Source organism: Pezoporus occidentalis, unplaced genomic scaffold (genome assembly GCF_034315485.1).
Source record: "Pezoporus occidentalis ecotype Australia unplaced genomic scaffold, CSIRO_AGI_Poc_V1 ctg18, whole genome shotgun sequence".
Classification (NCBI taxonomy): Eukaryota; Metazoa; Chordata; class Aves; order Psittaciformes; family Psittacidae; genus Pezoporus; species Pezoporus occidentalis.
The window spans coordinates 8,516,875-8,750,334 of record NW_026913640.1 but is presented as its reverse complement, the minus strand read 5'-3'; the positions used below and the strand labels follow the sequence as shown (position 1 = coordinate 8,750,334).

At 41.0% G+C, this 233,460-nt stretch overlaps 5 protein-coding genes and 1 long non-coding RNA gene across 19 annotated transcripts; 2 read left to right on the top strand and 4 right to left on the bottom strand.

The window, feature by feature from the left end:
- Positions 1–28,391: 28,391 nt before the first annotated feature.
- Positions 28,392–39,695, bottom strand: GJA3 (gap junction protein alpha 3). Of its 4 annotated transcripts, XM_062615289.1 has the most exons (3): positions 39,428–39,695; positions 32,869–32,966; positions 28,392–32,153 (listed from the first exon to the last, which is right to left on the bottom strand). In XM_062615289.1, exon 3 carries the CDS (start codon positions 32,134–32,136, stop codon positions 30,601–30,603), a length of 1,536 nt encoding a protein of 511 aa, XP_062471273.1. In that variant the 5' UTR covers positions 32,137–32,153; positions 32,869–32,966; positions 39,428–39,695; the 3' UTR covers positions 28,392–30,600. The 4 variants fall into 4 exon arrangements, with proteins under 4 accessions (XP_062471273.1, XP_062471270.1, XP_062471272.1 ...); XM_062615286.1 differs by lacking the exon at positions 32,869–32,966; XM_062615288.1 differs by lacking the exons at positions 32,869–32,966; positions 39,428–39,695 and adding an exon at positions 37,272–37,606.
- An 11,257-nt stretch (positions 39,696–50,952) lies between these two features.
- On the bottom strand, positions 50,953–51,866 carry LOC134161916 (gap junction beta-2 protein-like). Its single transcript, XM_062615241.1, has one exon. The coding sequence runs from the start codon at positions 51,755–51,757 to the stop codon at positions 51,080–51,082; it is 678 nt and encodes a 225-aa protein (XP_062471225.1). The 5' UTR covers positions 51,758–51,866; the 3' UTR covers positions 50,953–51,079.
- A 24,349-nt stretch (positions 51,867–76,215) lies between these two features.
- On the bottom strand, positions 76,216–87,645 carry LOC134161914 (gap junction beta-6 protein). 6 transcript variants are annotated; one of them, XM_062615236.1, is made up of 3 exons: positions 87,467–87,645; positions 86,937–87,015; positions 76,216–78,028 (listed from the first exon to the last, which is right to left on the bottom strand). In XM_062615236.1, exon 3 carries the CDS (start codon positions 78,004–78,006, stop codon positions 77,215–77,217), a length of 792 nt encoding a protein of 263 aa, XP_062471220.1. In that variant the 5' UTR covers positions 78,007–78,028; positions 86,937–87,015; positions 87,467–87,645; the 3' UTR covers positions 76,216–77,214. The 6 variants fall into 6 exon arrangements, with proteins under 6 accessions (XP_062471220.1, XP_062471222.1, XP_062471221.1 ...); XM_062615238.1 differs by having other exon boundaries at positions 86,937–87,012; XM_062615237.1 differs by having other exon boundaries at positions 87,486–87,645.
- Positions 87,646–93,372: 5,727 nt separating this feature from the next.
- LOC134161799 (uncharacterized) lies at positions 93,373–94,862 on the top strand. The gene is made up of 3 exons (XR_009964091.1): positions 93,373–93,473; positions 93,965–94,007; positions 94,680–94,862. It is a non-coding gene; the product is annotated as an uncharacterized LOC134161799 (long non-coding RNA).
- Positions 94,863–113,148: 18,286 nt separating this feature from the next.
- On the bottom strand, positions 113,149–175,093 carry CRYL1 (crystallin lambda 1). 5 transcript variants are annotated; one of them, XM_062615232.1, is made up of 9 exons: positions 174,957–175,085; positions 173,385–173,447; positions 169,659–169,766; positions 156,528–156,654; positions 144,660–144,821; positions 140,392–140,586; positions 130,807–130,912; positions 117,265–117,371; positions 113,149–115,244 (listed from the first exon to the last, which is right to left on the bottom strand). In XM_062615232.1, the coding sequence occupies exons 3-9, from the start codon at positions 169,739–169,741 to the stop codon at positions 115,131–115,133; spliced, it is 894 nt and encodes a 297-aa protein (XP_062471216.1). In that variant the 5' UTR covers positions 169,742–169,766; positions 173,385–173,447; positions 174,957–175,085; the 3' UTR covers positions 113,149–115,130. The 5 variants fall into 5 exon arrangements, with proteins under 5 accessions (XP_062471216.1, XP_062471217.1, XP_062471215.1 ...); XM_062615233.1 differs by lacking the exon at positions 173,385–173,447 and having other exon boundaries at positions 174,957–175,093; XM_062615231.1 differs by lacking the exons at positions 173,385–173,447; positions 174,957–175,085 and adding an exon at positions 172,387–172,538.
- A 5,857-nt stretch (positions 175,094–180,950) lies between these two features.
- On the top strand, positions 180,951–226,133 carry IFT88 (intraflagellar transport 88). 2 transcript variants are annotated; one of them, XM_062615276.1, is made up of 25 exons: positions 180,951–181,258; positions 182,198–182,260; positions 182,997–183,053; positions 184,722–184,775; positions 186,286–186,349; positions 186,426–186,495; positions 187,500–187,590; positions 188,752–188,850; positions 189,750–189,852; positions 190,495–190,609; positions 190,708–190,939; positions 192,550–192,620; positions 193,197–193,283; positions 196,331–196,430; positions 200,799–200,885; positions 201,603–201,789; positions 202,371–202,479; positions 203,892–204,042; positions 205,136–205,251; positions 208,045–208,097; positions 209,583–209,648; positions 211,136–211,242; positions 217,331–217,391; positions 225,100–225,192; positions 225,866–226,133. In XM_062615276.1, the coding sequence occupies exons 1-25, from the start codon at positions 181,154–181,156 to the stop codon at positions 225,985–225,987; spliced, it is 2,463 nt and encodes an 820-aa protein (XP_062471260.1). In that variant the 5' UTR covers positions 180,951–181,153; the 3' UTR covers positions 225,988–226,133. The 2 variants fall into 2 exon arrangements, 1 of the variants encoding a protein (XP_062471260.1); XR_009964134.1 differs by lacking the exon at positions 184,722–184,775 and having other exon boundaries at positions 220,883–225,192.
- Positions 226,134–233,460: the final 7,327 nt, after the last annotated feature.

The window sequence follows — 233,460 nt, the reverse complement described above, 5'->3', positions numbered from 1 at the left end:
AACTGTTTAACCACAAACACTCTTTTTAAAAACTACAAACTTTCAGTGTGAAGCTTAAAAGAACCCTAAATCAGGTCTGAAGTTAAGTATGTGTATTGAGTGCTCTGTCTTAAACAGTAAACACTTGTTCTCAAAATCGGATTACAGCTATTTCTTAGATAATAGGGTCAGTTTTAAGTATGGCATGTTAACCGATGGACATTTTTCGTGGGATTAGAAAATAATGCTTCCTAAAGTTCATCAGAATACACATTATTATCCCAAATTCCTTCAGTTTTTTACCCAAGGTTCACCTTTCATCAGTAAAATGCTCAAGTTAAGCTTCAAAATAGAAGGTTTTACATACAGATCCATGCTGGAAATACAGATGGTTGTCAAGAAAATAACTTTTATTCCAGAAGATGGAGCTATTCCATCATCAGCAATAATGTTTTTTCAATTGGTTTGTGTGTTTAGACAGAACGTTGTAAGCTGCCAATATAGTGCAGTCAAGAATGCATCATGGTTCAATGTATGCATTTTATACCTAAATTTGAATGGTGATGCAAAATGCAATAAAATGCCTTAGTTCTGAGAATACAGACATGCGATTTTATAATAATTAGGAGGTCTGGGCAAATACGTTTTCTTTGTAAGAACTGTCAGCAGCTGGACTAGGATCAGGTTGGTGTCAACTGCAGGTTGCTGTGTAGAAAAACATACAGTCCCCTGTTATATACAGAGGTTCCAAGTCAGTGATAATTATTAGGAACTTGCTTTGCCTTGAGAGCGGTGTGAAGTGGTTGTCCTGGCCACCCCTGTGGCTCACCTGAGACCTGCAGTGTAGATGGCGCTGGCAGCACAGGCAGTCCAGGAAGGGTTTTCCTAACTTCTCAAATCATGGCAGCATGTGCTCTGCATCTCCTTAGGCTGATATCTAGTACTGAACAACTCACAGGTGAAGTAGTAGGCTTAAGATACTGAGGAAATCAGATGGCAGAAGTAGGCAAATTACATAAAAATAAGTTCAGAGTGAGAAATAGTGAAAAAGTCATACAATTTTCAGAAAATAATTTTGGTTTTCTTCTATAAATACTTGTCTGCAGTCATTGAGGAAAATGCAGCTCTTTCTAGTTACTGATCTAAGCATAAATTACAACAGTTAATTTTTATGGAACAAAAGGTTGTGGTTGTGGAGTAATGTAAATGTATACAACAGTAATTATCTTTTTTCTCAAGTGAGGAATGAATCTTCACTCTTTTTGATTTGAAATGTTGAAGTCTGAAGGCCTCAGCATGGGTCCTGGAAACCAGCATGTAATGTGGCACATGCTTTGAAAATTAGGCTGATGTTAGTGTCTGTAGCACTAATTAGCCACCCTTTTGGACACCCAGAAGCACAGCAGGCATCTCACAGATGCACAAAGATATTGTGGGGATTTTTGTTCCTCTGGTTGGAATTGGCAGCCTCTAGCAAGCAGCTCTGCCCTGGCAGGGCCCCAACTCACTGCCGGCACTGGCGGGCAGCATTCCCCCTGTTCTGCGTGCAGGACACAGGGGTGTCTCTCACGCTGCTTCCTCTGCTATCAGGAGCTCCCAGTCATTTCAGAGTTTCGTGGTGTTGGCTTATGATGGAAAACATGTGACTACAACGTGAGCCAAGTTCATGATTGGTGCCAAATAAGTAGGGAAGGAGCTGAAATGATAATTTCGCCTTTTCCTTATCTATTAATAAGGCATAATTGCACCTTAACATTACAAAAGTCTCCCTTCTCGCCAGCCCAGCTCTCCCAGGCAAAATATCAGAGTGGATTTGAGTGAGGCCCCACTTGTGGTAAAGTGCTTCAGGGAGAGAGAGATGTGATGATGAGCAAACAAGCTGGTAGTGATGGGCAAGGGGAGTAAGCAAATGCACAAGGAGAAAGGACAGAAAAGATTGATTGTATCCATTTGAACAACTAACAGCAGGTTTAATTCATACTCTGATGATGCCTTCTAAGCTTCTGTCACCTGTTCAACTTCCTGGATAGTCTGACTCGAAGGACTTCACCCAGGGACTGCTGTATGCTGTCAGTGGATGTGGAAATTAAGTTACCTATTTAAAAGGGCTTAGTCTGGCTAGTTGTTTTTTCAGGTTATTGGTGGGTTGGTGTTTCCATGTACAAATACCTGTGAACTACTTTTATTTCCTCACTCAAGAACTAGTTGGCTTCATGGAGTAAAGACACTGATACAGCAGTCACAGCACATTTGCAAGTGCATAATTTGAGAAGGGAAGGATGCAGTTAAATCACTATATTATGTTCCAGGTACTGATACCGGGGAGACATTACGTACTTCAACTAATTGCTTAATCAAATGTTTTCTATTTCCAGTGTCTTTTTTGTTTTCTTTTTTGTGAAGTGAAACAAGAACATGTCCAAAAGATATCAGAGTCCTTGGAAGAATCCTTCAAGGACATCATCGGTCATTTCTGTCACTGGCAGGATGTGAGAGCTGGCTATGGGTGAGGAGCCTCTTGTTTGTCACAGCTGTGAAAAAGCACCCAGGCTCTGTTGCTCCCCTCATGAAGGTTTTACCCTGGCAAACAAGTACTGGTGGCAGTCCTGGAAATACTTCCAAGCATAACAATTTCTGCAGAGGTTCAAAAAAACCAAATAGAGAAAGACAATGAGAAGATTAAGCTCAAGTTTGATTTCTCAGTCAAGTAGTTTTTCATATTCCTAGGATGTGAGTATGAATGGGATTTGATCTCAGTTTTGCTTTCTTTGTAATGTGGTGTTTCTTGGACAAGTGGCACTTTGTGAGGGCCATTTCTGGCTGCCACCCTGCCTTGGGGCAGGGGCCAATGTCAAAGCAGCAGCAAAACTATTATCTTCCTTCCTGACCTGAGTGTTGGAAGCTTCCCAGAATTGTTCCACAAGTTTAAGTCTTTCTTATAATGATTTTACCTGGCTTGACCCAAAATGGTGAGAGTTTGAAAAATGCATGTCTCTCTGTGGCTGGTGCTTACAGCTGTGCAGGAGGTGAAAGCTTTGGAAAGCAAGGCCTGCTGGTGCCAAGAAGGGGAGGCAGCGGTTTGGGCTTCAGAGGTCCAGAAAAAACAAACAGCATTAAGCCACCTACTTCTTAGAGCTGTGGCTGTTTCCTGAGGGAGAGTTCATACACTTGAACAAATACTTTGATGGCTGGTTCTCCCAAACACAGCCAGGCTGTTCTGGTTTCTCTCAGAACTCAAAGATGGGTCTTCTCCCCAGTACAAGGGGAGTTGGGTTTAGTAGCATTTGCTTCCTTTATTTATCTATTGATTTGTTTACTTAAATAATTTTTCCTAGTTCACAGTCATAGTATAGGGAAGTGTTCAAAGCATAAGTGGGTTGTATCATGCACAATGTGCCTACATACTTTTAAGTCTTCTATTTTTTCTCTAAAATTCTGGTTCATAAAACATGAAACCTCTGTGTCCTTTCTGGGAAATGAACAGGAACATCCTTGTCATTGTGTAAATTAAACTGCTGACATTTCATTTGTGTCAAACCACTGAAAGTGCTTTACTGGTTTAAAATATGAAATACTATTTCCTAGTATGTTTGCTGAATATGCAGTGTGCTTCCTCCAATCATGAAGACAATGTCTGCTTTCATGCATTATGCAAGGCAATATAAGTCTAGTATTTGCACGTCTAGCCTTTAATATTTTTTTTTTAGATTCCCTACTTGAAAGTGATAAGGGAGCATTCCAGCTCAGGATAAAGCTGTGCCACTAAGGCAGAGGAAGGAGCCCACCATCAAAATCACCAGCTCAGTACCTCTGGGAAAATAAAATAATCCCAGAAGTCTCCCCATTTATTACATAAAAAAAAACTTTTTTTTTCCTCTAGCCCCAGATATGGCATCCACACTGGTATGTAACAACCCTGTGGTGGTAATCAAATGAGTAAATACTTAGCGTCTGATTTCCATTACCTTAAGAAATAAAATTTTATTTCAGTTTTTCTCTGCTGGGTTCTGGCGGTATCAGTGACCTTATCGGGATTACAGGTGAAAGTTTAAAAAAATAATTAAAAAGGACAAGTTTTGAAAACAGGAGAAAGAACTGCCCCTTCAGATGGACTTAATGTCATCTGAGGGAACTGAAAAGAAGTAATTTAAATTCTCTACCAGTGTGTCCAGTTCAGGCTGGTTGGAGAACAGCAGCCCAGGTGTCTTCAGTGAACAGGTTTGTTCATGTTCTTATATCTTGGACAGCTCCTGCAGCCAATGTACTAGAAGTGATATACTTCAAGGAATTACCTGTAGATTACACCGTATGTTTATATATGTAATGCTGTTCATCCAGAGGTTTGACCACATGACTGAAGCAGTTATCTCTGCTGTATTATGATAATAAAATCCCACCTCAACCCCAGAGGCGATGTCCAGCGTGTATTTTTACGTGTTTTAAAAGTGTGCTCACCATTGAGGAAGGACATTTTCGTCTGTGTTGTTGGTGTCTTACCATGAAATCATGTGATTTCACCTCCATCTTCAACTGGAGAATCCCACAAAGGAGGAGAGAAGATTCAGAGCAGCAAGTAACTCATCACAAAAACTGAATCCCCAGAACCACAGGCAATACCTTAGGTGAGTTAAGTTTCAGTTATGTTGCCAGAATAAGAGAGAATCCCATAAAATTCCTTGGTAACTCTGCAGTCAGTTTAACAAGGGATCAGCTTTTCTGCTGCAGTTACTGAACTTCCTAAGGATCAGAGCCTAGCAAAGATGTGAAAAGGAGTTTTTGGAAGAAGGACTGAATGATTTGGGCTGTTAAAGCTCAGTAGGGAGGAAGTGAATAACAAGGGATGTTACTACAAACTGTCAAGGAATTCAAAATTAACAAGAGCAATGGTCCATTCCTCGCTGTGTGTTGCTGCTCTGCAGAAAACCTGCATACTTTTAAATATCCCAGGTCCTTCTACTCCTCCAGCAGCACCCTAAGACAGAGTCCTGCAGTGTGGGGAGAAACAGGTGAGCAAAAGGGCCTCGGAGAAAGTCGTTTTGTGCTCTGCCTTCCCAGTGCACAGCAATTCCAGGTACAGCAAAGGAGGTTCCTGAGTCAACGGGGGAGCTTTCTTATGCTGCCGTCTTCTACTGAGACAAGGGTTACCAGAAGGAAAAAATGTCTTCATGCCACTGGCACCCTCTGCCACCAGGGCCTAGAGGTGCACCCAGCGGGGCTGCATTTGGTCTGGTGGGATGGGGGGGGGGGGGGGCTGAGGCCCTATGCTGCTGGCAGTGTTGGAGGTGCCTGGCCTGGGACATGCCTCTCCTGCCCTCTCCTGTGTTTGGCTGCTCCTGTCTGCTAGTGCCTAACTAATTCCTATGTACTACTGGAAAAGGTCCCTACTTGCAAGGAATGAAGCAGTGACAGCTCCACCCTGGTGCTGCAGGGTGACCACTGTATCCTTCCTGCAGCATTCCTGTGGTGGAAGCAATCACCAGGACACTCAACTCATCACAAATCGTGCATGGCTTGTGGTGGGGATCACATAAGCCTGTGGGGCTGGAAGGGTGAATGGTGCGAGACCTTCCAAAATCCCACTGGAATGTCAGTAGTCCAGATTCATGTCAAGATGCCCCAGATGTTAATGGGATCATTCAGGTTGGGAGCTGAAGACAGTGAGCTATAGTGTTGCTCTCCTGTAAGTACTGCTGCAGAAGGTGATGTGCCTTAACTTTGCAGTCCTGGGACATTAGCCCTGGAAGATAGTTTATGACTTCATTTTGCCGAGGTGTATGACCCATTTTGCCGAGGTTTATGACCTCATTTTGCCGAGGTGAGCAGCTCCAGAGATGATGACTTCAACACCAGAGCGAGGGGAAACACGGAGTCCTGCAGCCCCAGATCTCAGCGGCAGCCACCGGCAGAGACTCAAACCCTCGCCAGGCCTTGCCCAGGAACCGGCAGCTCCGCTGAGGCGAGCGGGCACTCGCAGGGGGCGGTGCCAGGAGGGACGGCCCCGCCCTGAGAGGGTAAAAACCCGCCCCAGGGAGCGAGGGAACAGGGCGAGTCACGGCAGTCAGGGCGTGGAGGGGCCACGGCACTTTGCGCGGGCAGGCGGGCGCTCCCCTGGTGACCAGGGCCCGGTCCGGGGGCTCTGCTCTGGCTGCCCCGGCGGTGGCAGCGTCGGCACCAGACAGAGCCGATGAGAGGGGAGGTTGCAGCGCAGAGCTCGGGGTGTAGAGAGTGCCTGCACTGGTCTGGTGAGGGGAGGGTGCACAATGGGCAGGGCTGCACTCGGTGCTCCCTGGTGCAGGTCCTCCTGCAGCAGGGGCTGAGCTGCGGGACGCTGTCCATAGGCTGCGAGATGTCAGGGAAGCTGAGAGGAAGCAGGAATGCTTGCTCCAGGCCCAAACTGTGCAGGGGCCTCAAGAGTCCATTGGAGCTCATGCAGGAAAGAAGGGCATTAACCCGGGAAGCTGGGAAGTAGTAACAAAAAAAAAAACGTTACGGTTCAAAAGGACCTTAAGATCATCAAGTTCCACCCCCACTGCTATGGGCAGGGACACCTCGCATTAAACCATATCACCCAAGGCTCTGTCCAACCTGGCTTTGAACACTGCCAGGGATGGAGCATTCACAACTTCTCTGGCAACCTATTCCAGTGCCTCACCACACTTACAGTAAAGAACTTCTTCCTTATATCCAATCTAAACCTCACCTGTTTAAGTGTAAACCCATTACCCCTTGTCCTATCACTACAGTCCCTAGTGAAGAGTCCCTCCCCAGCATCCTTATAGGCCCCCTTCAGATACTGGAAGGCTGCTATGAGGTCTCCACGCAACCTTCTCTTCTCCAGGCTGAACAGCCCCAACTTTCTCAGCCTGTCTTCATACAGGAGGTGCTCCAGTCCCCTGATCATCCTTGGGACCATCCTCTGGACTTGTTCCAACAGTTCCATGTCCTTTTTATGTTGAGGACACCAGAACTGCACACAATACTCCAGGTGAGGTCTCACAAGAGCAGAGTAGAGGGGCAGGATCACCTCCTTCGACCTGCTGGTCATGCTCCTTTTGATGCAGCCCAGGATATGGTTGGCTTTCTGGGCTGCGAGCGCACACTGAAGCCGGTTTGTATTCGGTTTCCCATCGACCAAAACCCCCAAGTCCTTCTCCGCAGGGCTGCTCTGAATCTCTTCTCTGCCCAACCTGTAGCTGTGCCCGGGATTGCTCCGACCCAGGTGTAGAACCTTGGCATGGTTAAACTTCATGAGGCTGGTATCAACCCACCTCACAAGCGTGTCAAGGTCCCTCTGATGGCATTCCCTCCCTCCAGCATATCAACCAAACCACACAGCTTGGTGTCATCGGCAAACTTCCTGAGGGTGCACTCAATCCCACTGTCCATGTCACTGACAAAGATGTTGAACAAGACCAGTCTCAACACCGATACGTGAGGGACACCACTTGTTACTGGTCTCCAGCTGGACATTGAGCCATTGACCACAACTCTTTGTCTGTGGCCATCCAGCCAGTTCTTTATCCACCGAGAGGTCCACCTATCAAATTGATGTCTCTTTAGAGACAAGGATGCCTTATGGGACAGTGTGGAACGCTTTGCAAATGTACAGGTAGATGACATCAACTGCTCTGCCCCGTCCATCAGTTCTGTAGCCCCATCATAGAAGGCCACCAATTGGTCAGGCAGTATTTCCCCTTAGTGAAGCCATGCTGGCTGTCACCAAGCACCTCGTTGTTTTTCATGTGCCTTCACATGCCTTCCAGGAAAATCTGCCAGGAGATTTTGCCAGGCACAGAGGTGAGACCGACTGGTCTGTAGTTCCCTGGGTCATCCATTTCCCCCTTCTTGAAAATGGCAGTTTTATTTCCCTTTTTCCAGTCGTCGGGACCTTCACCTGACTGCCATGATTTTTCAAACATGACGGACAGTGGCTTAGTATCTTCATTTGCCAGCTCCTTCAGGACCTGCTGATGGATTTCATCAGGTCCCGTGGACCTGATTTCCCTTTTTCCATGGAAAAAGGGAAATAAAACTGCCATTTTCAAGAAGGGGGAAATGGATGACCCAGGGAACTACAGACCAGTCGGTCTCACCTCTGTGCCTGGCAAAATCTCCTGGCAGATTTTCCTGGAAGGCATGTGAAGGCACATGAAAAACAACGAAGTGCTTGGTGACAGCCAGCATGGCTTCACTAAGGGAAAATCCTGTCTGATCAATTGGTGGCCTTCTATGATGGGGCTACAGAACTGATGGACGGGGCAGAGCAGTTGATGTCATCTACCTGTACATTTGCAAAGCGTTCCACACTGTCCCATACGGCATCCTTGTCTCTAAATTGGAGAGACATCAATTTGATAGGTGGACCTTTCGGTGGATTAAGAACTGGCTGGGTGGCCGCACGCAAAGAGTTGTGGTCAATGGCTCAATGTCCAGCTGGAGACCAGTAACAAGTGGTGTCCCTCACGTATCAGTGTTGGGACCGGTCTTGTTCAACATCTGTGTCAGTGACATGGACAGCAGGATTGAGTGTGCCCTCAGCAAGTTTGCCGATGACACCAAGCTGTGTGGTTTGGTTGATATGCTGGAGGGAAGGAATGCCATCCAGAGGGACCTTGACGCACTTGTGAGGTGGGCTGATGCCAGCCTCATGAAGTTTAAACATGCCAAGTGCAAGCTTCTACACCTTGGTTAGGGCAATGCCGGGCACAGCTACAGGTTGGGCAGAGAAGAGATTCAGAGCAGCCCTGCGGAGAAGGACTTGGGGGTGCTGGTCGGTGGGAAACTGAACACAAGCCAGCTTCAGTGTGCGCTCGCAGCCCAGAAAGCCAACCATATCCTGGGCTGCATCAAAAGGAGCATGACCAGCAGGTCGAAGGAGGTGATCCTGCCCCTTTACTCTGCTCTTGTGAGATCTCACCTGGAGTATTGTGTGCAGTTCTGGTGTCCTCAACATAAAAAGAACATGGAACTGTTGGAACTTGGAACTGTTGGAACAAGTCCAGGGGAGGGCCATCAGGGTGCTAGAGCTCTTCCCATCTGAAGACAGCCTAAGAAAGTTTGGGCTGTTCAGCCTGGGGTAGAAGAGTCTGTGTGGAGACCTCAGAGAAGACTTTCAATTTCTGTGGGATGCCTACAAGGATGCTAGTGAGGAATTCTTCATTGGGGGCTACTGTTAGGACTAGTAATAGGAGAAAGGGTAATGGTTTTACACTTAAACAGGCGAGGTTTAGATTTTATATAAGGAAGAAGTTCTTTACTGTAAGTGTGGTGAGGCACTGGAATGGGTTGCCAGAGAAGTTGTGAATGTTCCACCCCTGCAGGTGTTCAAAGCCAGGTTGGACAGAGCCTTGGGTGGCATGGTTTAGTGTGAGGTGTACCTGCCCATGGCAGGGGGTTGGAACTAGATGATCTTAAGGTCCTTTCTAACCGTAAGTATTCTATGGTTCTGTGATTCTACAAAATCAATTTCTTAAGTAATACCTAACGCTGTTTGCACCAAAATACTGTATTAATTGCATTAAAAGGCATATGATACATCAGAGCTACCTACTAAAATAGATGCTCTTGCAAAGGAAGACAATTTTTTGAAATCTTTTTTGGTTTTTTTTCGACAAATTTGGTGTTGCTGACGAGAGCCTTTTTATGCCATTGTGTGAGGTGTCTGAGACGGTCACGTGGACGCACATGCAGCCAGTGCCTAACAAAGCCCACGGCGCATAACTGACACCACATACAATGGAAACTTGATGTAGCCACATTTTTGTTAACTCTGTGAAAACTCAGGAACACAAACAATGCAGGTCTCAGAGAATTTCATCTTAAAGAGAAACAAGATACATGCATTACGTAGTACTGTCAAAAAACAAAGGGTTTAAAAAATAATAAATTTTATTCAAGAATGAGGGAGGAAGCAGTAATCTAATTTCAACTCTTTCTTTTCCTGGACTTCTCTTTCAGTGCTGCTAATTTCCAGACATACGGTGTTAAAATAAAGCAAGACAAGACAGAGCCAATGTTAGCCAGGCAAATTCAAAGTTATTTTGCACTACACGTTTTTCTTTCCTATTTGACAGAACAGAGAGAAGTGAAGCGAGGCAGCAGAGTACTGCAGGAAACCTGCAGCCACCCCTCGCCATGGGGTGATGACTGGCAGCTGACTCCCTCAGCATGGAAGGAAAGGTGTTGTGATACAGCACCAAGTCTTAGTGGCCTGAGAGAGGTGGCTGGGTCTGAGACAGGAAAGGTTGTGACCTAACAGTAGTGCTTTGCCACCTCATGTGAAAGTTACTGCAAACTTTAAGACTGGTTAGGAGTTATATAAGTAATCGTGAATAATGATAACTCAGTGTAAGTAATAGAGAAATGCCCAGGGTAAACCTCAGGCTGGGCTCTTTTTTGAGCCTGGGCTTCCTTACTGCATTTCCACCTGGAAGCTGTTCTGGCAAAACACAAAACATGCTGTGGCACAAGTGTGTGGATTGCTGGAGCCCTGTGGGCTGGAGGCGAAGCCCTCCTTCCCTTGCCCACAGCAGGGCTGTCAGCTCTCCTCCTGTCCCACAAAATCCCAACACCAGCAGCAGCATCCGTGTCCCTCCACTGGCCTAGGAGTCCGTGGCACAGTCCTGCAAGTGGTTCAGCTCTAGCAAAACTTGTTTCACTCAGCTTCGGACAGCACCTCACTACCTTTTATTTTCATATTGTTTGATACACAGATCTGTTAAAGAAAGGAAAAGAAGAAAGAACTAAACCAAGAAAGATCTGGTTTGTTGTTTGTATTACTCAATAGAGACATGAAAACTATTTTAATGATTTTATCAGGATACTGTGTGTAACAAAGTTGAACCATGGAGGTGAGCTGTGGCTTCATTATAGTTTCATTGCTTTCCTAAGCAATATGTCAGTGCTGCATTACCTATTACAAGCCTATACAGAAAGACCTGATCAGTAGCCTTCAACCTTTTGACATTTATCCTCATCATATATTAGCAGAAAGGGAAAGGAAATTATAAGAAAGAAATCATATATTACAAGAAAGGAAAATAAATGCCACTAAACAGTGATAGTGCCTGAAGTATGAAGCTGATACTGTATTAAATCAGGTTGTCTTGAGTGATGTCCTATATTTCTGTGAAAGAACATTCTTGCTCACTGGTTTAGTTGTTCAGTTTATTTTAAACACATCAGGACATTTTTGTTGGAAGTTGGAGTTTTCTATGGAGCGGTGTTGGCCAGACTCCAGATTTCTTCTATTCATCTAGAGCTGTAATGGTACTAAACACATAGCTGTGAGTGTGAAAGCAATGGTCACCCCTGCATTTTTGCTTCTGTTCAGTCCTCTTGTCCTTTTAGACAGCATAATAGAAGTGCTGCAGTAAGCAGGGTCAAGTAGGATATGCCAGTGAGAAATGAGACTATAGGCTGCGATTATGGGCTCTAATGTGTGATGAATCCTTTTTAATCACATGCTATGAACTAATGTCACCGTTTATTATAAAACAACAAAGTGTTCAGCTACAGGAGGAATAGAATGGATGACAACTGCATTTTTAAATATTTAAGCAAGTACTGTGTGATCTCTTTAGATAACTAGGGAAAACTGAAGTTAAAATAAGTGCAAGTATTTCCAGCTGGTTTTGATTAGAAGAAGTGTCTTTTCAGGGCATGAGGAGTCATCAGTCAGTATCCACCTCCATGTCTAAGCTCAAGAGAAAATTAAATGTGGTTATTATGCTAAACAAAATTGCAACGTTTTAAACAGTAAATTCACAATGTAGTATTAAAAATGTAAAAATAAAAAGTTCAGCTCCAGTTCTGCTCTAAAATTTTTCCCAGTGGTCATTTAGTTATAATTTTCTTAACTTATAGATTTTGGTTTTTGCCAAAATGTAGAAGGAAAAGTCTGAAAATACTGCTATCAATTTTGACACATCTTCAACTCTCTGCCCAATCTTCTAGTTACATATATCACAAAATTCTTCTAGTGTTCAAGACAGCCAAAAAGTATTGTACCTGAAGGGAAGGCATGCGGTGAGACATTCCAGCACCTTATCATTCAGAAGTCGTGGTTACAACACTGGCACCATTCTGGGGCCAGTCTGCCCACCATCTCTGTTTTCCAGATCCTTTAGCTGATCTATTGAGCATATTCTGCCTTACATGACTAATTTAGTTCATTTCTTACCCAGTTTAATTCACGGAACTAGGAAAGGGCAGTAACTTCTGGCAGGGGGAAATGAGAATATCAGTGTGATATTCTCAGATTGCCAGCAGACAGGTAAACTTGTTCAATGATAAAACTGTGGACACAGTCTCTGGGTGGCCTGCCATGTCTGGGTGATACTAGCCAACCTATCAAGACAAAACAGGACAAAAAGCTTTAATTCTGCATGTTTCCAAACCACAAGCAGTGAAAGAGAGCAAATAACTCAGACCAGATCAGACAGGAATTCTGCAGCAAAGCTGGAGCCTAAACCTGTGTCTTAGTCTTACCCTAGTTCTTCAACCATAAAATCATTCTTACACTCTTTATTTATGGAAAATCTCCCCAAAAGTTCTTGATACAGGATATCTCCTATGCTGACTACAATCAAATTCTTTCAAGTAAATATTTACAAAGTTTGCATCTCATTAACATTCACATGTGTGTCAAATTTCACAGAGGAAATCATCACATTGAGTTAGCATATGAAGTCTCTGAAGTCCAAGGTACTGTCTTTGCTGTAGACAGGGAAATGCTGATGTCAGTGGTGAAACAGGAGTTACTGGAGAAGATGGACACAGACCTGACTGCATGGCAGAAAATAATTTTCTGTAGCCCTGACAGCCAGGCAACTGCAGCCAGGAAATATGATTCATATGTCAGCTATGTATCACTTGCCTTTTTCATACAGGCTTTTTCTTGATGTGAACCCCTTTCTACCATTATTTCAGTCTCTGAATAGCTGGCAAGAGCATGACACAATGTCCAAATTCAAATGGAGGAACAAGATTGCAGAGTGCAGGTGAAATGAAGAATGCAGCTCCTGGTTGCTGTGCCCACAATACTTTCTCTGCTTGATTGATTTTTGTCTCCCTTATAGTGACGGCAGCAACAGGAGTTCAAAATGTGTCCTTTGGATCAGAAACATCTTCACACAGCTTTACTAAAAGGAAAGGGAAATTAAGGTCAACAAAAAAGGAATACTACTGTTTGTCACCAGAAATCATGTCCATGGTTTCCGATATCTTGGAGCTGCACAGTTTACTGCTGAACTAAAGACAGTACTGCTAGGACATTGCAACACAGTGTCCCATCCAAATTATCAACATGGAAATCTATTATGTTTAAAAGGATGAAGTTGAAAAGGACTAATGAAACTAAAGGGAAGATCAGTCAAAGAAAAGCATGCTGGAAAGACTGAGACTGCAGCACAGTATTAGAAGGACCAATCCTCAGCAACAGAAGAAAATTCCTAAGCAACTCAGAGTTCATTCAGAGTACAACAGTTTGTTCTTCATTGGGTAATCAGCATATGACAGCACCTTCCTTCAAAACTCCCAGGAGAATTACTGTTCAAGGCAAGGTGTTGCCTGCTGAAGCTGGAGGAAGAGAAATGTCAGAGGACACCTGGTTATTTAGCCTTGTTACCTCCTCAAGAGCAAGAATTATGTTTTTCATGTGAGTAGAAGTCTATGAACCCAGATACTCCCTAGGCAACCAGAAAGGCCTTGTTCATTCAGCATTGGCATCTTCTTGAATCAGCCGTCTTCTCAGAGAAAAACCTCTCATTGCTCTGTAGGTAACTTCACAAGTATGTCTATACAGCGTTCATGGCCTCCCCATCCAGCTGGTTTGCCCTTGGCAGCTCTACTCAGCTGATGCTGGGTGTGGACAATATGTGATATCAGTGTCTTTTCAACCTCTGACCTTCATGACCTGCACTTAACAAAAGCTTAAATGGCAGGAAGTATGCCTGTGAAGCTGTATCTAAAGCAAAGTACAAAAACTGTGGCCATTGTATGACAATAAAGCAAACAAGCACATCAGAAAAGTGAATTATTTGTTATATAAATATGCCCTTAGGAAAAAACTGCTCAGAAAAGTGTTTTATTTCTCATAATGGACACTGAGGTCCCATTCCTTTGTGTGGGAGTGGGGTGGGTTTCATGCCCATGGCTCACCAGTCCGGACAACTTGGCCCTGGGTTAGGTTCCTTCCTTGTCAGAGGAAAATTGGGAGAAATGGTTTGTCATGCACTGGGGAATCAAAGGACTGAGGAGTAATATGGCTGTCTGGAAATACCACTGTCTCCCCATTGCCTGCTGGATGACCCTCCTCGAATGGGGTGGACCAGCTGAGCAGCACTTGGGCAACCAGTGCTTGATGAGATGTGTTCTGGCCTTCACATGGGAAAATGGGGGGTGGGAGCAAGAAATGTGACATGAGGACTAAACTTTCATATGTTTTTGCTCTAAGATAGATTGTCTGTCTTTAGCTAGGCCTTTAGAATGCTAATTGCCATTCCACTGTCCAGGCATCCTCTGCACTTGATGAACTGCTCTGGGCTTTACCATCAACTGCTCTTGCACTTCTGAGTAAGCCCTTTAGAAATAATAGCAAAGATTATCAGCTCTGTAGGGAGGGAGGAGTAGAGCACACAGAACTTCCAGGAAAAGGGCTGTTGTTCTTCCTTGCCATTTTCTGAGAAAAGTAGGAGCCTCAGCAGCCTATATTTCTGAGGTGTGAAAAAGATGAACACAGACTTCTGGTTTGTGCACATGGAAAATCCAGGTAGAATCAAAACTAGACAGAATTAACTCTCCCAGCAGAGGAAACCTTGTTCAGGTCTCCAGCAGGTACGGCCCTTTTGAAATTCAGAATCATTCTTTATTTTACTGGCAATATGAATAAATGTAAAGCATCAGAAAAGATATAATGGAAGTAGAAATCAGAGTGTGGAAAATGCATCTTCTGACTGTATTTTAAAAGCAGTTTAATTCTTTTGGATGAAATTTTTCAGTTTGTTTCCAGGGGCTCAGAAATGTAAAAACATGAGGAAGCCTTCAAGTCTTCTGTATCAAACCCATATACTAGAAAGTTATTTTCCATCTTAAAGATAATTCACCAATGTCTGCCAACCCAGCTGTTCAACATGCACTACTGGGACAGTGTTCACCATATATGCCTTCCTTATGGTTATATCCCATTTTGAAACTTCCTATAAGGAAGCATCCATCCTATGTGAGGGTACCATCTTAGCAAGACCATGCAGGCACCTGCATTTTCAAACACACGGTTCTTACTCAGATAATCTATGAAAGGAGAAGCAGGAGTAGGAACTTTGCATCACACAGATTTTTGCAATGTTGACTCATTCCACACTGAACGAATGCTTCCTGAAGTTACCTGGCTCTGTTGGTTCTGTAAAATACTGACAGGTTTATGCAAATTAAAAATCTAACAAATTTAATACAAGCCCAAATACTAGCAAATGATTTTTTTCTCTAGTTTTTCTATTCCTTGCAAAGCAGATTCAGTGGTATCAGCAATATAATCTCTGTTAGGATTGATCAGTACGATTGCAAAATCTACGGAGATGATTAAATTGAAAAAAGATAGCAATAACTTGTGCCATCTTAGAGTATATTCCTGGAAGCAAATATCTTGTGTAAGGTCTATGAACAAAAAAAGATGGTGGTGTTGATATTTAAGTAAATCAGTTGAAAGTGCCAGGGCAGCCTGAGATCATTGCCCTAATGATGTTACCTGGTTTGCCTCTACCAGATTTAGACATTTATTTTACAGCCCACATGAGGCCAATGCCAATAAACACAGTAATGTTAAATGAGATTCAGGCATGTAAATTATAAAATGCTACAACATCCTACTTTTTATGTCACTCAATTTTTCACTTTCTCTCAAAACAGTGCTGAAAGCAACAGTTTCTTTTCTGGGCAGTAGCCACAAAATAATCTCCAGATCTCATGTGCTGACTTGCAACTTGTCATTGGTTCTGTCTTTACATCTCACATCACTGCATCTCAGTATCTTTGTATCTCTCAATCTTTGCATCATTCAGCCTTGCACCCCTCAGCATCTCCTTGTATTCTAGTATCTTAACACTGGGCTGTATCTGCAGTACACCAACATCATATCTGTGCAGCATCTACTGCTAATTTATTCTAGAAGAAATAATTTCTGATCCTCTCTGTGTGGCACAACGTCAAAGGAAATACGATATTTTACCAATGCCAAATTAATTTTCTAACAAGATGCTAAAAGCATTTAATCTCTCTCTTTGTGTTAACCATTTTCCCTCAAGTTTTCTGTCACAGATGAAAGTTACTGTCTATGGGAAATAGCAATTTGATGATGCTGAAGTCCTCTTCAACAGATCAGATGAAGCACCTTCTTTACATCCACACTAGTCCAGAGTACTCCCAGCTGGGATCTCAAGTGCTGGCATAACAGAGGAGTAAGAGTGAAGGACTGAGTGAGTGTTGGTGCACTTTTAGTGCTTGACCTCATTTCTAGCACTGTCAGCAAGTTGTCTCCTGTGACAGTTGCTTTCAGTGTGTCAACATCTGCATGGGAGCAGGGAGACAAACAGCTAGGCGCTATTCCCATTGCTGCAGGCTGGATGGAGTCACATCCACTGCCCAGAGGCTCCTCCCAGTCCCAGAGCCAGTCTGTCCAAGGTCTGGTTCATGTTCAAGCCTACTCTAGAGCATTTTCTCTCCACTTCCTGAGATCCTCCAAAGAACAAACTGCCATCTATAATTGCTAATTGCCTTCTGAAACTAACCATAGGTAATTATTTTCCATTGAAAGGTTCTGGGGCAGAGTTAGTAAGCTGTAAGAGACAACCTAGGAATGCAGTGGCTGAAAGTATCTCTGTACAACATAAGGCTTCTCATCTGGAGAAGTGAAAGCACTTCTTAAAGTAGATGAAAAGTCATGGCCACCTTTTGCAAATGGGGAAAAGAAGGCATTGAGCAGTGGCAGGACTTTCTCAAGGTTAATGCAAAGGCATTGCTAAGAGAAGTGAGGTTTCATAGCTGTGGGATTAACACTGACCATAAAGAGAATGTACTAAAATCCTGGGGGATCATTTTGGAGAAGAGTCAGTATTAAGGTAAGCTACTACACTTAGTTCATAAGAAGGGCAGTGAGTGCCAAAGCTTATCCACAGTGTCAATCCAGTCTTGGCAGGCAGTCATTTTTAGAAAGTTACTCCAGCCAGCTACCCCTGCTCAGAAATGCCGGGCTGACATACACAGTTTAAATTCCTCCCCTTTCTGACATGAACTCAAAGATACTGAAAAATATTCAGTTAAGTCAACAGATCAGTTGGATTTTTGATACTCAGAATGTGTTTTTCTGGCTTGGTGTCCAGTACTTTGCAGTTACTCTTCTAAACAGACTAGCTGAGCTTGCAGGACTAAAGCACATGAAGCTGATCATGCTTCCTAGGCCCACTTCACTGTGTCATTCACACCTGTCTCTGCACAGCCTTGTATACAGAAGGGAAAATGCTTGGTGACTACTCTACATTTTAGGTTTAACCCTTTAGCTCTCCTCCTCAGTGTTATCCATGTTTGGTGCATATGTAAAGACAGCCAACAAATCGTGGCTTTGAGACTGATTGATAGAATTTTATCTTAGTTTATTACATGTGAAAATTAGGCATCATAGCCTGAAAAGCAGAGTTTGAAAAATTCAATTGACCACTGCTTGCCAGAAGACCAGCCAGCTAACCAAGTGCTGGTGATGATGCACAACAAATGGCTGTCTGCAACACAGAAGAACACTGCATATGATGACTGGCTAGGACTTCTTTCAGCCAAAAGTATTGGCCAGTAGCTGGAAACAGTTAAACACAAGCAGGTTCCCTTTGCATATCACAGATGCTCATTTGTTATTTATCTCGTGCAAAATATTTATAATTAAAGCATGGATGTATTCTGTGAGCATGTCCTTTCTGGTTCAGGGAGGCAGTGAGATAGATACCCACTCACCTGCTCCACAATCAGCTGCTCTGAGGGAAAATGCAGAAAGACCCATCATACATTTAGCAGAAAATCTGGCCAGAGAAACTGCTGCACAGGATCTCAGTGTGATTGGGCTCATGCCACAGGCAGATAAACATCCTGAAGTGAGCAGATTCCAGTGTGTGGGGCTGTGTCAACACTACCACTGCAGCAGAGTGCAGAGATGCCTGACAGCATGAAATGAAATAATTTGGTGACCAGTGCCAGAGAAAGAGTCAAATCAAGGACTCAGTGCTTGATGAAACATTTAATTCAAGGGAAAAAATATTTCTGAGCCATGAAGGAGGCAAAGCATACTTCCAGCCTGATATGTCCATGTCGGGTGATACTGGCCACCCTATCAAAAAATATTTAATTTCTACTGGCAGAGATCTCTGTTCTTGGAAGCTGTCCCAGAACCAAGCAGGTTTCTATGTCTGGATCTCTTTATGATGTGTGTTTATCTGTGAGATATTTAACATGTATAGGACTGCTTCATTTTTCATGACTGACTTTAGAGTGTAACCCGAGCACTTTTCAAGTTTGCATCTTTTAAGACTATTATCTTTTAGGCTAAGTTTGTCTCAAGAAATCACCTATGAAATTTTGCTTAAAATTAGGCTAAGAGAATGTTCACAGTAGAGTTAAACTAAATAAATTTATAGGCACATTTACATGAGGATTAGGTTTAGAAAAAAGATGAGTAGCACTGGTCTTAAGTGAAACTGAACTCTCAATTTTGTATGTAACTCATATTTAGGTGTTGATGAGCAGATTTAAAAACAGGGATTTTGATAAGCTGGAGATGATTCGGAAGTAGCTACAATGAATGTGGTTCTTTTGGAGATCATTGTGTGTTCACACTCCACCAGAGGAACACCTGGGCTGCGTGTTTTAGGCAGCCACCATCTGTCAGAGTTGCATAAATGCCTTTTGCTTCTTTGTGATTTTGTATAATGAGAGGAAATAAAAAGTACCATGGAGTCAGAGAAATTCTGGTTGAAGGGGACCTCTGGAGATCTCTAATTCAGCCTCCCACTTAAAGTGGGACCATCCCAAACACTAGATCTAGACTAGATCAGCCAGGTCTCTGTCTAGCCAAGTCATCAATACTTCCAAGGATTCCAAGGGCCCTATTCCATCCCACCATCTTAATGTCCATTCTGAATGTCCCAAGCCAAGCCTCTGGCTGTTGCTTCTTCTTACACTATCATCTGCCATGACCAAGAAGAGTTTGTTTTTACTGTGTTTGTAACTCCCTCATAAACAGTTTTAGACCCCTGTTACATCCTCCCTTAGCCTTCACTACCCCTGACTAAGCCCATCTCCTACAACCTCTCTTTGGGGCTTCAGACCCCTGACCATCTTGACTGACCATTGCTGGGCCCTAACTCCTGTCTGGACTCCAGGCTGTCACAGCAGCCATACAGGAGAAAGTCTGCTAAGCCGCAGACATGGCAGAGGCTGGCTGCAGGTCAGTTCAAACGTGTCAGTTCAGTAAGGCCATTAACCTTGCTGCAGGTAGGGTTAAAAATTGCCAAGACAATATTGCCTGACATTGCAAAGAGGAGATTAGGCATGACTGGCTCAGGGGGGGGGGAAAGGACCTGAAAGTTAATTGTATTTAAAAAAAAAAAGGGGTGTGAGCAAGTTGCCCAGGCAGCTCTGCTGAGCCACAGACACTGGTTGGAGCTCTAATCAAAGGAAAAGCATCACAAGCAGCAGCTTTTTAAACTCTGAGAAAGGTTAGACCTCTGCTATTCAAAGCTGCCCCAAGATCCCTACTTATTTATAAACCATGTTGCTGTAGGAAACTCTATAAATATTCAAAGTGATAAGTGTGACCTTACTCTTCCTAGAGTGGCCAAAAATAAAAATGGAAATTGCACTTGGCCTGCTGAAACCTCTTCAGTTACCTCCTCTGTCCCCACCCCATCAAGCCAAAAGCAGAATTGCCAGGTCTGGACTTGACCTTAAATCATTATAGTCAGTTTTTCAGACAGACTTGAATCTCTGTGTTTGATGAGGTGACAACACACACAGTCGAAAAACCCAAGCAGAGACAAAAGACATTTGCTAGATAATGCAGGAAAATAGACAATGCACAACACAGAAGATTATATTCTTCTTAGTGCAAGGATTCTTATTAGGAACAGCCCTAACATGTTTAAATCTGGTTTAATTTTACTCAGCATCAGTAAGGCCACACCTGGAGTACCACGTCTAGTTTCAAGGCCCTCGGTTCAAGGGGGACGTGAAGAAACTGGAGAGGATCCAGCAATGGTCAGTCAAGATGGTCAGGAACTGAAGCCCCAGTGAATTCCAGGTGTTCCTCTGGTGGAGTCTGAACAGACATTCATCTCCAAAAGAACCACATTCGCTGTAGTCTGAGGGGCTCAATGGGTGTAGCAATGGCTGGTGTCACTTGTAACATTTATAACTGAAAACTATACAGAAATCAAGCCTGGAAACAGAGAAAAACTAATGTTACATTAACTTATCTAAAGCTGAGTTAATTCTTTCTGGGTCAGATTTGGTTTAATCTTCACACCCTTGGATTCCTATTACTCACAAGGTTTCCTCTGTAAGAGCATTTCAAGCCCTTTTTAATTAAAAGGGTAACTCAAAGAGTTGAGCTCAAATATTTCAGAATTGCTGAAACAAATCTGTGAAGCTATTTCTCTATATTTGGTTATCATTTTCTTTCCAACTACACAAAAGTTAAGGCATACACATCCTAGAATAAAAATCCTGTCTGACAGATACAAAGTCACTTTGTAGCTAAAGAGAACATTTCTGCTGTCACTAAAATACCGCGGATGTAGCCAATTGAACAAAAATGGTACTGTCTAAACAAACTCAGCACACAATGGCTAGTTCCTAGCTTCAGAGGTTCAGCGGACCAACTGTGCTGCAGACAATGCTGAGTTTGTTTAAAGCGTAATACATTTAGTTGTGCATGCTTATATATGAGTTATTTTAAAGTTGCTTCAGGCTAAATTCATTCCTGTTGCAACACCACTGAAATGAGTGTATAGTGGAGATTAATTTGGCTTGTTATATACTGAACTTGCAGATCTTTCTTGAAAAAAGAACTTTTCGCAATTGATCTTGTTCACTGCAGTCATTTAAACACAAAGAAAGTCTTATCTGTGTTACATCCGTGTGGTGGAGTTACACTGGATTTACGCTGTTGCAACTGAGAGAATTCTTTCAGCTGAAAATAAAGACCACTGCCCAAATTACATGCAGATCACTGCACTTCTCTTATACACTGAAAAACTTGTAATGCACATTTCAATGTCATGCATGACTTGATACAGCAACCGTAGGGAAAAGGAATTCAGAGTGATACACAAAACTGTTAGAAAGTTAGGTCATGGCTTTAGCTGTAACAGATTTCAACATCTAAGCAAATATGTTTAAGCTTTTCCATTATGCATAGATGGAAAGCAGTCCATGCTCTCTTCAGTTTACAAGGCAGCAATAGGATTATTTTCATATTTGAATTATCAAAAGAGATGGCATTTCAGCATTCTAGGTATGAAAGCTTTCAACACAAGGAAGAAGGAATAAGATTCAAATTAACAACCAGGTGCCAGGTGTCTAAAACAACTATACATACAATTTAGGTGCTTAAAAGGAAGAGCTCAGAAATCACTTCATCATCACCATCTCCACTTTGTTTGGCTTGATGCCTCATGAGGTGCAGCTGCCCCACTCACATCATTTATATTATTTTAAAATAATATAAAGTAGAAAAAGAACTGAATTACAGAATTACATGTTGCTTCCAAAATTTTCTTGAAGTTTTTCTAATACAAAATGTTTGAGAGAAAATTTCTCAGGCTTGGTTTCATGAAGAATCTGTTAATATATATTGCATTCTGATTTGAAATCTCAGGATCCCTTGGGAAATGGAAATTCTGAATGTCAGCTGAACTACCATTTTGCAGTGATGAGCTCTTATTTCACAGACCAGGTCAACAGGAGCAGGGACAGTCCTCTTCCTGAAAGCACTTTTCTAGGCCCTATAATCTTTCTGTAAGAGAAATAAACTTTTTAAAAGTTATGGGTGGCAGAACAAAGCCAAGTGATGGAAACCGATCGTTAGCAAGGAGACTACAGGTTCCTCACTAACAGTTCACTCCCTGTGGAGGACAGTAATGAAAATTCAACGATTAGTGATCTTTTTACATCCAAGATTTTTCTTTTAAAGGCAAAAAGAAAAGGAATAAAAAAAATTAAAAATAGCCATTTACTGTGTTCATCTCTAGTCTCTAGTTCTGTAGCCTTAGTTTGCCTCCAGTTGCCTTCTTGCAACCAGTTTTGTCATGAGCTTGCCTCCTTTCAATTAATCCAGAACCTTCATCCCCAAATGAAAGAGAACTCACGGAGTTGTGTGCAGTGTGCAAAGGCTCTTCCCAGTTCAAAATGCGCTTGTCCAAGAAAACTCCCATTACTACAGGAATAGACATATTGGTACATAATTTTTTACAGGCTTGGAAAGATTTGCTTGCTATTTCAGTTTTTTTATAAACACATGAATGGGGGTATGAAAGCCACCTCTGGTTTAGAGACCTGTTATAGTTGTGTATTAAACATTTCTTTCCAGTTCTCACTGGAACTGAAAAGGAATGTAACTACTCTTAACTCGATGTCTCTGCCTTTCCTCATCTTCCACTGCTCATAACAAAGATACTTTCCCCTCAGAGTATCCATAATCCAAACATGAATTAGTTGGCTTAAGCAAACCATCTTCAGCTGCTTACTTCTGCATTTTGTGCAGAATTTACATAGCAAACCCCACTACATGAGCTATGCAAAGCAAACATTAGGTTACTCTGTGTGGCTGGATAGTTCAACCATGATTATCCCTTAGTCTCTGCTCAGAAGACCACAGCATTCCTTAAAGCCAAAATCTTTAGAAAGTTTAATCTTCTCCAACTGGGCAGTGAGATGTATGATAGCTGATAACTTTGTTCCCTTCCAGTTCAGTTTTCATTTAATTGAGAGGTATAAAAATACAAGCTGACATGGAAAGTAAGGTTTTATTTCACTTTACTCCATCTGTTGACTGACTTTGGTGAATCTGGTGCAAACACAGGAAAAATGTATTCCACAGAAAAGTGTATTGTCCTTTTGAGAGTTTGAACTTCTTAAGCCTTTGGTATTTTTAAACATATACTCTAGATAGCACAGGCAGTCTTTAAAAAGCCATGTCTCACAGAAATTCAAAGATCTAGGCATTTTAATATATTTTACCATACTTTCATGGGACAAATAAATAGCGAGGATGAAGAACTGCAGGTATTCATTTGATTGTTCTTTTTTCTCCAGAGACAATCTCAAAAATGACAGAGATCTGGCTGAGAAAAGGCACCCACCACACACAGGTTAGAGTTGGCTATGACAGTGATGCAGACGAACATATTGAGTTCACACTGATCTCTGAGACTTGCTGTTAGCCTGCTTATTCCTGCTCGCGATGGCACCAGGCGCTTTAGCCACATCTGTAGCCACTGTCACAAGTGCTGAGGGTCACCCCTAAAAACAAGGTACGGTGAAAGCCCACATGTTGAAGATTCTCCTCTAGATACTAAAAATAGTTCTGATAGACCCTGTACTACTGCTAGTGACACAAAAATACACAGATCACCTACCACAAGAAAAAGAAAAGGAGGTAACTACCCATGAAGGACAATGTTTTGTTGCTATATGCCACTAATTTATTTCTAAAAATTAAAAAACCCCAAACAATTTACACAATGAAGAACAGCTGGTGCAATCCAACTGTTCTACTAATGCAGTAACAGTACTTAAAATTACCTGTAATCTGGCATAATATCTAATACCACATACCTGTAAGTGCTAAAATGTGTATTTCCTCAAACACCCTGTTTTCTTGGACTATGACACTCCAGGAATAACACATTCTTCCTAGGCCGTCTTTATGGGAAGACTCTCTCTTCAATTTTATGATACTGGATAAGCATCTGTTTACTCTATTGTCAGCTGAAAATAGACACAAAGATGGTTAGACCTGATGTATATCCAGTTGCCAAAAATGATGAAAATGTCATCCCTACTAAGACCTGACTATCTGACATCTGTTTCTTTGGGAGACAATATATATTCCTATTCCTGCTGGAACAGGGAGTGGGAAAGCACTGATGAGCTTAGCTAAATCCCATTCTTAGTGCAGTCACAGTGAAAATGGTTGCTAAAGCCCAGCTGATTGTTCTTGTGCCAGTGCCCTGGGGACAATAGCAGCAGTACAAGGGTGTGGGGGATGCTCTCATTTGGCTATCAGCACAATTGTACTGAGATTTACTGGAGGAGGTTAGAGAGCTCCCCCAGTACACCTCTTCCCATTACCATTAGGCTCTGTGCTGTACCCTGACACAGCTGTGGATGACACCGGAAAGGGGCACACCTTTTACCTCTCCTCCATCAAGCTGCTTTGCTCTATGTGGCAGCAAAGTACCCACACCATCACAAAAACCTGCAGAGATAAAGAGCAGAACATCCATATTTCATACTCCAGTCAGAAATTCTTTGGGAGACAGTAGCTATGAGGTGATGATGGTGTGGCTGCGTCCCGAGGGAGGGAGAGCCCAGCGCACAGCCTGCATCTGCACCAGCTGATGCTGTCAGCTGTCATGGGAGTACTTTGGCTGTTCTTCAAGTGACAAAACTGTGGAACTTTGCAATGAATCTTTCATCTAAACAGAAAGTATGCAACATATTCCGGCCACATACATTGTAGTAAAAAGTGCTCTTGGTCAGAGGCAAGTGAGTTCTCTTTAGCATATTAGCAATTAGCTGCACTAATTAAAAAAGCCCAGTGACAGAAATGTATTACCATTTTAAAAGACTATCTATACAACCATGAAAATTTAATCTAAAAGAGACAATGCCATGGTACAAAAAGTTTATTTAGTCACAATTTTGTAAACATATGAGGTAAATTAACATTTACATCAACTTGTTTCTTACAGAATTTAATACACAAGGCACATCTTTGAAGACAGTACTTCTGTTTGCTGTTGCTATTGTTACAAGTTCCTGACAGCCCAGAAAACTTGTGTTTGTTCTCAGATTCTGTTATGTAAAAGACAAACATCTGATAAGCACAAGAAAGCTCTCAGTAAGCTTTCTTATGCTTTACAACCCTTTAACTGTGAGAAACGGTGTCAATGGAAATCAGGAATATATTCTCCATGTTAAAGTATGTTCACATATCTTGCATAACTCTTCAAGGACTGAAACTTCTAGAATTTGATCAGCATCTTACAACAAACTTAAAATGCAAATCTACAATTTCTTTTTCACATCAGTGGTTTTTTTTTGCTTATGCAAATAGTCCCGTTACCTTTCATGGTCTTATTTGCAAGAGTAAAAATAACTTGCATAAAATTGTATTTGCAGGCTCAGAACCATGGTTTTGGCTAGAAAGCAAAACATTGGTCTTTTGAAAAGTCTTCTACAGTGTAACAGTGCAGTGTTTCTCTACAACTTATTTCGTTTAGAATTTTAAACCAGGCTGTAAATTTAGCTCTCGAAGGATATATGTCACAGCTACTCTTTGTCATTGAACCTCTAAACACACAAGGAAGCACGTCAATAATAATGAACCTTAGTTTATTTGGTAATAATTGAGTTCATGATGGAAAGTTATCTTTTTCTATAGTGTGCTCCCTATATATCCTGCTCCTATATTTTAAATACACAGAGAAAACTGATCAATGATTAGGTTAAACCATCTTTAATGGGACTGCCTTATGTCTGAAGAGTTCCTGTTACAGTAAGACATTTCTCTCTTAAGTTTAATATATTGGCAGAGTCATTCTTTTACTTCTTATACAACTGTAAGCTTAGAAAACCATTTATTTTATCCAAATGTGCAAACTGAAATCAAAAACTGAATGTAAACGTCAGAAAATCAAAATTACAAGAGCACACACTTCACAAGATAAAGGAAAACATTTGGAATAAAATAATAATAAAAAACCCCAGCCTGTTCAAATCCACAGTGTTAGTGTCTGTATTAAACAAAAAGACCTGGGGGCTCAACGCTCTGCTGCAGACTGTTGACACCCATGTGAACTCAGTGGAGTACAACAGTTTGTAGCAGCTGAGGAGATGGTCCCATGACTATCCAAAACAGGGCCTAAGTACTGATCTGATTTTTAAAGCTTGCCTTATTTTACTGATCCTATACTTACATACTCACACCAGAAAATAATCTCGAGAGCTGCAAAATGTCAGACATTTAATAAGCTCTAAGCGCCTTCATAGACAAATATACTGAGGAAAAGCAATCCCTGGTACCACTTTGCACACAACTTACACCAGAAAAATGCACAGTTCACTGGCTTTTTCAGGGCACGCTACCTATTTTCAAGAAGTTAGGATTTTTCGATGCCAGCATGGACCAACAAATTCAAGGAGCACTTTTTTATCTATGAAAAACTGAGAAATTGATTTTCATGTTCCACTTCGATAAAGGGAAGGTTCTAGCAGGCTGTCTTCATTTAATCAAAATACAAAGGGATGAAATGTTGGGGTTTAAACTGTTTAAACTCTTAAACTGTTTTCGTTTGTGTTATCTGACAGCTGCACTAATTAATAAAGCCCAGTGACAGAAACCAGATCAACTGCATCCGTGGCCAAGAACTTACGTATTTGTGTATTTTTTTACTGTAATCTTGTAGCTTTGTAAATTTACTGTATCTTTGTGAAACTATAATGAAAAATGTACTAATGAAATAAGTGGTTTGGAAAATACGTTTCATATAATCATGGTGGTTGGAAGGGACCTCTGGAAGTCATGTAGTCCAACCCCCTGTGCTCCAACCAGGGTCAACTAGTGTCAGTGAACTGACTTACTCCTAAAAGAGCAGCACATCATACACATGGTAACTTGTTCGAAGAGTATCTTTTTTCAGTTTTTTCCTTTTCTTTTCCACAGCTTACCTTAGCCTTTTTTTTGTAACTTCCAGTAAGAGAAGAGCAAAATACGAGTACTGGGTGGGGGGGGGTGGGGGGGGTGGTGTTCAGTTTTCTTAATACCTGGCATAATTCTGTTCTCAATTCCACTTTTGCAGCAACTTAACCTATTGGTCTCATGTACATGTATAAGATCTTTCAGGACTGTGGCTTGAACCGCCACATGCCTAGGCTAAATCAAGTATAATTTCCCTCTTTGGAATTAATTCATGTGAAAGAGTAAACAACTTGGAAATTAGCAGATTATATTTGCCAATAGATTCTGTTCAGCAAGTTATTTGGTGTTTGTATGTATTTTCTAGAACTGTGGAAGTCTTCATAATATTGCTTTACTCATAGCATGTAGAATTCAGTAATGATTCATGTGTAAAGTACTCAAAATAAGCCACACCAACAGGACTTTTTTTTCCCATCAAACCTGATTCCAGATGTGATGCAGCAGCTAAAAGTAATTAGTAAGCACTAAGGGGGAGTTCTGCCAGGAGTTATCTGGGCTTAAGTGAAGAAACAATTACTGGACTCCAAATGAAATTGTAGGTAATGAAAAGGCTTGACACTGTATAGTTATATGATGGAACTTAAACTGATTTAAAAAGCACAACCTGTGAGTTGTAGCTTTGCTTTTTTAGACTAGTACTGCTTGGATGCAGAGGCTGCTCTGTCAGATCTCTCTTAGGGGTTTTTAGTAGAGTTACATTTCTCCCCCCAAGCTTCATCTAACAGGAAAAATTATCTTTAACAGCTTTCCAGTAGTTACTCTGCCTGAAAATACCATATATACCACAAAAGCACCTGAACTCTCTGCAGGTCTATCCACGTTAATTTGAAAAGGGTAGACTAGGTATCAGTTGATCCTAAGTTAAACCTATCTTTGTTATTTTTTTTTTATATATCATACAGATGCAATCCTGCAGGACAGACTCTTTGAGGGCTGTTCTAAAGTAAGGACTGCAAGATTCAGAGCTCCATCAAACAAGAAGTCAGTTTTGCTCTCAGGCATTGATACAAAAACCCCACATATTCCAGGTGGTCTGGTTTCTATAAATACACTCCAGAGAGACTTTTAGACTTTATTCTTTAGAAGCATAAAAGAAAGGAAAATACAGCCCATGAATTCTGATGTACAAAAATACAGAGATGCATACTGCCTTATCTCAGCAATACCAAGTTCTTGGCATTTAGCAAAACTTACATAACTGCTAGCATAGATGCTAGTAAATCTACCAATTTTTGAGTATTAAAATGCCTTTGTTTACATCTAAGCAACTTTATCAACTTTAGTCTAAGTTCAGCATAGTTGCATGGATACAAGATAAAGTAGAATTTAGCTTGTATCTTTCTTGCAGGAAGGGTTTTTATGGCTTATAACAGAAAATTCATGAGAGCATGCCTGAAGCTTAACACCTAATAGGAAATACCTTTATTGTACTACTGTACATTGATTTTTAATGCAGTGTCTGCCCCCAAAGTCAGTGGCGGCAGAAAGACTTCTCACCTGGTTCATCACAGGCAAGTCAAGGAAGTAATGATGAGACATCATGGCCAAGAGTTGCAGAACAGTGCTTCTGATCATGAGAAACTACACAGGGTTTACTTGTGTCTACTCAGAAAGCAGTAAAAATACGGGTTTAATCTTGAGTGCTGGAAATATATTTTAACACTTGAATAAATTGAACACATTCAGGAAAACATTTAACAGCAGAGGTAACTGGCAATTGTAACTGCTTGCCACAGGGTGACCATGACTTGCTTAAATAAGGACTCCTCTGCCAGGCCAAACACTTTGAAGATGCAAAGAGTTAGCCCAGTGTGTTTGACTGCTCTTCTCCAATCACAGTACTTTTGATTTATAGCAGCAATAGGACTGACTTCAAGCTTCAGTTCTTTTGGATTTTAATTAGAACAGAAGTTGGGCCTAATCCTGCATTCCTTTTGTACCCAAACTCTCCTGAGCCTTATCAGGCATTCAAAATTCTGACTAATGTCTGTGAGAGTACTTGTTACAAAGGAATAAAGAACAGAGCCAGTTGTAAGGAAAGCTGCACTTTAGAAAAAAAAAATACCAGTAGTTTCCTCCACCCATTTTTCAAGGGAAACATAATTTTCAAAAGCAGGATTTTAATGTCTTTATCTAAGGCCCCAAATCTACATTCTTTCTAGCTCCCAAGACTCCATGGGAATGTTAGTTTTTCTTGAATAAGGCCTGTAAGATCCATCCTCAAATCTTGCTCCTTGTTAAATTGAATGGAAATTCTGCAAGTGACTTCAGTTTGATCAGAACAGACCCATCAGCCACTAGCATGTGGTACAGATATTTTAGCCACCTTTTCTGCAATACAATATTGTCTAAATCTTTTTTCACTGACCTGTAAGACACAACAGACTGTAGTTAAAGGAAAGGGTAGGACACAACAGGAAATAATGTTACTTTGGGAATTTTGCCATTAATAAGTGTCTTTCCCCTTACATTTTCTTGTAAGATCAAACTAGAATGATTAATTACACAGTCTAGTAATTTTAAACCTACAGATCAAAATTAATTCTCAAAATATTCAAATACTTAAAAATATGCACTCAAGTTTACTTCTAAAAAGCATTTTCCCAACAAACTTAAGCCGATACCTAATAGTCTAAAATGCAGAGCTGTACTTTATCCTATTGTCTGTCCACAGGCAATGTATAGGGCCACAGTGTATTGAAATCATAATCCTTGCTTTCTGAAGAGAAATTGTTCCGTGTAATAATTTCTGAGGTGTGGTTTAAATTCCTGTCCTCCTCTAAGCAATTTCAGGAGTCATCTAAAATTATAATCAAACATGTTCAAACATATTTGTAGGCTTAAAAACATGGTGTGATCATGGTTGGCAAACACTGACTAGGTCAAACTGAACACTTCCTAACAGGTCAAGAGTAAAAAAAATTATAGAAAGATGAACCTCAAAAATCTATTACAGGGGTTACCTAAACTCTGCCTGGCCAAGGACCACACTGGCAATTTGCCATGAGCACAAAGGCTTCATTAAGTCATGCTATATGGAAGAGACTGAGTCACCTTTAATACGGCAAGTTGGTCCTGTGAGGTGACAGGTGCCAATAGGCAATACGCCACCCTGATGTTTACCACAGGGCTATGCAAGATTTAAGGGGAAGAAAATAAGTCATTGCATCTGCTCGTGTAGAGCTTATGTGAAGAAGGGTGGAAGTGAAGGCAAGGGCAAGAGGGAGATGACAGGCAGCCACGTGGGCACTGGGGATATTAACATTTTTCTCAGATGAAATTCAGCCCCTGGACACATGACCAGCAACCATCACCACCTCTTATCTGTGCGGGCCTCCCCCACAGTTGCCTTTGGGAGATCTGCCATCAACATGTGAAGGGAAGTGTGATCGGTCCCCTGGCCCATGGGCTGTGCTTTGGTCACCCCTGACCTATTAGAAAATGTTGATACTTTTTCCCACTACAACTCACAGAGTGCAAAAACAGCAAGCGTCAAAGTTTGAAGCCCAGGCCATCCCACCACGTGAGGCCTGGCTGCCTTGAGCAGCTCCCCTGCCCTCTCTGCCTTCCACCACCTGCTCCTCAGAGCAGAGGCGACCGCACTACACGGCCAGGTCGTCTGACCTGGCTCTGCAGCTGCTCGACTTACTGGCCCTGCTCAAGCGCCGCGTGTCTACGAGCAGCGGTGGCTCATGCATCTCCACAGTGGTGCAGGCAGGCGAGACGGGCCGTACTTCTGACACCTCCTCCTCACCCTCCACATCCCACTTGCTGCCACTTGCCCCGCTCAGGCTGGTGCTGCTGCCACTGTTGGCTGCAGCAATGGGCGGCCCCACTGGGGGTGGGAGTAGCTGCTCCAGTGGCTCTTCCTGCTCAGGAAGAGGATGCCGGACACTGCTGGGGGTAGAGGATCCTGTGGAGCTGGAGGGTGCCTTCCCCTGCTGCTCAGGTGCCATGTTGATCCAATTCTGCTCAGCCACCATGGCATGGTTGTTGCTGTTGAAGTAGTTGATGACGGCTGGTGTTGGTGTGGGGATGGGGGTCGGGATGGTGATGGGAGTGGAGATGGGTGTGGGGGTCACAGCACGGTGCCTCTCCTCAAGAACTGGTGGAACAACAGGGTAGCTGGCCACGGAGGCCGTGTTGGAGGGGGGCCGTGGTCTTGGAGCAGCTGCAGCGTAGTACGGTGCCATGGTCACTGGGGCCAGCAACGGTGTGACAGCACGGGTGTCAGGCAGAACAGGGGTGGGCACGACAGTCGTTACCACCACGGGTGGTGCTGGGGGTGGCAGGGCAACAGGTTTGGACTCTCCTGTTACCATGACTGGTGTCATTGTGGCAACAGGCATCTCAAGGCTGTACCGGCTTGTCATGCCCTGCTTAAGCTTCTTCCACCCCAAGTGATATATCTCAAGCATGTTCAGCAGCAGGGAGACAGAGGCCACCACTAGCATGAAGATGATGAAGATGGTCTTCTCAGTGGGTCTTGAGATGAAGCAGTCCACAGTGTGTGGGCAAGGTGAGCGGCTGCACTGATAAACTGGCTTTAGCTCAAAGCCATATAGGAAGTACTGACCCACAATGAATCCCACCTCAAACAGTGTCTTGAAAACAATGTTGAAGACATAGGTACGGAGCAGGGCACCCCCCATACGGATTCTACCACGTTCATCACGGATCGGGAGCTTCTCTTTTCCCCTTTTGCCAAGAGGATCCTTGAAGCTATTGCTGCCTCCTCCACCACCACTGCCAGACACTGCTGCTCCTGGGTAGTTGCTGTCTTTGACGCTTCCCTTCTTTTTCAGCTCTTCTTTCTCTTTCCTCTTCTCCTCCATTCGTACAATGTGCAGCACATGGCCCAGGTAGATGAGGGTTGGAGTGGACACAAAAATGATCTGCAGCACCCAGAAGCGGATGTGAGAAATGGGGAAGGCTTTGTCATAGCAAACGTTTTCGCAACCAGGTTGCTGAGTGTTGCATGTAAAGTCTGACTGCTCATCTCCCCAGACCTCCTCAGCAGCAGCCCCCAGCACCAGTATCCTGAAGATAAACAGTACCGTCAGCCAAACCTTGCCAATAACTGTGGAGTGCTCCTGTGCATTCTCTAACAGTCTCCCCAGAAAGCTCCAGTCACCCATTGTTTCAGATTTATAACCTACAATAAGAACATTAGAGCAATTAGAGTAATGTTAAAAAAAATCTTACAATTGCACAATGCCGGGGCACATAAGATTGATTCTCCTCAAATGACAATTCTTAAGTGCACTTCCTTGTAGACTATGGCACACATGGTAAGAACAACAAAGCCCTGTGACCATGCAGCCATGGGTTTTGGTGAGCACAGAAGTGGGATGTTTAGTGCTTACACCTGGCTCATACATGTGTTTTTTATATATATATATATATATAAAAATATATAACTACACACACCAAGCAAGAAAGATCTGTAATTAAAATTTCTAAGAGATTTAAATATTTTTAAAACATTATTTCTGTTTTCTTCACCTGAGATGCCTTTAACTTGCCTGTTTTTAGAATAGAACAGGTGGAAATCAGTTAACTTAAACTGAATATTCCAATCATTAATCTTTGATTTATATAACTGCACTTGTGTCAGAGTGTGATACAAAGTTTGCCTAACTCTAAACATGCTGTTGTTACCAGGACTTACTTACTCCAGCATTCAGGAAGTTAGTAATGTCCAAGTCTCTGCTATTTTCACACTGTACAAACACAGAAAAATAATTACTCAAAGCCTATGGAATTTACAGTTTAATTATGGAATGTGTACACCACCACCAAGCATGTTCTCAAAGCCTAGTCAAGTTTGAGTTTGTTGATTTCTAAAAAGAACAAATTATTTGAGTAACCTGAAATATTGGGAAGAATCAGAACTTCTGAGAGGAATGGTGGAAAAGTTTCTATGGCATTTTCCTTACTGTCCTGCCAGCTGGTGTTACTGAACCACCTGTACTGCAACATTATTAAAAAAAAAAAAAAAAAAAAGGCACTTTACAAAGTGTGCACAGAGATTTTCTTAGGAATACAAAATTACACCCTATAACCTTCATTCTGTGACAAACAATTGGTGTATAGCTTCTCAGTAGTTTCCAACAATTCATGTACGATGGGCTTCCTATGTCCAATTCTAGGCAGTGACAGAACTTCTGATTTGGAAAGGCTTAAAGTACATGACCAGATTTCTCACAAGCTGTCTTCAATTGAGAAACAAGCTGATACCTGCTGGTGTCACTTTTGTTATCCTTGGCCTGTTCCTAATTGGAATGCATGTAAGAATATTAGAATATATGTAAGAAGTACATTTTATTCTTCTAATGAACACACCTGTGGTTTATATGTCAACCTTCAACTGAAAACAAAATGCAAAAGTTTCACCTAATTTCAATACCTTCAGAAATACTTACAGAATAATTATCATTCAAATATAACAGTTTGTATGGAGAAGAAAAACAAAACACCACTACTGGAAAAGTATAATTATCTTCTTGTTTAAAAATCTCCAAATATTTCATAAATACAGCTGAATTACACTTTAATCTTTTTATTTTTATACTTATACTTTTGTCAAAATACCCATGTATCTTACAATTCCCAAGAAGAAAAGACATTCATCATGACAGGTAGGATATTACCACTGAGAAAAAGTATTAGTCTTGGTAGTATATTTACTGTGATTTCCAACAATGATGTCACTGGTTTTCCAGATGAAGCATTTCCAAAGTCTGTACTGAACTTCTGTCAGTCTTTTAGTTAAGGTTATTCAAGTTACCTTTTTAATAACTTTACTATGAGGCAATGAAATACCAATAACTGCAGATAGCATACTGTCACACAAAAGGACACAACACACCCATTCGTATTTTGTGGTTTTGTAAATCCTGGAATACTAATTCACTTTTTATCCCCACAAAGTTGACTCAACAAAAACTCCCCCTAAAAAATAGATATTTGATAATCTACAAAAGCACATTTCCTTTAATATAACTAAATCCTTTTCCAGCAGAGAACAATAAACTGTAGATGATAACAACAATGAAATGTCAATTTTGTGTAATAGTGTCTCAGGTCCTAAAACAATTTTAAATCTTTTTTTTTTTTTTAATCTCAAAATAGTAGCCCAAAACTGAATAAATTGTTAGAATACTTTTGTTTTTATAATCCTAATTTAATATATTTATATTATTTTAAAATTTAATCCTCAATCCTAATTTTGTGAAGTTTACAATATTTTGGAAGGTGAAGTAATTTTAGTCTTGAGCAGTATTAATTTTTAACAGAATCATTAATTAATTTTGTATCTTTTTTACCAAACCATTTGAAGACACACTCTATTTAGTTTCATCTTTGGTCAGAACTAATCTGCCATTTGGGAATGTTCTCATTTTGAGTAGTAAAATGTAGGAACAGTGAAATTAATAATGTTATATTTGATGGATTCAAGTAGTTTAGCATAACACTAAATTCAGTATTTCATTTCTCTTCTGTCCTTTGCATTATTCTGTGCCTCCGTTCAGTTCCCTCTGCTTCGCTTTTTGTTTTCTATCCAGACCAAGCAAAACAGGCAGCTCAGATAATGAGTAGTCAAAGTTGTGGCTTGTTCTTTTGTTACTAATACTTGTAATAAAAAGTTTATTAATCAGCAAAAGTTAGCACATTAAATCTTCTTTAATTCATAAATTATGGTCCATTTTCAGAATGGCTGCCATTACCTTTGCATCCAATGGCACAGAGGCCACACACTGTTCTTTATAAAGACAGATGGTACCTTCTATTGTTCAAAAAAATTAGTCTGTGCTCATGAGAAATGATAAACCCTGCACTGTAAGGTGCACAGAGGTAGCAATCTTTTTTTTTTTCCCTTTTCACTTTAGTGTATCTCTTACTAAGATCACCAAGTGATGACTATAACAAAAGCAGGGGTTTTTTGTGCTTTTCTGAAGAATTATCTAGTGATTAGTGAAAGAAAAATAACTTGTAAAGATGACAAATAATACCATCTAACTTATTCTCAATCATCCTTCATTCACTAATAACTACTTAAGATTTTTTTTCTCTTTTTACTACAGGTCAATATTGCCCAGGCTTTATTGAGGACACTAAAAATGTGACACTATGCATTTCTTAAAGTATGCACTTATAAAAAGCTATTCTAATACTTAAATGAATTTAAAAATTTATTTCTGTAGATCAGAGTGTGCAAATTGACCCTGTACACAGAGAAGTGCTTGAACAGTGACCAGATACTTCACAGCATCTTAACCACACACAGGTGAACTGCAGCAGTCATTGCCTTCACAACCAATGTGTATTACCCGTGGTACATAATACAGGAAGGACATAATTTCCAAGAGCAATGCAAAGATTCATATCTCCGCTGGCTGGAGGGTTCTCAGAAATGCAGGTCCTGTATTTTTCTTCAGTGTCAGTAAGTTTTCCAAGCAAATTTTCTTTAAGCCAATATAACTCAGCCAAAAATCACATCAAGAATTTTAAAGGGTTGCCTTGATACAAATAATAATTAAATGACACAAAACAAAACCATGGAGCTCACAGAGCTCACAGAATGTTTGAGTTGTCACCATTAAGTTCAACAATAAAATACCCAAATCTAAGTTTAAACAGCCACAACTCAGTATTTTAGCTGAGAACTCCAAGCTTTTGTAGTATGACTTAAACTTCAGTTGTACAGTATTAATCTCAGTGCTGCTGAAATACAGAGCAAAGCAACTGTTAAATTGTAAGCTTGCATAAGGATTGTGAAGGGAAAGATTTTCTTTTCCTGTGCATGGAAAAAATGCAGATAAGAATTGAAACATCTTTATCTGTATATCATGACATGCAAAAATACCCATTAGGTAAGACAAAGAATCTGTCTCAGAAAGCAATCTAACTCACTAGTATAAAAAGCAAGGATTTCACGAGCCCTCAGATCATTTAATAAGAACTGGGAGTCATACAGTGTTTGTGTCACTTAGAAAATCATTCCTCTGAGACAAATATTGAAAAATGGACAGTTCATAAAAACTGGAATGACTGTTTAAGAATCAATGCTGTGCTATTAATCACTAAGTTTAGCACATGCACAAATACACTTTCTGGATGGTGTGTTTATGTGTGATGCCATTTATATCCCTCTACAGGAGAGAAATAATTATCATGTGGCACCTATGAACTTGCCAGTTATTATTTTTATTTCTCATGACGTCACTGAAGAGGTTCATCATGATGTATCAAGCATGTGAAATAAGATATTTTAAGTATTTATAATTTTACTTGTATGTGTACATGTTTATGTATTTATAGACACATATGTACACACATAAATAACTATACTAGTACAGCTAAAAAATATCCCTTAGCAATTACCTAGAAATGTAACAGATGTCCTTATCTAAATAAGATTTCTTAAATTCAGTCCACATTTTCTTTTGTTTCTTGTGGCAGTCTAAAATACTGGGATTTAAGTTTTTATCTTCAAAATTAGATAGATTTTATAAACCAGTATGAGAAAAAAATGCTGTTAAAAGAGAAAACAAGTTGCCATATTTCCTTTGTTTTTACACTGAACAATCAGGTGTCTCTATTACTACCATGTTTTTAACTGCTAACTTAAATCTGATAAAAGCAGTCACCCTGCACAGTCTGTAGCATGATCATGTCATTCCAGACAAACTGGCAGATATGCAGGGACAGAATAAGCTACTATAATTTCCAGTGGAAGCTAATGGTATTTGATCATGTACATATATATGAAACACAACGGTGGGTGTTCCAAAAGTCACAAATGAGCTTTCATAATTAGCTTTATAAACTGTTTAAATAAGGACTTGAAAAACACACTTCTTCTTGCGTATAGTGTCATACTTTCCAACACATCTATTATCACTTTCATTGTATTTTAAACATTTGTTAAAAATTCATTCCTCAGCTGACCTTTTTATTACCTTACGCTTACTTTACTGCTCTGGATCCTCCTCCTTAAACCCCAGACGAAACTTCACTTTTTCTTGGCTTCACTTACCTCTGAGTGAAAGTTTGGCCTGAGTAAATGAAAAGTGCAAGGAGTGCAGGGCTCAGCCCAGGAGAGCTACACCCCACCTGTAATCTCCTCTGTTCCCTGGCATAACAAAGCCTTGCTCTGATTCACTACTCGAAGGAGAAAAATGGGCACAAAAAGTAACCCCTCTTCTCCCCCAGAATACTCAAATGCCATCTTAGAGCTCTACATTGGAATCAAAAGACGGTAACTTACCAGTGAAACTCTGAAAGGTGTAAAGGGTGTGGAGCTACCAGAGGACTATGGAATAGCCATCAAACATGAAGGAACAGTCCCTACATCCCGAGTGAGTGAAGCATGAATGAGACAGATCTGTCAGGTGTCCACATACGATGAGCCACACGGATCTAAAAACTGCACAGTTTGGAGTGTCCCGCCCCCTGCCCCAGATACACAAAAGAGAGAAGAGACTTTCTGGCATTCAAAGACACAAGACCCTTTTTCACTGGAGAGAAGCAGGTACTCCAACAGACATGTATCAGTCTGAGGGGACTTCAGGCAAGTTACAGTAACTGCAAGGGACACAGTGCTGTATAGAATCATAGAATAGTTAGGGCTGGAAAGGACCTTAAGATCATCTAGCTCCAACCCCCCTGCCATGGGCAGGGACACCTCACACTAAACAATATCACCCAAGGCCTTGTCCAACCTGGTCTTGAACACTGCCAGGGATGGAGCATTCACAACCTTCCTGGGCAACCCATTCCAGTGCCTCACCACCCTAACAGGAAAGAATTTCCTCCTTATATCTAATCTAAACTTTCCCTGTTTAAGTTTTAACCCATTACCCCTTGTCCTATCACTACAGTCCCTAGTGAAGAGTCCCTCCCCAGCATCCCTATAGTCCCCCTTCAGATACTGGAAGGCTGCTATGAGGTCTCCACGCAGCCTTCTCTTCTCCAGCCCCAACTTTCTCAGCCTATCTTCATACGGGAGGTGCTCCAGTCCCCTGATCATCCTCGTGGCCCTTCTCTGGACTTGTTCCAACAGTTCCATGTCCTTTTTATGTTGAGGACACTAGAACTGTACACAATACTCCAGCTGAGGTCTCACAAGAGCATAGTAAAGGGGCAGGATCACCTCCTTCAACCTGCTGGTCATGCTCCTTTTGATGCAGCCCAGGATATGGTTGGCTTTCTGGGCTGCAAGAGCACACTGCCGGCTCATGTTCATTTTCTCATCAACCAACACCCCCAAGTCTTTCTCCGCAGGGCTGCTCTGAATCTCTTGTCTTATGGAAACCATTTAAATCTTTTTATAGTTTATTTCTAACATATTCCAGTAGGATTTTCCCTTTTAATTTCCCTTAAAGGGAAACTCAAGTAGTTCTGGCTGCTCAGTTCATTGCATTATCAATGCCAGTATCTTAAAGACAACGCAAAAAAAACCCACAAACAAAAAACAAAAACAAAAAATACCAACAGAACAAAAAATCCCAAAACGACGAACAAAACAACTTTTCTTGATTATAACATTGGCAAACTTTCACTTAAGCTGCAAGTATCTTCCAAAGAACACTTACTAATCTCAAATTCTTTGCAACCCTTGCGAGTCCTAAGTGAACAAGTGTGTGACTGGCAGTTTGGTAACTGTCAGACCACAGATGTGACTGGAAAGGTAAAAACCTGGTCAGTGCAGGGAGGACACCCCACTATCAGTAGAAAGTGTTTGTAAGGGCCAGGTAACTCAGCGCTCACCCTGAGAAACCCCAGAACTATCTTGGGTTACACTCCTGAACGCCATCATTCTCTGTGAATGATGGCCCACTTACAGGGCCGACAGCAATTCTGGCTCTGCTTCTTATTTAGGATTTAACTTTAGTCTGAGTGTAAAACTGTCTTGAAGTGCACATCCACGTTCGAATGCTAGTGGAAATCCTTAAGGAAGAAGTTAACACGCCCCTACACATGCACACTTCTGTGGGCTATGCCCACAGCAATCACAGACATAAATCTACTGCCTCTCCCTCCGCTGCATTTTCTGTGAGGTTTGGACACTTCGCTGCCACTCCAGGCCCAGTTATCAGTCCCCTCTGCGAGCACCGCTGCGGGCATACGGTTCCCTCGGTGGGGCCGGAACAGAGAACACTTATGCCAGAAATACTTAACGCAGTAGGGCCCTTTCCACTATTCCTTCTCAGCACAATCCGCAGAACTCTGGCTCGCCCTGCCCTTCTGGAGCCCAGCTCAGGGTCGAGGGGCACGGCAAGCGGCCACAGGCCCCAGGCCGGCTCCCGCCGCCTGTCCCCAGCGCAGGCTCCAGGTCTGCCCGCGGCCACGTCCCCTCCAGCAGAGTCTCCCGGGCTGCTGACCCGCCCGCCGAGCGGCACAGCCCAGGCTTGCTCTACTTACGCTTTGCGGGAGCAAGGCTATTTTAAATAGCAAAACATTAACTCGTTCACAAAAGTCCGGACAGTGTCGGCTCATAGCTCGTTTAATTAGGAGGGAAAAAAAAAAAAGCCCCAAAGTTCGCTCGGGCTTCGGCAACGACCGGCGGCGGCGGTGCAGGGGCGGGACGCGCCGGAGCCCAGTGCCCGGCTCCCTACCTGCTGCCTCGGCTGGCGACGCGCCCTGGGCAGGGCGGGCAGGTGCCCACAGGCCGCCTGCGGCAGGGGACCTCTGACGGACACTCGTCCTCTGTCCCTCGCTCCCTCCCTCCCCCTCTGTCTCTCTCTCCCCTCCCCTTGCCCGCCTCCCACAGCTGGCAGAGCCGCGGGCATCACACAGCCGCTTGCGAGGGGCCAGGGAGTTTGCCTATCTCTCACGGGCTTTTAAAACGTTGTCACTCTGCTGATAATCCATCCTCCTTCTCGGGCCAGGGTGGGATTTGCTGAGAAATAAACAGGCTCTTCCTCCGAGAGGACAAAAGCTAAGAACCCCCTCCAAGACAGCTGCCGGCCCGCCCCAAGGGGCTGCGCTCGAAGGCGGCGCTGCGGGAGCCGCTCGCTACCTGCACGCCCCGCGCCGCCTGCTGTCCCGCCCGGGGCCCCTTAGGCAGACGGGTCAGCGCCGCCGGCACCGGCTGCGGCACCTTGACGGCCGCGGAAGGCGGGTCTCGGCTCTCCCTTGCTCTCGGTCACAGCGCCGCCCACTGGCGGGCTCGTACGGCTGGGCTCCTGTGCAGCGTCCTCAGTGCCCGGGAGTCTTGAAGGAGACCGTGCCGCTTTCACCCCTGAGGCGTTAGATGCATCTTAAAGCAAAAACCACAAACCCCCAAACTAAAAAATGTTCTTCACAGAAAGGTTTTAACTTTGCTGCCACTGCTGCTCATCCTGCATGAAGAACCCCACAGGGCCTTCGCCTCAGAGTGGTTCAGGGCTGTGGCTACTGTACTTTGACTTGAGTAAAGGCAGCATTGCATCAACTCCTTGAAGCATTCCAAGACAAAACTTGACAAGTTTTATACATGAAAAGCCTGAGTCTTCAAAGTTTGAGAGCCTATACCTGGGACTGAGCATTACAGTGAGTTAGGCACCACATATAAGTCTTTTAAAAGTTTCTTTTCCTCAGACTCTCTTCAGTCAAGATTAGCTGTCAAGCTGTTGTGCACAGGCCCTTCGAAAAGAAGAACAGACTGGTTGCACCTATTTTCAAAATGGTGATTTAAAGGTGGGTCTTGATATTTTCAGCATCAGTACTCAAAAATATTACTGCCACCTGTAGTTTGTTTAGGCTTTTGTGTGTTCTTTAGTGTTGTCCTGAGAAAGGAAAACATTAAACAGAATGACTTGAACTAGCATGACAACTCAACAGTTCTGCAGCAATAACATGATTTTCTGTTGATAGCTACCCTACAGAGCTGAAAACAAAACCGGCTCATTCCCAAGCTCTCTGTTGGTCTGTTTTATAGGAAAAAGTTTTTAGCAATAGTAGTATAGTAAATAGTTTTTAATAGTTTAGTAGTACGGTAAATAGTTTTTAGTAAAAAAACTATGCAAGAAAAATTTTGAAATGCTTTGAGGAGCTGTGTGCAGCAGACGATTGGTGACAAACTGAAACAGACCATCCCCATGTTCTTGAATCCTTGCAATGCTTGTTTGCTTCCTACAAATCTTTCAGCTGAAAACATGAGGGAGGAAGATCTCCCTAGGCACTACTGGTGGCACAAGGACAAATTACTTTGGTCAGAGATGAGTGGTATATCTGGAACACAGTGCTGCCATGATTCTAAGTATAGTAGTATCGTGGTGTGGATCCTGAAACAGTGGGGCATGAAATGCTGTGTATGGGAGATAATCCCAGCAGCCCCAGTAACTCCTGCCTTATAACTTTTTTCATGCAGTCAAGTACCTTGGCTCATCAAATCAGCTGAAACACAGGAAGTTTGATTTAGAGAGAGGTATAGAGATCTCTCTCATTTTCATCAATCTGTCCAAAAGGTTTAAACGCATGAAGCACTGGGTGTTTCCACAATGGCTTTTTAGTTCTCTGGAAGGTTTTTAAGTCATATTTCTCACCACCTGTACAAACCAGCCTTGACAGCTTTTTGTAACAAAAATATTCTTGCTCAGGACAGCAGTGAGGTTCTAGAGCAGCCTTTCACTCCTGCCACAGAAGGTTTCCAAGACAGAATTCAATACATTTCAAACAGGGATAATCTGATACAGTGCTTGCCTACCATTGGACTACACCCATCAGCTAACAATTGCCTTTCCAAGAATTTCCTTATGGGTTCTTACAAGAAGAGGTTTGGGCTGTTGCCAAAACCCTCTGGGACATTTGCAGAAAATGGGACAGGCAAGGATGCAAAATTCCTGAGGGAAACTTGGAGGCAGCAGCTTTAAAAATAAAGATCCAATTACATACTGGTGAGAGCCCAAGCACAAAAGCATATTAAGGAGGTACGGAGGGCTGGTGGTCACATGCTAGAATGTGAGGATCTGAACCCATATGAGGAGGAAATAGGAAAAGTAGGACTTGTCTCCCTGAGGAATTTATTCAGAAGGAAAACATCCTGAGATTTAAACAATGATGCTAAAAAGTGTTTCTTCATGTGTACATTCTGACAGAGAGGTTCCCATAAAAGAGCTGTCCTGCTAGCTTCCTCATTGCCACTTATCTTTAAAGGTGCACAGCACTGCCAGTGGCCAGATGCCCCTTCAGTGTGCTCCAAATTCCTAGGTCCTTGTTATGTTTAAAGGGTTCCCTCCATTGTCATTAATGCTAGATAACAAAATAAAACTGAATGTGACTTTTTTTTTTTACATTAAAATGCACATTTAAATAGTTTTCACATTTCCTTTAATTATCTTCTTTAGTACCATTTCTCATTTTCCATGCAAGCCTCCACACTGGTGACAACCCCTGTTCCACATGTAGACAGGCCTTTAGCAATGTATGATTTGGCTGTCACAGAAACAAGGTTGAATTTAAGAGGTGTGGAGACAGAACAGTCAGGCAGGTATTTTTAAGATCAGAAGAACCAGGTTTGCATGGCAAGGTACAAAGAAAGAAGATCAAAAATAGATACCAAGCTTTATGAAATGCTAAAAGATCTAATAAGGAAATATATCTTGATCTTAGTCTGAACCTGAGTCACTCCTACAGTATTGATCTAAATCAGTGTTTTACCACATGCTATTTCTAATTTAAGCATCTATTTTGGAAGGGGAAGAGGATTATTCTGACCATAGCTGTTCATTCAAACACAACGTAGTGGAAAGACCCCTAAACCACTGTTTTGTGTTAGTTGTAAACAGGCCACGTCGGTGATGAATGGCTCAACAGTGCTGACAATAGCTCTGTTTACACAGCCTAAAAACGGGCTACAAATGCCTTCACTTCAGTTTATTGCCGCACCGCTTGGGATGTCAAATCGCACTTGACATACCGCTACGCTACAGAAGATGGCACTAAAGATACTTAACTGCTGGGAAAGGGCGCTGGGACCTCAGGAGGCCCGGTTTGAAGCAAGGATTAAAATCTTCTCTAGCTGCTCTCTACATGGATGAATCGAAAGACGTTAGAACTAATTAACGAATAAATGGTAATAAAAATACTGAAGTAGTAGTTTCATCTCATATAGGAATTATTATTATTGTACCTATTAGTGATTAGTGTTTTGTTAGACGCTACTGACAAGCACATCAGCTAACATGGCATATTAACAAATAGGACTGGTGACAGGAAGAATTATTCTTATTTCTGTTTTGTAGGAAAAGTTATTGTGATTTGTAGTTTGTAGGAATGGAGGCACAGGAAGATTTACTGACTTGCCCTAGGTTACACAAGAATGGCACTGAGACCCTAGGCTGGCGTTTTACCCACCATAACAGGCTTTCTCTCAAAAGTCCGTTTGAAATTGTGGGAAGTCTCCTAGTGCAGAAAAAAAGAAATAAGACTGTTCTGGGATATGTTTTCAGTGAGATGCCTTCTGGTCATCTTCATGGAAGCAAAAGCTCCATGTGAGATGTAGCAGAGGAAGAACTGTAACTCTGCAAGCCAGGCATCTGTTAGGAGGAAGAATCAAAAAAGAGAGACACAGAACATGCAGAATCTGAAGAAGCATGACACCTTTTATAAGTCTGTCATTGTATGATGCTTTTTATCCACACTACTGGCAGAAATACAAAGAAATAAATATACTGATATTTGAAATACATTCATTCCTGCCACAAGCCTGGCAAAAAACCTACCAAGCTGAAAACAAATCAAAATGCAGAGTTCAAATATTCTCCTGCTGAGTTAGTGACTTAAATCAACTCACACAAAAGTTGAGAGGAGATTGTGGCAGAGCAAGGGAGAAGATGGTCAGTAGGTGAGAAGCAGGGCCAGTAGAGAGGAGAGCAGGGAAGGGTATAGGAGCAAAAAAGGGAAAAGACAGTAAGACTTTTGCCACTCTAGTATCAATCACTTATGAAAATACAGCCAGAAGCGGTGGTTTGAATTTGCAGTGTGTGTAGCTGCAAATAATCTTCATGTCATTCCCTCTGCCCCTTCCACTCACTGTCTGCAGCTCCTCTTGCCCAACACCATGGTCTACAGTGCCACAGCCATGTCAGCATAGAAATTCATGTGGTCTCCCTGTAAACCAGATCAAGGAATTGATCCAGGTAAAAAACAGTCCAGCAAAGCTAAAACAGTCACCCAATCCAGTCTTGAGCGCAGCTGTGCAAACAAATGTGCTGGCATAGTAAAAGGTCCTGGAGTGGAGGCACTGTTGAATGGGGTGGGAGAGAGTCACAGACGGGTTAAGAATGAGCAGGAAGGGATGACATCACTGTTAATGCTCTAAATTAATACTACCAGTGAACAATTCGCAGTGCCAAACCACAACCAAAGCTCCTAAACAAGAATATTCTTCATTGTATTCCGGTTTAGAGCAAATACGGTATGTTTTACCAGGAATTTACTTTGCTGACATGCACAATGAATTTGTAAAGGCCTCAAATACTGGCTACCTTCAACAGAAAGGAGAAGCAATAGATATCTTGCTTTGAAATAGAAAAACAAGCTCATGTAGAGGAAGATTTCTCTACAAAATTCAAATTGAAGCACAATGTGATGGTCTGCCTTTGAAATGAAAAAAAACATGAACATAGAATGGCATACTATTGCTGTGAAACTTCTCCTGGACACAGATCAGGCTTCAGTGACTTCCATTAATGTTTGCATGTGAAAGTCAACTGGGCAGCAAAACTGAAAAGTGATCTGGGTTTTGATCTTGCTGTTGGGAACAATGCCTGTTTTGTGAGACACAAAACTGAAGCAGAAGGAGGCTTTTACCCACTGTGCTGAGGAGGGAAAACAAAACCAATTCCATCACCAACATAATTTATGTTAATTACCATTTTGTTTACTCACAGTGCCACTTCACATGCTTTGTCCGGTGGGATTTGTTATAGCACAGGAAGGTATTAAAATGGCTAAGAGCACAGAAGAACCATGACAAAGGTCATGCTGGATGGACCTTGCACTGAAAAGGAGACTTGAATTTATATGAAAATGACTTTTATTCAGAAAAAAAGAACCTGCACAATTGACTCCTCACAGATTTTAGAAGTTTCTTCTGCTCTAGATCAGATTCCTATACCTAGACCATCCATCACAGATGTTGGACTGAGTTGCCATTTAAGTCTTCAGTAATGGAAAGTCTGTCATCCAACTCAATGCTTAGCCCTCTTCACAAAGAGGTTTTACAATGACTACCCTACATCTCATTTCAACATAAGCCTATTATTTCTTGTCCTGTTGCCAGTGGATGTAAACAGCAACAGCTTCATCTTCTTTGCCACAGTCTTTTACACATTTGAAGAGTGCTGCTGAGTATTCCTTTAGACTTTCCCAGGCCAACTCATTTCTTTCAGGTTTCTTCACAGGTTCTGTGTTTTAGATATTTGGTTGTATATTTTTCCCAACTCCTTGGATTTTTCCAGCTGATAAATGGGCTTTTTGGGTAGATGGTGACCAAAAATAGAGTCTAGATAAGAACTCTCATGTGGAAACATCCTATTTTTAACAAATCTTTAACACATACCCCTATGATACTTTTCCAAGTCAACAGCGTTATTGACTTGGATGATCTACTACAAACAATCTATTATTTTACTGGCGATCTATTAAAATTTCCTGCTTTTCTCTACAAAACTGTTCTTTGCTTCAGAACAGGTCTCCATCCTACAATTCTGCAAATACTTAGTGTTTCACAACACAACACTTAGCCCTTCCTAACTTCACATTCTGCTTTTGTTAAGCCATTTCCCCTGGTGATAAAGATCCTATTGAATTCTAAGCCTATCTTCCCATGTACCTGCAACCCCTCCCAGCTGCACACTGTTTATCCCATTTGGTGGATCCTTACATCTTGACAATGAGTCATTAATAATTACTTTACTGCTACACAAAAACTTTTATCATGACATAGGCAGAAATTATTCCTGACAAATCCATGTTGCAATCTCTCAGTCTTCCATCAGATAGCACTAAGAGAATGGTTTAGTCAGTTTGTGCCTGTGTTTGTGTGCACATGTGTGTGCATAAGTGTATAGACTAGTTTTGTTTATTTGTGCTGGAGATTGTGGAAGTTGTTTAAACTGTGTATTAAACACTCAATCCTTGGAAAAGATGCAACACCTAAGGCAGGAACATAACTAACTGTAAGCAGACATTACATTAGTGATGCAACATGCAATAGGTTTGAAATCTTTATCACAAGATTACAACTTTTTTTTTTTTTCTGGCACCTGTTGCAAGGATCTTAACAAACAACACTTGATTAAACTGTTCTGCTTCCTGTGAACAGGACACTGTTGTCACCTTTATCTTTCAGTTGCAGAAACTTGGAAACAATGAGACTCAGAGTTGACTCTGCACTAGGACTGCTATAATACTTTTAAATCAAGTGAAAGAAGTCTTGTGACAAAAGAAATATTATATAGTTATATACAATGGATACCAAAAAGACAGCAAGTTTTCCAGTCACTCTATTAAAAGAGCAGCATTCCTGCAAATGTGTGGGACACACACAGGTGTGGGAAGAATTTCAATGTGTTGCCTTAAAGATTGAACCTCAGTAAAAAATGATCTGCAAAACACCATTAAACTAAATTTCAGGATTCCAACTTAACAGTTGAAGACTGCTATTGTCTTTCCCAGCTGATAAGCCTATATTACCATAATTGCCTAGACAACAGAAAATACACAGCTTGCTTAAGCAAGTCAGCCTGCCTAGCACAGCTTGTCCACCAAAAAATGCCCCCTGCTTCAGACCAGTATGACTGCATTCACACACTACAGTATTTATTGTCCTAGGTACTGTACCAGGCTGTGAGTGAGATGTTGGTTCTTAGCAGCACACAGAATATACACTACTGTTCAAAATATTCATCTACAAACTGCAGTGATCCATAGATCAACTGTGAAAGTTCTCTATCAGTTCACTCAAAACATACTTCCCTACACTTTATGTCCTATTGATACCATATTGCTCCTTTACCAGAAAGGATTATGCAACCATCTGGCTATCTGGTGGTATTCTTGGAGAGGATAGTTTTTAGTAGATGGCTTAATCAAATACAATGTATTGAGCATAGAGCTGGCAGATGTAAAATAACCATGATCATGATACGGAAGATGAGTTAGTGGCAGTGATTTCAGGGGCAGAAAAAGAGAGAAGGTGTGTGAAATTCTGATCCTAAATTCTATGGTAGTACTGGGGGACCAACCATAGCAAGGGCAAGCTATGTTCTCAAAGGTGAAAACTCAGAGATGTGTCTTGTTTCCTCAGTTGGGCCTGGCAATTGAAGCTTAATAAATTTCCAAACCTAGGTTATAAAGACTTTTTCTTTGGAGGCTAGGATGGCTTACAGAGAAATCACACAGGTCAGATCTGGGCCAGCTTTATGGAAGAGATATATATTCTGTAGAAGAAAATGACAATGACAAGCTGGGTTGGTCAGATGAGAAAAAAGTATATATATCTCCTGAACTATCTTGAAGATCATTACCATTAGTCTTAGCTCATTAAGCCTCAAGTAGTTACCATTACTCTTGCCACTGTCTACAAACAAGTTCAAATGACTGTATAGATAAGACAGAAAATCCAATGAAACCTGTAATTAACACCCAAAAAAAGATATTAACTTTCCAGTTTGTAGTAAAGTGCTTTTAGCTGTTGATTATTTGCTCCTGTACACTTTTTACAAAATAAAGCAACTTTTAAGTGTTACTACTTCAAATTGAACCTCCATGGTACGGGAGCATTTTTCTTTGCATGGATAATATAATTTATCTTTAAAATTCTTGATGATAGGAAATTACAAAATACATTGGCTCATGATAACTGCAAAACATCTGAAGGATTTTATTTTTTAATTTCGTCTAAAAAAATAAATCTTTTAATAAAGGTACTTCTATATCCAGAAGTTGTAAATACAGATTTATACTTCTGATTTCCTTTTAAATCAGTCTTTCTTCCATGGGAGTTAGGGTTTTTTCTCTAGTTGGGTCTGTGAGTTCATAGTGAAGTTTGCTTTCCCACCCTCTGCCCCCCTTTCTAACAAATATGTTTGTAGCTACCATTTCAAGGTTTTGGGTAAAATTCTAGCTTGATGAAGTCAGTGACGATTTCTGCTGGTGAATCAAGGCATAGTTTAGCCAGTCCCACTCCTACACTCCCCAGTTGTGATACCACATTATTTGACACTTTATATCCTGGCTACACTGGACAGTAAGGAATCAGCCTCTTTTACAGACATGACTTCAAATTTTCTGCTTCAGTTTTCAACACTCTTGCAATGTTCATTCTGAGAAGAGCCTAGGAACCAAGTGCCAAAACCATAAAAACATAGACACTTCTGATGTATTTCAGAAAAGAACACACACAATTCCATATAGCATTGTATTTTAATCTGTATAAAAGCCATTTTTAAGAGGTCAACCACGCAATGTAGTACATGTAGAAAAAGGTGCAATTCCTATGTTCCTATGAAGTATCTGAAGTACTTTACCCTACACAGCAGTTATTTAGTCAAATTAAATATACACAGAAAATAAATCTGAGAGACAGTAAATATGTTCTGGTAGAGCTATTATTGCCCAATGCTGCAGTTCTGGATCAAAGTTCTGTTGGTTGCTTTCAGACACTTTCCGTTTCTTTTTTTCCCTGTGTGATAATCTGGTTGACAAACTTCTAGTTGAAGACAATCTCAGTGTAACTGTTACCAGTTTTGGTGTGTCTCATTCAAAGTCCCAGTTAAACTCCAAAACAGTCTGGGAAAACAAACTCTTGTCACCTGTGAAGCTGGTTAAGTTATTCATCACCAACCCTTTCTAGCTGCAGTTCTGCTAGTACAAGGCTGACTTAGCACCTTTGACTTCTAGTAGGGGGTCACATATGTGACTTTCCACCAGCTCATAAACTCTGCAGGATAACAGGCGATGTAACCAAATGTAAACAACCTGAAGCAGAAGGCTAAAATCCTTAGAGTACCCCTTGGCTATTAAATATAGTATTGGTGCCTATATTTTCCATTATGGTGAACAAGATTTTCATTAGACGTTAGGTAATGCACAGCACATACAAGTAATACAGAAAACAGACACTGCAAGAGTGCTTTAATTATAATTTCAGGGGGAAAAAAAATCGTCTTGTTACAAAAGAAATGTAATGCTAGAGTACTGGGAGTGTAGATAGTTCTCTTCATGCTTGTATGTGAAACAACGTAGGAACTTTACCAAGCACAAACCTGGTATGTGCCAAGCTCTGTTCTTTAGAGTTGAATTAAGGATGTTTTCAGAGTCTAAGCTTCCAGTTCAGCTCATTATTAATGGTTTTCCATCTTCTTGTTTGTGTTTCTGAGACTGGTATTTTTATGGTTTTCTTGCTCCCCTTTGAGATGACAGATTTCCATCTGCAGTCAAGCTGTAACACTGGATGTGGCTCTCAAGCAGCAGAAGCCTGCTTATGCTCGCTTTCAGTGCACAGTGAGGGGTCACAGGTCTTAACTCATACAGCTTGGTTTATTCCAACATGATAAAATTAAGTATATGGATGGATGCAAACAGAGAAGATGAAACAGCATGCATTCATTCTCGGGACAAGCCAGTTATTAAAGCCAAAGAGGACAAATAACCAGCTTTCTAGAAGTGGGTTCAATGGACAGGCACTTGGGAGATAAAACTGTGCTGCTGTATATGCTGGTGTAGCTGCCTATAACAGTGACAGATAAAACATGCCTTTGAGACTACTTCGAAGAGAGAAGACCAGACTGACTCACATAGCCCTTCATGTTAGTAATGTAAAATTTACATCTCAGCAATGTGAACTTCAAGAAAAATACCAAGTCCGTCCTTATTTCTGATTAGGTCCCTTTTTTTTTTTTTTTTTTTTAGCTCAGCAAGCTGTCTGTAATTCCCATTAGACCTAGTGTAAGAAAAGGAAAGAAGATTCAGTCTCACAATGTGAAATGTCAGAGAGATTGAAAGTGGTTTGATGCACTCGCTTAAAATAGAGAGAAGGTAGTGAGAAGAATTTATGAAGAAAAGCTGTGCAGGTTGCATAGGAAAAAGGGACTTATGGAAGGAGCACTGGTAGGTGCAATCTACTGTGTCTCATGCTGCAAGTTGAAGCACTTGTTTTGGATAACAGAATGAAACAATACCATTTTTCTTAGCTTTTACTGAAAAAAGAAAAGTAACAGCTGAGGGGGCACAATCAGGGGGGTAAAAAATTTCTTCATTGAATAAAATCTACTGTACTGAGATTCTTCACAATGTGTTGAGGGGGCCAAAAGGTGGAAGACAGTTACACTGCCCCCACCTGCTCAAAAGTGACAATCCTTTTTTGCATCTGACCAAGAGAGTGAAAGAACAAACTTCATTCCTCCTACTGCTGCAGCCCTGCAACTGGAGAGGCAGCATTGGCTTAAATGACATTCACAAATAGTTGAGACTGCCTCCCCCCAACTCTTTAGGAGATGCTCCTCAGTGTAGGTAAGGAGATAAAAAGGAAAAAAAAAAACAAACATCACTGATGCTCAGCAGAGCTGGTAGCATGTATTGCCACGGACTACCTAAGCCCTTCCCTTGCCCTCCAGACAGAACAGGACATGCGCTATAAACACAGTCACTTCCCTGTCTTCTTCTCTTTCACAAGCTTTAGATTACCCCTTCCCCCACCCCCAAACCCTTCACCCCACTTTTGACCAAAACCCTTTGTTATTAGCTTGCCTCTGAAGTTGCCACTGTGTTTGTGATTCCTGGCTCTCTCTTTGGGCACTAAAACCTTCTTTTTGAAAAGTGACTCTGTCCTAACAACAGGATCCCAGCAGCAGGCATGCTTGGAAGAGCTGCTGCCAGAAGGCTGCTCTAATTTGTGGATGCAGGAATATTGAACGATTTTTAAAACCTTCCTCAGTGGCAGCTTCCCAGGGAGACTATTTTTAAAACAAGAATTATTGTTTATTTTTATCTTTTTCCTTGAGTGTAAAAAGATTGCTTATTGCTTTCTGACACCTAAGAAAGCTTGAGGGAAATGGGGAGCTAGAAAATCCTGGAACCGTGGAATTATTTTAAAACTGTTGTTTTCCTGGGTTCTTTCATGCAGATTTTTATCACTAGGTAACACAATTCAGCCAGATTCAACATCATGCAGATCCCAGACACAGCAAGCATGAAAATGGTAAATGTGGTTTTCTCAGTGGGCCGAGAAACAAAACAATCCACTGTGTTGGGGCAGGGCCAGGCATTGCACTTCACTAGGCGAGGCATCTGGTACCCGTCATACATGTAATAGAACACATACATGAAGACTGCTTCGAAGACAATCCTGAAGAAGATGCTGCTGGTGTATGTCCACCACAGGGGCCCCCGAATGTGAATCTTTTCATTTTTGAGCTCTTCAATATTTATTTTCTCACCATTCCTGAATCGTCTTTTCTTCTCATGTCTGGTGTAAGCTACATGCATGGCCACCAGCAGTGCAGGTGTGGAAACAAAGATCAGCTGCAGGGCCCAGAGTCTGATGTGAGAGATGGGGAAAAAGTGATCATAGCAAACATTTCTGCACCCAGGCTGAAGCGTGTTACAGACAAAATCTTGTTGTTCATCTCCCCAGACTCTCTCTGCAGCCACAACCAGGATCATGATACGGAAGATGAACAGGACTGTGAGCCAGATCTTTCCAATGCTAGTAGAGTGTTTATTTACACCTCCTAAAACAGCCTGCAGAGTTCCCCAGTCCATCTTCTCTTCTGTGTCCTTTTACCTGCAGGAGGACATAATACACCAAATGATCATTTATCAAAGGGTGAAAAAATCATCTCTAGACTTCCTATGAACGAGAGGACTTCCTCACACTCACTCAGGAGTCATAGGCAAATACAAGTTATTTTCATTAATGTCATCCATAAGTTTATGGATTTAAACAGCTTATTAAACCCTCTCCTTCCATGTATTTACAATGGAACAAGCATACCTTGATATATTTCTCAATAAGGCTTTAAGCAGGAAATAAGTTACATTTTCAAATGCATTTCTTCCATACATCCTTTATGCTCTCCTTACCTTTCTTAAGGTATTTCCCTTCCTTTGGTTTACTTTCATCAGTGTTTTGCCTCTATTTCCCAAAGCAATCGATATCACCATCATGGCATGAGTTAAGGCAAATCTAGACAAAATAGACACTTCTCTACTAGTTTTCACAGGATTTCTTCACCAACACCACAGCCCTAGAAGAGCTAGGCTTGTGCTTTTGTTGCTTCTGAGGCAAGTACTATTTGGCCTTCTTCAGCAGAAGCCATGCAGACACCTCAAGCAGGCCTTCAAGGCTTTCTGCTGCAGCTCAGACATGGACCTTCATCTCATAAGTACAGCATGTGATTTTGTCAACACTGCTGAGAAGCCGCAAGCCAGCTCTGTCAAGGCTGCATGCATATATAGCACAAACCAACAGGCAAAGGAGGAAGATACTGCAGAGCCTGCCCTTCCACATTCATTGCTATCTCATCCAAAAGGAAGACAAGCAGAACCATAGAGTTGTGAGAAAAAAAATCCCTCAGCTAAAGAGTTTATGTTGATTTTCTAGATGCTATCACACCCCAGCAGAATAAACAGGAGGTCAAGCTTTCAACTTCCCTCCTTCTCTTGAAAAGGAAAATCCACACTCTCTGCCCTTCGAAAGTTAAACGTAAGCTTTGCTGAAGTCACAATTCAGTCTCAGGGCTCAGCTTTCACTGATTGCAGCCATTGGAAACCACCACTGAATTGGACAAAACACTTTGAAATCAGAGCTGGGAACTTGCATAGCTGGTCAGTCATCTTTCAAGGATAGGGCTCAATGTGGGGGAAGCTACACTGGCCATGGATAAAAGCTTTGTCTCCTCTTACTGCAGGCTGTGTGCTGCAGGCAGAGCATGGTACCTTGCACCACCACACTGGGCCAAGTTGTCAAAGCCTCTCATTCTCACATAAGGGAGGAGAAAAAGAAAAACAAGCCATCAAAAAAAAAAAAAAAAAAAAGAAAGTAACTTTTCTAAAACCCTGGTGTAGTTACAACACAAGCAAAGGGGTAACCTGCCCCAACACACCCTTGGTACAAGGGCCTAGCTTGTACAGACAAGCCTTGAGGCAGGAGGGAGAGGTCAGATTTACTGTGATGAGGAAAGATAAAATTGGGCAAGACAAAAAAAAAATCTTTTGAGAAGGTGGCTGGAATTCCTTGGACTCCTCATGCTTTGACTCTGCTGAAACTGGCAGCATTTTATGCAGCTTTTTACATTGACCCAAACTCCAGGCTATGATCAGATACCTGCATCTTTCCGTTAAAACCTTCCTCATCGTCTACTGCATGGACATTTTAAAGTCAATGAAACTTTCACAAGGGGCTAACCAGGACTGAGTGAAAGCATTTGAAGCGTGTATCCCAGTGGGATGAACAAGTGCGGTCTTACACTGTAACTCTGAACCAGTGTTGCAAGTTTATGCTGAAAAGACAACACTTCTCTCTGCTCTTTTACCACTCCAGAAACACTGAAATTGGCTGTGGGCACTGAGTGATACGCACCCTGCCAACGAAGACATTTATCGGAAAGCACTCGAAATCCCGACTTGGTGGTTACCGGCTGGACGCCCCGAGGCAGCTCCCAGCCGATCCCTCCCCTCCGCTCCCAGCTCTGCTCCCGCTGGACGCCGAGCGGCGGGGAGCACAGTGAGAGCACAGTGAGCCTTTGCCGGCGGGAAACGCCACGGCTGACGGCATTCGGCTCGCGCCAGCAGACGCCCGTTTCCAAACCGTCCAGACCCGCAACCCCAGCCCAGCCCCACAGCGCTGACTGAAGCCTCCCCAGTCCCAAAGCACTTCATAGATCCCGGTCCGCTCCGGGATCGCACAGTCTAATCCCCATCCCACCACCCCAGCACACAAGAGCTGGTCCAAACCCTCACCTGCTCGGCTCGGCACCCGAAACGCGACCGGCGGCCTGCGCTATTCTGTTCTGCTCCCGTCCCGGGTCCGTCAGCGCCCGAGTAGCGGCCGATCCCAGCCTCGCCGCCCCTGAGCTTTAAAGTCCCCTCCCTGTTTACCTGCAGCCTTTTTTAAACCGCCCGTCCCCCTTCCCCCACCCCTCCACCGCGTCCGGCTCCTCCGGCAGCCCGTGGAGGCGGCGGGGATGGGAGCCTGGGGCTGGGCGGGGCTGGGTGTGAGGTTCTCATCACTGCCCATCGCCACCCGGCCGTGCCGAGGGGCAGGACCGTGGGGGTCAAGCCGCAGTCGCTGGAACCGGGCTGTGCCGCGCCAGCGGGGCGGGAGCTGCTGGGAACGGAGCGGGGCTCCCGCTGCTCCAGCAGCTCCCGGACCCCTCCGGGGAGCGCGCTCGGGTCCTCGCAGGACGTCCTTGCCCAGAGACCCACTAAGGGTTGAACGTCGAGTAGAGTGCGCTCGATACCTTGCAAGTGCGGAATCGAGTCCCAAGAGTTAGCAGAAAACGTGTTATGGGGGGAAATCAAGTCCCGTGGAGCTCTCCGACGCTGCCCAAGTGCCGTGGCAGCCCGAGGAAATCGCCACTGTGGCCTAGTTCTGAAAACACTCAGGTGAAATGAATCTCCCAGAAGCTTTCTGTAGGGTTAGGGAGGGCTGGAGAAAGAAACCTCAGAGACCTTCTTAGACTGCTTGAGTTGGGAAGATGAGGAATATTAACTAATTAGCTAATTTTACACTAATAAGTGGAATGATCTTGGTAGCCAAATGTAGGGGTAACAAGGGCTGCAGGGATATAAGGGCAGGATAGAAAACTTAAGGTTGCTTTTCCTTTGAAATACTGTGGGCTTTCTTAGAGCTGTAAGAAATCTTGCTGGTATCCTTCTCGCTAGTGTGCACAACCTTGGTTTCACTGCTACTGCGCAAAGGCTGGGGGGAGTTGTTTTTGTGATAGGATCTAGCAGAAAGTACAAGGAATGAACTAAAAGTTACTCACCATGTGAAAAGTCACTAGGTGTTATTTTTCTGGAGGGGGGTATTTGACAAGGGTATGTAGGGATAGGACAAGACAGAATGGCTTTAAAGTGAAAGAGGGAAGATTTAGATCAGGTACTGGGACAAAACTCTTCACTGTGAGGGTGGTGAGACTGTGGAACAGGCTGCACAGAGAAGTTTTGTCTGCTCCATCCCTGGCAGTGTTCAAGGCCAGGCTGGATGGGGCTTTGAGCGATCTGGTCTAATGAAAGGTATGCCTGCCCATGGCAGGGGATTGAAACCGGATGATCTTTAAGGTCCCTTCCAATCCAAACCATTCTTTTTCTATGAAAAGAATAAAAAAGGCCTCTTCTAGTTACAATATACCTTAAGATCCCTATTTAAGGAAAGCTGCTGAGGATGGAGGACATGGCCAGCCAGGCATGAATTAGATCAGCTCTGCAGCTCAAACCTCAGGCTTTGATTGTGAAATATACCCAGTACTGCTGCCAGGCTTAGGTCCACCTCACACTGCGGTTCACCCAAAGCATCCAACCAAGAATGACTTCTACTAAATGACGCTTGATTACGACACAATAGAGCCTTTACTTTTCAAAAATCTTACCAGAAAAGAATGCTGTGCTAAAGAGGATTTGCAGCTAGAAGGTGGTGAAATGCTATGTGTGCTATGACTCCTGAAATAATAAGAACTTGTCTAAGTATGTAAAGTACTGCTGAAAATGACATGTTTCTTTCTGTATATTGAAGTAAACATCTCTCCTGTAAATTGCCCTTAGTACCGAGATTGATTTTATAAGGTGTGTCTGGAAGTAGAAATGCTTTCATCAACAGGGATTTGAATAAAATGAAAGCTTGATCTAGTAATTTGTATAGATAACAGCTATGAGAAACTAGAACTTGTGTGTATCTGCAGAATGGCAAAGTGAATTTGGTTTTGTTCTCAGAGGTTTTGAAAATGAAGTCAGATATATGAGATCTTTAAATAATCTAAGAAGATATGTCTGGAAGAATCAACTATGTTTTATAAAGCAATACCCAAATTTGATAGTTGCAAATATGTATGCTTGAAAGAAACCCGCAACTCCTGTTGCTCAGTATGGTCACAGTGATTTTCATTTACAACCAACCAAAATCTACAGTAAAGCTGAGTGCTATCTTTACTTTCCTGTGTTATTTTTTGTTTGCTTGTATGTGTAAGGAAGTACATAATGCTTTATTTGAGAGGGAGAGGGGAGTCCTGGCAAGGAATTCTGACAGACTACAAACCCAGGCATGCAGGTTTTTTGCCTTCATTTTGCTTAACACCTGGCTAGTTGGCAGGAGGTGCAAGAGGCAAGGAGTACCAGCTCTGGCATCTGTAAATGTTCAGCTGTAAGGAAGCAGAAGAATTCTGCTTAAGAATTCTGGCAGCATTGAACACGATAAATGTTACAAAGAGTGTGTGCATACCTACAAAACATTGATTCTTATGGATTGTAAAGTAATGTGAAAATAAAAGCTTCATAAAAATAAGAGAGTAAATACTGTTGTAACTTTATCAGCACAGAATCAGGTTTTAGTTTATTTCAAAAAAGCAGAAATCTTGGCATCATCTTCCAGTAATCTCTTACAGCTTTCCAAAGGCTCTGTCTGCATCAGTTCGTTCAGGCAGCTCCAAATGCTCTGTCTGGATCTATATTTTTAATAGCCCTTGCTTCATTCTCTGCTTTGCCTAACCATGCTTTGATGTCAATTGCATCAGGATTATATACGTATTTAATGTTTATCCACATATATATATCAAAATCCATAAGATCCTACAATAATTAATTTAATAGCTTAATTATTTGTGGTGAAAAAAAAAATTACTGAAAATCCCATAATTTCATGGGACATTCCTGAGTCCTCACTATTAGGTGTAATAGCTAATTGCCTTTCCCTGTTCATCTCCTCCACAGTTGCATAAACTTCTGACATATTGTCACTCCATCCTTTTTATTCTGTGCTGAAAGGCCTAATTTGTCAAACCTGTGCTATGCAGGAGCTCTTACATACTTTTATTATCATCATCACAACTTTTTGTGCCTCTTTTACAAGAGCAGACGATGTACCTGCACAGTTTATCAATGCACAGAGCAATGCTTTCTGTTGCATTCCCCATCTTTTCCCAGTAATTTCTGTGTACTTGTTTTCATTTTCCAGACAACTCAAAGAGATGAGTTGACTTTTGCATATTCATTCCAAGATCCTTTCCTAAGTGTTTCTAGAAACTGGAACAGTACTTCCTGGGGTCAATACATGCTCATATACTCAAAGAGGTGTACTTTGGACTAATTTTCTCACAGTGTATTAGTTCAGACCAGCAGACACCAAGGTTCATTTGCCATTTTATTATCCAGTTACTCACACTGGGTAAGTTCTTCTGCTATTCCTCATGGTCAGGTTTAGTTTTGACTATCATGAAGCATCATTTTTATATTGTGTTTCACGCATTTTGATTTTTGCTAATTTGTATGTGTAGCAGCTTCCTTATTCATAATTTCTGCTTAAAATGAAGCTCTTTCAACACCTAGCATTTTACTTGCTACTTGTCATGCACAATTGTTGTTAATCAACTGGAAATACATCTATAGACTCTGATCACTCTTCAAAAATAGTTTTCATTTCTTTGAGGCTGAGCTAAACATGTGTTACAACCTGACATTTTTGCACTAGCCTCAGCAATAAAAACACCTTCCCAGTTCAACTCAGCACATGTAACCAGTTTGTCTCTGTATTTACTTTCCAAACAGCGGTTTTAGTGATACTGAGACCAAATATACCATACTTGCTTAGCCTTTGAGCAAACCATTTTGTTTCCTTTGATATCTTTACATGCATATTAGTGTCTGAAATACCTATCCAGCCATTATTTTCATAAACAGTTGTTTGGCGATGTGCCATGGGGCCAGACACCAACAGGCAGAGGAGAAATCCTTTATAAAGGAGCATGATTTTCTTTGCTTCTGGGAAGGTGTTTTGCACTGTTCCTCAGAAATAATCTCTCCCCAGAGGAGAGTACCCTTGCAGTTTTGAGTAATTCACACCCTTTGTCACGCAAATCATATGTCTGTAAATGCACTGTTAAGAGTTCAGGCAAAGTTTTCTCACATTTTCCAAGAACAATTTAATCTTTGATGCTTATCTGAGAAGGTTTTGTTCTTCTGTATCTCTTGGAGCTCACAGAGCTTAGAAGAATCCCACACCAGTTTACTTACTCACAGATAAGAATGGGAAGAAGCTAATAAGATAAATCTGTGGCAAATGCTGGAGACTGGAGGGAAATTGCTAAAGGCAGTATTGATGGAGCAGCTACAAAGGCTGCTAAGTAACAAAGGGTAGTGCCAATGAAGCTTGAGGAGAGGCTACATGCCAACTGGGAGAAGGTCTGATCCTGTACACCCCATAGAGGGAAGGGGAAGACATGGGAGGGGAGCGTTGGAATTAAAATTTCTGCTGTGAGGCATTGAACTCAGTGACAGGAGCTCAAGGGCAGCAGGCAGTATCAGAGAATGATGTATGATTCCTCCATGGAAAGTCGGCTGCATTCACATTTTTGCATTGGTTTAATACAAGCCAAATAAAATACATTTTCCTGTTCCTTTTGTCAACTTTTGAATTGCTGACTGTATGACTTATCCAGCAGTTTGCTGAGGTCTCAAGTGCAAGTCCTGAATCAGATTGAAAACAAGAATAGGATGATTCAGTAATGACCTGGTTGCACCTAGGTAGGCATCATATTAAGTAATTTCTTGAATGCAAATATATGATGGGAAACATTTCCTCTTGCTAAGCTAATCAGAGACAAAGGAGTTGAACTGGGTTTGGTAAGGAAGAGTCATGAGGAACTAAGGGGATGCAGTTAAAATCTCATGCTGTTAAAAAAAAAGAAAGAAAGAAAGAAAATCAGTGGCTGTTACAGAAAGCTTTCCAGGCAGAAGTTACAGTCAAGCCTACATCAACATGTTGCACCAGCAGATCTATACCGGATCACAGCTGTGACCTGGAGATCTTATGTCTGTCTGGCGCTGTCAGCTGCAATCCCAGGGCCCTTTGGGTGGCATGCCCATGTCCAGTGACACTTCCTGGAGCAATGCACCTGGGAACATGCTTGTGAAGCTGTATGGGATGCGTCCAGGTAGTGTCCCAGAAAATAAGGAAAAGTCAAGTCCTCAAATGAGCACTGTGTTTTTCATTCCCTAATTTTTCTGCATTCCCCCATTTTTAGACTTTTTTTCCCCCTGGCAATTCAACTACTTGTCAAATAGCACCTATCACTCATCCCATCAGATGGCTCCTTTCACATGTCAAAGCCAAACAGCCAAACGGTTCTTTCTTTAGTTATGGGCATGCAACAAAAATGGCTCTGTCACCACTAAGGCGTGAAGATAATTTAGCACTCTGCAAGGGGGTTATGCACATACTTTGGAGAATGCTCAAAATCTGCTGACTTCTGGCAGCCATCTACTCAGTGGAGCAGAAAAAAAGAGCATAGCGTGACAGAGTGAGATACTGATGCTGATTGGGGAAAATCTACCGCGTCAGGCGCTGAAGCACACAAAGCTACGTGCAAAGCTGGCACTAGTGCCCCTGTGCAGAAACAACATGAGAGAGTTCCTGTCATGACAGAAAACCAAGAGGGCAGCTGCATGCTCCAGCTTGACTGCTGTTAGTCAATGGGCAACAATTTGGAGCTGGGAAGTCAACAGAAATTATGCAAGACTGTGAGGCTCTGCATTGTACACGAAATAATAAAAGAAGCTGAAGGAGGCTTTAGGAAGTCCTGTTTGGTAAAGGGCTACTGAGGATATAATGAGAAAGGATATATGCCCAGATTATGCATGTACTGGGAAGGTCAACAGAAGCCTGCACATAAAGTAACAGGGATTGCACTGGGAAAATACAAGCTACATGCACTACAAAGAACACAAACTAGGTGAGGTAGTAGCATCTACCCAGATCCACTCCTCCTCTTTGTGAGCAGCACTTTTTTGAGCTATGATTCATCAGTATCTATGCTGAACACCAAACAGCATTAAGGAAGGATTCAGATACTGTCTACTCATTGATGTTCCACAAACTTGAAAAGATATCAGTGATGATCTATTCACTACCTCATACCTAAGAGAGAAATGCTAACAGCAGAGTGGATAGTGAAGTCAGATTGCTGGAATGATTTTGCTGACCTGAAACAAGCAGACACAAAACCAAATAGCAAAGTATACAAAAATGCTGTTGAGCTGAGGGGCAGCTTCCTTTGTCAAGGGAAAGCAGATCCTGCTTCACTGGTGTTAGATGGAGCTGGACTATAGCACAATATTGCTGCTTGGAAGTACTCTTCTGAGTCCTGTGGCACATGCAAACCCCAGGCTAGCAGCACAAGTGCCAGATAGTAATGTATAAATAAGCACATGAGTAAATAAACACATGAGTAAACCCAGGGGAAATACTAGATACCATGCTAACATAAGTAAAACAAACCCAAAAGAGCTTTTTACTAAAATAATTTTTCTGCAGATGACTAAAATTTTTATAAGCCAGTAAGTGTGACTCCTCTCATGCCCAAATTTTTCTGGTTTTGCTACATTCCTTCGCTGTATTTCTACAGGTGATAAATAAAGGTTCAATATAAATGGATGTATTTCTAATATTTAATGTCTAAATAACGATCAATACTTATGATTTATGACCCTCACTGATGAATTTGGTCTACAATTGAAGATAACAGCTAGGGACTGAACTGTGAAAAGAGTCACTAATTTATGATTATAATTATCAACAGCCACAGGAAGGATGAAGCAGTTGTTTTGTATTCATTAAAGTTTCATAGCCCTTGTCTGTAACAGGTTGGAAAGGGATAAGGATGTTGGCTCTTCCTGGCTTTGTGCAATAAAAGGTGGAGAACACTTTGAACATGGAAGTAACCTTGGGGTACAAAGGCTGCTGGTGAAGAAATCACTGGAACTCTTCCCACAGTAGTCTGAATTGTCTGTCTGCTATTTTAGGCTATCCCTGGCATCCTTATGGGCTTTACAACTGTGTTTTCCAGTCCTGACTTTCCTACTATCCCCTTTTCCTTGCCTGAGAGTCAGTGTCCTTTCAGCCCTGTCACTCTCCCCAGTCTCTGACAGTCTAGAAAAACTGGTAACTTGCCTCATTTCCTCATTTCTCTTTTTTGAGGACCGAGAAGTTGCTGATGTGCAGAATACTCCCAGAGAGAAGAAAGGCTTTTTCCTGGGCCTGACACAGACTGTGGAAGATAACTTCCAAACTTATTTGGGAGACAGTTGTATTGTCTAATTTGAAAGGAAAAGCTAAGCTGCAAACTATCAGGGTGTTCCTTGAAAGATCTCCCCAGGATTTCTGTGTAGCTGCAGATGTGTATAAGCTGTGCAAAATTAAGGGAAGGAGCTCAAGAGGTTATCAAGTCTACACTTAGACTGAATCAGCTAGACTTGATTCCTGGCTCCGAAGGGTGTTGGAGCACCAGGGATGGTGATGTTCCAAGTACCAATGTCTCTCCACTTTGCTTGTCATCATGCTGCTAATTACAGAAGTCCCAGCAGAGCCCATGCAAAGATCTGTGGGAAAGGATCTTGTAAACATGGAAGAAACAGAGCCATCATGCCAAGAAATGACAAAGAACCACACCACATCTTCTCAGAAATGCCACTGAGATTGTTCCTAAACAATGTATGCATTCCGGATTACAAAACCTTCAGGCAGAGACAAAAAATATCCCCTTCAACCAGCACCCCAAGAGAAGATAAATGAACCTTCTTAGGTCTGGAATATTTCTGCTTCTGCTCTCCGCTTTATTCAAGCACACCACAAAGGGATTTGCTTCAAACAGGGAAAGGTGGACATCCAAGAAAACCACTGTCTTTTGTGATGTTTGCATTACCTGTGTACCATCAATACCTACAGCCAAAAGTTAAGTGCTCCAGCTAAACAAGTATGTGGTGATTTGCTGGTGTATTTTAATGGGTCAATAGATCATTTCTTAAGAAATACATTTCTGGCAGGTTGCTAATCTCTCTTGTTTGAGCTTCTTTCTCACCACCAAACTGTGCCTGCAGCTAAGTGGCTGCTGTCTGAATTGACTTTATAATGAGTAAATGGTGGGTGGCAGAATATGGGAAAAAATATCTCTTTGTTATCTGACCACGTAAAAGGGTAATATTTTGAAAGAGAGGCTGGAGGGATCTGAGGCACACTCAAGGGGAAATGTGTGTAGATGTGGTTGGTGCTTAGGGGTATGGTTTAGTGATAAACTTGCCAGTGCTCGGTTAATGTTGGACCTGATGGTCTTAAAGGTCTTTTCCATCCTGAATGGCTCTATGATTCTATGATTGAGTGCATGCAGTCTTGTGTCAGCTGGGACTTCCTTCCCAGACCCCACAGCCACACCTGCCTGAAGCTCTGTCCAGCACCCTCCTGTGTCCCTGCTCTCCAGCATGGTCACATACACTGGTGCGTCACACAGATTGTCCACAGCTGCCAACAGAGGGAGGTCATGGCTGTGCAAGATGCCCTCCAGGGGATCCCCAGAGTAACTTCCAGCACTTCTGGCAGACTTAGTCTTGTCCCATGCTGCTGTGACTGATCCCAGTGGCAGCCATTGGCTCACAGTCCCTTTGCTGCACGCACCTCAATTTCTCTCTTCTCCAGACCTGTGTGTGCAGCCCCTTCCCAGTATGGCACCGTGAAGAACCAGGATGCCTTTACTGGTCAAGGCACGACAAGGGAACTGGGTGTTGGGCTGTCTTGGCACATAGCTGTGCCTGCTCTTTTGCAAAAATAAAAAGCATGAAAAACCCGTTCCCCAAATATCCTGGGCTTTGAGAGAAAAAGGGAGAGGAGGCAAAGAGAGGCAAATTTCAGGTCATGGTGACCCACAGGCTGCGGGGTTCAAAATCAAAATGAGACTAGGCACTGCCAGAAGGCGTTCACAGTGGAACTCACCCCTTAGGACTGGCAATGGAGAACACAGTGGCCCTGCAGCATTTGCTCCACACAGGCTGGCTGATGGACAGAGTTTTACATGGAGGGTTGTTTGGACAAGAAAAGAATGGGGTTAAAACAACCTAACAGCAACTCTGTACTTGCCTAGCTTGTGGAAAAAAAATGTAAAATAAATCAGGCATAAACCACACAAGATGTTTTACTGCTAGGTATTTTATTGTTGGGGTAGAGCGTCAGGCAAGGGTGCTCATAAATTAGTTGCTGTAGTTTCTATTATTTCAAAAGCAATAGAATCTACTGGAAATTATTCTGATCAACAGCATTTATGTGAAGCTACAAGGATATTCCACGCAAGATCAGAATGTGCAGAGTTTCCAGTTCCCATCAGGGATTGCAAATGTTCTTGAAACACCTTATTTCCAAACTGCAACCCGCAATCTCAGGTGAGGTCATTCTTCCTTGTGCCAAGACATGTTGCGTTGTCATGTAGCCTATTATACATCCTGGGAACAGGTATTTTGCTTGTAAATCAGTGACATACACATGCATGTCTATAACTTCAGGGACAAGAAATGTTGGCATAAACCCCAAGATTGTTCATGCCCTTTTAGCTATTCACAGCTTCAGCTGGCCTGCTTAATTGGATTTGCATCTCTCTTTTTCTTTTCTGCGGCACTCAGTGCACTCCCAGTACTACCCACTAGTGTAATGGCACTGCCTGCTGATGTGAAAATCACAGCAAGGTCACTAAAACTGGCTAAATCATTTTTTCTTTTTCCATTTGCTCATTTGATATGTACTATGACAGAGTTGTGGCCATAGTCTGGCTTCAGTAACAAACTAACTTGTACTCCCTTCTTTTCTTTAGGGAGTGAAGGAAGATATTGGAGAAAGTTGCCTACTCTCCAATAAGCCCTAGAAGCTATTGGCTAATTTCCTGAAATCCATCACTTACGGTAAGTATTACATTTCTATACAACGCCCCAGGACAGCCAGGGAGGGCTTGTGAGCTGTGCCTATGGGGGTGGTGTTAGTGTGTTTACTCTCACCTCTCTCTCCTGAGGTTAGACCATCCCCTTGGATGTGGAGCCCAGAAGACACTCCTTTGGCTTGGAAGACATTCCCACACCTTTTCCTACCAAAAACTGGTCAGCTTGCTTTCTTCTAAGAGCAGCTGTGGGTGTTAATGGTTTAATGTAAAATGAAGAATTCCACATCAAGGATCCTCTCTTTTTTCTCACCTGCCTGATAGAATAACTTTTGGCCATGCTTACAGTGTACTACATTATAGTACATTATACTGTATTACAGCACACAACACTGCAGTATGACATTTACATGGGTTATGGCTGTGGCAGCCCAGCAAAAGCAATCTGTAGAAACAGATGGTGCTGAGGATGCAGTGATCACACCACATACATGTCTAGAGGGTTTTCTTCAGTCCAGTCCCCATGGATCAACTGCTAGGGCAGTGGGAATACATGGTCTGTGCTCAAAGAGAGTGTTTTCCAGTTTTGCTCAAGCCAAAAGAGACCCAGGCTGATTCCTCAGTGTGAACTAGAACACCAGAGTGGAGGTAATCGGGGGATTCACTTCAGCAATATCTTCCTGTCTCCAGTTAAAATGGTAACGTAGAAACATCCTAAGGTATCCCAGACTCACTCAAGGTTTGGACATTTTTGCTTTGCTTGACCTAAGAGGACTCAAACCTCCATCTCATACTCCCCACACAATGCCATAAACACCAGGCTGTAGGTTAGCCAGGCTGATGGTGGTCTGTACATCTTCTGCTGGACAGAGGGTAATGAAAGTCAGCAGGACAAAAGGACATGGGGAGGGAATGAGATAATTTGTGGGAGAATTTTACCTAAGGACTAGAGGACTCAGCTGGGAATGGGGAGGAGGCTCTGGAGTCTCTTCTTCCAGGACTCTTTATGCATTTTACATTAAACACCAAATAAAAGGCTGCAAATATGACTCAGAAATAGTGTTATGCTTCCCTAGCTACCAATCTTAACCAGATGAGTAAGAACCTGTCTTGCATGTTCTCTGTCCTTCTGTGCAGTGTCCCACAGGAGTGGAGGTGTCCCTTCTTCTTTCCCTGCCTCCAAACCTGGCTACCAGCCTTGGGAAGGACTGTGTGGATTGATGAAGATGTGGGATTGAACCCTGTAGTCTAAAGGAAATACAGGTCTGGGTTACATCCTTCTTGGGAAATAGATGTACCCAGAGGGATAGACAACTATCCAGCCACATCCATAAGGAAATCAGGCATTTTGTGAGGTGCCAGATTGTTCCCAAGCACACACAGACATGTCTGCAGTATGTTGACAAAATCCATCAGGGGCATCAGTAGCTTCTCCTTCATAGAATCATAGAATAGTTAGGGCTGGAAAGGACCTTAAGATCACCTAGTTCCAACCCTCCTGCCATGGGCAGAGACACCCCACGCTAAACCATGCCACCCAAGGCTTCGTCCAACCTGGCCTTGAACACTGCCAGGGATAGAGCATTCACAACCTTCCTGGGCAATCCATTCCAGTGCCTGACCACCCTCACAATAAAGAACTTCTTTCTTATATCCAATCTAAACTTCCCCTGTTTAAGTTTTAACCCGTTACCCCTTGTCCCTACAGTCCACTACAGTCCCTAATGAAGAGTCCCTCCCCAGCATCCCTATAGGCCCCCTTCAGATACTGGAAGGCTGCTATGAGGTCTCCACGCAGCCTTCTCCAGGATGAACAGCCCCAGCTTCCTCAGCCTGTCTTCATACAGGAGGTGCTCCAGTCCCCTGATCATCCTCGTGGCCCTTCTCTGGACTTGTTCCAACAGTTCCATGTCCTTTTTATGCTGAGGACACCAGAACTGCACACAATACTCCAAGTGAGGTCTCACAAGAGCATAGTAGAGGGGACAGAATCACCTCCTTCGACCTGCTGGTCACCCTCCTTTTGATGCAGCCCAGGATATGGTTGGCTTTCTGGGCTGCGAGCACACACTGAAACCAGCTCATGTTCATTTTCTCATCGACCAACACCCCCAAGTCCTTCTCTGCAGGGCTGCTTTGAATCTCTTCCCTGCCCAACCTGTAGCTGTGCCTGGGATTGCTCTGATCCAGGGGTAGGACCTTGCACTTGGCATGGTTAAACTTCATAAGGTTGGCATCAGCCCACCTCACAAGCGTGTCAAGGTCCCTCTGGATGGCATTCCTTCCCTCCAGCCTGTCAACCGAACCACACAGCTAGGAGGAGGAAACCTCTCAGAAATGCCTTACTGAAGTATGTCCCAAGGAACCATGTTACATGTGTCCACACAAGTGGAAAAGTGACCTCATGAGCATGGTTTGTTTACAGGAGTTGAGAATTCAAGAATTCCCCTCCAAAAGTTATAGTTAATCCTCAAAATAACACATATTCATGCTTTGCTGAGTGTTGCTGGGCTTGGATAGTGCTGAGAGTTCATCCAATGTTCAAATTGGTTTGGCAGCACTCATGGCTTACCAAATAAAGCTAAAATAATGTAGACAAGCTTTAGACTAATTGCAGCATACCTACCACAGGTATTTTCCAAGAATTTAATAAATACAGAATTAATGTAGTAAATCAAACCAGCCTTTCTGCTATAGAAAAAGCCCAAGGAAAACCAGATAGCCTTGGCATCTTTTGCCATGTCAGACAAATACACCTCAGGTATGACCCAGGTTAATTTTATTTTGCTTTGGATTTGCAGCTTGGGCTGTGTGACCTTTCATATCCAATATTTACTTTTTTTTTTTTTTTGCTTGGTTTGTGTGTGTTCAGAAAAGTAACATTTCTTTCTAACAGATCCACCAGGATAAAATGCATTTGCTGCTAGTTTTGAATCATGTTTAATAGGTGGCTCTTCTTCTGTGATTATTTTTTCAGTGGTCAACTGTATAACACCTCACAGCTCTCTGGTGAAGGACACTGTATAATACCAGAACTGTTAAAAAAACAAGCTTGTGAATCATGAGTGAAAAAGGTGACCTTACAAGACCATTAGGGCAGGGGATGTGCAGCTGTATTGTCCTTTGGGTCATTCTCCAGGGGTATGTCTGAAGAGCTCCTGAGTAGCTGGTGTGATCTCTTTGGCTGACAAAACCTTTGATTGCCAATAGAGGGTTTCCCAAACAGTGATAAAGGGGTTAGATAGATTTTGGGATGAGTTCCAAGAGACTATTTAGGTACTTGGTAGGATTTAAATGGCAGACACCTACACGCAGAACTGCAATAAAGAAAACCCCCACCCAGCACCACCCAGCCCGCCAGGCACTAAAATTCACAGGGTGCTTTCCAGTACGACCTGCAAGTTCACCCACAGCTCCTCTTTTTTGGTGTGGCTGGAGAGGCCATGGGTGGAGAAGGGGGCTCCTCCCACCTCAACACCACCTTTGTGTGGGGAAGAAATGGGGAAATGCTGGAGGGAGGAAGCGTGGTGGCAGTTGGGTAGGTCAGGCTCTCGCTCTGGAGGAAGCTCCACCATGACTTCATGTTTTGCAACAAGCAGTGGATAAACACAAAAATAATCCAGAGGAGGGAAACCCGAGTTATTCAGTATTCCCCATTCATCCCTGATTCCTGTAAAATACCACACAGTCAGCACAGTTCCACATTATTGGTTTTATATCATATGTCTGTGACAAGTGGAAAAGTTACTCTTATCAATGCCCCTTTTTTCCTTCCAGTGACCAAGAATCGGGAAGGTGTCTGGCCATTACCCCTCACCTCTGCTGGGTGTGGAGACACCTTCCAGCTTCCTGCCAGAAGGCTTGCATGTCTTTGAGAGCAAACCCCTTGTGTCTCTGACCCTTTGTGCATAGCTGAAGCTGGCTCCCACCTGCCAGCACAATTGGGTGACATAATTATCAATTTCATTACTAATTTCATTCTTTATACATCTAAATAATTAGGAAAGTTTTTCCTGTATCGGAAAAACTGAAGAGTTCAGGCCCTTGAGAACCAGGGAGTTAGATGAGGAGCTCATATTTTTCCTTGAAGTGCATTTTATTTTCCACCTACCAGAGTGTGACTGCAAAAATTATCTTTTCCCAAAGTGCCTTAATTTCCCTCTGATCTCAACTAATTCTCTCTCATCATCTGATGATTTTGTCTTCTATTAGCCTTTTCTAGTGAAAATATCCCTTTAAACATAAATAATTATCAGGGATACCAAAATAAAATTGAATCTTCAACACAGAGTTTAAGGCATTTGCTGGGAATTCTAATTATTGCTGCATTTCTTCCATGTTAATACAAATTATATTATTATTATTATTATTATTATTATTAATTATTATTATTATTCCTCCCTTTGGCCAAAGAACCATGGAGTCGGAGCCAGGTTCAGCTCCTTCTGGGTGGCTGAGATGTGCAAGACATGAGAGCTCCTGCTCACTGCTCAAGCCTCATCTGCACTGGGAAACTTTGTAGGGACTGGTAAATTGTTTAAATTTTGACTAGATAAATAACCAGAAACTGGGTAACTGTGAGGGTGCATTTTTTCCAGACAGTCTATTAAAGCCCTGTTGGATGCTTTTAAACTGGTTTTTGTTATCCCCAATTGAACACACACTTTGTGTCTATCTGGGAGATGTTCTGATCAAACCCAAACCATCAGCCCTAATAACAGGATTCAGTTCTCCCTCTTGTGTCACTCAGGTCCTGCTAAAAGCTGCATCTGTGCTTCACTGTTGTGAATTTCAGCCCCAGGGACATTCAGGAAAGCTTACCTGGGCCACAGTAATCACCACTTGCTTTTCTTTCCAGGTTTTCGATATATCCTAAGTGGCATCAAAGGGCCACAGTCCAATTCTTTCTTGAGGTCATTGTCAAGCTCTCTACCACATTGTCATCATTGTTGTCCTTGTAATTTAATAATTGCCTAAATTTCCTGGATGTCTCCAAGACATCACTGAGGCATGTCCCTGACCTGAGAAGTGTATCATGTAAAAAACAACAAGGAGGTGGTGGCTAAGACATCAGGAGAAATTACATTAGCCAGGATTCCACTATGGTTTTGACAGAAAGGCTGCACCAAGCCATTCTGGAGGCATAAGAGCATAACCAGCTCTGCCCTTGGGTCTGAAGGAAATAAAATAATTCCCATGGATTGAGAGTCCTGGTGGGTTGGGAGCCAGCAGGGTGTAAAACCTTTCTGCCCTACTGATCTTGTCAGCCCAAGCTCCAATTCATGGGCTTGTACACAAGTAACAGCTACCTAGCATCCAAGCAAGCACAGAAAAAAGGCCCTCACATTAGTTAATAATAGAAACATAGAATGGTTTGGGTTGGAAGAGACCAATCTTTAGATCATCCAGTTCCAACCCCCCTGCCATGGGCAGGGACACCTTTCACTAGACCAGGTTGCTCCAAGCCCCGTCCAACCTGGCCTTGAACACTGCCAGGGATTGGGCAGCCACAGCTTCTCTGGGAAACCTGTGCCAGTGCCTTACCACCCTCATAGGGAAGAACTTCTTCCTAATATCTAATTTAAATCTACCCTCTTTCAGTTTAAAGCCATTCCTCCTTCTCCTGTCACTACCTGCCCTTGTATAAAGTCCCTCTCCAGATTTCTTGTAGATTTCTTGTACCCCTTTAGGTACTGGAGGCTGTTCTAAGATCTCTCTGGATCAACAGAAAGATCTCCAGGCTCAAAATGAGCCAAAACATTTTAGGGAGCTCTCCCCTTCCTTCTCCAAGTAATGAACTCTTTTCTGCAGTCACCAGCAAATCACTAGAAACAACTGAAATGGTTGCGAGAGCATGACCTCATGTCAGCGTGGGCGCTTTGGTCCACATGGCACTGGGGCTGCATTGCTGCCTGCATAAGCCAAATGGGGAATTATTTACCTGGATGTGCTGCAAGGAGGTAATAGCTGCTGTGTGAAACGGGACCTGATGTTGCAAAAGGGCTGTGCAGAAAGTTGCTGAGTAGTGTTGCAGTGTTTTTTTAAGGAGTTACACCCTTAACTGGCCCCAGCCTGCTGGAATCAACAGGGATTTGCTGAGTGACAGTGAGGAGCGTTGGATCTGGCCCTGAAACATCTGCAAGGTTGCCAACATGATTTTCACAGCCTGGACAGGTGAGGGGAGGCTGCAGTAGAAGCTGCGGCATAGATGACCCAGTGGCACAGGCAGAAAGTAGCCAGGTGGTGGCAAGGTGCAGGGAGAGGCGCTCCTGTCCATATGCCTCCTGGAAGGGATGAAGCAGGGTGCTGACACGGCCCTTGCTAGGACTTGATGGCTGAGTCAGGGCTCTGCAAGAACCTCTCCCAGTCTCCCCCTCCCATGGACCCACCTGCCCATTGCTCTGTGTGTCAGATGAAGCAGTGGGTGCTTCTGTGCAGAGAAACCCATGGAGCCACTCAGCTGTGCGTGCACACTGAAGAAGCAGTCATGCTCCACCACTAGCATCAAGGATATAGGTGGGAAATTGCAGAAGTGTTATTTGCATCCCATCCCCATCTTTATTTGGTAAAGACAGATAATCTTTGCCTTCTGTGAAAGACGAAAAGAAGACCGTTCACTCTTACATACCTAACCTGAGAAATACAAGCCTGACAATACAGGGCTGTGCAGGATGGGTACAAACTGGCTGTGGCAAGGGAAAGGTGCTACAAGGGTAGTGCTCTTGCCACAGTCAGTGTTGCAAAGTCCCTACAAAGAAGTTTGCTGAGGTGATGGTGCCTGCCCCTGGGTGCTTGGAGGGGGAGCAGTGGCCAGTATGGTGTAGGACTTCAGATCCAACAGTCCCTCTGGCTTCAGAGGCCATGCTCTCTGAGAGCCCAGCACAAATCTGTCCATGATGATCATACACCAACAACTAAAAATGTGCATGGAGAACTCTTAAATGCCTGCCTCTCTGCCTTCCCATCACAAGATCACAAGCAGCTCAGTGAGCATCAGCTAATAAAGACAAGAAGCAGCATGATTGCTTTTAACCCAGATCCCCAGCTACTCCGTTTGCTGCAAATCAATAAACACATTCTATGAGCTAGATGATGACCTGTGAGTAATCATTACTCAGATACACACAACAGGGACCTTGCTCAACTCCCCATCCCTGGAAGTGTTCAAGGCCAAGCTGGTCAGTGCTTTGAGCAAGCTGGTGTAGTAGAACCCCCATGGCAGGGGGTTGGAAATAGATGGTCTTTAAAGGCCCTTCCAATCCAAACCATTCTATGATTCTATAATTCTCCCAGGCTGGCTGCTGGGCACCTCCTTACCTTGCCATTGCTCAGTCACTGCAGCAGCAATGGGAAGCACAGCAAGGCAGCATGTGCTACTTTATGAAGAACACAAATCATACCCATTTCTAAAAAGGGTAGAAAGGAGGACTCTGGGAGCTACCAGCCTGTCAGCCTCACCTCTGTGCCTGGGAAGGTCATGGAACAGGTCCTCCTAAAACCTCTGCTAAGGCACACGGAAGACAGGGAAGTGATTCAAGATAGCCAACATAGCTTCAACAAGGGCAAGTCCTGCCTGACCAGCCTAGTAGCCTACAATGGAGTGACTACATTGGTGACCAAGGAAAGAGCTATGGATGTGGTCTATCTGGACTTCTATAAGGTCTTTGATATGGTTCCCCACAACATCCTTCTCTCTGAATTGAAGAGATATCAAATTAAGATGGATGGACTGTTTGGTAGATCAGGTATTGGTTGGATCATAGAATCATCATAGAATCTTAGAATGGTTTGGGTTGGAAGGGACCTTAAAGATCATCTAATTCCAATCCCCTGCCATGGGCAGGGACATCTTCCACTAGACCAAGTTGCTCTGGGCAGTTGCATGCAGAGGGTACTGGTCAGAGGCTAAATGTCTAGATGGAGATTGGTGACAAGTGGTGTTCCTCAGGGGTCCCTACTGAGACCAGAACTGTTTAATATTTTAATTAACGACATCGTGGGATTGTGTGCACTGCCAGCAAGTTTACAGGCTACACCAAGCTGAGTGGTGCAGCTGACAAACCTGAAGGAGAGGATGCCACCCAGAGGGACATGGGCAAGCTCCAGAAGTGGGCCCACGTGAACTCATGAGGTTCAACAAGGCCAAGTACAAGGTCCTGGACCTAGGCTGGGGCAACCCCTAGGTGGGGGATGAAGGGACTGCGAGCAGCCCTGAGGAGAAGGAATTGGGCTTATCAGTTATGGAAAGCTGGACATGAGCTGGCAGTGTGTCCTCACAGCCCTGAAACCAACTGTATCCTGGGCTGATCTAAAGGAATATGGCTTCAGACCACACCTGGAGTACTGCGTCTTGCTCTAAAGTCCTCAGTACAGGAAAGACATGGATCTGTTGGAACGGTCCCATAGGAAGGAAACAAAAATTATCAGAGATGGAACACCTCTCTTAAGAGGACAGGCTGAGAGAATTGGGGTTGTTCAGCCTGGAGAAGAGAATTGGGGTTGTTTAGCCTGGTTGTTCAGGGCTGTGTCCTCACAGCCCTGAAACCAACAGTATCCTGGGCTGATCTAAACGAATATGGCTTCAGACCACACCTGGAGTACTGCGTCTTGCTCTAAAGTCCTCAGTACAGGAAAGACATGGATCTGTTGGAACAGTCCCATAAGAAGGAAACAAAAATTACTAGAGATGGAACACCTCTCTTAAGAGGACAGGCTGAGAGAACTGGGGTTGTTCAGCCTGGAGAAGAGAAGGTTCCAATAAGATCTTATTGCAGACTTTCAGTACTTAAAGAAGGCTTATGAGGAAGATGGGTACAAACTGTTTAGCAGCACATGTTATGATAGGACAAGAAGTAATGGTTTAAACTAAAACAGACTAGATTTAGGCTACATATAAGGAAAAAGTTCTTTATGATGAGGGTGGTGAAACACTGGAACAGGTTGCCCAGAGAGGTGGTAGGTGCCCCATACCTGAAACATTGAAGGTCCAGTTGAATGGGGCTTTGAGCAACCTGATTTAGTTGCAGATATCCCTGCTCATTGCAGGAGGGTTGGACTAGATGACCTTTAAACCTAAACTGTTCTATGATTCTATAAAATAGAATTATTTTGGCACGTAGGGCTGCTAGAAAGGGCTTAGATCAATGGAAGAACAACTCCGAGGCTGCAGGGGAACTGAGAGAGAAGAGAGGGAGAGGGATGGAGGAAGGCATGCAGCAGGGCTGGAGTCAAGGGCTGGTGTGTATATTAGGGGCAGAGTCTGGCAGACACTGCTGCCTGTACCTGTATGTGGTCAGGGCTCCTATCTATCTGATAGGAGACCTGGACAGGTGGCAGGGGGTGATGGGAACTTGCAAGAGAGCTTTTCCAGAGGCTCTGATTAATCATTTGGCACCACAGCCAATTTAAGCAATCACTGCCCCAGGCATAACAAAGGGGAAATCACAGGGTGGGGAGGCAAAGTAGGGATGGGCAGGGACAATTAAGCCATCAGCCATCAGAGAAACCGGCTGAACTATCACAGCTGATGGCAGTGCCATTATAGCACAGAATGTCAGTCACCAGTGATCAGATTTGGAGGGGATATCCTCCTCCCAGGGGACAGCTATTGGGCTGGGAGCTGGTGTGTTCTGCAATTCAGAGCAGCCCTGGCTAGCTTGTGAAGATGCAGGAGGAGGTCCCCGCAGAGAAGTTTAACTACCACCCCTCCAAACACATTGGTCTTCCTGATCAGGCCACATGATAAAGGATAAGGCAGGTGACTTGGAGAAACCAGACCCTGGAAGCTGCCACTTCCTCATGATACCATCTACTTCAGCCTAACCCAACAGGAGGAGATGAATTAAAGAGTGCACTGAAACCATCAGGAACATTTCTTGGCAGTAACAAAAGTCAGGGGATATTTCAGGTAAAGGTGAGTGTCCACAATCAGGGTTGCACATAGTGTGGTGAGAAACATCCCATTCACAACTGGTCTTCTCTGTGAAGTCAATGACTTAGCACTAGTGAAGCCTTGGATAAGCTCCGGCTCTTTGATTCATAACCAACCTTGGCATAGGTTGGACAAGGACTGGCACATTTGTTTCCTGAACTGTCTGGCTGCCAGGATACCCCAGCACCAGGGCAGTATTCCTTGACTGCACTTTACCAGGTCCTGCTACTGTTAGCGTGAGAACAAACACATAACCACCGGAATGGTTATATGAGGTGCTTTATTGCAGCGCTGGGAAACTAGGGGTATGCACCCAAATCTGGTTCCAACCTCGTCACATCACATTCGCAATTTATACACGTTTAGCACGGATTACAACATTAGCTAATGCATATGCATTAAGGATTGCCACATCAGGAATGTTACGACATCAGCCTCTTCTACGCTTGCGCAGCCCCTCTGGTGGTCGTCTGGTTGTCGTTACGATGAAGTAAGGAGTCTTCCTCAGATGAAGTAAGAAGTCTTCCTCAGGTTGTCCTCTTCACCTTTTCCTTACTTGGATATATCCCAACCCTTGTGTGGACACTAGCATTTTCTTATCAGCTTCTGGTATGCTCTTCTGGCTACTTTATGCATAGGTTCTACTTGGCTATAGTCTCCAGTACATACCTTTCTAACCCACCCATACGCATAGGTTTTTGCTACTAAGACTATCATTGCAACACTGGTTATAGAACAGCTGTGATACAAAATTGCAAAGTTACAACATTTTCTAATATACAAAACCCCACTATTGATTTATAAATTTCTCAAACATAATCATTTCTACTATTTTATATAATTGTTTTATCATAAAGGCTTTGCCCTTTTCCAACACTACCACACAGGAAATGCTCAAGCAACCCAAACCCATTTGCAGCACAGCCACACACACAACTGTGCCAGTGCACAAAGGACCACATGCATCCAATTTCTTCACTTAAACTTTGCCCACTTATCCAGGCTTAAAATAGTAACTGCCACAGAACTGATACAGAGAAATCCAACTGCTTTCAAACCTACTGTTTGAAAACTTGTAAGCAGGAAATGAGAATGCCACATAAAGAGCTACTGTCAAATCCCCATTGGGGGTTTAGTAGTCCTGTGCTTTTACAATAGACCAATTAAAGCCTTCTTCCATTTGAGGAAAATCTATCTGCCTTAGGGTGTTTTCCAAGTTTGACATTCAGCATAAGACTACTTCAATTTGATCACTAATAGTGGTGAGGCATGATCAGACATAATCATTAACTGATCTCTATTCATATTCCCTAGACAGTACGTGATTTGCAGCATGTCCTGGATGAAAGTCCATAGCTGAACCTGCTCCATGAAGCACACTTCTGGAAAACAGCCATAGCTGTGTTTTCATACCCCAACACCAGCACGAGGCCTGAGCCCTCCCTGGCTGCCCCTGGGGGGTGATCCAGTGAGGTACAGCCTGAGCACCAACTGCCTTTCTGACCCTAAGGGAGCAGCTCCATTACATACAGGTTTAAACCATCACCATAGCAGGACATGGAGCCTGGAGAGGAAGCCATCATGAGGCCACCAGGATCAACACCTACAAAGGCAAATTTGTAGCACTTCTCCTTGTGTTTTCAGGCTGCAGAGAAAACAAAAGCACACTAATATAGTTCTATTTTTTTTTTTTTCCTTCAGCTTGCAGGTAGACACATTCAGAAGATCAGCAGCAATTTCTTTTCACAATAGCAATTGAAAATGTGCTGCAAAGGCAGGAAAGATCAGGAGCTTGCCAGCAGAAGAGAACAGTAAAAAATGGCAGGGCTCAGCTCAGGCAGGGGCAGAGCTGACTCTAGGTATTTTCTCTCACCTGCTGCTTGTGCACCCTCCAATCTGCCAACTAACTCAAACACACAGCACACACACACACACACACACACAAAGCTGTGCTGGCTCCCATAAGATGAAATGCAATGCAACAGCAGGAGGAAAACCAGAGTGCAATCCCTGCTCCTAGGGATACCTGCTCTTGAAAGAATAGCTCCACAATACAAAACCAGTGAGGAAGAGCCACTGAACTGGTGAAAGGGGGAGGGGAGGAGATCAACTCCATGTCCATGAGATTTGTATTACCACTGCTTTGGAAGCAGGGGGTCCTGAACATTAACAGCACAAGCATCTTCCCCCATGCATTCAAGGGTTACAGGTACCTCCACTAGAGAATGGACAACAGAATCAGGGCATCAGCACTCTGGCTGGGAATGAGGGCTGTGCCTGGGGTACATGCACTTTGGCTGTAGAGTGCACGCTTGAAAACAGTTGTTCATAAGCACTTGTTCTGCCTATGATCTCATTAGCATTCACATACGGACTCTCACTTCATTGAGAAAGATTAAAGTGTTTGCCTTTTATTCAGAAGCCTTGTTCCATTTACAGTGATACTTTTCCATGTCCTTCAAAACAAAAAGCCCCTAATTTCTTAACAGCACCATCAGTCTATCACAACAACAACAAAAAAAAAACAGCAAAGCCAGTTACATGAGGTGATATAGCATAAAGAAACAAATACAGCTGATACAGTAGAGAAATAAACATTTACATAAAATTAGATATGTTGCTATAAAACCGGTAGTATGCAATTAAAAGATCAGCAAGATTACCAGCGTGCTAGATGCTTAAAGCAAGTATACTTAGGCTGTATCTACATTGTCATGCTGGTTTTAGGCATGAGTTCACATCCAGCTACCTCAGTTATTCACTTTACATGTGGTGAGCTTTCAACACAGCTTCCCCTACAGCCAGCAAGCAGTGTGTATGCAAGCATCTAAAGCTCCATTCCCAGGCTCAAGCAGTGCTTGCAAAGCTGTAAAGATGTCTCCTGCTGCTGCCTCCTCCCTACAAATATGGCATTAGAGGATTCATCAGCATATGCCTGGTTAAGAAACAAAACACTCGGTTGTGTACTAAAAAACCTTAAGCAACATAGAATCTTAGATTTTAGAAAAATATTTTAATTATCAGTTCACAAGTAAAAACTATCACTATCATAAAAATAACTTGAAATACTAGAATATCTAGCTTAGAAAGAGATTTGTTTTTATTGCTGTTGTATTTAGTTTTAGGAACTGTCAGCATGAAGGTATTGGTGGGTTTCCTACTCATCATAGTCAGCTTGTAAGGATACTCACAGGAAGATACACTTTCCTATTTAATCCTCATGTAATTTTCACATATGTAGGCTGCACTGACTCTTTTCAGATGTGCATACTTGACAACTGACACTATATATCACTTGGTCTCAACCAACTTAAATTGTTTTATTAAATTTCATTTGCAACCTTTAAAGATTCACTCCAAAAAGAGTGAACACCAGTACTGACACCACCTTAGCTACTTGTAAATCCTATAACTGTGTTCTGACAGCTATCAGATATTAACTCATTCATTTCATTTTGTTTGGTTTCTTCCTTATTCTCATGGTTGGAGTGATGCTTGTTATTTCCAGCTTTTTTAGACTTTCTGAGGAAAAACTTTGTCAGTAAGTAACATAATTCAGCCACATTTAAAAGAATGCAAATGCTGGACACAGCAATCATGAAAATAGTAAACACCGTCTTTTCAGTAGGTCGAGAAACAAAGCAGTCCACTGTGTTAGGGCAGGGCCATGCATTACACTTCATTAAGCGAGGCATGCGGAACCCATCGTACATGAAATAAAACGCATACATGAATACTGCTTCAAAGACCAGCCTGAAGAAGATGCTGCTGGTATATGTCCACCACAAGGAGCCCTCAATACGAAACCTCTGTCTTCTGATCTCTTCAATGTCCTTGTATTCGCATTTCTGGTCTCCCTTTCTGAACTGCCTCTTCTTCTCATGCCTCCTGTAAGCTACATGCATGGCCACCAGCAGTGCAGGTGTGGAAACAAAGATCAGCTGCAGGGCCCAGAGTCTGATGTGAGAGATGGGGAAAAAGTGATCATAGCAAACATTTTTGCAACCAGGTTGCAGAGTGTTGCAGACAAAGTCATCTTGCTCATCTCCCCAGACTCTCTCTGCAGCCACAACCAGGATCATGATACGGAAGATGAACAGGACTGTGAGCCAGATCTTCCCAATGCTGGTGGAGTGTTTATTTACACCTCCTAAAATGGTATGCAGGGCTCCCCAATCCATTGTCTTGTTTTAATCGTCTGACCTAAGACAAATAAACAAAACTAAGGTTAATCAGGACAGGAAACAAATGCCATCAAGCATGAGGTGCAAAAAAACAAAACAAACCAATAAGAAAAGCAGTATCATAACTGCAGCACATCCACTGGCTGTGGTAGCTGTGGTAACATTTTGTTGACACAGTGGGTTTACCTATAAGCAGTTATAAATAATCTAATCACGTATCAGCAGGTAATAATTCATTACTTGATTACACACATGGTATCACATTTATTTGACTTCTAGGTGTATTTACCAACTGAAAACACCTATTAGCCACATCAAGTAAAAAAAAGCAGACAGGAAATTGACAAAACCAGCCATAAATTAAAACATACAACTTCTAGTAGTTTGATAAGAGTAACAAAAGAATAGATGACATAATCCAGAAGTAATGTAGGTGTTATGTTAAAAAAATAAATAAAGGTGTTAGACAGCTAGAATTCCAATATGAATTAAGCCAAGCTGATCCATCCTTAGCTTTGAAGTGTAAATAGCATTTTCATGAGTACATTCCAGCAATAAAGACAGACCTTCAAGAGCTGCTGCTGATGCTCTGCATCCTCCATAAGCAGGTCTGGATAACCTCATTCACAAATTTTAAAAATGTGACTGCAGGGCTCTCTGTTGTTGAGGCATATTCCACAATAGCTTGAAGCAGTGAAGGTTAAGTCTTGGTCATTATCTATCTCGAGTTGGATGTTTAAAATCAGTGCTTAAAGACTCACCCCCAAATTGCATGTCTCTAACAAGAGCCTAGGGTAACTTGACAAAGGCTCCTTCATTGTCACTGCCTGTCAGGCAATTTCTCCCACCCCTCTTCTCCCCTCCTTTTTAACAAGACTGCATTACTCCTAAAACAGGGGAGACATTTCAGAAGCTGGGAAGAGCGCTAAAGTCAACATTTGAAGAGTTCAGACAGGCCAGCAGTAGCTCAGAGCCTTTTCCAACATAAGCATATGGTTTCCAGTAGGCAAGTTTCAAAGTACTATGACCATTATCAATTAAATCAACTCGAGGATTTCACCTTTGTCTCCAACATACCTCCTGGGAAGGAACTGTCTGGATTTGCTCAGCTTCCACAAACAGCAGCCTTTCAGAGAGCAGTCAGAGGTGTTTCAGCCCACCTCCCCACTTCAGCTGAGTTTACAGAAAGCTAGTATACAAGCTACTGTGGATTCAGGAAGCCAGCATTTCTCATGCCTATCAGCCAATGCTTGCAGATCTTTTTGCTCCAAAATTCCTCATGAAGGTTTTTATTTCTCAGCTTTGTTAAAGACTTTTCAACCTAGTTGATCCAAGTCCAACCAAGCCCAGACCATCTTTCTTTGGCATTTACAGTACAGGACACCAATAAGCAAAATCACATTTTCAAAGTTTCCACAAAAAAAATGCCACTGGAAAAGGCCATTTTATCCATCACATGAGAGAATGATCAAGATTTCCTAACTCTGGGCTGGGCCACACTGCATGAAGAATTAAGACTTTTTTTGCAGTTGTCGTCCACATCACACACTCATTCTGAATAATGTCAAAATATTTTCTGGTTTACAGCAGTTACATGTAATCAGTAAGTCACATACAATCATACAGAGCATCAGTCAAAGTACACAACAGCACAGGGAAAATGAGGACATTTAATTGTTATATGAATGCAAAGGGTTGGGTTTTTTAATTGAGTTACTGAAATGTAAGTGTGATCTCCCTTCACTGGTTCCATAAGCTACACTTCCCTCAGGTTATGCTGGTTGACTGTATATGAAGTATGTGGGGATATACTTCAGAAGGTGAATACCAACAAAGGACAGACCCAGGACTTCCTTCAGATTGGAGAAACCTTTCCCGAGCCTCCTTCAGGATGCAGAGTCTATGTGGACTATTACCTCTGTACATCTATCTCAGAACAGTCCGGGAAGCAGTTATCTTCCAATCCCACTATGTTGTTTTTTAAGAAGAAGGTTTATTTTTCATTAGCATACAATCTTTGTGGATTAAGAACCCTATGAGGCCACAGGAAAGACCCTTAATATCAGAGCTACTTACAAAACATACTAGCTAGATTTTCAAATGTTTGTACCCCTTTTTTTGATTTGATTTTCCATCCATCAGATCAGTCTTGCTTTCAAGATTTGCTTTGAAGATCTTTGTATGTTAAACCAAGGAACAGTTACAACTTTATCAGTGTTTTTACTAGTGATCTGTGTTATTATTACACACACACTGCAATTAAAATACTTTTAAAATGACACTACAAGTAAGTATTATGACTAGAAATACTCCTGCACATCTGAAAATCTGTAGAAGTTTGGCACCATGTAAACTGTGGTACTACATACACAGCATTCACCAATCCTTTAATTTCACAGACGCCTTGAATTTCTTCTCTCATTGTTCCTTCTTCTCCCTACATCTCCTTACAGTGTGAAAGGCTGAGAAGTAGAACCTGTGTACCCCCTCCTCATCAGCCCCATTTCTTAGCGTCACCTCTTACTGTACACTGATACGGCTGCCTTTCTGCTACCACAGCTTCACAAGGATTTGTTACCACATGCTATCACTCCTTCCTGTCTACCCATGCAGAAACGGATTCAAAATATGGGTGCCTCAGGGTGTAGTTAAAGGGTACCTTGTCTTCAGTAGCAAAATTAACTCAAGATGCCTCCCCCATCAGCATTTGCTCCTGAGATCACACTGCAGTTCTCCATTTCCTGCAACTTTTTTCTTTGGGGGGGGGGGGGGGTGTGTGTGTGTGCATTATTAACCAGGTGGCCTATTTAAAAGTTATTCCCGGTACTAGTATGTTTGGGTTTTTTTTTGGTTGGTTGGTGGTTATTGTTGGGTTTTATTTATTTTTTTTAAACCCAATCCAGAAAGTACAACTTCATTTAAAAAACAGACTGCAAAATGCAAAGCATGGGTAAATAATTAGCAGTTAGTGGGTAAGAGGGGTTGGCAAAACATGGTGCTTCAATTCTAGCAAAATCAAACTTGTACCTGGATCAATGCAGAAAAGGCCACCACACTTTAAAGAGGCAAATTTTTGCCCCGAGTCTCCTAGTGAGATTTCCTCTCCTTTCCAGAAAGCCTGTCTTCCATATCTGCCCAACCCCTCCCACCTCCACCATTCTCACCTACCTTTCCGAATCCTTCAGTTGTATCTTCAGCTCCTCCTGCCACCATACCCTATTCTTCCAAGCTCATCACCGAGATTTGCCCTTTCCCACTGTACCCTCATGGCCTCTCAAGCTTGTTTATATGCTGGTGAAAGGTCATATGACTTCTAGGATACTCCAGAGAGATACAGGGACTGATCAAATACTAGTAAAGTCTCACTATCTTCTCTGTGAAGGGTGGCACAGTTAAGATTGTAGGGCCATATTCAGGCAGCCTGAATTCCATCCAAATACCTTGTCCCCAGTGTTTCCTACTATCTGGGTTTAAACAGCACTCACCAACACAATTTAGAGCATCTGATGAAGATGATTCCAAGTCTCCTGAAGTGCCCACCTCTCTCCCATGAGCAGACACAGTGACCCAAGCAGAATTTAAGTTAACCAAGTATGGCCCATCACACTATTATCATTGCAGATCACTCCAGCTAACATCAAGTTTGGGCTATCTGTACTGATGTGACAGCTCATTTACTCCTAACCTACTCAAAAGCTACAATGTTGACTCTAGGTTAACTGTCTTCTAGACGCTTGCTTTTAGGACCTTTTTACTAATAAGTAAAAGATTAACTGTCTTGCTGCCCAAAGGAGAAGAGAGCAAGAAAGCTATTTCTCATTAATGGGTGGCAACTCTTAGTTTCATAGAGCTAGCCCAGATATTTTTACATGAGTAAATCCAGCTAAATGCCTATAGAAACAATAGTATGTAGACAGCCAATTTACCCGCTTTGCTGGTCTCAGAAGTACAGCAAAGTACAGGAATAAGTTAAATACATGAAAGATTAGGTGAATTTGGGAGGGAAAAAAAAAGTAAAGTAGGGGTGAGGTTAAGAACTGGTTATAAAGCAATAAGCAGGGAAGAACAGAACACAGCTGGTCAGTGAGTCTGAATATCAGCATTTAGAAACCCATTCTAACATGGGGGTATATTAAGTGTTAAATTTTCCTTTAAAAAAGGAAAATGTAACTGGCATGACCAAAAGCCTTTCCAAGCCTCAGCATAGATCTTTGTTTCTGCTACCAGCTGAACCTTCTGCTCCATTTCAGCAATCAGAGGATCACAATAGTGATCCTGGGCTGTCACAGTAGGACTTAACAATCATAAAGGATCACTATCACTGAAAAGTTAGTTATGAGAGAAATGGTTCTATATGATCACATGACACAAAGGCACATGAGCAAGTGTTTTGTTGTGGGTTTGTTTTCTGGGTTTTGTGGTTGGTTTTTTTTTTTTAATGTGTCTGTGTGTGTGGTGGTGGTGGTGTTCTTTTTTTTTTTTTCACTAATGGAATAGACTGCAGCAAGAGAACAGCTTAACTATTTCCACAGTTCTCCTGCTTCTGGAAAGTGTTTTGAGCTCTGTGCTACCATGGCTAGACTGCCTTCTACTTTAAAGCTAGCTGCTGCAAACCTACATTAGACAGCAATAACAGTGCAGTGCCTACACCCAGTGAAAATCCCTGCAATTCACAACACTAAAGACAATTATCATCGAGCTCCAGAGTTCATGAGCACAGCTGGTTAACTGTCACCTTTTTCACTCTTAAAGACTGTTACATTGATAAATAATCTGTCAATGGTTAAACACACAGCTTCAAACCACAACTACAATACAGTGAAGGTAAAACCAACAGAAGATACATTCCTTTCACATCCACAGTATGGTGCTTGCTGCTATAGGAGATTATCAAGAAAAAAAAACACAGTCATTAGCAAGTACTACAATATTTGTTTGTTATAGGAACATCTGGGAGTTCGACTCAAGAAGGGGTCACAGTATGATAACTTTGGCATAAATTCAGAGTGAGATTATACCTATCACCCCACAACTACAAACAGGATACCAATTTTAATTATTCTACTGGAATTACACAGAAACATAGAGGGTATTCACAATGCCTCCACTCCTATCAGAATTTCAGTGCAGGGTGTACTCAGAGTTACCAGCTTGGTGCAACACTCTGCTTTCAGCAGTGCCTCCTGAATACTGATACAAGACCAACAGTCTGCCAAGGCAGAAGTCACTTTATCTGAAGTGGGAATACATTAACCAAGATAATGTTTGAGCAAAAAAGCACTGGTGCCAAGTGTCCCTTCCCGCCCCCAAAGCTGGTGACAAAGGTAACTCAGATGCCTGAGAGCAGCAGTCTTAATGCAGATTGTTTGCTAACAACCACCTTTAGGACATCAAATCTGCGTAACACCCAAAATCGTTATCAAAATTATGACCCAACTTCACACAGTAAGTATTTCTATATATAGAGGTCCAGCATACAAAGGCACTGCTGATAGAACTTTCCCTTCAGATCTCGATCTAAACAGTTACGCTGGGAGCACTAGCTCTTATAGGGGCTGAAAGCCAGCATCAAGGTGTCTTAGAGATATATATGCTGCTTCATATCCAGATTTGAAGAACACAAATCTGTATTTCAGTAGTTTTTTTTATTGACATACTTTCACACTGCCAAACTGGGGTCTAGCTTATTGCTAAGCAGAATAGCAAGCACTTAATTGCTGGTGTGTAATTTTGTTATTCCTATTGCTGAATTAGTTTCAGTGCTGTACCACAAGAACAGCAGCACTGCCATGACTGAACCAAGGAAGCTTCTAATAAATACAAATTAACATCTTCCAAAGACAGCATCCTTTTATTTCACCAAGAAAGGCTTGCATACAGGTTGCAGCAATTACTTGCTAATTCTCTCAAACTTCCCACCTAATTTATTAGCCTGCCCCATGCCTCAATTTCCCAGACATTAAACTGAAGATAACAAAAATCTCATCATCTCGCAGTGCTGCTCTGAAATGCTCCACTACAATTATAGGCTCCAGACTCCTACTTTTTTATCAGTAGACCAAGATAGATAAGTACCAGTTCAAACTTAGAAGTACAGTGCTTCAGTTCAATTATCCAGGGTATTTGTACTACCTGAAAAAGAACACAGCTCTCTACACTGCTAAGGCTTTAATGCAGAATTCAAACTACAAGAAGATGCAGCTTTAAACTCAGGCTTTGACAACCAAAACCCTTTGATCTCACTATTACAGGCAGCTTCCAGCTATTTTAATTTTACAGGTGTACACAAAAAAATTATAAGGAGCATGCAGCTGTAGCACTGAAATATCAACAACTCTACTTCTTTCCTAAAAAGCTGAATAAAGTTCAAAAGAGCAGTCTAACAATCACGGCTTCATCTAGTAGGTCTTAAACTTGTTCTGAACACTTATCTCCAGATCAGAGTGGAAACTGGAGAACAGAAGAGCCATGACAGAGGAATTACAGTATATCTGATTTGACACAAGAACAGGCAAAGACTAATCAGGAACAGGAAACCTGTGACAGTTGCAGGTCTGAACACTGTGAGCATTGTACTTTCCTTCTACTCAAGTTTATGAAAACAGGAGGCATTCTTTGGCTTAATTAAAGCCAGTGTGAAACCCAGAGTTAGCCTTTAACACAACAGACTAGGACCCAATATCTGTGTAGTTAAATCCTATAGTTATTTCACTAGCCTACAACTGTAAATGGAAGATTACCATCCTCCAGAACATCTCTGCATAAAATATACTCAGCTTGTGGAAAGAGATATCAGAAGTGGCAGTCACACTTGAAGGCATAACAAGACAGTACAAGTCCTATTAGAATCTGGCATTTCTCTGCTATTTTCCACTGTAAACCTTTCCTCCAAAATGAGCTTTAAGCTTCCCGCCTTGAAAGAAAGCCAAATTCCCAAGGACTGTCTTCTCTGATGCAAATCTCCTATTTCCCATACTTTTAAAGAAAGTTTTACACACACTATGCCCTGCTCCCAGTCAGGAAAATAGCAAATTCTAGTTATGGCTTTTTTTTTTAACCCATTATTTAATTCCCATTTCTTTCCTCTTAAATCTGGGCAAATGTTTGCATCCCCTCCACAAATGCGCCTACTCCCACTTCAACATAACATCTCCTACAAAATTGGCAAGTCACTGTCTCTTTCACACACAGACAGAACTTGCACCCTTTTGGAAATGCTAATTAAATTTATAAACACTAAGATTTATACTGCAGTGCAGCTTTCCCTTGCTTTTTATATGATGTCTTTCATCAGATGTAAAGATAAAAGCAACTTTTTCCTTTAAAAAAATATCTATTACAGGAAGAGACGCTGGTATGAGGTAAGGAACAGAATGAATTTTCAACTTTTACCATCAATGCATAGATGTTTTTTTCTTTTCTCACATTCCTTCTGTTTTGATAGCACTTAATCTCTCTTCATGTATCATCACTTCAAGGTTTTCCTTACACAAACTGGTGTTTAGCCAGGCAAGAATCACAGTTCTCCTCATTTCAGGTAACTCATCAGCCATCATTAAGTAACAATTAAAAGCAGAGAGGAAAAGAACAAGGAAAAATGTCAAAAGGATTTGATCCATGCTCTTGTTTCATGCAGTTTTGGGGACCACTGATCTCACTGAAACTGTTCACATGAACAACACAAAGAATCAACTTATAAAGCATCTTCTTTACTCATGGGTACCAACTGAGCTTATGCAATGCCTGCTATTAAGAAACTTGTAAGTATACCTCAAAGTGTGCTATTTTCCAACTACTGAGATATCCACTTTACCTTTTTCATTGTACAATTACTCTTTACACTAAATAGATGAGATTACCCAAGTAATCCACCTATGTTATGCTTCAAGGGATACAAAACAGCAACAGAGGCCCAAACCTCAAAGTTGAGAGAGCAAGGCCTGTGATATGTAGTCCTACCAATGATAAGACTGCCAGTTCTGAGGATTTAAGTTTCTCAGAAAACCCTGATACACGCAGTAACCTCACAGATCTGCAGAAGTGTTGGAAATTCCACCTAGAAAAATCACACTGCAATGCCCAGTTGGAACATGGAGGTGCCAACACAGGATGAGGGTTGGCCCACCACTACCTTTATCCTCTGAGCTAAACCTGACACAATCACATGCAGATGCTTCTACCTGCTACCTTTCTTCTGGGGCTCTTCAAGATAAGCAGCTGGCAAGCCAGGTTTCCAAGCTGAACAGTGCAACGGTAAGAAACCACATAACTTCATTAAGAAAATAAAAGATGAAAACATTTTATACACTCACAACACAGCACACACATGTACCATAAGATCATGAATCTGGGTTCAAACCCCCATACAGTTTCATGCAGACCACAGCTAACAGAATCTCATTGGTGGTCAAAGTCACAAAAACTAAATTTAAAAGAGCATTCTTAAGATAAAAGGCCACTTCCTTCTTTTAACCCAGTATCTGCACTCTTACAGGTGAAAACTAATACAGCAGAAGATATTAATTATATTGGGAAAAAAAAATAGTCTCTTCAACATACAAGATTAGAAAAGAAACACCAAAACTAGGAAAGCCCAGTGATGAGAGAAACAGCTATGCCCATCATGCCACAGGTACACAGCTACCAGCTACCACCATGAACCAAGCAAGCACACCTACCCTTACTGCAACATGTCCCTCACACTTAATTTAAGGGCTAGAGTACTCCTGTATACAATCTTATCCAGCCCCGATACTCAGAAATACATTTATTTCTGACTCACACTTCTAATTTCCTACTCCCCCTGTAATTCTGGGGAATGTTTCCATTGTGTGACCAGACACTCACAGGACCTGTCAGTTTTACTGATGCAAGCTGTTTACCTTCATGCAGCTCTCTTTAACATCTGTAGGTGTGTCGCAAATTACCTGTAATTGCGGAAGGCTTGATTTTGCTTAGGCACTTTAGCTGGTCGGGTACTTCACATAACGTGCTTACAAAGCGCTGCTGAGAGAAGACGGATTAAAAAGAGGTCGTTAGTTAAATGCATAATTAACAGAGCCAAAAGGACTCCCAATTAAACCCGGTCACAGGATTCAAGCACTTCCTCTCATGCTTAAGCACGGGAAACGAAGCCGAGGCTTCCCGGGCCGAGCGGGGGTGAATCCTGCCCGGCACTACGGGCAGCGCGCACGGGGCCCCGCCACCAGCCCGGCCCGCTCCGAGGCAAGCGGCGCCACCAGAGCTCCCAGCTCCACTGCCGTGGGCCCCAGCCCCGCACTGGAGCGCAACAAGTGTGGAAGCGGCGGCTACAGCAGCAATACAGGGCAGCGAGTGCTGGGCCTGCCCCGCCGCACCCACCGCCACCGGGCCCGCTGCTCACGGAAGACGCGCGGGACCGGCCTCCCCCGCCCCCGGTGGAGCTGCCGGTTCGCCCCCTCCCGCCGCGCCCCATCACCTGCCTCAGCCGTGCCCACAGCAGCAGCAGGTGATCAGCCCCGCCGGGAGCTCCCGAGCCAGCCACCGCGGGCGGGCGGGGAGGCGATAAGGCTCAATGCGGGTCCGTCAGTGCCTCAGGAACAGCCAGTCCTGGCCTCGCTGCCCCTGAGCTTTAAGGTCCCTCCCCGTTCACCTGCCGCCGCTTTTAACCCGCCCCTCGCCCGCCTCCACCCGCTCCCGGTTCCTCAGGCTGTCCGTGGAGGCGGTAAGAGCCCGGGGCGGGGCTGGAGCCCATCCCAGCTGCTGTACCCTGGGGAGGGGTTAGAATGGGGATCTGTGCTTTGAACATGAGAGGAAGACAGCCACGATAAGGGACGGGATGGGACGGGACGGCGGAGCCGAGCCGAGCCGAGTCTGGAAGAGCAGGCAGGAGGACTTCTGTCCTGCCTGGGGCGGCGGGGCGCGTCTGTCTAGTGGCCGCTTCCCGCCGCCCAAGGGCTGGCTTGAAGTTGCATGGGGAGAACATAAGGGGAAGGAAATCAAGATAGCTGCACATGTGTGGGGTTTTGTTTTGTTTTGTGTTTTTTTCCAGAGGAAATGCATATCTGTTCAGGATAACGTGGTCATGTTCCCATCTCTTTAAATCTAGGTATTCAAAAAGGCCTTGGCACAGCAAAAGCCCTGGCCTTTTTTCTTGGAATTTATTAAGGAATTACTGGCCAAACACAGAAGGAAGAGCCAGTAGTTTCTGGCTTTCTGAGGTTTGTTTTCAAGTGCGATTGAAATGCTGCAGCAGTTCCCTGTAAACTTGCAGCCTTTCACGAAGCTGTGGATATTTGTCAGTAGAAAAAACCTATTTTAGAAAGTTTTCTGTTTCTAAGGAATACAGTTGCTGAGGAAACAATTTACTTTGGGTTCAAAAATCCTTGCCCAAACCTGCGTTCTCCATCTTGCACGCACACATGTCAAACTAAATAAATGGTTTCTAATCCTCTTAACTAAATTCTCAAAGAAAATGTACAGCACAACTGCAACAACAGTGTATTTGTTCTGGCTTTGGTGAAAAATATCTGTTTGTACTTCTTAAGTGTAAAGGCTTGAATGATAAATGATTTTGAGCTAAGTTCTGCCATTTATATCCACTTCCTAGGATAAAAACACCAGGGAAAATCTTTTGTGAAAGTCAATGGCTTAACTGTTCTCATGCTCAGGAAGAAGAGGTAGAAATTTCTAGCACAAGCAACTCAACCTTATACCTGAAAGATAAATTGCCATCACCTGTGGTTTAAACATTAGCCTATGCCTCTGTCATGCTCATCTTTCCTCCAACACTCCTTCTTATCCTTGCACTTAGATCCATGGAACCTGCATGTTAGGATCACGGGAAGATTGATAATGGAAGGGACCTCAGGAGACCTCTAGTCCAACCTCCTGGACAAAGCAGGGTCAGCTCTTAACTTGGACCATTCAGCAGTTGTACCCTGGCTGTGGGGGACCCAGCACTGCAGTCAGTTCACTACAGCCACTCTAGGACCAGGCTGAGGTAGACAAACAATAAATACCTGAGGCCTGAGTCTTCTTGTGTTCACTCACTTCTGGGGGAGTTGTGTGTTCAAATGATGTTCAAGGTTCATGTGTATGGTGTGTGTGAAGGGAAGTGGCTCTAGACCTGGCCATGCATCTGCACTTTGCAAAAGGGGAAGCCCATATCTTAATGTAAGAAAAGCATAGAAGAGACATCTGGAACTTGTGTGTTCCCTTTCTATTCACCTTCTTGCTTAACTCAGTGACCTTGAAAAAGTAAAACATGTCCCATCTCTGTCATTCCAAGGTTGATTTGGGTATGATAAACATTGGGTATGTTTAGCTGCAGCAGAGGATTTTGAGTTTTGTGCTGGTTTTCAAGGCTGTGTTTGCCGTTGAAGATTTTTTTTCTTCTGTAGGAAAAGTATTATGAAAAGCTTGTGGAAGCAAGACTCTATGGGTGCCACTGTGAAATTGCCTAAAGGAGATGAGCTGGAGATGAGTGAGCAGGGGTACAACGTGGACCTCTCTTGAGATGTCTTAGATCAGGTCTTCACTGTGCTGCCATCAGGAGTATGTTATGGTTGGAGGCCAACACCTGGTGTTTATCCCAAGGCAAAACCACCCAGTTCTGGAAGCAAAGAAAAAGTCTTTAGTGATGTTCTGTGTTCAAAAATGAGACAATATCACACTAACCATTCTTTAACTGGAACCACAAGGGGAGCACTGGGTGAATGGGTGGTAGAGTGCCAGGTTGTCTTCTGCTGGGTAACTTTTTAATCTCTCATCTCAAATGCTACTTCTCCAACCTGGTAACATCAGCTCGCTGTTTGATTATAAGTGATGATGCAAAGGACATAAAATAGAAAGAATAACACATGTGAGTGCAGAAATTTAAAGGAATAGAAAAAGGGTTTCCTAGTTTTAATCATGTGATTTTCTAATTATGGGGGGAAAATGAAATATATTTAGTAATTTGACTACTTAGTAATCAGAGCTAAATTGTAATTGCTTCTTTACGGATGAGAAATGTTGTATATTCAGTATTTAGCCAGTACTTATGAGAAGTACTGTTTGATAAACCTGTGAAATAAATACATGCAAATTGATTACTCTTGAATGGTGACGAGCTCTCCTCCTGTAAGAGCTGCAGCTGTGCACTACAGAGTAGATAAGTAATTTTGTTGACACAATTCTTAAGTAAAAAGGGAGAAGAGAGGGATGGATTAACATAGAAACCATCTATTATTGACATATAAACAAAGTAGAAAATTAAAGTTACAGTGTTCAGAAATTCTGTGTCAATAGATGCCTCACATGATGATGCAGATACAAAAGAAACATCTCTGTAAATACTTTTTTCTTTTTTTTTTTAAGAAAATAAATAGAGATGTCACAACATTATACTGAGGACCAAGAGTAGCTTTAGTTATAAAGCCCAACTTTAGGATAAGGCAAATCTCCTTGGTAGTGCATAACATCATCTACAAGGTCATAACACAGGCAAGGCTGACTATCCTGTAAAAGCATTTAAATCACAAGCACTTTTTAAAATACTGGCATAAGTCAAGTTTTCCTCCTGCCCATTCTAATCAAGTATGAAAAGACTAGACTTTTGGCTGAAATTTTAACCACATTTTCATGTATTTCATTAGACTGAAGATTTGTGCCAAAAAAAAAAAAAATCCAACTTCTCAGTCCTCTTATTATTCAGAAGGGATAAAAAAGGAGAAAAAAACCAACCAAGCCACCAGGAAGTTTCTTTTCCATTTTCTCTTGGCAGACCGCTGCTCAAATATTGTGCTAAAGACTGGGAGGTTGAAAAACCTGAAAATGCCTAGTTTCTTTCCAAACTTTCACAACTTTAATTAGACTCTTTTTGCCCTCTGACCATTCAGAGGAGGAAAAAGAAAGTTAAGTCCAGTCTCTCAGTGCGAAATTGTTGTGCAGGTGTGTCTCAAAGGGCACGCTCCCTTGTGGCACATTTGTTCAGGGAAAACAGGCATATATGTAGTACTGCTACTGTATACTAATTCTCAGATGAAGCACCATCTTTGTTGTATACTGCTTTTCTTCAGACTTGACTTTAATTTGTTGTTCAGCATTCATACAGGGGTTATGTTAGTCCTGATTTACACACTCTCGGCAAATCCCAGGACCTCATCTAGCCAGAAATGACACCCAAAGAGTCACTTCCTTTTCAGTATAATTGCTTTAATGACAATGTGCAGTATCATAAAGGTTGGCTGTGCAGTATCACTGTTTATTAACTGTTACAGCTCCTCAAACATCTGTACTGCTATGACAAGCAATACTTTTTCCCACCTTCAAGAGCTTTACAGATCCTTGCAGAACAATCAGGATTGCACTTCTTTTGAATAACAGGACAGATATGACTATCTCCTTTGTCTTTTTTGACCTCAAGTTGTCCTTATCGATGAGACTTTCCCTTTTTAATTTTCAGTTAACTGATATTCCTCAAATAGCCCATAAGAAACATATATTAGTGATGTTCCCTGCTTCTGGAGAGAGAAGAAGGAACAGGAAGAGAACCAGAAAAATCACCAAAACACCAAAATTATGTGGGGGACCAATGAAAGGGCATGGAAGTGGTTCCTAGGACTGCCACTACAGGACCAGCCTGACTCACACTAATCCATATAATTTGCACTTTTTACCTCAAAATGGACATAGGCAACTATTTTAGTACATTTCCATACTCTCCCAGAGCAACACTGGAAAGCATACCTCTCCTGCAGACTAGGTAGGGTAGACTAAATTATTGTCAGGCACCCATCAAAGCCTCTCAGTTGATTTCTTAAGACGACAGCTCTGGATGTCCAGCATCAGCTTGATTTTAAAGGCAGAGCTTTCTCCATCCTTAGGCAGCCCAGTAATTTCTGGAAGATTGTAGCTAATTTGGAAGCTGACAGTTTCCATCTTCCCACCCCTCTGTTTTATTTGAAGTATTTAATCAGATCAGCTGTAGTCTGCTGTGTATTTCGTCGCTCTGGGCAAAGGGGGGACAAGAAGGGCTGTCAGCAGCGATGCAGTTGCTGTTGTGATATTTCTCCTGGAGCAGGAAGCTCCAGTGAGAGTTCCCTGCCAGAGCGGCACCAAGCCCAGACCCTGGATGGACCCATGGCAGCTCCCAGCTGATTTAATCAATTTGGTGTTCCCTGGTTTGATGTAATAAGTTCATTGTTCCCCGGTTCAGCTTAATTGAGTCATTGTTACCTGATTTAACTGACTGATTGCTGCCTAACTTGATTTAATTAATTACGGCCTGGCTTGCTAAATAAGCAAGCTCCTGCTGCTAGCTGCCACCATGGCTCCTCAACCATGCTGTTTACTTCTGCCCTTTCTCCCTACCAATCTGCACTTCTGGTGCCTGATCTCATCTAGCCACATCTTCTGCTCTCTTCCTGCTTCTCATTCTTTTCCTGTAGCAATTCCTGAACCCAGGTAGCTTCTGTCACTCACATTTCCCTTCTCTGTTTTTCCCTGGCTTTAGCCCTGGCCCTGGTCTCCAGCTTTCCTCCCAGAGTTCTTACCACGCTGTCCTACAGTAACTCTCCCTATTGTGGTTTCTCTAAAGCTGCTCCTGAACTCCCCTAAGGCTTTGCATTTCACTTGCTTTTATGTCCCAGATTGCCCCTGGCAATCCTACATAGGGAGCAGCACTTCTCTGGTGCTCTCCTTTTTTCTTCATTTCCACTACTTGCCTGTAACCAGTTTTCTCTTCCTTTAAGGTATCATCCAGAGGCCTCTACCCCTGTTGCAGGTTACCATCATCTAGGCTCTTGGCTCTTCTTTCCCTGCCAGATCCATTCACTTCTTGTGAGATTTCTGTGTCCACTGTAAGGATATCTTCTCTGATTGCTTATCTCATACGCTAGCCTCTTGTTTTCACCTAAAATGGCTTAGGCTTCTCACTGACCCTGCGTTCTCTGGCTGTTACTTCATTCCCCAATCTCCCCAGATCTCTTCCACTTATCCCTCTGCATTTCCCTGTCTGCATGCAGCAGAAACATGAGAAATAGGTATATCTTGTCCTCTTTTTTTTTCTGTTCTGCTCCACTGTCCATCTGATGTCAATGCTAGGAGTAGACAAGCACTTCTGCAAGCAGAGAATTACTGATTTTCAAGGTAGGTGTGTCATGTTGTAAATCTGCACTTATATTAATGATCAGTATGAACCCAGGCTTCCCTTTGCCACTTCAGTTCAGTGCATACATGTGAAGTCAGCTCTACATGTGCTGTCAGCCCAGTATGCACAACATCTTGTGTAAGCATGTATACCTGCCTTTGCTCTGACCAGGCCTTATTGGCCATGCCATGCTTTCTGGCCCACCTCTGTATTTACCCATTTTCTCTTTTTGTTGTGTTGTCAAGTGCCTTGGAAGAAAGTCCAGGAAGGATTGCTTGTCTGTCCAGTGTAATCCTCATCAGTCAGTGGCCAGCTGACAGCTGGATTCTGTATTCTTGGGAACAGATTCAGGGTGTGTTGTCCTTCCTTCCTCTGTCTCTCTTTTTTTCACTAACGTCAGTGTTTTCTGGAAGAGAGGATCTCATTGTCTACAAAGACACCTTTCCCTTTTACTTCAGTCTCCAAGGGACCTTTACTCCTGCACTGCATGGCTGATGGTTTTCAGTTTCACTTGCTGTGAGCTAATCTATCTCTGCATTGCTTTTCGTGCATGTAAAAGCCATTGTATTCCTAGGGCATTTTTGTTTCAGACCCTTCTGTTTTTCATATGCCAGAATCCATTGTTTTCAAATACCCCAAAACCTTGGAATATGCTTTGTCAGTGCTGGATCTTTGAGGGGGGTTGATTGTTGGTGGTGCTGGTGTGTGTGTGTTGGTTTTTTTGTTTGGGGTTTTTCTTTGTTTGTTTTAATTATCACCCACTTGTCTGGTTGATAGTTAACACCAAAACCCTGTGTTTTCATCAGCGATAGATTGATTTCAGTTTGTTTCTTTTTCTTACAGGCTCCTGGACCTGAGCACAGGTCTCTGAGGGAGACCCAGCATGGTAGGCAGGGCCAGATACACAGCTTCTGTATACCCTAGTTAATGCAACACTGTCATATTCCCACTGTTCTGACATCTGTTCTCTCCCCTATATAAGTGACTCCCTTGCAGGTCCTCCTCTTGTTGGTTTCAGCACATTTGCTTGCTTTGCAAAGACCATTTGACTTTACAGATGATACAGATACTTACAATCTTTCTCTCATTACTAGTATATGAAGGTATGACACCCAGCCCTGTTCTCATGAAAGCTGGTGCCAAACCTCTCATAAAATGCTATGAGAACAGGACTGAGCCACAGATTCTTCATTCCATTCTTCATTATGGTAATTAAATAACATTAAAATTAGCTCTAGAATTAGTGGGTGTCAGACTCTTCTTGACATCTTCCATCGGCATTTGGTGTATTCTGATAGTGGTTCCATTCATTGACCTAATACATGGAAAACACCGATGCTTGGGGCTTTTCGCAGTATGGAGCACAAGTTACAAAAGAGAGAAATGGGAACTGCCCTTCAATGTCCAATCTGCAAAGCACCCCTGTGGCAAGAACAGTAGCTGTATTGATAGTTAACATAAAGAAAATATTTATGGTCTTTTACCTTTATTTGGTGTGAAGTATTTTGTCCTCTTCTAAAATGCTAATGGCAGCCTAAAGTTGTTCCCTTTTTTTCAGCCCCACCCTGCACTTCAGAGACTCCTGCCATTTGGGAAAACACTGGTATCAAGTACTTCACACTTCCTTCAGAAGTTGCAAATTAAGCTAAATCTGTGCAAGTCACTTCACTGCAGGGGTATCGGGGGAGTTCACTGATATCATTGCACTGATGTAATTATCGCTAGCATTAGTACAACTATCTGAAAATACCAAATCCTGTACACATTACCTTAACAAATTATTATTAACAAAAATTAACAAATTGTTATTAACAAAAAGCCTGTTTCCTCCCATGCATACTAACAGTACCATCTGCAAATGTCACCACAGTATGTTCAAGAGTTGAAAATTTTCCAGTTAAATCATGCTGATAATTATCTCTGATATTGGGCAGGTGTGGTTGAATACCCCTGATTTGGAAGGTATTGTTAGACTCTTCTGAAAGAAGGCCAACTTCCAACAAGCAAGAGGGGCCTTGCTGGGGACATCTTGTAGAGGCAGCATTTCAGGGGTTAGATCAAGGGGGTTCTGTGTAGGTCATAGAGAATTAAATTAGCTCGATCATACATTTGTTATGCTCACACACATGCTGTGATAGCAAAAGCCAAGAAGCCACGTGTAGTCTACATATGGAGGAGCTGACTGAATGCAGCTGGACAAGGATAACAGCAGAGTTTGGACGCAGGAGTTTAAACACATCTGCTCCTATTTGACAGCCAGTAATAGACATGATACACAAATTGTCAATTTTCCTTACTAGCTCATTCAGGAAAATGTAAGTATGTATAACCCTCTAATTCAGCTATTTCATTGTTACTTCATCCAGGCATTCCACAAAAAAAAAAGTCTTCCTATGAAGATTTGCCTTTTTTTTTTCTACTGCACCGTTATTTGCTATTAAATGTTTACAGTATTTTATGCAGCTGTGCAAAGAGCAGTATATGTATTCTGTGGGACAGAGGCTCTATAAATTAACCCTTGAATGTGAGCAGATAAGCACCTGCAGAATTTTGCCTTGCAAACACGTGTGTGAAGTTATGAAATGCAGAGAAAGAGATGCAGTGAATTAGCCACAAAGTTCCCAAATGACTTAGCTCCTTCAAATGCTTTCCTCTCTTCTTCCATGGCTTTGGATAGAAACTGCATAGCCACACGGTGACGCTCCTTTAATATATGTTTTATAATTTTCTGTGTGTTTCAGCTGTGAAAGACCACCACATTACATTCCTCCCTTGCGACTTACAATGAAATGAGAGACCAGGTAAAAGACTTTCAGGAAAGTGTTAGGTTTAACCCTGACAAGAGCCATGTAACTGAGGCACCAGGGAGTCTTGAGGCTCTTAACCTCCCAAGTCTTCTTTCTTTCCTCCCGTACATCTTGCTGCTTCTCACTTGGGGTGTGTTACTGCTCTTTACACCTTTTAGGCGAAGAGCAAGAGTTTTTCCTGTTCTCACAAGCATTTTGGTTGTCTAAGCAGCAAAACAAGCAGTGGCAAAATAATAATGGGTTTCCATGAGTTACTCCAAATGGATTGTGACTTTGAATTAATGATTTGCAACAACTGAGTGCAAGATTTTGCTATGTCAGCTACTGGATTTGAACAGGAGCCTTTCCCAGCATGTGCTCACAGGAGCATCTCAAAAGCAAAATGCGTTAAGAAAACACTCCTTACGCAAGCTGAGTAAACTGTACTCTGCAACACAGGTATGGGTTGACCAGAAAGCTAGCAGCATTTTCCAGTTCAAGCACTTCTGTCCCCAACCCCATTGCTTGCCTAACTTTAGAAAGACTCAAGATATGCAGATGGAGTGACTAATGAAGGTCTTGAGAGACCTCCCCTCTTCCTGTCAGGAGACAATGACTAAGTTGAGCTGCCAGGCCCTGCAGGAAGTGAAAGGAAGAAGGGATCTTCCCAGCTCTCATCCCTCTGCCATGATTCTCAGTCCCCATCAATCAAAGCCACTGAGATAATCGCTCCTCCAGTGCCAGGATCCCCAGATGGATGGGCAAGTGTAGCTGAGCCAGTCTTGTCAGAATGGTCCTAGTTAAAATCATAGCCTCACTATTTTGGACTTCTGAGCTCAGCTTCTCAATGCAAGATTCTCAGCCACTGATCTCAGCCAGGATTTGGAGAGATGGGCAGAAAGGGACACAATGAACTGAACAGGGCCACTAGAGCATCCTTGACGTAAGGCATGAGACAAAATCCATATGAAAGCCAAGTGAAAGGCAGACACAAAGACATGTTGGACTATGCTCTGGTCATCTGTGTCGTCCTGTTAGGAGGGTAGAAAGACCAGAAAAAAGGGAAGGGCAGGTATGGAATGGAATCGGGAGCCATCGTCAGTTTAACCAAAATGGACACTTAATGTGTAGAAGAACAGGACTGTGACTCAGATTTTGATGCTGTCTTTATTCAGGATCAATGAGTGTGGAGATTACACGGCACATTTGCAAGAGGAGTACTCCTAGAATATAGATGTTATTAGAGCAGGAAAATTATACCTGGTGTCAAGCCAAAAGTCATATTACAGAAAGGTCTCAAATGCAAGTTTAACAAAACAATTAAAATGCAGAAATGAGAAGAGGAGGGTTGATCAGTGTGTAAAGGATGAGTCACATTGAACTTTGCCTCATTTTTGTGTGAGTTGCCTTAAATTTAACAAAACAAATCCCATAACGGTAGTTGTTTTCAACTAGGGCAGGCAAAGGCATCAGGTCTTGAGAAACCAGCAGTCTCCTGCACAGAAAGAAGATGTAAATAATCCCCATGAGGAATATTAGAGGGCAGGATCTGTCCACACTTACCCACCTCCCTGTTCTGGTGTTTCCTGTCCTCGATCTTCCTGAAGAAGATGGAGTTGCAGAAGGCAAGCTCTTTGATGGGCTGTTTCCATGTGCTGCAGGGCTAATGCATTACCCCAAGGTGCTCAGGATATGAGAGGGAAGCCATGGTGTCTAGGAAGCCTTTTAACTCCTCACAACCATAAACAGTTCTGTTTAACTTCCAGAATCCCCCTTCCCTCGGGGGAACTGCTGCTTGTTTCTCTTTTACCACTGGATGTGAGTGCAGGCCTGTTATTACTGGCACTCCCTTCCCATGGTTGCATTTTTCTTGGTTTAAGAGACGCTAGCAAATTCTAAATTATCAAAAGGGAAGCCTGAAACTTGTTTTGTAACAGCCTTCTGTGTTTATGTGAGCAGAGTTCTCTCTTCTAATATGTTTTCTATTTGCAGGGCCTTGCACATCAGGACTCCTTCTTTACCTGTATGCTTCATATACAATTCTGTCCTTTCTTCAGCCTTGAAATAACTGCACCAGTAAGAAAATAAAAGCCTCTGCCTACCTGTAAAACAAAATTGTATAGTAAACTAACAAAAGCAGAGGACAAGGCAGAGGCAAATAACTGCTCTTTCCCTGCCTTTACAAGACATGAGTCATGTGCATAAAACCCACATCCCAAATGCAAGCAGGACTGAGAGCTGCACAGATGTCCAGAGGGTTTCAGTTTGTCCAGGTGCTTCTGTGATGTTTCCCAGCATGGTCCATACTCTCCCAGGACCAGCCTTACCCAGCTGCTCTGGAGCATGTCACAAGCTGAGCAGAAAGTATTTTCTTGCTGGTTTGCTACCTGGAGTCTTGCTCTGTCAAACAGTGTCCAAGACCTACCCTTCTACTTCTGCTGTTTCCTCAAGCAGCCTGTTCTATTTTCCATTTCTTCTATTTTTTATATAACTACTTGTTCTGAAAAAAGCCTTTCTGAAGTGTATATGATCCAAATAAAGCTCAAACTCTGAACTGTTAGAATTTCCTCCATGTCTAAGGGCTCTCAAAACCATTCTGTGCTAACCACTGTGCCTCCAAATCCATCTCATCAGCATATAGTAAAGCTCATGGAGGAGGAATCAGATCAGCTCATGTTTTGAATGCTTCCATGGCTTTGTCGTGACACATATCACCTCCCACCCATCAACCCCATTGTCAGTGTCTAGATCTTCCAAACCCTTTTGGGAAATCACATATACAGTTGGCTTTCTTGCTCAGTTTCCCAGTCTAACCCCAGAGTACTAGCATTACCCAGGGCTTTTCCTTGGGGGACCCTCTAGCATGAGGAGTCTGAAGAAGGAAAACTTTACATGGTCTGCTTAAGTCTCACCTTGATTTGACCTCTTCCCCCTATGCAAAATCACCTTGGCACTGGCTGGCTGGGAGCTGGTGGTGCCACTGAGCATGTACCTACATGCTTTCAGACTGCTCTGGAGCTCACAGCTCTCATTGACAGCTCTTGTCCTGCAGACCACAATGTCCCAGGGTAGGAAACCTCGTACAGAGAACCCTGATTCCTGTGGGCCTGGTAGAAAGTGTCCAGTAGTTGGAAGAATAGAAATACATGTCTGATGTATGCACACTGAGGAGGTAGCAAAGGAACTTAATGAAAAAGGAAATCCTAATAAGCATGGGATACTAATTTTAAGAAGTAATTCACATATTGCTTAAGGGCAAAATTCGTGCTGCCTGACATTCTTTCCCAAGTTTTCAATACATGGCCTTTGCAACACAGTAAGTTGGTACTTTTTAACACTTTCTGTGTCCACAAAGATGTCCCTGTAATCCATGGCCCATCAGATTGATTGACGGCTTGGCTTCGTGAGTGCAGATTTGGGAAGGGCTTTAACCATGCTTACTACAAGGACGATGACCAAGAGCATGTGCGATATGCAAATCTGGTTGGAAAAAAAAAAAGGGTTCTTAGGCAATCGGGAAGTGTCCGACCAGGACTGTCAACTCCTGAGCAATCTCGAGCTACCCATGCGCTGGTCCGCCCGCATGCAAGGTTGGATCTGCAGCTTCCCATGCACCTTTTCACCTACCGTTTCGACCCTCGCCTGTCCATACAGACAAGTGAGAGTGAGCCCTTCCAGCCTGCGCAGTGGATTTTTTAGGTGAGGCGTAGCTTGTGCAGAACTGGCCCCACCCTTTACACCTGAGGTTTAACTGCCACGGCCTAGCTAGCTAGGACGGTGACAGCAAAGTCCACAGTTTTGTAAGAGTGTCCTTCTCCTAGATGGAAGACCTTACAAGGCTAGACGAGCTCCATCTGCCAAGGTTTGAAGATAGGAGCTTTCCTTCTCCTATGAAGAAGGCCTGTCTTCACTAACGAAGATTCGGGAAGACCTTCACCCATGCATTCTGAACAAGACTGTCATCTCCTGGGTCAGTCACAAGCGGCCGATGACGCAGTAGAAAAACATCAAGCGTCTAGGCAGGATTCTTAGAGGCGTTCAGTCATAAGCCCGCAGGTGGTAGCCTCGCACCAGTGGCTTCTCAGCCAAGTGCATGCACCAGGGGTCTGAACCTGCGGTTCCTCTCGTACTGAGCAGGATTACTATTGCAACAGCACATCACCAGTAGGGTAAAACTAACCTGTCTCATGACGGTCTCAGATAGTCCCAAGGTAACAGCATGATTCTGGGAATATATGTTAGTGTTGTAAAGGTGATCGATCCCGAATGAGATGCATTCCTGCTCTCCTTCCTTGAAGTGTCCAGGATACCATTGCAACCACACTGAGCAAGAAGGAGGAGGAGAAGATGTCCATTAACCCCTTAATTAGGTGCTGAGGTGGCAGTCACAAGTCAGGGTGCGTCCAGAACAGCCAGGTGAGCAACTTCTGCAGGCAACAGAAATCCCATTTGAATCCCACAGGGTTGTGGACTGCATTAGCAGTAACAACACTGAATTTAATGCAGCTTTCCATTTCTGGAGCTTGGAGAAGCCCATAGTGATTAACCAGCTAAATCTGCCATCAGAGAAGCAAAACTTTTCATTTCAGAGCATGGAGGAGGCAACCTGAGTGCCCTGATGTCAAGCAGCCATCAGCACAAGGCAAGGATACAGGCCTATGAAACGCAAATCTGTCTCTTAAGGTCACATCCACAGGACCACTTAGGTTTTGTCACTCTTTCTTTGTCCCCTGGTTACAAGAAAAATGTGATTATAAATCTGTCACTGTCCTGCCCTGAGCTGTGTGGCTGCAGGAGATTGCAGTGGGGTTTATCCCACCTGACAGGTACAGCAATGCTCACACAGAGATGGTGAGAGATGGTGATGGCCTACTGAGCTGTTTTCAGCAGCTTCTCCACCAGGACACCAGGTGGATGAATGATGTTATCAGCTATCCCCAGAGAGTGTGGTAGAAGAACACAAGGTCAATGAGCTGCTCTGCCCAAAATCATGGCCACAGGAGTAGCCAAGGTCTTGTTTTCTCATACAATGAATGAAAGGTCCAGAGTAAGGGGTGTTCCTTGGCATAATGAGCTTCTTTGGCAGGTGATTTGGCAGGTGATTGGTGTTTGTTATTTGCACACAGGGGTACCAATCTGTGGTAACACCTCCATGCAGTAGTCTGTACCCAGATATCAGCCATCCCTTGCAGATTATAGCCAAGACAACAACCTGTAAGAGGAAACTCTGGGAAAGAAAATGGATGTTTACTGAAGAACAGTAAAAGTGTAGGAACATTACCCAGAACTTCCAACACCCTGAGTTTGTCACAATACAAGTTTTCTTGAGGTCCTCACCAACAAGCTTTCTCAGAATTAGCAGGAGCTAAACATGTGGGAGAGGAAAGAAATATCTTAAAAATCAAATTACCATGCAAAACAGAAGACGAGGAATATACTGCATGAGATAAATCTTCAGGTATAGAGCTGCCAGTATGCAAAAGTGAAATTAATTCTCTATCAAACATCAGTGCATATTTCAAATAATGTTGAGTTTCCATTTTCAGTTCTTTTCTCTTCCCTTCTTTCTTTCTTCCCCATTTTTGCCTCTAAATTTCTTCTTGGTAAATATTTCTCCCTGTTGCTTAGGATAACCGTATCTGATTGCAGAGGCTTGAAGCATAACCTGGGATGAAAGACTACCTGAGGGATACTGGAGTGCGTACGCCACAGGGGTGTGGACATAAACCCCTGAAATATGCGGGCAGTATGACCAGAGTTGTTCTACCTGTAGGTTAAGTCAAGATAAGAACTTGCTTGCTGGCTGCACAGAGGATTAGACCATTTTAAGAATCTCATGGTTCCTGAAAAACTAACAGAACTCTTGGCTTGAGATGGGCCTGAGCCTGCATGTTGAAGGGCTGGGGGGAGGCTGAGCCCTCCTCTAAAAAGTGATGGTGACCCTCTAGCCTGATGGTGCAGCCCCAGCCAGGAAAGTGGGAGAAGAAGGTCAGCCCTGTCACCCAGGATGGGGGCTTTTGCTCCAGGTGGGCTTTTCAGCTTAGGGCCAGCATCATTGCAGCAGGTCCTCCTGCACCCAACTCCTTGGCATCTCTGCCTTGGCAGACATCAAAGCCACTCAAAGCACAAGGTCCCTGATGGGTACAGGGTGATGGGCTGCAGTGGTCAGTGGGTGCAGTGACCCCCCTCTGGCACCAGCTGGCCCTTCACGGTGGGTTTACATCGAGGCAGTAGAACATGTCTGTCCAGGGCGCAGGCGATGAGGCCTATGATGAGTGGATGACTAATGGCTCCAGGCTGGACTAGTTTGTGCCAGGGTGGCTTTGCTACATGCTGCCAAGGCAGGTCCCTGCAGCACCAGTGAGCAGGAGAGAAGGAGCGGAGGGCAGGGTGAGAAAAGCCTCCCTTTCCCCAGAGATGCTGAGCAGGGGTCTCCCCTCCCCTTCACATGTGGGAGGGCTTAGGTTTTGTGTAGGAAAGAAATAACCAGAACATACAGCTGCAGTATGAGAACTGGCACTTCTTCCTGCACAGCACCTTCATACAGAACCATATCAAAGTTATTTACAAATGCCAAGCAAAGCCCAAGGCATGGCCATGCAATTTTGTTCATGCGTTTGCAGGATTTTACAAGTGCTGGCTGTTGATAGATGTCCCCTTTGAAAAAACAGGGCTGTTTGGGTCACCTGCAGTATGTGAAAATCTCTGCAAACAACACAAACAATCAGAGAAAGTCAAATCAAAACCAGCTCCTACAGTACGTTTATAATCCTGCACATTGTGGATAGAACAAACAAAAGGTCATCTTTAAGTAGCCAAGTGCTCCAATAAAAATAACTGATTAAAAAAACTCGAACTAATAACAAGTAATGAAAAGTGTTTTGACAATAAAAACTGGCATGATTTCTGTGCCAGGCTCCTGATTGATTGATGCCCCTCAGCTGGCAGTACTGGAATGGTGCCTGGGTCTGTGCATCCGCTTTCTGATCGCACAGCTCCTCCAGTGCAGCTCAGGCAGGGTCCATCCTGCTCCATGCTCAGCTGGAATGTGGACTGGCACTGATGGAGAGCATCTCTCAGTGGATAACTTGAGGGTTTGAGAGGTGCAGGCATTAAAGGGAACTGCTGGAATGCCGTGGCCATAGACATGGTGGTTTTAACACTCAGAAGCTACCTAATGCTTAATGCCTCTACCTTTGGCTGCGTACCTCTGACATTAATGCAGGTGTCAGTAAAATGAAATAGCATGTTTAAGCTTTCCTTGCTGTTAATCGGGACAGGAGCAGTGGCTTTCTGCAGCCCTTTTTAAGGGCTTTTACTAGCCCTCACTGCAAACTCATACTAACTCAGCTCTCCATCAGGTATTATAAGATCATGAAATGGTATCTGTGTTTTTTCAGGCTTTGGGACCCGATTTTAATGCTGAATTTCCTTGTGGTGAGGCCATTGCTCGGGCTGTGCAGCAGAGTGGCTGCCAGCAGTGGCACAGAGTGCAGGGCTCCAAATGGCTCCATGTTTGTGTAACAACAGTGGCTATGCACAGCGAGGAAAGACACTTTCCCCACAAGCGTGGGGCTGAGGCCTTGGCTGTAGGTTGCTGCTGGCAGGGAATGCACAGCTCCCAGCCCGGGAGGGAGTGGGAGCGGGATGTGACTCACAGCCCAGCCCAGGCTTCCTTCCATGCTGGCCACAAGTGCCAGGCAGCAGATTTCAGGGAGGAGCAGGAGGACAAAGCCATTTATCCACTCCCTGCCCTCCACCCATTCACTCTTTGCTCATCTAGACAGGGCTGAAAATAAGAGCGTGCAAGAGCAAGGGCAATAGGTGCAGGCAGCCTGGGTGGGAGGTCCACACACGCCAGAGTTTGTTTGGGATCACCAGCAAGCCTGATGTGGGTCACCCTGGCGTGGCAGCAAATTGATCTGAGAAAGACTGGGAGAAGACAAGCGCTCTCTTCACTCCTGTAACAGAAGTGAGAATCGATTTGGTGTGATTTAATACAGGCTAAGATATTTGAATTAATTAACTAGGGTGCTGGGTCCTGGTCTGGACACAGTGCTTGCAGAATTGGACAAAGTGAGGAGCATTCAAGGTACACAGAGGTTAACAGAAATATAGACCAAGGGATTCAAGAGGCAAAACTAGGAAACTTAGCTCATTTAGTCCAAGAAAAGAGTATTAGGAACAAAGGAGACAATAATCCTCTAACACATAAAACCTTCTTGAGGAGATGATGATTTTATGTTAGCTGTGGAGACAAAGACATGAAGAAATCAGTTTTCCTTCTGCAACAAAGAGTGTTTTGACTGGCTACTAGGGAATATTTCCAAGATCTACAAGGTGTGGAGCATGGGGAGAGGCTGGAGACTTCTTTTCCAGAGAGACTTTTCAAGAGTCCTTAGACAAAACTCCCCATGATGTTTCCTGTGCTGAGGGTGCCTGCAGCTGGAGGTCCCTGGCAGGCACAGGGTGCCTCAATGCAGAGAGGACACACAGCAGTTCTGCTGGGTGCCTTCCTGGTTTACCCTGCATTGCCTGAAATATGGCATTAAGTATTACTGGCAGAAGTCATAACTTGGCTTGAATAAGCATTTGATAAGATCCATAAAGCTGAGCACAGATTACTGCTCTATAAGAAAGTGTTGAACACCAAGTATGCCCCACTTTCTATGATCTAAATTGTCTAAGTGCAATTCATAATACATCTGGAGTCAACTGTTTCCATCTACTTATAGGCAATGTTAAATGAGATACTGTTTTAATTTTGCTGAGCCAGACAGAGATAATACCCCCAGGAAACAATTTAAGTCTGTAAAACCCAAAAAGGACAGCGTAGGCTGTAGGCTGCTAAGTGATAATGATTCGCAAAACATACTTACACAAAGGAAGTTATTAATTCAGGACATTCTTTACATATGACCTATATTATCTTTTCAGCTGTAGTCCATTATGCACCCTTATCTCCCAGCATACTCTGTATTTGTGGTACAACCAATCCTTTTATTCTGCAGGGCTTTTTCAAATTTACTTTTCTAATTTAGCCAGATTTCTGCCTACTGCCGCCACCCTCTCTCTGCGGAATAACACCCATGGTACCCTGTCCCACACCGGATCGGACACATTTGCACTGCAACACCAAAGAATGGTTCCATGTACCAGTGTCTGTTCAACATGGGTGGCTGAGCCACATCCTCATTTGCGATCATTCATGGACGAGCTGGTGGTGCAGAGCCCAGCTCCTGTGAACATGGCATCTACCTGTTGTTTATGAACTCCTTCTGCTGCATGGCAACATTTTGACCTTTCTCTGGAGATGAGAGGCTGTAAATCCCCTCCAGTCTGGCAAAAACGATGTTTGCAGGGTGATGAGGAGTGTTGCCGCTAGTTTAAATATGGCTGTTATTTAGTGACCAAGGGACAGCATTCAGATCTCCCACAGGAATACCTCTCCCAGCCCCAAAATCATAGAATCATAGGATCATAGAATGTTTAGGATTGGAAAAGACCTTGTAATCATATAGTTCCAATCCTCCTCACATGGGCAGGGACACCTTCTACTAGGCCAGTTTGTTCAAGGCCTTGTCCAACCTGGCCACATCTTTGCCACATAATGCAACATCTTTGTTCACAAAAATGACAAGCACAGGAGCTCCACAACTCCTTGACTGCCATCAGTGCTTGACCTCAAACAGTGGCCTAAAGGTTTGCCAACTCTCGGAAAATTGCAATCACTCTTTTTTTTTCTTTTTTTTTATGACACTGCGGTCATTTGGATGTCTGCATGATTCATTGCTTTCCCTGTAAGGTTCCTGCAAGGAATGAGCATGACCAGCCCCTGGCATCCCCATCTCCCTGCCTGGCTGTTGGGGGTGACCAGCTCTTCCTTGCTCACTGCTGCCTTTAAACTGATGGAACACCACTGACAACTACTTTTGAATTATTTCCGTACTGACCTCATCATATCCCTAAGGAAGCATTGAGGTGACCCTCCACAAGTCAGGGAAGTGCAGTAAAACCTGCCTGCCAAGTGACTCTGCACTCTGATTTTGGGGAACTTTTCTGGCACTCCAGTAGGCTTTTCCCATCAGCTCTACAGCCCTGTCCTGCTCTGGAGCTGTTTTCCCATTGTTTCTTCATGTGTCACAGCTTCAGTGTTGACACCAATGCCTCCTGATAAGCTCCCTGGTTATTTCAACATGGTAGTCCTTATGTTGGGATGTACTGTACAGTTTTGTCCCTCATCTGAGCACTTATTCCACACTCCCTGCACCTTCACAGTATTTGTTCCCTTAGGACTAGTGTTATTGGCCTACATTCCAGTGTCTTGACTTTATTTCCCATTTTCTTTGTGACTTCCCCTTTCTAAAAGCTATGAGTATCCACTGTGATTTCTTCATTACTTTGTGCAATAGTGATGTCTCAGCAGCTCTGGATGTCTCAGCAGCTCTGGCTTATTCCCACCTTTCCATGAATGGTATTATTTTATTGCTTGCATAGCAAGCTTACACCTTTCTGCGATCATAGAATTATAGAACAGTCTGGGTTGGAAGGGACCTTCAAAGCCCATCTAGTCCAACCTCCCTGCGATGAGCAGGGACATCTTCATCTAGATATGGTTGCGCAGAACCACATCCAGCCTGGCCTTGAATGTCTCAAGGAATGGTGCATCCACCACCTCTCTGGGCAACCTGTGCCAATGTTTCACCACTTTCATTGTAAAGACTTTTTTCCTCACATCCAGCCTGAATCTCCCCTCTTTTAGTTTAAAACCATTTCATTTAAACCATTAAATCATTAGTTTAAACCATTTAGTTTAAACCCTCGTGCTATCACAACAGGCTGTGCGATGTCACCACAACTCTATCTTGGATCACTTCCTTGAATATTTGTCTTGCTGCTTTTCTTACAATGACCTGAAATGCTCCCACAATACCACTTTGGAAACCACCTTCTCAGAGCTAGCCTTTACTTGCTGGGACCAAGTGTCACCCCCCCTTTTTCTTGGTCTTCTTCTTGGTCTCTACTGTTAGATGAACTAATGTTGGCTGCATGAACATTGGGTGTATGCTTATATTAAGCATTAGACAGTGTTGTGTATTTTAATTGTTTTTAATTTGCATATTTATAGGGATGAAGGATTTCTGATTTGTACTAACTGTATCTGCATCATCTCCAAGAGATGTGTATTTAACTATCCCTAAAAGAGCTCAAAGACCTTTGCAACTGCTCACAAATAGCTTGTTCAGTTGCTTAACTTATGCTTAGGAAGACTTCTTTTAAAAAGCTAAGCAGCAGATCAAGCTCTCTTGATGTTTGTCTTTTCACCTAGGATGAACTTTGTACAATCTTGTAAAAGCTTGAAAAATACTTTTTAATCTATTTCATAAGCAGTGAGCCCAAGAGCGTAGGTACATATGTGAGGATGGTCTCAATGCTCACAAAAAGGAATAAAGCTCATAACCAAGTGGACAGTTAAAATAACTGTCAGCTAAAGTCATGGGCATCAAAAGGAGGAGATGTGGAAGCATGAGCAGCAGGTGATAAATCTGCTTGGCTTCTCACTGTCTTACGGTGTCAGGGGCTTGGTCTCCTGTCAGGCTTTTCTGACTGGCCACACTCAGGGCTTAGACCGTGGCTTGAGTAAACAACCTTTGCCAACGTGTCACCCTCAGATCAGGCTCCTGTGCAGCCTTTGCAGCCATTCCCTGCTATTTCCAACCTGTTTCGTTGGGAGGGTGGATCACCTGATAGCCACTGGCCTGCACCAAGAGCGGCACCAGAGGGAAAGATGGGAATGCTGAGATACAGTTCAGCAGTGAGTGGGCAGCTGAAAAATTAGGGTGACTGTCAGGGCCTCCAGACAGGCACAGATTAAAATGTAAAAAGATGGGGTAGAAAGGCAGGAACTGTGTAAGGCCACAGATGCAAAAACAGGGCTGTTAGGAGAAAGCACACCGCGTAAGAACAAACAGCAGAAAGAAGCAGTGGGAGTGGGCCAGGGCCATTGCCTGTCTTCCAGGTTAGTGAAGGGAGATGCTGACATGGACCTGAGGATGACCCACTGAATCCTTCCTCCATCCCAAGGCTGCACTCAGTGTGTTTTTCAGCCCGAGCTATCTGCTGTGCTGCCTATTAGGTATTGCCAAAGGTGAAAACGTACTGTCATAAAATTCTCCCTAATAAATCCACTTCAATCAAGTCAGCTTTCAATTTAGTTGTGGAGACTGTGCTATCTCCACCCAGCTTCTGTGGTTTTCCCAGGTATGTGAACTGGAGATTTTAACCAAGGATGGAGTTTGTGCAACTGTAGCTAGTTCCATGTTCAGACTGAGAAAAAGACTTACAAAAGCAGAAGCATGTATTAAGCATTTCACAATTTCCCCCAAAGGGAATAAAAAAAGAGGAACAGGTATCACAGATTTGCTAAAATTTGTTTTCTCCAGGGGAAATTGTAGGAGATACCACAAAAAAACGTGAAAAATAATAGTACAAGTAACAAAAAATAAGGACTCCCTGAGAGAACTATGTTTGGAAGGATGGTATTTACCAAACAGGCCTGGAAGTCATCAAAAATATAACTCATTGCTGGAGAACATAAAGAAAGAATATGAAGGGAGAGCTGGAGGGAACAAGGGCACCAGTATGAGTGATAATGGTGAGGGCATTGTGCAGCAGCCTGGTACATCCACCCCATGTATCGCCTGCAGTGCGGTCCCCAGTGCTTAGGAAAGATGTAAGCAGTTGAAAAGGCAGCTAACAGGAGCCAGGGGGTGAAAGAACTGCCCTGGGAACCTAAAAAGGGTACATAATGTCCTCCATTACAGGGACCACACTCACCATCAGGTTCTACCACATTGTGCCTTCTGGGTCCAAATATAAAATCCCCGCAGTATAAAAACACCTTCTGCCAGTAACTTTGTTTTAAGGCTCATGGAGCTGTCGATCAGCAATGATCTCAACAGGCACTGAGTCAGCCATAAAACAGGGAGCAGTTTCATCTTGGAACATATCATGAGATTAAATCAGAGAAGCCAAACATCACTGTCAACAGAGAGGATTAGGAAAAAGGCTGTGCTTGGCTCTCCACCACCAGCAGCACACAGCACTCTCCTGAGAGGCATCTGAGTCAGAGGAGATGCTGCCAATGGGCAGGTGTGCTGTGCCTGAGGACCTGTGATGTGCTGCTGGGGAATGACCAAAACAGGCCCTTGAGACATCAGCCATGATCAAGCAGGGTCTAGATGGCCAGAGGTTGGTGTTCAGATCTCATCTGTTGAGAGAGAAATATCAGTATTCACCACAAATTCACTTTGCCTGTAGAGACTGGAGTGGGAGGCTGGTACAACATCTGGGTATCAATTAATCCCCATGTGCATCTTTGAATTAAAGATGATCCTTGGTGCAGCTGAGAGACATCAGTGATAAAGGGTCATCAGAAGAGACTAATGTGGAAACAAAAGGTGGATGCTAGATGGTGAATGGACAACACAAAGGTTTAAAAAAAAAAGGAAAAAGAAATACAACAAAGTACAATATAGGGAGTGTAGTGATAGGACAAGGGGGAATGAATTCAAACTTAAACAGGAGATTTAGGTTAGATATAAGAAATTCTTTATTGTGAGTGTGGTGAGACACTGGAACAGGTTTTGCAAGGAAGCTGTTCAGGGCCAGGCTGGATGGGGCTTTGAGCAACCTCATCTAGTGGAAGGTGTCCCTGCCCATGGCAGGGCAGTTGGAACTTGATGAACTTTAAGGTCCTTTCCAGCCCAAACAGTTCTATGATTCTATTATGTAACCATATGTCTGCATGAGCTTGGAAATTATGCAAAGGGTCATATATCACAAAACGGATGGAAAATACAAGGTCCTGATTCCCTCAGAGAAACTTCATGAGGAAATGTACACAGAAAGGAGGAGTTATAAGAAGCAAACAGAGTAATGCAGTTCCAGGGCCACCACTGAAAATAAACTCACTGAGTGTTACCAAAAGACAGGTATGGACTTACTGCTAAACCAACCAGTCCTCCCTTGGTAGCCAAGCTTCATACAGTTCTGGTCTTTGTGCTTTCCTACTATAAACCAGGTGATCATGTGTTGTTCTAGAAATCTCTCAACCCTGCCTTAAGTAGACAGCTTCCAAATGATCTCTGTTGTTACACTGTATTACTCATAAATCATGACCATGGTTATATTCAAGCCCTTCTTATAGTCTCTAACATCCAGTGGTGATCAGCTCAACATTTTAATATAGGTTTCTGAGCCTTTGATATGACCATCTGGAGAAGGTTCTACAACTACAGACATGGCAAAAGAGCCATATGTTGCTGATAAGACATATATTGGTCTCATGGGAAGTTCTCAAACTTTGCTCACACTGAACTAATGCCATCTCAGATGGGTGGCAGCCAGCAGTAACCGGCATTAGGGAAAATCAGACAAGCTTCAGCAGGGATTATGGAGCAGAGATCCTGGACCTAGGACAGATGGACCTCATTTACCTTTTGTGGGTCATTATCTTGGAAGGAAAAATTGATTTTACAGGTGAATAGTCCAAGCCTTTAGCCTGGAAGGCACATGAATGAGGATGAACTATTAACATCTGGTTTTAGCTATGCAGCAGGCTGTGGCTGGGCTTCCTATGAGCTGGGCAGATTGTCCATTTAAATGTCACAACCAAAACTCCTTTGCTACCGAAACAGGGCAGGAAGCCAGCACAGACCGATTTGGGCCTAGAAAATGGAACAAACCCCAGGATTGTGGGCAACGTAAAGTCTTTTTGTTGACATTCAAGAAACTCACTGGCAGTTTACGGGAGAGGTGGCTGCTGGAAATCCCACTTTCTTTTGCTCTGCATATGCATGGGGACGGGATTGTCAAAAGGGTGGACAGTGCAGTGATTACCTGAGGCTACATTCAGCGACTGCTGTCTGGAGAGCTGTCATGGCAAAGTGTTTTGGCAGTGGGTGCAATGAGCTGGTAGGGCACTGCTCTTCTGAGGTAGCACCCTGCAGAGGAGTCAGGATGGTAATTTGTATAAGAGTCTTGAAAGCCAAGCTATGTACGGACACAGTGAGCACTGTTCACACAGTGTAGTAGGGCTGTGCTAACGCGTACTTCACTTTTACTGATGATTAAATACAATTGCGTTAATCCCTATCTAATAGTTTTCCTTATAATAAACTATACAGATACTAAAATCAGATTAAAACATAAACTCTTATTACTTAATGAAGTATGATTTGATTTCTAGTAATATGAATAATACCTGCATCTTGTTAGAAAATTCATATATTTTTCTCTGGTGTCATATTCTTACTTTTAATAGATTTTGTTTTGTAAATTGAAGACTAAAGAAGTATGGTGGTGTCTCTTTCAGCAACTAAAGCTATATTCAGACTTTAAAAATCCATCAGACTTATGTAATCACCCTTCACTATGCACTGACACAGATATTGATAGGGGGGAGATGATATTTGTAATTAACTTTTCTTCTTAGGAAAAGCAAACGCAAATGCAAGGAACATTTCTGGTTTACAGAATTACACAATGCAACTTCATGCTACTCCATAAGCTTCTGTACAATCCAGATCAGGCACAGGCACTGCCCATTTGGTTAAACTGCCTGGTTATGCAATTCACTATTCCCACTACTCAGGGGTGTTTGAAATGGCACAGTTACATCTTTCCATTACTGCATAGGTTTGAAATGGCATTGCTGAGTAATATCAGAAAATCTGGTTTTGTGGTGCTCTGGAATGTGGAAAGCTGTGCACTTCTTGGTCTGTTGTCCTTGTGTTATGGCGGTAATTCCAATAATTTAAGTGCACAGAAATTCTTTATTACTACTAAGAACTCAATAGACAGATTACACCCCATTAAGTTTTTAATTAGATCTTAAAAAGAAGATACAAATTCCACAGCAACACAGCTGGGGGTAAAGCTGACTGGTAGCTCTGCTATAGCAGTGCAGGAGCAATGCACACATTATGAACTTGTCTGTGCTACATGGAGATGGTCACAGTGTTCATGGAGGCCTCTGCTGCAGTGGAGCACAAGGGAGTGGTAAACCATTTCCACTGGTAGTGCAGTTTTAATGTATAACGAATTACTGGGCAAGTCAAGGAAAAAATATGCATTAAAAAAATATTCTCTTTCAGAAGAACCAGTTGCATCAAGGCAGTTCCTGGAATCTCCTAAATGACAACCTCATTTTTTCAGTAATATCAGAGTGACAGCAAGGATTTTCCAGCCTCATCACTTTCTCCCTTGGCTGCAAAAAAATGCCTCCATTGTATTTGTTATGAGTATTATCATCTGTTTAAGCAGACCAAGAACAAACCACCATGGCTTCATATGGAAAGTATGTACTGTTACGATACTGAAAGAGTGACTGCAAGACCTGATGTTAAACACATAACAAATGCAACGGAAAGTTCTCACAATGTTTTAAGTTACAGAAGCTTTTAAATGCTTTCTGCTGGAAAACAGCTCCAGTGTGCTGACAAGGAGGTGCTGGACCCTTATGGAGGCCTTGGACAACCCATTACTACTATAACAATAGACACCATCTAGGCTTAAGCTAAACAGATCAAACATCCAATTTAGGCCAAATTTACAGCTGTATTTTATAGAATCTATTAAAAAAGTAAGTCAAGGTTCTGCGCAAAGCTTTCCTGTATCCACATGCAACTACGGGCTCTTAGACTTCATTTTACTCATAGATGCAGGAAAAAAAGTTTCTGGATGATTCTTCATCTTATACATCTCCACTTCTTGTGAATATAGGTCTGAAATCCAAGTAGCTGGAAGAAGTCTACAAAGCCATGGATTAAAATCTCCATTCCACATTCAGGTTCAAGAAAAAACCTCATGCACACTAAGTGCCATTTTATTCCAAGTGTCCCTCCACTTCAGCGGTTGGTGAGGGGCAATCCTTCTTCACTGAAGGAACATAAATCATCAGAGAAGGAAAAATGCTGAGGAATGCGTAATCCCATGGAGCATTTCTTTGAATATACATAGGGAAAATAAGTCATGCTGTTTTCTAGCAAACCAGAAAACAAAGTGGTTTCATGTGTTTCAAAAGTCCACTGGAAACAGTGCTCTTACCAACAACTCTCCTCGGAATTCACTCCACTCCCATAGGAGTGGTGCAGGCTTTTCCTCGCAGCCAAGAGGACACTGTTTCTAAAGACATCTTATGTAGTGCTACTACTACAGTATCACACTGAAACACAGAAGTTAATACTTTCCTCATTAAAATATTTTATTCATAAGGAAATAGTAAAGATGGAGGCAAATATTTGATGACATGATTGAGTTTTAAAATATCTCAGAATAAACAGAAGCAATGTGAGCTAATTAGTTATGACAACGTCATATACTCATAGGAAAACAGGTCTAATCTCAAAAGTAACTGGAACTTTCGATAGCCTCACCTGAAATATAGAAACATACCTAAAATGAGGAAATCAGCCCCATAATTAATTTATTATTGCTTAATAAGGCATCAGGATTGAGGACTGACCTCCACAACTTCAGATGTCTAAATACAACTTGAGCCAGTCGCTGTGGCAATAAAAAGCAATAGAAGAAACCTGACAATTTTAAGTCTCTATCAGGACAAAATAAACTGAGTTTTCCAATTTTCTTCTCTCTTCACTGATTATAAAGGAGCACAGGACAGCCTCTGCATTATGCTTCCCATCCCACACTTCACATCCAGAGATGTGTTCTTGGCCCACTAATTATGTCAAGCAGTACAATTTATCTTACATCTCTTTCACGGTAACCTAAGCAGAAGTAAGTAGGATTGATGTCTGCACAGATATTCCTGCTGTTATCTCAAAATGGTAGCAAGTTTCATCAACTTGTGTGCTGCACCCTCTATAAATGACTTAAGCATGTGGGTGAAATGCACTGTTTTGAGTTATTCTTACTATCTGCATAATGCCCTAAGGTTCCAGCTAAGATCAAAGTCCAACTATATTACAGGGTATGTACATTCATAATAACACTGCCTGCTGTGCACCAAACACACCACTGCAGCAACTGAGGATATTACTACTTCAATGTGTATATTGTGCCCCTGTATGTGGAGGAGATGTTGTGTCTCCTGTAGGAAGGATAGCATGTAAGCTGCTGCACCTTTCCTTCTGTAGGAGAGCAGAATAGCAGATACCTGGGATCCCTTCCGCTACAGCTGTTACATTCACTACAGCTGAGTCCTAAAGAAGCAGTTCTTGCTTCAGATAATGTACAAAACAGACATGGCAACAGAGAGGTGAACCTGAGTCATCCCAAGATGACTCAAGACAGTTGTGGAGTACCTTGGGATAAAGTACACACCAATTCACTATACCATACTGTCTCCCAAACTAGCTATTACATCAAAATATCTTATTTCTCACAGACCAGTCTTAAAAGAGGGTACATATTTATGCAGCAATGCCAGTGGTCAGCATCAAACATCTGACTTAAGCTGGAGGTAAAATCATGGGGTACCAGGTGCATGGTCTTAAAGAGCAAGTGGATCTCTGCTGAGTCTTACAGGAACAGGGTAAGGGATGAAGGGGGAATTCTGCTTTATTTACTCACAGATTATCATATAGGTACAGAAGTGCCAAAGGGAGGGAAAGGAGGAGTAATTATTTCCTCTACATTGTGGAACAGCTACAAATACCAGCTGAAGCCACCCTTACTGCTGTTAAGGTCTCAGCTCACTGGCCAGTGAATCTACTCTTTACCCAGTACAACTTTCTACCTACAGTCAGTGCTTTACAAATTAACCTTGCTGTTGCAGTGACCAGCGGGTGAAGGCTTATTTTCTTCAGTGACAAACAGCTGATGTTTGCCTATTTCAGATCCCTGCATAAGCAAATACTGTTCAAGTGCTGAATTCCTAAGCAAGCTGAAAAATGCATTATTTAAAACATGATTGTGTTCCAGCATTGCACAATATTAATATTGCTAAAACTACTAATGCTTACACATCTAATGCATATATAGTAATCTGACAAATTTTAACGGAACTTTATAGCAACTATTTCCAGTTATTCATGAATTACATCATGACAAATTTGGACCAAATATTTCATTGGTCTCTACATTTGTGCATATCATTGGTTGCACATTCAGTCTCCTCTTCTGCATGACCAAGAATTTCCTGTTTTTTAATGAAGATCTGCTCTTTGTTTGGTCTCTCCTGTTAGACAAGGTGCACCTCAGTCAGATTTCATTTGTTTTTTCAATTTGGAAAGACCAGCAAGACATTCATCTCTCCATTTTCTCCTGGCATCCAGGACTTTGGGAACAACTGGAATTTTCTCAGACATTGCCTGGAACAGAAAATTTAAAATGATTAAATCTCTCACTCTGAGTAAAAAGCTTCTCACCAGCATTGTCATCCTGCTTTCCCTGCATCAGACCAAGCAGCCATCCACACAAACTGTAAGTTAATCACAAGCAATAAACCACTAATTCTTTACATGGGTGACTGGAAATGAGCTAATCTGTATGAGGAATGCTGTCAGGTGGAGAAGGTTGGCCTGAATGTGGCAATGAAGGTGCCTGCGGAACAAAGTGTAGGCCTCTTCTCTTGGTTTGCCCCACACAGCACTGTCTAGTCTCTTTGATAATAACATTTTGTTAAGTAGGAATGAGACAACCTGGACATTTATGTGGCTGAAAATGGGCTCTAAACCAAATTCCTTTGTGTGTATTTAAAGCTCTGATCTCTCTTCTGTCTCCTAATAAATGTAATGAGGGATCCCATGTTTATTAAAAACATTTTGCATTAGGACTGCCAGTTATAAACAGAATGACAGGGGAAGACACATAACAAACCCACAATTACGTTTTTTTTTTGTTTATTGGAATATACAGGAGAAAGCACAGTACTACTGAGGACACAAAGGTAAAGTCTGAACAAGATGTTAAAATCTGAACAAGATAGCATGCAAAGATGACATTTAGAACAAAATGGGGGGGAGGGAAGGTATTTTTGAGTGCACAGCTGAAGTTGCCTTAGAAGTGCCAGTTAAATGTATCACTGGAAGGAGAGCAAGAGGTAGTAAGCTCTGGCCAGGGTACCCTGTCACAGATTTTCTTTCAATGAAAAAAGCTGTTTTGAGAGTGCAGGTAGAGATCACAAAGTCATCTTTGCCAAAATAGTACCTAAGGTCTTAGGTTTAAAAGGCAAGTATTGAGAAACTGGGTAAAACCTGAAACTGCTACCAATGACTGGCAAGCTGCAGTCAATCCAGAAAAAAAATCAGGGAGAGGGACAGAGGTGCAAGATAAGAAATGCTTAATGTTTTACTCTTAAGAGGGGATTCTTGCAAGCCCATCTTTGGCATTGAAGACTGCAGACACACAAACAGATGCTGAAGTGGAATCCAGTGGAACCCAGACTGTTTCATAGCAATTAAAAGCTTCTAATCGTGAATAACTCCACACTATTGACTGTTACCATAAGCACTATATGTTGCTTAAGCATAAAGATTTCTTTTTAACATAGCTGATGTTAAAATTGCATTAACATAAATTGGAACAAAAAATGCTATCTTCCAGACAGACTGTCTTCACATATGGAATTAATCTCTGACTACTTATCAGGAACAATTTAACACACACTTCAGTTCTTACTGAAGCATTAAAAAAGGGAACTATGAAAAGGCAGAGTTAGAATATGACAATACTTCAACCAATTCCTGTGGCCTAACAAAACAGCCTCTATATAGTCAGTATAAATAAATGGTGGGCTTAGAAATTTTAATGGATAAACCAGGTCTCAATCCAGTATAGCACTTAAACATGATTATATTTAATCATGCAAGTAACCTTACTGGACTGTTCACATGCTTAAATTAAATGTGTACTTGCATGCATTACACACTGGAACTCTAGTTTGTAAAGTACAGAAAACCAAGAAAAAGAACATCCAGAAGAAAAAAGCTACAGGGTTTATGCAGAAATATGGAGTAGGAAGAAGACACAGAAAGAGAAGTAATGTAGGAAAGGAAGCTTGGAGATGTGCATATTATGGTAGAGAACACAGGACAGAACTGGTAAGAAATAGTGTGGAGGATTTAATGTCAATAACCCATAGTTGTTACGAGTTGACTCCTCTGTCTAGTAATAATGTTACTCAGCTGCTAGATCCATTTCCACTGATGTACATCAAAGTGCTTTGACAAGAGACTTTCATTCTGCTTGCTGATCTTTTTGTTTAAAACACACATTCACACAAGAAATACAGACTACAGGTACCTCTAACGGTAAACTGAAATGCTACAAATGGTAAAACCTAAAGTTCTTTGTTCTGAATGTTACTGTATGTATTAACTTCATATTTACCTGACTGATTTTCTGTTCAGCTTCACCTGAAAATTCTGGAACTGGTCCAAATGTGTTCAGAACAAGTCTCATACCTTCACAGTATCTTTCACAATAATTTGAAATACCTACAAATAAGAGTGAAAAATTGCATTCAACAGAAATTCCTGCTTAAATTCAGTAAGGCTGCCTGTGCTTAAGCAGGATCCAAAGGAGAGTCCATAAAAAAAAGTGTGTACTTATGACTAAGATACCTAAACATCATCAAGGAAAACTGGATTATATCTACCACATTTCCATTTAGGTTCATGCAAAAATTATTCAGGACATGCCTTCACTGCAAAACCAATTAATGTTACATATTAGCAGGCAATGCTATGTGAGAGGTCCAGTACACAACCATGGATATACTTGTGCTCTGTTACTTGAGTCTAGAGAGCTTCCCTGACCTGTGTCCATGAGGAGAGCGCTCTCACCTCTCCTCCTGTTCAGTATGTGTCATATCAGTTGAAGCATTCACAGAATCACAGACTTCCTGTTTTATTTTTATTAATTGGCCTGCAGTGTATCAAGAGCAACACAGCTCAGCAGATAAGGGTCAAAGGCGTGGAGACCCAGGTGGCCTCCAGTGAGGAAAAAGGCTTAAAGAGGAACAGATGGAACTTGCAGATCAAGATTTTATATCACAACTAGGGTCAGCTATAGGATTTGGCTTTTATGACCACAGGGCCCTCTCTGATGGCTGAGCACTGCTTTTCCAAAAACCTGCCTAATCTGGTAATAAAAGCTTTATACTAGGAACACTGGAAAAGTGAGATTACAAGGTGCAGTCAAGTGAGGAAGGGGTTGTACTGGGGTAGAAAGAGAGGAGTGCATGGTAAAAGCTGTAAAAGCCTCAAGGAAGTATAAAAAAAGGCAGGAGTCCACTTCTAGTGTATGTGCACAAATGCATGTAGCCTGAGAAACAAGCAGGGGAAAGAAGAGTTCCATGTGGGGTCACACAGCTATGACATTGTTGGTCCAACTGAGGCATGATGGGATAGTTCACACAGCTGGAGTGCTGCAGTGAACAGAGACACACTTCAGGAAGGGCAAGGAGAGGATGTGCTATCTCTGTAAAAGAGCAGCTCAGATGTATGGAACTATTCTATAGGGTGGATGACTTGGCTGGGTGACAGCCTGTGGGTCAGCAGCAGTGGAGGGGCCAGTAAAGAACAGCACCCTCCAAGGGCAAGAACAATCCATTCTGATACTGGGAAGACAATTAAATACATCAAAATTTTGGCTTGGATGAGCTTCCGTGCAAAAAGGCAGCATACATGAGGCAGAAGAAGGGACAGGCTGTAGAGGAGAAATTTAAAAATACTGCCTAGGCCTGTAGGGATGGTGTCAGGAAAGCCAAAGCTCAGCTCCAGTTCAGACTTACAAGGATGTCAAGGTCTATTGTTACATTAGCAATAGAAAGCTGAACAAGGGAAGTGTGGGCCTGTTGCTGAATGGGTGGATGATTTAGTGACAGGAGAAACAGGTGAAGCAGAGTTACTCATTGCTTTCTTTGCTTCAGTCTTTATTGACAAGGTCTCCTATGCCTTTGTGCTTAGAGGCAGGGTTCAACGAGAAGAGCTATCAGCAGTAAATGACGACCTAGTCAGTGACTATCTGCAAGAACTCAGCCCCACCTGAGACCATGGGACAAGACAAGCTATATCTAAAGGCATGAGAGAAATGGCCCATTGCAAGGCTGCTTTTTATTGTATTTTAAAAATCATGTCAGCCAATGCATCAATGTCATGATCTGTGATCCCCAGATGACTGAATGCAAATATTGCACACATCTTCAGAGAGGTCAAAAGAACAATCCAGGGTACTACAGGCCAAGTAAACTCACTTCTGTCCCAGAGAAAATCAAGGAGCAAGTGCTCTGGAAAGAAATTCCTGGGCACAGGAATAAGAAGAAAATGATTGTGACAGTCAGCATGTAGTCACCAATGGGTACACCATGGTGTAAATCATGTCTGACTAACCTCGTCTTCTGTGATAAAACCATTGGATTTGTGGAAAATAGGAAAGTAGTGAATATCACTTACCTCAGCTTTAGAAGGGCATTTGATACTGATATTCTTGTACCAAAGTTAGGACATTAAGGTCTGCATGCTTGGACAGCTACATGGACAAAAAATGGGTTGGATACTGAGGCACAGAGGGTAGTGTTCAATAGGTTGGACTCTACCTGGAGGCCAGTAAAGTGGAGTATTGTAGCAATCTATCTTGCACTGCTTAATGGCCCTTTCTCACAAAGTCTGTGCATGACACCAAATTGTGAGGAGTGGAAGGTGGCAGGGGATGGACCAGCTGACACACTGGAGGACAGGGCTACCCTTAGACAGCCTGGAGGAATGAGCCAATACAAAACCTTAAAAAATTTAACAAGGACTAATGCAAGACCCTGTATCTCAGAAGGAAAAGCTCTTTGCAACAACACAGGCTTGTGAGCCCTGAGAACTCCTGATCCTGAAGCTGCACGTGAACCAACAGTGTGTCTAGCAGCAAAGAGGGACAACAACATCATAGGCTGTGTTAACAGCACAGCCACTAGATCGAAGGAAGTGATTACCCCCTTTATTCAGCACTCATTACACTGCATCCAGAATACTGCATCCAGTTTGGGATTCCCCAGTACAAGAAAGACATTGACAAACTGGAGCAACTTCAGCCTCCACCAAAATGGTAGAGGCTGGAGCACCTGCCTTGTGAGGAGAGGCTGGAGGAGCTGGGCTTGTTCAGTCTGGAGCAAAAATGGCTTCGGGGGAACCTTAACAGCAGCTCCCCAGTGCCTACAGGGAGGTCACTGAGCAGAGAGAGCCAGGCTCTTTTGTTATATGTCAGGAGGATAGGAGACCACAGGCACAACTTGAAACAAGAACTTGCAACTGGATACTCAAGTGCTGGCACAGGGTGTCCACAGAGTCTGTGCAGTCTCCACCTCTGGGAGCTCCCAAGACTGGATGAAACCCTGAGCAGCTTGGTCTGGCCTCGGAGCTGACCCTGCTGTGAAGACCTTAAATAGCATGTGGTCATAGAACCTGAGAACCAGCTAACTGGCAATAATGGGTAAAATGGCAAAACGTAGACCTTGGCTGAATTAGGGAAAGGTCTGGCTTTTATCAGCTCCAGTAGGAATCTCAAAAAAAATTACTGTTGAGGCACTAGAGAGAAACTGGAATGATCAATGCACCAAAAAGATAAATTGGTCATTTAGGCAGACATATACATCTAGTAGACTTTTTAGTGCTATTAACTACCACATAATCAAGAAAGGATCAGGCAGCATTTCCCACTGTACATCAATCAAGAAGTCATGAGCTGCACCACAACAGTAAATGAGCAATGATTGTCTGGCAGTAAGCAAGCTGACACCAGGAAGAATGTTGATTATCCTGATGAACACTCCAGATCTGAGAAGGAAAGTTCTGGATATCCACTAAAAGCTTGTGATAACCTCCCTTTTCTGAGAACCATAGAGACTGAAGAATGTGCATCCTACCTCTCTTTTTATTAGATAATTATCTAACCAAGGAGAAGAAAGATGCAGAAGACAAAGGCAAGCAGTTAGGGTCACAGACTCTTTCATGAAGACTCAGGATATCATACAGACTGAGAAGCATGAACCTGAATTGCTCGTGGGTTTATCCAACCACAAAATGCAGGAAATGTAAGTGGGGTGGCCTGGCTACCATACGAAAGAATGCAATTCAAGTCAAGAGCCATGGAAACAATCTCTTTCCTGAACAGCTTGTAGACAGTTCCCTGGAATGCAATATTGTGTGATATCAATACCATAGAGGGCACACCTGTCTAACCCTCAATGGCTGAGGTTGAGAGGTGGATGAATGATGGAAACCTCTGGCTGCTGACAACCATGAATCATAAACTACAACACTTACACAACTCAACATGCCTGAATTCACTGAAGTACAGGTTTTCTGAAAGACCTCTGAATGAGAGTATGGAAAAACACTCTTCTTTTTCTGAGGAGTATGGAAAACCCTCTTGTTTCTGGACCAAAACCAGAAGAACTTCCAAAAGACAAATGCTTCAGAAGTATTAATTTTCCTGTAAGAAATTAGCACTTTGAAGTCATGATGACTATCAGATGAACAGCTGAAAGGACAGGAGAACATGCCCATTGCATGAGAGCAACATGGAGAGACTAGAAAGTATTCAACTCTCTTTAAAAAATGGCCTAGAAACATTTTTTCTCTAGTATGAGAAGAAAGGAGGCTCTGAGAAAACCAGCAGCCTTGTTGAGTAGCTTAAACTGTATCTGGTGGCAGGAGTGTGCCAATCAGCATTTAGTCAGCCTGTTTCCTTGTGTTACCTACAATATTTGTTGCTAGAACACACCCTGGTATGTTCTGGCCTTCTCCAACACAAAAAGGGAGGTCAGCTGGTCATACAGGTATATTGCTGCTCTAATTGTATGGAAATTTAGTATTTTCATCAATTTTCTTGACAACCAGAAGCCTGCAATTGCCTAGTAGGCTCCAAAACATCACTGGCAGGAAGTGAGATTCAGGAAGAGAAGCATTACTGTGGGATGTGGGACAAGCCATGATACAATTCTATTTCTTCACTGAGGGAATAAGCAGAGATCATTCACCTCCATAAACACTCTGGAAGGTACTACTGGTTATCAGGGTTTGCTGACCATGCTCTATCACTAGCATAAGTGCTTGGCTGTTAAATCTTAACAGCTGGGCTCACAGACTTTGGCACTTAAAGCAGACCCAGATGAACCTACAGGGGATATGGTAGCCACCTCAGCAAACTTGGGAACCCAAAGCAATTCTGGATGAGACTCATGCACCAACAATACAACAATAATGTTTACATTTCACCTTGCTCATGCAAGCTTTTTCTTCTAACAGTGAGGAGTCTGAGCAAAAAGTCTGCCCCCAGATGTAGAAGCAGAAATGACTGAGGCTGAAGAGTGCAGAACTATGTGAACTTGGGTACATGTTGCTGACTCACAGCTGCTAGCAGCAGCTGTTGCCAGCTGGACAACCACTAAACGAAAAATGGCAATTCAGTCATATATGGCCATTCAGGCAAATCCACGTGAGCAATTGGTGATAGAAGGAATGGTAAACAGAGCAGTCCCAGTTACCAGTTATTCTGGTACTTAGCTGATACAGGTCTATGTCACCTAGACCAGAGCCAAATAGTTTGGGTTTGGTACTTTTTCAAAAGTCCTGGTGAACCTCTCAACCATCTGGTAAGCTTGTCTAGTGAGTAGTTTTGATTCTGGTACAGTCAGGAGAAGATAGAAGACTGTGTGCCAAATATTTTTTTCATGAGCCTCAGCCTGAAGAGGTAACATCCGTATCTTGGGCTGAATGCTTGGATGTGGCTGATCCATCTACCTGGTGAGTATGAACTCCTAGCTGGAAATCACCTTCAGAGCTCACTCAGCCAGCTGTCTTGGAGATCCACCTCCTGCTGCCAGCTCACCTACAGCTTGAATGAATCAGAACAATTTCTGGGTGGGTGTAGCTGACCAATGCAAAAGAGATGCCAAATGCAGGCTAGGTAATACAGTCCACTCACTGCACGCAACGTATGAATAAAAAGAAGCCTTATGCAAAGTCAGCAAAATAGGAAAACGTAACACACCCCACACACCCCCCCCCCCAGTCTTATGGGTCTAGAGAAGAGCAGCAGTATTAGCATAGTTGATCTCCACATTGTGGCTGAAATGGCAACATGCAGGCATGCATGCTGCATGCCAAGCAGGGGGTGGACATGGCAAAATCTTTCCAGTCTCAAGTGAAAGAAATACACCGACAGTTAGAATATACACATGGTCATACTCAAAGATTAAAAAAATTATTTCAGAATAGCTAACTCAAGACAGCTCTCTCAGTGTGAAATGTCAGTGGAGACCAGTGCAATCTTTAACTTGGTTTCAGTAATCAAGATTAAACCTCAGCTGCCAGCTTCAAAAAGGCACTTGAGCAATGGGCAATATTGCTGGAAAAATCACTTTGCTTTTCAACTACGAACTCAAAATTGGCAAATATTTGACTCTAGGCCTTTAGACTTAGGAGTCCTTTGGTTCAAAGGTCAGGGCCATTGCAAAGGTGGATGAGAAGAGTGCATGGAACATAGAAGACGGAAAACAAATATGACAGAATCCCTTTAATCCTTGCTGATATTGCCCAGGGAGCAGCTTAAGCTGGAAGAATTAGCATCTGTAAACAGCATGAGACACAGGGCAGCACCTGTGAGGTGGAGAAATAGGAAGATGTCAAATGGGGCTGTTAATCAAGATCTCTCCTTGCATCCAGTTGCTGTGCCCATACCGTACCCCACTATCTCCAACTGGATAAAAAGAGTAACTCAAGATGCATCTGGGACAGAGAAAGAAAGGAATCAACTCACAGCAAAGGAATGATGATAGCTTCCTCTTGTCTATGTGGTTTATTGGCTTTCTGTGTAAACCTCTATCTTCTCTGCACACTCACCTCATCAGTGTTTGAAGGAAGGGGCTGTGGGAGAAGGCAGATGTTGCAGCAGGCACCCGAGAACCATGAACACAGAACAGAAATACTTCCAGGCAAAGCAGGAGTTCCCTGAATCCTCCTTCTACCACAATTTTGGAACTGTGGCAGACAGTGGAAGAGGAATGAGTAACAAAATATTCTAAAGGAGTAATCACTACAGAATTATAGAGATGAAAATGGGAATACTCCATCTTCTCTGAAAGTACCAAACCCACTTAGCATTTCTGACTTGTTCAATATAGTTACAGGAACATGTTAGCACAAGCTAGATGAAGGCATTATTTCAAGGCTCTTCAGCTGCCCATATGTGTAGGAAATGCAAGGCTCTTTATACCACCAACAAAAGAATAAGCTGCTGCTTATTTATACCTTCGATGACAGTCGAGGAAGTTTTCAAAATAGCTAATGAACTGTCCCATAAAAACTTATTCAAGTCCCTACCTGAAGGATTTGCACTAGTGTGGTGCAAACATGGGTATCAGTGAAATGCCTCTAGTTGCATCATCAAGATGGAAGAGGGCATTGATGAAGGAAAAAGAACTACGGACAGATATTTAGCTTAGAAACATACATAAAATGCTTCACTGCCCTAAGGTTACTTCAATAAGTGAGGCTCGTAAGCATAAAGGTGATGGGAATAGTTGGAAAAAGGGAGAGAAAATATGACAGTATAAAACGTAGTATGTTCATGCAATATAGCATGTAAGCATCTTTAAGTACCTTTGCTTCCTGTATGCAAAGGCTCATTTTCTCCTCTTCATAAGAAAGACAACAGGCAGGAGGGCTGAAGGATGCAAGCAAGCAAACTTGGTAAACCTGTCTGTCAAGGGCACTACACACAGGGCAAAACAAGGAAGGCACTGAGATATTTATGAGAAAAAAAAAGAGCCAGGAGCAAGCATTACTGGCAAGGACAGGGAACATGCCAAAGACAGACTCACAATACTGAGTATTAAAATTGATGACTTTTAACCGGATGAGTAGCATAAGAAGACGCTGTAATGACTCAAAAAGAACATGCAAGATGGTCAAGCCACTGATGTAATAGCATCAACAATTTGAAAAGATTGGGGTGGGGTTGATTTTAGCAGGTAAAATCTAAAATGAGGCTGCACTTGGTAAGAATAAAGATGAGTATGGAAGAGAACTGAAAAGAAAATGCATATTTCAGGAACATAATGGGGGAATCTGTCATCGTTAGGTTATGTTCAGAGACAAAAGATGTCCCAACCCCTTTGCTTTGCTGATTGAGGGATTACATTTCCAGACATTACAGCTCCAAGGAAAACCTTCTAAATGTAATCCTATCTTCATCAAGGGTGTGTCTGCACACAGATGCATGCTCTTAGTTGGGGTGTGAATTCACATGATGCCTGCCTGAATTCACTTAGACTGTAGTTGCATGAATACTTTCAACTACCCTAACACAGTGGTAGTACCAAAAAAGTTTTATTCTTACTGTCTTTCTGCTACCATCTCAACAGCAATGCACAAATATTTGTGCAGGACTGTCGTGAGATGCAGGACTGTTGTGAGCTAGATCAAGGAATTAAACTGGGCTAAAATAAAGCACTTCTTTTGTTACATCAGTTTAATATCTGGGATGAAATCCTCAGTCTGAGCCACTTAGTGACCATACACATTATTTCATTAGCACAAGGGAGAAGAATGCACCAAGATGTGTTCTTCAGGACACATCTATAATGACTTCAGCAATAAAGCATAAAAAACTCTTATGCAAAGTCACATGCTCCTTTCAGAAGATGGAGGGAACCACTTTACACCTACAAGTCTAGAGAAGGAAACTGGTGCACAGCAGTCAGTATGCTGAAAAATTCCCACCTTTGCTTATTGCACACGAAGTTTTTCATACAGAAAAGCCCTGCAGCTGCATAGAGGAAAACTGCAGTTCTAGAAACACTACAAACTACCTTCTTCAGCCTACTGGGAGGTGAACTGAATGTGTGTAAACATACGAAGTAACTGTTAAGTTCATGAGAAAAGAGGGGTTTGCATGATTATGTACAACTGTGATATTTCATCTCAGAGGTACCCTCTTACAAGTATGCCTGAATTAAGGTGAGGTTTTATTATCATTTATTACTTATTAGATGTTGTTTGGAGAGAAACAGAGGCAGTCTTCCTTTTCTTAGATTTTATTACCTTAATTTAGAGCTTCTCCCACCTTCTGCTTACCAGCTTGTGGTACAAAAGCTCCTGAACTGGGTTAAAGCTTGCTTTGCTCTCTGTATGAGAGCATTAAAGCAGCAGCCATAGCAATGAAAATAATCTCTGCTTTTGAACCAGCCAGCATGCCTCTTTACAGTAATGTTAAAAAACATTCTTGGTTATGTTTTGCCTCGCTAGACAAGGTGAGAAAGCGTTTAGGTTAGATATAAGGAAGAAGTTCTTTACTGTGAGGGTGGTGAGGCAGTGAAACAGGCTGCCCAAAGAAGTGATAAAAGCTCCATTCCTGGCAGTGTTCAAGGCCAGGTTGGACAGAGCCTTGGATAACATGGTTTAGTGTGCGGTGTCCCTGCCATGGCAGGGGGCTTGGAACTAGATCAGCTTAAGGTCCTTTCCAACCTTAACTATTCTATGATTCTATGATTCCCACTTTCAGTAAAATAAACATAATTTTGAACATGAAGATGCATTTCTAGTTTATCAGATGTTTGAACTTACTATCTCCTCCTATTGAGCTCTTCTGGTAGTAGAAGCAGTTTAGAAGAATGTTAAATTCCAATTATAGCTCACTAAATAACCCACTAATAAGGTAACTGATCTAAGTCAATTGTGAAATACATATGAAGAACTTTTGCTGCAAATATGTAAAACACAGTAAATGATATCCTAGCCTCTGGCTCTGCAGGTTATTTTTTGCAAAAGCTTAAAAGTTGCTGACAGTTCAAGAACCAGGACATTCAGCAGATATAATCTTATTGAGGCTGGATCATTTTCAGTATATTCACAGATAGCCAGGTACATATACAGGAGGGACACTGTATCTGCTAACATAACCCCATGATAAGTAAACAGGTAAAATGACTCTAGTGAAGTCTGATGATATTCCTTGTAAAAGACTTAACAGCATTTGTTGTGATGCTGACATGTGAAATAATGACTCAAATGCAGAACTTACTGAAACCAACCATCAACATTATAATATTATGCCATGTGGACGTGCTTTTTTCCCCCTCAAAGCAGTTTCCTTCCTGTCTGTTGCAATTCAGTTCTCAAACTGCTGCTGCTGCTGCTTCTGCTGCTTTTAGTGACTTGACGTTGTCATTTTATTCCATGTTCAAGGCTGTTGGCTCACAGCCATATATCCAAAACTCCTAATATTCATGCATGGATTAACTGGTAATCTGAAGTGGCCTATTTCAATAAGACCATTTATGAATATGAAGGAAAGGACATAAGAACTAACATGGGGGAAACCTGGCATTAGCACAGGAAGTTCATGGGAGGATCTTGACTGTATGCATTCCATTTGGAAGGAAGTAACACTGATCTCAGAAAATCACTGGAATAACATTCTTTATTCAAAACCAAACAAAAATATCACATCACTCATTTAAAAAAAAAAAAAGACAAAAAAAAAGACTTTCCATCTTCCAGTATCTCCCACAAATATCACTATTTGACTCTCACATGCTTCCTACATCCCTGCCATCCCTTCTCACTCATTAACAGAGTTTAAATTGTATAATTAATATTTTATGGCTGTAATGCCGCTGTGAAGCTGATGAAGCTGCTACACTGGCTAACAGTGAGGGCTGTCATAAAATCGTTTAAGTTGGAAATGACCTTTAAGATCATGGAGTCCAACTGCTAACCCAGCACTGCCAAGTCTACCACTAAACCATGTCCCCAAGTGGTATCTACACGTCTTTAAAATATCTCCAGGGATGGTGACTCACCCACTTCCCTGAGAAGCCGGTTGCAATGCTTGACAGCCCTTTTAGTGAAGAATTTTTTCCTAATATCCAATCTCAAACCCCCCTGGCACAACTTGAGTCCATTTCCTCTTGTCCTATCACTTGTCACTTGGGAGAAGAGACCAACACCCACCTTGCTACAACCTCCTTTCAGGTAGTTGTAGAGAGTGATATGGTCTCCCCTGAGCCTCCATTTCTCCAGGCTGAACAACTCCAGTTCCCTCAGCTGCTCTTCATAAGGCTTGCATTCTAGACCCTTCGCTAGCTTTGTGGCCCTTCTTTGGACAAGCTCTGGCACCTCCATGTCTTGCAGTGACCAAAGTGCAGGTCCCAGCACTGAGCCTTATTGAACCTCATACAATTGGCCTTGGCCCATTGATTCCAGCCTATCCAGATCCCTCTGTAGAGCCTTCCTACCCCTTAAGCAGATCAACATTCTTGCCCAACTTGGTGTCATCTGCAAACTCACTGAGGGTGCACTCAATCCCCTCACCCACATCATTGATAAAGACATTAAACAGAATTGGCCCTAATACTGAGCCCTGTGGAACACCACTTGTGACCAGCTGCCAACTGGGTTTAACTCCGTTCACCCATTCTTTGGGCACAGCCATCCAGCCACTTTTTTACCCAGAAAAGAGTACACCAATCCAACCCATAAGCAGCCATTTTCTCTAGGAGAATGCTGTAGGAAATGATGTCAAAGGCTTTACTAAAGTCTAGGTAGACACATCCACAGCCTTTCCTTCATCCACTAAGGGGACCACCTTGTCACAGAAGGAGATTAGGTTAGTCAAGCAAATCCTGGGCAACCAAGAGGAGGTCCACAGTATTTCACATTATGTGAAGCAATACAGGGCAACCAAACAGAAGCTGGTGCTGGTGTGGAACTGTGAACATAAGCCATCATGTGTCCTGACATCAGCAGTTTTGATTTAAACTGTTTCTGATGAAAGCAATAGCCTGAGTCAGCCTGCCAGCACACAAACAGGAGCAGCTCTAGACAGAGACAACGCATCTGCAAGACTGGGAGTGAAGCAATGCATCTCATGATCCACGTTACTGAACAAGCCAACAAGGTGCTTTTGTGTAAATAGCCCAGTCCACAAATGTACTACGTTATTTTAACTGAGAATATTATATAATGTTAAAATAACTCAACAGGTATATTCTGGTTTTGTATTTTGCCCCCACAAGACTACTTTTCCATTTTCAGTCTCTTGGATTACATTTCATAGTTTTTTATTCCTCTGATCTTAATACTAAAATTCCTAACAGAAGGAAGCATTAAATCTAGAAGCTGGATAATCTCTGCCATGAATAACCAATGTGTCAGTTGCATGTGTTACCTAAACCTGGTTTGAGATGGGAAATTTCACAAATGTTTTTATAACAATGACTGTTTCCTGATGGGAGGAAAGAAGCTAAGGTGGATAATGATAGAACATAGAATGCCAAAGGGCACTCCAAGAAGACCATCAAAGCCAACCCAGATGACTTAGACAATTCCATTTATCTCAGGTGAACACTATTTTAGAATTAAGGAATCTAAAACATGGATTAAAAGTGTTCACAGGTATGACTTGATCTCCAAAACTTTTGTTGTTGTTGTTGTTATGAAAAAAGCATTTTATTTTGGTTTTATGTTTTAGTAGAGGTAGTTCAGCAAATTTCTCTGACAGAAGACCCTGTGCATGGACAGTTCCCACAGAGGATGACATGGAAGCTTAGGGGAATGGTGGGGGCAGGACTGGACAACCATGGCCCAAAAGATTCCAGGCAGATTGCTGTACTTAGGGCTATTGCTATATGTATTTGTTACGTTCTATGTAAAAAAATGCATATGGTTTATAGTGAGTAAGTTTCAAAAAATAAAATAAAATCACTAGAGAGGACTGGAAACTTCCAGATGTTAATAGATAAGAAGAGGGAAACTTTTAGGAAAGTGCCTCTATCTAGAAGGTAGATATTGTTTACTTAACAGTGAACAAAAGCAAGCACTTTGTGACATCTAATTTACTGATACACAACCAAACTGACAAGCTGAAACACTGTTGTGGTTTAAACCCAACTGGCAACTAAGTACTATGGTGGAGGATCCACAATTTCACATTCATGTCAAAACTGCTTTGCTAGTCTTAAGAGACATAAGTTTCTGCCTAGTAACTACAAACAGGTAGACAGAAAACAGATACTTTATGATTCTGTTTTTTTATTTTACTATAGTATTAACAGGCATTGCACCAGTGCCTAAAATATCCAGTAACAGAGCAGGGGCCTACCATATCAGTGACCATACAAAACCTAAATAAAGACACAGCCCATAATATAAACAGCTAAAAATACATTTAGTTGATCTTCACTTCTTGAAGTCTTCATGCTTTGTTAGATTAATTGTCCAAAACTCTGAAATCCTGATCTGTAATTTGTATTTAATTTTATGCAATTCCCTTTTTATTTAGCTGAGATTCATGTATACTATTCCAGGAACATCTACAAATCTGTCTGAATTATGCAAGACAGACATTGAACTGTTACTTGACTGCTTTGTCAAGTCAACTTTGTATGCACAATACTTCGTGAATAGAAGCAATTTCACTTTACTCAGGACCTAAGCCAGCTTAAAGCAAGCCACCTCCAGTGAGATTTACAGTGAGCCTTTGCTATAAAGAGTGGGATGAAGAAAAACAGAAAACAGGTGGTCATCTACAGAAAGTGAGTTTCTGTTGACAATAAATTATCAGATTTTTTCCAATACTTTATTTTCCTGACAGTCAGACAGACACAAACTATAGACACAGAAATGTTTGCAAAGCACCGGGACAAATCTTGGAAAACATGAAATACACCACTAGTGTTTCAGTGATTTGTCATATTCCATCTGATAACTTACAATAGGATAGTCAATATCCATTCCTCTTGACCTCAAGTTTTAAGTAAGTTTTATTTTTCTTATCATTACAGTAAAGAGAGAAACTAGTCATAGCTGCAGGAATCTTAACATAGTTTGTTTTATAACACTTCTGGAGCCTCTCTTCACATTCATATAAACTACCTACCTTCTGCATTAAGATGCATGGTTTCCAGAGGTCCAATAAATGCATATCGCATTCCCAATCCATCTGACATCACAAGGTCTAGATCAGCAGGAGATATTACTCCTTCCTAAGCAGCAAAAGTAGAACAGGAAGGAAGATTTGTGAATGTTTGGTTTTACTGCAAAACTGCCCACTTTTTGTGACTTAAGAAGTCATAAAAATTGAAGCTAGAAATAGCATTTAGCTTGCAAACAGAAACACAACTGTTTGCCAGAAATGTACCTCTATTATGCAAGCCTTCCTATGGTTCAGTACACTTATTTTCATACCCAAGATTGCTTTCATTCAAAACCTAAATATACTTTGATATATTCTGACAGTATCTTATTTTTAAATTTATAAATTAATGCACATTTTCATACAATCTGTACTATTTGTACACCCTAGTTTGCCTGATACTTATTACTTACAGTAATTCATGTACTAAAACTATACTGGGCTGTTTATGTTACCCAAGATACTTTTTTTCCCCAGAAACTGAGAATCAGAGAACACAGAGCAAATGTGACACTCTTAATAGCACATGACCAGAAAAGTTAACATAAAAATCCAAGTACTACACCTACCCCTTTAAATATGGGTGTTTTGGCTAAATCTCATTCCACCCTTCGTATTCTCTTAGTGCTGGATTTTTGGGCAGAGTCACAACTGGTGGAACGGGGGTGCAGCAGTGGATACTTACTCCTGAGGCCACCTGCAAGAGGCCAACACGTGGACCAAACATGCAAGCAATGCAGCTGCCACTCCCTTCCACAAAACTCACTGAACATTCAACCTACCCAGCCCCAACCTGCCCAGGTTCTTGAGTTCATTGCCAGCTTCACATCTCAGAGCTGGCAGGATGGGGAGCATGCAAAATGAAGCATTTCTCCTGTTAGAAGCTGAGCGCTGTTGTTCCATCCACATGGTAGCACTTAGAAGAAAGCCAACGCCCCCATCAGGTTAGGGCAAGCACACAAAGGCTTGTAAAAAAATGGGTTAGAGTTCATTAGTTACAGTTCATTACCTTAAGAGATTTACTTGAGCAGAACATTATTTCTTATACAATTTTTTCTTTTACCTACTAGAAAGATATGAATTAACTAAGCCCTTTTCTAACCATGCTCAGTAGATATAGCTTGGTTTCTAGAACTTCTCATTCCCAGAAACAAAAAACCTCCAAACATTTCCTTCTGGTTAAATAGGTGGAAGAGATGCTAAACTGCTTCTAATTTGTCTTCTCACCCTACTCTGAAGTGCTCTCCTCAGTCAGTGCCTCTTTCTTCACAAGCCTCTTTGAGCTGCAGAATACAAGTATGTCTACTCATCTGCTTCACCAGAGACATCCTTTTCTGTTGAGTTTTCCTCTCACAGGGCCCTGTCTGAATGCTCCTTCATCTCACAGTGATCAGCTAGAGTTACAGGCATGCAGGACAGCTCTCCTGACCTCTTGTAGGCATTGGCATCTGAGCTAGACATCTAGACTCTCTTTATAATCACCAGGGAGAAAAAAGAAATCAGCATCCTAAAGCAGGCATCTAGAGTAGGTAAGATGAGTTGTGTCCTAAGAGGGCCTAATTCTCCTCACAGACTGAAAAATGAGTAAGGAGCTTGGATGTCAATGTCTACACTGTAGAAAGCCCATCTTAAATGAGCTGAATCCCACTCACAGTGTCTTCTGTATTCATCAACTACATCATCTACTGTCACTTTAAAAGAAAGTTAAGCCAAGGACCAACATAACTTCTACAGCTGGCCACAGACATGAAGTTTCATCATTTGAGGTTTAAATAGAGCCTTTTATAAGTCTCTGCCTCAAGCCCTGATCTGTTAGTAGGCATTGCTCCCATTAAAAATAAGCCTGGCTGAAACCTTTTTGCAGGTGTTTTTTGAACACTATCTTAAAAAGGAAATAATAACGTAATTAAGATCTACACACCGTATATGGAACAAATAGCTCTGGTTACAATTTAGACGTAAAAAGTCAGCAATAAGGAATCATTTTCTTCAACTTAAAGTTAAGGCATAGACATGGTAAAGTAACTCATCTAGAGGCAGACAGAAAGGTCTGCATGAAGACAGGACTAAACAAAAACCTCAGACAGCATTCAGATTACAGACCAGCATCAGTGTAACTAAACATAGGCATCATGCATTCTGTGAAAGTTTTTTCCCCTGACATAGCAACACAACTACTCTGAACATCAGCAAAGTCAACAAAAGTGCTCTTCTGTTGGGAGTGCTCCATCCAGACAATGAGTTGTGCTGGTAAAGCTGTGCTTGATGAGTGATTTTTCTTTTCTCTCCCTGGTTGACATGCATTTGCAGACAAAAGACTAACCACAAGTTCCAGACAAGCATTTGAACCACAGCAGCAGTTAAAAACTGTAAACATAATGTTAAAGAGTTAACAGCATCTTGAAACACTTCAGAATCATTGCAAATTGGTTTTCAAATTAAAAACTGATTTACTTCTTTTGGTATAATACTCCTCAGATTCAGTACTGACATCTGAAGACCAGGTGCCCTCAGAATCATGATATGAATGCTTTACTCTTGGTCATTTGACTACAGCTATAATTTTATGGTTACAGCTGCTACAAGGCATAAATTGCTGCTACCAGAAGGAAAACATGACAGATCCCTCCATTTGAGGGATGTATTACTCTAAACACCTGAACTCAGCTTCTCCTGGTCACATAAAACCTCTTAAACAAAAGCCTTTTAATTTTTCTCTTCAGAAGTTAAAAACATAAATGCAAAACAAGTTAGACTATCCTCCCCTAGGGAACAACCCTACTCCCACTTAGGTTAAAGAGATCGTAAGTTGGTGGAATGATTCAGCAGGGTGGTGCAAGGTCAATCAAGGTGTCTTCTTCCACAAGGATCTGTGCTTATGCTAATAAGTAAACAAGAGTTACAACCCAGTTTCATTAAACCTCGAGGTGAAAAGCTTCCCAAGGGCATTTTTCATTCTCTTTATCCTGGGTATCCCTTCTTGTAAGCCTTTCTCTCGAGTACTTGTTAGAAGGAAGAGGAAGCGTGTTATGAGTTCACCAGAAGCTTCACAGCTATGGAATGAAAATCTTTTTTTTTTAAATAAATTCCACCAAAATCCTCGGTGACCCCAATGGTCAGTCAAACTTCAAGATCTAGGCTAGATCAGAATCTTCCACGCTCCTTATGATACCATTTATATACCACAATCTCATTTTCCTGGAGATTTTAATCTCCTGTAATGCCACAGTATTGTCCTAATACTCTTTCAGTATTTTCTAGTACTTCTCACTACACAAGGGACCCTTTTATCTTTTCCAAAGACCTACGGTGGTTCTGAAGTCTCCATCTTTAGGCTTCGACGCAACCTGCTTGGTTTTAATCAACAGTCTTCACATCTTCTGTGAGTCACACCCAGCTTGCAACTTCTGTCACAGACTTGATTTGCAATCATATTAAATGTGACATGGCCCAAAAACAATCTTACCTTTTGTCATACTACCAATTCATCATCATGTTCTCCTACTCACTCCAGTCTATAGAGTTATTTTGGACTCCACTCCCTCCTGGACCACATCCTTTTGTCTCCAAATTTGCCACTGCATCCTTTGTATCTCCCAAATCCAGTAATATTTTTCTGATTGTCACTAATAATATGCATTCTCTCTCAGCAGCACTTGTTACACCCTTCTTTTCACTATCACTTCAATCAAATCCCTTCCATCCACGCCTTTTTCCACTCCTGTCATTTTGAGCGTATGACTTTTCTCCTATATCCTTCTACAGGCTGCTTCTCTTTCCATTTCATCATGTTTGAGAAACCTGTTGTCCTACAGACTTCACACTTCCCTACTTTGCTGGCCCCTTAATCTTACTTCTTTCATGGCAACCCCAGTTACTTCACCCTGTAAGAAACACTTGGTATCAACATTATTTTTCTCCCTGGCCCTTTAAATTTCATTTTATTATATCCCCCTTTCATAGGGCACTGTAACTAGACGTTTAACCTGCTACCTTATCTTTGATCTCTTGGAAAGATCCTCTGGATAACACTGTAATAGAATTATTAATAATAAGGAATTTGGAATTCAAAAAGTCTTGCCAGCATTTAAGGACTGCCAAGGTAGTCACCTGAGAAGGGAGAGGTACATAAATTAGGGACTGAAGCCAGTGCACCTGATTGCCATGAAACAAAATAAAATGGACACACAGCGAAACCATGACTGTTTATTTTCCAAAAGATTATAAAAAATCAGGGCTGCCCATTCTTCTTGTCTTTTGCAATGACTAAACCTAAAAGAAAATCCACTTTTAAAGAAAAAAAAACACTAAAATAGTATCAAAAACTTACAGAGAGGAAAATAGAGAATCTTAAGACACTTATATGTGTCCATCATCTGATCCACCACACAAAGTAGTTTTAACAGATTCTTAAAAAGCAGTTGAAACTCCTAAATTAGACCAGGGCAGAAAAACTGTCATGTTCACCTTGCTGTTTCTGCTGCTGTGTTTTATGGCCTCCTTGCAAATTCCAGGTGACATTTAGAAAACCATTTCACAAAGATTCCACTCAGTAATCCACAGTAAACGGACAGTGCTAGATATTCAGAGTAAGGTTTGAGAATTCTGATCTAAAGCATTAGTGAAACTGTTTGGTTGTTATTTTCTGGATGAAGTTCACCAAAGCTTTACATCCAGAACAAGACAAAATCAAGATACTTAACACTCTTTTGTAACATAATCCCAACCTACTATAAAATGGATTGATACTGTTAAATGTAAAAAAGTAATAACAATTCAGCAGTGCACAGGATACTTCCCAGGCAAATAAAGGCAGTAAGTCTCTAAGGTGTTATGAAAAAGATCCTCAGCATAAGAAAGTAAATAAATGGTAACAGAGAGTAACAGAGAAACCTGTTTGAGATATTTTTCCTATTACTGGCTGCAGATCATTCTAATGGGTCCAAACTCATAATATCGAAGTTTAGAGTTGAGAAGGGAGGAGGTAAGGATCTTCAACCTCAGCATCTCACAGTACATCTTCTACTCACATCATGATTAGCTTTGCAACACTTCTACGACAGACCTAAGAATTAAAAGCATAAATCATACACTATGTGGTCAAAATCCCAGCCTCCCTGTGTTTGCTCCCGGGGACTCCAGCACCTGCGGGAAAAAAAAACTGTATCCCAATACCTGGGGTTTCTTATTGCTACTTTCATCACTTTGCCCTGAATTATTACACTTCTCTCTCCGTTCCAGCATCCATGCCCACATGCAATTTGAGCACCATGTGGAGTCTCAGCCTGAATGCAACCTGCTGGGAGGGCATTACCTCAGATTTCTGGTTGTGTTACAGCCTCTCTTATTCTTACGTCCACATGGCAGAGGCTCCATGCATCATCCAGCAAGCAGCTGTACCTACCACATTGCTTTCTATACCACCCCATGTTCATGCTTGTTATCAGAGCCCTTCTCCCACCGTATGACCCCTGTCCCATGCCTCACCCATCACACATCCCAACAGCAGTGCTAAAGAGAGAGACTGGTAGGTTGTCAGTTGCCTAGAGCTAAATTTGGGAACTGAAACGTATCCTGCAAGCTCAGTCCATTTGTGATGAAGTTTTCCAGGTAAATGTTAGTACAGCTGTACCTGCATGTCTGTCCCACCACCAATACCTTTTTTAACAGTACATTAATACTACTACTGGAGAAGCGTCCACTATTTTCTTGAATTAACCGTCCATGCAAAGATGTCTGAACCTGGATTTTGATATGAGTATACATGCACATGTAAGATCACTCCCCTGCCATTACCATAAACACTTTGATACAAAGATGAGAACTTTCAAGCTTGCATTTTAGCGAAGTCCTCAAAAAAACACATAGTTGTTTACATAAAGGGGATGATTTAAGATCACTTCAAGTCGCTTCAAATATTTAGAGACTGCTGCTATGGTTCTCTCCTGGTTAACAGAATTTATATCTGGAATATTTACGTCTTTGCTATGTGGCAAAGAACTGATGCACTTCAGTGCAAATATAACAGCCTTCCTGCAACACAACAGATTTTTTTCTCAAGCACTCACCATGTTAAAATTAAAGAAACCCTGTAACAGAAGCAGGAGCACTGATCAGTTTATGACATCAAACTTCAGGCAAAGATACTTGTTCAGAGCTCTACAACCACTAAAAAAACAGCTAAACTAGAAATTACACTTTATTGTTCTGCCTCATTGTACTTTTACAAGAGTCAAAAGAAATACACAATTATTACCATAAAAATACCCCAGTGTTCATAAGTAATCTTGTAAGTGTTATGTTCTGCATCCATGCTGACTTGAATAATACGCACAATTTACATACCTAACAACAAAAGGATTAACAGTGTGGCTGTCTTGGATAATAATACTTTATTAATATGTCTCTCCTGCTAGTATTAGCAGTTCATATCCCCTCTCCATGGCTTCTCAGCCTAAGGAAAATGTTTGTTACCAGAAGAAGCAATGTGAGTAAAACCTGATTTTTAGGAGCCTCTCAAAGACAGATGGGGAGGCTGATATTTTCAAAAATAAGACCTGAAAACTGACTTAGAAATCAGAAGTAGCATTTTTATCAACTTTGAAAGTGGAAAACACCAAAAGAAAATGAGTTGCAATAAAAATTATTAAGTTGGCAGCACAACAGTAGAAACACAGAAACTGCCTCACGTCTACAGCAATTCTCCTCCCATCAAAGGCAGCGTGTAGCCCGAAGTCACACAGCTGAAACTGTACACCTTTGATAGCTGCTATTTGTCCAGACGTTCAGAATTGAAATAAAACCATCAAAGTTGTTACAGTTTAAATGTGTATTTGCCTAAATGCAGTAAAATTATAAAAAAACAGAACAACCTGGAAACTTTGATGAAGCACAATGAAAGCAACTTTCATTATCTGTCAGTGCTTCAAGCACTATTTTATTAATATTCACATACCACCACCCATACAAAAACATCCACATAGGTTCATACTAAAGCTTCACCTCAAATCGATACCTCTTTTCCAACAGTAGCCCATGAAGTGTTTTTACACTCTATCCATAACCAAAGTATTTTTACACTCCTTCCATAACTGAAGACCAAACACAGAGCAATACTTCACTGGTATATACTGCCTCAGCCCCAGCAGTCCAGTCTTTGAGACCTGGACAGCTAGAGGTCACTTCCACATGGTGGTCTTCTGACATGAATGTGTCTAAATGTTCCCTGAACCTGTTCATATTTTTAGCATCTATTGTTTCTGTAACAGCAACTTCCACAATTCAGTTCAGAGACATGAAAGAATCCTACTAGATTTCTGAACCATTATTTCCCTGGATACCTGTGCTGACTAAAGATGTCGTATTAACATGCCTACATATTATCAGACCTACTGGTCCACAGTTTCCCAATTACTCTTTGAACAATTTTAAAAGAACTAAGGTATAAAAGCTAACTTCCATTTCTGCAGTATTATACTAGTTGGTGTGTAAAAACAGTGCTTAATTCAGTCTTTCATCAACTTCATATTTGTTTGGGGATTTTCAGAAAAGTTCAATTTCTCCTCCACCATTATCCTTCTGCCATTACTAATTTACTTTTTCCTCCTCCAAAAACCTTGTTCTTAGCATGACTTATTCTACTTCTTTGACAGATCACTTCCTTTCAAGGAAAGGTTACAGTGTGGGAACCTCCTTAATAGTGAACGCTGCAGTTCAGACAGCTTTTTCCTCATGAACTTACCTTCCTTGTTCACATTATTACTATCAAAAAAATCTTTTTTTCTTTTTTTTTCATCAGTGCTATTACTGTTTCAAAAGTAATCTGGAGGTTACTATCCTTTCTATCTTGTGTCTACAGCATTCTGAAGGGGTTTTTCTATTGTTTACTTAAGAATTCGTATTAACTTTTTCAATAACAATTTTTTTTTATTATTATTTAAAGAAACATGTCCAGTAGATGTTCAGCTCCTGCCTAACAACACTGGTTTACTTACTGAGAGCAGCCCTGAGGAGAAACACTTAAGAGTGTTGGCTGCTGACAAGCTCAACATAAGCCGGCAGTGTGTGCCTGCAGCCCAGAAATCCAACCTTATGCTGAGTTGCAACAGAAGAAGCGTGACCAGTAGGTCAAGGGAGCCGATTCTTCCCCTCTATTCCACTCTGGTGAGGCTCCACTTAGAGTACTGTGTTCATCTCTGGGCCCCAAGACAAGAGGGACATGGACCTGTTGGGGGGAGTCCAGAGAAGGCTATGAAGATGACCAGAGGGCTGGAGACCATAAAGACAGACTGAGAAAGCTGGTCTTGTTCAGCCTGGAGAAGAGAAGGCTCTGGAGAGAGCTTAGAGAAGCTTTCGGTACCTAAAGGGGGTCTACAAGAAAGCTGGAGAGGGACTTTTTCCTCAGTGGAATACAGTGATAGGACAGGGGAGCTTTAAATGGCTTTAAGATGGAAGAGCAGATTTAGATTAGATATTGGGAAAAAATTATTTACTGTGAGGGTGATGAGACACTGGAGCCAGCTGCCCAGAGGAGCTGCGGCTGCCTCATTCCTGGAAGTGTTCAAGGTCAGGCTGGATGGGGCTTTTAGCAACCTCATCCAGTTGAAGGTGCCTCTGCCTATGGCAGGGGCTTGGAACTAGATGATGCTTTTAAGTTCTTTCCAACCCACACTACTCTATGATTCTACAGTTATTATTTACCACCTCCTTTATATTGTTGCATTGTGTTGCTACTGGAAGCTAACAGGCAAGCGAAATCTGTTCAGCAACTATGTTCAGATACTGCTTTGAAAATAAAAGTTGCTTTTTTTATCGTATGTTAGTAGTACCTTAGTTTTAAGATCTTTACCAATACTTGTGTGCCTGGCTGTTCAAACAGCTTGAAAAATGAAAACACTCTCTGTGACAAAAAAAAGTAAGCCCCACTCAAGCCCAGTTGAATCTCTTCTCGGCAGAATAGCAACTGACTCATAATTCAGCTCTTCCTGATGAAAGATCAGACTCTGCAGCACAGAACAGGTAACTGGGGGAAAAGCTAAAGGGGCACACACAAATAATTCTCAGCTAGGGTAGGAGGAGAAATCTATCTTCACTGCAAGTATCAAACAGCTGTTGAACTTCTAAGTGCAACTACCGAAAGGCTAAAGAAAAAATCATTTTAAAACATTATTTTCATAATGACTGTAGAATAGGCCATGAACATTCACAGACTAACAGGATATGATGAGACAACCTAGAAAAAAGAAAAATCAGTATTTTGATTTATGTGCTTTTAACATTTTTCTTTGATTGTTCTGAAAACGACAGTATTCTGAGAAGAAAGCTGGATAAAAGATAGTTATTATAGCACTCTGGTTTTGTCAGTCACTGCTATTTGTAATGGATATCACTTCTTCCTGGTTTTAATTTGCATGTTAATATATATTTTGTGTTCATAAGGGACAGTTTAACAAAGATGACACAAACTTATAGGAATTATATAATCTCACTTGTCACAACTATAACACTGGCAGTGTATGTCTGTAGAAATGGGAAAAAAAATATACATACACCCACAAGTCTCCAGGCTTCACTTATCACTGCATACTGGAGCCGATTCAGAGCAAACCCTTCAATTTCTCTGTTCAGTTTGACAGGAGATTGACCAATCTTCTTCATCAGGGCATATGTTCTCTCTGTAGTAGAAGGATCTGTTTCTGGATGAGGAACAATTTCAACCAACGGCACATAATAAGGTGGATTTACCTCAAGAAAAATCACAAAAGAAGAATGTCAACTATCAAGAAATTAACAGAAAGCTAATAAAAAGCACTTTTATAGCTTGCTACTAGCATGGGTATTTTCCATTGAACACAGCCTTATCTTCAGACCCTGAAAGACTTCACCAATCCAATAAAAGCTGGTGTAGTAATTCAAATTAATAATAATAAAAAAATATCTTGCATTAAATCTAACTCTGTTTAACCCCAGGAAAGTTCATGGAGCTACACTAAAGATGACAGCACTCTAACAGTGTTAGAAGATTTTATATGTGAGTTAAGACAACTCATGTTTTTTCATGTTGTTTCAGGCTGTTTGTTGTTTTAAGACATATGGTCACCACCTATCTTTCCAAATGAAGCAAGGCATTTCCTCTCAGATATTCAGAAACTTTAGAATAAAGTTATTGCTGCTAAACACCACGTGTAAGATGCAATACTTAATAGATAAGCTGTTACTAGCCCAAGCCTGTAAATATATGCTAAACAGTAACTGATATTGCATAAAACCCCCATACTTTGAAAAAATTACAGGTTATCTTCAAACACTGTACTACTTTTATTCCCTAAATGTAATTTCTCATCAAGTCAAGACCTTTGTGTAACGTATTTTTGAAGCAATAAACAAAAAATTCTAAAGAATATACCAGAAACAGCTAAGAGTTCTCAGTTCATAGTGTTTTGGGCAGTAACACTGCCTGCATGGTCTTTGCAAAAGCAGCAGTACTTCAGCCATATTTTTAAGGTGTTAAACTCAGGTCTTGGTCTAGTTTCCATGCAATAAAAGGAGCTAACATATCATAAATCGCTACCATAAATAACCCTGACATTTAAAGGATGGTAATTAAGTACGGATTCATTCACCATGCTTCCATACAGTTAACTGCTCTTAACTGTGCTCATGTAAATGCAAGTACAGGATTTAGTCACAGCAACGAGGAAGCAGTCTTTTCTCTCTGGTGTTCTTTCATTTCAGTACTTACATGGTTCCCTTTACTGTAAGGTCTGACCAGTGCATAACCCAATGTAGGTTACATTTGCTCTAACTACTGATGTAACATACTTCATTCTCTTTAAAGTGCCTTGTGTTCCAACATAACCTTTCTCACATCAGACTCTCGGACAGTGCCACCACCAAATCTGAGAATGGCATGATGGACATCGCTGCAGGTGTGGTGCCAGGCAATTTAGCAAGATCCAAAACACTGCAAGCACCAAGACATTCTCGTAAGCCTTTTCTAACCCTTAAGTATATCACAGGTTCCAAACAGGACCGGGACAAGTTAATTGCTGAGAGACACTGAGGCTATTATAAATTTCTTCCAAGATTAGCGTTGACAGTGATCTTATTGAAATATTCTATTTCACAAACTTGGCACAGGGAATATATGGGTGTGTTGTTGAACACACGGAGGAGACTCTGGAAGACAATCTTTTAGGAGTGAGGTAACAGATGTTGGTAAAAACTAGGAGTGGTAAAATGTGGGTGAAATTGGGGATGCAGGAAGGTCTCTAAAAATGAGAAGCTCTTCTTCAGGGAGCAGAAGAGCTTACCTTACTTAGAGTAACAAAATGAAAGCTAAGAAAGGATATGACAAAGTAAATACAGAGAAAGAATTAAGCCACACAAAAGCTGACAATAAACATAAAATTATTTAGTTGACTGTTAGTAGGACTGGAACAAAAATTAGGAGACACAAACAACTTTGAGCAGAAGTAGCACAGTTAAAAAGAAATAATCTAACAGATACAGCTTAATACATTTTTAAGGTGATTTGATTAAATGGTTTCCTGTACAGCAAGGGACTTCCCTCAGTGACACACAGTCTCATCCAGCTCCATATTGCTAGTTGTGTGACCTAGCAGGCACACACTGTACATGAAAAACAAACCTCTCTGCAGAAGGCCTCTACACTGCCTGAAAGTGCCTGAAGAGAACAGCTGTACCTACAAGTAGACTGTGCATTTCTATCTGACAGCTATGCTATGGGTTTCATTTATTTTTTCTAATTTCTGAACTTACTGCTATGTTAAGCAAAGAGATGAGTTCCTTCTGCCTTTTGATCATTTCATTTAATCTCTCCTCAACATGCTTACCTGTGCTACAGGTTTTACAACTTTAGCTTTTAATTTTTCTGGTACATAAAATTCCACGCTTCTTGTTTTTAGGGTCTTCCAGAGCTGCTTGCTTCCTACAGCCACTACTCTCCTACTGTAATGTTCAAGATGTTAGTAAGGCCATGGTTACACCAAAAAACACCAAAAACCACCAAAAACCACCAAAAAACCACCAAAAAACACCAAAAGCCAACAATTACTACAAAGCAAGCATGCTTCCTGACATAACAGATGCAGAAAGGCCCCTGAAAGAGTACACTGCCCTTTGAGTGAAGCTAAGATTACTAAGAAAATAGTCTCAGCTGGATTGCAAAGTAATTTCAGAACAATTACACATTTTAATGCACTCTGACTATGCTTCAGAAAAATACATATATCCTTACAACAGCAACCTAGAAAATGTTTACACAGGGACTCGCTACCTTTCCAGATCCAACACAACCTGGTTTCAGAAGCAGCTCCTACAAAGACCGCAGCTCAAAGTAAACCGGTACAGACCAACTTGGGAAAACAGTAAGAAAGAGTAAGAAACTCAAAGACTGACAGTCAGAGAGTAGGCGGAAGCCCAGGAATGGGTTAAAAAAAAATCATAGCTATAGTTACTTAATACAGAAATCTCTAAGAGACATTATCTCTTCTCTCACACTACAGAAAGTTACAACCCTGGAAATAACGAGATAAGGAGCTACTGAATTTTAGACTGGAAAAAGGCTAAACCTAAGCACAGGTGCATACTTTCACGTTTGATTTTTTATTATTATTTTTATTAAAATGAGTTGACAACTAATTATACAGAAAGCAACCATCCTTTTGTTCCTTTTGCTTCCCAGTCACCCCAAGGCACATAGGTGGTAGTGGAGAGGTGTCAGAAAGGGACTGACCAAATGCTTTGACACTGCAGTGTTAGGCTACAGGTAGCTGTAGAGACATTACAGTAAAGTAGCACTGTAGTTTTATATTCACACTGCCACTCTTCAGCATGGCACTGGAACTGACATTTACTTTACACCCTGAAGGATGCCCTGGACATACAACATGTAGTTACCATATTGCAGACAGCAGAGCAGTACCTTTCTTCAGATACTGCCAGCCTTCATAACAACAGTTCTCTTAAGTGATCTGTCAAACAACAGACTAACATTAGGCTAAAAAATTCATTAGCTATTGAGTAGTGGAAAACAGAAACAGTAAGAATCCCAGTGACCAAGACAAAACGCTTTTCCATATGGAGAAGACACCTGATAAAACTGCTGTCTGGCAGACCCATGTAGACCTCTACAAAGGCTCACAAGTGCCCTTCAGCATTTTGAGGTTCTGCTGCCACCTCCAGTCATGCCAATTTTGCATCAGTGCCCTGGCCAAGCTGGTCACAAAGCATGCAAATTCAGCTCCAAGTACAATTTGCTCCATTTCATCCACTTGCTTTTCCTCTTCTGGTATACTGCTTTTGCATTGGAAGTCTGAAGAAACCAGAGTCAAAAGCTTCCATCTTCTGTTGACATTACCTAACAAGCACATTCAGTTCACTGTCTGGGCCCTCACTGTTCCCTAACAGCAGTTGAAAAAGGATACCAGAAAAGACTAATGATGCCACAAGAATAAAGAATTTATAGGTTTGCTTCAAAACACAGAATTCCTAAATTTTGGGAGCCAGTTAATGGAGTAACACACAATAATATGATCACAACAGCTTACACAGAACTTATCTTGAGCCAACAATATGAATCATGCATACACCCTCTCAATTTAGAAAATGCTGCTGCTCAATGAATGACCAAACTAAAGCTCCTCTGAAAAGTCAAGTGTCTGAAAACAAATGATGGCAGACAAGCACTCCAAATATCCTTTTACATCTCTCGGTCTGCTTGGAAGAGTTTGGGATGCAGTTTAGCTAAACACCTGTACTACTACTACAAAACTAAAACATGACATCATACTTACAGGATGTGACACAATACACTGCTTAACATGTTTAAGGCCAGTGAATAATTTGCTGGGTAAGAGACAAGAGGTTGAACTGCTCAAAATAGCATTGTCACTGACAATAAGATCTAACTGACTGAAAATCTTCTTTTTCAGTTCCAAGTTTTCCGGAGTACATTCCTGGAATAAAAACAAAAATAAGTATTAGAGGTTTTCTAGTTTAGTAGTATTTTTCCAGGTATTCCAGACTTCACTGGTCCCACCATGACACCTAGGAATTCAGCATAAACCACCTATTTTAACTGGCCTAGATATACCTGTGAGCCACCACACAAAAATACTTTCCCACATACAAAGAAATGGAAAGCCCAAGAGTTCACTATAGCAGAAAATGCACCATCACACACCACAGGAGATTCAACACAAAGCAAATCATTCTGCTTTGTCTAAAATACAGACTTTTACTCACACACAGAGATAACACAGTATGAAGGAATAAGACCTGGTCTCCATTTTTTTTTTTTTTTAGGAGAATTTCACAATAGAAGTCAGTGCTCTCTCTCGGACAAGATGGAAGTTAATAAGTATATCTCAAAAGAAAACAAACTTACAACCTCCAGAACTATGGCAAGAGATTCCAAGGCACAGTTCTGGAACCTGCACTGAAACAACCCTCAGTGGCCCTCATGCTTAAAAAGCTTGAATACCTCCATTCATTTGAACACTGGGAAAGATTTCTGAAGTATAATGCCCACTACCAGAACTTCTCACAAAGTTACTGAGCATGTCCAGCTCTGCAGTACCGTATGAAATTCCACATGTATGAACCAAGAGCCATGATCTACAGTCACCAGAATTTCAAGGTTATCCCCTATTGCTACCTGAAGGAGAACATGCAGAAATCCACCAGTCTGGGAACAAGGACATGGGAGAGTAACCACAGTGAATCCCACAATCAACAGGAAAGACTTCAGTCTATGAGATAAAAACCAGGGAATACAGCCAGCATGTTTCTTGGGTTTTTTTGAAGGGTTTAAAAAAATCCAAACGCATCCCAAATTTGTAAAACCTCAGCTTTGCCCATAAAACACACAGAAAATACCTGCTCTTTTGAACTCTAACCTTCTCCCACCTGTCAGTACTTCATTTTGTCCTTCCTGTTATGCTGAACAGCACATGAGGACAGGGAGAAAGGTTATATATTTAATACAATCCAAAAATTTATATTTAATACCTGCAGCTTCAGACTCTGTGGTAGGAATGCCCAGAGCCAGAGTTTTTAACCAGTAAATGGGTTAAAAGTAATTTGAAGTCTTAAAAACTAAGCAAGTTGCATGGAACATTACTAAAAGTTCTATGATGCAGAGATATACAGGGTCATTTAAGAACTCCAGATGGAGCCCAAAGTTAGAGACAGCCTTATCAAAACAAAATGATACTGTGCTTATAATTCCAGGATCCCTGCTTGTTGGTTAAGTTTAAAAAGTTTCTTTCAGTAAAGCCAAAGATGAAGAGAACGCTGCAGATAGTATTCAAACTAATAAAAGAGTTGCTCTGAATAGGTTTGTGAACTTGAAACTCTAAGCCTCCTCTCACATCAGATGATAATCAAAAAGGCAAACTCAAACCTCGTGGAAACTCAAACCTGCAACGGTTACGTAAGGCTTCTGAATGGGCCATTTGCTTTTACTTTCTCATATAGTGTCACAATTGTATTCAGGTTGTTGGACCAGTGCAATAAAGTTTCTGTCCTCAAGCATGCAATTATTTTCCCAGAGACACCAACTCCCTGAAGAACAGGGGGGAAATTAAGCTCTAAACAATCCATTACACAGGAACCTCACTTGCTGTCAGTCATGGAGCCTGGAGCAGTCTGAAGCTATTCTGTTTACCCTGAGAAAGAGAAGATCAAACAGTAAGCAGATAAGATACGGTTTTAAAGCTACCACAGTTTCTCTCAAAGAATCAGTGCAAAAAGGCTGGCATACACCTCTACGCATTTTAAGTGACACACTATATTTCTGTGCCCTTTTTGTAAAGAAGATCATACTTCTTATTTGCAGTGAACAGTACACTTTTGTACCAAGGCCTAAGCACCTGAACAAGGTTGCTGCTAATGGGATTTCCAATTTAAACTTTATTAGACATCTTTTTTAACAGCCTGATCAGAATATGATAGCTGTTAATTTTTAAAACCCACCTTCTGGATGAGTTGTACTGACTTAAAGGCTTAAAGGTAATAGGCATTACACTATTCAAAAAACATTCAGAGAATGCATGTCAGCTACTTGACCAACCTATGAACTCTTAAAGAACTACACAAAGATAAACATGTACTAGACTCTCTCCCTAAAGGACAACACTGATACCCAGACAAGGCAACTGAGGTCTAGTTGCCCCTAATTAAAAAGCTGCACTCATATGACACAACCCCATGAATACCAGTACATGCAAATCTGGGGAGTTTCATCTGTTTAAATACAGTGTTCCTGTGTTTTTGCACAGACCATTCCCACTATTCTATTCGCCATCTGTGCTCCCACATGTGTCCACACTCACCTAAATGCACAACTTCATTTACCTATGTTTAAATGCTGGCATCTACCCAGGTTCTTCCCATCCATGTTCAGGTATGCCAAGGCAGTAACTCACCTGTACCACCTAGGAAAACAATACCCAAAACACCATCTTGCAAAACACCTTCTCCTTACAATAGCAACAGGAATCAGTGCCAAGGCTGCAAATTTATTAGTACTGGAAGGTGAAACAAAGCATGGCTTAGCTGCAATTTTGGGGGTGCTTCTGTAGAACAGCTCCCAGAGTCAAGTGAAAGCAATTCCCCTGTTGTAGAATGAGGATATAGCAGCAGCTTTCAGAGCACCAAACTATCTCACAAGATGGACCCAGACTGTCAGCTCTCCCGCAACTGGAACCACATTATGTCCTGCTTTTTGTTGGAATATAAAGATCTTCACAGGGTTAAGAGACAAAGAGTTCTGAATCTCAGAAAAGCAGCTTTTCTAAAAGTTTTGGTGCCTAATCCTTGTATACAAATACTTTCAATATCTTCTGTAGTTATACTCCACTAGGAAAAACTTCGCAGAAAATACTTCAGGCAGAACTGTTTTATTTTCAATCTATCTATCAAGTCACATTAGAATGTCTTATTTCTAAAACAAAGCCTTATTAATACAGATGTTTATAAATCAGGGACCTGTGGATTTTAAAAAAACATTCAGATTATCTATATAAAGACAGACTAAAAATACCTGAAAAGGAAACTTGGAAATTTAACTACCTGAAGCCTACATTTCAAAGCACTATTACCATAGCTAGAGACTGTACAGTCAAGTACAACTATTTTGCATAATGTTACCACATCCAAATAATAGTAAGATTCTTGCAAAAACCTAGCTGACTTCGAAGAAGTACAGATGCTAAAATGATCTCTACAAATTAAACCCTGCAATTTTACAACCAATTCTGTTCCTCCCAATACTACTGGCAAAGTTGAGCTTACTGAAGTTACCAAAGCAAGATTGCACCTATTTGCTCCACTTACGGATGATGCATAGACGGCTGTGTTTCTGTCATTACCACCATTTTATAGCATCCATGAAGTCAAATTACAATTTAAGCAAAATCCTACTAACAATGTTCACTACTATTGTTCATATTTCACTGCTAATTATTATTTCTATTTAGGCTTTTGTATGGACATGCTAGTTTGGTCTTCTGCAAGTCTGAGGTCTGTATTTCTGTTCTTGAGGACCTAAGATGCACCTTTTATTAAGGAAACCAGAGTTTATTTCTTTTGTATTCCATGTCAGACACTGATGTGCATTCTACGCAGTAAACAAGGGTCACACACATGAAGCCTGGGAACCATATCCCCTGCAACTAAAAAATGTGACATTTTGACTGAAGAGTCTGTGAGTTCAGCTAGTGAAACAAGCAAAGAAACAAAATGGTATTTTTAATATCAGAACAATTTTTTGTTAACCATTATGATTTAGCTCAACTATCTAAAATGTGTTATGCATTGTATAGGTTTCGTAATTTCACCAAAATTCAAAATTATTACGTATTTCAAACGCAAATAGTTGAGTGCATGTATTTTGGACTTTTCCATCACAGTCCCCTCTCAAAATGGTGAAGTAGTTTTAGATGCTTATTGTGAGACACTTTAAAGATGGATGATATATATATATATATATATACCAGTATACCAGGATATACATGAAGACAAAGTGCCAAATAAAAATGCATCATTTCAAACAGCAAGAATAATGGTGGGAAAACACATTTACTTCAGATTCCTTTTAGAAAATTATGTTAATGTCATCTGAGTGTAAAGGCAGGGACAGCAGCGGGCATGAGACATACACACTCTTTCACATTGCTGTAGGGTTTTGGGATGCAGCACAGGCATGTACACACAGCTGCTACTGAAGAAGTCCCCAGGCTATTGCACACCTTTCAGTGCGGTGTCAGCATTTTGATCAGTTAAAATGAGGAAGATTAAAAGAAAAAAACAAAAACCCCAAACATAGAAACAACCAAACAGCACAGACTCTGATAATAGTCATGTTACAGCATGACTAGTACTGGAGCCCCCAGCAGCTACGGTCACAGGGAAAGCAGGGGGAGCACCACAGCAGGGGCACTACAGAAGGGACATGAGGTTAAGTGAGATTTAACCCTGAAACACTTGGAGGTGATGCAGAAACAGAAACCGTATGGGATATACACAAGGGAAAGGAAGCGCATCAGGTTGTTTGCCCCTCTACCCCCTACAGATAATCATTCCACATAGGTGACTACACAACTTCAAGATGGTTTCATGCATATGTCCAAATACCAGCTCTTTAACAAAAATATGTTTGGCAAAAAAAAGATACCTTGGATGTAAACCAACTGTAGTTAGCCCACTGCCAAGGCTGTGTAGCTTGTTTTGAAGACTTTATTTTGAACCTGAACAAGAACTATCCTGTAGGCCAAGGGTAAGAAAGCAGGGTAAGGACAGGAGCTCCCTTAACTGAAAAGCAGAGTAGAAATTGGATAATAATGACAGGGCACCATTATCATTGTTTGACACAAAAAGGTAGAAAGGTACAGGCTTTCTGAAGAGTAGGTACACATGGAAGTAAAATGCTTAACACAGGAAAGCAGGAATTACATCACATAAGGATTTTAGGAACAGGTGAATCTATTTCTGACAGACAATTGTCTAGGTATGACTGATCTTTCCTTGGGGCAGGGGTTGGACTAAGTAACCTCTGAAGTCCCTTCCAGCCTGATTTTGAATAACTCTAGCATGTAGGGCAGCAAAGGTAAAGAGGAACACTCTGATAAAGGTGAGGTTTTCTTATGTGCTGATCTGATGAGGAGCAGAGGACTAGAGGCATGGGGGGTAACGCAACAACAGACAGACATGGGGTGCGGAGTGATGGAACAGAGACAACACCACCCATACCAGTTCACCTCTGATTCATGGGATTTGAACTTGTTTGTATTTCCATTCAAAATACAGTTTTAAAAGTGTCTTGCAGCAAATCTGTAAATGCCTGGCTTTTAGAACAGTGCTAAGTTCATATTCAGAAGAGCTTTAATAGAATTCAAAATCATCAACTAAAGGACAGTAGATAAGTAAGTTACTTCCAACAGTACTTCCAGACTAACCTAATTAAAAAAGAGTAGGGCTTCAAATATAAGGTATTAACTTCTTGGTTGTCTTGAATTTATGCGCAAATACCAGTGTGAAATCTGATGCTTCTTAAAACCTACCTCTTGAGTGACATGAAAGATTGTCTACCACATGATACTGTACAAGTAAATAACACTTTGGTGAGGTGAAATACAGCATTTACATAGAAATATTTTTTACTTCCCTATAGTTCAGAAATATACCCTGTTAAGGAACTGAAGCAATAAAAATATCAAGTTACTGCCACTTTATACTGCTCAGTCTAAATGACTGAATCACAAGTGTGTGTTCAACCATTAGTACAAAATACAAAACAGGATTTAATGAAGTACTAATGAAGTACATTTTCTACAAATCAAACTTGCAGATTTGAAAGTCTTTGGGAGGATTGTGTAGGATTTTGTTTCTTTTTTTTAAAACACACACAAGAAATGAAGGCAACTTTTACTTCATCTAGTATCAGTATCATGCCATGAAGAGATCCATCTCTTTCCATGAGCCTTACAAAACTTTCAAAAGACAGACAAGCTGGTCACGCTGCTACAGAAGGGATGATGATCTGTTCTGTTCCCTTAGGGAAGGGCAACAAGATCTCAGATAGGTTGACTGACATTCACCTCCCAACATCCTTTCTCAAAGGATCAGATCTTTTGTTTTCTTCTACTGTAATTCCATTGATCCTGAAAAATAGGGTAAGTGATCTAGGAAAGGCAATGGGAATAGAATACAGCCTAGAAAGGAACACTGAAAGAGAACCTGAAGCAAGATTAACTGCTGGGCAGGATGGTAATTATGGCAGTGATGACCTCCTGTAACAGGGATCAGCACCATATTCAAGTCTATAATGGTACCACCACCAGTTGCTTTATGCACAGGATAGATGCAAAGTGAATGTTAGAAAGTTTGGAAAGACAAAAGACCATTCAGCAGCAGCACCACAGCAGCAACAGTGGAAAGCTGTTTACCCAAACATCATCTTTCAGTTCAACTTAAACCCTGACTTGGTAAAGTTTTTTTACAGTAAATCTTTGTGATCAGACTATTTCAAACCCTAAAACCAGGAAAAGATTTTTCTCAAAACCTCTGCAAAAACGGCAAGTCAGGTCACATGCTTAAAACTAGCTCCTTCAGAAGCCAAAACATTACTTCTGGTGGCTCAGGTCAGTTTTTAAGACAAGGAGGAAAATAACCAGTCCTAAGGTTATATTTACCCAGTTGAAAGCAAATAGACCCATGTTTGTCCAGTGCCTGGAGCTGACCAGTGACCAGTCCAGAAGAAGCCATGTTACTGCAATGCTTGCACACTCTGCCTTCCAGCAGCTTTGTATTTACAGAGGTATGTCATTAATGCAAGCTTCCAAACCAGAATCTATGAGCTCAGGGCAGCTGAAGACATCTTCACCCACTGCTGTCGGCAGATATTCCCTCATTCCCAGTAGTAAAAACGTTTCTGAAAGCCACCAGGAAAGTAAGATGAAAGCTAGGGGTAGAAACTGGTACCAGACACAGACAAATTTTCATGACAGGAGACACCTATTGTCAAGGCTCCCAAGTCAATCCTGGGCTCCCCTTCTGAGGCACCACCATGGGAAGATACTGTTCTAAGGCAAAACTGTAAACACCTCAAGACCACAAGGTGTAAGTTACAAACTTAATTTCATGCCCTTGCCAGCCTGCTTTGTCCCACGCTACATTATGACTGATGGGTTCAGAGATCACCCCTCAGCTACCTGCTGCAGCCAGCTTTAACCAGCCCAGCCAGGCCTTGCACTCACCAAGGTACACGGCAGCTCAAGTGTCAAGAGTAAGATTTTACCAACAGTTAGTCATCTTATCCTCTGAGAGATAGTAAACATTATTATTCTTTTAGTAAATTGTTCCAAAGCAAAACATTTAAAAATATATGTTTTCATTTTACTAGCATTGTGCCAAGATGTCATACAAGTACTGGACTGATTTCTATTCAGTTTATATTCTTCAGGAACTAGACACACAACCACTCAAATATATTTTTAATAGTGAAAAGAGTACTACTGAGTTTAGTACTCAGTAGTTACATACAGACACAAGACAAAAATCATCATATATTTATGGAGGAAAGTTAAGAACACAGTATTAAGAAACATTTATCTCATCCACAATATTCCCATGCCAGGGACATTAAAATACAAATGCATCTATTAATTTGACGCCATGTGTCTTTATGGAGTTTTCAGCTAACAGAAAAGTTGTTTCAGAATTAAAGCTTATAATGATGCAAGAAGTTTGCAGTGCATGTTCAACTAAATGCTACAGGTTATGCACTTCTAAGTAGCATAAAAAAGCTCTGAGAAGTGAAACTGGGCAAATACTCAGTTTTATAGTAAAAAAAACCCAGATCAATTTCCTTCTGAAGTTGATGCAAAGCACTAATCAAGACAAGTTACTTCATAAAAATGCTCAGGAGAAGGAATATGCACCAAGGTGTACCTTTTTTTAAAGGTTCTTGACATTACTGTTACAAATTTTCCCCTTACTCAATGCTTCTACTTATTTCTCACATCTTTTTCACTTTTATATCTTCACCAATGTAATTTAACAAGTTTCACTTTTTACTACTTCATCTCATTTGTTCTATATTATGTCCCATGAGAATGACATAGAAGGCAACTGTTCACAGAATTCATTCAAGGAGAGCAAATATGAAGGAAATTTTTACAGCTTGAAATGGATTTACTCTACATATGCCAAATTTGAAGAGAAGTTACGGTTTAACAAACTGAAATCCAGGGTAACGAAGTGCAGTTCTCATAGGAGTCTTTAACAAGTTAATCAGTAGGCTGTATCATTCAGCAAGAAAACAAAGTCCTCTATATTCAACTAACAGGAATGCAACTGATGTTTCATTTTTTAAGCAACTAAACATCAGAACACTTGCCCTCATAAATGACAATTAGTTGATTTTGTCCTTCCAGGTTCAAAGCTGCACTAGGCAATGTTTCTGAAGTTTAACACACTTTAGCCACAAAGTAGTATATTCGTTGCTTAAATAATGCTGTGAGCCCAAGAATTAAGATTCTTTCATTTTCTCTTGAGAAGAGGGTGGAAAAGACTAGTTCAAGTAACTTGCCTATTTACATTGTATATTTGATAACACTTTGTATCAAACCAAAATTTGATGTGGTTTGAATTTGATGAGCTGATATGATGACCACCACCAGTGTTTCACAAGTATTTGTTACCCGAGCACAACTACTGCAGCTATTGAGTTTATTTTTATTTCTGTTCTAAACAACTACATGTTGAGATATCAAAAGGGCTAAGGGAACATAAAGTAGTACCAGAAAGCTTGAGTTACCCCAGGTAGACTTGCTATTCAGAGGCCATCAACACAATACTGCTGCCTTCAATACCTGAAGGGAACACAAAGATTCTCCTCAGAGGTCCATGCTGATAGGACGAACGGCAAGAGACTCAAGATGCAATAAGGGAAATTCCAATTAGATACTGGGTAAGAAGTCGCACAATGAGGGTAATCAAACATTGTAACAAGTTACCCAAAGAGACCAGAGCGTTTATACTTGAGAAATATTCAAGGCTCAGCTGCACAAATAGTCCTGCAATGGGTTGGACCAAATGATTTCCACAGATTTCTTCCAACTCAAAATTACTTTGATTCTGAAACATTTGCTCGATGTCTGTTTCATTGATCAGCTGATGGAGAAAGGCAGGAGAGGATGCAGTCCCTGATTTAATCTGAAGTAGCATGCAAGGTCTTATTAAAAAAAACTTACTGCTGAAGTGGCTAATGGGAACAATAGTATACTAAAATTCAGTATGTCTGTTAGAGCAACAGGAACCAATAACTCCATTGCAGCTGTGCTCAGCTTCAAAAGAGGATAGAAAAATAAAAAGTGAGGATGATAAGGAGATGCAAAGTTGGTAGTTAGAAGGATCAGATCCTTACAGGTAGCATAAAAAGTAAAGACACCATATAGACATACCAGGTAGTAAGAAACACTTGAAAGAGCAAAAGAAAACTGGCAGAAGTAAGAGAGTCTTCTGGAAGCAAGAAGGCAGCCTTCACAAAGTTGATATGATACCCAAATGAATGCTGTGATGTAGGATTGTTAATCTGTCAAAATAAGACAAAACAAAGGTGGTGGCACACACACAGACACCCCCACCCCTTCCTGCAATTTACAGGAGGAGTAATAAAATTTCCCCCTTCTTGGACAAGAATGCATAGGAACAAGAGAAGATCAATGTACAGAAGGATCTGGAACTCGAAAATATCCACTGAGCAGTGATTTTTTTACAACTGCTCTGTTTTGCCTTCTAATCCTTGCAGAAAACTGAAGCCTTGGTCTTGGGGCTCCCAGAGTCTATCTCAAATTGGAAGAAGCTGAAGAATTTACAGAACAGAGGAGAGTAGGATAAGGACCAAGGTACTGAAACATGCTTTGATATGGCTGAAATATCAAACACATTAACAATGACAAGAAACTACATACTTGAAGCAAAATTTAATGTACACTATTTCGGTACCAAAGTGCAGAAGAGTGGCAACCGTAACTCAACTTCAGGAAAGATCTCAACAATGAATCTGTAAGCCTTATGTCTATCAAGCAAGTTAAGGGAAAAGGGTAGCACTCAATGAGTTAAATGAGGAAGAATCAAAGCAACTTTTCAGATGGAAGTCCTGACTCAGACCTAACAGAATTCTCTCAAGGAAGCGGCAAGCACAGACACAGGAGTCACATAGCTGATGCAGTTGGTGTGAATACCCAGAAACCTTGCAGCAAAAAATAATAAAAGCTTTCAAGGAAGTCAACTGGTCACATGTGAGATAAAAGGTCCTTTCACAGACAGTAACTGGGAAAGAGAGAGTAAGCACAAGGCAGGAAGAACAGTCGGTTCTTAGGCAGTGGAGAACGCTGACCAGTGTGGTTTTGCAGACATGTTTATTATATCCATTCATAACTGACCTGAAAGTTAGCTCGTAAAATTAAGCTGGTCATCATCACTACAACTGCAAACATTTGCAGAAGGATTTTACAGGACTGAGTGACTAGACAAGGAATTTGCAGATAAATCTCAGTAGACATAGGCGATACCTCTGTGAAAACAATTACATGAACTGACAAGCTCTGAGCTCATTACTAATGAAACAGTAAGATATAGGATAACTGTAGATAGTGTCATGATCTGGAGAAAACGAACACAAAATAGTATACCACTGTAAAAGTCTATAGTGCATTCACACCTTGACTCCTCTGTGAGGTTTTCCACTGTCTCTCACTCCCTCTTGCTCCACTTCAACTTGGGGAGGAAGTAAAACTCTGGAAAACTGTCCTCTTCTAGTTCTTTGTTATTAGGGATGCATTGCTGCTAAGCAGACTGTGAGAATTACAGCTCGAAACAGTATAAATTGTAAATTCTTGCATGCAGCACATATACACATATAGACAGTCAATGGTACAATATGTGGGGGACCACACAGAGTAGAAGATGCCAAGCCTAATGCAAATTCATTCATACCTTATCCCAGACATGGTCCCTGATTCACCTATTCCCTGAACTATGCACATACCAGTGATCATACTAATGGTTAAGCAGCCATAGACTATCAGGTCCACTAATTCAGCTTGTGCCCTGTCCTAATTTTACTTAGCAGCACAGATTCCAGCCCTATACATCAAACCTGTTTTTAATACTCTAAAACGCCGAGATAACTGCTTTTGCCTATACTGCTCCGTTACGTTCAGAGCAGAAGTCACCCCTGAGCTCAGCCATGCTCCCTGCGTTCCCAACCTGGAGATAAAGAAACACATTTTAGTCCCAGCACTAGGGTGTGTGCTGATCCCTAAGAGATAATCAATCCCCAGCAATCTCCTGCTTACCTCCCCCTCACTTTCATCTTTCTAACAGGTGCAGTCTTTGTTACGCATGGAGGTCAGCAATTCTCTCTCAGTTTAGCTGCCAGCCTCTTCTAACATAACCCAGAAGAAACTTGCACTGACTCCAGTAGGAAAGTGGCATGAACTCTCATGTCAAAATACTGGGTTCGAAAGAACTTTAACAAGCACAACTATCCTTGTGGGGTCAGGATGTTAAACTCTCCACTGCCCACTACTACACAACAGCACAGCTCTTGATCATCTTTCTAAACTGCCAGGAGTTGTCAAACCTTTGCTTACCTGAATGAAAGTAGCACCCTCTACTGCTGCCTTCAGGTCTGTACAGACGCTAATGAGAGCCAACTGCTGCTCCACACTCAAAGATCCTTTCAGGAATCCTGACTCTTCCAGGTCTTTCATTTGTTTGCTGGCAAAAACAAACACACATTTAAGTACTTGATCACTGTTAAACCACCGTTAATTTTTTAAAAAGCTTCTTAAAAAAATCAGTAATACTATGCTATTTGACACTGCATATATTTAATCTCAAAAATATAAATGTTAATTTCAGTCATTTTTCTTTGCTCTCTTCAAGCACAGGCAGCTCTAAGATCTACCCCTAGACCATGCCTGTCACCACCTCAAACTTGTTTTCACTGGTGAAAGATCAGCAAGAATTTTTCTACTCATATTTAATGCCAAGAGAGGTCCCTTTAATACACCTCATCTAGTTTTACAAACAGGTTTCTTTCATTATGAAGCCTTGCTGCAGGAACACTGTCTGACTGTACAGAAAGAAATACATTCCATACATCCAAAAGTCCTTCCTAAGAAATCCATACCACTATATGGGTATTGACTACAGAGCAAGTGTCAAAAATTTCAGGTAGTTACTAGAGTGGCCAAAGCTCGAAATGAATGTTCAAGTACACACCATTGCTGGGGTGGACATGCCACCTTCTCAAAGTCTCTACAGTTTGAAATCCTCCAACGTCCAGAGCAAGCAAGCTATTTTCAAAACTGTTAAAAGTCACCTAGAGGAGTAATTTCCATAGAAATTGAAGCGGGATTAAACTGTTAGATCACAATCAACCTAAAACTATTCAATGTAGCCATTATCATGGTTAATTCTGCCAGTTACCTCAAGCCAGAATTCCTCTGAGCCTTTGGTTATTATTCAGCAAAAATTGTTCATCCTGAAGAGACGAGGAGGAAATTGAGCTAATGATTAACAGCAGGAGAAAAATTAAATAATCCTTTCTTCTCCCTAACAACCTAGTTCTGAAGTGTTGGCTATTTCTGGATGCCTTTTTATGTGATAAATAAATTGAACCTGCCATAATTGGCAGGTGGCCAAGCTGTAGGAAACAGAGAAGCTGTACAGTCTGGAAACTGTATTTTGTACCACAGAAATCACTGAATACAAAAACAGCCTGTGAACCATCACATATATGTTTCTTAAGTGACTGTGGCACACACAAGAGTCTTCATTAGGGGCTTTACAGAACAGTATGTGTTATTTATAGAGGCCCAGATGATCTCCACTACCAGCCACATCCACCCAGGCCCCTCCACATACCCAGCAGTAACACTGGATCAATTTTTGTACCTAGGAGGCTGGAACCCATGTTTGTCACCATCTACAGTAGCCAGACACCTTCCTTAGTCCTTCAGAAGCAGGACAGGCAGCCAGTCAGAGGGTCAGGATAATGTCAGTCCCAGGGTCAGGATAACATCAGCCCCATACCGCTTCTCCAGTCCAGCTCCAACACTTACAGCCTGGGGCAGCATTTCCTCACCCCTTGTCAATGACAGGGCTGCAGCCACCAGCAATCCTGAACACACCAGGCAGGGAGCAACTGGAGCCCAGTTCTCAGTCGCTTTATGAAATTGTATGAGGTTTCATCTATATTTATCAATTCCTGAGGTGAGCAGCTGCAGAGATGACGCCTTCAACCCCGGAGCGGGGGGAAGCTCAGCGTTCAGGAGCCTCAATTCAAAGCGGCGAGAGCCACCGAGGGAGCCTCAAGGACTCCTCAGGCCTTGCCCAGGAACCGGCAGCTCCGCTGAGGCGAGCGGGCACTCGCAGGGGACGGTGCCAGGAGGGACGGCCCCGCCCTGAGAGGGTAAAAACCCGCCCCAGGGAGCGAGGGAACAGGGCGAGTCACGTCAGTCAGGGCGTGGAGGGGCCACGGCACTTTGCGCGGGCAGGCGGGCGCTCCCCTGGTGACCAGGGCCCGGTCCGGGGGCTCTGCTCTGGCTGCCCCGGCGGTGGCAGCGTCGGCACCAGACAGAGCCGATGAGAGGGGAGGCTGCAGCGCAGAGCTCGGGGTGCAGAGAGGAGAGTGCCTGCACTGGTCTGGTGAGGGGAGGGTGCACAATGGGCAGGGCTGCACTCGGTGCTCCCTGGTGGAGGTCCTCCTGCAGCAGGGGCTGAGCTGCGGGACGCTGTCAATAGGCTGCGAGATGTCAGGGAAGCTGAGAGGAAGCAGCACTGCTTGCTCCAGGCCCAAACTGTGCAGGGGCCACAAGCGGCCACTGTAGCTCATGGAGGAAAGAAGGGCATTAACCCGGGAAGCTGGGAAGTAGTAACAGGAAAAAAAAAAAAGGAGGAAGAGGACAATTAAAAGCAAGGGGCTTCCTCCTAAATCTGACATCCACACCCAGAACCGCTTTGCAGTTCTGCAGGGGGCTAAGGAGGAAACACACACCTCACCATATGAACAGCCAGCTCATGCACCAGTAAAGAGGATCACTAGTGGTGCCACCAGTAAAAAGCAGCCATAGTAGTCATAGTAGACATAGTAGTAGAGGACTCTACTTTAAAAGGCACAGAGGCACCTGTTGGCCTGACCCAGTCTCAAGGGAGGTGTGTTGCCTAACAGGGGCTTGGATCAGGGATGTTGCTGAGAGGCTGCGTGGCTTAGTAAGTCCCACTGACTATTACCCACTTCTATTGATCCATGTGGGTGCTAGCGACACAGATAACAGTAGCTCAGAGAACATTAAGGACTACAGAGCCCTGGGAGAGATGATTAGGGGCTCTGGAGCTCAGACAATCTTTTCATCAATTCTCCAGGATAAAGGGGAGTACCTTAAAAAGCCTAGACAGATTTGGCAAGTTAATAAATGGTTATAACAGTGGTGCTGTAATCATGGGTTTGGGTATTTAGAACATGGGACTCTATTTGGGAGGCCAGGTTTACTGGAGACTGGCGGAGGTGGACAAGCTGTTTTGGTAGGAGGCTTGCCAGACTGGTCAAGAAGGCTTTAAACTAGATGTGTTGGGGGAGGGGGACATCATTCCAGTCAGTTGCCAGCACCTATAATAAATGCTTGGAGTGATGCAGAGCTATTTCAGCTGTTCCAGCCAATGAGTCAGCTTCACCTGGAGCTCAGCTCAGATGCCTCTATACAAATGCCCATAGTATGGGGAATAAACGAGGAATTAGAGATGTGTGCATGTCTACAGGGATATGATATAATTGGTAGCACAGAAATATAGTGGGATGGCTCCTGTGACTGAAGTGTTGGAACGGAAGGTTTCCTCTTTAGGAAAGACAAGCCTGGCAGATGGGGAGGGGGACTTGCTATTTATCAGTAACAGGCTGGAGAGTATGGAACTCTGGGGACCGGTGATCAGTTAACAGAGAATTTGTGGGTCAGGGTCAAAGGGAGAACAGCAATGGGGGACATTATTGTGGGGATCTGTTACAGACTGCCTGATCAAGACTATATGGATGAAGCGCTCGATAGGAGCAGCATCATTCTTGCAGGCCTTGTCCTCATGGAGGACTTCAACCACCCTGATATCTATTGGAGGGATGGTACAGCCTGTGACAAACAATCCAGGAGGTTCCTCAATTGTGTGGAAGACAACTTCCTCTTGCAAATAATAGAGGAGCCAACAAGGAGAGGTACCATGCTTGACCTCGTGCTCACCAACAGGGAGGGTCTGGTTGGAAATGTGATACTCCAGGGCAGCCTTGGCTGTAGTGATCATGAGATGGTCGAGTTCAGGACCTCCTCAGGACAGTGAGAAGAGTGTGCAGCAAGCTCACTGCCCTGGACTTCAAGAGAGCAGACTTTGGCCTCTTCAGGAACCTGCTTAGGAAGGTTCCATGGGATATAGCCCTAGAGGGCAGGCTGACCCAAGACTGTTGGTTGATATTCAAGAATCACCTGCTCCAAGCTCAGGAGTGTTGCATCCCGGCTAGAAGGAAGTGTAGCAGGAGGGCCAGGAGACCTCCTTGGATGGATAAGGAGCTGCTGAGGAAACTCAGAGGGAAAAAAAGAGGCTTATAAAAGGTGGAAGCAAGGACAAGGACAGGCGGCCTGGGAAGGATACAATGATGTTGTCCAGGAAGCCAGAGACCAGTTAAGAAAGCTAAGACCCAGTTACAATTAAATTTGGCAAGGGATGTGAAAGAACAGGAAGGGATTCTACAGGTATGTAGCAAATAAAAGACAGACTGGGGACAACATGGGCCCCTTCCGGAAGCTATCAGGAGAACTAGCTACATAGGATTTGGAGAAGGCTGAGGTTTTTAATGACTTCTGTGCTTCAGTCTTCACTGGCAAAGGCTCTGACCACACCACCCAAGTCTTAGAAGAGGGAGGCAGGGACTGTGAGAATGAACACCTTAGGCCCACTGTAGGAGAGGATCTGGTTAAAGACCATCTTAAGAACCTGAATGTGCACAAGTCCATGGAACCTGATGAAATCCATCTGCGGGTCCTGAAGGAGCTGGCAAATGAAGTTGCTAAGCCATTGTCTGTCATATTTGAAAAATCATGGCAGTCAGTTGAAGTTCCTGATGACTGGAAATAGGGAGATATAACCCCTATTTTCAAGAAGGGAAAATGGATGACCCAGGGTACTACGGACCAGTCAGTCTCACCTCTGTGACTTGCAAAATCTTGGAGCAAATTCTCCTGGAAGGCATGCTAAGGCACATGAAAAACAAGTTGCTTGGTGACAGGCAGCATGGCTTCACTAAGGGGAAATCCTGCCTGACCCATTTGCTGGCCTTCTGTGGAACTGATGGACAGGGGTAGAGCAGTTGATGTCATCTACCTGGACTTGTGCAAAGTGTTCGACACTGTCCCACACGATATCCTTGTCTCTAAATTGGAGAGACATCAATTTGATAGATGGACCAGTCGGTGGATAAAGAACTGGCTGGATGGCAGCTCAGTGTCCAGCTGGAGACCAGTAACGAGTGGTGTCCCTTAAGGGATCAGTGTTGGGACCGGTCTTGTTGAACATCTTTGTTACTGACATGGACAGTGGGATTGAGTGCGCCCTCAGCAAGTTTGCTGATGACACCAAGCTGTGTGGTTCAGTTGACACGCTGGAGGGAAAGAATACGATCCAGAGGGACCTTGACACGCTTATGAGGTGGGCTGATGCCAACCTCATGAAGTTTAAGCAAGCCAAGTGCAGCAAGGTTCTGCACCTGTGCTGGGGCAATCCCAGACACAGATACAGGTTGCGCACAGAAGAGATTCAGAGCAGTCCTGTGGAGAAGGACTTGGGGGTGTTGGTCGATGAGAAAATGAACATGAGCCGGCTTCAGTGTGCACTTGCAGCCCAGAAAGCTAACTATATCCTGGGCTGCATCAGATGGAGTGTGACCAGCAGGTTGAAAGAGGCGATCATGCCCCTCTACTCTACTCTCGTAAGACCTCACTTGGAGTATTGTGTACAGTTCTGCTGTCCTCAGCTTAAGAAGGACATGGAACTGTTGGAACAAGTCCAGAAGGGGGCCATGATAGGCTGAGAAAGTTGGGGCTGTTCAGCCTGGAGAAGAGAAGGCTGTGTGGAGACCTCATAGCAGCCTTCCAGTATCTGAAGTGGGCCTATAGGGATGCTGGGGAGGGACTCTTCATTAGGAACTGTAGTGGTAGGACAAGGGGTAACGGGCTAAAACTTAAACAGGGGAAGTTTAGATTGGATATAAGGAAGAAGTTCTTTACTGTGAGAGTGGTGAGGCACTGGATTGGGTTGCCCAAGGAAGTTGTGAATGCTCCATCCCTGGCAGTGTTCAAACCCAAGCTGGACAGAGCCTTGGGTGACATAGTTTAGTGGGAGATGTCCCTGCCCATGCCAGGGGGGTTGGAAGTCGATGATCTTAAGATCATTTCCAACCCTAACTATTCTATGATTCTAAGATTCTGTATTATTCAAGCAGCTTTTTAAATTAAAAGGGAGAAGAATGTAGATCACACTGCCTCATTTTCTAGCAACTCCTGCTGAGCAAAGCGTGAGAACGCACTCAAACTTTGTCAAACCATCCTTTTATTTAGAGCTTTTCCTTGTCAACAAGTATTGAGTCCGTAGATCAAATAAAAATATTATGCTTCCTCCTCTAGAATTCCTTAAACAAAACAAGTGGGCTTCATCGTGCATACTCCGTCAAGAGACACATCTGAGACAATCATCTTCAGCTCTCTTAGAGAAGGGAGAACTAAGTGTTTCAGGTGTGTCTGTCTGACAATTTTTAGGCATCCAAGTATGCAATAACATTTTATAATGGCAGTAAATGAGACACTGAGATCACAGTAATCTAAGCCAAATATGAAAATTTACAGGAATTTATTTAAAACCAATCCAATTCCTAATTAACTATATAGAAGCTAAGTCACACCTCAGCATCAGATCTTCAGCTTGAACTGGCTTACCAAATCTACCATTAACTTCCAAAGAATGAGAATTTTACTTCAGCATACATGTAGTTGTGTTCCTGCCCAAATTCAGCATATTCTTGCTCATAAGTTGTATATTCCTTTAAAAAATAAAAAACAAAAATTCAAGTTTGAAGAGACCACAATAGAACTATTTCTTTCTTTGAAAAAGAGGGTGAAAATGTTCCTCTGTAATACTACATTTGTCTCATCCTCCCTGGTCCTCTGAAATTTCAGCCTGTGATTGCTAATGGAAGGATTCAAAAATGCGAGAGACATAGACCAAGAAATTTAGCTTTTATTTTTCTTCCACAAGCTCTTACAGAAGTTTGCAGCACCCATCTCTTCTTTCATGCCTTTCCTCCTCTGCCAATGATGATAATTCTGTCACTTGTGCTTCTCTGTCATTAGCAATTACACACTACACTGAGTACTAAGAACACCATTTCTTAACCTGCAAAACCACTGGACTGATTTTTTCCCCTCCCAAACAAAATTCTTCACATCAGCCATTTATTTAATTCAGTATGTTTATTTAAAGCATGGAATAAGGAATACATGCATTACTTCAATTTTGGCCTTCCCTCCCAGGGAATTTTCTCCTTTGTCTCCCTTTGCCAATATATTTACTGACATTTTAGTTGCTTTAGTCAACAAATGAATTTTAAGTCTTCCAAATGCTAAGCCCTCTTTATATTCCCTTTATATTGCTCACAGAAGTGTGGCAAAGGAAGTCCCCTGATATTTATCATACATTTAGGCACTAGCCAGGCCTGCTGGTATATATAGCAGTGCACCACTGACATCTGCTGGGTGACTTTTCATTCAAGGAAGCCTGGATTTCAGGGTGATCATCCCCGAGGATGACCACAGACAGAGGTCACTGCAGCCACGGGCACAGCACACACCACAGGACTTTGCTCTGCAGTTATATCATGTGCACAGCTTGAAGAGTTTGACTCAGTACTTGTGAGGTCTTTGGAGAATTTCCATAAGAAAATACTACTTCCTTTTAGAGCCCACACTTGGTCTACCTGCAGTTTTACTGTTGTACCTGGCTGCCTATGTCAACATTACTCTGGGAACTGAGCCAATATTTGCTTCAAGATAAGGCACCCAACATCTAGTAACACCCCTGATCACATAAACTGCCTAGAATGCTCTTGATTACTACTCCTACCCTAAGTGTCTTTACAGAAGGACCTTGCAAGTGATGCTAACACTTAAGCCATCTTGTTCATACCCCACTGCCTCACATTTATCCATTGTTACTACTGGGCAGTCATAGTATTCAGCACACACTGTTGCAACAAGCAAATACCTGCAAGATTAAAGACCACTTAATCATAAACATACTATCAAAACTAGTAAGGCGAAGGGGGGGAAGGGGTAAGGAAAGACAACACCAACCACCACTACCCAAAGACTAACACCATTAACTAGTCATGGCACTACCATCTAGTGCTGTCTGATGAGAGGGTAGTTGGCATGGGAAAAAAAACAAAGCAAAATGACCAAACAGAACATCACTGGTCCCATCTATCTAGCATGAGACACAACAGATCAAGTGGCCAACTGAGAGCCCCTAACACTGGGACAAGCTGACTGTCCACACATGAAATGGCCAAATAGTAAGCCGCTAACACTGAGTTGCAGTTAGCTGCCTGAAAGCCATTATCAGCCACTTTCCCTCTTCCTGCCTCCCCCAGACTAAAGGTAAGCACAAAACAGACCACCAGGGAAGAGTTATTACATGTTATGTCTTCATAAGACTGCAGTACAAGTTGGACCACAAAAGTATGTATGTTTCTGTCCAGACAAGAGAGATCCAGAGCTGTCGAATACTTCATCCATAGGTTTGGCAGTATATTAAAGACGGATGGTACACATCTGCCTTTGACACAGTTTTGAAGAGGCACAAAGCAAAGGACTACAGTGTAAGAGCATGGTGGTGCACAAAAGCAAATCAAAATTCTGGTATCTCCTGAAGTTATCATACAAACTGCTTTCCAGCCATGGCACTCTCAGGGTGTTAATTTTGCTTAAGTTTAGCTTCAAGATGGAAATTCTCACCAAACCCAAAGTAGGCCTACCAAAAACAGAGACCCACCGTTCACATCTTTGCTTCTAACCATGCCAACCCAGCCTGAAACTTGGGTCTCCCAGAGTCACAGATACACTGGCTGAAAGGGGCCCTGGAAAGTCTCACGTCCAACTTCTTATACCTGCAGACATACTGCTAACACCACATTCAGTTAACCTTGGTTTTGCGTAGCCAAGCCTTGAAAGCCTTCACAGATGGACATTTATACAGCTTTTTGGACAATCTGTTACTTCTGTATACCAGGCAAATGTCAACAACATAGCTGTTCTCAAAACACAGCCTCTGCAATTACAAAGATCAGTCATATCTAAATCATATATCCTAGCTGCCCAGGGGACTGGCCCCCATAGAGGAATAAGGTGAAAAGACAACACTTCCCTTTGGAGGTGTTTTCAACTACAGAATGGCCAGGCAGAACCTTTTGAGAGACAGAATATATCCCCTTCCAAAGCTTATCAATACATTCTCTAGTTAATTCTGCAAATGAATCAATTTCACCTAGCTAGTCACACTTTTCAAGGGGAAGAGTGGGGAAGGAGAGCAAAGAAAAACTGAAAAGGCAGAATCAAGCCCATGATTTAGCACAAGCCTGATGCATCAGTGTCAGGCACTCAATACCAAAACACACTTTTAAAAGAATCATATAGTTAGAAGTTTTCCCCTCAAATGAGATATATAAAACTATCAAGGAAGACTTCAGTCAAGCTTCATTTTGCTCTTGATATGAGTATAGTATTGATACAATACAGAACAGAGACTGGAAGAGAAAGCCAGCTTGGGAAAGTATCTAGCCACATAGCCATGGAACATTCCACATGAAAAGGCGGCAAAGCCTGCATCACTGCACTCCTCATGCTACAAAACAAATCCAGTAAACTGTTCCCCTTTTCATACACACAAAGCATAAGAGGGCACCAGACTGCAAGAAGTAATGTACATTCTAACATCTTTTCTGGAGACTAGTCTCCTCCTGAAAACAGAAAGACAATGAACTTGTGTTACAGGGGAAAGTCATTCAAAAGTCTGGCTATAAAGAGAGTCAGGGTTTATTTCCTTGGCCTTGTGACCTGCCATATATCAGGCACTCTGTTACAAGTTCCAGATCCCCATTTACAACAGTATAGAATTCTTAAAGTACTTCACGTGGCCAGGGGTAGGACAGGGGAATGCACTTCTTCCAGCTCCCACATCTTGTTCAGTTTTCATAGCAACTGTGCTTCTGCAACACGGAAAAACTGACATTGCTTACTGCGATACTGCACTATCTATCAAGTTCAATGTTATTTATGGCTAAATTAATTATCAATGAAGAGAGGAAGTATGACATTTTGATCTCAAGACTGCTTGGCTCCAGGTGTTTAAAGGTCCAACATCTTTGAACCATGCAGAGGGCCAGTTTATAGTCAGATAAAGCTGACAAACAAGTAATTCTCACTGAACAGCCTCACTTTTACTTTAGATTCAGTACCATGCACCAAGATCTGCTATGTTGTTTTTTAATAAAATCATCTATAGCTTTATGCATATAATTGTTTGTGATTTTAGATATTAAAATCAGTCACTTGCTCCTGTATCCTGGAAGAGATAAAGTTTTGTATCTAAGTAAATACCATATATAACCAATATCTACTAGAACAAAAATCACAGAATACATGTGCAAATATCCAAGTTTTAGTGTCCTCTTCAACCAAACTTTCCCCCCTTGCAAGTTTTTCGTTATGTGTGCAAAAACTGTTCTATATAAAACATGAACCAGTTACATAGGGGGAGATATACAGCATTTCCACTGGAATTTATGAATCTTTATCAGCAGCATAATTATGTTTACAACAGTAGCACACCAACTATTTGAAAAGTTTACATATTACAAGAATCGCAAAAGTTGTCTTGGGGGCATGCACTAAAGTTTTTCTACATCCTTTTAGAATTATTTTCAGGAATAGGGTACTACTTGCTTTTCCAATTCTCGTTATTTCAAAGTTTAGCAATCTTCCACTCAAACCAGAATCACACTGACTCAAAAGACAGCATACTGGACACGAGTTACGTTTTCCAAGGCAGGTTACTACAGCATGCATTCAGTAGGTCAACTGTAGCATAAAGCTGTTCATAAGTGCTTCTTCGCAACATAAGGTTGTTCCATTAGAGCAGACACCGGTTAATAATGCCACTGGTACACCCAGTTCAGTCCAACGTGCGGCTGTTTCATGTGTCAGGGCACTGACTGGCATGTGTCTGTCAACAGGTAGATAGGTGGTAAATCCATCACACCATGTTAGGCCTTAGTAAACACACTCTCCCTTTCTTTCTGTATCTGGTTTACAGATATTGTGGACGCCCAATATATATTTCCTCTTGTTCCAGTAGATCCAAATCCCATGCTTTAATCTCAAGTATTTTTACCCATGACAAGCGTTTTGAATAAATTTACAGATATATTTCAGATTTTCCATACAGATACATGGAGGCTCTCCTGATGACTGCAGGTCCATCCCAGCCTCACTCAAGTCCTCTTTCAGGACTACACACCACTGGCTACCTATCTACTGTTCTGAGAGAGTTGAACTCTTTAGGTTAATGAATCCTGAGGAGTTCTGAATTTATATAAAGGGCAATGAGTTACAAGTCAATGTGATAAAAGTTAATGACATAGAATATTTAATACATAAGTACCATTTCTGTCAAAGAAGTATCACCTCCTTTTAGAAGGGAATGTTGTTTACTAGTCAAATCTCACTTTTGTTTCATAAAGGGAAGATACAAATAGTCATCTCCACACTTCAGTTTCTTCTTAATATGTAGAGGATCTCCATACACTGAAAGTTCACGGACTGCAGTCTGGGGTGGTACAAATACTTTTCAATACAAAACCAAAAAACCAAAATAACCCACAAAAACCCTAAGCCTAAAAGCCTTCCTTAACGTACTAGCTATTTGAAGGGAAAAAAGAAAGCAAATCCCAGCAAGTCCAGAAAAGTAGCCACCAGCTGGCTTTGTCAGACTGCTCCAAAGGCATTCCCCTGCCACTCTCTCCTGCAAGCCCTCATAACCTACTCAAGCTCCAGCTTTTACACAAGTATCATATTAGTAACTCAAAGGGATTTACTGCAGGTTGTGTGCAATGAAATCAGTGCAAAGAAGTTCAAATTTGACTGTATTTTGATAGATACAATGATTAAAATACTGGCTGACAAAACTGCATAGTATTTGCGTCACAAAACCTACATTATCCAGAACTAGGCTTTTAAACTAGTATGGTATCACAGCCAAGATACACAAGCTAATCGTAAGTTAAGAACACTTTAAGTAAAAGGCAAAACTTGCCTTGAACTCCTATAGGATAGCAAATGCAGGCATGGGCCAGTACAGACACACTCAAATAGCACTCTTCCCTCTTACACACAACACTTTATGCTTCACTTTTCCAAACTGAAACACTTGGAAGGCTGAAGTCCTAATTTTCCTATTAAAGAACAAAATGGAAGTGAGTGCTGTCTTTAGTAATGTAGACTGCAGAACTGCCCCCTCCACAGTGACCCAGAACCTCATCCTCGCTGCCACTATTACAGTAAATCTGAAAAAAAACAAAAGTGTCTGTCATCTAGGTGGAGTAACAGAAATTGTTGGTTTGACTAACACCTACTTAGAAAGAGAGGTGTGGGGGAAATAGATGATTTTAAAAATGGTCTCATGGGCATAAACCAGCTCTATTTCCAGGACCATCCTCAAGAAGGTGAACAGGACCAATGAGACGCTGTCCCTTCTAGCATAAGGAGTATGGGCCAGACAAAGCAGTCGAGGAGACAGGCTCAAAACAAAAGCAAATAGCTCTTCACCCAGTAAACAGTAAACCTGCAGAACACAAAGTCCTTTGGCATGGAGGATGCAAAAGATTTCACACAGGTTCAAGGGAAGGTTAAGAGAAATTCTTGGAAGAAATTTAGAGTTACTGAATACATAAACAACTTCAAGGCACTGAAGGTTGGGAAACAGGAGCAAGACTTGAACTTGTAGCTCTGTCATGCAACAAAAACTTGTGGCTTTAGCTACAGTGCCTCAGGCAACAGAGAAAAGGGCTGGAGAGCTGTTGATCTGAACCAATGTGACTATGCTCATGTTGTCACCCTCAGATTTGTTCCTTCTAAAGAAGACTCCCAGCCTTTCCTATAACTGATCACCTTTAGCAACTTGTTCTTCTAGGACCCAAAAAATACTAGTTAAGAACTAAAAAAATTCTAGTTATAGAATACCCATAACTGTAGCAGGGCTTCTCAATAATCCATAGTAACCTACTTGCACTTTGAAGGAGTCCTTGCTGTCTTTCCACGTACAAACTTTTCTGTTCATGTATTTTAAGCTTAGCCTATAGATTAACTAATCATGGTAAATATTGTTTCAAGAATTTGGATTTAAACTTAAAACTCCTATATCATTAAGAATTAAAGTGCTCTTCAGAAGTGTCATTGAGAGATATGGGACTACAGTTCTGATCTTAACAGGACCTGTATTTCAAAGTTAAAGCCTTCTTCAAAGATTACAATCTCTGCTCCCTTAAATACTAAGAGATGACTGTTTATCCATAATCACAGAAATCCCCCAGTTTCATTACAATCCCAGTCATTTCAAGCCAGGTGACCTACCGAATATTTTCCAGTGCGCTTGTTAGCTGCTGTTGTGCAACATCATAAAGTTTCACCTTGAAGCCTCCAGCAGCAAACACCATGGCCCAGCTGCAACCGATGAGTCCACTGAAAAGACAATAAATATCAGCCAATTAATAAAGAAGCATTTATTTTGAGGAATGAGGTCTTACAAATGTTGCAAAGAGTACAGAGCTTGGACTCTTCAATAACTGATTAAAAGATTGGTTACATGCTGATAAGAAACAACTAACAGAAATATCCTTTGCTAGCTGTGCAGCAGCTTCTCTGAGAGCCAGGAGAAAGATAATGGGGAAAAAAAAAAAATCCAAATAAAATAGAAAAAGGACAGCAGAATTCAAATAGTAGGAACTACTACTTTGGGACACTGGACTCGAGTAGCAATACTTTTGGCAGCTACAAACTTAACTTGGAATTGGTGCATAAAATTACACTAAAAAAGATTTTTTAAAAAACCCAAAACTAATTTGTTCAGTTCATAGTCTGAAGACAGACAGCAGCCTAGTGGTCCAAGAGTTCAGGTTTCTGCTTCAGAGCTGATCAGAAAAAAACTGAGACCCAGCTACTGAAGTTGTGGGTGCTCAGAAATTCAGGAAGCATGCGAATTATCATAAGCATGTGAAAAATGGAGGGAAGAAAAAAGGCAAACAACCAAACATGGGTTTGATAGTACTTTTCCACCTACCCTCCTGTAGCACTACATTTATTTTTAGATGAAGCACTCTTATCATGCTGGAAACACACAGGAACAACCTGCTTACGTCCCCACACCTTTTGACGAAGTCCCATTACTGAGAAACACAGAGAAGAAACTTGAAGTGACTGACAATTTTATCATGTCTCTCAAAGCAATGCAGGTTTTAACTTAGGATTTATAGCAGGTGCAGTCTTTTCAAACTGATGCACAGTGTCGTAAGCTTAAATAACCTGAGATTAAAAAAAAAAAAATAAATAATTCCCTAACAGAGACAAAAGCAGAACTCCATACCAACAGTGGGGGTTTAATAATTACATGCATTTCCTGTCATTTCCAAAATAATTGTATTTGCAGTATTAAACTTAAGCAATCTCTGGCAACTGGAAAATGCAATGCCACTAGGGCATTGATAAAGGATTAAAAGGGGAGCAAAAGTCAGAGATAAAGCAGTAGGGCAGACGACAGAAGAAGGAAGAGAAAACAGGAACATATTCAGCCTTTGGTTTACATATTAAAAAAAGAGAGAACAAAACAGGAAATTTTAGGAAACAGCAGGAATCAGTGGAAATAACTGGGACAAAAAAAAAAAAAAAGGAACTTTGCATTTAATGTTGAGCGGGCAGTAAGTTCTCACTTGATACTTCTCATTTAAAAGAAAAAACACAATCTCACTTTACTAAGCCCACACCTCAGCAGTTCTCAGGCAAGCTACTAACAAACATGCTTATGAAAAAGGTAAAGTATTGTCAAGGTTTGTGAGCTACTGTAGCCTCCTAGCTAACAAGTATTTCTCAAATAAAAGTACTTGGATCACTTGAACCTTAACAAGCATATCTGAGCTACCACTGTCTTTATAAATTAGCACAATCTCTCAAATTGCACTTTTAAATTAAGTTTCCTTAAATTGATAAGGTTTGATTAAAAATATTTCTAAAATTCTATTTATTTTCTTAATTTAATAATATTTCTGTTGAGCTACAGAGTAAGTCAATGATACATGTCAGGCCTGCACTGTTACTCCAGTGTACAGCAACACTACGACCTGGTATTAGTGTATCTGACTCCAAGACAGTGCTTTTTGACACTTTAAACACTGTAATTTTGGGTCCTGTGATGAAGTACTAACAATCAGATCTGGTCACACAACTTTTGCAGGTGCTACCAGAAAGAGTTGCTCTGCCTTCAGTGTGATTGTGCCACAGCAGGCACAGCAAGTGAGAGCCAAGCCCTCTCGACCCTTCGCACACCGACTGCGCTCCCCGGCTCCACCGTCACATGAGGGCACCAAGACACGTGTCCTGAGACCTCAACTGGTCTTGCTAATAAACGGAGAGCATGCTTCTAGCACCAAGTTACAGTGGTGTGTTGAGGGACTGTTACTGTCTGGCCCATGTTTTCTCTCCCCACCAGATTACTGATCAAATAACTTCGGGTTTAGCTCAAGAAGACAAAACAATGCATTCCTACACAAGTCAGAAACACTGCTGTCAATAAAGTATAGTGCAGGAGTGACCAAGAGAAGCTCAGGAGTTTTGACATAGTTGACAAACAGGATCTTAAAGCTATTACAGGATTTCTGCACTCCCCTTGCACTTACACAAAACACTGCAATGAAAAAAGGCAGCAGTTTTTAATTGGCACAAAGCTGTCAGAGACTGAAGTAAAGACACCCTTGGGTGCATTCCTCCCATGGTTTCCGAACGCCAGCAGGAACCCGCACCTGGCCCGCCCTCCTCGCACTGCTCCCCCGCACCAACGCTGCACACGCCGGACCCCACCGACTGCCCCGAGTTAGCACCTCTCCACCACACCCGACGCCTGCAGCGGCCGCGGCAGCGCCCTACTTGCCACGCTGAGGCGGCGAGCCCACCCCAGGCAGGCCGGACTTCGCCTGGACGGCGCCCCAGCTCCTTCGCACGTCCCCGGGCATTCGTTCGCAGATCCCCCAGGGGCCAAGCCGGGCTGGCTGCTCCTCCCCTGTGGAAGGGGAGAGGAAAGGAGGGGCTTTACCTGCCGATGATCGCAACTTGCCCGGGCTCCATGCCTGCGGGTCCGGGAGGTGCACGGCCGACACAGCACCACGGGAACTAGCGCTGCCTCACTGCGCGCGCGCCAGCCCCCACACACGGCTCCCGCCATGTCATAGCTGCCCCCATTGGCTCCTGCTACGAGTGTTCCGATTGGCTGCGCGCCGCGCCCCTCAGCGGCCGCTCCTCAAGCCGCCCGGTGGCCTTCCCTTCCCTGACGGGGAAAGAGCCCGCCCCGATCGGGTCCCGCCCGGTACGCACCGGCGGCTCCACTCGGGTCGAGCTCCGTGCAGTTAGTACCCTCAGCAGGCTAGGCTTATCTTCCTCACTGCTCCAACGCAGCACTTCTCACAGCTCGACGTGCCGGGAGTGCTGCTTTCGTTCCGTGTAAGGACGGGCCCTGCATGCTCACCTTCCAAGAGGCAGCAGGCGAAGGTGCTCACCTGCAAGACGAGCTGCCGACGGCAGCTGTGCAGGGACCTGGCTGCCTGTTACACCCGCTCTGGAGTGGGACAGGCCAAGTTTGGGTAAAGGCCAAGGGTTTACGTGCCGCTAAAATGGATAGACCCCTATCGCCACATAATCAAAGGTGTTCCACTATCCCAATGAAACTGAAACACCTGGGAAAACTTGGGCCTTGGAATTCAGTCACCTTTGGAGATGCAAACACTCTGGCACACTTCGGCCAGAGACAGCACTAGAATACATCAAACGCTACTGCTCTCTGGTTTTTGACACGAATTCCACATAAAGTTTCCAACATAAAATTCAAATTTCAAACTAAGTCCACTTTTCACATTACGCAAAGCTATCTTATCCTTAAAAATACCTTCGTCTTGAATTCTGAATTATTTTTTTTTTTGCTGTTCTTGTTTTTTGTACAAAAACTCCCTAAAATTAGGCAAAAGTGTGACATTACAATGACAATATAATTCTTTCAGCTGCTGTACGTCTACTGTTCCTGCTGGCATGCTGTGTTACTCTTTCTAATTTTGTGTGGTTCCTACTCATCTGCATATTGCTCTGTAATCGTGCTGGATATTCCTGAAAAGAGACAAAACTTAATATTTTAAATGCTTACTTGTTATCAAAAATTGTATTACTGTGCGTTTACTACAGCTGAGAAATACATGGCAAGATTTCTTGTGGTTTTGGCTTTCTGAAAATAATGAAGTTGAAAATTAACACATTTGTTCCCAGAATAAATGTTTCATGGTTACTGATGAAATTTGGTAAACCTTCACTTGTCTATCACCTCTCCTAGTTTTCAAGAAAACCATATAATAAAAGACCTAGGTAGTAACTTTATACATCCATCCTCCTCGCTAGCACTTTGCTAATTTTGACAGAGATGTCAAAAAATCTAAATTCCTAAAGACTCGATGGACAGCACATGGAAAACCAAACTAGTATCTCTGTGACTTCCCAACCTTATCACCACCCATGTAACCTGAGATCTCCCAGTAACTAGGAAATGTAGGCAGAGCAAAGTGAATGTAACTGGGCCGCAGGACAATTTAAGGAAGTGGGACAAGAGTGTCATACCAGTACTGCTGCTTCCCTACGCTAGTGCAGAAAGCGTTGTTTCAGGATTTTATCAACTTGGAATTTTGTTCCTTTGAACACTAATTCAAAATGGCGTAACTTGGCACATGTTACAAACACAAAGAGCTTTGTTTAGCCAAAGCGTAACTGAAGCAATCAATGAATCCTTACTTCATGTACTCAAGCTTTTACTTTAAAAAAAGTTCCTAGAACATAAAACTAAAGTCTCTTGGGCTTGGAAACATGGTTTTCAGAACAAGTTCACCATTACTCCCATTTGGAAGTACATTTGGAAGTCAGTTATTTTAATAGTCTTTGATCTCCCTAGATGTGTACTCATACCTCAAGTAATAGACTATTAGAGACAAAAGCTGTTAACAGATAGGCAATCAGAATCAACAGAATTAAAAGCTCAGTTAAACTGTTCAGGAGGTGTCACTACAGGGCTTTGACATCTAATCACAGTTGTGATAATAGCAATTACAAGGGCCTTTAAGTCCTGTTGGTGAACAAAACGTCTGCAGCAATGAAATCTGAACTATACTATCACCCATATATTAGTGACAAAGCACATAGTTACTTCATTAGGTAATGACAGCAGCCATATTCCCCATTGTGATGAGTGGACACACTGATGAGTCCAAACTGAATAGATCAGAAGTTTGCAAGAAGAAAGCAAAATATAAAGAATTAAATTCTCATAAAAACTTAAGGGAAGAAAATATATATATATATATATATATTAAAAAAAAAAAAGCAAAGTTTCATTTTTGTGTAACAGCGTAAGAGTTGTTAGGCCCAGTACTTGCAGCTTTTATGAATAAGGTAGAATGACTCTCCCCCCTCTTCCACAACTCTCACGGGAAGGCCACAAGGCACCCCAAGTTCAGAAACATCAACAACCTATAACCAACAAAATGGTGAAAGGTCCTGGACTCCATTAGAGAATGAGAGGTAGGGCTTGTACTGGCAGCAAGAGATGCCCTAGCGGAACAAATATGCACTCACCAGCATATATATTCTTTCTTCTAAGTCCAACAGCAGACTGTTGTAGGAGCAGACTGTTGAGAGCTGCAAAGTTGGTTCCTCCATGTTTTTAGTCTCTTTCTATTGAGCATGCTCCTCCACTACCCCACGTGAGGAGCTGAAATCTTCTACTGGCTGGGGAGAGGAGGTGGGCTTACTGCAGGGGAGGAGCAGGATAGTATATAAAGTCATGTAATAAACAGAGGGAAATGGCTAGTATTAATTGTGAGCCACAGGGAGGTGGAATATGAAGGAAACATGAATTCCCCCTTGCAGAATATAAAGGTATTGCATGCTTCTAAAAACCAGTGTCTCCTAGCCTGAGCTTTTGGCATGGGAAGAAAACAGAGGCATAGTTCACACTTGTTAAGCATTACACTGGTTTAATACATTACTTGCTCACTAGAGCAACCAGAAAGTACATTTCTTTTGTAATGGACTATGGTACATTGCTACTATGATCCTAATGGTTCAGAAAGCATAATGCTTTAAAATGATAGCTTTAATAACTTTGTTACTATTCTGTAGAGTTCTATCTAATGGTTTGCATACTGTAATTATAGCTAGTGATATTAAAATTATGCTATAATTAAGACTATAATTTTAATTACTGCTAGTAATTCATGCAGTTTATTTAGGTAGTCTTTCACTACTGCAAATGGTCTGATGCAGATGCTACCAATATTGCTAAAATACTGATTCTTAAAGAGGCTATCTGCAGAAATCAAAAAGTAAACAGTAGTAAAATGGATATTACAAAATCATGATTCAGCAAAGCTAGATGAAGTTATATCCTTTAATAGTAAAAATACCTGTTAACAAGATAATTTTGCTTTTGCAAATGTCTTCTAAACCCAAAATACAACATAAACATTATTCATATGTATTATTCATCATGAGGTTCTTCCATTAATTTGGTTTTCAAATTGTACATAAATTGATTTATTTACCTGCTTTACTGAATACAGACTATAGATCAAAATGATGTTTAGAGAACTATACTATTTTCTGCCTTTAGCACTGTTCTGAAGTAGTTTTTTAAGAACTTTCAATATAATTCTATAGTTTGCCTAATTAATTCATCATTAAAAACCTAACCCTGAAAACATTCTGAAACTTGTACTTAAAATTTCATCAAGAGTAGCTCTAGAAACTTTCTTTTCTAACTTGAACTATTTTAATGTAATTTATATGTTTAGGCACACCAACTCAAAGATCACAAATATAAAACCAATTTTTAAATCTCCCAAAAGAGAAAAAAGGTTTCTTTAAATTACTATCTTAGAAAACATTATTAACTTGGACAACTTTATGTTAAAAAAGTGCTATAGAGGTGTGTTTTTAAAAGCACATAAATAACAAGCTAATATATAAATATCGTAATACCCATGCTGTTCATACACTTGGTAACAGAGGAAAGTAATATGCAATATGGCTCTGTTGATGAGATAAATAAGCTCAGAGTATCAAGGCTCTAACATAAACCAGTCAGCAAAATAATAGAGTTGAAGTTTGAATTTCCAAGTACAGGAGGAGCATGATCTGAGGCTTTAATTTTTTTAATTTGAATTGTAACCATTAAGTTCAGTTACCTCTCAATTCTTACATTTTCAACTAAAAAAAAAAAAAAAAGAAAATATTTTGAAAGATTAAGTATTGGGAAGGCTTTAATTTTAAATGTGTTCTGTATTGCTTTCCCTTCAGTAATTTTTAGAGGTATGCTGACAAGATGTTAGTTTCTCAGGGACTAGTTAAAGGCAGCTTCACTGTTTGTGACAGTCAAGCTAACAGAAGGGTGACAGTAGAATATGATGAACAGCTGGTCAGTCCAGAATTCAATGCTAGAAAAATACTTTTTAAAGATTGTAATGGGAGAATTACTTTTTCAATTCAGAACATTTTCTAAAAACACCAATTCACGGCTGATCAGGTGAACAGTTCAACTGCCAGAGCAAGGGTAAGGTACACACTAACAGAGATTGTAACAGGCAGTCAGTGGCCAGTAACCCCTGAACCCAAGTTAGTAGGTCCTGGAACAGTTTGTCTGAGTCCTTATTTGCAGTGTTATTGATGGAAAAAAAAACAGATGCACCATGCATTGAAAGGCAAAGTGATTTCTACTGTTTAAGAGTATAGCTTCATGGTCTCCTTAATGTGCCATAAGTTTTCACTGCATTTACTGGATCCGGTACCTGATTTATTGAAAGGTAACTGCAGAAACACTTGATGAGATCTGCATTTTACTTCAATTGCACAAGCATCTAGCTTGATGCCAGTCAGAGGACTGAGAAGGTGGGAAAAGAATGGGACTGCTTCATGTAATGACAGTGCTGGCTTAATCCAAATTAAAATGATCAGGAATTCACAGCATACAACATTGCTTGGGCTGTATACTATTTTTGGGGGTTTGGTGTTTTGTTTTGGTTTTTTTTGGCAGCTTTGCGTTCCAGGTTGCCTTCTGAATTTAGCCAAAACCAGTAAAGACATTAACATCATATGGGTTTCTCCCTGTAGCATGATCTTGTTAGAAGATGTCTTACAATCACAACCCATGAGTAAGGTCCCACATTGCCACAAAGGATCCTGAGATTATTGGGGTTTGTTAAATCTTCATGCATTAAGGTCTATTTATACTTCATAGCACCAGGAAAACATACAAACAAAGACCACCTAGAATTTTAGATTGACACGGCCTTTGGAAACAAATAGAGTCTGATGAGACCCTCACGATGTTGCAAGGACATCAGAAGTAGTAGCTGGACTGGGAGGCCTAAGGAGCCAGGCCAGGGAGTCTTCCTAAGATCCTGGCCCCTGGTACACACTCCGGCAGTGTGGGCAACATGCAGCATTGCCAGGGGCTGGACCAGGCCCTGGAGTTGACTGTCTCTGGCATCAAAATAGCCCATTATAGTGTTAGCTAATTATCATTCTCTCGAACAATTCCCAGTATATGGTCAGGGACCACTTCTAACAGCTGATTTGAATGTATACACCCATGTTTGGAGGGTAAGAAAGTCTGATGAAATGAACATGATAAGATTCCAGTGGTGCCTCAGCACCATTTCATTTATAAGATAGATGCACTGTCTCCTTATCATATCTCCATACCATAGTGCCTTCTTTCCACTGCTCTAGATAATTGGGCTGAAACATCAGAATATGCTAAGCACCAGTATGCCCACTGACAAGCTGAGTAGCAGAGCTAAGACTCTTGCTACAGAATTGTACCTGCTGCTCAGGTATATATGAATGTGACATATGATTGTCTGAGGACAATCAGAAAAATCTAAAAACCATAGGCTCAATCACATGTGAGGAGTTGCAGGCAAAAAAGGGGGCTAGAAATGTATATATATATATTTCTTATGCTGGAGTTCATCAAGTAGGTCACCTGAATTTTTTTCCCACCATAAGTCTGTTATTCTGCAAAGTACTTGTAATCCAGAAATTTCAGGTATAATGATTCTCATGTTCAAAAGTCTCAAGTCTGAAGTTCTGTGTGAAAGTGGTTCATGCATGGAACGTTAACAGGTTAATGCAAGAAGTGATAATGTCTTAATACTTCTTTGCGTTATCTTTGTTTCTCTGGTTGGGAGCCAGAATAGAAGGACCTTTCACTCATATCCTCTGTGCCTTATCTCTTCAGAAAGCACTTTGAGGCTAAAACGGCAGGTCCTGACATTGCATAATGCTCACAAACCCTGACCATAAAAAGGCTGTTCTGATTGACTCTGCACTGTATATTGTCTTTGCAGCTTTCTTATACCATTAGCATAATGCAATAGGGGTAGGTTACAATTGTCTTGTAAAATATTTTCTCTCCCCAAAATGCTGCAGGCATGTTCAGAGATCCATGCTCCAATCTGTTTCCCATTTAGGCATGGGAAACCTTTCCTGAGTATAGTGTTTTTCTGTGGGCAAATCAGCTGACACTTGTCAGGAGTTCCAAAATATCAGCTTAAAGAATGTGATAGAAATGGTTGTAGGAATCATCTTTTTTTTTAATCATCTAAAAGATGATTTCTTTTATTTATTTTCAGAGACTATGGCATATGGGAAGCTTTCCTGACTTTTTTTTTTTTATTGAGCTTTTCATTTTCAAGAGTGGATTTCTCATCTCAGTGGAGAAAATGGTGTGGCTGAGTACCCTGAACGTGAGTGGTGGCTGTGATGAGGTCTCTGCTATGAGGTCTCTGCTTGGAGGTGCTGGCTCCTGCCCAAGAGATGTGCCTAAGGTGCAGCCCTACCACACTCCAAAGGGCACATGCCAGCAATAATCTGGAGCTTGAGAAACATGCACTGAAGTACACTCAGTTATGGGCCGTGTGCTTGAACACAAGGTCTGACAACTGTGCAAAAAGCCATTTACCTTATGACAGCAGATTTGCTGTACTCTCATGATAGCAAATCTATAGCCTAAAATATAATTTTAACCATAAAATGTCAGCAGGTTGGTTTTACTCTTGGGAAGAGACACAAAGACATTTAAACTAGGATGGGAGAGATTTCCTGAGCTCCTTTTGAGCATGAATTATTCTGTGATTCTGTAATTCTAAATTTCCTATTATGGAGAAGTCTAGAATTCCCCCCCTCCCCATTTTGAATTTTAATTGTTGCCTATTTGATATTGCAGAAACTCATTTATCCTAATAATTTTCCCCTTACAGTCAGTAAATATCCACCTCACACAGTTTTATTTGCACACATCGAAGCAGTGTCTAGCAAACAAGAGATCTTTTTTCCATTTATGTTTTCTTCGTCCTGTGGACTAAAGGTAGGCAGTCTGATAAGCCTCCCGTCCTTACCAGTAGTTTTGTGTTCCTTTTCCAGAAGATGAAGAAAGCATAGGGGGAAACAAAATTTGTTTGCACATCTATCATGTGATACCACTTTTATTCCTCAGCACAAGGAGACTTCCATTTGCCAGCAGGGGACACACGCAGGAAAAAAGCTTCGGCCGTTGCTCTGCGCATGCGCCAATCCCGCGGGTACTCTCGACCTCGGCTCTGGGCTGCGCTGTGCTCCGCTATCCTGGGACCGCCCGGGCGGTGCATTATGGGATAGCGTCCGCCGGCGTACCCCTAGCAACGCAGCCGGGCCGGGCTCGGTGGCCTCCGGTGCGGAGAGGGCGGGCCGCGGCTGACCTGAGACCAGGCCGCGTATGCCGTGTTCGGGCGGGGTTGTTGGCACCATCGCGTTGGTACCGTCGCACTAGTTCGCTGAGCCTCTCGCCACCCCTCCGCCACCCTCGAGAAGGCGGAGCCGCCGTGAGGCATATCGCCGCCGTCCCCCGCTTTCAGCGCCGACCGAGGAAACCCGCGTTCAGGAGAGATTCGGTTTTGTTCCGCGGTGGCACCGCGTAAGCTTAGAGTAGGCCCCGTTCAAGGGGGATGCTGCAGTGGAACCGGTCCGCGGTGGGGTGCGCTGCGCTTCGTCCTGGCTAAGGCTCGCTTGCTACAGGGCATGTGTTTCATATTCTAGATGAAACCAAATGTTGTCTTCTTAAGATTTTAATGAAAATAGGTAGCCAGTCAGAGAGACCTCCTTAGTGTCCTCAGTGGTGGAAAGACCACAAGGTGAATGCAGCTATATTAGCTTATTTTGTAGCACACTGAAGTATTTGCGAAGAAAGACGTTGGAACCCAGGCTCCTGGAATTCTAGTTCTTAAAAAATATTTGAATGGAAATGGGAAAATTATATGAAGAATGTTGTCTATAGAGAATAGCTGTGTCTGTGCTCATGTAAGAACAGATGAAGGAAGGAATTAATATATGAAGCTGGAAGAGATGTGTTTCATTAGACTATTATGGCCCAATAAAGAAGGCAAACTTTAGGATACTAGAGAATTATCTTAAATCTGAATTATCTGAGAATGTAAAGATACTATTCTAAAAGTAATAGTTATTTGTTATGATGATTCAGTTTTAGTGATAAATATCTTTAAGACAATTTTTGTGACCTAGCAAAATATAGTTGTATGAAACGGTGCCATTTAATACTTTGTATAGGTAAATCCTAGTTGTTATGACTAGTCATAACTTATTTTTAATTTCAAAGACAGCAATTAAAAATTGAAATGCAGTTTGTACTCTTTTGAACTTGCAAGCCTGATTACTATTTCTATTTCACATTTTAAAAGCTTTATATAAAACCACTGAGACGATACTTGGCATGTTAAATGTTTCACAGAAAAATGATGCAAAATGTGCATCTGGCTCCTGATGCTGATGAAGATGATCTGTATTCTGGCTACAATGATTATAATCCCACGTTTGACACAGAGGTAAAAATACTTGCTGTTTTCCACCTTTCCCATACATAGGATTTTACCTTCTAAGTACAAGATAAGGACATGTGGGGTATAGTAATGTAGAAGTGTACTAACTACTTTGAAGTGAAATTTTCTTTATTTAGCAAAAAATATATAAAGTTTCACAAGTCTTAAATAGTTATTTCTTTGATAGTTTTCCATTCCAGCAAAATACCTGTGTATATCTTTATAGCAGATCTAACATACTATAATGGTTAGAATTTATGAAGTATAAAATCCTAGTTATTTGAAGGCCATATTTACATTCAGATGCTTTTGATGTGATGTTTCCCAGACAGTGTGCAGCAGCAAGTTTTGTGACAAGAGGCTATTTAACTGGTCAGTAGGTCATCAGTCTCTCAGTAGAGCATCTGGGATAACTTAAGGTAACCCTGCAGACCACTTCCTGGTAACTGCTGGTGTAATGGAATTGGAACATCAGGGGAGTCATTCAGTCCAAACCCACTACTGTGCTCAAAGCAGGGCCAGTCTGGCAAGACTTGGCATCTTGTGTGAGATCCTAGTGCTAAATTCAGTGTGACCTGAGACATGAGATCTCTTAATGTGTTTGCATGACAGATGTTAATATTAAAATGTAGAAATAGTGCTAGTAGTAAGATTTTGGATGGAAATAAAATGTTACATTTCATCACTTAAGCTCTGATTCTTCAGTGTGTTTTCATTTTTCAGAGAATAATGAGGTTTTACATTCAATGATCCAAAATACAAAAAAAAGTAGACAAAATAACATATATTGTCAGTAAAACCTGTCATTCAGTTATTTTCAGGTCAGGTATTTTTGGAAGAAGAGTTGGTTTTTTACCTATCTGCTTTCAGTAGTCCTAAGGTTCTGGAGCTGTGGCTTTGGCTGTTGGGGGTTTTAAAAAGGTGTATTTTTTTTTTTTTTCCTAGGATTTAGAAAATGATGTAGCTTTTCAACAGGCAGCAAGAACGAGTCATGGTAGAAGACCCCCTGTAAGTACCTTTTAAAAAACATTGCAAGAGAGGAGACCTTTTCTAGAGGGCTAGCTAAAACTTTGACACTGATACAAACTTATTTTGGGAACCTGTTAACTTTTTTTGTCTACTACTAACATGACGATACAGACTTCAGTTATTTATATGAAAAATAAGTAAAAAAATAGCAGAGCATGACTTCTGTTAAGTTCAGGGAGTAAGCTAGAGCAAACAAGGAACTTTCATTAAAAATACGTATTCTTGTTTGATAAAATGAGATAAAACCTTGTTAAAAAGCAAAGCAATACATTTTGAAAGGACTTTGTTTAATATTCTATATATAGAATTAGTAGCTCTGACATACAGTTAAGAGGCTGAGATGCATACTGAACAGTGGGATTTAGAAAACCATGTGTGATTATTCTGATTTTTTTTCTTCATATTCATGTAATTTACATTATTCTTTATTTTCATTTAGCTCTGATTTAATATCACATCAGTTTTCAAAACCAAATCTAAAGTGCAGGTGCAAACTTTATAAGTATATGCTATATGTCTAAAGAAGAGCCAGAACTGTCTGATTAATATTGCTTCTTTGCCAGAATAATCTGTTGGTAAAATGAAAATCCGTTCTATAATAATGGAAGCATTATTTCTATGAATTCACTATAGAAACTATATAGAAAGACTGAAAATTAACATATATGGTTGTTAATTGGTGGTGTTTCTTTGATTGTTTTTTTTCCCCACCCAGGGGACAGCCAAAATTCTTGGTACACCAACTTCAAGACCTTTAGCTACTGGATTTGGGGTAGGTTTTTGTTCTGTTGTGTTCTTAATGAAAATGAGGCATTTACCAGAAATGCCTTGCACAAATTGAGCTCTTTTTATATAAATACTTCCTTCAAGTGAGCCACATGTATTCATTGATTTTAATTCATTTGCAGCTCTACACTTGTAGAGTTACAAGTTGGTCATTACAAGGCATGGTCACTGATTTTTTTAATTTTTATTTTAATTTTTTTTTCCTCCCAAACCATACTGCATATCAACTTCTGTACTGTGTAAGGCAGTAGATTCCAAGATACTAAACTGGTTTTGTTGCAGGAAAGTTGTCTGGAAGTTAAGGTGAAATTAAGTCTTAAAAAATGTGGGCTTTGAAATCATCTCTAGTTTAATCAGGAAAAGTTGGTTATATACTTTGATATACTTAATCTATTGTAACTCTTAAATAACTAGCTCATTAACCTGGTTTGTTGTGGAAATAGAAGTTATACACTAGTGGTATATCCACTATCCCTTATCCCAATAGATTTTAAACCTGTTAGGCAGTCTCAGTCAAGTTTGAAAAGACTGTGCTCTTAAATTCTTGTAAATTTTATGACAAGAAGGAACATCACATTGCTTTAGATCGCTTATGCAAGTTAGCTGGCTAGCAACTTCAAGAACACCTGAATTCTGTTACTGAAATACAAACTTTACTTTGAACCTTCTGTTATCTGCTCTGGATATATTCCTTTTTAAGTCTGCTTTTTCTTAGCAGTTGTGTTTGCAGATGTCTTGTGCAGTAACACACTGTAACAGGAAAAGCTGTCTTCTTAAAGGAGTGCACAAGAAGTCATCTCCTAAGGATAATAAAGATTGAGGTCATCTGCAGTAGTAGAGCCAGAAACCTCCAAAGCATTGTCCACTTCACAGTACTGCCTGTTTCACTCTGCAGATTTGCTTCTCCTGCGTTAAAGTCATTGTTAATACAGATTCAGCCTTAGCAGGAAAAACAGAACTCAGTCATGATGTGTGATGGATAGTGGGTAAAATAGTGAATCTGAGTGGGAATTAGGGGAATACTTTTTCACGGCCTGAAAACCTTCATTTTTGTCTGTTTGCATTGTATATTTATAGCAGTCTTTAGCTCTTACTACTAAGTATTTCATGTTTATTTATGATTTTAACACAACTACAGAGGGACAGTATGTGGCATGTCAGCTAATGGGAAAAAATATTCATTGGCAATTTTAAAGTATATCTGTATTTACTGTAAAATAAATTTTCATGAAAGTATGACTTAAAGTCTGTCCTAGTATTAATATCTTATAAGATGTCCTGAGAATCTTACCAATATATTTTGTATAGATTACTTGTTTAATTTAAAGGTAGTAATTTCAGTAATTTAATAATGCAAAGTACTGCTGCCTTGGATAAATTTCTGTATAAATTTTTTAAAAGGTCTGACAAATATCTGGACATATAAAAAACCAATATTGTTAATTTGTGCTAATGGAAGTGCTCAACATCTTTTAAGTCTGCCAGGCACTGGCAGTATATTGCATGTGGATAACATAAATGGGAACTTTTTTATGAACTTACGTGAGAGTTAAATGGACTTCTAAAACTCAATATTGAGAAGACCATACATAGCCTTTACAGCTTTCTAATCCTTTGTGAATGCTAGTTTCAAACAATTTACTTATTTTTATAGTCAAAGGCAACCTTAACTTCATCTATGGGAAGACCAGTGACAGGAGCTATACAGGTAAAAAGTTTCAATATTTGCAATTTATATTGATTTGGAACAGTGAAGTTTTCTGTTAAATGTTTGGGTTTAATACAAGTATTAAAAAGGTTATTGAAATAATACCCGATTATTACAGTGTTTAATTAGTCCTTTTTCTTACTGTCAGAAAATGTGATGTTTGTGATGAGTATTTTATTTGAGAACAGGATTGGAAGCAATACCAGTGTAGTGTTTTTAACATTTACTGACATGCAGTGAATATTTTTTCCGTTGAAATAGGAAAGAGATACATTCTGGCTTTCATGTTTTTCTTGGGTACTTATACTCTAATAAGAATCTGCTGCAATTTACCAGTGACTTTCCCACTAACACCTTTAAGTATATTGACTTAATGTTAACTATATATACAGTCACTATATTCTTTTGTGTCAGCCCAAGAGGTAAACAGGAATTATCAGGGAGAATCAAGAGTAGAGCTACTCCCTGAAGGAAGGCAAGCCAGAAGCCTGGGTGAAAGTTGCATAGCCAGCAGTGCAGGGACCTCACCAGGTAGGACCCAGTTCCACAACACTTGAGCTAGGCAAGTAAGGTCCACCCAGAAATGGTGTCAGTGTCCAACCAAAAGTCCAGAACGTAACACAGTAGCATGGTGATGAAGCAGGTCCAAGGTCAAGCAAAAAAGTCAGTGTATAGGCTAGGGTTAGGACCAATGATCACTGGTCAGATCCATAGTGACAAGGCAAGGCTAAGGTCAGTCCAGGAGGTCAGGTTGAAATCTGCATTGGGGGACTCTCTGGCCATGCGTAGGAGTGGCTGATGTGGAAATAAGTAGTCTTCCAGCAAAGCTTGGGCAGGGGCTGAGGGATCAGGGTTGAGATTAGGCAAAGTTCCTGGACGTGTAGGTATGGTGTGTGGCGTGAGGACCCCTGTGAGTCTGGTCCTGGCTGTTAAGGTCTTTACTAGTGCACTCAGTGTCCTGACAGGTAAGTTTAATAAACTAGTGTGGAGTGGGTTCAGCCACTGTTGTGTTGTAAGGCACTGTCTAGTAATAAGTTACAAATACCAAAAACTGGTTGGCTTGTGCCTCTCAGTTTAGATCAAGTAAAACATTTGATCCATAGTCTTGTAGGATTCTCTTTATTGTCAATAAAAATGAAAAAAAGCAACTGAGTTCTGAAACAGTGTGGCAGTAGGCTGGAGTACATTACAGATCTCAAGAGCAACAGTTTTTAAGAATGTTCTAAAAATTAAGGATGTTTGAAATAAAGTATTCTGAATACATATAAAATTGACATAAAGTAATGTGTTCCCTTGTTGCAGTTTCCTGATAATGTTTGCTCCTCTACATTGCAGACAGTTACAATGTATAATATTTGAGAAATAAAAACATTTTAAAAATACTCAGTTTACTGAGGTGGTAACAACTGATTTTTGTATTTAAAGGTTTTGTAATATGTAACTGATGTCTCTTCTGTCCACAGTCTATTTTTAGGAGGATTATTTTAATATGTCTTCCTCTTTATTTAAGGACGGTGTTGCTCGACCAATGACAGCAGTGCGTGCTGCAGGTTATACTAGGGCAGCTATGAGAGGTATGGTTTGTAGAAATCGCCAGCTGCCAGAGGGAGATGTTATTTTACAGTTTTCAGTACTCTTTTTATTGTGCAGGTTCTCCATTTGATCCTCTTGGTCAGGGAAGAGGTCCCGTTCCACCTCTGGAAGCAAAAAATGCAGACAGGTTTGTTCAGTCTTGCATTAAATTATTTCAGAGCATTAACAGCAACAAAAAATCAACTATGGGTAGAATTAGAATTTCACATCCATGTTTTCACATCCATTCACATCCAGACAGTTATGGAACTTCGAGAAGCCATATTCTTAAGTAAGTGAAACAGTGGCACAGACATTTATGCATGTGGTTAGCTGACTCAATGGCCCTGACTTTCAGGAATGTCCAATTCCAGTGACTTCTGGATCTGACTTTAGCTCAGCAGCCTGGACATAGTTGTTGCCACACAGTCGCTGTGATACTTATGTAGAATTGCAGAGGATAATGGAAAAGTATGTGAACACCATAGTTCTTGCAGTTCTCTAGGAAGACCTTGGGAGAATTTGTGTGCTGTTTCTCCTGTTTCACTCTAACCTTAGCACTTGAGGTAAAACTTGCAGGCTGGTGCCAATGCAAATGTTCTGAGTGCAGTCAGATCAAGTCATTGAGCTTTTCAGTACAGGAGTTGTACTCCTCAAATATGGCTATATAGGAACAGGGAATCCTACTGAAATGGTCAGTTATTTAACTGAGAAAAAATTCCAGATAAATAACAACTTTTTAATAAAATCTCCATTTGCAAGTTTTACTTTAAAGTTATCTATGCAAATGAAAGTTCAAAGAATTGCCCTTTATACAATATTTCATTTCACTAAGTGTTGGATTTGAAAGGTTTACCGGCCCATGTTTGTTCTGTCATTACTTCTGAACAAATTGAGTCCATGGAATTTGCTTGTCTGTCTTATTCTCATAAGAGGTTTAATTTTTTTCTTGTGTCTGTTTTCAGATTGAAAGTGTGTATGTAATATCTTTGGAGGATCTTCTCTGGGCATAATTTCACATATTTTCTTTGATGGGAGAACTGGTTGGCTGTGTTATGTGATACATCACTGTGTTATTTTGAGAATATCCTGTGTAAAAGCTTAGTGTGTGCAGTTACATTACTGGTGTTAATCCTCTTATTGTTATTTTAGTGCAGAAGAGAAGATTAGGCAGTTGGAAAAAAAAGTGAATGAACTGGTTGAAGAAAGCTGCATTGCCAACAGCTGTGGAGACTTGAAATTGGTAATTTTTCTGGATTTCAGTTTTGCTATTATGGGAAGAACAATTTATATAAATAGATGTTTCAAACTGACTTGGGTTCAAAGTTTCAAATTATTAAATCATCTGAATTGTAATTTATAATCCAGTGGTACCTTGTGTTGTCAAAAAAAGAAAGGTAGGAGCTGTATTTCTTGTGTATATATTCATTAAGATTTCAGTGCTAGAAAAGCTCTCTTCCCCATAACCCCACTGACCTCTTCAGATGGGTCTGATCAGTTAGTCATAGTGGCACAGATTTGGCCAGTCTAATCTATGGGCTCTGTGGGAGTAGGCAGAATATCAATTTTCCTGCTATCAAAGTTGCCAGCTCATTATCTATGAAACAGTCAAGTTGGACTTGCTTTCTATCATAAAGACTAAGAATCAAGCTATTGTTGATAGCAGTGAAGTAGTTCCTTCACTGCTACCTTCCAAATAGCAGTAGTGCTAGCCATTACTTTCTTGAACATTGCATGCCTACAGAGGCAAACAGGACTGCTATTGGCACATGCAGACCCATAGCATTATTTGTACAAAGGGTCTTGACACCAATCTGCAGAAGATTACTATTGGATAAAATAATTATTTTGGAATTACTCTGATTGTAAACATACATGTGAAATACCACTTGTGGATAGATAAAAAAAGGGAAGCAATTTACCAATTAGTCAAAGTACATGTACAGCCTCCATTTGCATAACATGGAAGTTCACTTCCTGCCTTCACTTTCTTCTTTCCAACACCTGCATGCACTGGGATTCTGCAACTAAGGAAACATGCCAAGCCCAAGTGCTCCTTTTTTTTTGGGGGAGCATGGAGATGAGGGTGTGGGCTTGGTTGTTTAATGTTTGTGTGTGCTTTCTATGATTAAAACAAGTAAAATAATCTTCTAGGGTCACCATGATCTAGTTATTATGGTGTATATAGTTGTGACTATACTTGTCTAACATTAGCCAGCTAAGCAGACTTAGACAACTGTATGTCTCCTTATTGCTAATCAGCACCTTTCTCTGCGTTATTTTGCTACTTTTCAGGCATTGGGTATAGTCTGTGCATCTGAAGAAAATAGACAGGAGTATATTCTTTTCATACTTGCTTTGGGTTCATTCAAGGCATTGCTTATATTCTAGTGTTTTATTTAAGGCTCTGGAAAAAGCAAGAGAGGCCGGGAGAAAGGAAAGAGTATTGGTGAGACAACGTGAACAAGTTGCTTCTCCAGAAAACTTAGACCTCACTTACTCAGTAAGTGCTTAGAAATCTTCAGTGAATGAAAGGTCTTGGTAAAAAATGTTTCCTGAAGAGATGTTTCAGTGTTTGCTGAGTGTTTGTTTGCTGTAATGCTCCTAGCAGCGTACCAGATAGGGTACAGTTTACATTTGGGGGTAGGAGAAGTTTATGAAGATAAAGTGAATGACTTCTTGAAATTAAAGAGTTATCATTAGATTGCAAAGATCCATTTAGATCGAGTCTATGCCCCTGCAATCTCAACTACCAGAGAAACCATGTAGTCAACATTAAGGGAAGAAGGATGCCCATGAATACCTGTTCCAGTTATCTACTCAAATGCAAAACATGTATACCAAAATATAACAGACGTAAATCCTGTACTTCAAAAATAAATAGTCTAGAAACTGTAACATGACAAGAGAAGGAGAGATCAGCCACTGCATTTAACTTGAGCCATAAAGTGACAGAAAATAAATTATATGAAATAGGATATAGTAATATTCTTAAATCCTGAATCTTAAAGCAGGTATATAGATCTACATCCTGGTTTTCAAATGAATAGTAGACATTTTTAAGAAAAGAATACACCATACATAAAAATACTTAGGGAGAATTTAAAGTTGTACTGCAGGTAGTGCTCTAGGGACAATTGTTAATAATGAATGCACAGAATTAGGCAGACATAGTAATTCATTTTATGGTGAAGGTCAGAGTAAAGCTGGGTTAAAAAATGCAGAGATATTTTACCAGACACAAGCAGAACTTCTGATTTGAAACAGCAGTTTGAAAAAAATTCTTTCTTCATAAACTGAGTGACCACGGATAGTAGGACCATTTTCCACATTCGGAGTCATGTTTATTACTGTTGAGAGAACAACATATTTTCTTGTACCTATAATTGCGTTTTTCTGTAGGTTCTTTTAAATCTGGCCTGTCAGTATGCTGCTAATGGAATGTATGCTGAAGCACTGAATAGTTACCAAGTTATAGTGAAGAACAAGTTGTTCACCAGTGGAGGTAAGTTACGTTTCAAAGTGGATTAGAACTGGTAGTCAGACATTCAACATGACGACTTTGTCTGCATGGTGTTGACTCACAGAGATCTTAGCTCTTATATCTATCAAAGTGGATGACAGACACTCATAATCTCTGATTTAGTATAATTTAATGTGGTTTTATTCTTAAAGTCATGAAGTCTTTCCTTTCCATAGGCTAAGATAAACCTAAAGACACATAATTTTCTAACACCACACACTATATTGTGTGCTCAAATACTATTTTTTTTTTTTCTCTTTTGACTCCGCTTTCATCTTCTGAAAGCTTTTAGTATTTTGCGCATCTTTGAGACTCCCATGGTGCACTTTTCTCAGAGATGCTCGTTTGCAGCTGTCTTCTGGAGAGCACTATAAATAATCTCTACCACATCACTTAATTCACAATCAAAATCAGAACACAGTTCTTTTCCAGGTTTCATTACTGTGTCTCCCTCTGGGTGAAAATTCACAAGAGGCTGTTCTGTGCAGTGCTTCTTTAAAGGAACACTGGTACCCTATAATGAAGGCAAATTTGTTAAGTTGTTCTAGTCTGTCACTTTGAAACAATGTAAGAATGTTGTAATTATGTTTTAAAAGGCTGTAACTCATTGACCTCTTTTGATAGGTAGACTGAAGGTCAATATGGGAAATATATATTTAAAACAACAGAACTATTCCAAAGCTATTAAATTCTACCGTATGGCTCTAGACCAGATTCCTAGTGTCCACAAAGAGATGAGGTGAGTTACTGCTAGCAGGCATAGTTCTGAGTACAAGTTTTGGATACAGTATAATTTGATAGCTAAAAATATAACCTAATCCTGATTTCTTTACTTAGGATTAAAATAATGGAAAATATTGGAGTTGCATTTATTAAAACTGGCCAATACATTGATGCCATTTCTTCATTTGAATTTATAATGAGCATGTCCCCAAATCTGAAGACAGGCTTCAACTTGATCCTGTGTTATTTTGCTATTGGAAACTGTAAGCAAATGAAAAATGCCTTCCAAAAACTGGTTGCAGTTCCCTGCGAAGTGAATTATGATGACAAATACATTTCACCAAGTGTAAGTTTGAACAAAATTAAACTATGTATGTTTGAATAAAACAAACTGTGTCTTTATATGGTAAATTGGCAGAAAGAGGGAGAGACATTGAATGCTTGGACTGTACTGAATATGTAAGTCGCTGTGTATTTATGTATCTAAAATAACATTTTTTTTTACTAGCATGAACTTAGTGTGGCAGTACTGCTCAGAAGTGTAAAATAATGCTGGGAACATTCAAATCCTTTTTTCTTCAAAAGATAAAAATTATATACATAAAACTCACACCACACAACTGTCTTCATAATGAGTTTGTTGAAATTCATCTGGGCTGACTTACGTAGCTCTCTTACTGCTTTACTTCCTTTATTCATATAAAATTTTAATAAAATATTTATAAGTTAAAATAAAGGGAGCAAAGCAATAAGTGAATTAATGCAAGTTATCACAAAATGAATGTTAATAAACTCGAAATACCATAGTGTTATCTTACAGAAGAAAGTTCCATTCAAGTTCACAGGTGCTTATTTTAGTTTGTTAGACTTGGCTGGAAACCGATGTTCCTTTGTACCATGAAACCAGCAGCTCATGATGGTAAAGACAAGAAAACATAATTAATAGGTTTAGGGTCCCTCTTAGAGTGGTCCTCTATGGAAAGATGGAGTCAAGCCCTCCATATTCTCTTAACTATCTTTCTTTTTTTCTCAGTGATGCAAAGCTTCCATTTTCAGTCCTAAAGATCAAAGATATAATTAGTCTTCAAACTATTTGCAGCTTAAGAGTAGCTGTTGCTTCCTATTGTCCTAGCGTAAGCAAATAAAGTTTAATAGATGTAGTATGTATATTAATATTCATAGATTTTCTTATATGTTAATATATAGTGTATATCTATAAAATTTTTTCTATTAGAAGTTATGTAACAGTAAGGGTGATCAAACACTTAAATTAATTGAAGACTACATAAGATTTATCCATTGGAAGAAAGGCTTTAGACTGTAGAAGTTCTTTATAAGGATAGGCAAGCTATAGCTTTGAGATTCCAAGTTATGTATTTTGTTATGAAGAGGTTTAGAAGAGATCACAAAGTTTCTTTCTGGTTTTTATTTTGTATAAATCTATGATCTATCCTCAATAAATGAGGAAGGGGTGGCTCACAGAATACTTACATTAGTTCTTTTAGAAATAACTAAGATCTGTGATAGAAACCACAAGATGACTGTGATTTATTGTGATGAGAATGTAGCACAGGTCCTCACCTGCTAAATACCGCTGCAGTTCAGCAGATGCTTAAGGCTGCTCTTACTTCTAAGCATGTGAGTGTTCGCACTGTGATTTGCAGCCTTCCCAGTCTGATACACATGACATTAACTACACCTAGTAACAACCCTAATGTGAGTTATGACCACATACATGAGCAGGAAAACAAGATTAAAGTAGTTGTAATGCCAAATTTCAGATTTGGGAGTTAGAAAACTACTTCAAACTGAAGCTAGCTTTTTAAAATGTGAGATGTAATAAGTAACACTATAGACTATGTAATTTGCATCGATTTATGTTTAGTCATATTTTCTATAAAATAATTAAAATGCATGTATCCTGCTGTAATTTGCTATTGCTTTGTTTTCCTCCAGGATGATCCACATACAAACCTACTGATCGAAGCTATTAAAAATGACAGCTTAGGACAAATGGAACGTGAGAGGTAATGGTGGAGTCTGTTCTTTGTTGACTGAAGCCATGGATTTTAGCTCATAAAAGTATTATCAGTCTTCTCAGGTGTCCGCAACTCTTGTTATAAAAGTGTCCTTGTAATTCTTAGAAAAGAGCATGCTTGGAAGAAGTGGTTGGATCACTCAGTTTAGTGTACTGCACTAAAGTAGATCTACCCCAAATTACTTAAAACTTGCAGCATTGTTTTGGTGTGGGGTTTTTTTTTCTTGCTTGTGGGGGTTTTGTTTTTTGTTGGGGTTTTTTTTTTGGGTGGTTTAAGGGTATTTTGTGTGTTGTGTTATGGGTTGTTTGTTTTTTTGTAGATACAGCTACAGTGTGCAGTGAAAGGAAAACAGAAAAACAGGGAGCTTTATCAAGATACAGGACAGTAGCAGGGGACTGGTTAGATAATCTTCTAAGATTGTCCTAAGTACAGGAAGAAGCAAGAACAAGACTTGATTATTTTTTCTATGCATGTATTTGAAATGGTGACATGTTTGTGTGTTGTTTTCTGGGTTTTTTTTTTGGTGGGTTTGTTTTGTTGTTTTTTTTTCTTGTTTTTTCTCAGGAAATCCATGGCAGAGGAATACATCATGACAGCTGCTAAACTCATTGCACCAGTAATTGAGACATCTTTTGCAGTGGGCTATGACTGGTAAGAGTCAAGTGGGGCTTTTTTTTTTTGTCTGAACTATATGCCAGTCTCTCTATATGCTGGCTATGAAACCAGATTCACAAACAAACAGCCTGGGAAGCATAGTTTGCTTCACATCTCATAGTGTCCGGCCTATTTTCAGTTTGCTTCCATAATGCTGTGGAGAAGAACAAACCATAGCATTAGAGTCTATTCTGTGTTAAAAATAAATTTCATTTATTATTGAAACTCAACTATTAATCATACATTTCGAACTGTTCTGTATTAGCACAAAAAGAGCTTCTTAAAATTCAATTGAATTTGAAAAAATAATTTGAGTACTAAAGAACTTTTAAAAGTCTCCATAGGCAAATGCTATGAATAAGGCAACAATTGCTACTCTTTGCTGTAAGTTTGAAGATAGCATAATGAAGACTTGGGGGACTTAGAAGTTTTTGTTACTCCATAGAGCCATTATATAAAACACTGTAATCTAAATATTATTAGAAAGGGTTGTTTGCATTTCATTTATAAACTTAATGTTTATAAATATAAACTTAATGTATGGTTTCCTAAACACTTATGCAAGTGTATACAGTGATAGGTTGGTGATACAGCTTACCATTTTGACTTCTGAATCCACTCAATTTTTCAATTTACAGCTTAGCTTTTGCTTTCTGTTGTATTTCCTACAGCAGACTACTCTTTTCTTTGACACAAAACCAAACAGACACAATTCCTGTTAATAAAACTGATTAAAATAATTTTTCAGGATTTATTTTTAATTAGTATTTTGTTTTCTATTATAAGGACTTTAATATTTTTAGTATTTTTAATAATAATATTGGAAAATAACATGTACACAAATGAATGTTGTGTATCTGCAGCCACAGCATTACTAAAAGGTATGCCCAGTGTTTGGGAAGTGAAGGAAATTTGGTGGGGAAGGAGAATTTTACTTGGTTTTTCAGTGTTGTTTTTTTTGTTCATAATCTTTTGGTTGGTTGGTTGGTTGATTTTTCTTTTTTTTTTTTTTTTTTTTTCCCCTCAGGATTATTTTAAAATTTTGCAGATCCTATAATTATAATTAACCAATAAAGCTGTTGATACTAACATGAAATAATCTCTGACACAGACGTGTAGTCTTCTAGAGTCCACAAGGTGGTGTTTGATGTTTTAATAATCATAGAATCATAGAATAGTTAGGGTTGGAAAGGACCTTAAGTTCATCTACTTCCACCCCCCCTGCCATGGGCAGGGACACCTCACACTAAACCGTGCCACTCAAGGCTTCGTCCAACCTGGTCTTGAACACTGCCAGGGATGGAGCATTCACAGCCTCCCTGGGCAACCCATTCCAGTGCCTCACCACCCTCACAGGAAAGAATTTCTTCCTGATATCCAATCTGAACTTCTCCTGTTTAAGTTTTAATCCGTTACCCCTTGTCCTGTCACTACAGTGCCTAATGGAGAGTCCCTCCCCCCCCCCCACCATAGGCCCCCTTCAGATAATCTTATAATTTCCCTACTTCTGCCATTCTGATTTATGAGAATTCAAACAGTACATTTTGTGAAAATCAGCTTGCTGCTTTATAACTTGTTAGTATGAGGAAGTCAGATTTATTTGCTCTGTATTTTGTTTTTTGTTCACGAAAACTGGAAAAGGATGTTAGATACCAAGTTTCCATAGTGCTATCCACAAAATATTTGGCATGAAGTAAACCACTATGATATCTGTTCTGGCTGACTAAAGAACTTCTGGTGAGATGTGTGGGATTGTTTTGTGTGTATCAGGACAGATTTACTTTGTTCTTCTAAGTGGAGATACTCAAGCCCAGTGAAGAAATACAATTAGCAGCATGAGCTTAGTTCCAAATACTGCACATTGTTATGAGTCCTTGAGTATTAAATGTGCTTTTAATTAGATTAATTTTATTTCCAAAAATAAAGTGAGGAAAAATTATCTTTGGATTTCATAAATTCTTACTTAAAATGTGACAATATTCTGTCATATTCTGCAAGGATCAGTTGGATAATTAGATGTCACTGCATTTTATGGTTAAAAGATGTTAACAGTAACAGCTGAAAACTGTTTTATGAATTTTCTTTTATTGCAGATTTTATAGAAATTGCTTTTTTCGTCTTTTGATGTCCAACATCAAAAGGCAGTTCTATACTCTGTGCAGAGACTGTCCCTGTGCTAACCCAATTCCAGCAGCAGGCAGTTTTCTAAATTAAACTTGCAGGCAAATTAGCCAACTATTGGAAGAAAGGAAGGTGGCTTTCCACCACTTAAAAAAAAATTAAAAAATGTGGAAGGGATTAAAGAAGCATCCCACAAAGTTGTTCTTAATTCCACAAAGTGTGTTTAATTCCACAATACATAAAGTTCCACAATAAATAAATTCCACAATAAATAAAGTTCATGCTTCAAACGACTAGGCAATTTTAAAGTACACCACATCAGGCCCTGGAAGATGGTGTCTGTGAATGAACATGTGAACTGTCTGCTGTGTTCTGTTCTGCCCTCATTTTGCATAAGACCGTAAGCCAAAAGTAACTGGGGGATAACCAGGAAGAGGCTTATTATTATGATTTTATTATTGTTATTATTATGTAGCTTAAGGACGCAATCTGCAGTCTCTGGCTTTGTCCACCATGTCGTTTTACGGGCTTGGAAGGATATGCAACAGGATATAAGGTTTGAAAAATGAACTCACAGAATGTATCCAAAGAATATGGTTTGAAAAATCATCTTAGTCAGTATCTGACACCAGGTATCCCTCAGTGGTGGAATATAGCATGATATTTAGGCAACTGACAAAAAAAAAACAACCCAGAGTGCAGAGATTGTGTTCTTAAGGTAGGTTAGGGGAATAAAATGGGGCTTGTTTTTTGTTTTGTTGCATTTTTTTTTCACATATTTTTACTCAAAGTGCTCTTTGCCTCATTGAAGAAAGAATAGTTAGAAACAACTCATTTTGGAAAACAAATTGGCTGTAAAAGTCTGTAACTTAAGGTGGTGTTTGCACAGATGCATGTTGATAATGGGTTTCTCTCTGTTTCAGGTGTGTTGAAGCAGTAAAAACTTCCCAGTATGTTGAGTTAGCCAATGACCTGGAAATAAATAAAGCCACTACTTACTTGAGACAGCAGGATTTTAAACAGGTATAGTAGCTTTTCACATTACTACTTTTTAATACTGTATTGGCAAAGATACCTTTCTTAGCCATTGCATATTTTTCAGGAAGGGAGGAATTGTTTATACGAACATAATAATCAGATTAATGCTGCACAGTAAAATAACTGTAAAAGCACTGGCAAAAGATGAGATTTATCTAAATGAAATTTCTGCCACAGAAGTTACAGTGAATGCAATTCATGTCAAAATTGAGATGCCTAAAGTTAATTATCTTCCTTGGGTGTCCAAGCTGTCATCACAGTTAATAGAGCTGTAGTCAGTACAGTCAATAGAGCCTAGAAGGCATGTTGCTAATCAATGTGGAAGTGTTTTTATTGGTGTGAACTGAATCTTTCTCTCAGTTAGCTTGACTATAGTACCAAAATATATGCAGATGCACTTCGTAAGTATTTTTTAGGTTACAGAATTCTCACTGCTACATGTGTACTATAGCATTCCTTAAAATATTATAATCTGACCTTGAACTTGTCAGCTCTCCTATACTTCCATTGAAATATGAACTTGAATTAAATTCAGCATCTGCTCAGAAGCTTGGACAGTTCTGTATCTTTTATGAAAGATTGGCCCCCTGGAAAGCAGAGGGCTAGGATGAATCGCTGTTAATGAAAAGATATATAGCAGCTTAAGCCACAGGGTCTATTAGCAAATGAGGGAGGTCATAGGAAAGATATGGTGTTCATACTTTCAAGTAAAAGTATAGCTCATTGCTCAAAACTCATTAACTGTTCAGACAATATATCCACCAAAATCTTTGTGATTTTTGCAGTTTTTATCATGCATATTATTACATGTTCTCTCTTCATTATTTTGTTGTATTTTAAAATATACATGCGAAGTATCTTTTGGCTATGTTGAAATTACTTACGTATGTTTATGTAGGTAAGACCTATTTCTTCAACTGGCTGTCCAGTCATTAATTAGAGGCATTTCTGTGAATGAATTTTATGATGAACTGCCTTCCCCAATCTTCTGCTAATAAGTACATCATGCTGTTAACTGTAGCTTCCCTTTTCTATGCATATAAATTGCAAATGTATGCACATAAATTAATACCACAACTTACCATGGTATTATCTAGTTTTTGGTACTATATAGGAGAATGTGCAGTTTTCTTTTAAAGTTTTTCTTTTAAGACAAATGTATTTTTTCGCTCTTCATCAATTTTTTATAACTTATAATGCCAGGTTTTCATCAAAACTCTCATGGGATTTTTTTATTGTTTTTGTGTGTGTGAAAAAATTTTTGGTTTGAAATGGGAGCAGTTGAAAAAAAAATATCTGAACAAAAAGCTCAGATATCTGAAGTATTTGCTCAATTTCCTTCCAGCATGCACTGTTCAGTACATTTGATAATAGTAGTGGATAAATAAGAAATATAGCAACCCCTGGGTTTGCAGGTGTGGAAAGAAGTATGAGAGCTCATGTACAGCAAAATTACAGCTGAAGCTGAATATCTCTCATCTTCTTAATCCCTAACCTTTCCATAGCTTGGAGGGCTGCACACAAAGGTATTTGTTTAACTTAGGCTGTTTTTCCTTATCATATTTAAGCTCTTCTGGTTTTCTGAGCAGCTCTTTCTTCTCCTGTCTGTCTTGTCCTCTTTTTCCTTCCCTGTAGATACAGCAAGAGAGTTATCCTTTATTATACTGCATGTCTGACTGATAGCTTTTCTGTGATCAGGAAGCAGTTTGAGAGTTTGGAAAATTTGGGAAAAATCTAGTAGCCTTATTGATGATAACTTTTGAAGGGTGAGAGTGTTACAACTAGGTAAACAGTTATATTATCTCAAGAATTTACTGTTCTGATGGTAATTCTTTGCAATTTCCAGTTAGTATCCAGCATAGGTTAAAAAACCAAACTAAAACCAACAATGAAAAAAAATCCCTAACAGAGGTGAAATGAGATACAGGGATTGTTGGTGATGTTTCTGTGGAGTACTGTATTGGAGGAAGAGGGAAAGGTGTTGGAAGCCCGGAGTAAGTGGAGGAGATGCTCTTTTAATTTGATTATGTGATAGAAGACTTTCACCTGCACTGAAACTACTTTAATATTGGAGTGGGACTGCAGAATGGTGATTGCAGTGTTTTGGGTTTTTTTTTGTTCTAATACAACTACAGCTGCCACTTGTATTCATTCTGTCTATTGTTCATATATTTACTAACTCACCACCTGCTCAACACACCTTTGGCTGAAGAACAAGAATGGAAACTTTGTGAAATACTCAGTTTCAAGGTTGAAAGTTTGATTGTGTTTTGAAAAAAAGAACTAAAATAGATTTCTGCTGTAACTGTAATGGGCTTAACTATGTGCTTATCATAATGAATATGATATTTGAAAACAGTCCTAGCAAAAAAAGTGGAAATTACCATAATATATCTAGATTGTATTTTATTAGTAAATAGGTTTGTGTATTAGATGTTGAATGTTTTTTTAATTTCAAATAAAAACTTTGAAAATTAATTTAAAAGCAAAATTCTGCAGGTTAGCCATGCAACTCCCTGTTATCTCTTGCAGACCCTGCTTGGGTCAGGCAGGCTGCTTTGAAGTTTAACTTCTGTAAGCAAATGATTTAGGTACATTGGAAACATGTCACAAAGAATAATTTGGACAGTCTGTGTTTTGCTTCTTGAATCTAATTGTTATTCTTGGGATTAAAAATTTAGAAGTTATTTATAAAAATATAAATTTAGCTGATGATACAGTGAGAACATTTCTACTTTGCAAGAGCAAAAGGAATATTGCTATGGATTTTCATCCTGGGGCTCATAATTACTGAAACGGTTCAAGGGACCTGTAACTTAATTTGCTATTAAGTGAATAGAGTTCAGAGACATACAAACTTTTCATTATACATGAAAAAGAGATTACTTCCACTCTAATCTTTATTGTCAAAGGTGCCATTTAGCAGTCAAAGCAAAGGTTAACAAATCAGGACAATGGGAAATAGCTTTTCAGAAAGCCTTTGAACTATATATATAGTTCTAAGTTTACTAAAAATTAATTCCATGAAGAACTGAATCTTTTCTTAAGAATATTTCAGCTATAGTAGTCTTCCATCTGTAAGTATTTGGAACCATTCCTTTCTGGGAGAAAGTCACATGTAAGTCACATGTAAGTTAACATTATTACAGTGAAGTCTTAGATTTCAGAGACCACAAAATCTAGAGCCTAACTTTTAAATGCTCTTTTTATTGCAATTGGTCTATTTCTTTACAGAATTTACTATTCTTAGGAGAATATTATAATCTTTAGTACATAGTTCTTGGGTAGAATGTAGTTGACCAAATCAATGAACTACATCTAGCTGTATATACTTCATCATTTTACACCTCTTTAGTACAGTCCTGGGTTTTGTGTAAAGCAGCTGTAAAAACAGTATGTGTGGCAGTCAATTAAGATTTGTTTCCTTTGTTTGTGTTGTCATTCCACATACAGTATCATGCCTTCACTTTGATACGTAAACAGCAGCTTTAGGTTTCATGTGAAGGAGGAAGGAAGCTTTTTGAATTGCTGATGTTGATGGCTAAACTGAAGTTGCCACATCTGTGCTGTAATAGATGATGGAATTGGGCTCACTGTGATATTCTAACAGTTTGTGTACTTAATATAAATATTTAGTGTAAAAAGGCCAGACTTTCTTAATGTAGTCTGCAATTACAAATGTTATCACATAGTCAATGAAAAAAGCTGCCTTTTATTTCAAAGCTTCTTTGATGGTTTATTAGCTACAAATTTGTTTACTTTTTGTCCACAAGCTTCTTTATTTTGAAGTTTATGAAATTTAGTTTTCATGTAAAAGTGTTTTTAAAACGAATCTTCTGATCTTGGTCTTCACGTTTGAGTACTTCCTGAGCTTAGACAGGTGTCATCATCGTATTAAAAGAAACAACTGCAAATTGAAATCCAATTCTACAGTCTTACATATTTTTTATATAGTGTGTACATTTTTGACTTTTTAATAAGAGTTTTAATGTCAATGCTTTCATGTTCACTTAGAGAGTTATGAGAATTTTAATTAGTTGACTAGATTAAATGCAATATAAACTTGTATTTTGTATGTGTAGAATTGTCAGATACCTGTATACTTCAAGGTAACCATATCTAATTAAATTTTGAAGTAGTAATAAATAGCCAATACTTTTGGAATTTTGTGACCAAGCTTGTGTTTACTACAGATATATTTCTGTGTATACATGCTTACAAGAGTGTGTTACAAGCTCTAGTAATTATCATGTATGTGGGTTGATAATCTTTGCTGTTACTGGCAAGTTTATGAAAAAACTTAGCTGTAAGTTTGCTTCAGTGAGAAGTAAGTTGTTTCCAAATTACTTCTAGGCACTGGAGACTTTAAAAATGTTCGAGCAAAAGGATAGCAATGTAAAGAGTGCAGCGGCAACAAACCTTTCATTCCTTTATTATTTGGTAAGTGTTTGCTTTAACAAAACCAGTAAAGAGCTACAGTTTATGTAGCAACTTCTGTATGTTTGTAGCAATTTTTCTGTCTTTGTAAACAACAAGAATTTGTATGTAGAGGAGTTAACTCTGGAACACCAGTTCTGGCTGTAGTTTAAGTTTGGAACATGTCCTTTGTATCCTGTTGCTGGGAGGAAGAGTGAGATTAAGCCCCAGGCCCCGGAAGTATGCCTGCAGTGTGATTTGTGTAGAGGCATAGCAGCTGCATTTAAAATTCAGGTCCTGAAGACCCTGGCTGAACTTCAGGAACATGTGAAATATGTAGCTATGTAGCCTAGGCAGGTGTGATTGTGTATGAAGTTTATAGAATATGGGAATTTATTTTGATGTGTTTTTTTTTGTGTGGTGGGCTGTTTTGATTTTGGTTTTGCTGTGAGTGTGGTTTTTTGTTTTTTGGTTTGTTTTTTTTTTTTAAATAGAAATACTGCTTTGTTGCAAAGAAAACTGATTGGGACAAAACACGTCTTGTGTTCTCATCTTAAGTTCTCTGAAACTAGAAAGAGATGATCTGGCTTATGCAAGTACATATGGAATATTTTAGGACTGAAGAACGTATTATTTTTTCTTCATCCTCAATCTTCTGAAATTCCACCAAGTGTAAGAAGACACAGCTGTAAGAAAATTGACTGTCAAATGATTAATACAATGTTTGTTTTGTTCATGTAGGAGAATGAATTGGCACAAGCAGCTAACTATGCAGATTTAGCTGTAATTTCTGATAGGTACAATCCAGCAGCTCTAACTAACAAAGGAAATACTATTTTTGCAAAAGGAGACTATGAAAAAGCAGCTGAGTTTTATAAGGAAGCTCTCGGGAATGATTCCTCATGCACTGAAGCGCTCTATAATCTTGGTAAGCCAAAAGTGCTTTTAGGATTTAGATTTGTCTATAAGTAACACTAGTGTTTCTAAGAATCTGGCTTTCAAAGTTTTCTTGTGTAGAAATATATACTAATTATTATTGCTTTACTCAGTAATTTATGTTATAGCAAGGTGTTAATTTGTACTTCCTATCTCTTCTGCCAAAAAAAAAGTATTAACAACATCAACTAGTAACTGCAGCTGATTAACTCACTTTAAAGATAAAAATTTCTACTATCAACTAAAAATACACCAGTTTTAGCATTAAGTGATCAGTCATTCCCCTGTAAAAGCACTCCCTCTGCTTCCCTCACTCATCTTGTTAAAAAAGCATGATTGCATATGTTCTTGGTCTTTGATTACGTTTGTGTTCCTTGTGTTTATCAGTTTGGTAAGTCGTACTAGCTAGTAAGAAATGTAAGCATGCCTCTCACAAATAAAAGTCCATCAATGCCAAGGCAGTTATGCTACTCGTGTGTTCCTATTGCATTTTTCTTGGTTATTCTGTCAGTTAATGTGCTAAAGTCATCTTTTTTTCTTTGCAATAGTATCATAACCTTTTATTTTTTTTAGGTTTAACATACAAGAAGTTAAACAGAATAGATGAAGCTTTGGATTGTTTTCTGAAACTCCATGCAATCCTTCGAAATAGCGCCCAAGTCCTTCACCAGATAGCAAACATGTATCTTTTTCTGGATTATGATAAGGGACGGTGGTTTTAGTAGATTTATTTAACCTGAAATAATGTGTATCAGTCATGACATGATGACTTAGAAATTTACTGTAATGTCCATTGTAATTAGGATGATCATGCATAGATTCGTTCTCTGATGTTTGTGAAAATGAGAACAGAACTTAGAACCTTCTTGAACATTTCCAGTGGAGCAAGTGAAAAAATACATTAATACTGTGCACATGGCAGGGAATACCTTTACACTCAGTATTGTGTCCTGGAGTATTTAAAATGCTGCACATTAAAATAATGTGACAGATGTAAGCACAATTGAGTAAACCCTTTCAGAAAAAAATAATACAGTTAATGAAAGTGAAGTTCTGTTCTGAAAGCTGTTCCCAGATTAGTTAGTGTATGTTTAAAAAAACTTGTCTCCCATCACTGCAACAGGTCAACAGGTTGAAAAGCTAAGGAGAGGGGTTGGCTTTGCACATCACCAGTGACACTCTACACACTGAGTTTCTTTAATAATTCTTCTGAGGATGTGCGAAATCCTCCCCAGATTCCACTTGCTGTACTACAATTTCAAGAATAGTGAAGGTAATAAAAATATATTTTAGTAAAATAAGTAACCTCCAAAAATACAAAGGGGCTGTAATCTCTATTCCTCATATAGCTACTTTGCAACAACATAATGGCCCTACAACTCCTCTGGGGAGGAGTTTCTCTGCTCCACTGCTGTGTAAAACTGCTTTCCACCAATACTGGCAAGCTGTCTCCATGAAGGGCATGGTGCATAAACTGAAAAAACATGTTGGGCAGCTGCTCCAGCTCCCATTGCTGCAGAGGTCTGTGCTGCTAAGGGTGATGGAGGAGGGGAGATAATACTGTAGGCCTAATTACAGCTTAAGCTGTCTCTGTTCTCTGAAACAGCATTGTACACTATCTGTGCTGTGCTGCGCTGCTTAGACATACAGCAGAAAATTCTACTGCAGGCAAAAGTCTGTATTTGAGGATAGCAATTTTACCTGACCACTTACTTTGGGCCAAAATAATGTATTATGAGAAATTAACTAAGTTGTAAAGGCTACAGATAGATCACCTGGTCCTCACACTTGATTCTTATAAATGAGGAAGTCAAAGTAAAATTAGTGACAGAGAGAGAGAGGAGAACCAAGCCCAAGGTGTTTTTTGGTGAAAGAGCAGCCAGAGCCTCTCAATATAATTCTCTCTTCTTCATAGGAAAAATACTTTATAATACAAATGAAATTATGAAAACAATGTGTAGAAAAGACAGTGTATCTCCACACTTCAGTGACTAGTGTAACTGTCCAACATATGGATAACATTATGTAAAGTAGTAGGAATTATGACTAAATCAAAATATCATCAGTATCAGTCCTTGACTGAAGAAAACTCAGATATGAGATCATGGGAGATCCCAATCAAGCCATAGAGTGGCTTCTGCAGTTGATCAGTATAGTACCAACTGATCCGCATGTACTTTCAAAGCTAGGGAAATTATATGATAATGAAGGGGATAAATCCCAGGCTTTTCATTACTATTGTGAGGTACTTTATTGCTTTTCCAATGCACTTTGTCATAATTAAGGAAAATTTTGCCATAGCTTTCTATATCAAATTAACAATTGATTAAACTTTTATTTAAACCTTTAAAAATGTAATCCAAAAAAGGGAAAAAAAAGGAAAAAATAATTTTGGGGGACAGTTGACAAAATCTAACATTTCTAAGTCAGATCCTAAGGAAGCACATAGCTGGTGTTTCCACATGGTGTTTGGCCTCAGACTTTCATGTTTACATTGACCATTAACAATTTTAATTTAAAATATAGTCTAAGATTAAATAAAAAATGGATATCATAAATTTCATTTTAAAGGTGTGTAATATAACTGTGTTGATTGGAAGCTGTATCTATATAGTGGATATGGAGTACATATATATAATGTGTTTCAATTCATATATATCCAGATGCCTAAAGATAGGCATCCTCTCTCAGTTCAAAGTAGCTATAGTATTGTCTGTAGAGATTAGTCTGTTTTGGAAACGGGAATAAGACAGGAAGTTGCTTTGCTGCAGTCTGAGAGTTCTTTTCATCTGTGTAAAGCGAGGATGACCAAAGGCTGTGTTGCAGTCTGAATACTAGTGGAGAGTTGTGTTTAATGATAATTTTGTTGCCTATTTCAGTAGGAACTTGTAAGCTGAAACTGTTATTTATGTACATAATGTGTTTTGTAGAAAAGAATGCTTTTAAGTGAGTTTTCCAGCAGACTGTTAGAGTGTGGAGTTGTACATGTATTAGTTAACATTGTTTAATGTTCTAGGTAATCTACTCAAATGTAGACATGATGTAAGTAAACAAGTTTTGCTGTGCAGACTATTTAAAATAACAGTTTTCAAATAGGCTGGATGGAAAATGTGACAGACTCATCTCGGGTAACTTCTAAAAAGCATTCTGTAATTAGAAAAATTGGTATGCTTTTTTTTTTTTCTTCAGGATTGCTTAGTGTAACACACTACTTCCATTCATATATTACATGTTTTTGGCATCTGGAGAATTAAACACCTGAGTAAGATATTCCAGAAGTAACAAAGATGTTGTTTATCACTAAAATTGTGTTTCTTTCACGTTTTCTATTTTGTCAGTCATACAGGTATTTCCCTTCAAACATTGAGGTCATTGAATGGCTTGGAGCCTATTACATTGAAACCCAGTTTTGTGAAAAAGCCATTGAGTACTTTGAAAGAGCAGCACTTATCCTGTAAGTAATTGTTATTCTATGCCCACTCAATATTTCATGATTAGATATCCATAAGTATACCTAGAGACAAATTAGTTGGATAATTTTAATAATGTAAATAAATACCAAAGTTAAAAATATTTGGGATATTATTTAATTTTATCAACTTTCTAATAATCTACAACATGTTTTTACTCTTACTGTGCAATTTCAGTGTTAAGTGAGATCCTACATTGGGCCCAAGATAACAGGTGTTAGAATCTCTTTTTTCTATCCTCTGCCATTAAACACAGCTACAAAGTGGGGAATAGCTCTCCTAAGCCAGCAAGATCTCCTTCTCTGTTGCTTTATGTGAAATATTTCCTTTCTGTTATTTTTATCATGTGGTGACAACTTGATGATTTAGATAAATGCATCTTTCAGCAGTTCTTGCTGTATTTCTACTTTTAACATAACTTCTCCTTCCATGGAAAGGATATTACAAATAAGGTGTACAAGTAAGCAAAAATGTGCAGTGCAGAATTACCAATGGTCAGTGAAAATAAGTTGACAGATCAGATTGATCCTGATAGAGATATCTGAAATATCTTGAGTTCAGTTCAGGAAATTAATTGCCGATATTGTAATATAGGCAGAATATGATGCACTTAAGAAAGTATGTAGGCCATGTCTTTTGTTTTAGATTAGAATGGAAGCTTACCAGGCAAATAGATTACAGATTTAAGTTTGACCAAATTTCTGTTTAATCCAGAGTTTAAGCAGAATTCTAAAAAGACATCCATATATTCTTTTCATATGGAAACAAGTATTTGTCTTTATGTTCATGAAGAATTTTCTGTTAATAGGCCAAACAAAATTCATGCAACTAAAATTCACTCCATTCTTTGTGTTTTGAGAAACTGATTAAAAATCAGGTTAAGCAAACCTGACTGTTGCTTGTCTTGTGATGATATAAAATTTGACATTCTTTTTGTTCTGTGAATTTAAAAGGCATGCATAAACAAGATGTGAACAAAAATTTGTGCAATATTATTAAGGAGAGTTTATACTATGAATAGGTTATTAGTTCAGTAAAAAATGGTAATTCTGATTTTCAAAGGGCTTGAATTAGAGTAGACTTTAATGACAGAAGAGATAATACGAGGTTTAAATAACAATAAAAATTGAAACAAATAAATAGGAAAATGTAGACTAGATGAAAACACACTGGAGACAGTTTGCAGAAATCACAGTTCACAGGTTTGCCAGTATTCTTTTATTCATAAATACTGGCCACCTTAAAAAATAATATTTTAGTCAAGCTATAAGACTGCATATGCTGTCATTCACAGCCTTCTTAGAAGCTTTGGAAGGAAACAGCTGAAACTAAAAAGGATTATTTCATAATCATGTTTTGGCAAAGATCTAAATATTTTATGCTTCATGTTGCACTCATTCCATGCATGAAGTATGTGGATTGTAAAGTAATTATGAATAACTGGCATATGAAATTCTTTAGTATTATTTGTAATTGTAATCTATCTGTAATACAGAGAAATTATTTCTCTGGGGTCTGAGATTGTTAATAGTAGATAACAGAACACATGTTTTGCTGTTTATTTGGTATTGAAAATAGAGTCTAGATATGTTAATTGATAAGTATGAATATTGGGTTATAATTTACTACTAATTGTAAATAAAGTTATATTTTAAAATTCTAAGTTTATTTTAACCATGACCGGCATTTTCTAGTTTAACTTTTTTGTTTGTTTAGTATATTCAGTGTTTTAATCACAATAATTACATTTTAAATTGCAATCTAAGATACTGTGTTAGACATTGAATTAAGAAACAATTTTCTATTATTTGACATTTTACCAGCCTGCACAAATCTATGATAAAGGAGTTGTGCAGCTCATTCTCGCTGCTGACAATTTATTCTCTCTAGAATTTTTGTACTGAACTTATGGTGTCTGCTTGGCTGCAGTTATTGTTTGCAAGAGACATATTCAGGTGAAACTAAAAAAAAGGTGAAGCGGCTGTCTTTCGTAAACCTGTTTGGCAACTACCAGGCAAATAGATTATTTAGAGTTAAAAATGGCCTGTGCTGCAACTGGAGGGAAAAACTGAAGAGAATAAGTGCAAAACTATTCTGAAAACGTTAGCATACAGTGCTTTTGGGATGTGCTACTGTTGAATTGTTATTCGTGTGCGAAAAGAGCTTCCTTACAATGTTGACATGAAAATTCCCTAATTTTCATGTTACAAGAATGAGGAGAGTCCAACAGTTTTGGTGTACATGCTCAGACATATCAAATATTTTCTCTGACCGTATCTATCACCATTATGTGCTAAAAAGGACAGGTAGCAACTAGGCCATCAAGGCGATGACAGAAGAAGCCACAGTCTAAAGCGGTGAGTGTACTTTGTGGCAGGGATCCGTCCCTTGGGTGTGCATGGGACCCTACTGGTGGGACTTTCTTCTCAGAATCCAGTTTAGCATTTTGTTCTCCCCTACTACATGGTTCTGTACCTCACACACAGATTAGTCATTCATATGTCAGTTCAACTAATTGTGTCTGGAGCACAGAATCATGACCAGGAGAAAGCCTATAATATAAGACTACAAGTGAATGGCATCAAGGCCTGAACAGGAATGTGATGCAAGGGCAAACTCTGTGTATATTGAGCAGGCTAAATTCTTCTTTGGAAGGCAGTATGTTAGGTGAAAAAAATTGAAAGTAGTTTAATAGTAGATCTTTACCAATGCTCTGCAGGTGAGTTAGCTTATTTATTGTTTGGTAGAGTGCATAATTTTACTTTATCTGTATGCAGACCAACACAAGAGAAGTGGCATCTGATGGTTGCCAGTTGCTACAGGAGAAGTGGTAAGTTCTGTAACTTTTTTATAATTGGTTGGAGGCTTGTAACATTGGTTTTGTAATTAATTGGGGTTGTTCAGCTGGGAGAAGCGAAGCCTGGAGAATATATGAAGCGGGCTTGTAAGAAAGAAGGAGACGTTTTATCAGTATCTGTACTGATAGGACAAAGTATAACAGTGTTAAACTGAAAGAGGGTAGATTTAGATTAGGTAGTAGAAAGAAATTCTTTACTACGAGGGTGATGAGACACTGGCACAGGTTGCCCAGCAAAGTTGTGGCTGCCCCATCCCTGGAAGTGTTCAAGGCTGGCTTGGACAGGGCCTTGAGCAACCTGGTCTAGTGGAAAGTGTCCCTGCCCATGGCTACTGAATAAGTAAAATAAAGAAGTTAGTACACCATAAATTATCTGATAGGATTTTTTTCAGTGTAATTATACTACTATCTGATCTAACATAAATAATTAGATTTTAAAGTTGTGTAATTCTTATTCCTTTTCAACATCAGGTATAATTTTTCAATATTAAAATAGTAGTTACATCACACAAAGTCTTAATGTGCTGTATTTTCTTGCTGCGAATATAATACACCAGTAAGAAAAATGGAAAGAGACTAATCTTTCTGGGTTTTTTGTACCTAAATGCATTTTTGCACCTAAAATGCATTCAAGACACTTGATGACATAAGTGGTACTCTTCTTTTCTTGCTTTCCCATTTTATCACTCTTCTTTATGCTTCTTTAAAGCTTTGCAAAGCAGACTTCCATAATAAATATCTGAGCAAAGTGAGAAAATGCATTTATTTAATACAACAATGAGGAAAGGAACATGACTTAGGGAAGCCAGTGAATTAAGAACATTCAGCACCACCCAAAACCAGACATATTAACTGTTTTTGCAGCAAAGAAACACAGTGGTTTTGGCTGCTTTTTGGTTCATTTATGACTCATTGGCAAAATTCCCAGCTTATCGTGTTAACACATAACAGGTCAGTTTGATTTCTGCCTCACACTAGAAAAATAAAATCAGTGATATCTCAAACTTTATTGTCAGATATTTTATAGATATGAGGTTTTAAATTCACAGGATCTGTCAGCCCTTTCCATCATGATCAAGCCAAGCCAAAATTGAAAGCAAAATCCTAAAGAATAATTACTTTACTACCATATCTGGGCAAAGGGGAGAGACACATTTATTATTCTGATGGAAGGATGGACAGGCAGAGCTCAGCTGGTATGCATTCCTATTTGGCCAATCCATACATACGCAGCCTCCAGTGAGCCCTGGTATGTTTGATACAGCTTGTCTAGCAGATGGTTCATACAACAGTGGGGTCCTAGAAGCAGATCAAAAAAGTGCAAAACCCAGGTCTTATAATATTAAATCATGTACTCATACTGAAAAGATGAAGTAATGTTAAATTGTACCAGTTTCTCATAAGTTACTCTTTATTGTATTTGGATATGCGGATAGGAGATGTTTGATTTGTTTGCAGGTAACTACCAGAAAGCTCTAGAGAAATACAAAGTCGTTCACAGAAAATTCCCGGAGAACATTGAATGTAAGTTCATTGAGTGGTACAGCTATCAGAGGAAACACTGTTACATTGAATATGTGTGTTAGTAATCGTATGATGGAAGTATTTTTCATACAAAAATATTTTAATGAACTAACATTTTTATTCATGCTAATGCTGCATGTGATAATACTAAAGCATGATTTAAGAAATATTAAGGTAATGCTGAAGAGATGAAAATAAACTTTAACTGTAGTGGATTGGTTGAGTTTTTTCTCATACATACTTCCTAAGTTTTATGACTGACTTATTTATTTAATCTTTTTTACAATGAAATGTATGTATTTTACTTCCAGTCCCTGCTAGTTGAAACTCCTGCTGTTTATATATATGAGAAAATATTATTGTTAAGTTTTACCAAAGCCAGGCCTTCAAAAAGAATGTAGAAGGTGAGATTTTGTTGTTAGGTTTTTAAGTATAGTTAGGCAGCCAGTCTCTGGAAAATACTTTCAAATTGAACTGCAGGAAACATAACTTCGAAGAGTGAGATATTTGCAGAATCGGTCAAACATGTACTTTAAATGACTAAGCCCTGTAGAAAATAATGGTTGGTTCTGGTTGTGCAGACATCCTCTTTTGTCCTGCGCTGCCTCACTAATAACAAGCCTACACTTTTTAAATGCTATGTGGGAAGAATACTCACTGTATTTAAAAAAAATAAAAAATAAAAAATTGTATCATTCTGCTTTGACAAACGTACTGCTCATACATAATCATACTGTTGTCATACAGTTCTGTTGTACAAAAGAGATACAGTAGTATGACTCCTCAAAGTCACAAGCAAAATGTCACATTCATATGGTCACACATTTCAGAGGGACAGAGTATTTAATAAACCTGTTAGAATGCAGAAATGAGACAGTTTAACAGATTTTAAAATTTTCTGCTGCTAAAACAACGGTTCTTCTGAACGGTTCCTCCCTTATGTAGTTTCTGTAATTTACAAAGTGGAGGCAGAAATGAGACAGTTTAACAGATTTTAAAATTATAGTCAATCTTCATGTCTGGTTTGCTGTTTTTTTTTTTAATTTTATAAATAATAATCTTTAAAAATAATCAACCACAGCAACAGAAAAACTGAACCATTGTGATTCTGTGATTCTCTTGGCGTTTGAATGCTGTTGATAGTGACTCCTTGGTAATAACTTAATATCATTATTGCGCTTTCTAGTTTCCAAAATACTTTGCAAACATCAAGAGTTCTGAAACAGATGAATTACTATGTCTTATGCCTTTCCCATGTATAAATGGCATTTGCACTGTTCATGGATATAGATGCTGCATCATAGAAAATGTCAAGTTATTTGCAAAATATCACAACTTGAACAGGGATACTGGACTAGAATCACCTTGCATTGCTAGTTATTTGCATTGTTTGCCATTCTGTATGCCCAGTTCTGTTAGGGTGGGTATACTTGTCGTTTGACCTGCTTGGAAGCCTTTTTTAAAAAATGTTTTGCTTTTCCAAATAGGCCTCCGATTTTTAGTTCATCTTTGTACAGATATGGGTATGAAAGAAGTCCAGGAATACACAACAAAGCTCAAGAAAGTGGAAAAATTAAAAGAAATAAGAGAGCAGGTAAGCTTGTTTCTTTCTATGATTATAGGTGGATAAAGAACTGGCTGGATGGCTGCACACAAAGAGTTGTGGTCAATGGCTCAGTGTCCAGCTGGAGACCAGTAACAAGTGGTGTCCCTCAGGGATAGGTGTTGGGACCGGTGTTGTTCAACATCTTTATTGCTGACATGGACAGCGGGATTGAGTGCACCCTCAGCAAGTTTGCCGATGACACCAAGCTGTGTGGTTCGGTTGATCCGCTGGAGGGAAGGAATGCCATCCAGAGGGACCTCGATACGCTTGTGAGGTGGGCTGATGCCAACCTCATGAAGTTTAACCATGCCAAGTGCAAGGTCCTACACCTGGATCAGAGCAATCCCAGGCACAGCTACAGGCTGGGCAGAGAAAAGATTCAGAGCAGCCCTGTGGAGAAGGACTTGGGGGTGTTGGTTGATGAGAAAATGAACATGAGCCGGCAGCGTGTGCATGCACCCCAGAAAGCCAACCGTATCCTGGGCTGCATCAAAAGGAGCATGACCAGCAGGACAAAGGAGGTGATCCTGCCCTTCTACTTTGCTCTTCTGAGGCCTCATCTGGAGTATTGTGTGCAGTTCTGGTGTCCTCAACATAAAAACAACATGGAACTGTTGGAACAGGTCCAGAGGAGAGCTACAAGGATGATCAGGGGACTGGAGCACCTCCCATATGAAGACAGGCTGAGGAAGTTGGGGCTGTTCATCCTGGAGAAGAGAAGGCTGCGTGGAGACCTCATAGCAGCCTTCCAGTATCTGAAGGGGGTCTATAGGGATGCTGGGGATGGACTCTTCATTAGGGACTGTAGTGATAGGACGAGGCGTAATGGGTTAAAACTTAAACAGGGGAAGTTTAGATTGGATATAAGGAAGAAGTTCTTTACTGTGAGGGTGGTGAGGCCCTGGATTGGGTTGCCCCGGGAAGTTGGGAATGTTCCATCCCTGGTGGTGGTCAAGGCTGGGTTGTATGGAGTCTTGGGTGACATGGTCTAGTGTGAGGTGTCCCTGCCCATGGCGGGGGGGTTGGCACTAGATGACCTTAAGGCCCTTTCTGACCTTAACTTTTCTATGATTCTATGATAGAGTTTCACTGCCTATATAGAAGAAGTTAAAATGGCCTTTATGATAGTTAAAATCCCTGGTTTGGAGAGGCTTCTGTTTTGTTGGTTTTGGGTTTTTAGTTTTAAACTACTGATCAGCCTTGTATCTGAATGGTTTTTAAGCACCAGATTTTCTGTGATTTTAAATATTAGTGAAAGATGGATTATGTGGATGTGATGGGAATGCTGGAGCCACCTGCGTAATTCAGTGTCTCTGGAATGTCATCTTTCCTGCTTATTTGCCAGACTGTATAAAGTGTATTTATGAGCCAAGTAATAATGCAACTACAGGGAGAGAAGGGAAGCCTTGCAGTAGAACTCCTTTTTGCTGTATGCAAAGTTGCGACATTGACAGGTTCCATAGATGGAAGTAAATTATTAATGTTAATGTCGATTTTTAAACTGGAAAAAAAAGAAGTTCCGTGGGAAAGCTACAGGCTGAAAGGTATGGGATTGTAACTTGTGTTCTATTCAGAGGAGTGAACATGTGTGATGCACACACTTGCGTGAATAGTTTTCTTGCTGTTCCTGTGATAAAGTAAGATTTTGAAATTAAAGTTAGCTTTTTGTTTGGAAAGCATTATCCATGCTGTTGTGCTGCAAGGTATTCAAGCTTGCTTTTCATATCCAGTGAATTGCCTCAAAGCTACATAGTCACATTAGGACACATGAAGTTTTACCTAATTTACTCTGTCCTAGAAGCACTTACTGGCTCACTTTTGATGTCAGATAATGTGTAAATGCATCCCTAATTACTTCACTTTTACTTCAATTCCAGAGAGCCTGAATGTGCACATGTACATTTGGACATTTTAGAAATGAAACTCGCAAAGGGAGACACTGATCCAAGCATTCCAAATTCATGTTACAACCTTACTTTGTGGGAGGTAGTATTTTTTGGGTTACAGTTTGGGTTTTCAGAAAATGTAAAACTTAAAGTGCTTTGGAAAATGGGGAAAAAAAAAGCAACCCACAAATGTAGTGAGACTAATCTTTCTCCTTATCTCTCCCATAATGGTATTCGTAAGCAAAACAGATGACCACATACAGTGTTCCTATTCTGCAAAACTCAGCAACTAAGAGATCTCTCTGAAGTGTGTTAAACAGGCTTTGCTTGGTTTCCAGGGAATATTAGTTCAATGTTGGTGACATACATAGTTCTTTGCAATAACTTCCAATATGTCGGTGCTTTACTCGGGAAAACTGAGATGAAACCAATTAAAACTGTATTATTTTATAGCTAATAAAAGAAAGAGGTCCCTGGGAATGGAAAGGTTATCTGTTTACTTGCATATAATTCCAACATTTTTCACACTGAAGGTGTTAATTATGTGCAGTAGATCTGCAAATGTTGAGGGTTCTTTTTCCTTTAAGGTGGCTAATGTTTGAATATGAAAATAATAATTTGTCACATTACTTTTTAATTTCATGTTGGAAGCAGGAGCTTTCCTGAACAATTTCTGTACTTTCTGGTGGGGAAAAGCTACCAGTAAAATCTTTGAAAGATTGTTAGTAACACAGAAGTAATGTTTAAATTGTTTAATTCTTTTTCATTCTGAGTACATTGTGTTAAGGGACTTTATTGAGCGGTACCTGTATGACAGAGGTATCAGTGGAATCCACTACAGATGTATAGTATCACAAGTCATGGCATAGTTGTTTTAAGTGTTTTAGTTGTTTTAATAGTGATCATAATTCAGGCATGAAATGAAAATTTCCTTCTGTGTATTATAATTCAGGATTCCTATTTAAGTGTCTGGTGACTCTATCCTGTCACAAGTTAACCTTGCAAAGCAGAATTGTAGAATGGTTTGAGTTTGAAGGGACATTTGAAGATCATCTAGTCCAAGTCCAAGGGCACGGATGCCTTCCACTGGACTGTCCAAACTGGCCTTGAGGACTGCCAGAGATGGGGCAGCCGCAGCTGCTCTGGACAACCCTTGTCTCACCATCCTCATCATAATTGTTTTTTAAATTATGTCCAATGCAAGTCTACCCTCTTTCAGCTTAAAACTGTTGCACCTTGTTCTGTCACTGTAGGCACCAGTAAAAACTCTGCACACATCCCCCTTTATGTATTAAAAGGCCACAATAAGGCGTTCCTGGAGCCTTCTCTTCTCCAGGCTGAACAACCCCAACCCTCTCAGCCTGTCTTCATAAGAGAGGTTTAGATTTGAAATTAGGGAAGAATTTCTTCAACAAGAGGGTGGTCAGGCATTGGAACAAGCTGCCCAGGGAAGTGGTAGAATCACAGTCCCTGGAAGTGCTCAGAAAATGCATGTGACATGGTTTAGTGGTGGACTTGGCAGTCCTGGGGTAATGGTTGGTCTTGATGATCTTAAATGTCCAACGTAGTTTATTGTATGATGTTTATATTAACTTACTGCGATTTAGTACACTGCTGTCCTGCGTTAGAAGTTGAGTATCTTTCTGGGACAGGATCTCAATGTCAATGCTGTCTTGCATATAATAGCCCTGCCGTTCTTTTTTGCTATTGGTATTACATCTGGGGTCCCATCCCCTGGTTTGAGGGATTTTTTTTTTTTTTTTTTTTTTCTGTGCTTGGTTGGTTTGTGTGTGTATGTGTTTTTTCAGTCTTGTGTTTACCATCTGGCTTTGGAAATTACTAGGTATTTTTGTCCGAAGAACTTCCTTATGTCATCCATGAATGTATAGTCATAAACTATACTTTCAAGTTCTAAAATTACCAAATTTTAATATTCAACCACCTAAGTTTCTAATAGGAGCACTGGTTTCAGTTAGCAATACCAGATATAGTTCAGTTCCTGCTCCAAATTTCAGACCAACCCATGATTTCTTGATTGCACCCAGTAAAGAGAGAAAAGATAAATGCTAGTGTAATATAGTGACATTTCAAAGTCTGCACACAGGCTTTGTCTTCCTGTAGAAATTTATCAAAATTTGCTATTCTGGCATTGTTTTTTCCAGAATAAGTATATCCACATTGAGTTTATACCAAAATAAATATTCTAGAAGACTTATTGCACTCGGTGCTCAAATACGGACAAGTTGTTAAATACGTCCAGCCAAGAATCTGGAAACATCTGTGGGGTTCATTCTGTGCAGAAGTTTTTCTCCCTGACTCTCACAGTGTTGGATTTTTCTGTAACCTGTGTATGCTGGGTTTTTTTTCTTTTTTTTTTTCTCTCCCCCCCCCCCCCCCCCCCCCCCCAACTGCATTAATCTTCCTTTTTCATGCTTCAGTTTAAAAAAGACAGGTAATACTGTAAAAGTTCACACAACCTTCTTAGCACTGATGTATATGCACATTGCTATTTATTTCCTTTCAGTGGGCTTAATGACTGTGAGCGAGGGCCTAATTGGTAGTGGTGTGAAGCAGTGGTCATAGGTGCAAATATGGGGGAGGGGGACAGGGGGGGTTTACTGCCTTTACCTTCAGATATCTACATTTGGGCTAATCATCCTAGATGTCTTTTGCAGTCATGGGAGAAAAATAGGCATTTATAGCGTGGAAAACATTGGACCTATTTTAAAAGTCTGCTTTTAGATGGGGTGACTTATAAACTACTCACTTGGAACTTTACAGGATTTAGTCATATGCTTCTATAATATTCTGGAAGTAAAGTCCTAGGATGTAAATGCCATGAGGGCTCTGTCATACAGGGACCACTTCCCTCTGGCAGACAGCAGCTGAGCTTCCACTGGCAGACTTGTCAGTCATTCAACATTTGGAGAGTCTGAACATGCTTCCTGAAGGGCCAATATGTGCTATTTCACAGTACCATGAATAGAATATTCAATACAAAACTCAGAGAACATATTTTAGACTTGAGGATTTCCCAAAATAAATAAAAAGCATGAGAAATTCTGGTCCCAGACTGGGCTGCTCCAAGACCATTCCTGGTTTCATGCTAGGCTTGCTGCTTTCCTGTCTGACTCCGATGACTTTTGATTTAAGGGTTCTTCCTCTTTCTGTTGGCATGAGTCATGAAAGTTCATTCACTTCTTCTGTGTTATTCCAACTTCGCCAGATTCCATGGTATTTTTCTGATGAAAAATGAGAGAAAAAGCTACAGTAATTGACCTGAATACATGGTTAGGTAGTGTGCATGTGTGTTAATCAGATTCTGAATTCATATTTTTAGATAAAATGCAGAGATTACTTTATTAACAGTTGAATGCTGCAAACATCAAGTTTTTATACCTACCCATTGAAAAGTCCCTCACCTAGACGTACCTTCTTGTAATTGACAAGGTACATGCATGAGAAATTTGGTGTTTTGCCAGAAGACAAGTCCGCTATGTGATACAGAGGTATTGCTTTGATAAACTGTTGAAGTTTCCAAATTACACTAAAAGCCCCACAGCTGGAAGATGTTTATGGTACCTTCCTCAGTGCAAGACAGCTGACTTTTTAAACACAGCTTTTAAAGTATTTACCTTCACCTTTATCTTGCATTTAACACTCAACAGCAAATTAAATTTTGCTGTGAAGCACAGTGGCGTGCCAAGTATTCCAAATTTAAGATATATGGGGTGAATAGTTCTCTTTATAGATTTCCTTACTTCCTCCCCTTGAATCTTTACAGTAATAAAACGCTTGTGGGATTTACAAGATGTTAATAGGCAGAGGCTACTTTGAACTCGTGCAAGAAGGGCTATGTTGCCTGTTTATTCAGCTGTACTTTAAGAAGGTACATCTGAACTTTTTTTACACACATTCCTTGTATAAATTTTATCTGAAGAAAAATAAGTTTTGAGATACTGTTTGAATTTCACAGACCTCTTGTTTTATGTAAACATGGGATTTAACACTGATTTTAGGGACAATTTTGTGCATTGAAAAAACAAGGTTTATTAGTTACAGTTTAGCAAGCCTAGTTTAATGTTCTCCTACTGTTTTATTAATAAGTTGAGTTTTCAATTGTCTCTACTGTATATTACTAAATAGTGGTTTTGTTCTGTTCTCTTCAAACTTTTTTGACTGTTCTCCAGCGCGTTAAATCTGGCAGAGATGGCAGTGCACGTAGCCGCAGAGAAGGAAATGCTAGTGGTGGTAAGTACTTAATGCTTCTGCTTAAATACCAGATTTGTCAGGATTCTAAAGTGTTTGTAAAACCCCCTTACATTCTGAAATGCACACAAACATGCGTGGAGTAATATGCAAGTACTTCACAAATTTTCACACATTTTGATTAGCTCATTGCTGTATGAAACTTCAACTGCTATAGCAGCATGCATTTGGTCTAAGCTTTGTGCTTTATATACAAATCTCAGTGTATTCATAAAGCTAAATTTCTACTTATTTTCAGTACTGTGGATTTGAACATTTTATCCCATTAACTCTGGAATATTTACTAAAAGGAATAATTTAGTTTAACAAAACAGAACATATAACCCATGAAAAAGAATTCGTAGACTTTAACATGGAGGAAAGGGAGTTTCATGCCCACCATCTACCCTGTTACATTACGTGTTTGTCAAAAGTTCAAGAAGCTATTTTGTGCAACCTGCTCCGTAAGAAGAGTACACTTGTACTATACTTGAGCTTTCCCCTTTTCCCAGTACAGCAAAGTTGAAGTACTAGAGTCTTCCATAGATGAAAGCTTGCTTTCTGACTATAAGTCTTTCTGCCTTTATAGATTTACAATGCTGACTTTCGTAAATGTAAAACTTTAGCCATGTAAGTCTGGAAACTGGCCTGCTTTGTCTTTTCTCTACTTAGTGGTCTGCATTTTATAGGGCTAATGATTTTTCCCTCCCATTATTAAATCCACAGAATGTTAGTAATGTTAAACCTAACTGTTCCCCACTGCTCTTCTAAGGAAACTAGCAGACTTCAGTCTACTTCAGGCAGCTGGAAAAAATATCCTTATTTTGACTCGAAAAGGAAATGGTTTCTTTGTATTCTGCTTTTAGTTTATCTTAATATTGGTGGGCATCATAAAAAGATATTCTCTATAAATTCTTGCCTCTTTTCCCTTTTTCCTGCAGAGAAATAATTTACAGATTCTTTTTTTTCTTACTTGGTAATTTTATTTCTTCATCTACATAACTTTACTACATTTATCCAATTCTGTAGGGTTATGGAAAGTCATGGAAATTCCTAGTGTAATCATAACCTTTGTGTGATGCTACATTTATGAAGACTGCTCTCCTGGGTTCTCTAATGGTTAAGAATGAGCGTTGGATGCTTAAAAGAGATCTCATTCCTTTTTTTCAGTTCAAAAGTTTCACAATAGAAGCTTTTAAATCATTTTTTTGATGTGTAGAAAAAACACCATTCACCTAGGATTGAATTTTACCTGTTCTGGGCCCCAGGCCAAAGTAATTCTTGGGGTGAAATTCCTTATTTTGGTATCAGAGAAGGATGGAAACATTTCTGAACTCTCCTTTATTACATAAGGATCAGGCAGCTACCTGGAGGTGCCAGCAAAACAGCATGAGACCGCATCAGTACCTGTTTTCTGTCATAAAGTGGATATGCACTATGGCATATAATAAATAGAAATTAAGAGTAGCATTTGTAGCAGGCAAGAATATTGACAGCTGTGCAAAACACTGCATGAGGCATATAGGTAAATGGCACAAAGAGTCTCTCTTCTTACAGCTATATTGTGTAATTATCTCTACCCTTATTAGTGGAAAAGGAGAGGGTAAGTCAGTAATTTAGCAAAAGAGGATATAAATTATGATCAAGCTGGGAAGATGCAAAGACAATATTAATCTCCAAAGTACCAATTTGTCTTTTAAAGACAGAAGAATCTATGGAAAGTTGTCTTATTTTAAAAATTAAAAATAAAATAAAAAAACAAAACCCTTCCCTCTACTCTGAAGATGATCACATGAGGAACTCTGACTGCAAATTCTAGTGACTACAAGGCATTACTTTTTCTCTCCATAACGAAAGTAATGCAAGAAAAGCAAATGCAGACATTTAGGATGCCAACATAAAAAGGATGAGAGGGTAACCAGGGTCAGAATTGACCTACAATTTGTCCTATTAATTACTCTGTAATTGACTGTAGCTCAAGAGATGAACAAGTCTGTATAAGAACATATTTGAGAAGTCTCCATTATACAAATTTAGTGCCAAAGATCCAGCCTTTCTGCATATGACTTGGGAAACAAGCAGAGATACAAAGAAGGTCCTGTATTGAGCCTGGAGTTAACTTTCTGCTGGGATTCCTCATTAAAAGTTGTGGTGAGATGTACAACTTCTGCGTTTTTAGGAGGAGTCAAGCACATTACGCGTTTTTTAACCACTGTGATTGACTCTGGGGATCTTTTATCAATGAAGAAACTGAAGACGCACAGCAGCAGGTGTTAAGGACTGTGATGTAGTTTGTCTGCCTTTTACTGAGGATGACTGAGAGAAATCTGAAGACCCAAACATGATTTTGTCCGATGTTTGGCATTATTCACCAGATTATGAATCTGTATTTTGCAGTGAAGTCATATATGAAGTATAAGCATGGGTTGTTTTATTTCAGAATCTCAGTAAAATTTTGATAAATTAATGGCTTCAAAATTAAAAAAAAAACCAAACAAACATTTGTGTATATTTTAAGATTAGCCTTTCCCAGTGTTGCTGCCAAGACCAAAAGGGATCTTTTCCCACCCTGTATGAGGGACTTGCCATCATTACTGAACCCAGTGAAGTACAGAATCCTCCTTAGTTTAGTACTTGCTAGCTAAATTGAAGTACTTACTAGCTAAATGAAGTGTGTATGCATTCCAAATATTTTAGGTATAATGCATGCTTTATTTCTTTCCTTTTACTAGGTCACTATCCCCATACCCTCTGGCATTCACAATGGATATTTTTTTTTTGTCTCCTGAAGTATTTTGTCCGTATGTGGTTATCTATATTAGGAGTATTAATAAATCAGGCTTCCTTGGTTTAGGAAATACGATCTAAAATTGCTTTTAAAGAGGAAGCTAAGAGGGAAGAGAACTTTAAGTCAGCAATGTTTGTACTTCATAGAATACCTACTACTTTGCCAATATAAATTAAACAAAAAGGTGCATGAGATGCACCAAAATATAATTTGAAGTATGTGATGACTGTATGCATGGATAGTAGACAAAATGGTAAAATTGAGAAAGAGAAAACTGATATCTAGATCCGTCAGTTAAAGTCTACTTTTGTGAAAAGAGTAAGCGTGAAATCTAAAAGGCCTACCCAAAATTAAACATGCTTGTTCCCTGTTGTTATAAAAAGTGAAATTGCCTTTTTCCCACCTTATCAGATTTATGACTTGTAATCTTTCTGATTCATGTTGGAAGCAGATGACATTGGTACAATCCCTTAAAATTCCTCTTCTTAAAAAAGAAAAAACAAAACCAAAACAACAAAGAAACAAGAACCCCCCAGCCAAACAAAAAAAGCCCCACAACCAAACAAACCAAACAAGAAAAACCCAAATGAACAAACACAAACCCCTGGAGGGAGCTAGCAGTACATCTGAGGTTAGGCAGTTCTCAAAGATTTCCTTTCCAATAATCTTTTCTTGTTTTCATGCTCATCTTTTTTGTGTTTTGCAGAAATGTGATAGTAACATCCAGAAATTGAAAGTTCAGGCACTGTGGGTTTTACTACACTAAGAGACTTTTCAATAGCATAAGGCCTTTCATAGATAAGGGAAAGTACAACTTTAAGGAATACATTACCATAGGAGTGTTTACTTGGTCTCTGCATTTGCCCTGCTCTGTGAATGGTGAGTTTTGTACTGGATGAGAGGAGCCATGCAGTCTTGGACATGAGCCCAAAGAAGCAGTGTTGAACTCAGTAGATGAAAGGCTGAGCACTTCTCATTCTCCTTGTTACTTCAGCCTAGCCAGATGAATTTGGAAAGGAAACCACGCAAGAATAATTTAGGTGTCTTTTTCCCTTTTTCATTTTCAATTGTGACAGTGTCAGTGGAGAAATGGCTTTGTCCATCTCAAACAAACATCCCATAGTCAGACACCCTTTACCAGCCCATAGGGATCTCCTCATATCATATGGAAGCACGTTATAGATGTCAGGGCTGTAAGCATCTCAATCTTGACTGTGATACAGGCAAGTGGTTCTCTTGTTACCCTGTAGCCAGGACTTCAAAATCATTTATATTCTGTAGGTTTTGTGTGTCTGTTCACACTTCATTATTTACACATCATTGTGGGATGGTTCTATTGACTGAGAGGGGGGAGGATTTAGTTTTTTTATAAATAGGGAAAATATCTGAGTGAAGAAAACATCTAAAATCTGTTTTCTGCAACTGAAATCACCTAAGGAGCTATCTGAACTGACATACCAGAAACAGTGTTGATTTTTATTTAACAGAATTTCAAATCAAAATGAACTTGCATCTGCTTCCCATGGCTGTTTCTCTGTTTTCACATTCTGCCTGTTAACACTTAACTTGCTGTTCTCTTTGGTCAAACCAAAGCCCCCTCTTCTCCAAAGGTGGAGTCCTCATCCCAAATATGAAAGATATACAGAGCTGCATTTAAACACATTATGGATTTAGTGAAGTACCTGTAGTCTTTCAAAACATTAGCCCACTATGCACTTTGTAGCATAAACATTTTCCAGAGGAGGTAGATTACCAAACAACCTTACCTTTTGGTATCTTTAATACCAGTAAAATGGTACTAAAAATTCTAATTTATGTCCTTTGTAATACTGGCGGAATTTCTAATACAGTATCCATCACTGTAATTGCAAACAGTGAGAGTCCTTAAAAAAAAAAAAAAAAAGTTTTCATTAGGTAAGTTTTAAACATGCCAGTAACCTGCTCCAGCACAGCCTGCTGCCCCTTAACACAGCATGCGGCAGGGCAGAAAGGGGAGGGTACTCCTTTCTGTGGTGAAGTGAGGCTAGATTGGTAGGTTCAGAGTAAATGAAAGATGGAACTCCTTATCTCAGTTTGTTCTGGATACAAAAATTTCACAGGGGCTTAAGGGAAGACTGAACAAGTTCTTGAAGAATAAATCAATCAACCCATTATTAAATATGAAGAGCAGCCCCCAAGCATATGCTTGATTTACAGATTGTTGGGAGGCTAGGAAATTATTCTTGGAGAGCTACTATATATGCTTGCTCTACTTGTGATTCTCTTCCCTGAGCATCTTGTCATACTTTTGTATGGACAACAAGCCAGTTTAGATAGATCTTTAATCTATTAAGGTATCCTTATGTTCTTATATTTTAAGCGTTCAGAGGATACTGTGCCCATGGGCGTTTACTCTTCATAGTTTTTTCCATGGTGCATTTAGTCAAGGTGGGATATACTGATCAAATAACTTGCAACTTCAGGGAAGAACAGTCCAGCCCCTCTCAGCATTTCTTTTCTTTCCCATTCCTGGGCATGTATTCTTGCTGATTCCCTTGAGCTGCTTCTAGCTTTAATCTAACCATTCAGTGAGTTGGTTAAGTGCATTAAACACAGTAAATAATGTGTTTGGGCAACTGAATAAAGTCTGAAACCTAAAAAAACTACATTTGTGTGAACAGCTAAATTTATTCACTGTAACAGCACTCACAATTCCATTTACTGTACTGACTCATAAATGGAAAGAGAAGCTTGGCCACCAGGATTACATGCTGAACATCAGGCAGGCATCTTGCTGCTCAGGATGGCTGTTTTGGGCATCTCAATCACAGCACTAAGTGCTTAAGAAACATCAGAGCTGTGGGGGGTGGGGGGGGACAGCAGTTGGTGAGTTTTAGATACTTCAAGGGTTGGACATCCAGTAGATGGAGAGAGAAAAGAGGGGGACATTCAGCTTCAAATTTTGGACATACTGCTTCATTCCCATCTTGGATGTAGTCCTAATAAAACTTAAAGGTCCTAGAATGCCCAAGAATGCTTCTGTTTTCAGTTGGTTTAAGGCAGTAAGATGTACAGGTAACTTCCAGTGTTATGTTTGTTGCAGCCATTTTGGTTTGACAGCTATACTTTTTTTTTTCTTCTTTTAGTTAATATAAAATCTTTTGCCTTCCTCTGGTACTATCACTAAAAGCTATGTGTTTTTCTCCTTCACAGTTGAAAACCTGTGATACGCCAGCTTCTTCCTCTTTTATTGTCATTAAAACCAGTTCTTACTTTCTGGCACCAACCAACTAAACCTATGGAGTTTATCTCATTAGTTCAGTCTTCCCCTAGTGGTGTTGCTGCTGTATTGCTCCTGTCTTTGCATTTCCTTGCTGCTTCTTCCAACTTTATTCATCAGTTTCTAAATTACTTGTTTTCCATTGCACAAGAGTTTGTGCCTGCTTCTATCCTACTCTTTCTCTCCCTGTTAAAACATTTTGTATTCTTCTCTAAACTGTCCACAGAATGTTTTCACCCATACAATCTTTGAAGCTCAGTGCACACTTCCATGTTGTGCAGGGGTGTCCAAAGCCCACTGAAATCAAGACGCAGCCCTTTTGTCATTTCACAACCTGTTTGTTGAGCCCTCCCAATCAAACCCATTGATTTCTTTAAGTTCCTTCAAATCCTTCATCAAGCATTCACTTCTTCTATTAAACCTATCAGTGAGAATTGATCCAAGGGAGGCTGATGTACATTAAAATAGATTTTCCATGCTTCAACGCTTTGACTGTAATTTGTGTCTTGTAAACATATTAAGTGTTTAACATGTGACTGTATTAAATCTTTCTTGGAGCAGAGACATTGTCCTGCAATTCTGAGTAAACTGAAGTCTGCAGTGATGTTTATAGAGAAATAAAGGTTTGTCGTCTTTGTGGAAGAGGGTTTGGGTTTGGTTTGCTTTTTTTTTTTTCTTAATAGTAACAGCATTTATAAAAAGAACATTTATAGTAAACAAGACAATGGAAGTGTGTCGCCAAGTCCAGACTTTGTAATGCATGTTTGCTGAATTAAACCCATTTTTCCTCCATATAGATGGAGGAGTTTTAGTAATAGCATTGTTCCGTATTGTAAATAAGCGTGTTTGCATTTGGCTGTGTGGCATATCCTGCCTTGTAAATATAGCAAGCCAAACGTGAAAAGTGTTCTCGTAGGAGAAAAATTGCATTAAAATTTGTTGTAGCAGAAGAGATTGAAAACTTGCCATGAATGCAAGAAAGAGATTCAGAGGCGGACAGAATATTTAAAATGTCTGGAATACTGCTGTGGCAAGAGAATGTTAGTCTGACATTGTCTGGGCAGGAGGCAGCCCTTGGAGCTGACACATTCCTTGGGGCCCTGCTGCAAACTGAGCTGCCAGCACAGTGTTTACAGCAAGATGCAGGGCCAGGATGGTCTGTGTACATGAACTGTACCCGCCTGCCATGCAGACAGCACGTGCCAAATATACTCTTCTAATTAAAAGCAATCTTAGTGTTGTATTTAATCTTGACATTTTGCAACAGGTTGATCATACTAACATATTAGTAAGCACACAGATATATGGAATGTCCATATACATTGTGACAGTGTTTATATTTATCATGCTTATTTTAACTCCAAAATGTGACCGTAATTTATAAGCAACTGAAATGTCCTCATTGGAAGCAGAAATATTTTAATGTGTGTACTCCAAAGTAAATAAGGCTGTATATGTATATGTATTTTAAAACACACGTGTAGACACAGTGTCCGTTGTGTTTTAATGACCACTATTACAAATAAGTACTGTATCCATCATGAAAAGATGGTTTCATCCAAATCTTGTTTGACAGATAGTAGCTGAATTTACGTTGCCCTTGTATCATGATTTCACAGAATGTAACAGCATGCTATTTGTCTTCAACTTCTCCCCCCTCCCAGATGGTGGCACCAAAGGGGAAAGGCTGAATGCCAGACTAAAAGCTTTTCCTGAAACAAGTGAACCCTATGAAAGTAGCATCTGTAAAGAAATAGGTAAGTGGACATCTTACACCTTCTTACTTTACTGGCCCTTAAAGATGGGGAGATGTAAAAAATAAGTTATTGGAAGAGCATGTAAAATTAGACAATTAGAAATACATTTTCCTTGTAAAATAAATGTGAAGAGTGGCTTTAGGTTCATTCTTTAGAGCTCACTATAAAGTAATAGTAAATATTAAGAAATGTGGCCCATGTAAATACTTACTACTTTTGATACATCTGCTGCCAGTTCTTGTGGTTCTGCAGTTAGAAGTTCTTCACTAAGACTGAATTTTCAAAGGTGTTTAGAAATCCAAATCCATGTGGAACGTGATGTTTCCTGAAATGGCCTTCCTTAACCAGCTCATCAGTCCTGCTGCTCCATGCACTTTTCCCAAGTTTTTCTCACTTAATGACTGTAATAAGATAACTTTATCTTTAAGCTCCTATCACTAGCACTCAGGTACTTTGCTCCTGGGGCATGCCTGCCCAGTTATCCTGAATGCAGTATCTTGTTCTTCTGTTCATACCCTCTTTCTGGTCTGCATATCAAAGACAAGATGTGTAATGACATATCTTACAGATGTGTAATGCTAAACTCCACCCTTGTGTTTGATTATATATGTTTGAAACAAAGCTAAAATTAACTTGTAGGTAACTGCTTCAACTGTATTTTTTTAAAACCTAGATGTCTCCTACATAGATCCACTTGGCCCACAAGCAGAAAGACCAAAAACTGCTGCAAGAAAAAGGGCTGAGGAAGATGACTTTGCTGATGAAGAGCTAGGAGAGGATATGCTTCCAGAGTAGCATATGGTCCACTCACAACATCTTATCCTTTTAAATTTTTTAGCAAAAACACTTTGATCCATTATGACCTGGATTTTGATAAAATCTTTGTGAAACACTTTGGGTATATGGTATCTTACATTAAACACATGGATTTGAAGTTGCAATCTTTTATAATTGATTTTTATTTTTTAAATAATGCTGAGGTTATTTCACTCATGCATAGAAACTACACAGTTACTCATTGCAAGCTGTACCAAATTTGTAAAGCTTTTGCTTTCAGAGATATGTGCAGTGATAACAGGAAACACAGCAGCCTCTAAAATTTCACCTTTTGGTGTGAAATACCTCAAAGCACTGTTGTAAGGCTGAAAGTCCCATATCCTTCTTCCAAAGCCAGAATTTATTTAAGGCTTGTGAATTGACTTTCTGAAAATGTTTGGATATGACCTTGGTCATCTTTAAGGCCCCAGTTCAGCAAAGCACTTAATACTGACACTGAAGAAAGCATCTTAATTTTAGTCTATCTTTACCTGAACTAGGGCCATTTTGCAGTCTCATGGCAACCTCCTGGGTATTTTTGCAGTTACAAAGATGAGGTTTCATTTTTTATTTATTTTGAGTGGTCAGAGTAGGCAGGATTTCAGTCTGGTTTGTTCAGTATTGCCAATTGGATTAGATTGTGAACCTTAGGTTGGGGGTTGTGTCCCTGACTACACAGAGGTAGCTGAGGCTTTTTACAGCCTCAGCTGAGTATGTGCAAAGATGTTAGTTACAGAAATCGTTATTTGTGGCATATGAACAGAACAAGTTTGATCTGCAGTCATTGAGACATGTTAAATAGTAACATGGGATACCTGATTTATATCACTTTTCAGAAATACAAATATTAATCAGGTGTTCAGAATTTCTTAATAATTATTTGCCAAGCAGGTATGCTGGGTTGGCAGGGACTTGTTTTTAAAACACTTTTGGGAGTTTGGTGCAATAGTTAAGACTTTGTTTAACCTCACTTGGAGTATTGTGTACAGTTCTGGTGTCCTCAAAATAAAAAAGACATGGAACTGTTGGAACAAGTCCAGAGGAGGGCCACATGGATGATCAGGGGACTGGAGCACCTCCCATATAAAAATAGGCTGAGAAGGTTGGGGCTGTTCAGCCTGGAGAAGAGAAGGCTGCGTGGAGACCTCATAGCAGCCTTCCAGTATCTGAAGGGGGCCTATAAGGATGCCAGGAAGGGACTCTTTATTAGGGACTGTAGTGATAGGATAAGGGGTAATGGGTTAAAACTTAAACAGGGGAAGTTTAGATTGGATATAAGGCGGAAATTCTTTACTGTAAGGGTGGTGAGGCACTGGAATGGGTTGCCCAGGGAGGTTGTGAATGCTACATCCCTGGCGGTGTTCAGGGCCAAGTTGGATGGAGTCTTGGGTGGCATGGTTTAGTGTGAGGTGTCCCTACCCATGGCAGGGGTGTTGGAACTAGATATCTTAAGGTCCTTTCCAACCCTAACTATTCTATCATTCTATGCTTTGAAATGTTAAGGATTCAGTCGTCTGAGATATCCAATGCTCGTTCTCAGTGCTGGTGCTTAGACTGTTTCCCAGCTAGTGACACTGGAAAGTTCTCTTTGTACCTTCATGAAATGTTCTTTTCAGGTTTTAAAAGCATCTGCGTGGTCTTCTAAGATGTCTCTGCAGGTGGTCAGAACTACTTCTGTAATGGCACGTTGTAGGAATGTAGTTCTGTGGGGGTTTTGGTACAGTTAATAAACTGCTTTATATGTAATGTGTTTCACATGATACTGGTGCAGCACTCGGTCTAGGACTGCACCAGCTTCTGCTTGGTGGTGTACGCAGAGCACATTCATCATGCAGCTGAAGAGCTTGAATACCACCCTGCATCACTGACGTGCCTGGCCAGAGCAGCCTCTAGCTTTATGACTCTGTTCAACTCAGCTGAGGAGACCTGCTGTGTCTTTTTAGAATGAGAAATACAGAAATGCATTGCCTCTCTTTTCTCCGGTGAGTCCCCAGTTTCACTGCACATTTTGCCATTTTACTTTTTTCCTACCCTTGACAGTAGCCCAAGCCCAGTGCACACCTCTCAACACAGACTCCGGGTGCTGTTGTCAGCTGGGTATATTCTGGATCCACTGCAGAACTGACAAGAACTTGCTGTCTTTGGCACTGGCCAGTCATGACCTCTCCTCACTGAGGCTACCGCTGCAGCCCCACCACTGCCAAAACACCGACACCGTGTACAACAGCGTGTGTTTTGAATATTTTCAGTGAAATGTCAGCCAGAAAGGCAAAGGAGGGGAGATGGAAAGGCAGACAAGCTGCCAACTCTTCAAGAACTCAGGCAGACAACCTTGTGGTTACACTTCAGACCCAGCTTTCTCTTGCCCATTCTTCAGTGCTGCCCTGTGTGCTGCTCTGGTCATGGCATGACATGTTTCTGGATATCATGGTAGTTCTTTTCTGTCAGGCTTTCAGTCTCGGAAGACCTGGACCTCCAGGATGCAATGTGCCAAGCAGGAGGGAGCACTTTCAGCTATTGACTGCAGTGGAGCAAGGTATCTGACTAATCACAGTAGGAGGAAGTATCTGGGACCATGGCAGGGAGCACAGATAAACCTGTGAAATAGCACAAAGGAGGACAGGCATGATACTGTCATGGTCTTCTGACACATAACCCATTGAGTAGAGCACCTAACAAAACATGGCAGTCGTACAGACACATCCATTCAGTGGTATGAATTATGAATTTGTGTTGGGGCAATCCAGGCACAGCTACAGGCTGGGCAGAGAAGAGATTCAGAGCAGCCCTGTGGAGAAGAACTTGGGGGTGTTGGTTGATGAGAAAATGAACATGGGCCGGCAGTGTGCACTCACAGCCCAGAAAGCCAACAATATCCTGGGCTGCATCAAAAGGAGCATGACCAGCAGGTCGAAGGAGGTGATCCTGCCCCTCTACTCTTGTGAAACCTCACTTGGAGTATTGTGTACAGTTCTGGTGTCCTCAACATAAAAAGGTTGGAACAAGTCCAGAGGAGGGCTGTGAGGATGATCAAGGGGCTGGAGCACCTCCCATATGAAAGGCTGAGAAAGTTGGGGCTGTTCAGCCTGGAGAAGGCTGCATGCACCCCTCATAGCAGCCTTCCAGTATCTGAAGGGGGCCTATAGGGATGCTGGGGAGGGACTCTTCATTAGGAACTGTAGTGACAGGACAAGGGGTAACAGGTTAAAACTTAAAGAGGGGAAGTTTAGATTGGATATAAGGAGGAAATTCTTTCCTGTTAGGGTGGTGAGGCACTGGAATGGGTTGCCCAGGGAGGTTGTGAATGCTCCATCCCTGGCAGTGTTCAAGGCCAGGTTGGACGAGTCCTTGGGTGATATGGTTTAGTGTGAGGTGTCCCTGCCCATGGCAGGGGGGCTGGAACTGGATGATCTTAAGGTCCTCTCCAACCCTAACTATTCTATGATTGTATTTGGTTTATGACTTGCCTATAGGAGTGTTTCTACAGACTATCATGGAGATACTGATCAGCAGCAGTTTTTTGGTTGTGTTTGCCTAGAAGCCTAACTGTATATTATATAAAATTCTGTGTTTTACAAACAGAATTGCACTTTTATTCCACTCCTGCACAAACTCTTAGGAACTTCTGGAGCATGCCGTTTCCCATAGCATGAGGATCTGATTATATCATGCTCTGGGTTATGATTTACTTGCACGTTATTTTGTAGGCACAGTTGAGCTTGTTCTAAACTGACAGAAAGCCATGTGGTCCAGCTCCAACACTGGCATGATAAGACCTGCTGACAGTCTAAATGATTTAGTCCAAGTTCATCTCCTTCAAAACCATGTTTACTATGGCTGCATCTCTACTACAGTTCCAAAACTGCCAGGGCAGGCCCAGAGCAGAGGAGCCAATGTGTAACCATCCATACTGTAAAACCTGTAGCACACTCCCCAGTACAATTTTGGCCTGTGACTATTAGCAGTCTCCCAGGCAACTCCCTTGCATGACCCAAAGATTCATCTGGGCCAGGAACCATTCTTCATAAGCAGCTTCAGTACAGCCTCCTCCTTCTGCTGTGTGAGACCTTCTGTGTGAAAGAACATGGGATGTGACATCCCACCTGTACTCGAGGCTGGAGAGTGATCTCTGATGAGGACTAATACAACTGAAACCTCTTAAGGAGAAAGAAGCTGTGTGCATGTCCAAAGTGCCACATCAACACGTTGTTGCAGGGCTTCAAGGTTTTTTAGTAACTGAATACATCTGCATAGAATCAGAGAATATTTAGGGTTGGAAAGGACCTTAAGATCATTTAGTTCCACCCCCCCTGCCATGGGCAGGGATACCTCACACTAAACCATCTCACTCAAGGGTTCACCCAACCCGACCTTGAACACTGCCAGGGATGGAGCATTCACAACCTCCCTGGGCAACCCATTCCAGTGCCTCACCACCCTAACAGTAAAGAATTTCTTCCTTATATCCAATCTAAACTTCCCCTGTTTAAGTTTTAATCCATTACCCCTTGTCCTATCACTACAGTCCCTAATGAAGAGTCCCTCCTCAGCATCCCTATAGGGCCCCCTTCAGATACTGGAAGGCTGCTATGAGGTCTCCACACAGCCTTCTCTTCTCCAGGATGAACAGCCCCAACTTTCTCAGCCTATCTTCATATGGGAGGTGCTCCAGTCCCCTGATCATCCTTGTAGCCTTTCTCTGGACTTGTTCCAACAGTTCCATGTCCTTTTTATGTTGAGGACACCAGAACTGCACACAATACTCCAGGTGAGATCTCACAAGAGCAGAGCAGAGGGGCAGGATCACCTCCTTCGATCTGCTGGTCACACTCCTTTTGATGCAGCCCAGGATATGGTTGGCTTTCTCAGCTGCAAGCGCACACTGCTGGCTCATATTCATTTTCTCATTGACCAGCAACCCGAGTACTTCTCCACAGGGCTGCTCTGAATCTCTTCTCTGCCCAGCCTGTAGCTGTGCCTGGGATTGCTCCGCCCCAGGTGTAGGACCTTGCACTTGGCATGGTTAAACTTCATGAGGTTGGCATCAGCTACAAGCGTGTTGAGGTCTCTCTGGATGGCATTACTTCCCTCCACCGTATCAACCACACAGCTTGGTGTCATCAGCAAACTTGCTGAAGGCACACTCAATCCCACTGTCCATGTCAGCAATGAAGATGTTGAGCAAGACTGCTCCCAACACCGATCCCTGAGGGACACCACTCGTTACTGGTCTCCAGATGGACACTGAGCCATTGACCACAACTCTTTGTGTGCAGCCATCCAGCCAGTTCTTTATCCACCGAGTGGTCCATTCATCAAATTGATGTCTCTCTAATTTAGAGACAAGGATATCGTGTGGGACAGTGTTGAATGCTTTGCACAAGTCCAGGTAGATGACATCAACTGCTCTACCCCTGTCCATCAGTTCTGTAGCCCCATCATAGAAGGCCACCAAATTGGTCAGGCAGGATTTCCTCTTAGTGAAGCCATGCTGGCTGTCACCAAGCACCTTGTTGTTTTTCATGTGCCTTAGCATGCCTTCCAGGAGAATCTGCTCCAAGATTTTGCCAGGCACAGAGGTGAGACTGACTGGTCTGTAGTTCCCCAGGTCATCCATTTTCCCTTTCTTGAAAATGGGGGTTATATTTCCCTTTTTCCAGTCGTTGGGAACTTCACCTGACTGCCATGATTTCTCAAATATGATGGACAGTGGCTTAGCAACTTCATTTGCCAGCTCCTTCAGGACCTGCGGATGGATTTCATCAGGTCCCATGGGCTTGTGCACGTTCTGGTTTTTTAAGATGGTCTCAAACCAGATCCTCTCCTACAGTGGGTGCAAGGTCTTCATTCTCACAGTCCCTGTGTCTGCCTTCCAAGACTTGGGTGGTGTGGTCAGAGCCTTTGCCAGTGAAGACTGAGGCAAAGAAGTCATTCAGAACCTCAGCCTTCTCCAAATCCTGTGTAGCCAGTTCTCCCGAGAGCTTCCGGAGGGGCCTACGTTGTCCTTAGTCTGTTTTTTATTTGCTGCGTACCTATAGAATCCCTTCTTGTTATCTTTAACATCCCCAGCCAAGTTTAATTCTAACTGGGCCTTAGCTTTCCTAACCTGGTCCCTAGTTTCCCAGACAACATCCCTGTACCCTTCCCAGGCCGCCTGTCCTTGCTTCCACTTATTATAAGCCTCTTTTTTCAATTGAATTTTCCTCAGCAGCTCCTTATCCATCCAAGGAGGTCTCCTGGCCCTCCTGCTGCACTTCCTTCTGGTTGCGATGCGACACTCCTGAGCTTGGAGCAGGTGATCCTTGAATATCAACCAAGAGTCTTGGGCCCCCCTGCCCTCTAGGGCTATATCCCATGGAACCTTACTAAGCAGGTTCCTGAAGAGGCCAAAGTCTGCTCTCTTGAAGTCCAGGGCAGTGAACTTGCTGCACGCTCTTCTCACTGTCCTGAGGATCTCAAATTCGACCATCTCGTGATCGCTGCATCCAAGGCTGCCCTGGAGCGTCACATTTCCAACGAGCCCTTTCCTGTTGGTGAGCACGAGGTCAAGCATGGCACCTCTCCTTGTCGGCTCCTCTATTACTTGCAGGAGGAAGTTGTCTTCTACACAATAGAGGAACCTCCTGGATTGCTTGTGCCGGGCCGTACCGTCCTTCCAACAGATGTCAGGGTGGTTGAAGTCACCCATGAGAACAAGGGCCTGTGAGTGTGAGGCTTTTCCTATCAGTCTATGGAGTGCTTCATCTGCAGGTTCTCCTTGATCAGGTGGTCTGTAACAGATCCCCACAGTAATGTCTCCCATAGCTATATTCCCTTTAACCCTGACCCACAAACTCTCTATTGACTGCTCACCTGTCCCCAGACAGAGTGCCATACTCTCCAGCCTATCCCTAACATAAAGGGCAACTCCCCCTCCCTGCCTGCCAGGCCTGTCTTTTCTAAAGAGCCTGTAACCTTCCATTCCAACACTCCATCATAGGAGCCATCCCACCATGTTTCTGTGATGCCTATTATATCATACCCCTGTAGACATGCACACATCTCTAATTCCTCTTGTTTGTTCCCCATGCTATGGGCATTTGTATAGGGGCATCTGAGCTGAGCTCCAAATGAAGCTGGCTCATTGGCTGGAGCAGCTGGAATATATCTGCATTGCTCCAAGCATTTATTATAGGTTCTGGCAACTGACTGGGTGTGTTGGGATGAAATGATGCCCCCTCCCCCCACACATCTAGTTTAATGCCTTCTTGACCAGTCTGGCAAGCCTCCTACCAAAACCACCTCCACCAGCCCCCAGTAGACCTGGCCTAGAAACTTGGGTCCCGTGTTCAAGACACCCTGACTGTGACACCACCCTTTTAACCATTTATTAACCTGGCCAATCCTCCTAGCTTTTTTTAGGTCCTCCCCTGTATCCTGGAGAATTGACGAAAAGACTATCTGAGCTCCAGA

Excerpts from the sequence above, each read along its gene's own strand:
- LOC134161914 (XM_062615236.1), bottom strand. The coding sequence starts at position 78,006 with ATGGATTGGGGAGCCCTGCATACCATTTTAGGAGGTGTAAATAAACAC.
- IFT88 (XM_062615276.1), top strand. The coding sequence starts at position 181,154 with ATGTTTCACAGAAAAATGATGCAAAATGTGCATCTGGCTCCTGATGCT. Across the intron at positions 181,259-182,197 it reads ATCCCACGTTTGACACAGAG|GATTTAGAAAATGATGTAGC; the intron begins GTAAAAATACTT and ends TTTTTTTCCTAG. Across the intron at positions 208,098-209,582 it reads CAGTTGCTACAGGAGAAGTG|GTAACTACCAGAAAGCTCTA; the intron begins GTAAGTTCTGTA and ends ATTTGTTTGCAG.
- LOC134161916 (XM_062615241.1), bottom strand. The coding sequence starts at position 51,757 with ATGGACTGGGGAACTCTGCAGGCTGTTTTAGGAGGTGTAAATAAACAC.
- GJA3 (XM_062615285.1), bottom strand. The coding sequence starts at position 32,980 with ATGTTGCAGTACAGGTGGTTCAGTAACACCAGCTGGCAGGACAGTAAG. Across the intron at positions 32,154-32,868 it reads GATTCTTCCCAATATTTCAG|GTTATAAATCTGAAACAATG; the intron begins GTTACTCAAATA and ends TTCTTATTGTAG.
- CRYL1 (XM_062615230.1), bottom strand. The coding sequence starts at position 170,468 with ATGGGACTTCGTCAAAAGGTGTGGGGACGTAAGCAGGTTGTTCCTGTG. Across the intron at positions 169,767-170,364 it reads AAATGTAGTGCTACAGGAGG|TGGACTCATCGGTTGCAGCT; the intron begins GTAGGTGGAAAA and ends TTGTCTTTTCAG. Across the intron at positions 115,245-117,264 it reads CTGAACAGAAAATCAGTCAG|GCAATGTCTGAGAAAATTCC; the intron begins GTAAATATGAAG and ends TTTCTGTTCCAG.